The sequence below is a fragment of the Amblyomma maculatum genome, chromosome 1, assembly GCF_055883805.1.
Source record: "Amblyomma maculatum isolate TAMU_Amacu chromosome 1, ASM5588380v1, whole genome shotgun sequence".
Classification (NCBI taxonomy): domain Eukaryota; kingdom Metazoa; phylum Arthropoda; class Arachnida; order Ixodida; family Ixodidae; genus Amblyomma; species Amblyomma maculatum.
Window position 1 is genome coordinate 464,672,057 of NC_139344.1, and position 261,594 is coordinate 464,933,650.

At 45.8% G+C, this 261,594-nt stretch overlaps 4 protein-coding genes and 1 long non-coding RNA gene across 5 annotated transcripts; all 5 read right to left on the reverse strand.

The window, feature by feature from the left end:
- Window positions 1-11,260: 11,260 nt before the first annotated feature.
- LOC146209853 (neprilysin-21-like) lies at window positions 11,261-57,198 on the reverse strand. The gene is made up of 6 exons (XM_084587462.1): window positions 57,121-57,198; window positions 50,254-50,384; window positions 32,335-32,400; window positions 20,157-20,264; window positions 18,710-18,786; window positions 11,261-11,360 (listed from the first exon to the last, which is right to left on the reverse strand). The coding sequence occupies exons 2-6, from the start codon at window positions 50,377-50,379 to the stop codon at window positions 11,261-11,263; spliced, it is 477 nt and encodes a 158-aa protein (XP_084443588.1). The 5' UTR covers window positions 50,380-50,384; window positions 57,121-57,198.
- A 12,417-nt stretch (window positions 57,199-69,615) lies between these two features.
- Window positions 69,616-136,430, reverse strand: LOC146209854 (neprilysin-1-like). Its single transcript, XM_084581332.1, has 7 exons — window positions 136,413-136,430; window positions 136,129-136,314; window positions 104,305-104,435; window positions 90,673-90,904; window positions 88,349-88,447; window positions 82,191-82,268; window positions 69,616-69,732 (listed from the first exon to the last, which is right to left on the reverse strand). Exons 1-7 carry the CDS (start codon window positions 136,428-136,430, stop codon window positions 69,616-69,618), a joined length of 861 nt encoding a protein of 286 aa, XP_084437458.1.
- A 3,285-nt stretch (window positions 136,431-139,715) lies between these two features.
- On the reverse strand, window positions 139,716-166,643 carry LOC146209855 (neprilysin-1-like). Its single transcript, XM_084581341.1, has 3 exons — window positions 166,502-166,643; window positions 140,715-140,917; window positions 139,716-139,724 (listed from the first exon to the last, which is right to left on the reverse strand). The coding sequence occupies exons 1-3, from the start codon at window positions 166,641-166,643 to the stop codon at window positions 139,716-139,718; spliced, it is 354 nt and encodes a 117-aa protein (XP_084437467.1).
- A 2,442-nt stretch (window positions 166,644-169,085) lies between these two features.
- Window positions 169,086-186,189, reverse strand: LOC146209856 (uncharacterized). Its single transcript, XM_084581349.1, has 4 exons — window positions 186,180-186,189; window positions 185,670-185,745; window positions 177,399-177,613; window positions 169,086-169,177 (listed from the first exon to the last, which is right to left on the reverse strand). Exons 1-4 carry the CDS (start codon window positions 186,187-186,189, stop codon window positions 169,086-169,088), a joined length of 393 nt encoding a protein of 130 aa, XP_084437475.1.
- Window positions 186,190-247,112: 60,923 nt separating this feature from the next.
- LOC146209857 (uncharacterized) lies at window positions 247,113-250,691 on the reverse strand. Its single transcript, XR_014703483.1, has 3 exons — window positions 250,536-250,691; window positions 250,135-250,432; window positions 247,113-247,225 (listed from the first exon to the last, which is right to left on the reverse strand). It is a non-coding gene; the product is annotated as an uncharacterized LOC146209857 (long non-coding RNA).
- Window positions 250,692-261,594: the final 10,903 nt, after the last annotated feature.

Genomic DNA, 261,594 nt, shown 5'->3' on the forward strand with positions numbered 1-261,594 from the left:
AGGCAGCATTGCCTCACTCCTTCCTCAATCGGAAACCAATCAGTAAGACCATGCCCAGTTCTGACTGTGGCCTCTTGCCCTTCATGCAGGTTCCTGAGGAGACAGATGAGGTGAATTGGAACTCCCATTTCTTGGAGAGCTTGCCACAATCTGCTCTGATCTGCGCAGTCAAACACTTTCGCATAATCAATAAAGCAAACGTAGAAGGGTTTCTGGAATTCTCTTGCTTTTTCCATGATCCAGCGAAGGTTGGCAATTTAATCTTTAGTTCCTTTGCCCTTGCGAAACCCACCTTGCACGTCCGGAAGCTCCCGATCCACATACTGCTGTAGCCTACCTTCGAGGAATTTCTACATCACCTTGCTAGCATGCGAAAAAAGCGCGATCGTGCGGTAGTTGGAACAATATTTGGCACTGCCTTTCTTTGGAATGAGGATGTAAACTGACATCCTCCAATCCTGTGGCCACTGCAGGGTTGTCCAAACCTTCTGACATAATGTAGGCAGAATGTTAACAGCGTCATGGTTGAGATTTTGAAGCAACTCAGCTATAATGCCATCACTTCCGCTAGCTTTGTACTTAGCAAGGCTGGCTAAGGACCATCCAACGTCACTGTTCAGGATGCCCGGCTCGAGATTACTAATCACAAACCTCTTATGTTGGGTTTTGCACATCCGGGGCCTTCTTGTACAGTTCTGTGTATTCCTGCCACCTCGTCTTTATTTCTGAGGCTTCAGTGAGGTCCTTGCCTCGTTTGTCCTTTATCACGCCCAGCTTAGCACAGAAGCTTCCTTTGATATCTTTGATTGTCTTATACAGAGCTCTTGTGTTCCTTAATTCGCTGTTGTCCTCAACTGCTTGGCACTGTATATTCAGGAAGGCATTCTTACCTCCCTTTGCTATTTTCTAAAAATCCGCATTGAGAAACTTGTATCTTTCTCTTTCCCCATAACTTTTGCTATCCTCCTTTTCTCAGCTATTTGCAAAGCCTCTTCAGATAACCAGTTCGCTTTCTTGCATTTCTTTTGCTTTGGAACTACCTTAGTAGCAACTTCTTGTATTATATCACGAACATCAGTCCACATCTCTTCAGGCTCTGTCCTTTCTAGATCTAATTCTTGAAATATATTCCTCACTTCCACAGCATATTCTGATGGAATTTGATCCAGATCATATTTGAAAGGCCTTCTAGTTTTCTGCATTTTCCTCAATCGAAGCTTAAATTTGGCAACACGAAGCTGATGATCGGTGCCACAATCGGCCCCAGGCATTGTCTTTACTGCTTGTATAGCGCTTCTCCATCTCTGCCGGCAAAGAATATGATCTATCTGATTCCTGTACACACCGTCCAGTGAAGTCCATGTGTACAAGCGCCTCTTGTGCTGTTGAAAATGAGTATTCGCTATGGTGAGGTTGTTGTCTTGACAAAACTCTACTAGCCTCTGCCCAACTTGATTTGGCTCACCAAGATCGAACTTGCCTGTAATTCCGGATATTTCTTCACTCCCGACCTTAGCATTCCAGTCTCCAATGAGAAAAAGACGTGTGATGATGGAGTGCGATCTAAAAGGCATTGCAGGTCCGCATAAAATCTCTCAACTTCAGGTTCTTCAGTAGCAGTGGTTGGTGCATAGACTCGGATAACTGTTATGTTGAAAGGATGACCTTGGATCCGAAGTGAAATCATTCGGTTGGGGTTGTACCCAAGCACTGCTTTGTCCATTGTTCTGTTTACTCTGAGAGCAACCCCATTCCTTCTCTTGGATTCGTGCCCAAAATAAAAGACATAATGGTCGCGGGAGTTCAATTCTCCCATTCTGGGTCACTTGAGCTCGCTGATACACAATATATCAATGTTCAATCTGTCCATTTCTCGCTTGAAGACATTTAGTCTACCTTGCGTCATAGATCTTACAATCCATGTTGCTATGTGATATATCTCCTTGCAACATCGGACTTTCCGGTCACTTCCCCACACATCCACAACTGAGCGTCCTTTTGGCTTTAGCCCAGCCGCTTCATTCGTCCTGGAGCTACTAGGAGTCACCCTTTGTTCATCCCCAGTAACATGTGGGACGCCTTCAAACCTCGGGGGCTCATCTTCTGGCGCCATATCACTAATGCTATTGTGACTGGCCATAGGGTTTTCTTGGCAGGAAATACTGGAGTGGGTTGCCATTACCGTCTCCAGTGAATCCCATTTTGTCAGAACTCTCTGCCGTGACCGGTCTATCTTGGGTGGCACTACACAGCAGGGTTCACGACTTCATCGAATTTCGCAAGCCCCTCCGCCACGACAAGGCAGTGATCCATGAAGGGAGGAAATGTAGTACCGGTATTCAAAAGTGGCAATAAACATTCATGCGAAAATTATCGCCCACTCTCATTAACTTGCATATGCTGCAAGGTGCTTGATCACATTATTTCATCGCATATCTACAATCACTTAGAATGCAATAGATTATTTTTCCCCGGCCATTATGGATTTAGGAAGGATTTTTCCTCTGAGTCGCAGACATTTGAATTCACCCCTGACCTACATTTCAACATGAACAGTAACTTACAGATTGCGTCTTTTTGGACTTTTCTAAGCCATTTGATCGTGTAGCACACTGCCGACTAATAGCTAAATTTTCTGCCGACAAATTAAATTTACTAGCTTTATTGCGGGCCCGTAACTTTCTTTCCAATCGCCAGCAGTTCACAGTTGTTAATAATTAATCCTCTCCTTCTCTTCTTCCTCCTACGTCTCATCAGGTGTGCCGCAAAGAAGCGTCCTTGGCTCATCACTCTTCTTGATTTCTATTAATTACCTGTCGAATAACACGTCGTCTTATGCACTAATATTTGCTGATGACTGCATCATCTAGCGTGCAGTAAAGAACAGTGAAGACCACATTTTACATCAAAATGATCTAAACCGCGTTACCGACTGCTGTAAAACGTGGCTGATGACCTTGAACACTTTCAAATGTAACATAATTTCTTTCTCACGAAAATCAGCAAATTCGAAATTTTTTGTACCACAATAATGACTTTACATTGGCTCGGACTACACGCTACAAATACCTAGGCGTCCACCTCACTCGAAATCTTTGTTGGGCAGATCATATAACGACCATTTCTGCTCACGCTTCCAGGTAATTAGGATTTCTTCGCTGCAACCTACAAAACACTACATCTCACGTTCGTAGATTGGCCTAATTTTTGTTCGTCCGCTCCTAGAGTACGCCTCCGCTGTCTGGTCACCTCATCAGAAATATTTACTAGAGAAGTTGGAAGCAATACAAACAGGGCTTGTCGTTTTATCTCGCGTAATTATAATTTCCAGTTCAGCGTAACCCAGCTCAAGCTTGACCTTTCACTTCATCCATTAAAATTCCGTCGAGACATCACACTTATATCTGTTTTTCATAAATACACCCATGGCACTCGGTGATCCCTAAGTCATCTACAATGTCCCTCCTACTTATCGCATAGATTGCATAACGACTACAGCTATATGCTCGAATTTACGGCGGTTCTAACGCTTTTAACTTCTCACAACTGCCGCGCCATCCGTCTGTGGAGTCGTCTTCCGAATAGCATCGCATCGCTCCACATTCACGACACGTTTCGCGAAGATCTACTGAAGCCCTTCATTGATAACACTTAGCATATAATTTATGTTCCCGTCATTTATGCACTATTTCTTGAAGGGGCTTTGGTGGTGCCCAGTAGTTCTGTGGTATAGATACAAAAACAAAATGTAGATTCAACTATACCACAGAACTACTGGGCACCACCAAAGCCCCTTCAAGAAATAGTGCATAAATGACGGGAACATAAATTATATGCTAAGTGTTATCAATGAAGGGCTTCAGTAGATCTTCGCGAAACGTGTCGTGAATGTGGAGCGATGCGATGCTATTCGGAAGACGACTCCACAGACGGATGGCGCGGCAGTTGTGAGAAGTTAAAAGCGTTAGAACCGCCGTAAATTCGAGCATATAGCTGTAGTCGTTATGCAATCTATGCGATAAGTAGGAGGGACATTGTAGATGACTTAGGGATCACCGAGTGCCATGGGTGTATTTATGAAAAACAGATATAAGTGTGATGTCTCGACGGAATTTTAATGGATGAAGTGAAAGGTCAAGCTTGAGCTGGGTTACGCTGAACTGGAAATTATAATTACGCGAGATAAAACGACAAGCCCTGTTTGTATTGCTTCCAACTTCTCTAGTAAATATTTCTGATGAGGTGACCAGACAGCGGAGGCGTACTCTAGGAGCGGACGAACAAAAATTAGGCCAATCTACGAACGTGAGATGTAGTGTTTTGTAGGTTGCAGCGAAGAAATCCTAATTACCTGGAAGCGTGAGCAGAAATGGTCGTTATATGATCTGCCCAACAAAGATTTCGAGTGAGGTGGACGCCTAGGTATTTGTAGCGTGTAGTCCGAGCCAATGTAAAGTCATTATTGTGGTACAAAAAATTTCGAATTTGCTGATTTTCGTGAGAAAGAAATTATGTTACATTTGAAAGTGTTCAAGGTCATCAGCCACGTTTTACAGCAGTCGGTAACGCGGTTTAGATCATTTTGATGTAAAATGTGGTCTTCACTGTTCTTTACTGCACGCTAGATGATGCAGTCATCAGCAAATATTAGTGCATAAGACGACGTGTTATTCGACAGGTAATTAATAGAAATCAAGAAGAGTGATGAGCCAAGGACGCTTCTTTGCGGCACACCTGATGAGACGTAGGAGGAAGAAGAGAAGGAGAGGATTAATTATTAACAACTGTGAACTGCTGGCGATTGGAAAGAAAGTTACGGGCCCGCAATAAAGCTAGTGAATTTAATTTGTCGGCAGAAAATTTAGCTATTAGTCGGCAGTGTGCTACACGATCAAATGGCTTAGAAAAGTCCAAAAAGACGCAATCTGTAAGTTACTGTTCATGTTGAAATGTAGGTCAGGGGTGAATTCAAATGTCTGCGACTCAGAGGAAAAATCCTTCCTAAATCCATAATGGCCGGGGAAAAATAATCTATTGCATTCTAAGTGATTGTAGATATGCGATGAAATAATGTGATCAAGCACCTTGCAGCATATGCAAGTTAATGAGAGTGGGCGATAATTTTCGCATGAATGTTTATTGCCACTTTTGAATACCGGTACTACATTTCCTCCCTTCATGGATCACTGCCTTGTCGTGGCGGAGGGGCTTGCGAAATTCGATGAAGTCGTGAACCCTGCTGTGTAGTGCCACCCAAGATAGACCGGTCACGGCACAGAGTTCTGACAAAATGGGATTCACTGGAGACGGTAATGGCAACCCACTCCAGTATTTCCTGCCAAGAAAACCCTATGGCCAGTCACAATAGCATTAGTGATATGGCGCCAGAAGATGAGCCCCCGAGGTTTGAAGGCGTCCCACATGTTACTGGGGATGAACAAAGGGTGACTCCTAGTAGCTCCAGGACGAATGAAGCGGCTGGGCTAAAGCCAAAAGGACGCTCAGTTGTGGATGTGTGGGGAAGTGACCGGAAAGTCCGATGTTGCAAGGAGATATATCACATAGCAACATGGATTGTAAGATCTATGACGCAAGGTAAACTAAATGTCTTCAAGCGAGAAATGGACAGATTGAACATTGATATATTGTGTATCAGCGAGCTCAAGTGACCCAGAATGGGAGAATTGAACTCCCGCGACCATTATGTCTTTTATTTTGGGCACGAATCCAAGAGAAGGAATGGGGTTGCTCTCAGAGTAAACAGAACAATGGACAAAGCAGTGCTTGGGTACAACCCCAACCGAATGATTTCACTTCGGATCCAAGGTCATCCTTTCAACATAACAGTTATCCGAGTCTATGCACCAACCACTGCTACTGAAGAACCTGAAGTTGAGAGATTTTATGCGGACCTGCAATGCCTTTTAGATCGCACTCCATCATCACACGTCTTTTTCTCATTGGAGACTGGAATGCTAAGGTCGGGAGTGAAGAAATATCCGGAATTACAGGCAAGTTCGATCTTGGTGAGCCAAATCAAGTTGGGCAGAGGCTAGTAGAGTTTTGTCAAGACAACAACCTCACCATAGCGAATACTCATTTTCAACAGCACAAGAGGCGCTTGTACACATGGACTTCACTGGACGGTGTGTACAGGAATCAGATAGATCATATTCTTTGCCGGCAGAGATGGAGAAGCGCTATACAAGCAGTAAAGACAATGCCTGGGGCCGATTGTGGCACCGATCATCAGCTTCGTGTTGCCAAATTTAAGCTTCGATTGAGGAAAATGCAGAAAACTAGAAGGCCTTTCAAATATGATCTGGATCAAATTCCATCAGAATATGCTGTGGAAGTGAGGAATATATTTCAAGAATTAGATCTAGAAAGGACAGAGCCTGAAGAGATGTGGACTGATGTTCGTGATATAATACAAGAAGTTGCTACTAAGGTAGTTCCAAAGCAAAAGAAATGCAAGAAAGCGAACTGGTTATCTGAAGAGGCTTTGCAAATAGCTGAGAAAAGGAGGATAGCAAAAGTTATGGGGAAAGAGAAAGATACAAGTTTCTCAATGCGGATTTTTAGAAAATAGCAAAGGGAGGTAAGAATGCCTTCCTGAATATACAGTGCCAAGCAGTTGAGGACAACAGCGAATTAAGGAACACAAGAGCTCTGTATAAGACAATCAAAGATATCAAAGGAAGCTTCTGTGCTAAGCTGGGCGTGATAAAGGACAAACGAGGCAAGGACCTCACTGAAGCCTCAGAAATAAAGACGAGGTGGCAGGAATACACAGAACTGTACAAGAAGGCCCCGGATGTGCAAAACCCAACATAAGAGGTTTGTGATTAGTAATCTCGAGCCGGGCATCCTGAACAGTGACGTTGGATGGTCCTTAGCCAGCCTTGCTAAGTACAAAGCTAGCGGAAGTGATGGCATTATAGCTGAGTTGCTTCAAAATCTCAACCATGACGCTGTTAACATTCTGCCTACATTATGTCAGAAGGTTTGGACAACCCTGCAGTGGCCACAGGATTGGAGGATGTCAGTTTACATCCTCATTCCAAAGAAAGGCAGTGCCAAATATTGTTCCAACTACCGCACGATCGCGCTTTTTTCGCATGCTAGCAAGGTGATGTAGAAATTCCTCGAAGGTAGGCTACAGCAGTATGTGGATCGGGAGCTTCCGGACGTGCAAGGTGGGTTTCGCAAGGGCAAAGGAACTAAAGATTAAATTGCCAACCTTCGCTGGATCATGGAAAAAGCAAGAGAATTCCAGAAACCCTTCTACGTTTGCTTTATTGATTATGCGAAAGTGTTTGACTGCGCAGATCAGAGCAGATTGTGGCAAGCTCTCCAAGAAATGGGAGTTCCAATTCACCTCATCTGTCTCCTCAGGAACCTGCATGAAGGGCAAGAGGCCACAGTCAGAACTGGGCATGGTCTTACTGATTGGTTTCCGATTGAGGAAGGAGTGAGGCAATGCTGCCTACTGTCGCCCTGCCTATTTAATCTATATGCAGAGTGCATCATGGGGAAAGCCGTTCTGGACCAGTCTTCAGCTTGAGTGAAGATTGCTGGAAAACGTATCAACAACCTTAGATATGAGGGTGACACCACTTTAATGGGAGAAAGTGAAGTGTAACTCAAGATACTTCTGATGCGCGTACAAGAAGAGAGAAGTTTGGGCTTAAACTGAACATTATAAAGACAAAGATCATCCTGCCCTATCAAGTCCTGGGGCATCAATGGACAAGAAGTGGAAGCTGTGACAGATTTTCTCTTTTGGGTTCCAAGATTACCCCGGAAAGAGACTGCAGTCATGAAATTAGGAGACGACTTCTTCTGGGAAAGAGAGCCATGGCTTGCCTTGACGGCCTAGTAAAGAGAAGAGACATTGGACGGCCGACCAAGATCTGTATAACTCGTGCTATGGTCTTTCCATTTGTGATGTATGGATGCGAGAGTTGGACTGCGAAGAAGGCTGACCGCCGAATAATTGACGGATTTGAATTGTGGTGCTGGAGGAGACTCTTGAGAGTTCCCTGGACTGCCAGAAGATCAAATCAGTCGATATTGCCGACCATAAATCCTGAGTGCTCATTGGAGGGTCAAATGCTAAAGTTAAAGCTCAGCTACTTTGCTCATCTGATGAGAAGAGAGGAGTCGCTGGAGAAAGATTTGATGTTGGAAAAGGTTGAGGGTCGCCGGAGAAGAGGTAGGCAGCGAACGCGATGGTTGGATGGCATCCTGGAGGCGCTGCAGATGAAGTTATGTGGTGTTAGGAAGATAGTGAGAGACCGGAAAGCGTGGTGTGACGTGGTCCATAGGGCCACGAAGAGTCGGGCACGACTGAACGGCTGAACCACCTTTACTATTTTTCAACCGTACGGGAGCTCACCTTTTGAAAGGGACTACCTAAAGATATGAAGTAAGATGGTGCTGTAGGTCGAAATGGTATTTTTGTGTATTTTTTAATTAATGTTACCGGCACAAGAGGAGGAGGAAATCCTAAATTTATTAATCAGGTGCACTATGAATATCAGGTGCACTATGGATGTCAACTGACGCCATATAAGAGTTATCAAAACCTGGTACATACGGAATGTTAGAAATATCTTCGTTGCTGAAAACAGAGGTGTAAAACGAGTTAGGCTTTAGGACAATTAGCGTTGGAGTAGAGGTGTTGTTGACGTTATGTATGGAAATATTGTTACAGAGGCTAGAATGACCTATTGTTTTCCAGAATTTGTTTGGATTATTTTTCAGTAGTATAGAAAGGTCTTCTCTAAAATATATGTCTTTTGCGTTTTTTTTCTTATTTCTCATACGCTGACGCTTTCCTGTAAACCAAGGGTTTTATTTATCATTTGATATTGAGACAAGTGGGACGTGTTTTTCGACCGGTTGATTGAGCTTGTCTCGAAAAAGAGCCCAATTATCTTACACTGACCGGTGGTGAAACAATGGTAATAGGACGTTATCTGAAAACTTTTCAATTTCGGCAATAATGAGATCGTAGCTAGCTCTAGTATAATCACGTATCTGTTTTCGCATAACGCCTATGAATGGAAGTGGAATATTAAGTGTTACTCGGAGTAACTTATGATCGCTAAGCCCATCGAAATAAGCAATGTTATAAACTGTATCATGGGTGTTAATAAAGATGAGGTCTAATATATTGGGACCACTGGTTGGTTGGGTTGAAATAGGTTGAAATAGGTAAAATACGTTGATATAGGTTGAAGTCTAAAGCTAAGTTTATGAAGCTTGTCGAAGCAGAACAAGGGGATGAGAGCTCTTCCCAGTTAATTCGAGGAAAATGAAAATCGCCGAGTAAATAGTGACGTTAGGCTGGAAGAGCTCGAAGGCCTTCGTAATGCTTTATAGAAATTTATCTGAAAAAGAGTGGTGGGAGTTTGGTGCGCGGTAACAATTGCCTATGAAAAGTTTTGTGGAAAATGCAATGCAGGCCGTCCAAATTATTTGAAGTTCTGAATCGGTATTATTTGCAAATGATGTGAGCGATTTTTTAACGCCTCCCCCTCGCCTATCAGTGCGATCGCACCTGTATATATTCAAAGGATTGGAGCCAGAAAGAACTTCGCTGTCGTCGATATCGGAATGTAACCATGTTTCTGTAAAAGTTATTATATCGGAATGACTGTCTTTAAGGAAAGAGAAAACTAGGGCGTACTTTGATAGGATACTACGAATATTAGTAAATGATAGTGATAAGTGGGTAGAGGTGGACGATTTCGGTTTTTTGTGTATGTGCGCGCAATGCTTGTTACTATTGATCTAACTGCTCGACCGCATCAGTAGTGATATTGTAGACATACGTTTTTGAGTTCATGCGCAGTTTGTCAACCGATAACTTATACTTTTTTTTTCAGCAATTTTGCGAATTATATAAACTTTGCCCTCACTTTCCGCGTGGCAAGCCAAAAATCTTCACGGATAGCTGAATCTGTGTCCTCCAGTTTCGGCCCAGCAGATAGGATGAGTTCTTTGTCCTTGAAATAGGTCTGCTTTACAATTATTGGTCTCTGCTTGTTAGCGCTATATTTCCCCAGTCGATAAACCCGCTCAAATCAATGGCTACGGGTGGTAATACCCAACGTTTCTGTGCAGAAGGTTATAATCTTCTCCTCAGATTTTGCCCAGTATTCATCAGCGGCATCTTCGATCCCAAAAAAGAGAAGATTAGAGCTCCTCATCAATTTTCCGCATCGTCACACCTTGATACGATGGTAGTCAGCTGTGTCGAAAGGCACGCAGCTTCAGCATTTTTTCCTTCCTTCGTTGTACTGCGTAAGTTAATGGCTGCCTCTAAATTCGCGACGTTAGCACTAAGCAGACGTACCTCCTTCTCACTTGCTGCCTGCGTTTCTTTGACGTCTTTTATCTCCTGCAGTAAGGACGCATGACCTTCTACCACATCGCCAGCGAGGCGAAAACGCTTCCTCTGCCGCGCCTATGTCAGAATGTGTAGTAAATATTGTCTTTCCTAAAACTTCATCACGCCTCGTGCCGTTTTTGGAATGTGAGCGGCACGATTACTAACAAAGCTTACCTAGAAAGGGCCTGGCTCCATCTTTCATTCGGTGCCAACCCCGTTGAGCATTGCCATTTTCTGTATTCTCGACATGCTAAAAGCTAAACAAAGCTTTGCTTAGGTTAACTCAATGGTACTACAATACATAAAACTAGAGCTAGGCAACTACCAAATAATTATCGTAGCATTGTTAGTAAAAAGAAGCTGAACCCTTGAAAAGGAGTCATGAGCGTCTATAATGTGCCTCGCATGATATAATACTATGCATTTATGCAATGCGCCAGCTGCTTTTCAGTGGCATATTTATTAGTATTCATTTCTGCTTTAGTAGCCATGACTATGGCCTCTGACATATTATTAGCATTCTAATCTAAGCAATTACTAAACTAAACCCGTTATTGAAGGGCCGAACAATGTTTTTCGCCCCAATCTATAAAGATCTCATATGCAGCAAGAAGAGAAATAGAGCTTACGAATCTGGTAGTGCATATTACATCTTGTTTCATGCATAGAAAACATGTCTTACGACTGCACATATTTAAGCATTCCAAATGTAATTAGTTGTTTATATGGCTGAACTATTTGCGTTTAAAAACAGGCAAATAAAAAATAAAAATCCAGGAATACACAAACACCGAAGAGGAAGAATACGGTATTATTCCAAACACCGTCGAGATAAATCTGTTCTATAGGCCAATCTTCCTAGTACACGTCGCATTTCAGCTCGGGATTCATAGGCGAGCCAAGTGGGCAATCGAAGGCAACTGAGAATCGGTCGAAGTTCATCAAGGCAAGGTTTGTCCTGAAAAACAAAGCAGGAAACGTTAGCACCAAGAAGCTATGTGCACTCACATTTTAGATTCTAACAATGCATCTGCACTTTACCGCATCCTTGCCGCATCAAAGGCTACGTCGGAATTATTGACAAGTTTATTCACAGGCAGAGTACACAGCCTGAAGACGAAACTATCAATGCACCAAGTGTTTATTTTGGGGCTCTCAACATATATACATAAATTGCGTAAATTGACTTTGTAGATTCAAGCAAAGAGAACTCATCTGACCACGCCATTTTATTAATAATCATCAGCCGTAGGTTTGCAAACATTCAAAAAAAGCTTAGAAATCGTAAATATTTTTGTAGAGGCAATGAACGAATCGTCTCATCTTTCTACTGCGCTATGTAGTCCAGACTGCAAAGCCTGCTTTTAAATATCATACTAGGCAATTTATGCCGGTATGCCCCGCCGGGGTGGCGCAGTGGTTACGGCGCTCAACTACTGCTACGCGGGATCGAAAGCCGGCCTCGGCGACCGCTTTTTGCTGGAGGCGAAAAGCAAGGAGTCCGTGTGCTGTGCGATGTCGGTGCACCTTAAAGAACCCCAGGTGGTAGATATTTCCGCAGTACTCCACTACAGCGTCTCTTATAGCCTGAGTTGCTTTGGGACAATAAACCCCACAAGCAAACAAACCAATTTATGCCGATATATATAGAGATTGCTCGTATTGTAGTGATATTACTGTTGTAAATGATTCAAGAGAGAAATCAGTGGTAGGTTATTCCATTCACATTGTTCTATTTATTGTATTCCTTTAGAAGGACACGACATAATATCCGTTCTAAAGAAGGCCTCAACTAATTTCACGTCAAATACTGAAGTTTTGAAAATGCTGCAAAAATTTTAAATCTTTCTCAATTTTTGTACTGCTAGTTACAGGCCCTTAAGAGAGAAAAAAAAAAACACCAGTGATAGTACTAGTTGAAAAATGAGAAACTATGAGAACGCTTACGCTAGCCTTTAGACTAGACATGATAGCATTTTTATTACGCCTTTTCTTTCTGGAAGATAAAAAGAATTTATAATTTTAGTTTAATTTGCTATTCGGGAAAAGGAATGCACAGCATCTGTCTAGCTTCTCGGTAGAAACCTACACTTGCAATAATCGGCATACAGCTGAAGGTACACATATAACCGATTGGAATCCCTGCCCCAACCTAGCTTTTGAAGTGTCTATTAGATGGAAGCTAAATAGCAAGCGAAATGGTATGTGACCGCTTTGAACCCTCCGCAAGGAATGTTGGCGTCAAAATGTTCATACAAAATCGCGTCTGTATTTTTTCCTACACGTTTTTCTCATAGCTAGGAGACTGTTAAGGCGATGATTTTTTATCTAACCAGTCTCACATAAAATACAAAAATAAATTCTACAATATAGATATTTTTTTCGTTTAAGAAGCCAGAAAATCCACAACATTTGCGTGTAAAAAAGAGGCGCACAGAGCACATCAAATAAAAAAATCATGCATCTCCCAGTAAAGCGCTATAATCGCCGCAGAAGATATGTGTATATCCTGTTTTGTCATTAGAGAAGCCTCTGCAATAATTTATTTGGCCTGTTTTCGTTTCTTCCTAGCAATAGATTTATTTGTAGATATTGTGAGCACTGTGTGGCGCTTCATCTTCCACACTGCTGAACGTGCTGCTTCATCTTCATCCTGCTCCCTCTTGTAGATACCCATCGTCATCGCGGAGTGTGTTTGGCTGCAGTGTGCGACCAAGGCTTCAGGTCTGTAATAAAGCCTGATTCCCCAAGTCCGACCTTCGCGTTACCTTACACGTGGTGGAGGTGCGCCTTGATTTCCCCGCTGCTTCGTCACCTGCATCCACCTGGAGCTTCGTTCTGGCCGCCGTTTGACCCCGACCACCATCGTCATGACACAAGAAGGCCACTCCGCTATTCCGGCTGCTACCAACTCGACTCCAGCTCCCCTTGCCACTTGGACTGTCAGTAGCCGTCAGCGCGACCCGCAGATGTTCGCCGGTCTCCGCGGCGACGACGCTGATGACTGGCTCGACAGCTACGACCGGGTCAGTGCTTTCAACCGATGGGACGATTCTCTTAAATTAATTAATGTGTCCTTTTATTTGACGGATGTGGCCAAAACGTGGTTTCTAAATCATGAGTCGACGATTCCGGACTGGGCTACCTTTAAACAAAAGTTACGCCAGATTTTCTGCGCTCCTACTGTTCGCACGGAGTCCGCCAAGAAGAAGCTAGAAGCCCGACTTCAGCGGCCTAATGAGACCTACACCTCTTATATAGAAGATGTACTTTCACTTTGTCGGCGCATCAATGACACAATGCCAGAGGCCGAGCGGGTTCGGCACGTCCTTAAAGGTATTGGGCCACTCGCCTACAACGCCCTGGCCGTGCAGAACCCTACCACAATCGATGCCATCATATCCACTTGTCAACGCCTTGACGAACTACAGTCAATACGCCTGCAGCCTGATCCCACTTCATTTGGTTTCACTGCCGAAGCTGACCTCCGTGTGCTTATTCGCGAATTAATTCGTGAAGAGCTCTCGGCTCAAGGTAATTTGTGCCGCCCTGCATCTGAGCCACATAATTCAAGTGCCGGCCTGCGTAGCATTGTTAAAGAAGAGCTGGCCTCAATGACCTATTCCCCGCCAACATCGGTCGCTCCTACCATTTGTCAGGTGCCAACGTACGCCCAGATCACGTCCTTGCCGCCCGCAGTTGGAGCGCCTACGCCACCGGCGCCTACCACTGCTCATGTCGCTGCATTGGCACCACCTGCCGCAGCGCCGACATACTACCCCAACTGGCGCTCAGCCCGCCCTGTGTGTTATTACTGCGGGTACCGAGGCCATATTTCCCGCTTCTGTCGTCGCAGGCTCCAGAATGAACGCCGCGGCTACGAATCATTTGAAGCAGACTACCCTCCTCGCTTTTCCGGCTCTAACCACCGTTCATTCCCCGATTATCCCCGACGTTCATCACCCCCGCCAGAAAGCCCCGCTCCGCCTGCTGGTTACAGGCCTTCAAGACGCCATTCTCTTTCGCCTTTTCGCCGTTCAGCCTCGCCTCTCCGTCAAGCTTCTCTGACGACCCCCCGCCTGTCGGAAAACTGACCACTGCAGTTTTAGGAGGGAAAACTGCACTCTTCGGCCATCCCAAAAATCCTCCGGAACGTCCCTGGAATATTATTTTAGTGCGGGTTGAAGGATTATCTGTTGAAGCTTTGGTTGACACGGGCGCCGCTGTTTCTGTGATACACACTGACTTGTGCTCCCGCTTGCGAAAAGTGAAAACGCCTTATGATGGACCTGAACTCCGTGGAGCTAATGGTGCAATAATTCGGCCTTCTGCTAAGTGTACTGTGCGAGTTTTTGTTGACGGTGTCCGCCACCATGTACAATTTGCCGTGATGTCACCGTGCGCTCACCCAATTATTTTAGGCTGGGATTTTCTGTCTGCCGCATCAGCCAGCATTTCGTGTCGCGACAGGATCATTTACATGAACGAGAGCGATCCGTCTTCTGAACATCCCGAGCCCCGTTATCGCCTGCTTGCCGCTACTAACTCAGTGTTGCCCCCTGGATGCGAACAACTTGTCGCGCTTACTTCTGCTGACATTGATGACGGAGATGTGCTAATCGTGCCTTCTGATCGCCATCTGACCCGCGGAATCGCGCTACCACCAAGTCTTGTTCGGTTTGAGCATGGCACAGCGCTTGTCGCTGCTTCGAACACTTCCCCAGAGCCCATTGTGCTGACTAAAGGGACATGTTTTCCTTGTGTCCTGGACATTCACCCGGTGTCCCTCACCACCCTTACCGCCCCCTCTTCCTCACCAGCAGCTTCTTCCGATGCTTCTCTCTGTGTTCTCTTTGGCACCATCAATCCTGACCTTCCTGCGACTCACCGCCAAGCTTTGCAGGAATTACTTCGAAAACACCAAGCCTCCTTTGATGTCACTTCTCCGACCTTGGGCCGAACGTCTTCTGCACAGCACCGCATTATTACAGAAGGTACTTCTATTGTTAGCCGCCGCCCTTACCGTGTTTCCTTATCAGAACGTAAAATCATAGAAGATAATGTGAATGATATGCTCCGGCGAGACATTATTCGGCCATCAGCTAGCCCCTGGTCATCTCCGGTCGTCTTGGTCAAAAAAAAGGATGGGTCCGTGCGTTTTTGCGTTGATTACCGCGCACTTAACAAAGTCACTCGAAAAGATGTTTACCCTATGCCACGAATTGACGACTCCCTCGACTGTCTTCAGGGCGCCGAATATTTCTCCACTTTGGATTTGCGTTCCGGTTACTGGCAGATACCGATGCACGAAGCCGACAAAGAAAAAACAGCATTCGCTACTCCCGATGGGCTTTACGAATTCAATGTCATGCCTTTTGGACTTTGTAATGCCCCCGCTACGTTTGAGCGCATGATTGACACTGTTCTTAGAGGACTTAAGTGGAAAACATGCTTGTGCTACCTGGACGACATAGTTATTTTCTCTGCGACTTTTTCTGATCATTTATGCCGCCTTGATCAAGTATTAACGTGCCTGGCATCCGCCGGTCTCCAGCTGAACACAAAAAAGTGTAATTTCGCCAAGAAAGAAATCAAGATCCTGGGCCACCTCGTCAGCCGCGATGGCATTCGACCCGACCCTGACAAGCTTGCTGCAGTTTTGAACTTTGCACGCCCTCAGCGGACTAAGGAACTACACAGTTTCCTTGGCCTGTCTTCGTACTTTCGCCGTTTCATTCGAAATTTCGCTACCATTGCTGCACCGCTGCACCGCCTCCTTACAGACCGTACTACTTTCAATTGGTCCGAAGAATGCGAAAAAGCTTTCCAAACCCTAAAGAATGCCCTCACTTCGGACCCTGTTCTCGCTCACTTCGACGACACTGCTGCCACCATTCTTCACACCGATGCCAGCAGCCTCGGTATCGGCGCCATACTTCTGCAACGTGATACCGCTTCTCGGGAAAAGGTAATTGCGTTTGCCAGTCGAACTCTAACACTAGCGGAACGCAACTACACCATCACTGAGCAAGAGTGCCTAGCCGTCGTTTGGGCAGTTCAGAAATTCCGCCCCTACCTCTACGGCCGCCATTTCACGATCGTTACCGATCACCACGCTCTGTGCTGGTTATCAACCCTCAAAAATTTGACTGGACGCCTGGGCCGTTGGATTCTGCGTTTGCAGGAGTACCACTTTGATGTCATATTCAAATCGGGACGCAAACATCGAGATGCCGATGCTCTTTCCCGCTGCCCGCTATCAGAATCGCCACCTAGTGCTTCCTCGAGCCTTCCTGCGTGCACCCTCGACGTCCCAATGTCGTCCAGAGCCCCAACCTTAACCTGTGCTACTCTTGCCGCTGCTCCAGATCGCTACGCCATTATTTCAAACCAGCGAGCAGATCCCTACTGTATTTCCCTAATCAACCTTCTCACCGGTGCTTCTCACCCTCCTACCGCTAGGATGCGCAGGCAACTCCAAAAGTTCAAACTTGACAACGGCGTGCTCTCCCGTTATATTTATTGCTCCGAAGGCACCCGTTGGGTCCCCGTTATTCCGAGAGCGCTTCGCACCCGTATCCTGGCGGCTTTCCACGATGATGCTACAGCCGGTCACTTAGGCTTTCATAAAACTTACCACCGCGTGAAAGCCCGTTTCTTCTGGCCAGGCCTCGCCTCAAGTGTGGCAAAATACGTCGCCTCTTGTCTGCCATGTCAGCGCCGCAAACGGCCCACTTCTCCTCCTGCTGGCCTACTACAGCCGCTACCTTGCCCTGCTACTCCTTTTGCCGTTGTTGGCATTGACTTATACGGGCCACTTCCATTGTCCGCACGAGGTAATCGCTGGATCGTCACCGCCGTCGACCACCTAACACGCTACGCTGAGACCGCTTCCCTGCCTAATGGCTCAGCACATGAGGTCGCGACCTTCTTTTTGGAATCGCTCGTACTGCGCCATGGGGCCCCTCAAGTGCTTCTCAGCGATCGTGGTCGGACATTTCTGTCGAAGATTGTAGCCGAAGTTATTGAAGCCTCAACCACACATCAAAAATTGACCTCCAGCTATCACCCGCAGACCAATGGGTTGACTGAGCGGTTCCACCGCACGCTTTCTGACATGTTGTCTATGTATGTCGACCAGGACCACCGAAACTGGGACGTAATACTTCCTTTTGTTACGTTCGCCTACAATACGGCTGTACAGCGGACCACAGGTTACACCCCGTTTTTCCTCGTTTACGGCCGTTCTCCCGCCACCTTTCTTGACGCCTCTTTTCTTTCTACACATGCCAGTTCCTCATCCTCTCTTCCTGACCAGTTCCTTTCCCGAGTGGCCAAATCACGCCGGCTTGCTCGCGTCAACACGGAAGCTAGCCAGGAAGACCGCAAGTACCGCTATGATGCAACCCATCGCCAAGTTTCGTTCCGTCCCGGCGACGAGGTGTTACTTTGGACCCCATTACGCACTCCTGGCCTTTGTGACAAGTTACAGCACCGTTACATTGGTCCTTACACAGTTCTTGCAAAAACCTCCCCGGTCAACTATCGCGTCTCCCCTGTTTACCCTCCTCCGGACTGTCGTTACCGTGGCACTGAAGTTGTCCACGTTTCACGTATGAAACCTTTTGTTCGGCGCATTCCTGCGGACTAATTGCGGCCAGGCTGGCCGCTTGAACTGCGCGGGCGAAATAGTGTGAGCACTGTGTGGCGCTTCATCTTCCACACTGCTGAACGTGCTGCTTCATCTTCATCCTGCTCCCTCTTGTAGATACCCATCGTCATCGCGGAGTGTGTTTGGCTGCAGTGTGCGACCAAGGCTTCAGGTCTGTAATAAAGCCTGATTCCCCAAGTCCGACCTTCGCGTTACCTTACAATATATTAACAGCCCGCGTACACCTCTTGGCCTAAATGAACCACTACATTTTGACAATTCGCGCTAAGGATAGGTTTCCAGAATCGGAAGCTTTATTCTTTTTATGAGGGCATCAAATTTAGTGTGTGGAAACATTTGGGGTAAAACGTACAATTTAAGTTTTTCTATAAATATTTTTTGCTTTCTCGCGCAATATTCAAATTCAAACTCAAATTTAAATTTATTCTGCAAACAAAAGTTTTCATGGAGAACAGGAAAAAAGCTGGCAAAACAGCTTGAGGAGCCCTGCCCCCAACCACACGGGCAGCAGAGAAGCGCAAGAGAAGATATCCTTGCGTAAGGACGTAGACGACAACATAGATTACAGATGAGCGAATAACTGCACTGCGGCTTCTTTTCCTTTCAAGAGGACGTAGGAGAAAAGAGCCAATCACCTGTGGTGATTCGGTACAAGCCTGGTCGGGTAGAGATCATAGTAGAACGCCCGGCGGCGTACCTTCTCGCACATGGTCTGGAAGGATGCAAAGGTTAGCAGTGTCAAATGTGGCACAAGGTGTATCTCGGCCAAAGGAAGCGAGATAAGAAAGCGGCTGTCATAGAACTAAGAACTAAGATTACGAAATAACAGTATTACAGTGTACAAAAATCAAGTTCAACCGACTTTAAGAACGGATATTTGTGAAAAGAAAAGGAGGCCGAGGAAAGAGCATTTTGCTGGTAGAGTACCACTATTTAGCAAAACAGGCTCCTTTAGCACTGTTTGAGACTGCATTTCAAGTCACTCTGGTTGCAACAGCTACGCTTCGAAACCGCAACTTTTCCCTAGGCACTAACTACATACAATATGGTCGGGATAGCTGCTTGTCGAGCCAAATTACTTTGCCTTGCTGTGTCGTGCAATAGAGATTATTCTGATTCGTAATATAAACTGTGGCTTTTTACACTCCAAGACAATTCCTCTCGATCAGAGTGAGATAGGAGTACTTTATTGTGATTACGTTGTTTGATGCCCTCGCGCATTCCATGTTTATTGAAAGGATTCATTTTTGATATTCATTTACAGAGTGTTTAAGTCTTTTTATGTCCCAGAATAATGGGATGTGTCCAGGTGGAACTTGAAGTTAAATTTTTATTTCGCGTTCCCATATCAGTATAAAGTCGATAATCTATCCATAGAAATGTGTTCTGCATATTTATTCACACACGCTTTTCAAATACTGATGAGCAGATGTTTTTTATATGGAATACTTACTCAACATCTTGCCTCAGGACCTTGTTCTGAGCATAATGCTTTATAAACCATCTATATAGCAGTTTACACTCGCTACAGAGACTGCACTGCTTGACAATGGTGACTAAAGAGGAGCGCTGACCTACTACAGTGCATATAAGTGGAAGCTGCTTAAGCCAATATCATTGTGTCTACGTTCCGTTTGCGCCCTCGTATTCATCATGATCCAATTTGATATTGCACCGCAGTGGTGGTGCACTGGTTAGGGTGCTAGACTACTGTGCCCAAGGATGCAGGATCAAATCCCGGCCGTGGCGGCCACTTTTCGACGGGGGCGAAAAGCAAAGCGCCCGTGTGATGTGAGATGTCAGTGCACGTTAAAGAACCCCAGCTGGTCGCAATATCCGGAGTCCTCCACTACGGCGTATGCTAAATTCTTAAACTAAACCAAACCAAAGCAATATACTATTGTGTTTTATTCGAACATTCTGTAGAACATCAAAAGTTGATTATTTTCTTGCGTAGGTGTTAACACCGATCATGGCAAAATATTTAAATTGTTATTGGTATCCCTTGTTCTTAAGAAGCAAGACCTCTTTTAAAGCTCAAACATCTGGACTTGCTTCTGGAACTGACAATATGAAGCTCACCATAGCGTATGCGATGAAAAATATCTGATCCTGGTTGTACATTTCCATTCCAGGAACAACAACCATCTTGTAGTACTCTTCGTACTTTGTCATGTAGACACGGTAAGCCTGAAATATCAGTAATCCACTGTGAGCAGACATTCAGAAAGCCGAACAAAATGCGCAATAGCAAAAAGATTCTAGAGGATGCATGATTGCACTTGATTATCATGGGCAGTAGGACTACATCCACTGCAGGGCATACCCCTCCGATATCCGTGAATTTAATCCGGTTTCCTGTCAGTTGCTTTCATCCGCGCACAATTCCTATCTCATGCGCCAACCTCTCTTCCGCTTCCTGCTACGTTTGCGTTCTCTGGAAGTCGAATCTGTTACTAGTAGAGGCGATCGGTTATACTGCCTTCGCCTACACCTGTGCCTACGGCCATGTTTTCTTTTTGGTTTCGACTAGAATGTCATTACTTCCCGTCTTTCTCCAACTCAGCACGCTTCCTGTCTCTTAACATTTGATGTACCAGTTTTTGTTCTACAGGTTTATTCTCAATTTGAATACAACCCTTTTCACAGGCCTCCACAATAATGCAATATAAGTGAGTACCGGTAATATATAGCTGTTATATACTTGCCTCTTCAGGGATATAGGTAACCCACCATTTATAATCTGAGAATACCTGCCACTGTTGATTCATCCGAGTGTTATTCCTCTAGCTTCTCCACTTCGCTACCTGCTCTAAGTATACGAATTGCCTTAGCATTTCCAGTTCCTTGCTATCTATTGAAAAGAGATATTCCTTTCCGAGGCTATTGAACATAGATTTAAATCTGCTGCATGCAATTTAGGCCTACCATTATGCTTTAACTGACGACGACATTATCCCTTCTTTGGAATTCGTTACCTGTTTACTCAGCAGGCAAATATCATCAGCGAATCCGAAATTACAGTGGTAATCTCCATTACCCTTTATTCCCAACTACTATACTTCGTTCCACAGGCACTGGTCAGGAGATAGCATTGACACTTAGTCTGCGCAGCTTATGTCACTCAATGAAAAATAGATGGTTGGAGATTTAGCACACATAAGCACGTCTGAACGTCTTAAGACTGGGGTATATCGTATGCCTGAACTTGCGCACACTTATATAGACCAGAAAGCGGTTGGTAAACTGGGCGCTGTCCTTTTGAGAGCGCTGTAGTACACTCTGTAGCAGACATGGCAGTAATTAAATCACAGTAATAAAATTACTGTAACTAATGTTTTTCAGGGTAATTCATATTTAATGAATTTTTTTTCTCTTTGCTAATTTAGTAATGTAATGAATTACTTTTGGTAGTAATTTCGCAGCAAAGTATATAATTCATTTCGAAATAACGTTTACTTAAATGCATCACTACTCCTTCAATAGAAAACAAAATAGAGGGTTGCGAAAGAAGCAATGATGTGCGGCAAGTCGAAGCCAGCGCTACGGATCGGCAAAAGGGGACAGCATTGCACAGAACATTGCGTCGAAGACCTGTGTATAGTAGTTGACAGTGCGGCTATCCCATGGCCACCTTTCTCCAAGCTACGCGATACAAGGCGTCAAAGAAATGCCGAAGGGACAGGTGGTGCAAGAAGGCCGGATTTAAAAACTAGTTTAAAGCGCGGCGTGTTGCGTCGTCTAGGGCACACTGGTGCCTGGTTACACTCTTCACCACGGGGCAAGGGAGGGTTAGGACGGGGTAGGCAGGCAGAAGGGTCCATGCCTTGAGCTGCCGTGGCGTGAGCATTACTGAGCGCAAGGTGCCGATGATTCTTGGGCCTACCGAAGCAATAAATAACCTAACTTCTTCTGGGCCTTCAAAGGGCGGAAACGGCTCCGAGACAGCAAGACGCTGGGTTGTTGTTTTTTAGCGGTTGTATAACTTTTGTAACGTCAAGCGCTTGAGGAAAGAGGGAAAATATTTCTCCGGTACGCAATTGGGGGGGAAGACGAAATAATGTGCGTGCTTCGTGTCTGGAGAACATGTTGTTTTGTTCACTAGTTTTACTTACTTTTTGCAAGGATGAAAACTAGTGTAGTTCAGTTCAGTCATTCAGTCGTGTCCGACTCTTCGTGACCCTATGGACCATATCACGCCAAGCTTTACGGTCTCTCACTATCTTTCTAACATCACATACCTTAATTTGCAGCGCCTAGAGTATGCCATCTAACCATCGCGTTCGCTGCCAACCCCTTCTCCAGTGAACCTCAATCTTTCCCAACATCAAATCTTTCTCCAGCGACTTCTCCCTTATCATCAGATGACCAAAGTAGCTGAGCTTTAACTTTAGAATTTGGCCCTCCAGTGAGCAGTCAGGGTTTATGGTCGACAATATCGACTGATTTCATCTTCTGGCTGTCCAAGGAACTCTCAAAAGTCTCCGCCAGCACCACAATTCAAATCAGTCAATTATTCGGCGGTCAGCCTTCTTCACAGTCCAACTCTCGCATCCATACATCACATCTGGAAAGACGATAGCACGAGTTATACGGATCTTGGTTAGCAATCTAATGTCTCTGCTCTTTACTAGGCGGTCAAGGCTAGCCATGGCTGTCTTTCCCAGAAGCAGTCGTCTCCTAATTTTATGACTGCAGTCTCTTTCCGGAGTAATCTTGAAGCCCAAGAAGAGAAAATCGGTCACAGCTTCCACTTCTTGTCCCTTGATCCTCCAGGACATGATAGGGCAAGACGCCATGATCTTTGTCTTCTTCATCATCATCATAATCATCATCAGCCTGCCTATACCCACTGCATGGCGAAGGCCTCTCCCATATTTCTCCACTTAGCCCGGTTCTCTGCTAGCTGCATCCATTTGACCTCTGCTAACTTCTTAACCTCATCCGCCCACCAAACTTTCTGCCGCCCCCTGCTACGCTTTCCTTCCCTTGGAATCCAGTTTGTTACCCTAAGCGACCGTCGGTTATCCTCTCTTTGCACTACATGTCCTGCCCATGCCCATTTCGTCTCCCTAATTTTCACTAGAATGTCGGTAACCTGAGTTATTTCTCTGACCCACTCTGCACGCTTCCTATCTCCTAATGTTACCCCTACCATTTCTCGTTCCATAGCCCTCAAGGTTCTCCTCAACTTAAGTAGAACTCTCTTGGTTAGCCTCCACGTTTCAACCCCATGATGAGTACAGGTAAGATGCAACTGTTATATAATTTCCTCTGTAGCGATACCGGTAAGCTGCTAGTCATAATCTGCGAGTGCTTGCCAAATGCGCTCCATCCCAATCTTATTCTTGTTATTTCCTTTTCATGGTCCGTATCTGCGGTTACTACCTGTCCTAAGAAGACATATTCGCCTACTACTTCCAGTACTTCGCTACCTAATGTAAACTGCGGTTGCTTTCCGAGGCTGTTGAACATTACCTTAGTCTTCTGCATATTGATTTTCAAGCCTACCTTTTTACTTTTCCCGTCTGGGTCACCAATCATTATTTGCAGTTCATCCCCCGAGTTGCTTAGCAAGGCAATGTCATCAGCAAATCGCAGATTACTGAGGTATTCTCCATCTACCCTTATCCCTAACTGCTCCCATTCCAAGTCTCTGAATACTTCCTCTAAGCAAGCTGTGAATAGTACTGGGGAGATTGTGTCTCCTTGCCTAACAACTTTCTTTATGGGAATTTTGTTACTTTCTTTATGCAGAACTATGGTTGCTGTGCAGCCACTATATATATCATCCAGAACTTTCACGTACGACTCGTCTACCCCATGATTTCGCAATGCCTGCATCTCCGCCGAGGTTTCAACTGAGTAAAATGCTTTTTCGTAATCAATGAATGCTATGTATAAGGGCTGGTTATATTCCGAGCATTTTTCTATCACCTGATTGATGGTATGGATATGATCGATAGTAGAGCACCGTTTCCAAAAACCTGCTTGATCCTTTGCTTGATTGCAGTCTAAGGTTGTCCTGATTCAATTATCGAATACCTTAGTAAATACCTTATACGTAACAGACAGTAAGCTGATTGGTCTGTAATTTTTAAGGTCCTTAGAGTCCCCTTTCTTATGGATGAGGATAATGTTTGCATTCTTCCATGGTTCCGGTATCGTCGATGACACCAGGCACTGCGTATAAAGGGTGGCCAGCTTTTCTAACAAGATATCCCACCGTCCTTCAGCATATCTGTAGTTATCTGATCCTCTCCAGCTGATTTCCCCCTTTTCATACTTTCTAATGCTTTCTTGACCTCGTCCTTCGTAACTAGTGGAACGTCCGACTGTTTTTCCCTACCGCCAAACTCCTTACGGTCCTGACTACTTTGGCTACTGTAGAGATCTGTGTAGACCTCCTCGGCTACTTTGACTATCTTGTCCATATTCGTGATGACGTTGCCCTCCTTGTCCCTTATCGCATACATCTGGGTTTTGCATATGCCCAATTTCTTCTTTACCGCTTTAAGGCTTCCCTCGTTCTTTACAGCATGCTCAATTTTCTCCATGTTATACTTACTTATATCGGCCACCTTGCGCTTATTGATTAGCTTTGATATCTCAGCCAATTCAATCTGGTCTGTTGGATTGGAAGCTTTCATACTCTGGCGTTTCCGAATCAAATCTTTCGTCTCCTTAGACAGCTTACCGGTATCCTCTCTATAGCTATCCTACTGCCTACTTCTACCGCACATTCAGTAATGATATCTCTGAAATTATTGTTCATTGCTTCTAGGGTATTGTCGCCATTCTCGTTTAGAGCTGAATATCTATTCTGTAGCGAGATCCTGAACTCTTCTGCCCTCCTTCTAACCGCTAGTTCGTTGATGGGTTTCTTTCTTACTAATTTGTTGCGTTCGTTCTTGAAATTTAGGCTAATTCGGGACCTCACCATCCTGTGGTCACTGCATCGCACTTTCCCGATTACCTCTACATCTTGCATAATGGCGGGGGTTGAACACATTATGAAGTCAATTTCATTTTTAGTCTCCCCGTTAGGACGTTTCGATGTCCATTTCCGGTTCTTCCGTTTGCTGAAGAAGTTATTCATGATTCTTAAGTTATTGCGCTCTGCAAACTCAACTAGTAACTACCCCCTGCTATTCCTAGAACCAATGCAATAGTCATTTACTGCCTGGTCTCCTGCCTGCTTTTTCCCTACCTTGGCATTGAAGTCGCCCATTAGCACAGTGTACTGCGTCTTTACTTCTCGCATTGCCGATTCTACATCTTCGTAGAAGCTTTCAACTGCCTGGTCATCATAACTACATGTAGGTGCATAGGCCTGTACAAACTTCAGTTTATATCGCTTATTAAGCCTAATAACGATGCCTGCCACCCTCTTATTAATGCTATAGAATTCATCTATATTGCCCGCAACATACTTATTCACAAGGAAACCTACACCTAGTTGTCGCCTCTCTGGTAAACCTCGATAACATAGTACATGCCCATCCTTCAGTACAGTATATGCCTCATTGGGCCTCCTAACCCCACTAAGCCCTATGATATCCCATTTCAAACCCTCTAGTTCCTCTAACAGCACTGCTAAACTAGCTTCACTTGCTAGAGTTCCAGCGTTAAACTTTGCCAGGGTCAGTTTCCAATGGCGGCCTGTCAATGTTCAGTTTAAACCCAAACTTCTCACTCTCTTCTTGTACGCGCATCAGAAGTCCTTGAGTTCCACTTCATTTTCTGCCATTAAAGTGGTATCATCCGCATATATAAGGTTGTTGATACGTTTCCCAGCAATCTTCACTCCAGCTGAAGACTCGTCCAGACCGGCCTTCCTCACGATGCACTCAACATATAGTAAATACGCAGAGCCACAGTATGCAGCCTTGTCTCACTCCTTGCTCAATTGGAAACCAATCAGTAACACCATGCCCAGTTCTGACTGTGGCCTCTTGCCCTTCATACAGGTTCCTGAGGAGACAGATGAGGTGAATTGGAACTCCAATCTCGTGGAGAGCTTGCCACAATCTACTGTGATCTACGCAGTCAAACGCTTTCGCATAATCAATAAAGCAGCGGTAGATGGGTTTCTGGAACGCTCTTGCTTTTTCCATAATCCAGCGAAGGTTTGCAATCTGGTCTCTAGTTCCTCTGCCCTTGCGATACCCAGCTTGCACGTCCAGAAGCTCCCGATCCACATACTGCTGCAGCCTACCTTGGAGGATTTTCTACGTCACCTTGCTAGCATGCGAAATAAGCGCGATCGTGCGGTAGTTTGAACAATCTTTCGCACTGCTTTTCTTTCGAATGGGGATGTAAACTGACCTCCTCCAATCCTGGGGCCTCTGCAGGGTTGTCCAACTTTGCTGACATAATATATACAGAACATTAACAGCGTCATGGTAGAGGTTTTGAAGCAACTCAGGAGGAGTGCCGTCAATTCCGCTAGCTTTGCTCTTAGCAAGGCTGGCTAAGGCCCATTCAACTTCACTCTTCAGGATGCGTTGCTCAAGGTCAGTAATCGTCTTATGTTGGGTTTGCACATCCGGGTCCTTTTTGTACAGTTCTTCTGTGTATTCCTGCAACCTCTTCTTTATCTCTGAGGCTTCAGTGAGGTCCCTGCCTCGTTTGTCCTTTACCCCGCCCAGCTTAGCACAGAAGCTTGTTCTGATATCTTTGATTGTCTTTTTGACAAGAGCTCTGTATACAGAGCTTTTGTGTTCCTTAATTGGCTGTTGTCCTCAACTGCTTGGCAAGGTATGTTCAGGAAGGCATTCTTATCTCTCGTTGCTATTTTCTGAAAATCCGAATTGAGAACCTTTTATCTTTCTCTTTCCCCCATAACGTTTGCCATCCTCCTTTCCTCAGCTGTTCGCAAAGCCTCTTCAGATAAACAGTTCGCTTTCTTGCATTTCTTTTGCTTTGGAGCTACCTTAGTAGCAGCTTTTTATTATATCACGAACATCAGTCCAAATCTCTTCAGGCTCTCTGTCTTCTAGATCTAATTCTTGAAATCGAATCCTCACTTCCACAGCATATTCTCATGGAATTTGATCCAGATCATACCTGAAAGGCCTTCTAGTTTTGTGCGTTTTCTTGAAGCTGAGCTTAAATTTGGCAACAGGAAGCTGATGATGGGTGCCACAATCGGCCCTAGGCCTTGTTTTTACTGCTTATACAGCGCTTCTCCATCTCTTCCGGCAAAGAATATAATCAATCTGATTCCTGTACAGACCGTTCGGTGAAGTCCATGTGTAGAGGTGCCTGTTGTGCTGTTGAAAACTAGAAAGTAATTTAAATGTAAATTCATTACTTTTGAGGAGCAGTAATGAGTAATGTAATTTCAATACTTTTCTGTGATGTTCAGCAAGGTAATTAGTAATGTAACTTAATTCCTTTTCAAAATTACTTTTGTCTATATGCTCTGTAGGCGCCACAGCGAAAACGGCTCTGGACTGCCAGGTGAGGCTGCCGGGGGAATACGTAGCGCATGCGCTTTTATGTTTAGTTGGAGGTTTCGTTACTTACTGCACGAATTAAAAAAAAAAACAGTACACAGTCAATTTGAGCCTCGCAAAATAATAAAGGCCTTTACACAATTCACGCTGGCACGCACATCGTCCGTAAGGGAAGTGAGTGGTTCGAGTAAGTGCGTGGCATCCTTGAATCAAAATGGGTACATAAATAATAGATACTATATATATTATCTTGGCTAAGAAATCCGCAAAAACATTATTAGTAAATACAAAACTGGTAGTGCTTGTACAGTTCAAGCTAAAACTTTACGAAAATTATACGTCTCAGTAATAGATATCACGACATGTACGCGAGATATAAGACTAAGAGAGCAGTCGTGAGAGCAGGCAGCCTGCTCCGATGGTCAAGAAGTTGTAATTTTTAAACCGTCAGCAGAAACATGTTCTATTGTAAATGCAGCCTTGACATAAAACGCAGAAATAAGAATAAGATCAAGAATAATGTTTTTATTTCCTGGGTTCCCGTGGCGCGGCCTAGTCGAGCAGGTAGCGCCAACCGTTACGGAGGAAGCAGTGGCGTGTTCGATTCCAACTGTTAGTGACGGTTCTTTTCGTCTACAAATCCATTTTTGTTTTACCTTTTGAAATGTATTTGTGGTGCTTCGTTATTTTTAGTGTTTACTTTTTACCCGAGGTCCTTTTTTTCGCCAGGCGACCAGCCCAATATATCGACGCTCTCCTTGGTATGAGTGGCAAGTATGCCCCTTTTCTTTACGATGCCTGCAAATAGCACGTTGAAGGTCTTGTTGCCGCAGTATGTTGGTCAGATGTGCCATGATTTAGTAAACAATTGAATGATAATGCGTTTTTCCTTCGGTACATAGCATATGTATGCTTTTCGTGGTGTACGTAGCTGCAGCCGAGCGGTCAGGTCAGGGTTAACGGGAGCTCGCAGTCGAAGGGGCGACGGCGGCGATATGTTAGCTCAGAAGTGTGAACGAAGAAACGTGTTGGCGGCTGTGGATTTCGCTCGCTCGCGCCTCCGAATGCTCAAATGTGAACGAGCCAGGCGCATCTGCTACTCCAAGCTCGTAATTCAGGCACTGCAGATCCAAACTTGAAACTATCCGAGTGCGCACGAAATGCGTGAGCCGAAACATAACCGAAACTGAAGTGGGCGCCTGTGGCGCCTACATGAATATTTTTGTATTTGCCTTGCAACGTTTACGTTGTCTTTGCGCCGTCGTTTACGTATGACAAAAGCGTGTTAATATATTCAAGACAAAACCTACGACCGCATTCAAACGGGCAACGTAATTCGCACTTGTCAGCCTCCGGGATCCTTAGCGCGTCACGTGAATTGTAGTTGCGAGTTTCGGCTGTGGCGGCGATACCTGTATTTCTGTTCTTCCTCTTGACTACCTTATAACAGCTCTGTTTTCAGTTAGAGTGGAATTTTTTGTAATCAGGAATTGGCATTCTATTGATAAAAGACCACTTCAGTTTTCTCTTTAGTGTCCCTTTAAGGACGCACTGGAGACAGAGCAAAATATAATAAATTAGGACAAGCACTACTAGAAGAAAAAGAACAGTGTGCAGTTGCGAAAATCAGCGATATTTTGCAGACATGTATTCACGTGGGGTACTGCACTGAAATAGGGCTCTCCGATAGATAGCACCTCGGTTGTATTTATGCGATTTTCGTAAGCAAATTAAAATTGTAAAGCCACTTTTCTTTGATATTTCAGTGCTCGATCTGTAGTGTTTAAGGCAAGGTCATTTCATCTCCACCATAATATCATGACATATTTTGGCCAGTGTTCTGTCCTTTCAATACTACCAGTTGCTAAACTTCCGATATGGCCCATAAAAAACGGCGGTCTTTATTGGTCGAAATTCGGGTGTATGCGAATAGTGGCGGCGCCCGCGGCCATCGAAAGAAGCGGCGTCTGTTTGCAAACTTTCAGATCGTTGATAAATGCGCAATCGTCTCGAAAATAAAATTATTTGAAGACTTCCAGCAGCAAAAATTCTTAGAGACAGCAGCCATAGAATCTATAAGAAGGAAAAGGAGAAAGGAAGGAGAAGGAGGGAAGGAAGGAGGAGACGGAGAAGGAGGAAGGAAGGAAAATGGCGCTTTCAGCGTTTCGTGCAAGCTCCCTATTGTTTGCAGTTTTGCCATGGGCACCTACTGCTAATCGTCTAACAGCTCCGATTGTATCTACTTTCGACTAATATCCCTTCTAATATCCCCTCCGCCCAATGCTTTATGCTTTATTATACCGGTATATTTTCGCCGTTTTGACGCGATAGATCGTTCGTGCACTTCGATGTAATCAGTCATTTGTTTACCAATATCCCGAGACCAACGTGCATGATGTAAGCGAACGCACACAGAGTGGGCGCACATGGCAGTGCGTAGTGCAGCCCACCGGCAAATCTTGCGATTCGCCGGTGGGCTTATTGGAGGCCCTAGTTAACACTGATGGTTGTGTGTCAACTCAAGTCGCTCAATCTTTGTCAGCTGTAACCTATCGTATATCCTTTATGCGTAGTTATTTGATCACATTTTACCCTTTTCTGCTTGTTGCCTCAAAACAACCGTAAGAGACTGCTCGCTTAATACATATCTGGTTTATAGGAAAACAATTCATTACAATACCAAGTGTGTTCCCATAGCCATGTTTCCTCTGTCATCGGCTTAAGGCAGACGGTGATCCTATTTCATTCTCATCGTCAGTCACACTTTTCGTCATATCATGGACGCGGTTAAATTAAGAAAATACTCTAAGCCTTCACTCAGTCAGCCCTTTATCCAAAGAAACTTGACAGGTCACAGATGGCCCAAAAATCCTCTACTTTTACAAACATAAGGCGCTGTTGCGGACAAAGGAAGCGGCAAGTGTATTCGTCGCGCCATTTTTTCAACGGTAGGCAGTTTGTTTTCGTTGGATTGTGATGTCGTTTGAGATTTGTCGTTTATGGAGGGCTGAAAGATACAAACGAGATAACTAGTGAACTAATGGAGGCAGGCGACGACAAGTTGGACATGTACTTAGCTACAATTTTGTTCAAATCATATGGAAACTAAGAGGGAAGAGCAGCGAACAAAAATGTGCGGTCAAACGAGAAAAATACGGAAAAATACCTTCTAGGGGCTACGCTGTTACCCGATGCAGGAAGCCAGTGCTGACTCCTCTGGACCCATATATCATCATCAATATAATAAGCCGGATTATACCTACTGCAGGGCAAAGGCCTCTCCCAAACACCCTCCAATTAATCCGGTTCTGTGCTAGCTGCGTCCACTTGACTCCTGAAAATTTAATGTTATCTATGCACCTGACCTTCTGCTTCCCTCTGCTTTTTTTGTTTTCTTTATATCCAATTTTTTACTATTTTCGAACATCGGCTATCTACTCATGCCCTGCCCATGCCCAATTCTTGATTTCGTCTAGAATGTCATTAACTCGACTTACTGCTCTCACCAACTGTGCATGCCTCCTATCTCTTAATGTTTCCCTACCATTTTTTGTTCCATAGCCCTCTCCGTTGTCCTAAACGTAAGTAGAGCCCTACAAGTTTTAGCCTCATAGGTGAGTACAGCTAAGATGCAACTAGACTTTCCTTTTCAGCGATACAAGTGAGCTGAGAGCCATAATATGAGAGTAAAAGCCAGATGAGCTCCATCCCGCCCTTACTTGTTTATTTCCTTTTCATGCTCCGGAACTGCATTTAATACCTGTCCTAAGTAAACATATTCACCTACCGATTGCCGTGCTCCGATACCCATTTTAATTCCTTGCTATTCCTCTCCGAACGATTCCGAGGTGGAAAGGCATGTACATATATCTGTGCCTTTTTTAAATGACCTTTAATGAATTGGAATCTGCCCTAAAAGGTTTTCATCTAACTTTTTTTTCGAAAGGACGGCTATTAGATACATTCTGAAACAATGAAAATACCTTGAAACACTTTGTTTATATGTAGGGAACCATCGTGTTTGGGACGTATTGTTACCACCGGTGACGCGGAATGCAGCTAGGACAGTTGAGGCGCGCCAAGCTGACACGAGCAGCTCTAGTCGCTAGTCTCGGCGCAAGTGTCCACATCGTGTCCCCGGATTTGTTGACGCACAGAAACAAGTGTGACAGATAATGAGCCTCTCCTTTCCAGTGAATGAATTATATGATTATTTTTATTATTATTATTATTATTATTATTAATAACAATGATAATTTATTAATCATATTATTCATGGATTCTGCTACGCGTGGAAGTGCATGATCAGTGTCTGGCGACGAGGGCATGCAGAAAACAGCCGGTGTGTTTGATAGGCGACAGCGCGGGCTCTCGCTGGAAGTCATAGATGTTTAATTTTTTTAACAAGCAATTATAATAGTAGCGCAAGCCATCTTTTCAACTTTCCACTGACAAATTGCTTGGGTACTTTGCTACGGCGGACAAGTTAGATAGCTCATATCGAACTGTCCACTCAAGCACCACAGTGATAGGATTCAAAAGGACAAGCATGATAAGACAAGCTTCCTAGGAAGCCGAACACCAGGCCGGTGGTAGCTTGTGCCCATTTGATGAAACAGTATTCTCTTACTAAAAAACGTCTAGTTATGCGAACACCTATCGCGCGGTCTTTCTGTCCTTTTTGTCCATTCATTTACGCTAGCTCGTGCGCTAGTAAATAGCTTTCACCACCACAACCTTGTGCTTTCGACGAATAATGGCAACAAAATATGAAGTCACTATTTTAAGACAAAGCTCACCTTGAAGGATTCTTTTATGGCGGCATTGTCTGCTACTAGTTCATCTTGATTAATAGTGCCGTTGATCTGCAATTGTAAAGCAAAAGAGTGAATGCGCTGATATTCAACATGTTAAGAACCGCTAAGAAATACGCAGAACAATGATAAGTCATTGCCTGCCCACCTCACATCACGAAGAGAAAACAATTGATGCTGAATGCTTTCTTCGGTGCTCCTAAAGAAGTGCATGATTTGGCTCTTTCATTTTGTCAGTGTTTTGACACTTTCTTCATAGGCTGTCCAAACCAAGATTATTAGCGAATCAAGTATATTACGCCTAAATGCAGGCTCCTCCAATAAGTGATGCTATAGCTTGCTCAGTGAACATGGCGACTGTGTAAAAAAAAGCGACATGCGATCAGTCTGTTACTCTGTTATGTAGAGGCGATGCAACAGTGTCAATCTGCCTTTACAATACTTTCTTAAACGTTCTTGTTTTTGTGAGCAACGGTTTTTTTTATGACGAAATCAACAAGCACATTTGTCTCCAAGTTGTGGCTCAGTTGTTAATGGCATTATGTCGGATTTGGGCACTCATTTTACAAAAGGTACATATCGCTCGCCAAAAGAACTAGTATATTGTGAAAGCATGGTCCAGACGGCAAGGTCATGAAGGCAAGGCAAGGTATGCCGTGTCCGTTTAATCTGATGGAGACAAAAACCCAAGCGCGTGCCGGAGCCGGCGCCGCGGGACGATGATGATGGTATGCACAAGAGGAAGAAGAAGATCATGGTATGTACAAATAAAAGATCTGTGGAGGGCTCACACAATCTGGCCGGGGGGTCGGAAGGGGCCAGCCTGGCCGCTCCTAACCAACCGATGTACCGCGGCGCACAAACGGCTTCAAGCGAGATACATGAACAATTTCAGTTCCACGGTGGCGTCGGTCGGCTGGGGGATCATCAGGTGTTACTTGGTAGTTTACTGGGGAAGTTTGTTTGATGACCTTGTAGGGACCAAGATAGCGGCGCTGAATTTTATCACGAAGGCCAGGGGTGCGCAGTGGTGTATAAAGCAGTACTTCGTCACACCAGGACGAAAAGAGACCACGCGATGCTTCGAATCGTAGCGACTTTTTCGGTCTTGCTGGCACGCTTCTGTGTTGAGACGGGCAAGAATACGGCATCTGGCCACACGGGATGAGAACTGAGCTGATAATGATGAGGAGTAGTAGGGCGTAGGGAAGAAGGAAGTGTCGAGGATTGTAGTGGGAGGACGGCCGAAAAGGAGGAAAAATGGGGAGTAACCAGTAGTCCGCTGTACTGCAGTATTATAGGCGAATGTGACGAATGGTAGAACAGTATCCCAATTTCGATGATCCGGTGTGATGTACATGGATGTCATATCTGATAGGGTGCGATGAAATCGCTCAGTGAGACCGTTACTCTGGGGATGGTAGCTTGAGGTTGCCTTATGAAGGGTGGATGACGCACGAAGAGGTTCGGATACGACTGTCAATAGGAAGGCCGTCCCGCGGCCACTTAGAAGCACCCGAGGAGCGCCATGACGCAATACAATTGACCGCAAAAAGAAATTAGCTACTTCTTCAGTGGCACCAGTCGGTACAGGGGCTGTCTCAGCATAGCGTGTAAGGTGGTCGACAGCTGTTATAATCCAATGGTTACCCCCATTAAAGAGAGGTAAGGGACCATATAAGTCGATGCCGACTACGTCGAATGGTGTGGCGGGACAGGGAAGGGCTGTAGGTGGCCAGCGGGGGAAGACGTCAGCCGCTTGCGACGTTGACACAGGTGGCAGGAAGCAACGTATTTAGCTACGGTGGTAGACAGGCCAGTCCAAAAGAATCGTCTTTTCACGCGGTCGTATGTTTGTCAAACCCAAGATGACCTGCAGTAGCGTCATCGTGGAAAGCTGCTAGTATACGTGGCCGAAGCACACGCGGTACGACTGGGAGCTAGCGAGCTCCATCAGGATAATACACGTAGCGGCGTAGTATGCCATCTTCAAGCTTGAAATTGCGAAGCTGTCGGCGAAGCCTAGCGTTGGGTGGGCTCGAAGCGCCGATAAGGCGGTCGATGATGGGCCGACAGTAGGCATCAGCTAATTGCTTTGAGCGGACAGCGTGCTTGTTCTCAGAGCCGTCAAAAGAAACTATAGTGATATGCATCGGTGGAAGCGATGGTCGGCTGTGGTCAGAGGTGGAAATGCACTGTGAAGAAAAACAGCAGGCTGATTCCGAAACCGGGCTGCGAGAAAGAGCGTCGGCGTCTTGCAGGCTGTCGTGACGCTGGGACTAAGTCGACACGGCCTTCACTTGGTAGCGTGCTATACAAGCAGGTTTAATGGCACTTTGAGAAAACGTATTTAACGAAAAAGAAGGGTATATCAGCAAAATGGCAAGCGTTAAGAGTTCATAACGAGAAGCGTCTGGATGAGCCGTTTACCCAGGGCTCAGAGCGTCATTTCGTGCTCTGCAACGTCCTTAAAACCCCCTATATCCAGCCCCTCTCTGAAGATGCTGACCAACCAGTTCCAGGGCACGCCCCTCAGATTTCGGCATCCAATCGAACACATCACTGCACTGATGGTCTGATGCACTGACTGGTCCGGTATTGTTTCGTTGGGCGTGGTCACTTGTTGGCAGGTAGAGCTTGGCAACGGCGAGGAGGTGCATTTCTATTCTTCAGCAAAGGTCCGATAAGGCGGTTCCGGCAAGTGGATTTCCTTCTCAGAAACCCAAGTGCACGTGCGCGCAACATACTGCTCCCAGCATTGTCCCTTTCCGACAATTGCAACTCTTTCCTGCGTTCCCGGGAAATCCTCTAATGGCCGTATTCGTCATGCTCCTTTCTTGTCCTGTACGTCAGCGGACGTGTCACTGTGTCGTCTCCTTTGGACAATAGGCATTCCTCACTTGACAATAGCGCTTCTCGACGGGAAGGATGAACAATTGAACAAAAGCACGTCCGGCTATTTCTCAAAGGGCGACGTTTCTTTGTATTTTTCTTGACGTTCCCTTCACAGGGCCAATTTGGCATTTGCAGGCTCTCGACAAAGCAAAACAGGCTCACACAAAAGGATTCATGGAAACAGGCTCACTTAGAGCCTTTGCACCAACAGCACATATCCATGCCCACAGGCGAACAATAGAGCGCGCAAGTGCGGACCATGCACGGTCATAACAGCCTCCTCCCACGCCAGAAGAGTCACGGAGGGCAGCAGTCGCAGCTGCTGCATGAAGAGACGACTTAATGGCCTGCACATGAACGCTTGAAGCTAGCTGTTGCTTGTCGCGTTGTCTTGATTGTCGTAGGCCAAATTGCTTGAGCTGTCTCTGAAACTCAACCACATGTCTAAGCAAGCACTCGGCTCTCGTCTGAAGAGACCAGGTGAAAAGAAACTGCCATCGTTGTCCGAGAAAAGCCGACACTCAAGACGTTCAGGACCCACGTATGCCTAGAAAACCAAGCGTGCTGCTTTACATAGTCACACATAAACAAGCGCACGAAAAAAAAAGAACCTGAGTATCAATTTGGATACATGGTGAGGAGCACCTCGCACCGGTTAGAAACAGCGGCTAAGCGCGTCCGCATTGCCATTTACCTTCCCTTTTTGTATGTTATTTCAAAATTGTACTGCTGTAAAATCAAGCTCCACCTCAGAAGGCGACTGTTCTTCGATGTCGCAGTTTGCCACCAAGCCAGGGGCAACGGTCTGTCTCTACGGTGAATTTGGCCCCTCCAAGATAGCACTGCAATTTTTGAATGGCCCATACAATGCAAGCGCACTCTTTCTCTGACGCGCAATAAGCCCTCTCTCTAGAACTCAGTTTTCTGCTCAGGTAGAGCACGGGGTGCTCATTACCGTCGTCATCTCTCTGGCAGAGAACAGCACCTAGCCCTCGATCACTTGCATTACACTGGACCGTGAATTCTCGGTCGTAGTCCGGAGCTCGCAATACCAAACGACTAATCAGCACAGCCTTCAGGTTTACGAAGGAGGCTTCCTTTTGTTCGTCGCAGACTACATTTTTCGGTTCTGTCTTGCGGAGAGCGTCGGTCAGAGGGCTAGCCAAAGCTGAATAGTTAGGGATGTAGTGATTGTAGTATCCCGTCAGCCCCAAGAATGCCCGAATTTCCGTCTTCGTGCTCGGCCGCGGGTAGTCTGCTACCACAGAAATCTTAATCTCGCTGGGTTTCCTGAAACCTTGACCTACATTGTGACCCAAGTAGTCCACGGTCGCCCTTGCCAGGCAGGTATTCCATTCGCGCTTGTTTTCATAGCACAGTCCCCTCAGGACGCGTTTGAGAACAGAATGCCATCTTTCTACGCTGTTGCTCTGCGGATGGTGGATCGAGCTATGCACTACCTTATTGCCGCATCGCTCGAGAAATGAGGTGGTGAGAACACTTGTGAAAACGCTACCCTGATCACTTTGGACCTCCGAAGGGAATCCAACTCGTGCAAACACTGACAGCAGCGAATCCACTACACTCTCGGACGTCACCTCGCGCAGAGGAACAGCTTCTGGAAACTTTGTGGCTGGGCATAACATACTGAGGATATAAAGGTACCCTGACTCTGTCAGAGGAAGTGGCCCAACTACATCTATTACTAACCGGTGAAACGGCTCGGTAATAATTGGTACTAACACCATCGGAGCTTTCCACTTATCTTGTGCCTTTCAAGCCCGCTGGCACGTGTCGCATGACCGTACAACATTTTCCGTGTCCTTAAAACATCCAGGCCAATAGTATTCTTGCAACAGCCTCTGCTTTGTCTTTCTTATTCCAAGGTGACATGACCACGAGCTGACATGGGAAAGTCGCATGAAGTCTTCGCGGTACTTTTGGGGGACGACTAATTGGTCCCGCTCTACTCCGCGCTTATCCTTGAATAAGCGATACAGCACCCTCTTTCTCATCTCGAAAGAAATATTCTTTGCTGTCTTAGTGGCGCGGTGGCACTCCCTTATCTCCTGTATCTTGGATCATTGTCTTGCTCCATAGCTAAGTCCTCTCGGGTTCCACTTTAAAAGTCTCGTGAGATTACTAGACACTGGCGGCAAGAGGTTACTCTCAAGAACGTCCTGATTCCGCGTCTCATCAAGGTCACTTTCAAGTTGACTTATCTGAGATGCCTCGCTCTCAAAGTTTTCTGACCCGCTATCTTCAGCATCGACCACTGTTTTAACTGCCGTTTCCTCCGCTGTGGATTTTTCTGGAATGAGCAGTGTAGCTAGTTCTCGCGCCTTTGAACGTGTTAAGGCTTGCACAACTCTGTCTCCGAAAAGGATGCCCCTCTTTCACAGTAGCATGTCCGATTTGTTGGAAAACAAATACGGATAGCACTTAGGAAGCTTTCCTGAAACGGCAGCCTCGGTTGTTAACTCGCCGAAAGGGCCCTCGATGACCACGTTCGCGATTGGCAAGCACACACTCTGTTCCTCCGCTACCTGGCGGATCCATGCACATTGTCCTGTATAGTCGGAAGGCGACACATACACCGGATGGACAACATCCATCGTTGCGGCCGAGTCGCGCAGTACCTTGCAAGGCTTCCCGTTGACTACTAGGTCATGCAGGTAGGGTTCCAAAAGCTGCATATTTTCATCGCAGTCACTGACATACGAGAAAGCAATATTTTCTTTCCGGCAGTTGACGGCAATGGGACCCTGCTCATTACACCTAGAGCATGTGAGCGGCTTCCTAGCCTCAAGCTTATTCTTTGTGTTCTGCGCGTTGGTCACTTCCCCACTTTTCTCACTGCCGTCCTTTCTAGGGAGTTTGACTGAAGAAGCCTTCCTTTGTTCGTTTCCAACTCTAGCAAAGTGCCTTTCCTGACGGTTATTCACACTCAACTTGGGATTGCGGGGCCTATCCACTGCTGGGTTGCTGAATTGTCGGCGCGAAGCATACTCCTCAATGAGTTCAGCAGCTTCAGTTGCCGACTTAATGTCGCCTCGGTCCGGTAACCAATTTCTTTCATTTTGTGGGAGGCAGTTATAAAACTGCTCCAAAAGAATTCGCTCGACTACAGCGTCCCTATCACTGTAGGAATCTGTGCTCTTTAGCCACTCGGCCAAATTGACTCCTAAATTGTGCAGGAATTCAAGGTAACTCTCGTCCCTGGACTTGGTAGCGTTCCGAAAACGTTGTCTGAACGCCTCGGCGCTAAGCCTATATATACTTTCTCAGAAGGCAAGCTCTGACCTTCTCGTAGTTGTCCGCGTCCTCCTTGCTTAGCCGCGCGACAACCTCCGCTGCCTCGCAGGGCAGAACCGTCAATAATCTCTGAGACCAAGTGTCTCGCTGGAAGGACAGTTTTTCGCAGGTTCGCTCAAAGTTTGCCAGATACAGACCGATATCCCCTGATATCACATATGGCTGCATGTACTTTGACATCTTGAAATCTGCCTCCTTGTTGAGAAGAGATACCGCTAGCTGGGGACAACTGCCCGACCTCTTGCTCAACTGTAGTTCTAATTTCCGGAGCTCAATTTCTTGCTCCAGCCTTTTTGCTTCTCTCTCTCAATTTCACGCCTCTTTTCCTCTTTTTCCCTCTCAAGTTCACGCTCACGCCTCTTTTCCTCTTTTTCCCGCTCTTTCTGCTGTCCGAGTTGCTCCTCCGTTTTTTCTCCGATGAGGTTCCATGCTTCACTGAGCTCCTCATCATCGGTTCCCAAATCAGTGATTGCCTTTATAATCTAGGGTTTTCGTGCCAAACCACTCGTATCAATTCCCAATTCCTCACACAATAGCAACAGTTCCGGTTTCTGCAGCTTTTGTAGGTACATGATCGCTCCGAGTGTCGGCTGCTTCCAAAACAACTGTGCAAACTACCAAACCTAAAGGCGTTTCAAAACTCTTTACAAGTTCTAAAATCTAACTCTGTTCTAGAACCTAGTCCACATCAGAAGAAAAGCCAAGCACTCACCCACACATGCGATCGATGTTCCGAAGCACTCACCCACACATGCGATCGATGTTCCGAGCTGCTCTCTTGTTGGCCGATTGTTGCTCCTGCTTGTTGATTGAGATGGCACCTCCGATAACCAGATGTTGTGGCTTGTAGATTTTGATCCACCTCCAATCACCAGATGTTGTGGCTTGTAGATTCGGATCCCACCGCTGGTCACCAGTTGTAGTGACGCTGGGACTAAGTCGACCCGGCCTTTACTTGGTAGCGTGCAGAGACTCGGGGTTGATGAAGGATTGAATCTTCGAAGTTGGTAAAATATATACAATCAGGTTTAATGGCAGATTGAGAAAACGTATTTACATGAAAAAGAAGGGTATATCAGCAAAATGACAAGCGTTAAGAGTTCATAGCGAGAAGCGTCTGGATGAGCCGTTTACCCAGGACTAAGAGCGTCATTTCGTGCTCTGCAACGTCCTTAAAACCCCCTATGTCCCGCCCCTCTCTGAAGATGCTGACCAACCAGTTCCAGGGCACGTCCCTCAGATTTCGGCATCCAATCGAACACATCACTGCACTGATGGTCTGATGCACTGACTGATCCGGTATTGTTTCGTTGGGCGTGGTCACTTGTTGGCGGGTAGAGCTTGGGAACGGCGAGGAGGTGCATTTCTATTCTCCAGCAAAGATCCGATATGGTGGTTCCGGCAAGTGGATTTCCTTCTCAGAAACCCAAGTGCATGTGCGCGCCACATACTGCTCCCAGCATTGTCCCTTTCCGACAATTGCAAATCTTTCCTGCATTCCCGGGAATTCCTCTAATGGCCGTATTCGTCATGCTCCTTTCTTGTCCTGTACGTCAGCGGACGTGTCACTGTGTCGTCTCCTTTGGACAATAGGCATTCCTCACTTGGCAATAGCGCTTCTCGACGGGAAGGGTGAACAATTGAACAAAAGCACATCCAGCTATTTCTCACAGGGCCACGTTTCTTTGTATTTTTCTTGACGTTCCCTTGACAGGGTCAATTTGGCATTTGCAGGGTCTCGATAAAGCAAAACAGGCTCACACAAAAGGGGTCATGGAAACAGGCTCACTTAGAGCCCTTGCACCAACAGCACATATCCACACCACATATCCATGCCCACAGGCGAACAATAGAGCGCGCAAGTGCGGACCATGCACGGTCATAACAAGGCGTAGAATCCAACGGCCAAGTCTGCCTTTCAAATTTTTCAGAGAAGATAACCAGCAGAGCATGGTGTTCGGTCACAACTGTGAAATTGCGACCATATAGGTAAGGACAAAACCTTTGTACAGCATAGACGACGGCGAGACATTCCTGCTCGGTAATGGTGTAGTTTTTCTCAGCTGGAGCCATGGTCCGACTGGCGGAGGCAATCACTTTCGCACGCGAAGTTGCATCGCACTGCAGAAGGAGAGCGCCAAGACTGTGACGACTGGCATCAGTTTGCAGGATGGTAGGAGCGCTGTCACTGAAGTGGCCAAGAACGGGATCTGATGTGAGGGTGTGCTTTAGGTCGTTAAAAGCAGTGTTACACTTTTCAGTCCACATGAAAGGGCTGCGGGATTTAAGTAGTTCATGAAGTGGCGCAGCAATATTTGCAAAATGCCTTATAAATCGCCGGAAATAGGACGCTAGGCCGAGGAAATTGCGCGGATCTGTAGTCCGTTGCGGACGAGGAATGTTCAAGAGCGCGATTATTTTTTCAGGGTCTGGGCGACCAGATGTCAAAATCACCAGATGGCTAACCAGATGCCCCAATATTTTAATTTCCTTCTCTGCACAGTGGCACTTCTTGGTGTTCAGCTGAAGGCCCGCTGAAGCAAGACACGTGAGGACTTCATTCAGGCGCGTGAGATGGTCGGTAAAAGTTGACGAAAAGATAACAATGTCATCCAAGTAGCGTAAATTGTTTCTCCATTTGAGGCCACGAAGTCAGTATCGATCATTCTTTCAAATGTTGCGGGTGCGTTACAAAGGCCGAAGGGCATAACAATAAACTCGTAAAGTACGTCAGAAGTTGCGAAAGCGGTTTTTCTTTGTCGTCCTCGTGCATATTTTTTGTCAATAACCTGAGCGGAGGTCCAAGGTCGAGAAATATTCGGCGCCTTGGAGAGAGTCAAGGACGTATCAATACGCGGCATCGGGTAGACATCTTTGCGGGTAATTTTGTTGAGTGCGCGATAATAAACACAAAATCGTACCGATCCGTCATTGTTTTAACTAATACTACTGGGGAGGACCATGGGCTTGTTGATGGACGAATAACATCGCGACGGAGCATGTCATTGACATTTTCTTCAATGACGTTTCGTTCGAGAAAGAAACCCAATAAGGTCGTCGGCGTACAATTGAGTTACCTTCAGTAAGGATGCGGGGATGTGCAACACTAGTCAGTCCCAGTGGTGGGGAAGTGGCATCAAAAATGGCTTGGTTGGCTTGGAGCAATTGCAGCAATTCTTGGCGTTGGTGCGGCAGGAGGTTCGGATTAATTGTCTTCGACAGCATGAAAAGAGGGACTTGCGATGAATCACGTTGCGGAGGTAGCTTGGCCGTGAGCACCATCATGGATATAGGGTGAGCATCCACTATGCATGGCAGGGAAATTCCTTTAGTCAGCACGAGGGATTCACGGGAAGTGTTAGTGGCAGCTACTAAGCTCAGTGCTTAACGCCTCAGTCAGCGAGAGCTGATAGAGGCCCCGCACACAGCTCTGCTGATGTGCCGTGCACTGTTCGAGTGTGACTCGGGGTCTGCGCTGGAGGCCTGATAAAAGAAAGACTCTTCATCAACCGGCTGCCCGAGGAGTGATGGTGGGGGGCGAGGGGAACGTCGCGGCCACAGGTTCCGGGTGTAGGCGTGAGCTTTTTAGAGGTGGGATCGTCGGCAGAGCGAGACGTATAAGTCTGCCTCATAGGGCCACAGGGTTTGTTTAAACTGCTCCCGTGCCAGGCTCCAAAACGATATATGCCTAAATGTGATTTCAATACTGCGGCATTCAAACTATCACACAGGCAGGCCTTCAGGTTATTTCATTCACCTCACTGGTTGTTCAAAGAGCTGCCATAAATAAAAGGACATTACACAAGAAAGCAACAAGCGTCAAAACAGCGCTGTGACAAAATAGCAGATGGATAAGAGCAAGACAAAAAAACAATAAAGGTAAAAATTGACCCGGGTAAAAGCCTCCCACTGTATAAAAAAGAGTACATAAATGCACAGCACAGTGACGAAACAACACACCGTAATAACGAGATGACTAAACAGCGCAGTGCAATATGGTGCAACGCAGCGGGGAGTGGTGAATTGTCACAGTCGTATACCCGCAGCCTCTAAAGGAGAACCCATGCGGTCTTGGATGCTTCGAATCACACTGCCGATTACGAAAATTCAAGGCGGGTCTCACCTCTGGTGAGAACTGCTTGCAATATCGCGCTATATTATTGCGGTTAAATGGAGCAAACATTTATATAAGTATAGGTAAGGAATTGGTTATACATTAATACCTTTCATATACACATTTACTTTGCTTTGAAATGCACCTTCGCAGAGGGCACAGAGGTCTCTGAGTTCTTAAAATCCAAGTGTGCACACGGTAAGAAAATAATATTTTACATTGTTGCATTATGTTAATAATAATTTCACGCCTACCGAGGGTTATGCTCTCCTGGAGTCTTGATTAAAACGCGATAGCTGCTTTTGAATAAATATCCGAAATGTGACGCCTTCTACAACGCAGAGCGACACCTCGCCAATGGCTGCAAAACCCAGTACATGTTTCTGGAATTCATTCTATGCGGTACTAAATAAAATATGATCATCATTATGGCAGCTTTTTTTTTTTTTTTTGTTCAGGAATGCCTCTGGGCAAGGCTAACCAATATATAAATTGCCGTGGGGTTATTTCGGGATGGACATTCAGCAAGCTACTATCTGATCATGGCGCAAATAATTTGTTAATATACAGACTTGTCCGTGGAAAATATAGAAAAAATGTACTGAATACCTATTAACAAAAAGCAGGAAGAAAGCACAAGACTAGAGCTGGCACATTCATGTGCAGAATGAAATTGGATTTGTCGTTCCCTCTTTCCTGCCGATATATGGTGCAATATGAGCGCTTTTTTATGGCCGAGTTGAAGTCTCCGGGAATACAGTGCTCTTCAGACTCAGCGGATAGGTCACCTGAGCTTCGGTGGCTAAGACACCAGCCTCTTTACCTTGATACAGTGGACGAAGCTGGGTAGACGAAAACATTTCTTTCCGAGCTGTACATTTTAGCGGTGACACACGTAAGGCGCCCTCTTTCCCCACAGTCACGTTGACCGGAAAGAACTAGAAAATTCTCTCGGCGTAGATGGAGCCGAGCCGAAAGGGTTCCTCAGTTTTTTGCGTGAACGCCGCTGTGAGGAACAGGGGGCCTGGCGTGTCTCACCGCTGAATTAAAACAACTCGCGACTACTGGGCGATCAGCATCAGCACTCATATCAAGATGTTCAAGCCGAAATTATTTATAAGATGCAATGTCGTCATCTCTACATAACTTAAACGTGCTAAAAGATCCAGTTTTAAGGTTATTTATGAATTGTCCGATACTAAAATAATGCCTAAAAAACCGAAAATTGCAACACGGCCTGTGCATAGAAGAACAATAAAAAGTGACTGCACAAACTACAGGACAATGTCTATCCCATAAGAGCTTGCATACACTTCGAGAAAACGCGTGCTCCTGTCAAGCATTTTACCGATTATATCCAGTAAATAACCCAACTCGTTACGCCTGCATTAAAGAAGCAAAACTGTGCTTTTAATATTTTAAGATTACGTCAGTTGCACAACTGTAGATAATCGTCCTGTACTGGCATCTTTTTGTGCATAACAAATTATATTATTCCCATGGCTATGGAATATTGTTGGAAAAGGTAAAACATGTAGGTCTCAAATGATTTAGAACGGTGTTTGGGGGTATTTTATGGATGACAGTGTTAGGATTCAAAACAAATACAGCTATTTAAGCTTGGAAAATCTGGAATTCGGCAAGGAAGTACTACGGTATTATTAATATTCTCTATTTATGTCTCATATAGCGTTTTCGACACCAACGTCAATAATCTTGCGATATACATATTACACTGCCACAGCTCTAGACCTATAACCCTTGCTCTAGATATACCAAGTGTCTACTAAGGACCTTGAAGTTTCCAGCAAGGTATAATCATGCCACACAACAGTGGCTGCCACACAACCCATTATCAGAAATAGAATAAACAATGTTGTGTCTCAGGAAATCATTTTCGCTAGAGGCCTCAGTTTTTGCGGTAAATCGTATATTACAAAAAGAAAACGGAAGTCTCTGCGGAAAGTGCAATAGGAGAGTGCGAAAACATTAGCTTTCCTGCGACGTTGGCGGCTCCTAATAGACACCTTTGTTAACACCCAAGCAATTACCCACTCCATTAACATACAACCTTCACTCCTCGACCTCCAGTGCTGTCACTAACGGTGAGCACCCATTACGTCGAATGGAATGCTCTAGAACTTTTTGCAAACCTTCCAATTGTCGAACTTCGACAGCGGCATTGAAGGCATCGCTTTACGAGGTTCTCCAAATGGCAGTTGGGCTTCGTCATTACTCTGCCTATCACTAACTACATACCATTCATTATCTACTCATAATTATCTAATCTGTAATTGTCTATAACTAAATATACCATTAATTCGCTATCATCATTTATCTTATAGTGATCATCTTATGAAACCGTAATTCTGCATAATAAAGTAATTAAATTAAAGTTAGGCAAGGAGACACAATCTGCCCATTGCTATTCACAGTTTGCTTACAGGAAGTGTTCCCAGACGTGGAATGGAAGTAGTTAGAAATCAGGGTTGACGGAGAATATCTCAGCAATCTCAATTCGTTCATGACATTGCTTTGCCAAGAAACTCAGGGGACCAACTGCAGCGAATTGTTAATAATCTAGACAGAAAAAGCGGGAAGGTAGGCCTGGAAATTGATATCCAGAAAGCTAAAGTAATGTTCAACGGCCCGGAAAAGATTAGCACTTTAATATAGTGAGTGAAGGACTGGAAGTGGCAGCCGAATATGTACACTGAGGAGAGATATGAACAGCAGGTCCGGATCGCTAAAGCGAAGTAACTAAGATAATAAGATTGGGGTGTAGGAAACTTGGAAAGTACTCACAGATTATGGCAAGCAGCTTACCAGTACCACTCAAGGAAAAAGTATATAACAGCAGCGGCCCACAGGTACTCGCCTATGGGGCTGAAACGTGGAGCCTAACGAAAAGGGTACAATTTATGGCGAGAACAACCCAGAGAGCTGTGAATGGAAAACGGAAGGTGACGCGTTAAAAAATAGAGAGCGTCAGAGTTGGTCATAGAAAATACTCGAGTTGACGACACTCTAGTGGTAATGAAGAAGAAATGGGTATGGGCAGGACTTTCATTGCGAACAGAGGATGGCCGATGGTCGCTAAGGGTAAGAAACTCGATTCCAAGAGAAGAGAGAGAGAGAAACAACTTCTTGCCCTAGATGTCGTGAATTACGGCAGGTGGGTCCTGTGTGGCCCGCAGGTGGGGGCGACATCCTGGGCCCACGAAATAAGTGAAAGTTGTGTGTTCTTGTCTGGCTTGGTAAGGAGTTGGTGCCAGCTTACCGCAGAGGGAGCTGGCAGGAGGGCCCTTGGGGGGGGGGAGGGGTATTCTCTCGATGTGGTAGAATAATAGGTGAATGTTGAGGCTAAAACGTTCGCAGGGGTCAAGTGGGTGCAGTTAGCACTGGACGACATTAATAGGAGGAACATATAGAGGGCTTCGCCCTGCACTGGGTATATTCCTACTGATGATAATGATTATTTTTATGTTGTCACTCATTTTCAGCATCAATAACTGTTATTGACCTTCCGTGGTGGTGTAGTGTTTAGGGAACTCGACTACTGTGCCGAAGGATGTGGAATCGAATCCCGGCTGCGGAACGCATTCTAAGGAATATCTTACAGCTCTTCATGACTCGTGTCAAGACCCGTGTAGCTAAGAAAGCAGAAGCCCGACAAGTCCGCCGCAACAGCTGCATAGCGTGACTAGAGACGCTCATCCTGGTACTCAGAACGTGTCACCAAATGCTTCCACGCCGACGGACGGCGCGGCTGCAACTCGGTCACCGCCCGCAACAAAAGCAGCCCGCGGCGCAGCGCAACGCAGCAAACAACTCCTATCACTTCCTCCAGAAGCACTTCGTGGGATATTCCGCCCTCGCGGTGAGCTTCAACTAGATCGGATCCGAGACATTAAACTAAGAAACGCTAACCAGGAACAGCTGAAGACTCTGCTCCCCTCAGACGCCTTCCTCCGGGTCCACCCTACCAACCACACATTCATCGTGGTCATCTCGCTGACCGAACTTGTTCTGCGTCTCTCTCATGCCACCTGCTCAATATTGATGGCCAACAACATCCCTGTGCGGCGTACACAGCACCCATTCCTGGAGTCATCCATGGCATCATCTCACAACCTTACTGCAAAGAAACGCCTGCAGAAGTCTACCGCTACATCGTGCAAGGCAACCCTAGCTACAAGATCTTGGCCTCTAGGAGGATGGGGAAGGCTAGCTCTATACTAATTAGGCAGCCCGGACGCCTGTACCAACTGCAGGCAACCTGGACACAGATATGACATCTGCCATCTGCCTAAGGCGAACCTCTGCCCGCGATGCAGAAAAAAATCACCCGTCCAAGACCCCCCCCCCTGCATACGCAAATGCATCTTATGTGAAGGCCCACATCTCACCGGCACCGGCTTATGTAAGGCATGCAAACTTGCTACATCCCGCAAACCGGCTAAAAAAAAAAACAGTGTGCAACCCACCGACTCTCAGTTCACAGGACTGGCCCTCACTACCTCCAGCGCAAGGCCCTCAGTTGTAGTCACAAACCTGGGCCCATGCAGCTGCTCAATTCAACGCGTGCCCTTTGCCATCATCCGCCCACTTTGTTACAGTACCGCCATGCCAAGAAAACCTTGCGCAGTTGGAAGCCCAGATAAGTGCCACTTCTGGTGTAACCTCCCCCTCCGAACCCACCATCTCCACACTGCCCACAACAGTTAACGCACCAAATGATCCCACTTTACTCGTAAGTGTTCTTAACCCATCTGTTTCTTCTGATTGTGCTTTTATAGAAACCGAAATAGATTCACCACAATCTCACTGCTCGGTTAAAACCACTTCGCCCAAACTCCCCCTTAACTAAAGCTCATCTGCAAATGTTTGCTGAAAACCATTACATCTTGCAATTCACTCCAAAATTTTGGTAGCCCCCTGCTTAAAAACATGAACCCAGAAAAAGACAGGAAATGTAGAACAGCGAGGGCACAAAGCTTACACAAACAATATGAAGAAGGCCCCAGTGTAGCATATGTAGATGCGGCCCACGCGCGCGAACGCTTACTGAAAAACCAAAATTTCTAAGCGGGAATACCCTCATCTAATCGCATAGACTCTCATACGGTCCGCATCATTATTATAAAATATCTAACATAATATATGATAATGTACAGGACACTATGATAAGTTATGCAATTGTATGTTGCTTGTATGTGAGGTTATTGCCTCATACAATTTTTTATTGTAGAGGCCACTTATGCAAACACGCATCGTAAGGTACTAGCCATTATTAAGAAGTACGCAAAACGTCTCTCTGCTTGCTCAATTCTTACCGATTCTACAACAGAGGCGCAGGAGGCAGCCATTGCGCCATGACATCCACGCCCGCCGCAAAAATCATTTCGGGATTCTAAAACAACTATTCTAAACTTTGTCAATAATTTAATACCCCCAACACTCACCACCGTTGACGTTTTTAGCAACCCCGACAATCTGTCACCCTTATTTGGACACCCGAGCATGAGTGCCTTTCCGGTAATGAGGCTCACTCCTTAGCCCGAGGCCTCACTTTCCACGCTGGGGAGGAACGGTCTTCCTCAGAGGAAGGGGAGTGCTTGTTGTTCTTTCCTGACATACTTACCTACCACCGCGAAAATAGCAGGACTTTCGACCCGCTGCCCAGAATCTCACAATAACATAAGCTGCCCATTGGCGCAAGCTACAAACGCGCACAGCCCAAAACCCCATTCTTCTTCACGCCCACTTTGTTGGCTAGTTTCCTTCTTGCAAGATCTGTGACTTACCTGGCAACTTTCTACACACACTACTCACCTGCCCCACATTCCCTCATCCTCTTTCAACAGAGGTGACCCTAGATTACTGGAAGAAACTACTCACCAGTACCTCCTATAAGGACCAGCGCAAGATCATTACATACGCTCTCGCTCGGATAGCCCTCCAAGGGCTTTTCTTTGCTTTGTAAGAGGGCCCTCCGTACATGGAGGAGCTCTCAGATTCCATGTAGGGGGAAAAGCCCCCACCGTCTGTATTATTGGGAGTAAATGTTTCTACCACCACCGACCGCTTTTCAACAGAGGCGAAAAGCAAAGCGCTTGTGTGCTGCGTGTTGTCAGTGCACGTTAAAGAATCTCAGGTGGTCGAATTTTCTGGAGACCTCAACTATGGCGTCTCTCATAGCTTTAGTCGCTTTGTGACGTTAACCCCGACAAAGCAAACCCTTAATTGTTATAACTAGCAGCCATATGTGTCATTTTATCAATATATTTATTATCATTAATCACTACTCATAATGACTGATGACTCGGTATGGCATCCCCAGGTGATGACGTCCCATCCAGCGACACATTTTAATGACATATTTTGGACAGGTTTTCCGAACACAGCAGACTCTGGTAAGGCTTCCGCCTCAAAAACTCAATGGTATTGATATCAATGAAAATGAAGAAGGGTTGAGGGAGGAGCCTCAGTTCACAAGCCAAAGTTTCGACAAGAGAACTTGTCACGGTCTCGGCCAAGTAGGCACGAGTGCGTTTCCAACCAAAGGGTGACGCGAAAGAGATTCTTCGCTGGCCAATGCATTATAGCACACTACACCAATGTCGCACCCCAGACCGACTCCAAGCACTGGTATCTATTTTATTTGAACATTTAATCATTGCCCTGTTCCTTTCAATAAGGGTGACAAAAGAAAAGTTCGCTCTGCAGCCTCCAAATCGCGAAGTTGTATATTTTGTTGAGACATTAAACCACATCCTCGTTCTTTTACCAAAACCAGCAATCATTAACATAAAACGCAATTCCCTGTAGGTTATCCTTTATATTTCGCAGTTAGGGCAGTAATGATACACCACTCCCACACCGCGGCACTTTTAAAGCTGAGCTGTTCTGCTGCCTTCATGGCTTTAAGGCGAACGCCTTTCTGGGCGTATGGTGTCGTTCGTGCGCGTGCGCTGAATGTGTCCGTCAAATGGATGTGTCTCATGGGTATGTCTGCCGCACGAACTAAAATTTGCCTCCACCGAAAATCGAACCACTACTCCCCAGATTCCAAGCCTAGCAAGATAACTACTACTCTACATTGGGTTCGTGAGAAACCGACCGTAATTCCTCTTGCATATTGGGAGAATAGTGGTACCGATGATAATGACACTACAGCTACTGGTAACGATGGTAGTACCGATGACAATGACGGGCATTTAGTTGTTAATGGTGATAGTAGCGCTACAAATTATGACGATTCAAGAGATGAGAATGAGGATGTAGTCCGTTAAACAGCCGGTAAAGTAGTATTCGCCATTCCCACTCTTAAGCAGGCTCAAGCGCAGCTTCGTAATTTTTTTTCTGTCTTTTTTCTGTGATATTTAGTCATTGCAGGTTTTTGTGGGCTTATCTCAGACGCTGCTCTATCGTGCACACCCTTGAGACTTAAGCGATGCAGCTCTGCGCTGAAAAAGCTTTTTATGATTTACAACCACGGCTCGCACCACCAGAGACGCTCCAGTGAGTATTAAAGGGGCGATTCTAGTAGCCCGTGACGATGCACCGAGAGAGCGCACCTCTTCGCCTGTAAACGGGTTGGTGAACCATTCCACCTGCTTTTTGAAGCAGACCGATTCGGCGCCGTACTGCCGACGCGTCATGCCGCTCCACCAGTCGTCGAGGATTCCTTTGTGGTTGTACATGGAACCTGAGATTGAATGAAGAGATTAAGAAATACAAAAAAAATTTGGAGGACGCTTAAGCTTCGACTTTAAGAATGGAACGCGATAGCACAAGAGACACTGTAGTGCGCCCGGCACTGGTAGACGCAACCGCTTTCATTACACGTCTCTCAAGAGCGAGCTCATGTTCCGACGCTTCATGCCCTAGCGGTCACGTCATCGCTTCCCCTAGCGGCCTCTGCGACAGAACTTTCGGCTCCAGTTCGCGCGTACAAGCGTTCCTTCGCTTACAATGCAGTTGAGGCGGACACTGAGAAGGGAGGCTCTGTTTCGAATTCCTACATAGCGGAACTTGCTACACTCATTTTTATTTATTTATCCTCCCGGGACGCAGAAGCGCTGCCAGCCACCTTGCCGAAACGCGCGAGCCTCAAGTTGCAGTCGTAGTTCGTAGATGAAGATCTCGGAGGCCATGCCCTGCTCTTATTCCGTGCGCCACACGCATGATGGCGCTACGTGCACGCCAAGCGAAGAGGAAATACAGCGGAAAAGTAATTTGTCACTCGCCTAACTGCGTGTTCTGTAATTCTGTGATTTACATGCTCATATTTATTATTATTATACGCCACAATACACTTCTCTAAGGGACGTTTCTGAGACAACACCGCAATCAATAGACGCGCCTTTGTCTATTTCGAGCAATCTAGCTGGCGTGGAGGAGTGGTTAGCATGCTCGTCTCGCACCCCGAAGGCCCACGTTCGATTCCTCATGTCGGTGATTTTTCCTACTCGTTTTTGTTTATTAACGCTTCTGGGATTTTTCGCTCTCGACCAACGCCGGACGACGCGGAACGGCGGCCGCCGACGACGGCACCGACTTTTCTGCGGCACGGGGCTCTTAACGCTACCGCGTTAATATTGTTACGACGTTTATTTAGACAGATCTTAGGCTGCGCTAGAGAATAGCACACAAGAGCGGTGCAGAACCAGCCTCCTCCTCTTCAGCTTATCCCGCCAAACCTCATCTTCCTTCAATAAGGACTGCGGGAAGTGCGTGACACTGCCCCCTTCGCAGACGATGCCCGCCGGGCGAGCCAAGGTTCGTCACGTTGATAGAAGGGCTTCATGCGGGCCACGTGGACTACTTGAGTCTTCCGAGAACGACGCCCTTGGGTGGTCACGCGAGAGACTACAAAGTTTACTGCGCTGAGGTGTTCCAATACAACGAAAGGGCCAGTATAGTGGTGCAACAGTTTCTGGCACAAGCCGCGCTTACGCAACGGCGTCCAAAGCCACACCAAGTCACCAAGGACATAATTAACATCTTCATGACGTTTGTCGTAGCGTTGCTTGTAGCGTTCCTGGGAGGCTAGAGTGCGAAGTCTAGCGAGTCGACGAGCTTCTTCAGCCAAAGAGAGAGTATGCGCTAGTGTACTTTCAGCAGGGAGTGAGAAAGGCAGAAACGTGTCCAAAGTGCTTCGTGGAGGTCGTGCATAGGGAAGAAAAAACGGACTGTAGCCTGTCGTTTCGTGCTTAGCAGTGTTAAATGCGTATGTTATAAACGGAAGGACTTCATCCCAGTTTTTGTGGCGGGAGTCGACATACATTGCGAGCATATTGCTAAGCGTCCGATTGGTGCGTTCGGTAAGACCGTTTGTTTGTGGGTGGTAAGGAGTTGAATGGCGAAAATGGGATGAGCAGAGACGAAGAAGTTCTTCTACAACTTCTGCCGTAAACTGTCGGCCACGATCGCTTATTAACACACGAGGAGGCCCATGCCGAATAATGATGGACCGTAGGAGGAACGCCGAGACATCAGAAGCAGTGGCTGACGGTATAGCAGCAGTTTCACAGTACCGCGTAAGGTAGTCTACGCACACTATGACCTAGCGGTTTCCGTTGGAGGAACGGGGAAACGGTCCTAGAAGATCAATTCCCGCCTGTTCGAATGGGGTTCGTAGTGGCGTTATAGGCAGAAGATGACCCGGCGGTGAGCAGGTTGGGTGCTTGAAACGCTGGCACTGGAGGCAGCTGGCCACATAACGTTGAGTAGTTTGACGCATCTTCGGCCAATAAAAACGTTCCTTAGTCCTGTGCAATGTCCTTGCGAAACCCAAGTGTCCAGCTGTGGCATCGTCGTGCATTACCCGAAGAACCTGACAGCTAAGACTTGTAGGAACTACCAGAAGAAGCCGCGCACCTACTGACGAGTAGTTCTTCCTGTATAGTACACCGTCACGAATGCAGAATGAGGTCGTAGGGTTCCGGGATTTTGCTGCCTCAAAAAGCGGCGCCAACTCGTTGTCGTGCCGCTGCGCAATCTTGAATTCACCAACATCAGGGAAACTTGTAGAGATAGCATCTATATATTCATCCAAGACCGCATTGTCGCAATCAGTAGTTTCAAGTGGCAACCGTGACAAGCAGTCAGCATCACCGTGCTTACGACCACTCTTAAAAGACACAGTAAAATTGAATTCTTGAAGGCGCAAAGCCCACCGCGCAAGGCGTCCACAGGGGTCACGAAGGTTTACAAGCCAACATAAGGAATGATGGTCCGTCACAATTTTAAATGCATATCCATAAAGATATGACCTAAACCGTTGCACACCGAATACAACAGCTAAGCATTCCTGTTCAGTTACTGTACAATTACGCTCAGCCTTGCTCAAAGAACGGCTTGCATAAGCAACGACATGTTCATTGCCATTGTGGCGCTGTACGAGCACAGCACCAATTCCAACTGCGCTGGCGTCAGTGTGAAGTTCTGTTGGAGCTGATGGACAGAAGTGGCGTAGTACTGGTCCTGATGTCAAAATAAACTTTAACTGACGAAAGGCGGAGTCACAATCGGCAGTCCACTTGAAAGGCACATCTTTTTGCAGAAGACAAGTAAGGGGATATGCTAGATCAGCAAACTTCGGAACAAAACGCCGAAAATAGGAGCAGAGCCCCAAAAAACTCCTGAGCTGTTTTAACGATTTCGGCGGTTTAAAACAAGTGACAGCTTCGATTTTTTTTCGGATCAGGCCTGATTCCATCCTTGTCTATGAGATGTCCAAGTACCACAGTCTGGCGTTCTCCAAAACGACATTTCTTGGAATTGAGTACCAGACCAGCTTTCTCAATACACTCCAAGACAACCTCTAATCGACTGTTGTGTTCATGAAAAGTTTTCCCGAATATCCCTACATCGTCCAAATAACACATACAAATGTGCCACTTCAGCCCGTGCAAAACTGTATCCATGAATCTTTCGAACGTGGCTGGAGCGTTACATAATCCAAACGGCATCACATTAAATTCATACAGCCCGTCTGGGGTGTTGAATGCCGTCTTTTCTTTATCTTCCGGGTGCATGGGGATCTGCCAATAGCCTGATCGCAGGTCAACTGAGGAAACATAGGAGGCGGAATGTAAGCAATCAATGGCGTCATCAATACATGGCAGGGGATACACGTCCTTCCTGGTAACAGTATTCAGACGTCGATAATCAACACAAAATCGCCATGTGGCATCTTTCTTTTTGACTAGAATCACAGGGGCAGCCCACGGACTAGACGATTCCTGAATGATGCCCTTATGAAGCATGTCACGAACTTGTTCTTCGATTGTTTGGCGCTCTGATGGGGATACACGATAAGGCTTCTGGCGGATTGGATCAGCAGTTCCTGTATTGATTCGGTGCTGAGTACGGGAAATGGGAATCCGTGGTGGCGAGTCCCGAGAGAAATCGAAATCCGCAGTATGTTTCGCCAGAACTTCCACTAAACTGTGACGGTCACTTGTTGGCAGGGATTTGTTAATCATGGCAAGAAATTGTCTCATCTTCTTCTGAGCATGCGGTAGGCTGGGAATTGTCTGTGCTGAGCACGGCCACTGATTTAAAAGTGCCTTCGTCAAAGTTGGCAAGTTTTAGACCACGTGGTAATATAACAGATTCGTTAGAGCAGTTAGTCGTCCACAAAGAAGAATGGCCATTCATGACTGAGATGATGCAGCGGGGAATCAGAATACTTTTCTTCGCGCAGTTGAGGGGGAGTGGTTCAACCACAGCGTCGAACGCATCACTGGCACAGCTGGAACTAACAACTCGTATAAACTCTGCTGACATTGCAGGAATGACTATGTCTTCCGAAACCGAAAGCGTGCTAGGATGGGTCCGCAACACCACATAATGTTGTCGCACTATCCCGAGCAAACATAATTTTACGACCAAGGCAGTTTTTAAAAGCGAGACTTATAATAGAAATAGTTGCACCCGTGTCCAACAACGCCATAGCACGTACACCGTCCACAAACACTTCAATTCGGTTTTTTAACATCGAAATGGGCAGAGGCATGGGTAAGCTAGAATCTTTTGCGACCTCACCTCCATCGGCCGCACTCACTAGTTTCCCGGAGGTGGCGACGTCGTCGGGGAGAAGGGGATTGTCGTAGGCGCCGAGATGGTGGTGTCAGGCTACGGTCAGAGGCCGGTGATTCGTTTCGGTGCAGCACCATTCTGCGTTCTTGTCGGCTAGCTGTTGCTCTGTACTCATTCCGGCCAGGTGTTCTTCTATATGAATCATCATTGTCAGCAGGAAGCCTTGTACGGGAGTTCACCCACTGTCGGCGATACTGCTGGTGCGGACGACGGTTGCGGCAAAAGCGGGAAATGTGGCCGATCATTCCACAGGCATAACACACTGGCGGCTCACGTTCATTCGATGAATAAGGCTCATCGTCGCTTGTATTAAACGTTACATGCTCTGGATGTGGTCGACGAGGAGCACGAGAGTGCTCGCTGTTGTAGGCGTTGATGGTGAGAGGCTGGATGTTCGGGCGTATGAGCAGCAGAGCATCGGGTGTCCGAAGGAGACGTAACAGAGGTATCATAACAGGTAGAAGATGGGCTGTCTGACTAAGAGGTGCTCCTGTAGACGGGTCTGACGTGGCCCCCAATATCCTGATGCCTCCGAAGCTCTTCGCGGACGATCTGGCGAATTGCATCTGCCAGGCTTGCCGTTTCAGACACATCCACACTAGCGACAGTTGTCACATTAGGCAGCCGACCAAACTTCGGAATGATACGGCGTCGCTTCAAAGATTCAAACGTGCGGCAGTGTCGTGTTGCATCAGCGGTGGTATTCAAATCCTCCTTGCAGATGAAAAAGTTGTACACATCTTGCGCTATTCCTTTGAGGAGGTGGCCCACTTTGTCTTCTTCTGTCATTCGATCATCAACTATTCTGCATAGCTTGAGGACTTCTATATAAGTTGGGCTGCTGGCATGGGCGGCGTTGAAACATCTGCTTGCGCCATCTCCGTCCGTAGGGGGGGTAGCCCAGCAATTCCCGCGGTCCTTATTGAAGGAAGATGAGGTTTGGCGGGATAAGCTGAAGAGGAGGAAGCTGGTTCTGCCCCGCTCTTGTGTGCTATTCTCTAGCGCAGCCTAAGATCTGTCTAAATAAACGTCGTAACAAGTGTGGTGGAGGTGCGGGGTAGAACCAGCTTCCTCCTCTTCAGCTTATCCCGCCAAACCTCATCTTTCTTCAATAAGGACCGCGGCAAGTGCGTGACTTAATGAATGCAGGTATGTGTGTGAACAAAGCGAACGTGGATTGTGTGCCGGAAACAATAAAAAGCAATTTTCTTCATTTAAGAAGAGATCGCACGCGAACCAAAAGTGATAGCAGTTATCCTTATGATTGATTAAAATTTTTAGGTGGTAGTTGCATCTATACCCGGCGGCCTAATCATTCGTGCTGCCTTGACATGGAAAATAAAACTTGCACAAGTGAAATTCCATCGCTGCTCGTCGACTGCATGCGCATAAACTTCCAATCCACTGCGCGCGCTCAAACAGACAAGCGAATAGTGTGCAGGATATCGAATCACGTGAGAAGTTTCAGCAACGGGAAGAACGTTCAGAACGTTCCTCCGCCCTGCCCCCCACATATCTCCTCGCTTAGACCATCCATTTAAAATCAACCCCGTACATGCGCGCACAAATATGTTTAAATATTCACCACTGCTACTTGCTATTTCACAATGGAAAAGTTTGCCAGCAGATGTCGCTACCATACCTGACCATAGTTCATTCCTCAAGGCTTTGGAGCGAATTGAATGTTAAACTGACTTAATTTTCTTAATAATATTTTGCAATGCTTATTACTTGTTTTCCTTGATGTACAGTGCTGTGTTATTTCTTTTTCATTTCAGCCTACTGCTTGGTATTAAGCGCGCGCATACCTCGTTTCTTCAGAGTATGTAAAATATAACTACTGTATAAAAAAAAAGGAAAAATAGCAACCTGAATGACTTGTCTTTTTTTTTCTCCTTTCTTTTCCTCCTCTCTGACCCTTAAGTGCAATTGTTACTTATGTGCCTATTATAACCAACTTTGTTCATGTGACTCCTCCCCCCCTATGTAATGCCTGAAAGGGCCTTTCGGGTATATAAATAAATAAATATAAATAAATAAACATCCAAATTCTAATAAGGCGGCCTACGATATGCATAAAGAAATGAGCTTGAACGTACAGACATGTAAAGCGCAAAGTCTTCAAGTCCGTAGTAGAAAAAAAGTTAGCTCAAAGTTTGGTCAATGCAGGCAGCATTGAGAATATGGGATAAACGTTGTACATGTTTTGACTGTCTGTATAGGTTTGCGAATGAATAATTGTAAAAGTTTATTTGTGGCATTAAAGTAAAGTTTATAATTTCATTTATGCTCATAACTGTCTTTGACGTTAAAGGAATCGCCGCTCCAGAACTTACCGTAAGCGCCGAATCCCAGTGTGAGGTAATAAGCTATAAGGGTCCCCAGTGCGCCAAAGTTGATGGACCTTGAAATAGAAAGAGGTACATGTTTGCTCCAGCAACTGAAATGTGACACTCGTGCAAAGGTTACCACGTCTTGCCTTGCTTCTATATCGTCAAAAATAACTGACATCTGAAGTTTTCACAATTTAATCATTTTGAAGCTGCGACAAACACTATTTCAAAGAAATTTATTTGTATTTGTAATTGCTGTACAAAGTCATCCATACTCAAGTCTCTGAATATTTAAACATTCCGGTTTTACCGGGAGGATTTTTGAGTTTGACGCAAAGATATACTTGTAAACCAACTATGTTAGCCCTTATTTACGCATATATCCTGAAAAGGTACATGAAATACATTGCAGCTATGTAATGTAATGCCTATCATTTTTGCTTAGCTGAACACTGCTTATCCAAACTTACAAAAGTCACAAATAATACATCCGCGTATCTGCTAACCTACGATATTGTATACTGCCATCTCTGTAAACCTTCATAATTTTCCGGTTGTGACGAAGAATGATAGGTTTAGGTTACCTCGTTTAACGTCCAAAAACGACTCAGCCTATGACCGACGCCGGAGTGTAGTTCTCCGGAAACTTTGACCACGTTCTCATACGCACATGACAAGAGCGCGACGCTTTTCGCCTGTATCGAAAAGCAGCTGCCGCGGCCAGGATTGAACCTACGTTCTTGGCATGAGGAGAGCACTAACCACTGACCGACCGCTGCGGGCCCCTATCGAGTAGTGTATGCATGCGAAATTTGTCCCAGCTCATTCCTTGACATACACGCACAAGAACGACTGGGCAGGTCTAAGTATGAATATTGCGGAAGTTATCGAATAATTGGCCTGGACCTTACTAGGTTATCCTCCTCGCAGTCATATGCTCGCCACCATCTAGGTTTCATTTTCACACTTCACCGATCCAAATTAGAGAACGACGAGATTGTCATTCGTGCCGAGAGGACCGGCCTACGTATAGAAAAAAAGAGAAAAAAACTTCAGCAATATGACGTCCGCTTTGCAGTACGATGAAGAGTTAAAAAATCCTACAGTCACGTGATTGTCCGTTGGTGCACAATCTCGGAAACCAACAAGCTTATCCAATAAGTACTTTATAACCAAGTCGAGAGGAACTTGTCTAGGTGGCAAAGCGGGCAACACAAGAGTGCAACCTAAGAATAGAGTGTTTAATTACACTATTTCACAACCCACTCTTGTTTTATGCGACGCCCGCATGCAACGTCAGGATGCGTCACGACTACTATACCATTGACTCAAAGCAGTTCGGTTTGCTGATAAGTGGAGCTTGTAGTAGAGCTGTTGTATGCCGCCATTTCAAGCCTCTAAGCTGCGAACTGCTTCTGCGCTGGTTGGTTTCCAGTGAAGTCCATCTTCTAAACAGGTCGCTGTTAATGGCAAAGTGTGCGGCGACCTCGTTGTCTTTTTCTGGTTCTGTTACCACCAGTAAGTTATTCCGCCTGGTTAGGCGCAGTGGTGTGTAACCCGGAAAAAAAAAACAAAATAAAAGAGACGAGGACCTTCGTCGGTGGGTTAAATTGCTGGCGCTATTGCCCTTATTACGCTTTTCAAAAGTCCCTCCCCTCACTGTGTTAAAAAAAGCTCTGCCGAACAGTGATGTCACGGATAAGATAGCAAAGCACCGATGTCATCCTAATTACCAACTGCGCATTCGTGAAGCTCTACGAAACCCAGCAAATACTTTGATCCTGCAGTCGATTCATGCTGAAGCCCAGGCATGTGTCTCAAGGTCCACTCAGCAACACACCTTTCACTTCGCATGCAATTACTCGTGGCTGCCTTTGGATAATGGTAGACTATTGTTTCGTCCTCAGAGAGGAGGCAGCACATATATACTGTTCCCCATTATCAATACCTGCCATAATTACTGGCAATTAAAAGCATGCTTTATGTGATTTATTCTTAAAACAATGTGCAATGAAGTCGTGGAAAATGTTGGCTGTCGGATTGCCGAAAAATATCACTGAGTAGCTCACACGTACGGACTTTCGGGGCTCACATCATTTTCTTCAAATTGTTTTCTGTCTTTCCTAATGTATATGTTTGTGTGATGAGAACACTTTGGCAAGTTTTTAGCCCCGGTGAGGAATTGTAGAAATGTATAAATGATACCCGATGACTGACTTAGCTATCGCATGGTAACCGAAAACGATGGAGTCGCTAGTCACGCTAGCGGTAAGGATATAAATGCCTCTATGTCTGCACCACAATCCAGCTGTTTCAAACATGTCGGTGTTTTCGAAATCCCGAAAGCCTATATAAAGTGATTTTACACGATTCACGCTCGCAAGTTGTTTTCCTGGAGAGGTGCAAATACGTATTTTCCTCCACTTCTGCGGTGTAATGAGTACCCACTTTGCATGTGCGTATCCTTCGTCAGTGACACACTTGCAATACCAACGTTCATACAAATATATTTTGTTCTTTAAAACGATGGTTATGTGCGGTACAATACTAAACTTTGGTAAGGCTGCATGTTGTATTCTTCAGCTGATATCCTGAGGTAAAATATGCAACATGACGACCCACTGTTGCGCAACAGAGCACATGCATTAAGGTCATTCAACAACTTCATTTACGTTTGGGGTCTCAGTTTTGAATCTATCTGAACAGCTGAACACTTAAGCCATCTGGCGAGTAATTTGTGTTCTTCCTTGGAAGCTGGTCAGGATGTAACGTTAAATATTATCCGAGCTCTAAGTAGACGATCAAATATGCGTGAATATTCAGTGGTAAGTTATACACCATGCCTGAGACTGAAATATTATTTCCTTGGATAAAATAGAGATCACTAGTAGGGCCGCTATCAGACTGCAATGTGTTCGTAATTTATGCAGCTTTAAAACTCTTCTTTCTACACAGCCCGTCCTGTTTCACCTTGAAAAGGATTGCAAAAATGAAATCTCCCAAGAGGGTGCACGTTTTCCACTAGATTACGACGGAACCTGGTAGCCAGATGTATAGAAGAGTGCATTACGTGTCTAACAAAAGCATTCAGACCACAGGCACACCTTTTACATCTATAAAATGTCTTTGCACCTCCCGAGGAAGCACGAAGACTGTTTTGCTGCACGGTGCGACTGCGCACAGGCAGCCACCAGAGGAAGGGCCCGCAATGGCGACGGGGTCATGTAATCAAATATGGCAGAGTACATTCTCCCGCATTGTAAAGAGTTTGCAGGTTTTTATTTCCGTTGTATCCGCTATAATTCACCATCCATCAAGGCTGCCGTGTTAAAATCTGGTCCTAAGGGGCTCGGAATGTCCTTGCTCATTGGGAGTAAAAAGCCACATACATCGACGAATAATATGTGCTGACATAATAAAGTTCAGAGATGCGGTGATTTATAACAATGAGATATAATACTTTCTGGATATCCCTCCTAAATAATACAAATAACAAATTATTTTAAACTATATACTCTGAACTTTAAAGTTCATTTGGCTGTTTAAAGGTAACTCACGGACTAGCTTCCAGCCAGAAGAAAGGCGGATGGACGACACCATGCGGTAGGACTGAAAAAAAAAAAAACAAAATTATTTCTTTTATTCTCTGCTTTATACTCTAGTTCCGATTGGTCGCTGCTGTAAATCACAGAAGAGGTTGAGCGTAATTCACATGTTTTTTTTTTTGCAACAGTATTCGCTTCTGTATGGAATACGCAACTAATTTTGTTGAGCAAGATGGTTATTCTATACACTTCACAAATCCTTGTTAGTGCTTCCTGAAACGCCCGGCACAAATGCTTATAATTGCACTAATTGACCGCCCGATGGTGATGTTCGCCGGTTCCTCGCTAGCCCAGTATGCAAGAAATACTATTTTTTTTCATTAATTCATTTATTTTATTGATATTTCTTCAACACAATACATATCACTGTCTGGATCTTTAGCCAAGGGCTAGCTATGGACCCATGCATTAAAAGCAACAAGATCATTGAGGACAGATGTTTTTTACTGCATCTCAAAATATTACAGATATAAATGGTGGAAAAATCTAAAGCGTACAAGCAAGTTAGTTCACATTACAGAAATACAGAATAACTAGTGACTGCATAGCAAAATAACGCACATACAAATGCAGAAAAAGAAAGAAAAATAAATTCAGAACCCGCAAGTAATGGCAAATTAATATAAAATAGAACAGTGTGCAAGGGCCGATAGCAAAAAAAAAAAAACAAAAAAATATGATAGCAAGAGCAGCAATCTTTATACAAAATAAACTCAGCTGCCTTATAAGTGATTATTCGATGATAAAAGTGTATAGCAAACCCAAAGTCGACAACACAGAGAACATTGAGAGATAAGCACTAAACGATTTACGTTGTAAATCAAGTAATTATTGGTTACAGAAAAAATGTCTTTAGTTTAATGGAAGGATAAGACGTCGCTAAGAGTGTACAAGAGATTTTATTCCACATTTTTACCCCTTGATACTTATAGCGGCGCTGCCCATTGTCGTTGCCAGATGTGGGGACCAGAAATCTTCCCTGTGCTGCTGAACCGCTGTTAGTTGGGGGTCTATGAATTGTGTTCAATGGAAAGGGGGAGGCGCCGGACAGGACTCTTAGTACGATTAACGCAACGCGAAAATCTCGAAGCTGCAGTGCCGGCATTATTTGGAGTCTAAAAAAACAAAAGGCGAGAGGGCGTATTCGGCGTTGTGAAAGTCATTATTTCCAATGCAAGCTTCTGCAGGCGTACAACAGGTTGAATGCCCATGATTCTATTCAGTTCAGTTCAGTCGTTCAGTCGTGTCTGACTCTTCGTGACCCTATGAACCATGTCACGCCACGCTTTCCGGTCTCTCACCATCTTCCTAACATCACATAACATCATCTGCAGTGCCTCGAGGATGCCATCTAACCATCGCGTTCGCTGCCTACCCCGTCTCCGGCGACCCTCAACCTTTCCCAACATCAAATCTTTCTCCAGCGACTCCTCTCTTCTCATCAGATGACAAAAGTAGCTGACCTTTAACTTTAGAATTTGACCCTCCAATGAGCAGTCAGGGTTTATGGTCGACAATATCGACTGATTTGATCTTCTGGCAGTCCAAGGAACTCTCAAGAGTCTTCGCCAGCACCACAATTCAAACGCCTCAATTCTTCGGCGGTCAGCATTTTTCACAGTCCAACTCTCGCATCCATACATCACAACTGGAAAGACCATAACACGAGTTATTCAGATCTTGGTTGGCAGACTAATGTCTCTGCTCTTTAATAGGCGGTCAAGGCTAACCATTGCTCTCTTTACCAGAAGCAGGCGTCTCCTAATTTCATGGCTGCAGTCTCCTTCCGAGGTAATCTTGGAGCCCAGGAAGAGAAAATCTGTCACAGCTTCCACTTCTTGTCCATTGATGCTCCAGGACTTGATAGGGCAAGACGCCATGATCTTTGTCTTTTTAATGTTCAGTTTAAGCCCAAACTTCTCTCTTCTTGTACGCGCATCAGAAGTCTCTTGAGTTACACTTCATTTTCTGCCATTAAAGTGGTATCATCCGCATATCTAAGGTTGTTGATACGTTTTCCAGCAATCTTCACTCCAGCTGAAGACTCGTCCAGACCGGCCTTCCTTAGATACACTCTGCATATAGGTTAAATAGGCAGGGCGACAGTATGCAGCCTTGCCTCACTCCTTTCTCAATCGGAAACCAATCAGTAAGACCATGCCCAGTTCTGACTGTGGCCTCTTGCCCTTTATACAGGTTCCTGAGGAGACAGATGATTCTATACAGTAGGTTAATTGGGACTGGAAATAGCTAATGTATATTGTTTTTAGTGCGTGTATTTCAAAATGCCGCCGAGCTTTAACCAGAACGAAGCATGCATAAGTTAATTTGCTGCGCAATTTTTCGATATGCGGTTTCCAGTTTAACGCAGCATTTAAGGTTACACCCCAGGTACTGAAAAGCTTTAACTTCTTCAATTTTGTTATCTCCTATTGATATTGCGGAGCAGGAACCGGAAAGCGTGGCGTGACATGGTCAATAGGGTCACGAAGAGTCGGACACGACTGAACGACTGAACTGAACTGAACTGATAAATATAAAATATTTGGTTTGGCTATGTTCAAAGTCAGCCTATTTCTTAAAAAACATTTATTGACTCTCTGAAGTTCCGAGTTTAAAATATGCTTGGCTCTTTCAACGGAATCAGCGGTCACCAACAATGAGGTGTCGTAGGCGTACATAATGGCACGGGTATTATCTAGGCAGTCAGGTAAGTTGTTCACGTAAAATGTAAAAAGTATGGGCCCCAGTACTGAGCCCTGCGGAACACCTACGGAAATCGAACGCGAATTTGACGTGTGTTCACCAATATTAACACACTGGCGTCTCCCAGTTAAATCGCTTGTGAAGAAATCGAGTGATACACCTGTGAACCCACATCTTTCTAGATTCTTGCCTAAAATATTGATATCCACTGTGACGAATGCCTTCTTAATATCCAGGAATGCGCCAATAGCGATATAGTTATTATTGAGTGCTTCATTGATTAAGTCTGTTATAGAAAGCACAGGCGGTGTGATCGACTTAAATTTCTGAAAACCACGTTGGGACGTCGACAGAACTGTATATTTAGTCAAGAAAAGCGTAATTCTTTTAGCCAAAAGTTTTTCGAAGAGAGTGTTGATATAGCTAAGGATTGAGATCGGCCTATAGTTTCTGAGTTTATTAGGATTCCCAGTTTTGTAGATAGGGACTACCCTGGCGAGCTTTAGAATATCAGGATAGATGACAGAAAGAAATGCTTTATTAAATAATGAGGCTAAGGTAGTAGCTAGGGCACCACTGTTATTTTTAGTTATGCACACCGGAATACAATCTAGGCCATTTGCCTTAGTGGCATCCATTGAATTATGTACACTCTTTACTTCGTCACGGCTCGTTTCCATAAAACCGAAGGTCTTTTCACGATACTCAGGCAGAGAAGCTTCGTCCGTGAGACCCATAGTTTAGAGTAAATTAGCACCCACTGAGCGAAAATGATCTTTAAACTGATCTGATAGCAGATGTTTTTTTTCGGAGAGGGCCAGATCAGGAAGTATCCGGTTTGATGAGGTAGACCGAGCTATCGAGTTCACTGTAGCCCAGGGTTTCTTAGAATTGACTGCGCATGCATTTATTTGGTTGCTAAAATATAGCGTTTTCTTTACACTCAAGGAGGCAAGAGCTTTATTTCTATGAAGCTTATACTGCGCACTATAATATGCATTCCCTCTGTCTTGTTTCATTTTGGTGTGCCAGTGGTCGCGCGCTTTTGTCGTGTTTAGAAGAGCTGCTGTCATCCAAGGGCACACAGGATGTGTATAGTATATTTTTTCTTCGTATAGCTACAATCATTTACCACTGCTTTAATTCTATCTACAGGCTGCGACAATGTTCATTGGCCTTCATTTCGGAAAGGTCAGCAAAGCTGATTTCAGAGAGCATAAGTGCGCATTTCTGGTAGTCTATTTTCTTTATAGGTCCGCACGTGCTGTCAGAAGTTCTGTGGCTATCTCTATCTTCTACGCGGTATAAGATGGGAACTGCGAGGTGATCTGCCACTGCTGTATCGTATTCCCCAGCCAAAGAACAAGGTGGCACGAAATTGCATAGCACATGGTCGAGGCATGTCGAGCTAGAACCTACGATTCGTGACGGGGTAGATATAAGATTCCTAAATCTATATGAAAATAACAGGCCAGCGTATTCACTGTGGTTGGCGCCTAAGGTATAAATATTAGTATTGCCCACAATGGCTGCATTTTTATTCATTTCTGTTACGTGCATAAAAACAGATTCCAGATTATTCACAAATAAATTGCGATCTGCGTGGGGGCTCTATAAACAACACCAACCATGACACCTTCAAGTTCAACGAATAGAACTTCCGAACTGTTACAGACGGACTTACAAACCTAGCCCCCCCCCCCCCTTCTCGTTTATTAGAAATGAGGGGGCGAGACCGAAATAGATATTCGGGAATGTTATAAATTTCACCAGGCATCAACCAGGTTATTGTAACAGCTATAGCGTCGTAAAGAAAGCTGTGCTATGCTAGAAACGCACAAAGGCCGTCAAAATTTCTAGCTATGCTCCTTACATTGCAATGGAGCGTGGTTCATTTAACGTGTAAAACTTGTGTGTTGGTTGTATGGTCAGCATTTTGAACGAACTAGACTATAAGGCAGAGGTCAGAATTTGTACTAAGCGGATCATGTCCGAGGTGTCTGCTTTTCGCGCCAAGATCCTGCCAAGAGACACCCATGCCTATTTCCAATTGCGAAATTTCTTTGCCGTTATAGCCCTAGCTTGCAACACTTTATAATCTGGGCAAAAATGTTCATTTACGAATTCGAATACTGATCTGGAAATGCAGAGGTCCGATGTGATTAAGCGAGCTTTTTTTTGCCAATTCGAGCAGCTTATCACGAGCATCCCATGACCTGAACTTGACGATAACATTAGACTTGTTCCTCTCTTGTATTGGCACTCGATGCACGACGTCACTATCGTTCACCGTTATCTGCGCTCCAACCTTCGTGGCAAGAGTGGAAACAATGCTAGTCAGTGGCTCACTGTCAGTCGCTGTCGGCGACAAGCAGTATATATTTGCTGTATTTTGTCTTCTGTTCGTAATTTTTAATAGCCCGGAGAGTCCTCGATAATATGCTTCAGGAGACCATGCCGAACTATCTGTTGTACAACTCACATTGCGTGAGTGCCCAGCTGGCCTTTTTAGTGGTTCGCATGACCCTAATGGCAGGTACTCATCATAAGCCTGAGAACTGCAGCCGCATCGGACCGCTTCCAGCTTCTGGGCTCGGTATTTGCATAGAATTATAACTTCATATAACCTCCTAACAAACATGACGTGAAGTGCTCATACCAATTTACAGTAATTATTGGATATTTATCCGATGGTTTATATTGAACACAACAATGGTACGGTATGCAGTTGCCTTTTCCTCTTAATGCAATTGTTTTGTGTGAGCGCTGTAAAACATCGGTTCGAATATAAATATTTGTTACATGAAATGTGTCCAAGGGCAGTAAGCAGATGCAGGTGCTATGCTGAGTTATAAATAGTTACTAGAGTAATGGATAAGAATGTTTTACCAAGTGCTTACCGATGAAGAATATTAGCCACACAGTTACTGCCTCCGGCTCAGGTGCAAGGCACTGAGCCCTTGAAATACGAAACTCCTCTTCCTCCTCAGCTCAGTGCATGCCGACGCGTAAGAAAAATTAAGAAAACAAGTCACGGCGGCACCTCACCAGCCCCAGCCTTGCCAATGTACTTACAGCTTCAAATGAATGCGCAAATGCACCAAACCCTGATGAAATCGTCGGGGAGAGAATGCACGACGAGATGTCTATATCGAATCGGTGGCGACCAGTAGCACGTTTTAAAAATAATATGTAAATTAAGGGCTGTACGCAAAGCTTTCAAGGGAAGGCCATCTCTATAGATTACTTGCCTTAGAAATTACCTCAAGTAGCGTTTCAGGGGGCGTTTTAAAGCGAACTTTAACTGTAACCGTGTTAGGTGCACCGGGAGTGCGCCCTATTAGAAGCAGTGCAACTAGGTGAATTGTGGATGGTACTGTGGTGGCACCTGGAGAGAGGCGTGGGTCAAGTCGAAGGTGGAATTGTAAGGTTAAAAGAAGAGTAGGAGGGTAGGCGGTAGAGAAAAGTCACGAGCATTCCTCTGACATTTGGGAGTTGCAAGGCGTACATGGCTCCACGTGACAGCTCGGCAGCTTTGAGATAGCACGCAGGCATAAGAATCGAACCCTGGGATCCCGAGTATTTAAGCTCTAGGCCCCGCAGAGACGTTCGGACGGCTTATTTAAAGCGAGACATGGTAACTAGTTTCGGGTATTTTTCACATAATGTAGCGACTTCCGACTGTGTGCTATGTTTGTTTGAAATGAAGTGTGAGTTAATAGGTACGAAAATTATTTGTGCGATGATTTTGCGAGTAGTTGAGTACGTGAACGAAAATGCTAATCCCAAAAGGGAGCCGTATTCGGATCTATTGAAGTGGCATTTTTATGCGATTCCAACACCTCCTTTCCCTTACTGTGCGGTTTAGAAGTCTCTCGAGATATGTGAGAGACACTGCGCGTATTATTTCGTAAATATCTCATAACGTTTACTACAGCGCTCCGCTGAAATTTCACATTATCGAGTAACTGTCGATATTTTTTGCGCTATTATTACTTGCCCATACTTCAACAATATTTCATTAGTTATAATATTCTAAGAGTAATATTTTTCTACCATGAGGTGAAAGAGAATTCATGGTGTTCACAAATTCTTTTAATCGTACTTGCCAAGCATGCAGGAGCTGCAGGGTTCGATCACCTGCGCCGCCGGGTGTCCGGTAATAGTTACAAGCTATATCCTCGAAAGCTGCTCGGCATGACTTGGACAAACTACTTGGAATATGAGCCTCTGGCCTCGTCTCTTGTCAAAGTGCGTGAGTCTCAGATCTATATTTAAAAAAAACGTCCGAGCATCTCTTTGATAAAGATAGTGTAACTCGCAATTTGTGAGGAGTTGTGCAATCTTGCGGTAACAGTTGATCGTAACTGAAAATCAAGGCTTTGGGGCCACGAATAAAAACTATTTCGTTACTACCGCCTCATCGAGCCGCCTTCCGGCGTATATGCATATCACATTGCTCGTAGGAAGAGCAATAACAAGCTCTTCAGTTTCATGTTGTTTTTTGTTTCTCACATCGCTCTTAGAAGTGAGAACTGAAGCACTCACTCAAAGGGACGTAGACCCCCCTTTCTACAGAACTTCCGGTCTACCGTCGTTATATTTCTCACAATAATGGCAAGTCTAAAGACTATCCGTTTAGTAGGATTCGTGTACGCGACTAGAAACTTACGCATATAGTTGCCGAGGTACTGATACACAGGGTCCGCCTGCGGTTGTGACTCGATCCAGCTGCGGATATAAATGAGTATATAATAGCCTACACTTCCAAGTCGACGAGTACGTCGAGTAATATAGTATGAACTGGACACTAATTGGGCTGCGAGCAGTCGTTTTGTGGAGTGCAGTAAATAGTCAACTGTACAACTCAGTTGTGCTTGTGAGCAGTAGCAGCACTGCAGCAATGTGTATTTATTACACATCAAGTTTCTATCTAAAGACGGTGGACCGAGTTTGTTCACCATGTGACTGCATGTCCAAGACTCAATACTAATACGCACTTTCTTCCGTTTGAAAAATGGATATTGTTTTTGATGCGACGCGCTAGAACCAAGTTACAAAAAGCGTGACATTGTAACTTCCTCTGAGAAATATTGTTAACTTTAGCAGGTGGTTGGTGGTTTGTGGGCTTTAACGTCCCAAAGCGACTCAGGCTATGAGAGATGCCGTATTAGAGGGTTCCAGAAATTTCGACCATTTAGGTTTCTTTAACGTGCAGTTACATCGTACAGTACACGGGCACCTTGGTTTTCGCCTTCATTGAACAGTGGCCGACGTAGCCGGTATTCGATCCCGAATCCTTGGGCAAAATAGCCGAGCGCCCTAACCACTGCAACACAACGGCGGGGTCTTAGCGCAGTAACCTTAGCAGGTATTTGGCGTACAACGCACCTGGAAATTGACAGCTTCCTTGTTCATTACTCGCCCTCCCCCTCCACACACACAAATGAATGGTTCAAGGAAATGGGAACACCCTAATTTAATATATTTCCTTTGCGCTAAGGTAATATTCCGTTTGAAAGCTGACAAAACGTAGCTTGTCTCCTAGAGAACGAAGAGATGCAAAGAAATCATTTCGAAATCACCCTTATTCAAGTAAACACGACACGTAAAAATCAAGTTGTATCTACCTGAGCAAAATATATCTTTATATTTATATAAGGTATATATTGCAAGTTTGCAATGATATTTCAAAACATTTTTTAAAGAAATAAAAGCTCGTCTGACATTAAGCATTAACAGAGTGCATGGCCCGAGCACAAAGTCTGACCCAATCCAATATTGTGCTAAGAGTTCGTGCCGAGATGTCTCAAGGTTTTATTAACGCATATAAAGTATTTGATGTATATCCGCACTAACGTTTGGCTCGCGCCTCGACGGTTATATTGAATAACAAATCAGAAGTGCGCATTCAATATTTTTTTTATTCTACGTTCCATTTGCACGTAGTTGCCACTGTCGTTTTCGTGCTGATCAAGCAAGTCTTATCACATGGATCACATGGTCTGTTTGCCGAAGCACGAAAATATCGTCGTACAATGGATTGAATGCGGTAAGCTACACTCCATCTATGCATGGATGGGTACAGCATCGTGCAGCGCAGCAGGGTGCTGCTATTGCTGTTACAGCCTGTCAGTGCAAAAGTGGTGCCTCTGGCACTTTAGTGATAGGAAAAAAAAGCGTAACCTTACCCGAAGTCTGACCTGTAGCCGTGCCTTCGGAGACGTAGGAAATCGTTGAGCACGTACTCCTTCATGACGGCAATGGACGATTCAAAGAATTCTTCCCGCTTCAGGTCAGGTATCTGAAAAAAAAATTCGCATCTGCTTTGTAAGAGGTGTTCAGATATTAGCACTCGCGAAAACGTGACAGTAGACCCGAGTTTTTATAAAAATTAATTAGCACTGTCGGAAATATGACCATTGCAGCGTGAAAAATGCAACAGTTTAATCTTAAATTTGTGAACTCAAGACAACACTGAAATAGAGGTAATGTTTTTTCAGTCTGAATTCAAGTAGCGGCTTCAATTTATGAACTCAACAGAGAACGGCGCTTTTATATTCATATGTGAAGAAAGCCTCAATGAGAATATTTGCGTGTGTGCTTCAGAATGACCTCGACATTGCTTGGCACGAGTGGCCGGTCACACTAATAGCATCCTCGATCACCTGCACCGGTATGTCCTGATGCGCCACGTCTATCCTCGATTAACCGAACCTGCGCGCACCCGCTGTCGATGGATGGATGGATGGATTGAATCCGAGAGCGTTCCTTGTGGAATGCAGTCGTGGTACTTTCTACCATGCCAGCCTTTTTATTTTCTTACACTGATTGTCGTTATAAATCCGTTAACTGTCTCGTCATTTTAGTTACTAATATCCTATTTATACTTTTGATGTATACCCTTTCAAAGTTTTGTTATCTTTCTGCTTTACGGCCACTATTCTTTAATTGCTTTTTGCTCACTTGAACCGCAGATTCATTCTTCCGACAACTGGTGTCACTAAACTCTGTAGGGCCTCACAGATATATATAGAGAAAGACAGTCCACCTGAATTGAGATCAGGATAGATATTATCACATTTGAGTATAAGATGCTCAATTCATTCTACGGATTTCTGACAATGCACATGTGTCATCTGCTTTGTTAAATTTATCTTTGTAGCTGCGTGACATAAGGCACCCACATCTAGCTTCAAAAATTAGGGCACTGCCTCTTGAGGTATCAAAAAAGTTTTCTTTCTGATCTGTCTTTTTCAATTTCGATAGAGTTCTACACTCTGCTTGTTTTTCACTGAGTTTATCCAACTATTACCTTCGTGTAATTTATCCGGTATTTAAAGCTCTTTACCTCACTGTCCGTGTATCTAGCATAATTACTGGTTATTTGCCTAGTTCTGTACCCGCAATTTGAGCCAACGTTTCTTACTTGAAGTGCAAAACTAGTTACTGTAAAATTTTCTATAGCATTCCTCATATTATTTTACTCTGAGCATCCCTAATCGGAAAAAACTCCAGAAAATGTTCTGATGTTACGAAAGAATTTCTGTGCGGTTTTTGACGGGAAACCTGTTGTGACAACAGAACATTCTATAATAACATCAGAAAGGTATGTAGTTGCAACAGAAAAGTGCTACAAAACTACAAACAACAGAAATTTACTACAGATAAACTACAGAACTACAGAAAAGTACTACAGAACTGCAGAAAGATCTGATGGTTACGACAGAACTACATGATATTTGGTCGTATTTTTGACACAGTTCTGTAGTTTTTTTCGACTGGGTCGGGTGCTTCTAAAGATTGAAAACCCATATCTTCCTTCATCACCTCGTTCTTGGTTCCCACATGGGCGCCTAGTGCTAATCGTCTATCTCTAGGAGTTATTCAAATCTCTACTGCAACTGTTCCTTTAGGCACAAAACCGCGTTCCCTAAGTTAAGCTCTGGGTCAACTATTCCCGTCCACCCTCAGTACGTGTAACCTGTAATGCTCCCTCAATGCCCTATGCTTTATTACCTTGGCATTTTTCTCACCCATTCCCTTTAGCAGACTCTTCGTGCTTTACTATTATTGCCTGTCCTTCGTTCACCCATACCTCGATATATTTATAGTAAATCACTCTGGGTATTTCATGTCCTTGCATTTAAGCGCCTGATCGGTCTAATCGTTGGAAATGATATGACCCGACCTAACTGAATCCTAGTCTACCAAAGGGTGTCCATAACCAACACTATACTGAGCTGCTGTCATATAAAAAATCCCTGCACTCGAAAATAGATACTAAACAGGATAAAATAATGACCTCCCTAATAGAAGTAAAAACAGCGCAATTCACCCTCGAGCAAAACGTCGCCGACATACACAATAGGCTCTCAGCTGTTGAAGAAAACGTTCGAAGCTCTGAAGAGCAATGTAGTGCAGGCAACCGACTACAGTTAACCACATTAATTGACCGCGTAGACGACTTCGAGGATTATTCACGTCGAGAAAACATAATTTTTGATGGCATCCTAGATAGTGCCATCGAAACCTCGGCGGGATAAGAAAACATGCGAAATTTTAAACTCAATGAATTTAAATTTGGGTATAAGTGACCAGTGCACTCTTCGAGCTCATAAACTTGGTTAAATTAAAATACCCCCGAAAATATGAAGTCCAGTCATTGTTCGTTTTATTTCACGGAGGTTTTGCGACGCTATACTCGCCTCACGTAGCAAATGTTAAAATAAAGAAATAGCAGTAAATGAGGCAACAAGGGCTTTAAAAAACAAGCAGTACGCCTGTGGGAAAATATCGCCAACTCATATCCAGTGCTTTACAGCAAGTTGTAAATGAGCAACACGTGCTTTGTCTATTCGCAGCAACAGACAGTAGTTCTTGAACTTGAGACATTCAACTATTTAAGCACCACTCAGCCTATTATGGATACTAGCCCAAAGATATCGTCATCTTAACAGCGCACATGCTCATGGGTATCAATTGTCATGAATTGTCATTGCTATATTGAAACGTTAGAAGAATCCTGAATAAACGCGATGCCTTATTCTTGGTTTATGACGATTCCTCAGCTGATGTTATATTTAGAGATACTTGGCTCCTTGCAAAAGTTGACAACGCAGAATTATTCAGCTGTGAAAGTAATTACACTGCTTACCGCTGAGACCGGGACATTTGGTACGGAGAAGGCGCATTGACTGGCGTGGCGAATACTATTTTTGTCTAATTTCCTCGAAAACAGCACTCCATTGGAAGTAATTTGTGTGAATATAGGTTACAATCATCACAATTTGGTGTCTTGTGCATGTTATTGGTCACCGAATTCTGCATCTACATTTATGAATATTTGCATGACGTCTAGAACAATTTAACTCGGAGGTTTCAGCAAACTTGAATGTTATTATCAGGCGTGTTTAATAATCCAAGAATAAACTGGACATCTTGCTGTCCATCCGTCACTAAGCAGACACCTGAATGCGAATCATTTATTAATTTATGCAGAGACTTCAACATTACGAAGCTGGTTGATTGACCTACCAGAATAGGTTCTACATCAGTTAATGTGCTAGATTTACTTCTTAACAACACGCCAGAGGTTATCAGTTCGGAAAGTTATTTTTCGGGTGGAAGAGATCATTGTTTTATGCTTTTCAATGTAAGAGGTCTCATTTGTCCTCGAATTTCTTATTCTGAAATAATAACAAATTACCGTAAGGCCGACTGAACAGTGAACTATAATCGCTTATTATATTTTCCTGGTGTCTTTGATCGCTCAGTTGAAGACAATTAGGTATTATTCAAGAATAAAGTTACATCCCTTATTGCCAGATACGTTCCATTGATACACTGATAAGACTCGTCGACAAAAAAGCGCCCTTTTTATCAGCAAGAGCTGTGAATAAACCTGATCTCTGGTAGGCTGATTGCGAAGCTTTAAATTCTTATCGTGTAGCAATCAGAGAGGCCAGGCATGCTTTGTCCCCCCCCCCCCCCCCCTCCCCCGAGCCTCTTCCGTCACTTCTTTCAAGTAACCCAACGAAGTTGTAGGAAATCATCAAACCCTCAGTGAAAATTGTTATATCGCTGGTGAATTCTGAAGAATATCTCGTGCGTAATGAAGACTGCTGTTCTGTTTTGAAAATTTTTTTGTTTTTACAAATGATTTTTTCTGATTCAACTACTGCTGTGCCTGGTTTCTGCAACCGCGATTGTTTTTCCTATGTACCCAATTGTTATTGACTGTGTTGGGATAATGAACTTAGTTCATAAGTTAAAGCTCTCATCCTGTTCTGCAGTGACGAAATGTAATATTTCTGAAAAATACCGAATTGTATTTATTAATAATATTATTAGTGGATATTTTCCCGCAATACATTCAGTATTCTACATTGCCGCTCGACTGGAAAGTGGAGAAGATGGTTCCGCTATGCAAATAAGGCAAACCGTAATAATTACTGACCAATCTCCGTAACTAGCATTCCTTGTAAAAGTTTCGAACATATCTGCTGTAGCCTTGTCTCTTTCCTCGAGCACAACTCTTTATTTTGCTTGGCACAACACGGCTTTCGGAAATACTACGCTTGTGAACCTCAATTTCTTATTTTTCCGCATGATATAGCTTGAACCCTCCATTGTATTCTTCTTAATAACTGCATTTTTGTTGATTTCGCAAAAGCTTTTGATAAGGTTCTTAACAACCCATTATTACTAAAAATCAGTATGTTCAATATCGACCCTAAAAAACTAAAATGAAATAAATGCTTTCTAAAATACTGTTCTCGATATATAATAGCCAATTACTGTGCTTCACCATTCCCTTTAGTGAAATCTGGTGTCTCTCTATGCCTTGTAATACATATAAATGACATCCCTGGATGCGCTAATTCTGTTACTAAACTCTTTGCTGACGTATGCGTTCTTTATCGTACAATGACTACCCCTCTGACAGTCTTCTTCTACATGAGGTAAGATGAATTCCAAAGTCAGACTCCTTATGCAAAAGTAATGTATCGCGGGTAGAGAAAGATGTAATATTTGGCGAGATAAATGAGTAGGGCATTTGGACAAATTGTTTTTGATTCAGTTCAGTTCAGTTCAGTCGTTCAGTCATGTCCGACTCATCGTGACCCTTTGGGCCATATCACGCCACGCTTTCCGGTCTCCCATTATCTTCCTAACATCACATAACTTCATCTGCAGCACCTCGAGGATGCCATCCAACCATCGCGTGCGCTGCCTACCCTTCTCCGGTGACCCTCAACCTTTCCCAACCTCAAATCTTTCTCCAGCGACTCCTCTCTTCTCATCAGATGACCAAAGTAGCTGAGCTTTAGTTTATAATTTGACCCTCCAATGAGCAGTCAAGGTTTATGGTAGACAATATCGACTGATTTGATCTTCTGGCAATCTAAGGAGCTCTCAAGAGTCTCCACCAGCACCACAATTCGAATCCGTCAATTATTCGGCGGTCAGCCTTCTTCACAGTCCAAATCTCGCATCCATACATCACAACTGGAAAGACCATAGCACGAGTTAGACAGTTGGTTGGCAGTCTAATGTCTCTGCTCTTTACTAGGCGGTCAAGGCTAGCCATGGCTCTCTTTCCCAGAAGCAGTCGTCTCCTAATTTCATGACTGAAGTCTCTTTCCGGGGTAATCTTGGAACCCAAGAAGAGAAGATCTGTCACAGCTTCCACTTCTTGTCCGTTGATGCTCCAGGACTTGATAGGGCAAGACGCTATGATCTTTTCTTTTTAATGTTCAGTTTAAGCCCAAACTTCTCTCTTCTTGTACGCGCATCAGACGTCTCTTGAGTTCCACTTCACTTTCTGTCATTAAAGTGGTATTATCCGCATATCTATGGTTGTTGATACGTTTTTCAGCAATCTTCACTCCAGCTGAAGACTTGCCCAGACCGGCCAGTTTGCTTTCTTGCATTTCTTTTACTTTGGAACTACCTTAGTAGCAACTTCTTGTATTATATCACGAACATCAGTCCACACCTCTTCAGGCTCTCTCTCGTCTAGATCTAATTTTTGAAATTGATTCCTAACTTCCATAGCAAATTCTGATGGAATTTCATCCAGATCATACCTGAAAGGCCTTCTAGTTTTCTGTGTTTTTCTCAATCGAAGCTTAAATTTGGCAACAAGAAGCTGATGATCGGTGCCACAATCGGCTCCAGGCATTGTCTTACTGCTTGTATAGAGCTTCCCAATCTCTGCTGGCAAAGAATATAATCAATCTGATTCCTGTACAGACCACCCGGCACAGGCGCCTCTTCTGCTGTTGAAAATGAGTATTCGCTATTGTCAGGTTGTTTTCTTGACAAAACTCTACTAGCCTCTGCCCAGCTTCATTTGGCTCACCAAGACCGGAATTGCCTGTAATTCCAGATATTTCTTCACTCCCCACCTTACCATTCCAGTCTTCTATGAGAAAAAGGACGTCTGATAATGGAGAGCGGTCTAAAAGGCATTGCAGGTCAGCATAAAATCTCTCAACGTCAGCTTCTTCAGCAGTAGTGGTTGGTGCATAGACTTGGATAACTGTTATGATGAAAGGATGACCTTGGATCCGAAGTGAAATTATTCGATCGTTTTTGGGGTGGCACCCTAGCACTGTTTTGCCCATTCTTCTGTTTACTATGAGAGCGACCCCATTCCTTCTCCTGGATTCGTGCCCACAATAAAGACAATGATTGCCGGAATTAAATTCTCTCATTCTAGTCCACTTGGGCTCGCTGATACCAAAGAAGTCAACGTTTAATCTGTCCATTTCTCGCTTGACGACATCCAGTTTACCTTGCGTTATCTTACATTGCATGTTGCATTGTGATATATCTCCTTGCAACATCGGACTTTCGGTCGCTTCCCCACACACCCACAACTAAGCGTCCTTTTGGCTTTAGCCCAACCGCTTCATTCGTCATGGAGCTACTAGGAATCGCCCTTTGTTCATCCCTAGTAATATGTGGGACTCCTTCCAACCTGAGGGGCTCATCTTCCGGCGCCATACCAATAATGCTATTGTGACTGGTCATTGGGTTTTCTTGGCAGGAAATACTGGAGTGGGTTGCTATTACATTCTCCAGTGATTCCCATTATGTCAGAACTCTCTGCCGTTACCTGTCTATCTTGGGTGGCCCTACACAGCAGAGCTCACGACTTCATCGAGTTTTGCAAGCCCCTCCGCCACGACAAGGCAGTGATCCATGAAGGGGTGTTTTTGATTAGAAATTAATAAATGAATGGGGAGAATGCTACTCAGCGACCAAAAGCTGAGGAAGCGGTTCCGGGGAGACCCCTCGTATCTCCCCCGTGAAGTAGCCGAAGAGATAGGTTATAGGGAAGGGGAAGTAGGCGGGGAATGTGGGCAGCGTAGGATTTTGTCTGACCTTTTGAGTTAAGCTTCCTTTCAGGCCTCCGTACAGTACGAAAACTCGCTCTTAGCCGAATGTGCTGCACTCGGCCTCAAGATCATTCCTCCAACACAAGACGTTTTCCGGGTTTCCGGCGTCTGAGACAGGTTCCCTTCAGAAGCCGCTTGAAGTTACCTGTCATCCAAGCCCGATTCCCCTATCCCGACTCTTTGAGGTACGAAATAGGTGGATTTCGCTTGTGTTCAACCCTACTTCAAGGTACGAGGCAAGTGGTAAGATTTTTGTCTCTGGCGCACACTGATGAATACTCTTCCCCGATGTTCGCTCGAAACTGCAAGTAGGGTGGTAAAGCATACAGGACAGACAATCCTGAAGTCCCATCCGCAGCTACACGCTTATGTCCGCTCTCGTGCTGTAGGGCCTTGCATCCTAAAGAGGATGCTTCCCGCGTGAGCGCTTGACGAATTGTTCGCCGGGCTAGTAAACGTTTACGATGTCATTTTTCCTCTATTCCTGCACCCCTACTTGTACCGATCGCTTTCAGAGCGTTACTAAGTGCTTTATAACTGTTCGGTGCTCCTACTTCCTCTCTTCACTCTTTCGGAGTGTGTGCTCAGCCTCGTAAGACTTTCCGTTCTAGGCCGTCCACTTCCAGCCCAAATGTCAGAATAAAAAATAAATAATAGCATGTTATTTCATATAAGTACCCGAGTGTCCACATATCCTGTAATTTTTCTCTAAATAATTCACACTAACTACATCATAAGCAATGCAAACCGAACTATTGGCTACCTAGGACGGAATTGTTCTTAATCTCTGTTGTATCTCAAACAAATAAAAATTGTAGAAGGCACTTTGGTCCACTAAACTGCGATGAGGCAAAGACCATTATTGCGCGGTGGATCGTAGCCCTCCACTACGGCACCTCTATCTCTCTCTCTCTCTCTTCTTTCAATCCCACCTGCCTCCCTTTCTTTACGGATTAGCCGTCATTGCACTCGCTACCGTTTCGGTAGTAGACAACCGCTGTCGTTGCGACGCGCGTATTTCTCCTCCTTTCTTCTTTATCTTTTCTTCTGTCCGCACGGGGCAGTGCACGTGGCTCAGCTACAGATCCAGTAGCAGACCAGGTGGTGAAGGGTGGCCGTTCCTGGCCCTAAGGGGCTGGGACGGTAGGTCAACGCCGCTTGTGGAGGGGGCTAGCTAGCCACTGATCTTTATCTGTTGTAAGCCGTCATTGCACCCGTCACTGCTTCGATGGTGGCGGACGACGGTTGTTGTCGTGGCGCGCGTCTTTCTCTCCCTCTTCTTTTTTTTCCTGTCTATTTTCTCCTCTGTCCGCAGGAGGCAATGGTGGTGGCTGAGCTACAGAGACAGTAGCCAGCCCGTACATTTTCATTTCTTTCTTCCTACAGCCACAACTTTTTTTTTTCCTTTTCTCCTTCTTCCTTAAGTCCAACATCAATTTTTTTTACGGCATGGTACATGTGTCCGCGGAGAATTGCGACGGATAATGCGCCTTTTCTATCCAGTAAATCAATTTCAAACGCCGCTGATGCCAGCTGTACTAACGCTTCGTAGACATCTGTGTCTGCTTCTGTGTTCTGTGTGGTGCGGCGTTCGAGGAAGCGGCAAATGAAAGGCGCCACTCGGACGCCTGAATCGGACGCCCGGCGGGGTCAGCTTCGTCTATGCATGAATCGCCTGGTGGCGTCGTGGCCAGTCATGACGGTACATCGCGCGCCTCTTGTTGGACACGACCAGCATTTCATTGAGTGCGTCAAAGCTCACCCGCGTTCTATAATTCGTTTAGAGGAAAGGGAAGTCGCACTCGCGGAATCCCGCTATCCTATTCACGGTAGACAAGGGGAATTATGAAGAGCGTTTCACGATCCGGGGCGTGGCGCAGGGAAGGGTACCAGAGTGCAGCGTTCAGAAAAACAATTTGACGGTAGGTTTAACTGGCATCTTCCTAACTCTCTTTAGGGCATCCTGTTCTGGGCCTCCACAATATATGGATTGCTATAGGGGTACTGGTACAAACTGGTTGAGCAAGTCCTTATAAAATTTTTTTCCTGGATGCAGTACGAAGATACTCAACCGAAATATGGGCACGCAAAATTTGTAAGGCAAAAACAACTCTTAAAACCCCGTGACAGCGCGATTTCTGACCGGATATCTAGACACAAAAAAGTCTAGTATCATGTTACCTAAGCGCATCTGCATGATTGTGCGTAAAAAAGGGTCTGTTTGATCGCACAAAAAATGAAATCGTGATACAACTTGTCTCAGAAACAAGACCAAGGAGGCCACCTCTTTTCATGGGAAGAAACAAATTAGTGCGGCTAGTTCGCTCCTGATTTGAGCTCTAAATAAAACCTGCAAATACGCTATGCAGTTTCTGCACATTCAAATGGGAGATGCATAAAAATTGCAGCAAATACCAAATTTTGGTAATCAAAAGCAAATTACAAACACTCGCACTTGTGAACACTGAGAGGTCGCGCCCTTTCCACCTACCCGCTTTTTGTTTAATCTTTTGCATTGTGTCATCCCACAACTCTCTGCTGCTCTTATAATGCTCTAATGATGCACCCAAGTACTTCGCTGGAACAGTCGTCCACCGCATATTAGAAAATATTGCCAGTGTATTATCCCATTTACCGTGTCAACAACCAATGCTTTTCCCCCATTGATTTCGCACCCTGTTTTTTTGCAGTAGGTAAACGCAACTCGAACGACTTCTTTAACGCTTGCCCTATCTGCGCGAAAAACTGCGATATCATCCGCGTAAGCCAGTACCTGCGTATAGACTGGAGAGTGAAGCCGTAGACACGTTAATTGTGTATCGCTGATAACAGAAACGGCTCAAGATAAATAGCAAAAAGCAGAGTTGAGAGCGGACAACCTCGCCGTACTGAGGAACAGACAGGCACACATTCTGAGAACTGCTTATTCACAATGATACGTGCGACACAGTTTTCATAAGCCATCCGCGCACCTTGTGATGTCACCAAGCCAACATTTACATGTTCTAGTATGGCTTAATGATAAAGATATATTTGTATCTTGGACCCTCATCTGCACAATTTGTGAAAACCTTGAGACCATCGATCACATTTTTATAGACTGCTGGGATCCCTTTTATCGCTGGATATATTACAAAGAACTTAAAAAAAAGAACATACCCATTAATTCTTAAGGCTTCCGATTTCTATCCGTACAAAGTGACTACGTATCATACGACATGATTTTGGTGCTGGCCTCCACAGCTTTTGGAAAACACGGATGGCATTTACGCACGCCGAAGAATATGTATGATCGCTCAGGGAAACCTTCATTGAAAGTATCGCAATTCTCATACATGTTTTCCGCAGTCAGCCTGAGCAGCCTCAGTGGATGGATTTGATTGACTGATTGATCAAAATGAAAATTTTTAATACCCCTCTTAAGCCAATGGTAGGCTAGTGAATTTTTATACCTGCATGTACTTTATTGACCGGTAATAAAGAAAACAAAAACGGTTCGTGGTGCACTTGGTAAAGCACTGGGCTAGAGATCCAAGGGATGGAAGATCGATTCCCGGTGGAGACAAAGTTTATTATTTTTCTTAAACTCTCGCTCTTGAAAGCGTTACACCTCTGCTGAGAACCTTCTTTAGACAATGATGAGGCATTATAGGCTTTCGCAATAAATTGCCTCAGTCTCTTGTACTTCCTAGATTGGAATAAGCATCAGCAATTTGGGACCCATTCCAAGACTCTTATCGACGTCATTGAGGCTCTTCAGAATAGATTTTCTTGCTTTATAGCTTTCAATTACTCTCGTACAGCCAGTGTTTCACTTCTGAAGTCCAACTTTAATTTAACCGATTTGAAAGTTAGAAGGAAAATTTCCCGCATCTCTTTTACATAAAGTTTTCTTTCATAATTCTTTTTTGAAACGGAAACTTACAGCCATTCCTAAGTACACATCCTCCATAGATCCCCGTTATGAAGTTTTCGTTCCTTCTTGTGGAACAATTGTCCTTTTTGATTCTTTTCTGTCCAAAGCGAGTGCACAGTGGAACCGCCTTCCCTCCTCCATCACATTAATCGAACACGCACTGTCATTTAAGTCTGCCATTTGTAGCCATTTATATGTGGGTTTGTAGCGTTTTTTTGTTTTGTTTTCTCTTTTTTTTTTTGTTCCGGAGCATGGTACGCATTTCACTGTTTGACTTGCGTTCTTTTATTACATTTGTCAGTCTTGTGCGTCGTTTAAATCTGTGTTAATTATATTTCAAACCCCCATTTGTAATGACCGCAGGCCCTGAAGGTAATGTAATAAATAATAAACAAATACCGTTACATTTCAAGCCGAGGACTCCCCTTCGGCTCCACAATCTTACTCTTTTTGCCAATCTTCTTGGCTCTCTGGTAACAATACGAAATCGTCCGCATACAAAACTGGCGAGCCGCTGCTCTGCGGCATTTAGACGGCAGACTATTTTCTTGTAGCCTGCTTTCCATATTTGTCATATAAAGCATGAACTAGACGTTCTGAAGGATGGTTAGTACAAAGGAAATTACAGTGAATAATCCAAGCTCCCGAAAAAAAGCACTAAACCAAGAAAAAAATACCCTAATATTGCAGACAAAAATAGCTAATCAAGAAATGAAACCTTGTATAATTGAATAAGTAGACTTCGAATTTTGGCAGAAAATGCCTGCACGTCGTCGTTAAAGCAGCAACATGCCCGCGAACGCTGCCTCAAACATCCGTGATGACGAAAGAAGCCCCCATTTCGATGTTGTCAATCAAGTCATGACATGCTTTCTTTAGCATTGCCTCGAGAGGATGCGGCAGCACACTGCTCGGGGAGCTCGCTAATATGCCCCGTAATGTTATCGATAGATGCTAAAGTGTGTTGTGTGAACGAGTTCCCATGCACTGTAGGCCTTGCTTTTATTGGGACACGCTTGGTGCTTCCATTAGAGATGCCTTAACATGTCATCTGATAAATTTGCGTTGCCTCTTCTGGATCATATGAACAACTCATTCGCGTTTAAGAATAATTCATTGTCTTGTTCTTGGTTTTCTTAAACTAGTAGTAGTACGCAACATCATACGCAACATGCAGTTGAGCCGACAATCATTCTGATAAACGAATTTATTTCGCACTTAGATTCAACTCATCACTTTGAGGTGGGTAATTCTAAAAATAATTATAGCTGTCTTGTTGAGCGATGCAGGTACTTAGAAATCTGATCACGTAACTTCGTCAGGAGTGTAGGAATAAAAAAAAAAAACTAGCCCAGTTCGGAGATGAAAACTTGTCAACAAAATGTGCAAGAGGCGAGTGATCAGTCCATATGATTTGAATGAAACCGATGTGCTTACCCTGGCGTAGTACTCGTCCACTTCGCTCTCGGTCTTCACCCAAAATGGAGCTCCTGGATTCACTTTTACGTCTCTCAGCTGAAAATGACGAATTCATGTATTTAGATATCAACTATAACAACATAGTTTTAAACGGAAAATATGAATGAAAAACGTGTCTAATTGGGCATCAAATCGCCGATTAAGTTTGACAGCATACAAGTATTTTTTCTTTATTCCCTCCAAAGACAGATAATACAATATAACAAACGCATTTCAATATATAACAAAACTGTTCAGCTATAAACAACGCATTGAATACAATGCAATTTACTACACATGTATTTATAAAACTGCAATGCTCTAGCTAGCAGTAAATATTCTCATCTCTTCATTTTCTTGTTTTACAAACAGGATCGCAGTTCCTTTCGCTGCAGTTTTATCGATAATTACGCCCGCTGATGGTCGCAACGATCTCCACAAAGTTTTCATATACAGATCGGATTCCGAGGTTGCAATGGCCGAAGCCATTGCACTATGCAGCACTTTATGCTATCACGTATAGAGTCATGGTCTACACACTTATATACTACAGTTGTGCACATTCCACTTAGACATAGCCAAAATATCATCTATGGCTGTGTACGTATTTCTTCCGAAGCAACAGGCTTGTAAGGCATATCATTTGACTCTTCTTGACTGAGAAATGAAATCAGAACTGTTTTCAAAGTTATTCTTCCAAAGCTTTGAACAATCGTAACCTTCAACCGCCAAAGGTTGGACTTGTGCATCTGATCTTCAGACGCGGTCAGTTGAGCTTGAAAACAGTGGGTCCTGCTCCTTTGCTGTGTGCCCGGTGTAGTAGTATGATACGAATTTCATATGTCAGTTCAAGTATGAGCGTGAATGGCGAGACCAGTGCATGTGTGTCGATTTGTCGAAATGGCATCCCTGGAAGTCGCAACGCCTATCTCTTTTTTACATTCTGTCATGGAACTATGCGAGCTGCCCCCTGACGTCGAGGGTGCTAGTGTGCTCAAATACTCCACGTGACCAGTGCTCCTGCCAAATCTCAGCCTATATTTCTCGTCCACTTTCACTTCATAGCTGTCTGTCCTTAAAACAGTTTGCTTCCGCAACTTTGGCAGGCATCGTTTGGCATGACGTGACCGAGGCTTTTAATCCGCGGCGGTGCACTCAATTTTGCCATAGAAGACAGCACAAGGACCTTCTGGGCGTCGACGTACTACAAATTAGGTAAAGCACCTGTATCCGAATGATGCTTGTGGCCACATACTTCAGGTTCTACAGATACATTGACCGACATCGACGAAAGGACCGCACACCTTCAAGTCCGTATGAAATTCCAGCGCCAGCTCCTCGCTACCACACCATCTGTCCGTTGTCGGCTATACGACTGAGCGTCACCAGAGAAAAATTGCTCCGCAGGCTAATCCAGCTGCTCGTAAGTAATCCGAAATAGTCCACCAACTGAAAGCCAAAAGCATTCTGCTATCAAACGGAAGTAGTGGAGCAACCTGAGAAGGACACCTCTGGGAAGAACTAAATGTCCTGCGTCTGCTATGGTCATTCTAATCCGACACACTTTCTCATTATATTGCATTATCTTGCATTCCCCTGGAACAAAATTGCGTGCTCCTATAGGAAATTAGCTCAATCCATTTTATTATCCACACTCAGAGAATGCCATTTAAGCGTGTTGTCAACGCAGCCACGTCAACACTAACTTCCGTTCGCTCACTGACCCACTGTGCTCTTTTCCTGCGTGTGAATGCTCCACCTATTTCCTAGCCTATGTAGCTCATTCATGTATTTATATTTATTGCATACTGCCTGCTTAAGTGCAAAGTAGGAATGGATATTAAAGCACAAAATAACCTACAGCAATACAATGTAGAGTCTTTGTGAAAAGTGCAGAGCCTACTTTGTGCAGCTTGTAATGCATTTCCAGTGTTCCGAATGTCCTGATGTTGAAATAGTTTTCTCCTCTCCTCTCCAATTAAAAGTACTATGGCTAAATCAGAGCCACTACACCTATCAGACGCACACCCCTTAGGCTCTCCACATCTGACAAGGCTGTACAATTAGTCCAGCGCAGAAGCGCTTGAAAAAAAAAACATATACAACTCACACAAACAATAACTAAAATATGAATATGCTAAAATGAAACACTGCTGTGTGTTAAGGACCGCATTCCGGAAAGATGACGCTGTCGAGCCTTCAACCACAAAGCCAGGTAGATCTTTCCAGGTAAGCATTGTTAACACATTAATTTATTTTGCATAAAACTTCGCTTATTCTTTTTGGATGGAAAAGAGGTTTGTCACTGCGCGACAAAATGAAAATGAGCATTCTTCATCCCAAGTTAGTTCGGGGTCATAAAGTCGAAGTGTTTTATTGTTGCCTGATAGACATCTTACCTGCAAGGTATCACAACTGACAATCTGGGAAATGCTGAGGAGGCAGTTTTCTTACTATACCAATTTTAAATACACCTGGAACACTTACACTTGACAATCTCAAGTTTGGTATCATTTGTCTCTGGGAGTGGGTCCCATACAGCACCGCCGTACGCTATAATGTGTCTAATGAAAGATTTGTAGGCAAGTAGTATGAGTTTCTGATGCGCGTACAAGAAGAGAGTGAGAAGTTTCGGCTTAAACTGAACGTCAAAAAGACAAAGATCATGGCGTCTCTCCCTATCAAGTCCTGGAGCATCAAGGGACAAGAAGTGGAAACTGTGACAAATTTTCTCTTCTTGGGCTCCAAGATTACCCCGGAAGGAGACTGCAGCTATGAAATCAGGAGACGCCTGCTTCTGGGAAAGAGAGCCAAGGCTAGCCTTGACCGTCTAGTAAAGAGCTGATACTTTACACTGCCAACCAAAGTTCGCATAACTCCCGCTATTGGAAGGTCTAGTTGTGATGTACGGATGCGAGAGTTGGACTGTGAAGAAGGCTGACCGTCGAAGAATTGACGCGTTTGAATTGTGGTGCTGGCGGAGAATCTTGAGAGTTCCTTGGACTGTCAGACGATCCAATCAGTCGATATTGTCGACCATAAACCCTGACTGCTCATTGGAGGGTCAAATTCTAAAGTTAGTGTTTAGCTACTTTGGTCATCTACTGAGAAGAGAGGAGTCGCTGGAGAAAGATTTGATGTTGGGGAAGGTTGAGGGTCACCAGAGAAGGGGTAGGCAGCGAACGCGATGGTTAGATGGCATCCTCGAGGCGCTCCAGATGAAGTTGAGAGACCGGAAAGAGTGGCTTGATAGGGTCCATAGGGTCACGAAGAGTCTGACACGACTGAACTGAAGCATGAGTTTGGTTGAGTATCCGCAAAACTTCCTCCGCAAATATTTAAGTTGCGTCCTTGTTTTGTTTAGAGTGTACACGATGTGGTTACTTTATTTCAAGTCAGGTGTAATTACCGCTCATATGTATTTGGGATTAGCAACCTAGGCTAGAAGGGCGTCATCGATGGAGTAGCTGAACTTCAAATGATGAAGTTTACTTTTTTATTCTAATTCATACACATTTACCAATTATAACTACAAAGCCATGTAGAACTCAAGGTCTAAATTTTACGCAGTTTCATATTTAGTTGCTTCTGATCATCTTGGCCGAAAATCTCATGACAAAGAATACAATAACCGCGGAACAGAAACATGCTTATTTTAACATATATATAGCACAAGTGTTGTTTACAAAGAGTAAGGAAAGTAGTGGTTAAAGGACGAAGTCTTGTGGAACACCTGATTGTACAGAGGTGGTGTCCGAGCTGATTTCATCAATAGACACTGTTTGACTCCTTAATGTAGGTACACGGCTAGCAATGCGAGCAGTGAATCAAGAGGCGCTTTTGGCGTAACATGTATGGTCAGATTTAACGAAAACATTCCGGAAAAAGGTCCCTTGGCGCCGGCATGCAGTGGCCACCAGAACACCGTCGAAACCTGCTACATTTTTTCGAGACCGATGCCCTGTTGCATTCGAAGTTTGAAAGTGCCTTTCTTTATGCTAACCTGAGCGTGTACATCAATTTATTAATGCGAAAGAACTGCAGAGGATGAAGGAAACGGGAGATGGTGCTTTCTAGAACTCTCTACATGGGGAACAAGAGATGAGCGCAGGAAGGACATGAAGGTGCAAGAAGGCTTCCAGACAATATGGTCCGCGCTTCGAAAGCGCAAAACGAAACCCAAGGCGAAGCTGCAGACGGCCCGCAGCTCCTACCCTGTGAAGGCCAGTGACCGCCTGAACGAGCCGAAAATAGATAGCCCTCTCCCACTTTCCTCCTTTCATGCATTCGTCTCCTCTGCAGTGCTGTCTCACTCTTGTTAATAAACCTTTAGTCTCGTAACACAACCCATCATGTGTGCGTCGTTCTTCGAGGCTCCTGCGTGCGCGGCACTGCCGCCCGAAACAGCTACGCGCTCTGCAATGGAATCATAATGAGGTCATGTTAGCTTCGTTCCATGGAGCTTGCTATATCGTGAGACTCATGATATAGCGGCCTCACAAAGAACTAGTAAACATAACTCAACAGGGCCACAGGCCGCTATTGCGAGATACCCTGAAGACGGAGCTCATATGAGCACCTATATATGTAAGCAATGCTGTTGGGCTAGTTGGTTCAAATCCATAGTTCGGAACACAGCGCAGAATAAGATGCTACATAAGACAACGAAGGTAGACAGGACGGAGCGCTCCGTCCTGTCTACCTTCGCTCTCTTGTGTTGCGTCCTATTATGCGTTGTGTTCCCAAGTATGCACTCCTAATTTTCGTTTTCATGGATTTCCGCGCAGTAATAAGCTTGTGTTCACGCTTTTACGCGATAGCTAGCGTATATAACCCGTTGGTTAGAAGAGGCTTCGTCATCGTCGTCGTACCCCAGAGCTGCACAAACCTCTACAGCGAAATATGCACCGGCATGCCACGGCCATCGGAACTGGTCGGGACCTGACACGTCATTTCAAAGCAGATGGTGCTTCTGTATTTATATGTTTGAAAGCGGATTCCTAACAGAACATCACACCTCTACGTCGATTTCTCAATGCGGAAGAACCCGAGTGGGCCACAGGCCGCTGTCTGGTCATAATCTGAATTCTCCAATTTTATCTCCAGCCTTCAAACTTCTGGGTCCTAGGTGAGATATTGCATATTACAAGTTTCAGCGATTGCGATTATCTGCAGGTCACTCTACTGGAACGTCGCCGCCATAAGGACGTTAGTGGGGCTAGGTGGTTTATGGCTAGTTGCCAAAAAAACAGCTCGAAAAGGCGTGTACGAAAGACATACACACACACAGTCTGAAAAAAAATTCCGATTGCTTGACGGTCGTGATGTCATAACCGCATATTCTAGATCAGCAATTTCAAATATCAAGATTCAAATAAAGTTAAATTTAAACAATTTAAATCAAAGGTTAAAATTAAAACAGCCGAATGAAAAGGCGGTCTTAAATGCGCTATCATGTCTTCTCTCAAGGCAGAAACTAACGTGTTTCGTATTTTCGGTGTACGACAGACTTGAAGGCTTCACTTTTCGGATATTCGTAACTTCGGAATATGTGAAAATGTATTCCACTACCTCTCATTGAAGTGGCTGCAAAGGTCATTGATAAACGTGTCCAACATGCTCAAGTAACGCTTTGAGCATTACTTCGAATTATAACTCTTTTGAACAAAGCCAGTGGTTTGTTATTAATTTTTAAAACTTTCGTTTTTCTTCTTAATTTGCTGGTAGATTGACCAGCGAATTATGTCATAACAATGGTGAGTGAAAGGCTACTACAGGCTGTCATTAGCTTCAGCCGCGACGTCACAGACACCTTGCGATAGCTGCGAAAATAGTCTGCTAGGGTTCCCACTGAGCTTGGCGATCGCGGTTTGCGCCATTAAACGAGAAAGTCTGTTTACTGATGGTGCACGTCGGAGCCTCGGTGAGAAAAGCGCACCGGCTAACCCACTTCAACGTCGTACACTAATTATTTTAGATCACGTTTTAGGCGAAACACATGCTAACAAAATGGTTACTCGTATCATAGAAAATTTATTCCAGTTTACTAAGCGTCTTGAAACCTGATATGTTAGTCAAGTGACTAAATTGAACTCATTTTATAAAAACGTAAGTACAAACGCCAGTTTTCCACTTGCCTTGAACACAGCGAGCTTCTTGTTGCTTTCGGTCATCCAGCTGGTGAGATCAAGCCAGACTGCGAACGCGTCCTTCACTTCGTCAGCTATGTGTTGAACCTGGCGCAAAGGACGGGGGTGAAACAAAAAACAATATGTCAGAAAAAAAACGAATGTTCTTAATAAATTACATAACTAATACCTGGTATACCAACATAAAACTAATACACAAAAAATATTTATTATACCTTGTTTGTTCACATTTGGTTCGCGAAAATTACGTCCATAATCCACGTTATTATATTAAACCGAAATACTTTAATCGCTCATGACTCGCCAGCGTGTCCGTGATTTAGCAGCCAGCGTCCACGATAAGTGTCCCATTTCTTCGCGGGAATCCGCGGGATATCCCGGCATTCTACTTGCCCATCTTCCTGATGACGTCATCAGAAAACTAAAAATTTTGACTCAACTGAGAATCCAACATCCGATCCTCGGATCCTTGACCAACTGCGCCACGCCCGGGATTTGGTTTATTTATTACCGGCTTAGGCATGGGACAGGTAAAAAATTCATGGCAATACACGTCAGCAACACATTTATTGACGTGAAGTTTTTAACTGCACCAGTTTATCGAGCACTCCAATCCATCTTGGTTGGTACTGAGGTAGTCAATGTGCTTCTTTGAATCGTATAGCACTTTCAATTAACTGCTCACGTATTGATCGCACTTCGATATCTGCGTTGTTGTACTGCATCCTAGTTTTCCACAAACTGTGGACGCCCAGGAGCATAATAGAATCAAAAGGATTGTCATATGTTTGTCCAGGTAAGGACTTGATTCGATAAGTGTATAACAGAAACTTCCTTTAGGCCGTTTGAAGGATACCCTAGCCAAAAAATAGCCTTCCAGCATTCCAAAAGCTCGTGTTCTATTATTTCCCATTTTTTACAGATAAAACAGGAGGTATACAAAGGGACAAAAAGGCCTTTGTCATGCATCCATATTTTGACTATTAATATATTCGTGTGAAGTCTGAAAAAAAAGAAGGTTTTTACTGAAGGTAAGATTGACATTCATTTAACTCGTTTGAGGACGTCTCCTCCTGGGCTTCCGCTGTGCGGCAAATGGTGCATCGGAACTAGAAGCATTATGTCCAATAATGCTGTGTACAGTTTTTTCATTATTAGATTACTCAAGTAGTCCATGAATATCGTGAAACGCACATCATAACTCTCTTTGTCTATCATGAGGATAATATTAACGGAATCCCACGAGTGTCAGATGTAGCGCCTTTGCATTCCTGTAAACCAATTATAAAACAACGGTGAAATTCGATGCGTTCAATAAAACGCTGGTTGTGTTCGGCAACGGCCACGTGTGCGACGTACCGTGTGAAGCAGCAAAGCTCAAGCTTTCGCATTTCTCCACAGCAGATTCCGCATTGTCCTCGGAATTTTTCAACTTTCTTTTAATAACCGTGCAGCATAGAGAATTGCATATTTTTCTCAACTCTTTGTCATTGACAGACAGCATGAGACAGACAATTCAAAGCTTTACCTTAGTCACAGTTAAAAAAGACCTGAATTAAACACATTTTCAAGCTAGTCTTACAGCCCTGCCCAACGCATGAGCTGAAAGCTCCGTCACATCATAAAGAAGCTGGACACAAGCAAGACGTGTTTTGGATGTTTTTTTCTGCGCAAGAAAAGACTAACTTATATCGCCTGAATCTGGTAAGGCCGACGTTAACATTCGTTAACATTATTTTAATATGAGGTGAAAGCCACCAAATTGTTTTGTTATTTCTACTCCGCGGACACGTATGCAATAATGTCTTAGAATGATTCCTTAGCGCCCCGCTTCGCTGGGATCGTTACACGACATCTTATGACTAGACCAACTATCTACCCTTCATAATTACGTGGTAGTCGGACGCAAGATGCGCACATTAATAGGCATTTGATTCCTGAATCGAGCTTTCAGCAAATAGATTCTGTTTCACTGTAGGGTATGAGTTACGTTTATGTGAGGCGCGAACGGATTTCACATATATACGTTCTCAAACGTACGCTTGCGGACAGCGTTCCAAAAAGGAGGCTAAATTTTTGAAAGCTGTAAAAAATACATTAAACATTCCCAGCGTTGTTTCGCACTTTCCTTTGCGTGCAAATTCAACATTTGGCTACTACCTTTCCACTAGTCTACGTTATTTAATTTTCAATAAGTGTCACGCTAGCATTATCCACCATTTTTTTCTCCATAATGTACCCTTCAAAACAACCTTCTCTAAAACGAAATTTCGAATGTGCGCACCTATTGATGCGCATGTCTAAGCACGTACCTTGTCATGGCGCTCTTCGGGCTTCTCTTCGAGGTCGTCGTAGAGCAGCTTGGCTGTGGCGAAGCGCATGTAGTGTGCCGTGTGTTCGTAGCACTCGCGGGACAGCTCCGGCAGCTCCATCTGCGAGTAGCGGTAGCGGTCGAACCGGAATCGGCACCGACGCAGACGCTCAACCGTCAGCGGACCCATAAGCTCCACGACACGCCAGGCCAGGTAATTGGCCACCACGTTTCTGCAGAGAATCACGGGATAGCTAGAATAATCAGCCGGTCTTAACCGCAATCAATTTTTTTGCACTTCTTCCGTCGGGGAATGCAAACAGATATAGTTAGGTTCTAAGTTGGTCGCTGCATCAGCACTCGATTCACATTCCGAAAGGGCCTAGGAGGATTCATCTCCTGCAAAAATTCTGTCGACTTTAGACCATGGCACGCTTTCTACTAACATTGAAGGAATCAATGCGTATAGAACCTCAAATCACGAGGTATTGCCCACGTAACTTTATCAGCTATTCGTTTTCCAAAGCTAGCATAGCGTCTATTCAAACTGCAGCTGTCTGACAGCCGGTACAGCCAATCGGATAAATATTGAAGACCGTCATTCTGTGGTTGATTATTTTTTTTAGCATTACAGGCACACAGCTACCGTTTTTTTCAGCAGCATATAGAGAGAAATAACAATGTATTATGAGAACCCATTCAACGCACACATACAGAACAGGGTCTCACTGCTCCTATGCCACAATGAATTCATTCTCTGCTTGTGAACGTATAAGAGTGGAACCAAATTTCATTGCAAATGTTTTTTTTTAGCCATTCTTATTTCACCAAGAAAACACTACCTGCAAAACACATGGTGCCATACCTTGACGCTAAAAGAAGAAGGCCTGTCGTTTTATTCTGTCAATGAAACAAAAGAGCTGAGAGGTTGAATTAACACTTCTGCACCTCGAGATAAGGGTGAAATTTCGACAACCTGTTTTACTCAAAGCTATAGCAGTACCCCAGGATACTACAATGCCCGTAGAAACAACATGTTTGGGCGAGTCATTCTGTCCGTTTCACTGTACGCGACTGTCTTAAAGCATCAAAGCAATCCAATATAATGTGACGCCCAGAAACAGAGACAAGAGAAGATAAGGTCGATGAAGAAGCGGCTCACGCTGAGGCAAGAGAAGATGAGGCCGACGAAGAAGCGGCTCGTGCTGGGACTCGCAAGTGGACACAGCTGGGTCTTCGACGCTCGTCTTGCGTCAACTGAAACCTCGCTTGTAACATCTTGGTGAGAGGCGCTGGGTACACGGTCACCAGAAACCCCGAAGACAGATTCCCGGCTTGAACCGCGCCGAAGTGGCCGTCTTTCTGGCCTGCCGCCATCTGAGCTTACGATGTCTGTTAACAGCTACGCTCCGATCGTTCGTGCCTAGCAGATCATGGCAGCATCACCGAGAGCCGCGTTCATTCACGGGCTCATCCAGCGAAGACGTGGATGATAGGCTCACTCACTACCAGCGGGGGAACCGTTAACATAAGTGGGGTTCTTCCGCCCAGCTAGCTAAGGTAGTCTTCGCGCTTAACGACACAGCCCGAACGTGGTACGACAAGGACACTTTCAACACCTGGGACCGCTTTGTGGAAGAGATAAAAACATGCTTTGGAGATTCCGACGCGAAGAAGAAGCGAGCTGAACAAGCGCTCTCTCAGAGCTCAGCTTCCAAGGGAAACGTGCACCAAATACAGCGAGGAAGTCTTGAAGCTGTGTAAGCTTGACGATGCTCGCATGGCTGAAGAGGACAACGTTGGTCATCTGCGTAAGAAGTTTGCCATAGATATTTATAATTTCTTTATCGGAAAATCAAGCCTTGATTCAGTGGCTGACGTGATCCAGCATTGCCGCACGTTAGAGACGCTGAAAACGCGTCGGATAACAGCCATGTTCAGACATTTGGCAAGCGTTACGTCGGTAGCCGCTTATGACGCTTCTGACGTAACATCGTCTGGCGATCTGGCCTCCACGATCCGTCAGATCATTCGCGAAGTGAGCCGGTCCCTAGAACTAGCTTGGGGCTCCTCAGCGCTGCCCCCGTTGCATCCGCCGTGTCCGCCTCCTACAACCGCCTTTAATGCATCGGACGTCGTTAATTCAGCGGACTTCGATGAATACAGTGGACCGCAGCAGCGTCAGCAGAGCAACATACCGAGAACACCCCCAAGGCAACGGACCCGCTACTACCAACCAACACTAAATCGGTATGAAAACAGCCGACGCGAGGCTCTCAGTGGCTACTACTTGCCTGCGCCACCTTTTCGCAGACCTCCTGTGTGCTATCGCTGCGGCGAACCTGGCCACCTCATGTTCTCGCCGTCAAGCATCGCGTTACGGCTATGACCCCATGAGCTACCCTGAGCAACAGGGTTACAATCCTGGCTCTTCTCGTCTTTCGCGTTACCCTCCTGATTCCGGCGACCCATGGCAAGCACCTTTGCGGGATATTTCACCGGTATCGAACATAACTATGACACCACCTCCAGCTTCCCGCGCGTGCCGTTCTCCATTGCCCCGGCGCCGTTCACCGCCGCCGGAAAACTAGTCGACGCGACCGATGGTGGTGAGGTCGCTGGCCTTTCGCTGTTACAAGAGATAATCCCGCCTGTGCTGATGTTACGGAACAAAGTCCATGTTTTAGTTGATGGTGTTCCTGTGGAGGCTTTAGTTGATACCGGGGCCACCATATGCTTAATGAGTGCTTCATTTAGGCGTCGCATTGGAAGAAAAGTGTTATTTAGTGGGATAAAATTGTTCAGTTTCGCGGTGTGAGTGGCGAACCATTGCTTGCTGTTGGAGTGTGCAGTGTTAAAGTTTTTTTGGGTAGTAAAGAGTTCCGTGCGAAAATGGCAGTGCTCGCCCGATCGACGTCACCCTTGGGCTCAAAGTTTTGAAGATGTGTGGCGCCAATGTCGACTACCAAACTGGCGAGCTTAGCGTGGGCAAATGTGTTACCCCTGGTCTGATGGAAGGCTCGTGTAGTGCTGTGAGCGCGTTTTGTGTTTCTGAAGATACCGCTGTGCCTCCGTCGTCGGCTGTATGTGTACAGGTCACGGTGGAAGAATATTTAGGTGGGGACACTGCACGGGCAAGGCACTGGACGCAAGTTTCCAGATAAGGTACCAGCCACGCTCCGCCGAACCGAGCCGCTGGTCGCAGCGTCAGCGTCGATGTAGCGGCGAATTTTCGCTGGAAGAAAAAAACACATACATCGATGACGCCGTTGCGATAGCAACCTGCTGATATCGCTCGGCGCGTTTCTCCTGCGTGACCCGTTTGCGTGGCCCGAACTGCTTCCCCGTCGTCGCCAGAAGCATCACCGTAGCGCTTTATCTGCAGAAGCGAAGTCCAGGATAATTTTTTGTCAATACTATTGATGTAATTTATTCCTAACAACGAAGTGAAGAAAAGGTTGAACTTTATGTTGAAATATGGGGGAGTGAGTACTACATTGCTCAAACATTAAGTCATCATTATTCAATTGAAGGCGCCGGGGAAGCAGTTTTCTCACTTTGGATAGCGTAAATAGAGCAGAGAAAGTGAATCCTGCTTTCGGTTGGGCGAATGGAAGAAAAATATAAAAATTCAGAGGGTATTCTTAACTGCTTAATGAAGGAAATGCAACAGCGCCCTGTACCGCTTCTCTATCGAATAAATCATTAACGTGAAAACTGAGTGGAAGAATGGAATAAGCAAGCGAAGAAAAGTACGGCCGAGTTATGTGTACGAAAACCGGAACAAGTGCTGCCGTGATTTAAGGCTTTTTTGCCTCAAGCAAGCTCAACTGTCTTCAAATTTTGCACGAATCCCGACAGCACGAACGGCTGCACGATCTGTCTATCTATTTATGTTCATCAACTGATTTATATGCGGCTTTGGTGCACCATATGACATTACTGTTCGCCAGTCTCTAACGTAGATTATAGAAAGCTGTTGACCGTAATTCTACCTCTATTGTTTTGTATTAAATAAATTATACTTGGTGTTCTTTTTCCATTGTTGTGAAATTCTCTTCCTCTCTGTACTGTACCCTATACCCTGAGGATAAAAGAATGAGGGAAAAGAAAAAAGAAGCTAAGAGAAGTAATGATATAGAGGAAATGAGAGAGGGGGCGGGGGGGGGGGGGAATTCAGTGATAGCTAGCAGAATCCAGTTAGAGGACCTCTAATTTAGGGAAGGAATAAAGTAAGGAGCAAAATAAGGATGAGCGGGCACACTGATGGGCAAACAAAAGATGCAAAGTCAAAGAACAAGTGAAACGACCGATGGTTAATGCTTTGTTGTCAAAGTGCCGCCGCTTATGCGTGCAGCAGGTTCAAATTCCGCGCGAAACATTATTCGCTTTCTGCGCTTTTATTTAAGCATGCACGAAACCACAGATTCATAAAACTGCGCTGAATAATGGACCTAGACAAAAACAACGCAGCAAAAATATTTTTTTCTCATCATCGGCCACAGTTTACAAGAAAATGGCTCTCAAAAAGCGTGTATTCACCATAGAAAAGCATTGCCTCCCACTACGTCACAGGCCGATGAGCGAGCTGCCATCTCGTACGGCTTAGAATAACTAGGGGACTTTATCTGGAACAGGCGCGGTACGCTGTGTCCCCACCTATATATCTTGCACCGTGGTACAGGTTTCCTGCCTCGACTCCACCCTCGACATGTCTGAAGTGACTTTAGAACCAGTGCACTTCACCTGCATCAAGAAAAATGTCTTGATTTCTCATGCCATGGTGTCTGTTGCCAAAGGCCGCACTGCACTCTGGGCAGTGAATTTCTCTGCGGATCCTGTCATTCTTCCCACAGGTTTGAAACTTGCATCGTGCAGTAATGACCCGCCAATATCTGTTGACCTGATTGTCGACGTCATAGACTGATATCCAAAATAAATCACGATTGCTTCGCATGATTGACACCTTGCTCTCAACGAAGGAGTGCCATGCACTGCTGGTCATTCTAGGGCGACACTCCTCCTTGTTTGACTTCTCCCAACAAGGTGGCCCATCTTTAATTCCTGCTTCACGTATCCCACACAGGATCGACACTGGCGCCTCGCATCCGATTCGACAAAAGACCTATCGAGTGGCATTGTCTAAACGAGAGGTGATAAATGAACAAGGGAACGAGATATTAACGAAGGGTGTTATCCAAGAGTTGTTGAGTCCTTGGGCTGCTCCAGGGATTCTTGTCAGGAAGAAGAATGGCACATGACGTTTTTGCGTTGCATACCGTCTTCTAAATGCAGTCATTAGGAAAGACATGCACCCTCTTCTTCGTATAGATGACGCCATTGACTGTCTTTTTTCTGCTCTCTACTTTTCCACTGTTGACCTCAGATCTGGCTATTCGCAAATACCTGTCCACCCGGCGGATAGACAGAAGACTGTATTTATCACACCCAATGGCCTTTAAGAATTCAATGTCATGCCATTCGGCCTCTGTAATGCACCCGCCACCTTCGAACGATTCATGGACACGATACTCCGCGGTTTAAAATGGGAGGTGTGTAAATGTTACTTGGATGATGTCTTGATTTTCGGGAAGACGTTCAGTGAGCACAATGAACGTTTAGCTCTTGTGCTGGTCCGTATACGCAAAGCTGGCCTCGTGTGGAACTCAAATAAGTGTCGTTTTGGAGCACACCAAGCGCTAGGTCTAGGACATCTCGTCGATATCGATAAAGACGGCGTCAGACCTGATCCCGCAAAGGCAGCAGCGGTTGCCTCTTTCAAGCCACCCCAGTCCGCCAAAGAACTACGGAGTTTCCTGGGTTTGTGCTCGTATTTGCGCCGTTTTATTCACATCGCACACCCCCTGACAAGCCTCCTTCTTAAAGATGTAGCCTTCGAGTGGACACCTGAGTGCGATTCCGCTTTCCGCCACTTGAAGTTTTTCTTACGTTGCAACCTGTGCTCGGCCACTTCGATCCTTCAGCGCCCACAGAAGTGCATACTGACTCAAGTGGTGTTGGAATTGGAGCGGTTCTTGTTCAGAGCTGCGATAGCAAGGAGCACGTCGTGGCGTACGCAAGTCGCTCCCTTAGTACGTCGGAGCGCAATTATACTGTCACGGAACAAGAATGCCTCGCTGTCGTTTTCGCCATACAACCCCAAGTAGCACACATTACATGGCCCACCTGGGGCCCGTATGGGAAAGTTGGGCTTGGGCAACCGTAATAACACCTATGAGGGCCCCCTTAGGGATCAAGTGGGCAAGCCCAATTTTGGCTTGCCCCTGCTTTTTCCATCCGGGCATCATATAGGCGTGGAAAGGGCCAACTGAGTACATTTTCCCACATCTGGTCCTCAAAGGTCCCTCTTGGGGAATTTTAGGGTTGATGAAAAGAAAATTTTTTCTTTTTGTGCAAAAAGCCTGGGCTAACCTAATTGTGGCTGGTAGCTTAAACGCGCAATAGTCCCGCATGGGCCGCGGCGGGGCTAAATACGGGTATTCCCACACATTTCCTACATGGGACCCTTGAGGGGTTCTCGAGGGAAGGTCAAACGGAAATGTAGGTCTCATGCAGAAAATTCCTAGGCTGCCCCAAACGGGGCAGCCCATCAAAAACCTAGATAATTTCCGCATGGCCTGTAACTGGGCAGGAAAGTGCTCCTTCCCGCTCCTTCCCGCATAGGTCTCTTGCGGGACACTTTAGGGCACATCCGATGCAAATGTGGGCCTAAAGGGAATAGTAGACGGGCTAGCCCAAATGGGGCTGCCCTTCTCAAAAACTGAATAGGTCCCGCGTGGTTTGCATCCGGGCTGAAAAGCGGGCATGCCTCCACGCCGCCAACATGGGTATTTCTTAGGTTAATTGCGGGCAAATGCAACATATTTTCGTACTCCATGCGGTAAAAATAAGATAAGCCCAACTGAAGCTGCCCATGAAAGTCAGCAGTGGGCCCCAAATTGTCCGTAGGTGGGCTTACCGCTCTGAAACGTCTTCATCTTATATTTCAGGCACCATTTTATGTATGTAATTCATCTTATACCAGCCGCTAATTGCATCTTCTGGATTTTTCACATAAACATTCTATGCATATCCGTGCCATGAATAAAGACGATCTAATTTTACTCTAAAAGCTACGTTAATTATGCAGTATTGGCAGCAATTATGCAGCAGTAACGGTTCCGCTTTACGAGTACGTACGTACGAGTACCTCAAAATTGTTCCTGCACCATTATTACTTTACATACACCACCGAAATAAATATTTCGACCAACATTTGGGGGGTGATGTGGGCCAGCCCACATAATTGTAGTGAATTGGGAATAAATTTCTTTTATGTTACTGAGTGTCGAATTCAAGATAAATTAATAGTGCTCAATGTTTCACACTTGAGGATTAATGGAACTAGGGCAGCTCCGAAAATATCAGATTCAACGCATGAGGGCAGCACGGGGCTGAGCCCGAAATGGAATGGTTTCCACAAAGCCCGCGCCGGAACAATTGAGGTATTGGAAGGATTAATCGACATAAAATTTAAAACCTTGATCAATGGGGCGGCACTGCCTTCATAAACGTAGGACCCATTAATGATTCTGGTATTCTGCCCATATTCAGCTATCTGGGCTGAATTCGAGCAGCCCTGTTTGGGCTGCCCACACGGGTACAGATTGGGACCAATCGCGGCAAAATTGGGCAGCCCACGCGGGCCCCTCTGGTTAATAATTGCAAATTCCGCATGGGCCCGTATGGACTGCCCCCACATCATAGCCCATTTTGTGCTACCTGGGACGCTTTCGCTCGTATCTTTATGGACGCCCGTTTACCGTTGCCACAGATCACCATGCCCTCTACTGGGTTGGTAATCTCAAGGACCCGTGTGGCCGACTCGCACGATGGGCCCTACAGTTACAAGAATATGACTTTACATGTCACATACAAAACTGGCCGTAAGCACGCTGACGCAGACTGTCTTTCGCGCCTTCCTCTACGACGGAGTCTGACGCCGATGATTTCGAAAACTGCTTCGCCTCGGTATCAACGGCTTTTCCCGACATCTCCACGTTTATAGGAGAACAACAGAGATCTCACCTTGGAACCTCTCTTCGAAGCGGCTAAAGATCGGTCAGGTGGACATCGGTTTTGTGTGCGTTATCGCCCGCTCTGGAAGAAAAACTATTCCTTAACAGGTCCTAGCTTTCTTCTGGTTGTTCCGAGCAGCCTATACCATCCTATAGTACAGGCCATGCACGGCTACCCTAGTTCCGGTCATCCTGGAAGTGCAAGAATGCTCCACTCTACTGCACTCAGGAGCGCTTTTATTGGCCAAAAAATGCGAACAACTACTGAGCGGTACATCGCCAGCTGCACCCAGTGTCTGGTTCTTCGACCTGGTTCTTCGAACCCAAATGCAAATATTGCGGGTAGAAGGCAGGCCTGCACCACATGGTGTGGACCTGCCCACACAATCCTCCAGATGTCCCGAATGCAGTGCTAACAATTCAGGGGCGAGAGGCTGCCCTATCCAGCTCTGGACTAGAGGCCCGACGGGCCCTCGTGACACGCGCGCGGATAGCAGAGGCAGCCGCTGGAGTCCCGAACTAGGGACCCCAGCTGAACATCCCCCTCCCTTAAATCTACTCAATAAAGTTTTACACTCATTCACTGACCTGATGGTGTCATCGTCATCTGAAATACAAACAAGGAAACAAGGACTCTAGGGCACAGCAAAGAGTCACTGTCTGTAACATGGCACTAAGGTTGCACTGAATACCAGTGTTAGCCAATTTATGCAACTGCCAAATTTTTACGAGTGTACTCTTCGGGATTCCAATATTTTTTTATCAAAATATAGTAATTTAGGTCCCCAACAGGTAATCATTCAGTGAAGTTTTAGATGCTAGCACAGCGCTGGCGTGGTTCGAACGTCCAGTGTCACTAAGGTTATTGTACTGTGCGTTCAACATACCGCTGTTGAACGCATAGGGCAATAGGACGTACCTGTAGTGCGGACGACGCACGTCCTCTGCAGGAGCATCCTCGGGAGGGAAGAGCAAAAAAAAATATCTGGACATGTCCTGGTCGTTTAATACTACCGGTGCTGAAACACAGAGTAATAGGAGGATACCTGTAGTGCGGACGACGCACAACAGGCACGTCCTCCGCAGGAGAAACCTCTGGAGAAAAAAAGCAAAAACCTCTCGGCAAGTTGTATGTTTCCGTGGGCTCCCAAAGCACGCCTTTTCGATGCCACTATCTGTATTGCAAGGAATAAAGATACAGGTCGCGTAACTCACGTGTGCTGTAGCATGTACTAAGAAGGAAACAAATTACTATCTATAAAGCACACAACAATATAATTTTCAACCTCAAAAGATGCACAATTCCTTGCCGCTTTTCAGACTTTCAAAATGCTAGACTATCTTTTTCCTTGGTGCAAACAGTGTCGCTTTGGAGTTTGCTTTCGCAGGCTCCCTCTCTCCTCCCAGCTGTCACGCTCTTTTAAATTGTGCTTTCGTACCTCTTATCATCAATTTTTCGCTTGCTGGGCCCCCCTCCCCGATTGCCTCAAATGAATATGTCTTGTGCCAACGCTACACTCCTAGTTACTTGCATCGGCTAGTACAAGCCCACATAATGCTCGACATGAAATTTAGATTAAAGTGACAGGAAAGCTTCGCACTGAGGCGTCCACAACGAGCTAGTGCGCTAACTAGACATGCGCTTTCTATGTAATTGCTGTAGATAAGTGGCGCCCCATATGTGCCAAAACGAAAAAGCGCGTCAATGATTCTTGAGTGAAAACATTGCTTTTGTGGTTCCTTCTGTACGACAGGAATCAAAACATCGGTGAGGAAGCATCATGCATTGTCGAATCTAGCGGGAAGCCCAGCCTTCGCGTGCATTTCACCGAAAGTTCTCTTTATTATTACTATTACTACTACTACTACTACTACTACTACTACTACTACTATTATTATTTGAAGTATCTTGTACTGCTTTTGATTCGTTTCTTATTTATATTGTAACTTTAAACTTTATTTTCGAATCTTACTGACCCGCGTTCAATTCTATAATTTAATTGTATTTCCCTGTATTTCTAGCCTGTGTTTTAAGTACCACGCACATGTGCCTAGAATGGTTGTTTATTTTATTTATATTTCTATTTACTATAATCAATGTCAGTTATTTGCTTTTTTTTTCTCTATCTACCTATTTATTTTTTTTCGCGTGATGTGCTCTACAATTCTCTGTATATAAGACATGCCACTCATTGATTCCCTTCGAATCCAGTTGGTTACGCTAAGCGACCATCGGTTATCCCTTCGCACTACATGTCCCGCCCATGCCCATTTCTTCTTAATTTCTACTAGAATGTCGGTAACTTGAGTTATTTCTCTGAACCACTCTGCACGCTTCCTATCTCTTAATCTTACCACTACCATGCTTCGTTTCGTAACCCGCTGGATTGTCCTCAACTTAAGTAGAACTCTCTTGGTTAGCCTCCACATTTCAGCCTCATAGGTGAGTACAGGTAAGATGCAACTGTTATATACTTTCCTCTTTAGCGATACCGGTAAGCTGCTAGTCATAATCTGTGAGTGCTTGCCAAATGCACTCCATCCCAATCTTATTCTTCTTTTTTTCCTTTTCATGATCCAGATCTGCGGTTACTACCTGTCCTAAGTAGACATATTCGCCTACTACTTCCAATACTTCGCTACCTATTGTAAACTGCTGTTCCTTCCCGAGGCTGTTGAACATTACCTTAGTTTTCTGCATATTGATTTTCAAGCCTTACTTTCTTACTTTTCCTGTCTAGGTCACCTTTCATTATTTGCAGTTGATCCCCCGAGTAACTTAGCAATGTAATGTCATCAGCAAATCGCAGATTGCTGAGGTATTCTCCCTCTACCCTTATCCCTAACTGCTCCCATTCCAAGTCTCTGAATACTTCCTCTAAGCAAGCAGTGAATAGTACTGTGGAGCCTGTGTCTCCTTGCCTAACACCTTGCTTTATGGAAATTTTGTTACTTTCTTTATGCGGAACTATGGTTGCTGTGCAGCCACTATATATATCTTCCTGCACTTTCACGTACGGCTCGTCTAGCCCCTGATTTCGCAAGGCCCGCATCACCGCCGAGGTTTCAACTGAGTAAAATGCTTTTTCGTAATCAATGAATGTTATGTATAAGGGCTGGTTATCTTCCGAGCATTTTTCTGTCACAAGGGAAGGAAAGCGTAGCAGGGGGCGGCAGAGAGTTACGTAGGCGGATGAGGTTAAGAAGTTCGCAGGGGTCAAGTGGATGCAGTTAGCACGAAACCGGGTTAAGTGCTGAGATAAGGGAGAGGCCTTCGGCCTGCAGTGCGTATGGTCAGGCTGATGATGATGCCTCATTGACTTCTTTCTTTCCGTGACACTTTTCGTCTCAGTTTCATGTCATGTGTTATGTTTTTTCTTTTGTGCTCTGTGTGTGTGTGTGTGTGTGTGTGTGTGTGTGTGTGTGTGTGTGTGTGTGTGTGTGTGTGTGTGTGTGTGTGTGTGTGTGTGTGTGTGTGTGTGTGTGTGTGTGTGTGTGTGTGTGTGTGTGTGTGTGTGTGTGTGTGTGTGTGTGTGTGTGTGTGTGTGTGTGTGTGTGTGTGTGTGTGTGTGTGTGTGTGTGTGTGTGTGTGTGTGTGTGTGTGTGTGTGTGTGTGTGTGTGTGTGTGTGTGTGTGTGTGTGTGTGTGTGTGTGTGTGTGTGTGTGTGTGTGTGTGTGTGTGTGTGTGTGTGTGTGTGTGTGTGTGTGTGTGTGTGTGTGTGTGTGTGTGTGTGTGTGTGTGTGTGTGTGTGTGTGTGTGTGTGTGTGTGTGTGTGTGTGTGTGTGTGTGTGTGTGTGTGTGTGTGTGTGTGTGTGTGTGTGTGTGTGTGTGTGTGTGTAAAACTGGTGTGTGCATCGTCATTTTTTTGGTGCTGCAGCACGAAGACCACTTGGTTGTTCCTCAGAAAATAAAATAAAGATTGATTATTATTATTTTTAATAATATTATGATTATTAAATTAGCTCTTTGGGTCAGTTGGTTCATACTAGCTCCTAAAAGACCAGCGCAAAACACGGGCCCAAAGGAACGAGCATGCATGCCCCAACCACGTCTGTTTTAATAAAATTACTACCACTAGTTCTGTTCCTTTGACCCCGTGGTTTTCGCTGGTCTTTTTATGAGCTAGTATTATTATTAGTTTACGCAGTATCTGTCTGACTTGTTCTGTGGACACCTGTACCACGCCGTAAGAGAAGGGAGGAAGAGGAGCCGCAGTGGAGAGGTGTGGAATAATTTCGACCACCTGAGCATATTTAACGCGCTCTGACATCGCACAGCACACGGAGGCCTCTTCCTTTCGCCTCCATCGAAACGCAACCACCTGCGGTCGGGATCGAACCCTTGTACTCCGGCACAGTAGTCGGTGTCTTGGCATTGCAGCGAAGCGGCTTTTTGTTTCTTTATGAAGAATATTACTCTAATATAAAGAATATTAGAGAATATAAAGAATATTGCTACATGTTGCGTGTTGCTGACTAACTGCACCACCGCAGTTGAGTTAAAGCTCTAGTCAATAGCGGTTTTAGTAACCACGGAAAAAGTGCGTGTTATGCTCCGCGATAAAAATTAGAAAAATATAAAATAATTTCCAACGTACCAGTTTTCGATTTGTCACACTTGTCAGGTTGCAGTAAAATGCCTGTTCTCTATACTTTCGGGCAAGAAAAAAAAAACTGAGAATTGAGTACAAAAGAGAGAGTGTTATGCGACGAGTAGCATAGTGGGTAAAGTGCCAGGTTTTTCATGAAACCAGGGAAATGTTCAACCGGAAGGTGGCTATAACGGGGGAAAAGCCGCGAGGAGCCACCGTGGAAAGGGGTTTTGGTACGAGGACGAAGTAACGCGCAAAGTGAGGGTGCTTCCACAAAAAAAAAGAAACTGAAAGGGCAGCAGGGCACCAACGCTGTGGACACATTAACAATTATGTCTACCCTGACGCACAGGCAAACACTGCTGAAAGCGATCTTTGAAAGAGGTTTCATTCAGAGTATCATTGCAGTGCTGGCCAAGTCTGCAGGTGTTCCTCTAGGCGTCTGACGTCACAGGAATTTAAATGAAAAACGGAACATTTCTGCAAACAGTTATTTGTAGCGAGAAACTGCTGTTAGCTCTCGTACACTCTCGTTTGACAGGTCGCAACCGAATTGGGACTATTGGACTAGTCTCCGTCTGCAAACGTTTTTTTTTTATCTTAGCGAGTACAATTGTTCGGGCGCTAAATTTTGATTATCAATTGCTACGCAAGTAGAATGAAGAAAAATTGACTAAAAAAAGCCCTATTTTTCCCAGAACATACGACACGTCCTGCTGCAGGACTCAAACGGGCCCGACCGCTGATATACGTGGAACCATTGCCGAGTGGTCAAACGTTAATAGAGCGCCTAGAATACACCTTCCATACCAATGTGTACATTTTTTTTTTCTGATGACCCATGATTTAATAACAGAAAACCGCTCAATTGCTGTCTGAAATTAATCATGACAATTCGCGACGCTAAGACAAAGCGCTTTATCAGCAATAATCCATAATCCAGATGCATAGATATAGGCTTACGGCTTCGCTTCGGCAAGGATGCTGCCCAGGCGAAGTAGGTACTGTCGGTTGGAGAGAATGATGCGGTCGTACTTGCCCAGGATCACTTGTGCGTCCTTCAGGACCGCATTCAGGAAAGAGGTCCATTGCATCTGAGCCGCAAAGGAAACAGAAAATGTGACCGAAAATGGAAGAGCACTTCGAGAGCACTGAGGTTAAGCATATTGTCACGTAGTGGTGACGAGGTCGACGACAAAATTGAAGGGGTCGATGATTGCACTAAAGAAACTGTTTATTTGGGCTGACTTGCGCCCGCAAAAGAACTAAGCAACTCGGCGGCGGCGATAGAAACAAACGTGCTCGTTGATCGTCGAACAAAGAATGCTCGTCACACTCGGCAACGCAAAATTTAAAGGCTGCACAGAACAATCTAGATAACGTCGCAAACGGCTACCAGCACGGGCTAGAACATTGTGGAAAGACACCCAAGTGTTCGGAACCTTCGAGACAGATCTCGGTGCATCTTGCGCTACAACAAAACTGATAAAGGTGTGACTCGCGACATCGAGCATTAACAAAGATTACGGAACTGATACGCGGTCCAGAATCAGAGTGATAAGCCTGTATGCCGGGGGCTGTTAAAAAAACAACAAATACTGTTTTCAAGGTTTCGCGGCATTACTGCCCCCTTAAAAAAACATCGCCTCGATGTTCCAGAACAGAGAAACTTAAACATAAACACTGCAAAGTTTAAACACCACAGATTCTTTAACGCGCGTAATATGGCTTCAGTCGCACAACATATACAATTTCTGGGCGTGCGCGTCGCCGTTGTGATGCTGACGTTCCGTCGGGAATGACTTCATAGTCCAGTGGTCCGATGCGGCGAAGGATTTTGTATGGTCCAAAGTATCGACGCAACAACTTTTCACTTAATCCGCGACGGCGAATTGGTGTCCAAACCCACACTTGGTCTCCTGTATTGTACTCTGCGTGGCGTCGTCGTAAATTGTATCGTCGGCTGTCGGTGCGCTGTTGGTCTTTAATACGCAGCCGTGCGAGTCGTCGAGCTTCCTCTGCACGCTGCAGGTAGGCTGCGACGTCAATGTTGTCCTCGTTGGTTACGTGCGGCAGCATTGCGTCGAGCATCGTCGTGGGCTCCGTGCCGTACACAAGCTTAAACGGGGTAGCTCTAGTCGTCTCCTGGACTGCCGTGTTATACGCGAAGATCACGTACGGCAAGATGGCGTCCCAGGTCTTGTGTTCCGCGTCGACGTACATAGCGATCATGTCCGCGATCGTTTTGTTCAGGCGCTCCGTAAGGCCATTGGTCTGGGGATGGTACGCAATTGTTCGTCGATGGCTTGTGTGACTGTATTCCAGGATGGCTTGCGTCAACTCTGCCGTAAACGCCGTTCCCCTGTCCGTGATGAGCACTTCTGGGGCGCCGTGTCGCAAGAGAATTTGTTCGACAAAAAATTTGGCGACTTCTGCCGCGGTACCATTTCGTAGTGCTCTTGCTTCGGCGTAACGGGTAAGGTAGTCAGTGGCCACGATGATCCACTTGTTACCCATAGACGAAGATAGAAAGGGGCCGAGGAGATCCATCCCAATTTGTTGAAAGGGTAGGATTGGGGGCGGAATCGGGTTTAGTAGTCCCGCTGGTCTGATCGGCGGCGTCTTGCGTCGTTGGCACTCACGACACGTCTTCACGTAGTGGGAAACATCGACAGGCAGTCGCGGCCAGTAAAACTTCTCCTGGATTCGACGCAACGTGCGCGCAAACCCAAGGTGGCCTGCTGTGGGCTCATCGTGCAACGCCTGCAGAATTTCTTGCCGAAGGGTTTTAGGCACTACGAGAAGCTGCGCGGTCTTGGGTGCAAAGTTCTTCTTCACGAGGAGGCCATTGCTTAACGTGAAGGATGATAAATGTCGCCTGAACACACCAGGAGGGGAAGCGTTCTTTCCTTCCAAGTAATCGGCTAGCGCTTTCAGCTCAAGGTGTGAAACCTGTTGTTCTGCGAAACTGCTCGCGCTTACCGGTCCCAAAAAGGCGTCATCGTCATCGTCCTTCGGGGGAGAATCGACGGGAGCGCGGGATAAGCAGTCTGTGTCGGAATGCTTCCTGCCCGACTTATAGACTACAGTCATGTCAAATTCTTGAAGTCGTAGGCACCATCTGGCAAGGCGGCCGGAAGGATCTTTCAAATTAGCCAGCCAGCAGAGCGCGTGATGGTCGCTTACCACCTTGAATGGTCGGCCGTATAGGTATGGACGAAACTTACAAGTAGCCCAGATGATTGCAAGGCACTCCTTCTCGGTCGTCGAGTAATTGACTTCGGCTTTTGTGAGAGACCTGCTAGCGTAGGCGATTACTTTTTCCTGTCCGGCAGTCTTCTGGACGAGAACGGCACCTAGGCCCACACTGCTCGCGTCGGTGTGAATTTCGGTCTCGGCGTTTTCATCAAAGTGGCCAAGTACAGGAGGGCATTGCAGGCGGCGCTTAAGTTCGTCGAAGGCTTCTCCTTGCGGCGCTTCCCATTTAAAAGGTACGTCAGCCTTTGTAAGCTGCGTCAACGGTTCGGCGATCCGCGAAAAGTTTCTGACAAATCGCCGATAATAAGCGCACAGCCCAAGGAATCGGCGCACAGCTTTCATGTCGGCAGGCGGTGGGAATTGTGCGATTGCAGCTGTTTTCTCCGGGTCTAGGCGAATACCGTCCTTGCTAACGATGTGACCTAGGAATCGGAGTTCTTCGTAGACGAAGTGACACTTCTCTGCTTTTAGCGTTAGCCACGATGACTTGATGGCTTCCAGCACTGTCTGTAGTCGTTTTAGGTGGTCTTCAAAGTTTGACGAGAAGACAACAACGTCGTCCAAATATATCAAACAAATTTGCCATTTCAAGCCTGCCAGGACTGTGTCCATTACTCGTTGAAACGTGGCTGGTGCGGAGCAGAGGCCAAATGACATCACCTTAAATTCATAAAGGCCGTCCGGTGTGATGAATGCGGTCTTCTCGCGATCTCTTTCGTCGACTCAATTTGCCAATATCCGCTCTTCAGGTCCATCGATGAGAAGTACCTTGCATTGCAGAGCCGGTCGAGAGTGTCGTCGATGCGGGGAAGCGGGTAGACATCCTTCTTCGTTGTGCTATTCAAGCGGCGGTAATCAACGCAGAAGCGAAGTGTGCTGTCTTTCTTCTTGACCAAAACGACTGGTGCCGCCCAGGGGCTGTTCGATGGCTGGATGACGTCATCACGCAGCAATTCCTCAACTTGATCGCGAATGGCCTGGCGTTCTCGCGGCGATACACGATAAGGGCTCTGGCGCAGAGGTCGGGCGTGTTCGTCCGTTATTATGCGATGCTTGGCCAGTGGTGTTTGTCGTACCTTCGATGACGATGAGAAGCACTCCCCGTAGCTTCGAAGCAGACTGAGAATCTGGTCTTTCCTGTTGTGGGTCAATGCCGGGTTGATGTCAAATGTGGGCTGACGGAATAGGTCCGGTGCGTCTTCCAGCGTTTGGTCGTGGAGGGTGAATACATCTTTGAGGTCCGCTAATTCGTCGAGAAAGGCGATCGTCGTGCCCTTGTTGAGATGCCGATATTCTTCGGTGAAGTTTGTTACCAGAACCTGACCTTGACCTCTCCGGAATTTCGCGATGCCTCTTGCGATGCCGACACCTCGCTCTAAGAGCAATTTAATATTTCCTTCGACGATGCCTTCAGCGGTTTCGATGTTTGCGCTACCTACGCAGACTGCGATCCTTGATCGGGGCGGGACGGTCAATTCTTCATCGAGGACGTTTAGAGCGATGTGTTGCATCGACGTCGTCGTAGCAGGAATGGCTTTGTCTGCAGAGAGCTTGATGAGCTTGGATCGCAGGTCGATGATAGCCCTATGTTCATTTAGGAAGTCCATGCCTAAAATCACGTCGCGGGAGCACTGCTGCAAGACCACAAAGCTGGTGGGGTAAGTACGCCCATTTACAGTTATTCTTGCAGTGCATCGTCCCGATGGAGTAATCAGGTTGCCATCTGCTGTGCGAATCAGCGGGCCATCCTAAGCGGTGGTAACTTTTCTTAGCTGAGAGGCTAACGGTCCACTTATGACTGAATAGTTAGCTCCGGTGTCTGCTAGGGCAGTGACTCTGCGACCGTCGACATCAACTTCAAGGTCACTTGTTCGCGTCCTCGCATTGCACGTGGGCCTTAGTGTCCGATCTCGGCTCCGTCGTTTCTTCAGGTCATGGCCGGGGCATACCGTAGTTACTGCGCTGGGCGGCGTTGTCTGCTTGCAGTATCGTCGTGATGTCGTCGATGACGTCGTGTGGAGCGGCGGTGAAATGGCTGCGTCGTCGTTAGTGGTCGTCGGCGGCGGAGGATATTCGTCATTTCGCCGTTGAGCAACCTCACCTCCAAAGGTAGCTCTGTTCAGTTTCCCCTGCGCGGGCTTGGGGACCTTCCGCGCATACTGTCATCATAGGTACGGTCTGGCGACGCAAAGCGGGCCCTGTACGGCGATGGAGATCTAAACCGACGGCTTGGTGGCGCAATCTCACCGCTACGCAGGTAGTTGTCAATTTCTTGTGGTCGTTCACCTGGGCCTGGTCGTGGAGCGTCGACTGCAAATCCGCGGAGACCGATTCGTCGGTACGGGCAGTGGCGCAGAATGTGGCCGGCCTCACCGCAGTGGAAGCATAATGGCCGGTTGTTTGCAGTCCTCCAGGCGTCGCACTTCTTAGGGTTTGGGGTTCGTTGGTAGGCTTGGCGGGCGGGTGCCAAGGGGCGGTTTCCAGGAACAGGACGGTAGCGGCGAGGGCTGGGAAAGTCATCACGTCGGGGCGGAGGGCGGCGTAATGCACCAGCGTAGTTCATTGCTGTTGCCTCTTGAGCTGGAACAATAGCAGCCGTCGCTTGAGGAACGCCCAGCGCCTGCTGAACTTCTTCACGGGCGACGTCCGCGAGCGTCGCTACCTGGGGTTGTTGCGATGATGGCAGCATTCGACGGAGCTCCTCTCGCACGATCTCCCGGATGAGGTCCCGAAGGCTCTCTCTGCTTGCAGATGTGCTGGGGTAGTGGCATGAGTAGTTTGGTTGAAGTGGTTGCTCGTAGTGGCGCATCCGGGTATCCAACGTCTTCTCGATGGTCGATGCTTCACTCTCAAATTCTTCCACAGTTTTCGGCGGGTTCCGGACAAGCCCCGCAAAAAGCGACTCTTTAACGCCTCGCATTAAGAATTTCACTCTGTCTTCTTCGGTCATGTTAGGGTCGGCGCGGCGAAACAGGCGTTTCATCTCCTCTACGTAGGCCAGGACGGGCTCGTTTGGTAGTTGAATTCTTGATTGGAGGAGGGCCTGAGCTCTTTCTTTTCTGACAGAACTTGTAAAGGCCATCAAGAACTGTGCTTTGAATATCTCCCAATCCTTGAAAGCAATCTCGTGATTTTCAAACCAAACTCGGGCATGTCCTTGAAGAACAAAGTAGACCTGCCTTAGTTTCGCAGCGTCGTTCCAACCGTTGAATTCTGCCACACGGTCGAAAAGGTCCATCCAGTCACCCGCATCTTCATCCGATCGTCCATGGAAGCAGGGGGGCTCACGGGGTTGGACAAAAACAACCGGTGCTGTAGGCTGGGCCATTGTCAGCGTCGATGCCTTCCGAGATCGACTGGGGTCAAGCAGCAGACCGTGTTCGGGTTGTAGGCCTTGAAGTCGGCGGCTGGCTCGGTGACCTGTAGGCTGGTCTTTCCAGGGCGACAGGAACACGGCTTGGGTCTTCGCTTGAAGGACCAAAGGCAGCACCTCCACCAGATGTCACGTAGTGGTGACGAGGTCGACGACAAAAATGAAGGGGTCGATGATTGCACTAAAGAAACTGTTTATTTGGGCTGACTTGCGCCTGCAAAAGAACTAAGCAACTCGGCGGCGGCGATAGAAGCAAACGTGCTCGTTGATCGTCGAACAAAGAATGCTCGTCACACTCGGCAACGCTCAATTTAAAGGCTGCACAGAACAATCTAGATAACGTCGCAAACAGCTACCAGCACGGGCTAGAACATTGTGGAAAGACACCCAAGTGTCCGGAACCTTCGAGACAGATCTCGGTGCATCTTGCGCTACAACAAAACTGATAAAGGTGTGACTCGCGACATCGAGCATTAACAAACAAAGATTACGGATTTGATAGGCGGTCCAGAATCAGAGTGATAAGCCTGTATGCCGGGGGCTGTTAAAAAAACAACAATACTGTTTTGAAGGTTTCGCGGCAATATACTTTTGCAGCTGCGTTGCGTAAAAATTGCGAGGTGCAGTCGTCGTTGTGTAGTCATGTGTCTAATTAGTCCTACAAATTGGTGGGAGCAGCTAGCCGACTATATTACTTATTAGGTTTCCCTTGGTCTCGGTACGTCAAAAGGTAAGAGCATAAAAAAATAAACGAGGACGTTTTTGGATCATATTGTAAAGAGGAAGATAATTAAACTCTTGATTTCGGTAGGATGTCGGCACATTGAAGAAATTACGCCTTTTTAACGTCTCGTTCACACATGAGCATTCGGCAGCGAGAGCGTGAGGAATCCGCTGCCGCTGCCGCGGCAGAGAATCCGCCGGGAACCTCGTCGGAAAGCCATTTCTGTCAGCCAATAGGACGGAGAGGAAGCTGCACCACCGCGACCCACCGCGTCGACCGGTAGCATCCCTTAGGGGCCAACATGGCCACGGCGTACTCGCAAATGACAATCGGCTCACAATGCACAGCCTGAATGCTTATCAACCCCGTGGAACTGTATCATGTGCTTTAGAACAAGCGTCCCTCCAAACACAAAAAGCGACGTGTTGAAAGACGACATTTGGAATAAGATCGACGCTGTCCTGCATGTCTGAAAACAGCATGTTGAAGCTCATGTTGAGTTAAACGTGCCATGATTTAGGGAAGAATTAAATGGTAGGGCATTTTCCCTCCGCACCTAGCATCTTAGCACATCTGTATGCTTTTGATGGCGTATATATAGCTTCAGTCGAGCGGTCAGCTCAGGGTTAACGAGAGTTCGCAGTCGAAGCGGCCACGGCGGCGATATGTAGGCTCAGAAGTGTGAGCGAAGCAGGGTGTCAGCGGTGGCGGATTTTGCTCGCTCGCGCCATCGAATACTCAAGTGTGAACGAGCCTTAAGAGTATGACGCGATAGCGCACGCTACCAGCCAACATATAAAGCCCCTCTTTAACCAAGCCGTATGAACGTGCCTGCGTGGTCTATAGGGGTAACGTGAATGCAAGGGCCCTCCTGGCAGGCTTATTCTGATATTCTCTCATGTGAAATGAGACGGGAGTTTGTAGCTACTGCCAAACGTAATGTCAGGCAACCGCGTCAAGTGTGCATACGTCAAGTGTGCTCGGCCATGTCAGCTGCCGCCTACCAGCGCCATGCTTCTGATTGTTGCACGCACGGCAACACCCGGCTTTTGATAGCAGAGTGAAGCTATCCGTTTAAAAAACCTCAAACGTTATTGGGCGTTGCGGTTCAAGAGATTTGCCCTGCTAGGGATGCACTCAGCAGGGTCTATACATGCTATTCTGCGAAGCAAGCTTTCTCTACCGTAGTTATTCATACTGAGACAGTGTAAGAAGGGAAACAGATCAAATCGATGCTAGATATGATTACATATTTCATTATTTTAAGTTGTTGCTTTGGAAAGGATATTCACATAATCATAAAGAAACCCTGTGGATATTTGTGGCCTATGTTTGTGAACCAGTTTGCCAAGCAACTCGCCTACCAAGGAACCAAGGAGCTCTCTGAAGAAATGTTCTTGAAATACGTGCGCCGTATTTCTGCAAATCAGTGTCTCATTACTTTTCCTGATTGTGGCGTCTTTTTCAGCCTTGAGTCTTGCAGTTTATCAGCCTCTTCAAAAAGGATGTCAAACGGCAATTTTTCCCGAAAATATATGAACTATATACCGAGACTGCTCCGGTTTTCAAAAAACGCAAATTTCTCGCACAATTCTAATTGTCGCTACCTCCATATTTTGTAACGAATAGAAAGGAGCTTTAACGCATTGCATTGAATGACCTCCTATGAAGGTGACATTTCGGCGTCACAGAATCTAGCCCCGCAGAGAAAACTTGTAGATGCACTGCGCGAGCATCTATGGTAAACTCTGTGTATGTGAATAATAATAATCATCATAATCAGCCTGACTATACCCACTGCAGGGCAAAGGCTTCTGCCATATTTCTCCACTTAACCCGGTTCTGTGCTGCATCCACTTGACCACTTGATAGAGGCGCAAATAAAAGATTTATGGAATATGAGTGGCTGACTACATATAGTACCTTAGGAGGGCCCGCAATGGAAGCCTGCAAACCGGAGCTGTTAATGGTATCGCGGCATACCCTTGAAGACGGAACTTGTATGCACGCTGTCGCCTTCTACGAGGGGACTATTGGGCTCTTGTTAAGCGCCACTTTTACGGGCACCTTTTATGAGCAGATCCCTCCATCTCCTTGGCGGAATGCAATCTGCTTTATTATTATTATTATTATTATTATTATTATTATTATTATTATTATTATTATTATTATTATTATTATTATTATTATTATTATTATTATTATTATTATTATTATTATTATTATTATTATTATTATTATTATTATTATTCCTAATTGTCCATAGAGTTTTTTTTTAATGTGCTATGCGGCTTGTGGCCTACACAGATTGTCTTGTGGCCTAACTTAAAACAACAATTGCTGATTGTTTTTATTGTTCAGACGTCGAACCATTAGCGCAATAGCGGTAAAGACGCCATTCGCCAAAAAATCAGGCGTCGGCAATGTTGGCATCGGCGTCGTTGTCGGCGTTGTGAGCAAGACAGCGTGGCACTGGCAGGTGACATGGCAGCGAGCTGACTGGGTGTGGCGTAGCCAGACGTTACGTTTGACATGAGCTGACTATTTGGGCCTGTCGTGTCATATGGGTAGGTGATATCACAATCAGCCTGCCAGGACCCTTGTGTGCTAAGTCAAGCATGTTAACCTTAGGCCACGCAATCCAGCTCATACGAGTTGGTTATAGTGGGGCTTTATAGGTGGGATGGCTAGGCTGTCAATTCACACTCTGAAAGGAGGAGCTGAAGTGTGCCTCGCAACTTTTACGCGCTGTCTCGCTTCTATTTTGGCATCTCAATTTAATATCTAATTTGACGCGCAATCGGAAGGTATTTGAATGAAGACAAAAAACTAAACAAATATAATTCATCCTGGTAGAGGAGCGCCATATCACACCAGTCAGCATCCTATGTGGGACCCTGCAAGCGGATATTGTCAGCCCGCTGTAAATCACGATAAAGACTCGTTATATTCAACTAGTTTCCTATAGGATGTCATTGTGATTAAAAGAAGAAATATGAAACAAGCCTTACTCCTTTTGCTGCAAGCAGATTTCTTTTGCCAACACGTGGAATGTCAGCACCAGTGCAGGTTTGAACCACAAAATGGTAAGTTTATATAAATGTTTTAAACTTGTAGTTTAGCAAATATTCCTTTCAGAGAAATCTCCTGCTCCATTTTGGCTTGATTTGGACCGCTACACGATTATTTGAATGTGGGTTGCTTGATTCTCGCGCGAGATCACGTGGTTATAACGCCATGGGCTGTCCACTAACCAGAATGGCTCCTGAATGCCGTCAAAAGCGGTTGCGGTGGCCTTTTGGCGGAACAAGCTGTATACGCCAGCGTATAAAAACGCACTTACGGCGCCGGTTGATAGTTGAGCAGTAAGCAAAAACTTGCAGACCGGCGCGTTTATTGGTTTCTCTAGCATGGTTTCAAGATTTATTCAGGTCAGCAGGTTTTTTTCTCATAACTTTAAATACGGCTTTTTAAATATGTGAAAAGGACCTACAAAGAAATGCAAACGCGGTTTTGTTGGTAGTTTGTAACTTTTGCCTCCACTTACTGTTTTGAATGGTGTGAAAATAATTATGTGCTATTGTATTTCCCGGCTCATAAGTAATATACGGCCATGAATCATATTTTCAAGAAACACATCAATCCGAGGCAGATACATATTTCAAAGAAAGATTGCGAAATTCTCCACAGCATTTCTTACGTTCGGGACGGTTGATTCAAGGGACTCTAATGAGATGAGGTGAAAGGACTTTTTTGGATTCGGCAGATCCGTTGGTTCCTCGGATAGCTGGAAAAAAATGCGAAATTAGGTCATTAGTAGCCATATTTTAGTAAGGCCATGCCAATATCCATGCTAGCTGGTAATATTTTAGGCTGACGCTTAAAATCCTTGATGTCGTTTGTCTCGAGTGAAACTTGCAATTATTTGTTGATCTCTTTACCCGTTCACACGCTCGTGGTATTAATAAAACAAATAGGAGACATACTTCTATGCGCTCTTGCAGGCGGGTTTTGCAACGGTGCGGACACAATGCACATTGTAGAGCTTGAGTGAAAGATGGTTACCTAACTATAATTATTATAAGGGGGGGGGGGGGTATTTACAGTGTTTGATGGTCCGAGTGCTATGTACACTGTATCAAACCAAACCCAGCACACCCACACCCCCAAACACACACACAAGCACACACACACACGGCTGCTTCCTATAATCCTTCTCTAGCCTACAAACACCTCTGGGCGAAAAGGAAACCATCCTATCGACTCAAGAAGAGGACATGGGGCTCAACGTAAAAGGGTTTCAGAATTGAACATGAACAGTCTAATAACCGCGACGGCGCAAATCGGAAGAAGGCGTATCGGGCTCAACGACGTAGCAACAGGTCACGTCTCCGAAACAACTCGGTACAAGCCTTGGTACTGCTCCAACTGATTCTGGGACGAGTATCGACTTGCTGCAGGAACCCGCAACCGAACAAGCATGCCGGGTTGAAATGGGCTGACCTGGTCGAGATTGTAGGGGTGAGCTTGTCGGTTCTCCGTCGTGAAGGATAGGGCTAGGCGGCGGAAATCTTTAGCATGTTTCGCGACCTGGGGTATGGCAGTACATACGGAGCTATCAGAACCGTAGGAGAGCACCGTATCTTACAGAGACGAGGGCTCCCGTTCATGGAGGAGGAAAATCCTGTAGTTGTCTGCGTAGCGGTATTATAAGCGACAGTAATGACTGGAAAGGCAGCGTCGCAGTTGGCTTCGTTAGATGGATATACATGGAGATCATCTCTCCGATCGTTCGATTGAATCGCTCAGGGAGACCGTTAGTTTCCGGATGACAGGTAGTGGTAGTAGTGTGGATAATCTGACATTTTGTGAGCAGCACTTCAACATCTTCTGACCATCAAACTCATGCTTTCTCGCTCGAAAGCTCGAACGACGAGTTAGTGCAGAATGAAAGATGTGACATCACCGGCCGATGCTGCCGGCAGTGCTGCGGTTGTGGCATGCCTTATCAGGTTCTCAAATACAACTATAATCCAACCATTGTCTGCAGCTCTGTAAGCAAGGAGGTTATACAGGTCGATGCCGATACGGCCAAAAAGTCTAGCGGAAAGAACATTGGCTGCACCGGAGGAGCCGAATAACGAGCAGGAGAGTTGCGACGTCGCACCCGGCATGACAGGACGTATTTCTAGACAAAATAATATGTACATGCCGCGCCAGTAATATCGGATGTAAAGCTGCTCGTACGTCTTGAGTACGCCGGCATGTGCGCACGGAGGGTTGGTGGGTTAAGAAAAACATATTTTTCGCGTGAAGCATTAAAACAAAGTTTATTTGCAAAATTAAAATAATGTTTATAAATGCACACATTGCCTAGTATATGAATTGTAATAACTTTTAAAACTCAACCCTAAAACGTTTATTTTGACTGTTATACTAGTACTTCATATAATGCAAGCATTTTGCAATTTACATTACATTTTTATGAAATTATTTTCATCTTCGGTGCTACATGAATGGTTTCGCATCTAGCGCTGAAAGACGGTTTTGCTGTTGCAGACGAGTTGCTGTCATGTTAGCCTTGAAGAAGCTTTGATGAGATCACTGCTTATTCAGTTTTCTTTTTGTTCCTATTCTTGTACAGGCTTGGGGAAAATTCAGATTAAAATGGACAAAAGTAGCTACCGTGCCGCAATGTATGCCATGCTTGTGGAACGTACGTTTGCTGAACGACAGTGTTTTTTATATCCGTGCACGTGTGGTACGTTGACGACATGCCGCTGCAGCATCTACCTTCTGTGCTGTCTAATTTCGGAGCTGCACTCACCACGAAACTCGCGAGCAACAGCGCGAAACCAGGCAAAAGCCACCCACCACCGCTGAAGCAGACGCGGAGCGAACAGTGAGCAGGTCGCGCGCCCCTTGCGGTGGCGGAGAGTGTAACTCAAGGAGAAAAGTTCCATTGTTCCCGCGGCGATTGAGAAGGCCGTAAGAAAGAGCGCGCGCTCTCTCCCTCGAGACCGGCCGTGGCAGAGTTTATACAAGTTGTTGGTTCAAGCTGTACCAGTGATGCATTCGACGCTGTAGTTGAGCCACTCACTCTCAATTGCGCGAAGAAAAATGCTCTAATTACCCGTTGCATCATTTCAGTCAGGAATTGCCATTCTTTTTTGTGGACGACTAACTGCTCTAATAAACCTTTTGTATTGCCACGTGGCCTAAAACTTGCCAACTTTGACGAAGACGCTTTTGGATCAGTGGCAATTCTCAGGAAAAGCAATTCCCAGTCTACCGCATGCTCAGAAGTAGATAGGACAAAATTTCTTGCCATGGTTAACAAATGCCTGCCAAGAAGTAACCTTTACAGTTTAGTGGAAGTTCTGTCGAAACATGCTGCGGTTTCAATTTCACTCGAGACTCGCCACCACAGATTCCAATTTCCCGTACTCAGACAAAATCAATACTGGGACTGCTGATCCAGTCCGTCAGAAGCCTTATCGTGTATGCCCATCAGAAGGTCAGACGATCGAAGAACAAGTTCGTCATATGCTGCATAAGGGCATCATTCAAGAATCATCTAGCCCGTGAGCCGCCCCTGTGATATTAGACAAAAGGAAAGATAGCACATGGGTTTTTTGTCGATTATCGAAGGCTGAATACTGTCACTAAGGACGTGTATCCTCTGTCATGTATTGATGACGGCATTGATTGTTTGCATTCTGCCTCCTATTTTTCCTCACTTGATCTATTGGCAGATTCCCATGCACCTGAAAGACAAAGAAAAGACGGCATTCATCACCCCAGACGGACTAGATGAATGAAAAGACGGCATTCATCACCCCAGACGGACTAGATGAATTTAGTGTGATGCCGTTTGGATTATGCAACGCTCCAGTGACCTTCGAAAGATTCATCGATACAGTTTGGCGCGGACTGAAGTGGAACATTTGTATGTGTTATCTGGACGATGTAGTAATATTCGGAACTACCTTTCGTGAACAGAACAGTCGATTAGATGTTGCATTGGAGTGTATCGAGAGAGCTGGACTGGTACTCAATTCCATGAAATTACGTTTTGTAGAATGCCAGACAGCGGTACTTGGACATCTCGTAGACAAGGAAGGGGCCAGGCCTGATCTGAAAAAGCATTGAAGCTGTCATTTGTTTTAAACAACCACAATCGTTAAAACAGCTCAGGAGTTTTGGGGGGCTTTGCTCCTACTTCCGGCGTTTTGTTCTGAAGTTTGCTGATCTAGCACATCCACTTATTGTCTTCTGCAAAAAGATGTGCCTTTCAAGTGGACTACTGATTGTGACTCCGTCTTTCGTCAGTTAAAATTTATTTTGACATCAGGACATGTACTACGCCACTTCTGCCCATCAGCTCCAACAGAACTTCACACTGAAGCTAGCGCAATCGGAGTTGGTACAATCGTCATACAGCGCCACAGTGGCAATGAACATGTTGCCTATGCAAGCCAAGGCTGAGCGCATATACACAGTAACGGAGCAGGAATGCTTAGCTTTTGTTTTCGATGTGCAACGGTTTCGGTCATATCTTTATGGACCATCATTCCTTCCGTTGGCTTGTAAACGTCCGTGACCCCTATGGGCGCCTTTCGCGGTTGGCTCTGCGCCTCCGAGAATTCAATTTTATTGGGTCTTTTAGGAGTGGTCGTAAGCACGGGGATGTTGACTGCCTGTCACGGTTGCCTTTTGAAAGTACTGATTGCGAGAGTGAGATCTTGGATTAGTATATAGCTGCTACCTCTCCAAGCTTCCACGATGTTGGTGAATTCAAGATTGAACAGCGGAACGACAGCGAGTTGGCGCCGTTTTTTTGATGCCGCAAGTTCACCGAACCGTGCGACCTCATTCTGCATTCGTGATGGTCTACTGTACAGGAAGAACTACTCGTCAGTAGGTGCATGGTTTCTTCTGGTAGTCCCTACACGTCTTCGGTGTCAGCTTCTTCGGGTAATGCACAACGAACCCACGGCTGGACACTTGGGCTGTGCCAGGACATTCCGCAGTACTAAAGAACGTTTTTATTGGCCGAAGATGAGTCAAACTACTCAACCTTATGTGGCCTACTGCCTCCCATGCCAGCGTTTCAAACACCCAACCTGCTCTCCGCCGGGTCATCTTCAGCCCATAACACCGCCACGAACTCCATTCGAACAGGCGGGAGTTGACCTACTAGGACTGTTTCTCTGTTCCACCAACGGGAACCGCTGGATCATCGTGTGCGTAGACTACCTTACGCGGTACTGTGAAACTTCTACCATAACGTCCGCCACTGCTTTTGATGTCTCGGCCTTCCTCCTACGATCCATCATTCTTCGACATGGGCCTCCTCGTGTGCTAATAAGCGACCGGGAGCGAGAGTTTACGGCAGAAGGTGTAGAACTTCTTCGGCTCTCCTCATGCCATTTTTCCATATACTCCTTACCACCCAGAATCAAATGGCCTTACCTAACGCACGAATCTTACACTTAGCAATATTCTCGCAATGTATGTCGACTCCCGCCACAAAAACTGGGATGAAGTCCTTCCGTTTATAACATACACATTTAACACTGCTAAGCACGAAACGACAGGCTACAGTCCTTTTCTTCTTCTTTACGCTTTCTTCTTTACGCTCGACTTCCACGAAGTACTCTGGACACATTTGTAGCTCCAAACTGAAACTTCATTTGCGCTTACTCTCTCTTTGGCTGAAGAAGCTTGCCGACTCGCTAGATTTCGTACTTTAGCCTCCCAAGAACGCTGCAAGCAATGCTACGACACGCGTCACCAAGATGTTAATTAGGCCCCTGGTGACAATTGCTGTGGCTTTGGACGCCGTTGCGTAAGTGCGGCCTGACCCAGGAACTATTGCACCAGTATACTGGTCCTTTCGTTGTGCTGGAACGCATCAGAGCAGTCAACTTTGTAGTCTCTCGCCTGACCACCCATGGTCGTCGTTCTCGGGAGTCTCAAATAGTTCCCGTGGCCCGCATGAAGCACTGCAAACAGACCTAGATAGACTAAGTAATTGGTTCAATCCTTGAGAGATGAAAATAAATACCAATAAAACCAAACAGATCACTTTCTCGGCACTTTTTAAAACTCCAGTAAACCACTATAATATAAATAACGTCAAATTTCAAATACTTAGGCGTTGTGTTTTTCCCAGACCTCAATTGGCGTAGCCACATAGTATATATTACTATCATATCTTTGAAAAAATTAGGCCTTCTCAAACGTCTATTCTTAGCTAACCCTGACACCAAGCCTACACATCTCTATTTGGAGCATCTTTAGATCATTGTACGGTAGTATGGCATCCCCACCAAGGTACATTATCCAGCTCCATAGATTGTGCAAAATAAGGCAGCCCGCTTTATTCTACGGTCTTACTCCCCATACCGGTAAGACCGTCACTGCAATGAAGAAATCCTTAAATCTTCCGGACCTTGATATACGAAGGAAATTCATTCGCCTATAGTTGTTCCCTCCCTCTACTAAACAAATTCATCTTTCGCACGCAGGCACATCAGAGCAGCACATCACACATCATCTTGTACCGACCATGCACATAAAATTCCAACCATTTTTGAGAGCACGAACAAGTATCAGACTTCCCCATTAGTCTTGGCTATAAAGGAGTGGAATTCTTTACCTGGCAGCATTGTGTCCATAAACGAAACATCATCTTTCCGCTCATCGTTACTAAAGAAGTGTTAGTAACGATGGAGCCGAAAGATCGTTACTAACACTTCTTGAATCTAGCGCAGCATTACAGTCTCTTTGAGTTTGCCGGCTTTGTACCTTTGCCGGCCTTATACATATACATATTATTTTGGTTTTTGGCATACTTTAGCATGCCCACAATGTATTGAGCTAATTTTAAAAATCACAGTTTTAATATTATTGTTTTCCCTGTATTTGTTTTTCCCATATGTAGTTTATGTAGTCATTTTTGTTTATAAGCTTCCTGCCCTAATTAATGCCCAGCTGGGCCCTTGGGGTATTTAAATAAAATAAGAAAAGGCCGGTCCCACATCCGAAATAATAGCAAATTGTTCCAGGCCACAAACGACCTCATATTTTTCGCGTATATCTCTAACTAAGCACAAGCAAGTTTTCTCAACACACACACACACACACACACACACACACACACACACACACACACACACACACACACACACACACACACACACACACACACACACACACACACACACACACACACACACACACACACACACACACACACACACACGCACGCACGCACGCACACACACACACACACACACACACACACACACACACACACACACACACACACACACACACACACACACACACACACACACACACACACACACACACACACAACAGAAAAACGACCTGTTGATGAAAAACAAGCGCGAATAAAATTTCAATTGAATACAAAAACTGACGGGAAGAAACAGCGGAATCAGTACACCTAGCAGGGAATCCTATCAGAGGTCATTTGTATGCCGCGAAGCGCACCGCCCCGCCGCTGAAGTTCAGCTGAGTGGCGTCAAACAAAAGTAAATTTGGAACAGCCAAGGATCTAAATTTTTACAAGAAAAGAGAGAAAGAAACACAGGGAAGTGAAACGGCGACAAGACCGAGAAAAAGACCCAAAGTCTCGTGTTCATTGCTTTATGAATACGTGGATGATGGAGAACAGCCAGATCTGTGAAAAAAAAAAGTTAAGGGAAGGAATCGTATACACCTGAAAATTTTAGGACACACCTCGCACTTGCGGGAGAGGTACTGACCAGGATTGCATTTATACTTCAAGTGTTTGCAGTCGTCGAAAGACCGAAAGAGAATTGGGGGACTTCGTCCAAGGAAATTGTTTCAATCGCGGAGTCACCCATAAAGTAATGCAATAATGCGTAGGGAAGAAATGCAAGGATATATCAATTCAAGGAACCTGATGCAAGAAAGAGCGCGGATTCGCTCATTAAAATACTAGAATAGCCTTGAATCCACACAAGTTCAATTTTACGGATATGAGATGGCGCGAAATCACACAATTGCTGACGCACAGAAGAAGGAATCGAAAACGTCAAAGCAGTACAAATTGAAAGAACGACCCCTATCACAATAACGTTGCAGTGCTGTAAACGAACTCTCCTCATGGCTAAAGCAATAGCTAAAAATTTTGCAATAGAACGGAGTCAAATCAGGTAGGGAGAGTGAAAACCGAATCGAGTGGAGCACAAAAAAATCTGACCCGCGCTTTTTCCTCACACTGTGCAGCATCAGACGCAATTACGATATATGACGAAAATTGTTGCAAATAGTAATCCAAAATGGAAACCAATGTAGACACTGACAGAACTTTGCATGATTTAGATTAAGATCCTTATAGACAAAATAAACTGAGATATACGAGCATAGCTTGTGAAAGACAATACACATCTCTGACAACGGAGATAAAGCACCGAAAAACAAATTAGGCGAAGATATAAATATTGTTTGTGAACATGATAGGAAAAATCATGGACTGTACCATCAGTTTCTGAAATCGGAAATCAAAATGAAGTAACCATCCTCAGAGTACAGGACGTTTATAGCCACGAAACTATGAAGGCTGAAACCAAGCCGCAATGCTTGGAGTTCGATCACGAGATGTGGTCGAAGCTTGTGACCAGCGCAGCCAGTAAACAAGATGTAGCCGATTTCAAGAATAGGAAGCACACAAAGTTTGTAGACAATAACAAAAGCATGTCATCATATTGCATATCCCCTGTGGCTTATGTGACGAAGTATAGACCCAAGGCGCGCTCCCCTTTACGCTTGATATGTTTAATACAAGGTATCCAACCTGAATTGATGGCTCTTGATAGTATTGTAACGGATGAAATGGTTTTAATACAGATGAACGTCGTATGAAGGACGGACGCACAAGGCTCAGAAAACCCAGATCAGTCTGCGCGCGGCTCGCTTCCCCTGCTTCTTCTTCTATTGGTTGGTTTGTGGGGTTTAACGTCCCAAAGCGACTCAGGCTATGAGAGACGCCGTAGTGGAGGACTCCGGAAATTTCGACCACCTGGGGTTCTTTAACGTGCACTGACATCGGCTTCTTCTTCTCTTTCTGCTGCTTCTCATGCGCCGCTACGCGGCGTAACAGATCCCGCCGGGCAAACTATTCGCGTCCTCGAGAAAATTAGGCGATCGAAGATGGAAGCGCTTCAGGCGAGCCACGTGAGCAACTTGTGTCTTGCGGGATCGGCGGTTATCCGTCGTGACTTTGGCGCTAACGTAATTCACGTCATTCAGTTGGTCCAACACGACGAAGGGGCCATCGTACTTGCAGAGAAACTTCTCATATAGTCCTCGCTTGCAAAAGGGCGTCCAAAGCCAGACGTAGTCTCCAGGGGAGTAAGTAACTGCACGATGCTGCAGATCGTAGTGTTTTTCGAGCGGCTTTGAGAAGCCAGTGTGCGTAAACGAGCTATAGGACGGGCTTCTTCGGCACGGCATAATATCTGGGAGACAGACGCATCGTCGTTGGGGGAAAACGGGAAGATGGTGTCAAGGAAAACGTGGGGAGTTCTTGCATAGAGTAAATAGAAAGGAGAACAGCCGGTAACGTCATGATTTGCAGTGTTATAAGCGTACGTCACATACGGTAGCACTGCGTCCCAGTTGCGATGGTGAGACGAGACGTACATGGACAGCATGGTTGTTAAGGTGCGGTTGGTGCGCCCGGTGAGACCGTTAGTCTGCGGATGATACGGTGTCTAGTGTCGGTAGTGTGAACCACAAAGAGCATTTCTTCCACGACATCAGCAGTCAGTTGCCGACTACGATCACTTATAATAACACGGGGTGCGCCATGGTGAAGAATAATGGAATGCAAAAGAAACGACGAAACATCAGCAGCCTTTGCGGTAGCGAGAGCAGCGGTCTCCGCATATCTGGTAAGATAGTCAACGCAGACGATAACTCAGCGGCAGCCCTCTACAGTCTGTGGAAATGGACCGAGCAGGTCAATTCCAAACTTTTCAAAGGTGAGGTAGGTGGCTTGACGGGTTTTAAAGGTCCGGCCAGCGTGGTGGTGCGTGCCTTAGGTCGCTGGCATTGTTGACATGTCGCAACGTATTGCTTGCTTGTCTTATAAATTTGTGGCCAATAAAAACGCTGGCGAATTTGGTGCAGGGTACGACAGAAGCTTAGATGTCCAGAGGTAGTTTCATCGTGCATGGCATGCAAAACTTGTGCACGGAGACTTTTTGGGACGACCAAAAGGAGGACAGCACCGTCAACTGAGTAGTTCTTATTGAACAAAACACCGTCTTCAATAGTACACTACGTTGACACTGCTCTTCCTTCTGCCCCTTGCATAAGAGGCTGTAGTGACCGGTCGTTGAGTTGTTCTCGCCCATAGAGTTCCTTACACTAACTAGAGGGAAAGCTGAGGGCGCTGCACTTCAGCCACCATGGGCGCGCTAAGAATCATGGGCCTGTGTGCTACTTGCTGCGGGACAGTCGGTTTTTTTGCGGGTACGTGGAGTGGCGTTATTGCGATGTTTCTTTTCGTCATCATCATCATCTGAAGGAGCGTACATAGACCGCGAAAGCTATAGTAGCGAAGGCGCAAAAGCAGACGTCACCAATAAATGGTTTTTGTTTCCTGAAATGCCTCTAAAAACTTCCTTCAGTGATTGTACAACCATATATATTTTTGTAACGTTTCTTTTTTTTTTTTTTCAAATTTTGCCAATTAAGGGCGAAATATTGGTATTTGTGCTGCTCAAAACTAAGCCAATAGGAGAACGAGCCATCGCTTATACTGAATAAATATCACACTGACATGCTGTTTCTCTCTCTTTTTGCAATTTATAGTCACAATATTCAATCTTAGGACATTATTTACGGTAGAACAACGTTTATCTTTGCCTTAGTTTTGGCCGAAAGTTGTAGTTCTGCACTCGATAGCTCTCCGGCCCATGATGCTTTGAGCGCCCATGGTGGCTGAACTGGCCGTCTGGAAACTCCATGTAAACTCCCATAGACGGCAGCACAGCTTTCCCTCTAGATAAGGTTAAGAAACTCTATGTTCTCGCCTAAAGGTCGCCATACTAGGAAACGTCGACGCGATTGAGGCTAAACACCCGTCGAAGCCGTCTTCATCTTTAACTGAAGTCGGCAATGGGTGCCGTGACAAGCAGTTTGCATCACTGCGGTGTCGTCCACTCTTGTACGCGACACCAAAGTTGTATTCTTGTAGGCGCAATGCCCAGCGCGCCAGACGACCAGATGGATCGCGAAGTGCGATGAGCCAGCATAGCGAATGATGGTCAGTAACTATGGTGAAGTAGCGTCCATATAGGTATGGTCGGAACTTGTGCACAGCGAACAAAACTGCGAGGCACTTCAATTCGGTAACTGTGTAGTTCGGTTCACATTTTGTCAATGTGCGGCTGTCATATGCAACAACGTGCTCAGCGCCACTATGCAGCTGCACAAGCACCGCCCCAAGACCGATGCCACTGCCGTCAGTGTGAACCTCCGTCACAGCAGAAGGGTCGAAGTGGCGCAGCAGTGGTGCTGAAGTTAGGGAAGGGTGGAGCAGATTGAAAGAGGATTTGCACTCTGGGGTCCACACAAATTGTGAATCCTTGTGGAGTAGAGAAGTAAGGGGGTGGGCAAGTTGCGCGAAACCAGCAATGAAGCGCCGAAAGTAAGAAGAGAGACCAAGAAAGCTCCGAAGACTTTTCAGGGTGCGCAGAGTTTCGAAGTCGCGTACTGCAGCAATCTTCTGTGATTCCGGTCTGATACCATGCTCGTTGACGAGGAACCCAAGAACTAAAGTTTGTCGCTCTCCGAAATGGTACTTCTTCGAATTCAAAATGAGGCCCGCTTTGCCAGTGCATTCAAGAACATTATGAAGCCTCTCATTGTGCTTTTGGAAGGTCTTTCTAAAAATGATAACATCATCAAGGTAACACATGCATATTTCCCATCTGAGGCCACGAAGGATAGGGTCCATAAATCACTCGAACGTTGCGGGAGCGTTGCATAATCCAAAGGGCATTACATTAAATTCGTATAAACCATCTGGTGTTACAAAAGCAGTCTTCTCACGGTCGGATGTATGTAGAGGAATTTGCCAACAGCCAGATCGGAAATCAACAGAGGAGAAATATGACGCCGAATGCAGACAATCGACAGCGTCATCAATGCGAGGTAATGGGTATACGTCTTTCTTTTTGACCGCATTCAAACGACTGTAGTCTACACAAAATTGCCAAGAATTGTCTTTTTTTCGCACTAGGATCACAGGTGCGGCCCATGGACTGGAAGATTCTCGAATGATTCCTTTCTGCAGAATTTCGTCCACCTGTTCTTGAATTATCTTGCGCTCTGCCAGGGAGACTCTAAGGTTTTTGGCGAATAGGGGGTGCGTTTCCTGTGTTAATTTTGTGCTGTAGCCGAGAAGCTGGGAAATGGCTACCCGATCCGTTTGAGGCAAAGTCGAACACTTGGGCATGCGTTGTCGAAATGTCTTGCAGAATACGACGTTCACTAGATGGGAGCGATTGGTTGACCATGCCCTCAAACTCAGCACAATATTCTGTATTGTCTTTTGCGGCTCCTGTGCAATCGGAAATAATTCCAATGGTATGGGTCACATAATTCTCAAATCTCGAGAGTGTCAAACCAGAAGGAAGACGGACAGGCTCTTCTGACACGTTCGCAGCCCAGAGGTATGCGCGACCATCCTCCGCCTCCACGACCCGGAGCGTGGCACCAAAATATTTTTTTTTCGCTCCATTCGAGACATCTGGCTCGACGACTATTGAATGTTTACCCATGAAAGATTCATATGACTCAGATGACTTCACGGGGAGAAATGTCGTCGTGATCGCAGGCAGCAGCACATCTTCATTCAGGGCGAGAACTCACTGATGACTCTGAGACATGAACACGCTATCTACTAATACGGGAATAATGTTCGGCTGCAAATACATTTCACCCGCACTAAAGTCGAAAGTCGCACCATAATCGCGCAAAACGTCAACACCAAGATAACGTCATGCGTGGCACGTCTCGATACAACGAATTCTGTCCTATAGCACTCGTCACCAATGACAACTGAAACAGTGCACCAGCCAATCGGAACTAACATTTCACCCCAACTCCACAAAACGTAGTGTTTTTGTCCAACACAAACATTACTTTCTCTCGAAGGCGGTTCATAAATGAAAAGCTCGTAACTGACACAGCGGCACCAGTGTCAACCAAAGCATCCGTTTTAACATTGTCTACAAACACTGACACTTTGTTCTTTAGCATGACGATAGGCAGAGGTATGCGTGAAATTGACCGTCCGGTGACCTTACCTCCATCGGTCGCACCACCTAGTTTCCCAGGTGGCTGCTGCTCCCACTGGGCGCCATTGTTATGAATGGGTGCACCATTCGCACCCATTGAACCCACTGAGCACCGTTCGCTATGAGCAGCGTGGTGCTCGTTGGACAGGGGGTCGGGTAATTTGTCGACGCGGGCAAAAGCGGAAGATATGTCCACTGCCCCACAGCCGTAATATACAGGTGGCTGGCGGCTCTGGTAGTTCACTTCAGGATCCCTTGGAGGCCAAGATGGGGTGACAGAAGCGCGACGAGGAGCACTACGAGGCACTTCATCCGGATGGGCTGGACGCTGCTGGAAATAAGGGTGCGATGTTGGTTGCAGGGTCCACTCCACGCTGTTGTTGTAAGCTGGTTCGCAGTTATGTTTGCAGCCCACGGCGTGCGCTGTTCCCATGATGATACGGACCTCGACGTCGGGTGGAAAGGTACATCGAAATTTATACGTTGCCGCTGAATATCCGGCTCCTCGCGTATAATCCTCCTGACCATAGAACCGATGTCGTCAGCCTCCGGAATGTCTATACCAACAATAGGTATGACCTTAGGAAGACGGCCAAATTTGGGTGGTATCCGACGTGCCTTTAACGCCTCAAATGCCCGGCACTGCTTGATGACATCTTCTACTGTGGCAAGGGTGTCCCGCGAAATAAGGAAGTTGTACACATCCTCAGCAATCCCCTTGAGAAGGTGCCCTACCTTATCTTCCTCTGCCATCTACCGGTTTACAATGCGGCAAAGTTTCAATATTTCCTCGATGTAACGTGGGCATGTCTAACCGGGCAGCTGGGCTCTCTGGGAACTTTGAGGCTCAGCGCGTTCCTTCTTCGCAAGGGTATCAACTTCGTAATTTCTTCAACGAATCGGTTCCAGGTCGTCAGGATTTCTTCGTGGTTGTCAAACCACGTCAGAGCCGTGCCAGCGAGAACGAAAGCAACATTGTACAGGCGTGCGATCGAATTCCAGTGGTTGTACTTGCTGCATATTTCATAATGTCGGAGCCATTCCTTAACGTCATCTTCGGGCTCACCGTGGAACGTACGCGGCTCTCGCTGGTGGGGAAAGGTCGTCGTCTCTTCTGGTCGCTGTGCATGAGTCTGCGTCGTGCGGGTGGTAGTCATTGAAAGGTACTGTTGAGGAGATAAAGGTGGCAAACCTGTTACACGACGGCTGCGACGAGGTTCTGGCGGATCCAGAACGTTTTACCCAGCACCTCCACCAAATTTAACGGATGAAATGGTTTTAATACAGATGAACGTCGTATGAAGAACGGACGCACACGGCTCAGAAAACCCAGATCAGTCTGCGCGCGGGTCGCTTCCCCTGCTTCTTTTTCTTCTCTTTCTGCTGCTCCTCATGCGCCGCTACCCGGCGTAACAATATGATAGAGAAATGAAAGCAGGTTAATTGACAGGTACGACTAGAATGGAACATTTTTTGACATTTAGACCGAAACAAAGAGTATATAGCCAAAATTACAGATCAATTTGGTAATGCTGCAAAGTATGATATAATGCATGGATATCCGTGGGCGAGGAGAAGAAGGCATTATCGCCTCCATAAATGTACATGCGAATGTTGTTTCGCATATAGGTATTAAAGAAAGGAAAATATTGAATAAAAGAGGGAATAGGAACGAAGCTTGTGGAACGCCTTCAGATTTGGTGTTGTCAAGGGTTCGACAGAATCCTGTCTGGCGAGGGGCAAACATAGTGGAAAAAAAGAAGAAGCAAAGAAACAAAGAAGCGCTCCATCGCAACCGGTATAGACTACTAAATGGCAGAGGCCACAACAGAAGAAACCAAAGATTGTAATTAAGCTGTTTGAAAAGCAGTCACTGTGCTACAAAATTCAGACTTGGGCTCTTTGAACATTACAGCTGCCTCCCAACGTGAACAACGATGTTTTTCAGTGATTTCAAGTATCGCTGTCTCATTGCTATGAGCAGGGCAACTTAAGTTAGAAGCAGCGTGCGAGGCAGAGCATAGGCGAAAATGTTGAGTTCCAGGGTGAGGGCCAAAATATTGTTACTTAGCGGTATTCGTTGTTAGTGGTGAGGATGAAGAAGAGCAACATACTCCAAGAAGACGACGGCGCTAAGGGTTGTGAAGTCGGGGCTCTCATCAACGTTAGTTGAGCGGACAGCTTTCGGACTGTAGATCTTCCACGTAACATCTCTTGGTGAAGGTGAATCTATTCGTTCCCCTGTCACAAGCTGGATCTCCGCAGCGGCCGCCACGTCGGAACCACTACAATGACTACAGACGCCTTTACCTCTACAGCCGCTTCACCTGCTGTTGTCATGGGCCACCCCCGTGACACTGGAACCTTCTGCGGGGCCGACGACGTAGACATAGACGACTGGCTATAGCTCTATACGAGCGCGTGAGCAAGCACAACAGGTGGGATTCCACACTCATGCTCGCGAATGTAATCTTTTACTTGACTGGGACCGCGCGGGTGGGGTTTGATACCCACGAAGATGACCTAACATCTTGGGATATCTGCAAACAGAAGCTCCACGAAATGTTCAGAAAGCCTATTGGCCGCCACATCGCCGCCAAGAAAGCGCTCCCCTCTCGCGCCCAAATGTCTACGGAGCCTTATCTTACATCCAAGACGTTCTGCCTCTATGCCGCAAAGTCAAGCAAGGCATGCCTGAGGAGGATAAAGTCGGCCATATAGTAAAAGGCATTGCCGACGATGCCTTCAACCTCCTGTTGTGCAGGGATTGCTCAACCGTGGACTTTGTGCTGCAGGTGTGCTGACATTTCGAGCAGGCGAAACAGAGGCGCGTATCTCACCGTTTCGACCGGCGGCCGAACACAGCTGCTAGCTCCTCCTGTATCGATCTCCCGACTCTTCGACCGCCTGCTAACGACAGCTCTTTGACACGTATTGTCCACCAAGAGCTTGAGGTAATGACTCCCGCGGCCTCACTGTCGCATACACTTGAGGCTGTTGTTCGCCAAGAGGTTACGAATATGGGACTCCCTTCTGCCAGGGCCATCGACACCGTGGATTCAGGACCTGCCCCTCTAGTGATTGCTGCTGCCTCATCCAACGCCGGTTTCTGGCCCCGATATCGGTACCGTAACCCAAATGAATGGCGTACCCATGACAATCGCCCCATCTGTTTTACTTGTTCTCGCGTTGACCACACTGCCGTAGCCGCTGGTACATGCCATCTCTCCAGTTCACCAACGTCGACCGCCACGGAGATTATGCCCCTCGTTATTCCTCACTTCGCCCCGACCAGAACCGTGCTGACCCCGGTTCCACCGTCCGTGCTGCCAACCGTTCACCTTCCCCGCAAACACGACGTTCGCGTTCTCCTCTTCTTCGCCGCAGTTCGTCACCGTCCTATTCTGGCCACTTACCGGAAAACTAGCCAATGCAGATCCCGGAGGTGACGCTCAATTTATGATCCGGACCGAGATCAGCTGACCCCTGTCCTACAAAATAACCGTATCGACGTCCTTGTAGATGGAGTTCCCATTTCTGCTCTAATTGATACAGGCGCCCAACTGTCCGCTCTCAGCTCCTCATTTCACCATCACCTCAAGAAAGTCCTTACGCCAGCACTCTCTACCACAGTTCGCCTCGCCAATGGTAGCCCTTATGCCGTGTTTGACATGTGCACGGCGCGAGTTACGATTGCGGACCGTCATGCCCCAGTGTTGCTTACCGTCTTACACGAATTCCCACGACGTTATCCTTGGCATCGACTCTTGAACCGCCCACTCTGCTCTTATTGACTGCTCTACCAGCCTACCTCGCTTGGACCTTCCGCTGTGCTCTGAAGACCCCTCCTGCTCACCCCCCTTCGATCAGCGCGGTTTAGCCGCTTTCCTCCTCAAACTGCCATTTACATCCCTATGTCGCCATTTCCAACCATCCCAGATGGCGACCATCTCGCTCCTCTCATTACTGATGTCATGCTGCAGCGGCACGCCACCCTTCCTCATCTAATTGTGCCTATCTCCCAGAACCGCACCACTCTCCCTGTCCTTAACTTCAGCTTTTCAACTCAAGTTCTTCCCGAGAAAATTTCATTAGCTGCGCTGTCCCCTATGACCGATTGTGTCATTTCAGCTCTGTCCACAGATCGTCCAACTGCAGTCCCTGCAAACACCCCTTCGTAGTCCACATCGAGCCCTGATCCGCTTAACAGCATGATTGCAGCTTATCTTCACCCTGAATTCGCCGCTGAGTTACACAAGCTTTTATTTACCTACAGTGACCTTTCTGACTTCGGTGCCCGCCCATTGGGTCGAACTACAGTTGTCAACCACCGCACTGACACCGAGGACGCCAGTCTTATTCACAGGCGGCCCTATCGTGTTCAGCTTGCCGAGTGACACGTCATTCAAACGGAGGTCGAAAAGATGTTAGCGAACAACATCCTTCCAGTTGCCCCTGGGCAACCCCTGTCGTGTTTGTCAAGAAGGATAACAGTTGGAGATTCTGTGTTGACTACCGTGATTTGAATAAGATAACCATAAAGGATGTATATCCTCTTCTGCACATCGACGACGCGCTTGATACTTTGCACTTAGCAAGCTACGTTTCGTCCATCGAACTTCGTTCCGTCTACTGGCAGATTTCTGTCGACGAGAAAGACCATGAAAAAACAGCGTTCATGCCCCCTGACGGCCTCTATCAATTTAAAGTCATGCCTTTTGGCCTTTACAATGCCAGAGCAACCTTCTAACGCATGATGGACTCGGAGGCTCAGAGGCTTCAAGTGAACCACTTGTTTGTGTTATCTTGACAACGTAATTGTTTTCTCCTCTACATTTGATAGCCATCTCCTTCGCCTTTCTACAATCCTCTCGCTTTTTCGCCGCGCCGGACTTCAACTAAACTCCAAGAAGTGCAGCTTTGGTCACAGAGAAATCATAGTTCTCGGTCACTTGGTTAATGCTTCCAAGGGAACCACTTGTTTGTATTATCTTGACGACGTAATTGTTTTCTCCTCTACATTTGACAGCCATCTCCTTCGCCTTTCTACAATCCTTTCACTTTTTCACCGCGCCGGAGTTACACTAAAGTCCAAGAAGTGCAGCATCGGTCACCGAGAAATCATACTTCTTGGTCACTTGGTTAATGCTTCCGGCGTTCAGCCTGACCCTGACAAGATTCGTGCCGTTAAAGATTTTCCCACTCCGCGTTCATCAAGCGATGCTCGAAGTTTTATTGGCCACAAAAAAGACGTGCCCTCCTCCTCAAGAAAGACGTTTCATTCTCTTGGGGGCCTGAAAAGGTTGCAGCTTTCTCGAAGCTTATTGATGCCCTCACTACTCCACCCGTCTTGGCCCATTTCAACCTATCCGCCAATACTGAACTCCGCACCGACGCAAGTGGCTATGGAATAGGAGCTATACTCGCTCTGCGGCAACACGGCTGTACAAGGGTGATTGCGTATCCCAGCCGCCTCCTCTCAAAACCCGAACAAAAGTATTCTATCACAGAGCAAGTGTGCCTAGTGTTTGTCTGGGCTATTACAAAATTCTGCCATTATTTGTTTAGCTGCCCTTTTATTGTGATAAAAGACAATCATGCCTTGTACTGGCTTTCCTCTCTCAAAGATCCTACTGTCCGTTTGGGGCGCCGGGCGCTACAATAACACGAATATACCTTTTCCGTCGTCTATAAGTCCGGCCGGCTTCACCAAGATGTTGACTGTCACGTCATCCCGTCGACTCCCCTAGTCCTACAAACTCTGACGATGACGCATGTGTCTTGTCTCTCTCGGCCTCTTCTAACATTGCCGACGAACAGCACTTAGATCATTCTCTCGCCTTATTTGTGCTACAGAGAACACCCTATACCGACGTAACATGCGACCAGATGGCACAGACCTTTTGCTCGTCGTTCCCCAACACCTGCGTTCCACCATCCTTGAACAGTTCGATGATGCTCCCACGGCTGGCCACCTGGGTGTCTCTCAGACATATGACAGCCTGGGCTGTCCGGGCCGGGGCTCTACCGCTCTGTCCAGCAGTACATTGCCGCATGTGAACTGTGTCATCATCGGCAGAAGCCCACAATGTTGCCTGCAGGTCATATGCAGCCGATACCCATACCGACTGACCCGTTTTCCCTATAGGCGTTGACCTCCTTGACCCCTTTCCAGTTTCCGCCTCGGGGAAGAAACAGATCGCGGTCGGCACCGATTACGCTACTTGGTACGCTATTACCTGAGCCATCCCAACCAGCTGCGCCACAGACGTCATTTGCTTCCTTCTAGAAAACGTGATTCTTCATCATGGTGCTCCTCTTGAAATACTAACTCACCGTGGGTGCTGTTTCCTGTCGCAAGTGGTTGACTAAATTCTCCGATCGTGCTCCGTCCGCCACAAATTCACCACGGCCTATCACCCCCAGACCAACGGCCTCACCGAACATCTAAACCGTACCCTCAGAAATACTAGCCATATATGTGTCTGACTACCGCCGAGATTGGGACGTTCATCTCCCCTTTGTGACATTCGCCTACAATTCATCTGTCCATTCTACCGCTGGATACGCCTCATTTTATTTATTGTTTGGCCGACACCCGTTACTTCTTTTCGGCACCTCCCTACCCTCGGCAGACGCCACCAGTACTTACACCAGTGATGCCGTCGCCAGCGCTCACGATGCCCGCCGGATAGCTCGTGCCAGGCTCTCTGCATCCCAAGACTCCCAAAAGTTCCGGTATGACAGTTGCCACCGTGATGTCCGCTACACTCCTTGATCTCTCGTCTTGCTGTGACTCCCGTGCCGTCGAGTGGGCTTGTGTGAAAAACTTTTGCCCCATTACACAATCCCTTACCGTGTTCTTCGCCCCGTGACCGACGTCACCCACGAAGTTGAATCTGTGTTTCCGAAGTCCCCGTCCACAGTGCCAACCTCCGAAATAGTGCATATGTCTCGTCTGAAGCCCTATCATCACGTTCTATTTCGCTAATGTAGACCACACCGGAACAGTCATGTTCCTGCGGACGGGTAATGTTACTTAGCTGTATTCGCTGTTGGTGATGAGGATGAAGAACTGCAACGGACTCCGAGAAGACCACGACGCTCAGGGCTGTGAAATCGGTGCTCTCATCAACGTTAGTTGTGTGGACAGCTTTCGGACTGTAGATCTTCCACGTAACAATATGAACAACATTGAATCGTGGACCGGCAGGCGCTTGCACTCTAGCCAAAACGCCAGCAATTGTGACATTGCAGCGGACTAGAGTCCAAAGACTTCACTCGAAACAGTTACGGCCACGCTTTTAGTTCTGGCTGGCAGGTCAGACCGGCGAAAGTTAGGATGGCACTCACGGTGGGAATGCGAGAGTCAACTGTGAGCCTTGTGCATTGGTAAATGGACACCGCTCCAGCAGGAACGAGTATTTTCAATGGTGCTTCCGATGAGAGGTTCGCGGAAACCCCACCGACAGTACCTTTCACACAAGCAAGGTACAGTCTGTGTCAAACGTGTGAAGCCCATGGGATCTGCTTCTGAGCTATGTAGTGGCGCTAATTTAGAACCAGTGGAGCTCCTTTCCATTGGAGAGGGTAGGACAAAATATCTTACGACCAAGAAATTGGGAACATTGGAAATGCATTACAGGCCGCACGCCATGGCCCAGAAGCAGATCCTCTGGGCTTTACAATTTTGACACAGACTGTATTTTGACACAGACTGTTTCAGTTTAGTCGTTCAGTCGTGTCCGACTCTTCGTGACCCTATGGACCATGTCACGCCATGCTTTCCGGTCTCTCACTGTCTTCCTTACATCACATAACTTCATCTGCAGTGCCTCGAAGATGCCATCTAACCAACGCGTTCGCTGCCTACCCCTTCTCCGGCGACCCTCAACCTTTCCCAACATCAAATCTTTCTCCAGCGACTCCTCTCTTCTCATCAGATGACCAAAGTAGCTGAGCTTTAACTTTAAAATTTGACCCTCCAATGAGCAGTCAGGGTTTATGGTCGACAATATCGACTGATTTGATCTTCTGGCAGTCCAAGGAACTCTCAAGAGTCTTCGCCAGCACCACACTTCAAACGCGTCAATTCTTCGGCGGTCAGCCTTTTTCACAGTCCAACTCTCGCATCCATACATCACAACTAGAAAGACCATAGCACGAGTACTGTACGTGGCGACAAAAGTCCTTATGGCTGAATTGTGAAACCTGGAGCACATTAGAAGATCACTTAGGCACTGAACGATGGATCATGTCATAGAACGCCTGTTTTGCCAGATCGCTTTAACTACGAGATATTTAAAAGATACCTAGTAATATGAAAAATCTCCTCTTGGATAGCTTCAGTCTCATCTATGCAAATGGTGCCACCACCACCAGGAACAAGAGGAACCGGTAGGGACGTAACCCAATTTCTTAGGAAGCATTCCAAAGGCATCGAATCAGCCGGGCGGCTAGCCGACCAGGGCGAAGAGCTCTGGCTGGGAGAAGAAACTTCCATAGGCGGCAAGAAAGGACACTAAGGAAACCTACGTTAGATAAATAGTGGCCAGTTCCCACTAACAGGTTCAACAGCCGTTAACCAGAGCAAAGCAGAACACGCTTCCCAGATGCACCTTGGAATCAGAGCAGTCCTGTATGAAAGATGAACATGAATGTTAGCTTTGAAAAATTATTTTTCGTTAAATTTTTCTGTTGTTACTTCTGGTTAAATTTCGTTCGGCGCTAAACATTCACATTTCGGCTCCAGCAGGATGGAAAATGGAGGCAGATGACTGCGAAACAGTGCTCGCATGACGCAAATCGATGCCTAGATGTTTTGCTGTCAGCTTTGACTCAAAATCGTCTAGAGGTCGCCGACGACTGAGAAATTACACATTCGCGCACAGTCCACACCTTTTGAATCGTTGTTACATTATATCACCACCGGTATACGAGCCTGCAAACAATGTTCGGTTCATTCGCCAATAATTAACTAGCAGTCCTGCGTCTTTTGCAGATTGTCTCATCCTCTCGTCGAACCGCACAAAAGTGCTCTGAATCTCTTGCTATCTACTTACGGAGGCAAGCCTTCCCTCGAAGTGGACTATATCGTTGACCACAGCCTCAGCTGCAGCAACCGTAGACCCGAGTATTTGGGCGGAACGGAAGATGAACAACTTGTAGCGGTGACGTATCCGGAAGTAGGGGGAGCCAAATGGAGAACGGAGCACTTCCCTTTCGACGCCGAACTCAGGCTGGCCAAGCTGCAATTTAAAAACATCTTCAGATTACTGATTTGGAGACAATGAAGCTCATGCACCCAAATGCGAGAGGCCTTAAAGAAGAAATATACTGCAATCACTTGGAAGTCCTGCAGCATCGTGGATAAATTACCCTAAAATGCGTGAACGGAAAGTAAGGAACATAATTAATTTATCAGCCAGTTGCTTCAGATCATACTTGATGCGAAAAGCAGGTTTCAGTTTTTTCACGTGTGCTTGAGAAATAAGGCAATTATTGGCTTGCATCCTACTTCTATTCCAAATTCGCCAACCGTGCAACTAATAAATGTTTGTCTTTAGTATTATACAAAAAGGCGTAGAAGAGGAACTATTGAATTAAAAAACACAAAAGCGCCATCCTTAGACTCTGTAGACTGCAACAAGGGCGCCAAACAGAAGGGACTTTGAATCCCATTTCCACCAACTAAGCCAAGAGAAGGTCGCTTTCCACCCAACAATGCCTGTTTTTTGGAGGTGTTATGCTTCCCATTTTTATTTGAGTTGTATCAAGGAGACTCAACAGAATCTGCGGCTTAAGCGAATATGTCGTAAAATGCCTCCAGCTACTCTTCCCGGCGATGTCATACAAAAATAATGACAAATTTGTTGCCAACTGTACGGTGAAACAGATTTAAATAAGGCTTGAGTTTGTCTGAACGAATACGCCAGTTGTCAGTTAGGTATTTGCTGGACGAGTCAAAGAGGCAACGAGGGCGACTTCATATTAACCTGCCCCAAAAAATTATTTTGTTGCAATACGAAAATAGAGGTTCTTGCGCGCGAGTCTCCCAGTGTGGGCTTCAGCGCCATTAAAGTAGAAGACATGGAGCCATTTGCAATTATCTAAATTGATGAAATTCAATGTGGGGTGTAAAAATATATCGCTACTACTCTAGCAGGCAGCACGAAAATGGCCAACATCTTCACGAAAATCTCTAGAAAAGTATAAGAAATTTCTTTTCTGGCGCACATCACAACGGACACAGGCGCCTTGCTTTTCGCTGCCATTGAAATTCGGCAGCAGAGACCAGGATTCAATCCCGCATCCTTGGGCCCAGTAGTCGAGCGCCCTAAATAAAGCGCCGCCCCAGTGGGATAAAGGAGCTAAAAGTGGACTGCGACTGCGGCTATATTCTGTTTCATTGTGATGGTCTGGCAATAAGTGCTGAGAAAGCATATTGCAGTCTGTACAAATTATTATTTCTTGAGAGCACAGTTTAACATCGTTTTTCGCTATGACTCCTTGCTGAGTTACGCGGGATATTCAGATTTTCCCAAAACCACCGTCGATCTGATACTTCTTCCTGGAAGGACTATAGACGATTATCGCAAGTAAAACACACCGATAGGATGTTCGCAAAATATCAGATTTGCAAATATTTTGTAAATAAAGAAGTAAGCAATACTGGCCCAACTGTGTGCACACATGGCAGCTGCAATATGCTTTATTTTCGACGAAACTTTTTATGGACATCTGCATCTTTTGACTTTTCGAAATAAACTAGATTTTTTATAGCGCTTAGTTCAGTCTTTAATAAGGCACACGTAAAAACATTTCAGCTAGTATTAACAGCGTCCCGAAAGGGGCACTTTGTGATTTATGTAAGTCGGAACGTGAAATCTGAGAAAAGCAGTCGTGTAACTAGATGATAGAAAGTGGATGAGGAGATAGGGCGAACTAGGAACGAGCTCGTCGAACAGTCAATTCTAAAATGGTGTAATGTATTTCACCGGTCATTCTGGCCTTCGCTTGTGTGTATGCTCGGCGGAGCAGGAGCTGTCTTTAAGAAAGCCGCCTTCTTCAAATCTTAACAAGAACAGTCGGGAATGCAGCAATTTCAAGGCTTGCCTTTAGCCAAACTGCAATTAAGGAATACCTTTTCGGGCTCTTTTTGCCGAAACGACGGCGACGTACCGAAGATTGACAGGGTGGTTTCAATGACGAGCCGGAAACGCCTAGAAAGATGCGCATAACAATTCGAACCAAAATTTTGACGCCACCGCATTTCGTACACGTTTGTGGTAGTGTTATGCCATTTCGTTTTTCACTTCGCATCTATCTGCTATTATGTTGGAGGAAAGGGCACAATAGGTAGAGTGTACGACAGGAATTGGAAAGGAAGACTTTAATGTCGAGTTTTGAAGTGTGTAAAAAAATAAAAATGAAATTTTTATCCATTTTTCACGCAGCCGTTCTGTGAATAGCGTCATGCCATTTCGCTGTCCATTTAATTATCAACCATTTGCTTGTCGAGTTGTAGGCTCGCTTGAGATAAGTTTCGGACCGACGATATTTTGGAACCATGATTGCATGCCGCTCATTTAAGTGTAGACGCCTACCGAGAAGCGAGCTACTGCGACTTGCTTTTCCGGAAACCGACCAAAACAAAACGTTAAAGCAAAATTGTTGACAGAGCAGGCGATGTGGGCGAAGCGATGGAAAACAAATATTTGCAATAATGATGTCATTCAGAATTGCGCTGCACTACTCCGGCGCGATAAGAAGAAGACATAACTTAAAATAATATTTATATCGGATAATACGTCATAATTTATAATGTTGGTGCAAAAATCAGTTCTCGTGCTTTACCTACGAACCTAATACACTGGAATTGTATTACCTCGAAATATTAAACACCTCCTAAACTTCCCTTTATGGCGAAGCTTGTACATCCCCAAAATTTCGATCTAGCTTAGGCACTATAGCCAAACCAGCGATTTACTGAAACATATTAAATGAAAAACAGCGAAAAATACAAATCCCAAAACAGGGAATCACAGGGCGAGTGCGTGCAGCGTCACAAGTATCGGCAACAAACTGACCTTGAATTCCCATAGATAGATAGATTGTAAACATTAATTGGTTGACGGAATTGCGTGAGTGGTTTCCTTAGTCCAGGATACCATTGGCTTGCGCTGCCTTCCCGGTACTGGTGAGCAGGCTGCGCTGCTGAGAGAGACCTTTCTGGGTCAGCTCTTCCTCCCACTTCGCTTGGCTGAGTGCTCGAACTTTATATTTATCTAATTGCTCTTTGCAGTTCACATGATGCAGAACTCGAATTTGCATTCACGAATTTAAACTGAAAAAACAAACGCAGTAATGATTATAGATCCGAAACACCTTCGCGGCTACGATACCCTCAGCCGGTAACCGGGTTAGGAACTGTATCCTTTCACCGGCTTGCTGCCAGTCACAGAAAGCGGCGTTCAGAACTGGACGGCTGTGTATAGGGCCTTCTTGCTGACAACGTGTATACGTTAATTGTTGATGGCAAGTCATTCACAGCTCCTACCTGCTCACGTCACATTTCCACCCTCATGCACCTGATATAGTAGCCGGGGTGTACGAACGGGAACTTTATGACCTATAAGCGCGTTCATCGCTAAACTACCTGCATTTTAAGAAAGGGCAACATATGGTAGCATCGAGAAATCTTTTTAATGCATTTTATGAAGTCATACGCTGCTACGAAAGCGCGAAAATAAGGGAGTAATTACACGCTGACGTCCACCTAAGCGCAGTCATACGGCTGCAAAGGAAAGCTATACAGCTTTCCCAGAAACTTCGTAGTTAAATAACAAATTCGTCCTGATCCGGGCAATATATTTGTCTATTTTTCAAGATTTAAATTCGTTAATAAAAGTATTTTTCATGCAAACACATCCAAGCCAAATGCATCGTGAAAACGTAAAGCGGGAAATTTGCGTACTGCACGAAACATCCAGATATACGTAAATCAGCCTGTAGCATTACAGATGAACGTCGGCGCAAAAAGAGCGGACGTTGGACGAGACTTCAGCCTCATTTCACTAACCTTTGGACTGGTCCCAAGAATTAGTGAATTAATACAGCGTTGAAAAAACGTTCTTGAGATGCAGCTGCGAAATACGGAATGATTAATCGTAGCATTCTTTCCAATGAACTCATTTGTTCAAATCGAACAAGAACTATTCCGGTGTATTGAACGCTCCTTATGTTTAACAACGTTAAAGCATGGGCATGTAGTGACGCCTCGCTGCTACCATGACAACGTCTGGCATGTTCAGACAGATCTGGGCATGGAGTGCGTTGCCATGGTAGCAGCTGGGCGTCCCTACATGTTCATACTTTAACGCTGCTAAACATAAGGAGCGTTCAATACACCGGAATAGTTCTTGTGATAAGATGACGAAAGACACGGTAATCATGACTATGACTAATCAACTCAAAATTATGATTTAGTAATAAACATATCTGGATGATTGACAGTTCCGAAGGACATTTTCTTGTTGCACTTTCTGTTCACGCAAAGAATGTGAGAAGAAAAGCTTCCGAATGAAAAGATATCTCAAAGCCGATTCTCCACTAACGAAAATTTCACTCTAGCCGTAGGCGCACTCACATAGACGATGTGTCGCCGAGTGTCGTGGTGGTCGGGGCCAACCCGCACCGACACGATGGCGCTGAGGCCTAGCTCACGGATCATGTTGGCGAGGGTGTTCATCACGTTCAGTTGGAAGTCCGCGTGCACAATGGGCCACCGTGGAATGCCGTACGCGTCCAGAAGATTCTCGAGCGGCTTCGTGCCCTTAGTGTTGCGCATCCCTGCAGTGCAGTGCACCCACCAACAACCAGAAGTGGGCATTTGACCTCAAAAAGTGCAACCTCACCTCAACCTCAATAAAATTTCCTGACCTCACTCAACCTCAACCTCACGCTTTGAGGTTGAGGTTTGACCAGGTGACCTCACCTCAATTTTTCTGATGCCACCACCGACCTCACTCAACCTCACCTCAAACTCAAACTGTGAGTTTGAGGTCGGTCGCTCAACCTCAAAAAAAAAAAAGGAAAGGTTTTTCTCTTCAGAGCGCTAACTATAAAACGTCATGGCACAAGTCCTGAGCGGTGACACGCCAGAATGACGACATAAATTTTAAACAACATTGAATATGATGATTCTTACTTGTAAAGTAAAAAAAATTGAAATGAACATTTGCCAGCGGGGCTACTGATTCATAGCAGGCTGACCTAATAACGGCAGTATAATTGGTGAGTTTGAACTCTTCAAATTTTATTTTTATTTATTTTGATATGGTGACTTTTGACCTAATTCCCGCTGTAATGCTTGTGTGTCGTTGGCGCTGCTGGATGCAAGCCCCCGAAGGTCTGCAGTGAAACGTCGCACATATCTGTGACCGTCAAATAGTGTTTCCTCATGACAAGCAAGTCATAATTTCTTGGTGAAGGCAATTTCCTGCGGTTTGAAATCGAATCGGATGACAAAATCACAAGCAATCTAATGTTTCTTCAGTGTTACGTCTCTGTTACAAAAACAAAAAGTAGATCGACCACTTACATATACATGGAAGTTGTAGTACCATAACATTCTTTTATCAAATTGACTTGTGACGTGGGACCTATCACAAGAGGCGGACAGAACAAAATGTTGCCATATGCAGAGACGTTTAGTTACGAAAAGGTAAAGCGTGCTTGACTTTTGACATTGCGCTACTTTCGATAATCCCGACGAGTGGGTTGTGCTGTATAGAATAAACGCCGTCACAAATTATTGGAAAGATTACCCTCCTTCTACTTATAATTAGCGGTGAATTTGCAGCCCCAAAACATTCCTTTTATCATTGATGTAAGTTAGAGAAATAATACGTTGGATTAGGGATAATTCGCACATTACCTTGAGATGCCGAGAGAAGCTTAAAAGCTGGTTTCCTTCTCCACATAATTTCTTGTCGCAGTGAATGCATTCCAAGTTTACAGTGCTTTTCGTTTCTTTTGCGTGGCTATTGTAACGGAAATGGCCTTCGATGTCTTTGTCAATTCGACAACTGCGCGCGCACACATCATCGTCGGTATATTTAGATTATTTTGCTATATCTGCCATAACCGCAACCATGTCATGCACCCTCGACGCCGAACGCAACAATGCGATAGACCTCGAAGAAGAAGGGGCAGGCCTCAGCTGGAAAAGGCGGAAACTTCCGTCATAAATTACAGCAAGTCGCCGACCACGGCATGGCTGCCTGTCTTCGCTTGAAAAAGACGGCCACGGTAAATGGCGAAGAACACAGCAAGTTGTTTAGATGCTGCTTTTTTTTTTTTTTTTTGCCAATTTCGGGCGGCTCATCGACGCCGTTTGGGGGCGACTTCCAAGCAGACGTTCCAGGAATGATTGGTGTCGATGAGAACGTGGGGCTGAGACACCAGCTTCCACTCGCGACGAGAGAACCACGCCCACTGGAAGAATGAAGCGCGAACACTTAACCCATGCTACGGGAGTTGTTTCGTTTTTCTTCGACTGCACAATATTCGTCAACAGAGGAAGACTAGCGGGTGGTGAGCAGGGTGGCAACGCGTCTACACGGAGGAAGAGCAGAGTTTGAACACTGACTAGCGTGTCCCTCCTGCGAAACGATGAGATGCCTGCATGGTCGGCAAACGACAGAGGTCCGCGCAGCCGCCGCGGTGTTCCGAGAAGCAAGAAGGGCCTGTCTTTATATTTCTTTAGACCAGCAGGAATATGCCAGTCGGGGGTATAGCGCAGAATCAAAAGCTAAAGAAGCAAAAAAAAAAAAGAAAAGAATGTTGCGAGAGGAAGAATCTGAGAATTGTCTGTTCTGATTTTTTTTGTCTTTTTTTTTCTTAGGCGGAGGGGGGGGGAGGGGAAGGGTGACGATTGGCCGTACCGCAGAAAAGCGGCTGGTTGTGAGTAAACGCGGGTGCAAAAACGCGAGAGGGGGCACTGGTAAGTGACACACAAACCAAAATAAGAAGTGAGGAAAAATAGGGGTGGTGCAAGTGTACTGACAACCTAAAGAGAAGAGGAGACGCAGATCTTCACTCTCGCATTCACACGCTTGAGCACCGCGCACACAACTTGCTCTCAGGCCCACACTGCCACTGTCTTTGTAACTATCGGCCCCGTTGACAGAAACGCACTTAAAAATACCTAAAACTCACAAACTCCCAGAGACGTGCGTATGTGCAGTGGCTTACTTTCCAAGAAATACCGAGGGGTTCCCGAGTGCGCGCTTTGTCCGCTAGTTGAGATCGGACACCGGCTGCGGAGCCGCAATAGCAGAAGCCAGCTTATGAACAAAAGGCGCGCCCACCACTTTGGCTGCAAGCTGTAAAACGGAGGGGAGGCCCTCGATAAACATATAAATGTTTATTTAACAGACAGTCACCTGTTAAACAACAGTCAGACAGTCACCTGTCTGTTCTTCAATGATTCTTCGAGAAGGGAATATTAAATTTATCTTTTTATGTAAGGGTTAATTTAATGTCTAGTTACTACTACTAATAATAATATATTATTAATAATAATAATAAAAGAGTGGATTGCACTGATACAACTACGATCTACCGTCCAATTGCTTTATTTCGTTTTAAATCGTCCCATATATAACAGCAACAGCAGATTTGATTTACTAAAATACAGTCTTCGTGGGGTGACTTCTCGTCTCTTCTGCATCCTTGTTCTTTCCCTTTGCCTCTCTAAAACCTCCTCTCTCGTGCCATCCTCCCCAAGCAATTCCTTGGTTGCTGGATCTTGCGCTTCGCTCTTTTCTACTATTCTGGATTTTTTTTTTCGAGAAGCCGACACACCCACGTAGGTCTGGGAACCCTTCGAGTTTGCGCGGACTTTCTCTACTTCCCAAACTCACTCGGAATGGTGGCTGGACCTTGTTTCACCTTCTTTCGAATTTGCAGCCGTCGTCCGACCCCACTAGTTTGCCGCGCTGCACTTTACACCCTCCCCCCCCCCCCCCTCCCTCTACTTTTTTTTTTCGTGTCGAATGCAAACGCACAGACGCAAACTGTTCGTTATGTGCGCGTTCGTAGCCAAAAGAGTGTACACGACAGGTATTATGGCAGGTGTTTTGCCGGCTATTTTATCGCTGTGGGAAACAATAATTTAAACCTCACAAGCCGACCTCACTAAGTTACGAACTCACTCAACCTCAAACTCACGCATGAGGTTGAGGTCTCATTTGCTGACCTCACTCAAAAATATTTCAGGTGTTGTAGACCTCACCTCACTCCGTGAGGTTGAGGTCACGTTGAGGTTGAGGTTGACCTCATGAGGTTTCGACCTCAGGAGGTTGCCCACCTCTGCCAACAACAGTATATTTCTCGACAACAGAGACTAAATGATTTCTTGGTTACTTATTTTGATATATCATTAAGCATGTATTTGAAACAGAAGGCAGGCAACGCTACGTGAGATGCGAAAAGCTTGTTTCTGAACGGGACCTGAAGTATGCTCAAAACTTCGCAAAAAGTGTGTAACATGTGTAAAGAGCAGCGAATACAGTTTAGAAAAGGCGCAGTGACCATTTAATTAAATTAAGGTTAGGCGGTGGTGTGCAGCGCCTCCGCTGAGAAGTCGGAAGACAATTTTCTAGTATACTGAAGGGAACAGCAAAGTTATTACGTATGCTTTTCAAATAAACGTGCTGCGCACTGCACTAACTTCTAAGTTCGAAGTGGCAGTTTAACGGTTCTGTTTTGCTGCTTTGTCATTGAGTTGACATTATTCACAAGTTACTTAGCTCTTTGAAGGGAGAAGCCCATGCTAACTAAAATACACCACCTTTGATCATGGTATTCAGTTGGATCTACCATTGCGCATCAATCCTTGAAGTTGGGCTAGGTTTTTCTTGTTGAGCATCGCATAATTGAAGTTAGAGCACAGGACCGAACAAAAGAATCGGACTCATCATAACGTGTCGTGTTCTTTAGTCCTGTCCTGACAGAGAATTCGAATTATACAATCGCGCCCTCTCAATGTGTGTTATATGACACTCATTCTGTACGCCTTAGGTTTATAGCGTTCGGCCACCTCTTGTTTTTTGCGTAGTATATTGTTGCGACGCCGGCAGTGGCGGAGCCGAGGGTAGCGAGAACCAGCGAGGCGAGGCGACGAGGCACCACGGAAGCGAGGAGCAGTGCAAATTTATTTACATGATGGTAGAGATATTACAGAAATTCTCCCAATGTCCCCAGCAATAGTCAGAGCCCGGTTTGTCTACACTGTCTTGTCCCTAGGTACCCAGATAAGGAATCCTTCGTCTTTGAGCACTGGCCAATCGTTGAGCACCAATTAGCATTTGTGCATACAGAACAATGAAGACCCACCTTCAGAATTCCTTCACGTAGGCCGCTGAATACGTCACCACCTTCGCACGGGTAGCTTGGTTCTTGATACTGCGGAAGCGAGGATATCATAATGTCGGCGCGTATGTTCTCTCAGGCGGGCTCTTGCTAACGGTAAACCGACCTCAATGCGGGGCCGGCGATGCATGCCTCCCTCTTCCACCGCTGTCTTTGGGAAGAGCGTAATTTCAAGGGCAGAGTCAAGGAGTGTTCGCCGCACCTGGGTTTCCGATGCCACGCGAGCTTGTTGCTTCGCGCAGGGCCTTGACCGCCGTCGTCGAGGCAGGCCTGTTGCTATGTCCAGGTTGATATCCGCATCCTCAAGAGCCCCGGGCAAAGACATGCTGGCGGCTTCGCAGACGTGACCGCACAGGCATCACATCTCCTCCGCCGACGGGATGATCTCGGACGGCGAGGAGTGTCAGCTGCTTGACGTAAGAGATCAGCGTCTTCATTCAAGGGGTGTGTCACACCTAAACTGCAAAGGCTGAAGCCACAGACAAAGCCAGCGCCAGCAAAACTCTCCGGCAGCTAGGCTGTGGCGTGATTAGAAAAAGTTCTGCCCCTTATAGTAATCACGGTCATGATCGCACTGCAGTTAAAAAGAATGTATTTTCCTTTTATTGAACAACAAGCAATTCACTAGGTTATAAAGACAAAATTTCATCGCATAAACACTTTGTGTTAAACCAAAGAATATTTCTTTGCCCACTAATTAAGACTCAATAGGCACTGCTCAAGCCATCGACGTTAGCATTTGCCTTTCTTTTTGTATCGCACGCTAAAACATAAATCTTTGGAGCGCGAGGCTCCATCTCAGAAATCGAGGGTTTTTGCCTGACATTTGTGATAGCGATGTTAGCGGACAGTGATCGGTTACAAAGACGAAAGGGGTTCCGTAGAGGTAGCATGCCAGCTTTCGAGATGCCCAAACCAGGCAAGCACACTGTTTTTCACATGCACTATTGGCCTCTTCGGTCGCTGTCAGCTTCCTGCTAGCGAAGAGCACCGGATGTTCATTTCCATTTTCGTCTTCTTGACATAGAATCACGCCTAAACCACGGTTACTCTCATAACGTTGATCAATAAAGGGTCGATCATATCTCAGTGCACGCAGTACAGGGGAGTTGGATAGAGCTGCCTTAAGCGCCTGAAAAGCACTGGCCATTTCTTTGGTCCATCGTACCCTTTCCGGAGCGTTTTTTCTCAGAGCATCGGTCAGAGGAGCGACAAGTTCAGAGTAACGGGGTATGTATCTTTGATAATACCCTGTAAGCCCCAGGAATGCTCTTATTCCAATTTTGTTTTGCGGCTGCGGGAAATCAGAGACTGCTTCAGCTTTCAAATCATCTGGCAGCATTTTACCTTGTCCACGACATGCCTCAAGTATCTCACTTCTGCTCGCGCCAGTTGGCACTTTGCGGGCTTCACAGTAAGACCTCCACCTTTCAAACGGCCGAAAATGTCGTGAAGGTCAGAAAGATGTTCTCCCCAAGCAACTGAAAATATAGCTATATCATCTAAATATGGGAGAGCGTAACTCTCTGCACCCTTCAGCACTCGGTCCATGACTCTGCAAAAACAGAACGGAGGATTCTTTAGGCTGAGACTAATGGCGAATTCCAATCGCAGAACTGGAGCAGCGCGCATGCTCCATCACAGAACGCCTCAACCCGGCGGAGAGCACGCTCCCAGACTCTGCGTTTCGAATACTCTTGCTCCGGCCGGAGCAGGTAGGTGGCGCTCGCGAGCAAACGGAACTAACGGAGACGGAGAAAGTACCCATCATTCCTTGCACTCGCCCGCGCTTTTCGTGCGCTCGCGTCGTCTGCTTTGCAAGTCTGCAGCCTTTCTTCCCTTTGATATGGAGGTTACACCAGCCGTTTACGCAATTATATCCTCCTTGCTCGAAGATCCGAGCGCGGACACACACGGTAAGACTCCTTCAGCACTTTCTTTAATATGGAAGAAAACTTCGGTTCACGTAGCGAATGTTTGCAGTCTTTCAGAGCCGAGCTGTAACGTGCGCGGCTTTGAGTTTACACGGACGATGGACATATAAATAGTTGATTCTTGATTCCACGACAGATGAGTCGGAACTGCTGCTCTCCGACTCGCTGTCCTCAAGCAAAGCGAGCGCAAGAGCGCGACGCGACGCGGCGGCAAATACTGATCGTCTGCTATGGAGCGGCAAGTTGTAGAGACCAGAAGCCAACGCGGCGAGCCACCGGAAATGGATGCGCTAGCTAGCGCATGCGCAAGCGTCGCTCGGAAAGTCACGTCACGTAAACTTCCGGTCGGTTCCCCCGATGTACCCTGATTTCGGCGGAGCAGTTTTGACTGCTCCGCGGAGCGACCCTTGCTCGGCAATAGCTCCTGTTCTGCGTTTGGAAGACGCGATCCGTGTTCCGGATCTGCGTTTGGAAGACAATTGCTCCGAAAGGAGCAGAAAACGTTGCTCTGGAAGTGCGCCTGCTCTGCGATTGGAATTCACCATAAGCGCGAGAGGTCTGACGGTACCCATAGGTGTGACGAAAGGTGCACACTGGCTAGCTCGTTGGGTCATAGGCACTTGCCAGTAGCCTCAGACTAAATACAGAGTCAACACGTAGTTCGCCGCTCTACGCGCTGTTCCACGTTTTGAATCGGGTATGTTTGATCTTTTGTTATTGCATTTAACTTTAGATAATCTACGCAAGGACGACGGTCTTTGCTCGGAACTTCTGCTAGTATCATAGGTGACACGTAGGCACTTTCGCATGGTTCTTAATTCCCAGTTCGAGCATGCATTCTACCTCCGCCTTTAGTATCTCCTGTTGTTGCGGAGCCAGTCTGTAAGGCCGTAACTTTACGGGTACTTCAGAAGTTAGCTCGATATCATGAGCGACGAGCGTGGTCCGCCCCGGTCTCTGAGAGAGAAGACCATCGTATTCAGAGATTAAAGTGTGCAAATCTTTCCACTGCGTATTGGTCAGGCTTTCAGCAGGCGCTGCCGCTTTCATAACGTCGTCAGCCTCAATACTTTCTTTAGGACCGTACATTTGAGGAATTTCCGTGATTAGTTCCTCACTGACATTTAAGACCACAATAATTATCTGAACCTCTGCCACATACTGTTTAATGAGGTTGTGATGGTAAATCATTATCTCTCTGCGCCTACCTCTCCTCTCAATGGCGTAGTTTGTTTCGGAATGCTTCTTCACAACTCTGAATGGCCATTGCCATTGAACCTCGAGCTTATTTAATCGAGATGGTCGCAGTACAAGGACTTGTTCTCCTTCCTGATACGACATCAGCCTCGAATTACGGTCGTAATAACTTTTCGCCCTTGTCTGTGCCTCTTTCATGTTTGCTTCTGCAATTTCTCGGCAGCGGTGAAGCCTTCCTAGTAAGTCCAAGATGTATTCAACTACTGTTAGATCTGTGTCTTTGGACTCCCATGATTCTCTTAGAAGGCGTAAAGATGAGCGCAAAGCCCGCCCGTACACGAGCTCGGACGAACTAAATCCAGTCGCCTCATGAGTGACCGTGCGTAAAGTAAACAGCATAGAGGGAATACATACGTCCCACTGGCATTTCTTTTCAAAGATTAACGCTCGCAGTATTCGCTTCATGACTGAGTGATACCGTTCAACGCTGTTCGACTGTGGGTAATAAACAGAGCTGTGAATTATTTTAATTACACATTTTTCTAGGAACCCCGAGGTGAGAGCACTAGTGAACATGGTGCCCTGATCGTTTTGAATTTCCTGTGGAAATCCTACCCTTGAGAAAATGGACAGCAGTGCATTTTCTACTTCCACCGAGCTCTGCTCTTTAATGGGGAAGGCCTCCAGAACCTTTGCGGCTGGTCAAATAGCGGTCAGCAAGTATCGATAACCTAATTTTGTCACTGGGAGCGGCCCAAAGATGTCTACTACCAGCCGGCGAAAGGGCTCCGAAATTATCGGCACCAGTTTGAGCGGAGCCTTACTCCTATCGGGCGGCTTCCCCACTATCTGACAAGTGTCGCATGCCCTGACATATTCTTCAACGTCCTTGAAGCGACCCGGCCAATAAAACTCCGATAGCAAACGGTTTTTTTTTGTCTTACAGACCCTCAAGTGTCCAGACAAACTCTCTCCGTGACAAAGGGAGAAGATTTCGGCCCAATATTTGGTTGGCACTACCAACTGGTTATAGACGCGGCCTTTGTTGCAGGTGTAGTGTCGATACAGTATTCCATTTCTCACCGGGAAGCTAAAATTTTTACGAGCGACTCCTTCCTTTGCCATAGGCCAGATATCTTTGAGAGTCGGATCTTCTTCCTGTTCTTTAATAAGGGTCTCTCTGGTTACCTTCATCAGAATTCGGCCTAGCGAATCTGACGACGGAAGCACCAACAGCCTCTCGCATTCGATCACTTTGCTTTCTGATCGCTCTGGCTTGTTTGAACTAGCTTCTTCCGTTCCTTCGCGGAGTGGCGTGGGCGGTTGCACTTCAAGTTCAGTATTTTTTCTGTTTGGCTCCATAGCCTCACTCTCCTTTTTGACCACACTTCTGCAAAGTTACAGGCTGCACACATGTGTCAGGCGTTTCTACTACATCCTCTCTTAAGTTCGGCTCTCTCATCTTCAGCTTAGCAGCTAGAGCACGCGCCTTGGCTCTCGTGAGAACCAGAACAACGCCTGTCAACCTTTTGCCTTCCTCTTTACCTCTTTAAAAAGTTGGTCCGTTCGGTTAGAGAACAAATATGGGTACTGGGGTGGTAGCTTGTTTGAAACCGCCGCCTCAGTTCAAACCTCACCAAACGGTCCACTGATGATCACGTCCGCTAGTGGGAACACTTGCTTCCTCCAGTATAGGTTTGATTCATGCGCATTTGCCGTTGTACTGAATTTGCACAACGCAGTTCGGATGCACAAGATCAATTGTCGATCCACTGTCCCTGAGCACCCAACAAGTCTTTCCGTTTACAGTCAGACAGAAGAGATATGGACTGAGCAACTCCTCATTTGTCGCTTAATCGCACGTGTAAGCAAATGTGACTCTTGGTTAGCGGCATCCAGCAGCGATGTGCCCGGTTTCGTGACATTTGTAGCACATGAGCGGCTTCCGCGCCTCAAAAATATTTTTACTTGAGCCGTCATCAACCTCCTTTGTTTCCGACTCATTATCTGACTTCCCAACTTAAATAGGCTTCCTTGTAGCATCTACTGTTCCACTTTTAGGCTTAATTGCAGCTCTCCTTTGGCGTTCTGTCGAGCTCTTCGCTTTGTCTACCGGCTTAGCGGAAGAAAACTCAACTCGTATGTTCCTTCAGCGGGACACATATTCATCCGCCAATTCGGCCACTGCCTGAATCGAGCTGACAGTCGCCCTGTCCAGGACCCAAAGTTTCATTGGCCTGGAACCTTCGAAAGAAACTGCTAGATAGCGGTGACTTCGAGAGCCTTGCTATACTCATCATTGACTTTGGCGTCTTCCATCCATTCCATCAGGTTTGCCTTCAACTCATAGGCAAACTCTGCATAGCTAGCACCTTGACTTTTCGTAATGCTCCGAAATCTTTGCCTGAAAGCCTCTGACGACAGACGAAGTCTCTTGAGCAGGCTTTCCTTAACTTTATCGTAGTCATCAGAGTCCTCTGCAGAAAGCCTATTGAGGAAGCGGATGTAATATCCGCTTCCTCGCACGGTAGCAAGCTCAACAAACATCGCTGCCAAGAGCTGCGTCCAAACTCGGAAGCTCTTTAAAAATAACCAGATACGGGCCTATGTCTTGCCCAACTTTGAAGGGCTGTAACAGTTTTGACAGGTCATAAAGATCTTGTCGTGCAACTGCCTTTACTGATTGAACACCAATCGTCTTTTTGAGCTCAACTTCCAAGTGGAGTTTCTCAACTTCCAGTTCTAGCTCTTTTCTCTGTACCGCTTGACATCTCTGAATCTCTTGCCATCCTTCTTCTATTAGTCCGCTTTCGATATCCGAAGATTCTATCGCCACTATAATCTCGGATTTCGTCATCTCTGGACTAATCCTAACACCTAGCTCCTCACCCAGACTTACGAGCTGAGTCTTGAGTAGCCGCTTTAGATCCATAACTGACAGCAGTGCGACAATGCCGTGGCCTCCACCCAGAAGTACTTCAATTTACGCTACTGCGGCTGGCCTCACCAGGGAGAAGATTACACCTTTATCTTAACAGCCTGGTAACCAAAAAGCAATGCCAGCACTCACCACTCCGTAACTGTCAGTTTCTGAGATCTCGGCGTGCTGTCTTCCGTTGGTCAGCCAGGCTCGATCCCACCGCTGCCACCAGTTGTTGCGACGCCGGCAGGGCCGGAGCCGAAGGTAGCGAAGGCCAGCGAGGCGAGGCGACGAGGCACCACGGAAGCGAGGAGCAGTGCAAATTTATTTACATGATGGTAGAGATTTTAGAGAAATTCTGTCAATGTCCCCAGAAATGCCCCGGTTCTTCTACACTGTCTTGTCCCTTGGTACCCAGATAGGGAATCCTTCGTCCTTGAGCACTGGTCAATCGTTGAGCACCAATTAGCATTTGTGCATACAGAACAATAAAGACCCGCCTTCAGAATTCCTTCACTTAGGCCGCTGAATACGTCACCACCTTCGCACGGGTAGCTTGGTTCTTGATACTGCGGAAGCGAGGATATCATAATGTCGGCGCGTCTGTTCTCTCAGGCGGGCTCTTGCTAACGGTAAACCGACCTCAATGCGGGGCCGGCAATGCATGCCTCCCTCTTCCACCGCTGCCTTTGGGAAGAGCGTAATTTCAAGGGCAGAGTCAAGGAGTGTTCGCCGCACCTGGGTTTCCGATGCCACGCGAGCTTGTTGCTTCGCGCAGGGCCTTGACCGCCGTCGTCGAGGCAGGTCTGTTGCTATGTCCAGGTTGATATCCGCATCCTCAAGAGCCCCGGGCAAAGACATGCTGGCGGCTTCGCAGACGTGACCGCACAGACATCACATTATGTTCTAAGTCGGCATATATGGCCGTGTCCGTACGCCCAAGGGTCTCTAACATCAACGACCGGACCCCCCCTACGCCCTTCCACGACTATCCTGAAGCCTCACTCCCCCCCCCCCCCCGTGGGCCTAGAGGCAACAAGGAAATGTGATAAATACGAATAAATTAATGGCAAGACGCGATGAACAGGATAGCAGTTTAAACTTTGAATGGTAAAATGAGGCAATTATAATGGGACTAATGTAGTTTTCTGACATTATGCGGCGTAACTGACCACATATGATAATTATCTAATTCAAATGTTACTTCCATTGTGCTCGGTTCTTTTTGTGCTGTTTAATTCGTGACGTGATTGTAATTTTCAGGATGTGCCCCTACCCTACAAAAGCCACGTAAGAGGCTAGCAGTTTGAAAAGAAAACAAAATATGCTGAGCGGGAGATCTGCTGTCTCATACAATCTTATTGCCTCGTGTTATTCCTATAATGCTAATAAAGCAATAGCTGCATAGTTTATTGAAGCTGGCCGAATCGCTATGAAAAACTGATAATGATTGATTGCTTGAAAGCCTCTTATTTAAAGGGAAAGGACCAGGGAAGAAATGAGGAAAGTATGTGAGTCACATCTCCAGGTAGGAGGAAGGGGGCTGTCCATTTGCTATGGCTGGACACGATAAGGAGTACTTTGGTCGACATCCATACACCGTCATGATCCCTCCGCTTTGATTCTCATATTCGAGGGGCGTTCATAAAGTTCGCATTATCAGTACCATACATTTACAAAAAGGGCACGAGACAAGGATCAGAATGAACGCACGTCTCAATGCATTTAGGGAATATGAGAACTGTCTATAATGGAGCACTCAAAATAAGGCTAGGGCATGCAGCCAAAAATGGCAGCATCCTTTGGGAAATTGGCAGCACTCGTAATGATTCGTTTTCTGTATTTGAAGGGCCGCCATTCAAAGAAGAGTCATGTCGCGTTAATGGTGGTTTAGAGCGATAATGTCGAAGTCCATAAAAGTGTTTTTAACTGATGCAGGACATTTTAAATCCTTAAACACGCCTGGATTATCACATATTGAGTCGCCGAGTGTCTTTGGTTAATGTTTTCGAAATTGTGATGAGACTGCGGGATCTCGGTGGCTGATCGGTATATAACTCGAATAAAAAGTGAAGGAAGTTAACCTGGGTGCAGATTCAGTATCTACCATTTTTACCGCAACAGTTACTCTACGAAGGTTGCTACTCGCTTGCGAGAGCCTTTCGACTGCTACATGTCAATGCATCTATTCCCTCAGCACAGGTGATGGTGACACATACAGCCGTCGTAGGCTACAAATTATTGCATCGTCGTCCATATTCACCCGCACAAAATAACTTCTTTAGCTTCATTTCCAATAAGACCACACAAAGCGAGAACACTTCAAAGAGCGACTCGGAAGGGATTTCTCGAGTGCATTTTCTTCCAGAAGACAAATAGTAAAGCGGTGTAAAAGGATGGTCTGCGTCCGCGTGTCCATCAGGGGAAGGAGTGCGTAATCTTTGGCACAGAGTATGTATATATTGATTAAACTCCTACTTAATCCTCAGCTTTGTATCTGCTATTCTTCATGCCAATAATAAGAGCTTTATTAACGCCCCTCTTATTCAGCAAATATGTGCTGTGTCGGCACCAGCGAACAGTCGTGTACGGTAATTTCTGCGTTGAATAGACTGTATATGGCGCTTTTAGGAGTTTGAAATGCACTACATTGCCAGAGCAAATGGGTAAGGTCCGCCCGGTTGTGGCGCCCAGAGCGCGGAAACGTTGCCGCGGTGATGTCGGGACCTTCGCCATTATTCTTCTTTGTATTGTAGAGAATGCCAGGCAGGAGCGACTGCGGCCACATTTATTTGAGGAGAAGCTGAAGAGGTGACGACGGCAGCGTCCGGCCGAGGCGAAGGTCGCGAGCGTTCCTAAGCTCTCGTGCCGGCACTGCTTCCTTCTCTTCGGTACGTGCCGGACGCATGCCACGCGAGTCGCTACAGGGCTCCTCCCCCAGACGATTGGTCGAAAAATAAAGTACAAGGAAAAGAAACTCGCAGTCTAAGCAAAAGGCACTGCTCTAAAAAAAAACTATCAAGAAGGCTATACACATAAGCACATGTTGAGTTAGTGTCGAAGTCGCAGTCCAAGGGGCAAGCAGGTTTCGTCAGTGTTGTTCATTAGGTCGCGACTGAGTAAAAGGAAGCGGTAGACGAAGGGGGACTGTTGAGGAGAGTGCGGCAGTACCTTGAATCCTCCGGTTGCCCGCTTGGCATGCGATGGCGCTGAAGGCAGGCTTCATGCTCACAACGAACTGACCGAATGGATGCTGCAAAGCACTGCGGCGAGCCAGTTTTGGGGAGGGAACATGACGAAGAGCTATGTACCGTCCTAAGCTTGCAGCACGAGAGGGCAAAATTAACCGTGATGAAGGCAGCGGCTGTGGGCTGCGATGTACGTACGCACGAGTCACTTGCGGTAGGCATAAGCTGACATGTTGTTGCTGCCTGATAGGGACTTGGAAAAGCGGGAGGTGCAAAACTAATGCAAAATGAGTGGCCATGGGCTCTGTGACACGAACCAGAGATGGTGCGTCGCATAGCACGTGGTGTTCGGGCGAGGTGGCTGCGGAGCCCACTGATGCGCAGTCGCGATGGAGGGCGATTGTAGACGATGAGCAGGACGCTTGGTGCGAGAAATCGAGGCACGTGCTGAAGTCCGGTGCTGATGCCTCACACGACTCGCATGCTAGCGCTTGAATACCTATATAAATGACATTGTAACTATAGATCCTTCTATTCATTTTGTAATTTACGCCGATGATAGCACATTGCTTTTTTCAGGCCATAATCTCAATGATGTAATAGCGAAAGGTAACGACCTACTGGATAGATTATCTAGGTGGTCAATGATGAATAAATTAAAGATAAATCCTGCAAAGTCGAAGGCTCTAATATTTCGCGCAAGAAATAAGCCGACAACACCAAACTGTGTACTGAAGTTTGAAAACCAACAAATAGAAATTGTTGAGGAACATAAATCCCTTGGTGTATATTTTTCATCTCATTTAAACTGGAATGCTCACGTTGAACATATCTGCAAAAAACTCTCTTCTGCCTGTGGGGTCCTCTCGCGATGTCGTGCAACTCTACCTATGAAGTGTAAACTACAAGTTTATTACGCATAATTTTTTTCTCACCTTAACTACTGTAGTTTAGTGAGGGCCACAATGACCAAGGTAAACATAAATAAGCTTCTCGTAATGCCAAAGAAAATTGTTAGAATAATAGCTAATGTTTTTATGCGACAACCTCCAAATATGGATTCCAAGCCCGTAACATTATCCGTGCTGATCAATTGTATAATTATAGGTTACTACAAATCATGTATTTTTCGAAGGCATCCGTTGCCGAATATTATTCTTCCTTAGCATCTTTGGAGACGCATCGTGCTAACATGCACACAATCATGCAAAGAAGTACTAATGCATGGAATGTACCACGTTTTCGCACTGATTATAAATTACAAATGCTATCTTACAACCTGCCCCATGTTTTAAACACTTATCAAAATACAATAAGATACACAAAAGCCGAGCTGTGCAAATATTTTGTTCAAATGTGAATTTATGCTTCTGTTTGTAGATTGCTGAATGTTTGCCCAGTTGACATTTTTTCCCTTAAAAACTGCGCATTTCAACTGTTTTTCTCTTTGCGCCATTTACTTTAAAGCTTATTGTGAATTTCCATGCGTATTTAATGTTTTGTTATTGAATGTGGACAACTGTATGCATGACAGATTTGGAGATTTCCTTCACCACTCGTCTGCTGCTGCTTGTAAGGGTTTCCTGGACACTGTCAAGCTGCGAAGGCAGCTTTTATCTAGGAAACCCTCCAGTTGAACCCGGAAATAAACTTATTATTGTTATTATTATAAAGCTTGCCACTTGTATAATAGGAGTGTAAGTGACGGCACAAGAGGATGGAATAGCTGAGGCGGCGCTTACTGTGTCGTAGACGATACAAGAGATACGTGTGGGAGAGCAGTCGGGCTGGATGCGCTAGGGAGGAGTGGCAGGGAGCTGGCCGGACACAGCTGCGGCGTGCTGTGCCCCGAGGATGCAGCCGCAGACGAGAGTGATGCTGGTGAGGTTGCGGATGCTGTTGGCGGCGAAAGCGGGTCTACCGCGTCGTAGAGCGGCAGCGGGCAGTAGCTTTTGCTGAAGTACGCCAGGACGGTAGCTCATCGTATGGCCGGCAACTCGAGGCAGGGCAGGCAAGCCGGCAGAGGATGTCAGGTGGTAAGATTTCTGAGAGGACAGCGTGCTTGAACTGCTGGATGGTGATGCAGTTCTAGTACATCGCAGCCTCCAGTTGAGCGAACCACCCGCCGACGCCTGCAGGCCGGAACATCGGAAGCGGGGGGTCGAAAGCCGGGCCTTCCCAATATGCCATCCTCAGACTCCACCGGGTGAAGGCATGGTTCTCCGGGTCACCACAAATGTAGAGATCGCCAGGTAGGGGCGATCGGGGCCACATTTATTTAAGGAGCAGCTCAAGACGTGACGGCGGCCGTGTCCGACTGAGGCGAAGGTCGCGAGCGTTCCTAAGCTCTCGTGCCGGCGCTGCTTCCTTCTCTTCGGCACGTGTCTGATGCATGCCACGCGGGTCGCTCCAGTATGATGCTTCAGAATGGAGTTGCTTAACAATACCAACGCTGGCGTCGAAAGTAAATAGCTTTGGCCAGCCAATCTGTTAAGAGAATTCTATCAATGATATCTGTTGAAAATATTCTCTGTGCTGTTGGAATATCGAGACCGAGCAAACAAAAATTGTAAGCAACTACTACTTTCAAAATGTGTAGTAAATGCAGGAAGAGAGACTTCTCACTCATGATAGGCAATGTGGTGAGGAGATACCTGCATCATCTCCGTCTAGTATATCACATATATTGCCACTGGAAACTGTGGCGAAGCTAGAAGGCAATTGTCTGCCTAAGAGCCGCGATGACTTCACTGATATGCTTCAGGCGTATGCCGAAATGGTTCGCAGGGCAATGAGGAAGGCAGATTAATGTCATTAAAGTTGTTTAAAGCAGATATACTAGGACCATCCTCTTGTGTCTCTAACAACACCTTTTGACCTACGAGAGACAGAGCTTGAAAAGTTTTCATACGTTTTTCAAAAACGAGATGATGATACCTATAGAGGAGAAACGTCTGAACGATTCTTCCTAAATCAATTCCCCCCAATAGCACGGCAAAATTGCCTAAGAAAAAAAGAATACATATTAATACTTTTTCCTAACGGGTACCTAAAATATACACACAAATAAGTCCTCATTCACCTCAAGTGGGAAAGTCCAGCTCAGTAGATAATATATTACTATCCTACACAAAAATAAAAACTGCGCTTCGTAAAACAATCCGTTAAGTTATTATGGCCAAAGGGACAAAATTGAAGTTGGGAGGGATAGTGCAGCATCTGAAGTCAATGATATATTACGTGGATTTTTGTGGTCTCTGGCATGTATCGGAAAGTGCGCATTGCTATACCTTGGTTACCAGTGTTATCTAACGTGATAATGTTTCTATTAGCGCCGTTTTCTTTATGCCCGAATAAGGTGGTTTTATAGATGTCTTGAGGAGAAAGTAGCGTATTCTTAGCAAGAGGCATTATGTGTAACTGTCAAATGAAATATTCATATGAGTGCGCATTACTTTCCTTTGCAGAACATCGTTATTAAAAAGAAAAAACGCCCAATACTGAAGCAAATCAATGCATACTGGACAAGATGGTTGAATTATATTTTATAAGTTAAGAGCTACATATTGACCAGTGACTTTAACACAATACAAAATAGTTATAGCTGTCCATGTACTTTTTGAGGCAGAAATAACAGTATTATTAATACTTATTACCTCTGTTTGCGAGTACAGGGTCAAATGTTGATAAAACATCACAGCAAGGCATACGCAGGTACATCGAAGCTAAACGGAGCGCGGGTGATGACAGCATTAAATAAAACGGCATGACAGCGTGCTCTCTCAGCTGATGCGCAGCCGGGGAAATGGCGTGGGTATATCCGGCTGACCCATATCTGTTGTGATGTTCGCCTTACCGGCGGCTTGTGTCATGGCGCGCTGCTAGAACAGTTTGACGGCGCTACTCGACGGCTTGCCGCTGTGTGATACGCCACGAATGCCAACCCTTTCCATATGCGCAACGACCACGGTTAACTTTCGAACTTTACAAAATCCATTTACCATCGCGTATCTATGCAGAATCGCAGTCTCGTCATCGATAGCTGCTCGAACCAGGACGGCTACACAGATGGAAAATGGTGGGTTTCGTAACGTCCGCGAAGAAGCATAAATTGTCAAGCCGCGGAGCACCGCGCCGCCGAAGTAGCAAGGTTCCGCTCAAGCCGCTGATAAAGGGAGCATCACAAGATCGAGATGGTTCATTCGCATGCTCTAATAAACTCTCGCGTTCTGCTGCTCATCCGCTTATAGGGCTAGCTGGCTTGCAGTTTCGCCCACATGAGTCACCGCTCCCGTTCTCCCTTTTACTTTTGGTGCGTCTGTGCCAGCAGGCGCAAATTGCGGTGTCACATCCAGTTTTAATGTAGAGCACAACGTGCACTTTGCACGACAACATTATCTCCTTATTAGCTGCCATTATCCGTGACCCCCTCCCCCCATCTCCATTTGTGAAAAATAACACGTTGGCATGCTTAATATTATATTTCAACATCATCATATATTTCCTTTATGCACTAAAATAAAATAAATGTAATCTTAAATTCAAGTTCTGTTTAATTTGCTATAGGAAAAAGGTAGGGGATGAAAATCATGCACAAAATAATGCATTAAAGTGATACTTGGCTGCTACACAGAACATTAATAAGATAGGTATTAAGCATATTGTGTTTATCTACAATCTCATCTCAGAGAAATCAGCTTAGTTCGCAGGCATCTGATGGAGTGTGTATTAAGCAAGATATGCGGAGGTGTTGCACGCACTTGAAAAAATATGCACGTAGGATATTTTGAGAAAATCTTGGCCGCCGTGGCTTCGGGAGTGAGTGCTACTGTCTTCATCCACAACGGCCTTAGTGTTGAAACGTCAAGCAAGAGAAGCAACAAAATATTTGGCTACAACCAGCTGTCAATATGTTTGAAATTGCGCCATTAACTATTGCGTAGCTGCAGGAAGTTTATTGGATTGTTCCCACCACGTTTTGTTTTTTCAGTCAAGGTCGAAATATGCAAAACTAACAAAATGTACAATACACATGTAAACTTTTCTTATGACAAGCCCCGTCCCATTCAAAAGCTCGACAGAAACCCTTTCTTTCGTGAGTAGGGTGCACAGCGCTGTATAGTTGTCGCTCACCCATATTGGTGCAACCTTTATAAAGTGCGGCAGCTTTTTGGACGGCATGCTGACTGGTATAAGGGACGATAGTCTTGTTCAGCAAATCTGAAATAAATGTTGAAGCAGTTTGAACACTACAGCCTGCATTATCTCATCTAAATGTCTCAATAGAATAATAATATACCTTGGACAAAAACCCATTCCTTAGCAACTGAACAAGCGCCTTGCGCTAATATAACATATTTAAGACAATTTATTATATATTGTTAGGGGGATGTACTTAATGTAACGGCACTGCGATGGGCTGACCTCGACACTAAGACTTCAATAGCCGTGCAGCATCCACTCTGTCAGCGTCGTCCTCTTTCTCAATTTCTCAATGCTTCGTCGTGCCCGTGTTCCTCAGTCGTCGTCTTTGTCAGTGAGCACATCACTTTGGTCCCGCGTTTCCAGGTAACACTACCCCCCTCGGCAAAAGGCAACGTCCCGGTGCGTATTAGGCGTGCGGTGTGGAGGGGGGGTAATATGGCTTGAGGCGGGCGACATGTACGATTTCGGAAGTGGGTGTAACAGTCGGTGACTTTGGGTGGAGCGGTGCAATCTCATAGGTCACGTCGGTCCCTGGGCGTAGTACACAGTAAGGACCTGTGTAGTGCGGCAGAAGTTTTTGACACAACCCCACACGACGGCACGGAAGCCAGAGCAACACCAGAGATCCGGGAGGATAGTGCACATCGCGGTGGTGAGCGTCGTAGCGGCGTTTTTGGGCTTCTTGAGAGAAGGTGAGATTGTGACGAGCAATCTGGCGAGTAGCGTCGGCTCGGGCGTGGTATCGCGGGCATAGGTTGTGACGGGGCCAGCGGCGGGAAGAAAAGTGTCGAAGGGCAGTAAGGGGTCTCTTCCAAAGAGAAGATAGAATGGAGACTACCCAGCAGTGTCATGACGCGAAGAGTAATATGCAAAGGTGACAAATGGCAGACTAATATCCCAGTCGCGATGACTGTCGGATGCGTACATTGCGAGCATGTCGGTGAGTGTGCGGTTAATACGCTCCGCAAGGCCGTTCGTCTGAGGGTGATACGCACTGGTGAACTTGTGCCGAACGGAGCAAGAACGAAGTATTTGCTCAACAACTCGGGAAAGAAAACAGCGGCCACGGTCAGTAAGTAGTTGACGGGGAGCACCATGGTGAAGTATGACGTCGTACAAAAGGAAGTCAGCAACGTCTGTGGCGCAGCTGGTTGGAATGGCGCGAGTGATCACGTGCCGCGTGGCATAATCGGTGGCCACAGCGATTCATTTGTTTCCTGACAAGGACTCGGGGAAGGACCCTAGGAGGTCAAGGCCAACACAAGAAAATGGCTCAATCGGGAGAGCAATCAGCTACAGGTGTCCAGGTGGTAGCACAGGGGTTTCTTCAGGCATTGACAGAGGAAGCAAGCGGCTACATAAGGTTGGACAGAGCGGTAGAGTCCAAGCCAAAAGAAACGCCGGCGCACGCGGTCGTATGTGCGTGAGAGGCCAAGATGACCAGCTGTAGGGGCATCGTGCATTTGTTCGAGAACGGCAGAGCGTAGGTGTTGGGGAACGAAAAGCAAGTGCTCAGCGCCAGCAGGTCGCATGTTGCGGCGGTATAGCGTATTCCCATGAAGGAAGTTCATGGGAATACGCTATACCGCCGCAACATGCGACCTGCTGGCGCTGAGCACTTGCTTTTCGTTCCCCAACACCTACGCTCTGCCGTTCTCGAACAAATGCACGATGCCCCTACAGCTGGTCATCTTGGCCTCTCACGCACATACGACCGCGTGCGCCGGCGTTTCTTTTTGCTTGGACTCTACCGCTCTGTCCAACCTTATGTAGCCGCTTGCTTCCTCTGTCAATGCCTGAAGAAACCCCTGTGCTACCACCTGGACACCTGTAGCTGATTGCTCTCCCGATTGAGCCATTTTCTTGTGTTGGCCTTGACCTCCTGGGTCCTTCCCGAGTCCTTGTCAGGAAACAAATGAATCGCTGTGGCCACGATTATGCCACGCGGCACGTGATCACTCGCGCCATTCCAACCAGCTGCGCCACAGACGTTGCTGACTTCCTTTTGTACGACGTCATACTTCACCATGGTGCTCCCCGTCAACTACTTACTGACCGTGGCCGCTGGCGTCAGTGCAAAGTTCCGTCGGGGCAGACGGGTTGACATGGGCCAACACAGGAGGATTGGTGAGAACAGCGATAAGGGTGGAGAATGCGTTAGCCTGCTCTGGTCCCCATGAGAAAGGAATGCCTTTCTTCAGCAGGTTGGAGAGAGCACGAGCAACAGCGGCAATGTTTGGGACGAACCGGCGAAAATACGAGCACAGTCCTGTAAAGCTGCGGACATCATGGGGTGAACGGGGAGATGGAAAAGCACTGACAGCGCGAACTTTGTCGGGATCCGGTTGCACGCCGGTGGCATTCACCAAATGGCCAAGCACTTTCGCGGCGACCAAAACTGCACTTCTTTGAGTTCAGTTGAAGTCCGCCACGGCGGAAAAGTGCTAAGATAGAAGAAAGGCGACGAAGATGGCTTTCGAACGAGGTCGAGAAGACAACACGTCATCCAAGTAACATAGACAAGTCGTCCATTTGAAGCCGCGGAGTAAGGAGTCCATCATTCATTCAAACGTAGCAGGGGCATTGCAAAGTCCAAAAGGCATAACCTTAAATTGGTAAACTCCATCGCGTGTGACAAAAGCTGCCTTCTCGCGGCCTTGTTCTTCAACAGAGATATGCCAGTAGCCGCAACGAAGGTCGATGGAGGAAAAGTAGGGGGCTCCATGTAAGCAGTCCAAGGCGTCGTCTATTCGCGGCAGCGGGTAAACATCTTTCTTTGTAATCTTATCAGATGTCGATAGTAGACGCAAAAGCGCCAACTGTTGTCTTTCTTTCTAACGAGGGGCTGTTCGAAGGTTCGATGATATCGTTGCCGAACATCTTATCGACCTCCTGCTGGATGACTTGGCGCTCAGAAAGGGACACACGATAAGGCCTCCGATGTACAGGTTTTGCATCGCCGGTGTCAATGCGGTGAGTCACAACTGATGTTTGGCCCAAAAAACTGGCTGCAAAGTAGAAAATGTCGGAGAAGGATAACAAAAGGTTGTGCAGGTCCTGAGCGTGTTCGGGGCTGAGGTCAGAGGCAATCATTGCGGAAATAGGGTCGGTAATTGTGGTGGGGAATACGGGTGTTGGAAGTACGCTTGAATGTGGGACAGGAGTGAGTGCCCAAATGGTGCAGGTCTGTGAGAGGGGACAAGGTAGCAAGGTATATTCCTTCGGGGAGAACTTGGGGTGACAGACTGAAGTTCAGGATAGGAAGGTAGGTGCTGTTCTGTGTACCACGTACGATGAGATGAGGAAGAACGACGTTGCATTCAAGAAAGACCTCGGTGATAGCGCAAGCAACATAGTCACCGTCAGACACAGGCGGGAAAGGTGACAGAGGTAGGTAAACAGAGTCAGGGGGTAGGCGAGCGAACTCGGTGGAGCGAAGGCGGGGTGTAGATGGAGGGTGCTCTGAGCAGACAGGTAGGTCCAAACTAAGAAGGCCGCTGGAGCAGTCGATAAGGGCAGAGTGGGCCGTTAAAAAGTCATGATGAGCTCATGATCGAGACATGGGCACCAGTGTCAATGAGGGCAGAGACGGGAACACCATCCACGAACAGGGAGAGGAGGTTACAGGGCGAAGAATTGGGCAGTAGAGGATTTCCAGGTCGGGGTAACAATGCAGCGTCACCTCCGGGAGCTGCATTGGCTAGTTCCCCGTGAAGCGGCCGTCAGAGGACGGTGAGGAACTCGGCTAGGAAAAGGTGAACCGAAACGGCGGGCCTGCGGGGAAGGAGAGCGGCTGGGCACAGGAGGAGGCGGAGTGGTATCGGTGCGGGGCGGCTCATAACGAGGCGTGAAACGGCAGTGACCGTAATCAGAGTACCGGTCAACCTAAGGAAAACGTCGAGGTGGTGATGTCCAGCGGCTGCGGCAGTGGCGAGAGATGTGGCCAATACGCGCGCACGTGAAACAGATCGGCCTGCCGTCAGGGGTGCGCCACTCATCAGGATTGCGGTATCGGTAGCGTGGCGTGTAGGTGTTGCGGGGCATAGCGGTGGCGACCATGGGAGGGTCGGGGCTCGAACTGTGGTGTTCCACGGTGTGGCATAGGGGACGCCCAAGTTGGCAACCTCTTGACGAACGACGGCTTGAATGAGGGATATCGTCACTAGGTTGCTGTCCGAGGAGGGCGGGTTGGATGCAGCAGGAGCGAGCGCTTCTAGTTCACGACGCACGACGCGGGTCACATTTTCAGTGTTGGAAGGCTGCCTTAGGGTTGGCAGATCCTCGCACGTGGAGCTAGGGGCAGTATTGGGGAGCCGATTGAAGCGATGGCAATGCGTCTGTGTTTGGCCTGCTCGAAATGTCGACAAACCTGCAGAACGGAGTCAACCGTAGAACAGTCCCCACACAGTAGAAGATTAATTGAAGGCATCGTCGGCTATGCTTAGAGGATGTGCCCCATCTTATCAAGTTGTCATGTCTGTATCAACTTTTCGGCACAGGGCCAGAACGTCTTGTTATACGTATTATAAGGCTCGGTAGATGTCTGGGCACGTGTTGCGAGGTCCCTCTTGGCGGCGAGCTGACCACCAACCGGTTTTCCGAACAGGTCACAAAGTTTTTGTTTGCAAACATCCCAGGAGGGTATACCTGCTTCATGTGTTTCAAACCACACGCGTGCCGTGCCAGTAAGTTAGAAGATGACATTGGCCAGCATCAGCGTGGCGTCCCACGTGTTGTGCTGGCTAACACGCTCATAACGCGAACGCCAGTCCTCGACATCGACCTCATCTGCACCGCAGAATGGGCCAGGGTCACGGGTCTGGGCTATGACGACAGTTGGAGTTGCGGAGGTAGATGGAGCCGCGTCGGTTGTCATCGTGACGGTTCCGAGGTGACGGCTGCTGCGGAGATCCAGCGTCAGATTGTGTCGAACCCGCGACCTCCACCAAGATGTTACGGGGATGTACTTAATGTAACGGCACTGCGATGGGCTGAACTCGACGCTAAGACTTCAGTAGCCGTGCAGTATCCACTCTGTCAGCGTCGTCCTCTTTCTCAACGCTTCGTCGTGGTCGCGTTCCTCAGTCGTCATCATTGTCAGTGAGCACGTCACTTTGGTCCCGCGTTTCCCGGTAACAATATTCTATTCTTTTCTCAAGCACTAAAGGGCGCACCCGACTGCATCGTTCATATAAAAAGAAATTAGCAGGGGTACTAACTAATTATTTTCTTATTTTTCTTGACAATGACTACGAACACACTCAAGTATAGCTTAGCCATTAAAGAACGATAACTTCATCTGAATGCACAAAGCAGTAGGTTATGATTTATAATAAGGAGGGGCGATAGCTTTCGCTAGTATAATATATCAAAGAATGTCTTTTTCACCACTTGTGTATGAAAAAGCTGCACTAATTATAGCGCGCGTTTGCAAATCTTAGTTCGCTACATCTCGTAGTACACGTATTCTCAAAACGTGCGAACTTCCGCAACCGTTGCTGCATTCATATGGAACTTTGAATGTACTTGAAAAGAGAATAACCTATAGGCAGACTACGATCAGCGAAAGAAGCATATATTTCACAACTGAGCTTACCCTTACTTTATTAACAGCTGACAACTTTGTCGTTAACTACCGTCAAACGTGCCTTGCCTGTTCTGTAAACAAGTAGCTAGCTATTGGCCTCTGTCTATCACACATATCACCTCAACTGTCTGCTGTGAAAAGCACCCACATATATAGGGGCTTGTGTTACGACGACCATGATAGTAAAAGTTAAATTACAATCAAAATGGCAGCGAAGATGAATTCAGGGTGAAAAAGAAACGATGTACAGTTTTCTCCAGAAACCTCTACAAACACGAATCGTTATATGCTCAGATTATGAAGCATGCAGGATAAAGAGTTTTAGTGAACGACGTAAAATAATTTGCAATGACTGATGTGTCTTCTGTCACCATCCATTTGATCATCAAACGAAGCTCTCCACCATTGCACCAGCCTAACATTAGTAGACGTTACCGTTTAGGCAAGAAGTGCGCGCACATGTTGGTTATGTGAGTTCTATTTATCTGCACTCGTCTCTTGCGAGATTTAGCAAATGCTTAAATTTCACAAAATGACGGTTATTTTACAGCAAATTAAACTTATGCCGGATACTACGGTGAACTTGTTGAAGATTGTACCTGCAGGGGGTGGAACAAGATAATTTCAATGAAACAGTTCAAGCCATTGTGCAGTGTATTAAAGGGTGATCACGATAAAGATTATTTATTTAACGGATCTTTACTGGGTCGACATGGTACATAGCTTTTTTAAGCGGTACAGATCTTGCATGTGTGCCGTTTTTGCACGCTAATATGCCCAATCAAAATGATGATTAAACGCAACAATTTCTCCCAATACGTGAGCGATTTAATCGCATTTATGTACGCTAATATGCCCCAATCAAAATGATGATTAAACGCAACAATTTCTCCCAATACGTGACCGATTTAATCGCATTTATTTGCGCAGGCAGAACACTGCACACAAAGCATCTGGCGTACAGACCAATGATCTTGTCATCGACAGCCATCTGGGCCTCGAAGCGGGTGCTGGTAACGTAGCGGTATGGAGGAACTTTGGTCGTGTGCATCCATCCCCCGCACACATGCTCGTAAAAGTCTTCGCACGGCAGCACTGAATCCGTCATCGAGTCGGAAGCGCGGCTCACTGTCAGAATAGAAAAGTGACAGAGGAAATGGGAATCGGGGCGTGCTTGAGTGTCTGAATCTGGACGCAGTGAATAATAATGCTGAGAGTGCTGAATGATGTTGAGAATGCTGAGACTGCTGAGAATGATGAGTGAAGAGTATGCTCGAGGTCATGCCCTAGCTGGGGCATATGATGGGGCCTATGTGCATAGGAAATAATCACACGCATGCCTTTGACAGGTGACATGGCCGGACACTGATAGCGGCTAGATTCTGCAGTGTCATGGATCACGTGACATGGCAGAGACTGCAAGCTCATGCGGATACGTAAGGGCCAGATGGCCATTTAACCCATCGCGAGCCTTAGATCACAAGTCACACTGCTCATAGGGCAATCAGATCAGATCGCGCGTCATTGTTAAGCCGGGCTTCATATGTGCGTCACATACTGTGTAAGTGGGAAGCAGAGTTGCAAAAATCTGTCTTGTTCACACTGGAACGCATTCAGACCGGCACGGAGAAACACCAGTGCAGACAAGGCGCATTTCAGAAGACAGAATCTTAGTTCCGACCTGCAAGACTCTCACAAAAATGTGATGCGCAAGCTTCCCAGATTGAAATGACAAAAGTAGGCACGCCACTGTAAGCACTAGCGAATAATCAGAATACCGCAAGGAAAAAAAATGTGAGCATCCAAAATGTCTTTGTGTGAGTTATTAAAACGCTAAAGACAGAAAGGACGCTTCCTCGCTCATTTCCGTCGAGTCAGTAGAGAGAAGGCAAAATATTTGCTTATTGCTCTGATATTCAGCCAACTTCCCACAATCGGGTACCTGTTTTAGCTTTGCCAAGCGTTCCAGAGTTTGCGTTTGACACCCTGGGGTCTTGTCGATAAATTTGCGGTTCTTTATCAAACCGGCTAAGTAGGCTAGAGTAAATACCCTCAATATCTTCGGCAAAAAATTTCCTGCTCATGTGACAGTCCTTCGACTTTCTAAGCGGGTGTCCGAAAATTCAACGAGGGGTTATACGATTTGTGACGGCATGACCCTGCTAACCAATCCGGGTAATTGCAGGAAGCCAACGAGACAACACCGAGTTTTACAATGAATTGACACCTGAAATCTGCAGTGTTAACATTTTCACGTGGAGGGCAGTGTATATCTTCGGTGTTCTACGCGAATCAGCAAGGTGCATATTTGTTTTTCTTGCACATAAACTTTGTACATATTTTTTGTCGGTTGTTTTTATTTCGCTTAAGAACTTCAAAATTTAGAAACAAGTTATTCAGCACTAATTAAAAAACAGGGACACAGGAAAAAATACACAGGACGGGCGCTGTGTATTTCTTGTGTATTTGTGTATTTCATGTGCCCCTGTCTTTAATTTAGCGCCGAATAACTTGTTTCTAAACGATGCTTCATCAACTATCCCAGCAACGTGTTTTGTTAAAACCTTCAAATACATGTATTCGTTTTACTAACAAATCTACCAGCCCACTAATACTGCAATATGAACCTAAGCAAGTCAACGGGTATCGCATAAATGCTTAACCGTACATGCGTAATTGTTAGACGCTTGTGAACATTCATAAATGAGAAATTACGACACAATAACACAACCAAGAGAACCGTTAGGTTAAACAGCAAGAATCACCGGTCGTTTATTATAAGAGGCCAATATCACTTTTCATTTTCCATCCGCAATGAAATAAAATTCTGTGCCTTATACATTTGTTCCTATGGAACTGGTAATGCATTGTTACTCGGCAAAGTAAAAGCAAATTATACAATGACTGGTTTAGAACGACCCCACAATCGCAAAATTGGCGACTAGGCCACGTAATTAGCTGCATTTTAACTAACAGTCAAAGTGGGGCGAAATGTTTCTGGCGTGGGGGCCAGGTTGTTTGGAATGGGCTTAACCGGCCACTCGCTGCATGCGAGTGAAACTGTCGTCACGCTGAAGTCAGTGTAAATGTAATGAAAAGAATGTAATTTCAAACTAACCCTTGCAAAAGCGCCCCCTTAACTCTATAGAGTTAAAAAAATACTTGGTGAAGCGACCAAATGTGACATGCAAGATATCACAAGAAACTTGCATCATTTCTTCAGAGAAAAGCTAAATGGCATTCGCCACGTCGTTTTTTGTCATTCACGGTGCTTTTAGGGTACGTAATCGGCTTCGTACTGTAAGGAAGACGGCAATGTGAAAGGTATAATTTATTTGGCTGTTGATTGTAAACAGTGTAACTGAACAGTGGCTATGCAATAAAATATAGAAACGTGATGACTTTATAATATTCATGCAACTTATTCGCCATCACTGTCGATTCTTTCCGTCAGAAGACGCTTTGGTTGCAGTATTACGTAATTTAGGGTTGAGGGAGATCAATTGGATATATGTTTGCAAAAAGAGAAAATCATAGAAGTTTGGGTGTTTCACTTACCGAAATCCGTGCAGTCATCTGTGAGGCAAGTCGTGTTTTCATTAATCATATACGTTGACGGGTAGATGGTTGGGTTCAAGCAGCCTGCGGTAACGTGTACGAGGTATCAGCATACTAAAGAACACATTTTGAAGCAACAGCTTCACTACGCTAGGTATCAACCAATGCCAACATGCCAGGCCACTTCACCTTCGACGAGCCGGAGGTCACAGTGTGGCTAGAGCTTAACTATAGTACCATTACTTGACCTGGGACCTCTCACGATAGATAGAGCATCGTGTCTCCGTATTATAGTTGACAGTGTGCTCCAGTACACATTCTCGGCAATTATTCTGCCCGCGTCTAAAGCTATCAGTGGTTGCGTAAGAAATGTAGCATGCGTGAGAAAAAATATGAAGTGTTCTTTTTCGAGAACATGTAGCGACATACCGGAAACTGAGCTGCCAGGCGAAGTGTGCAGCAAAGTGTTATACTACTACACGTGGTTCAAGAACGGAAAAGTGTATTTTTTTTTTGCACAGTACCTGGTTTATTCCGTAGTCAAAATAACTTGCATGGGTGACCTAGCACAAATTGTCTGCCACGTGCATAGAACAGATTTTCACAACCCTGGCTCCTCCATTCGGTGAAAAATACTACAGCCTTAAATCTTTTCGCTTGCTCATAGAAAAAAAATAGTTCGGCTATCCGTAATAAATTACCTTTCTTAGTTTGAATTCCACAAGTCTGGGAAACAAACATGAAGCTGTGGCAAACATTATTGGTATTTACTCCAGTTTTCACATCATTTCTTTTTCGGAAACGTTATTCAATGCTCATAACGACATGAATTATATACCTGATTATCAATATTTCTTTCCTTCATCGTGAGAAGGGATGGGGTGGTTGAGTGGCGTTCTGTTTTGCGCCACATGTAGCCTATTCAGTATTTCATAAATTAACTTTACGTTTTGCTAATGCTGAGTGTTTAGTAGCCAAAACAATTCATGTGCTTTTCGCACTTGTGTATGATCCATCTACAGCTGTTTCTGAGTTTTGCATTTTCTGGATGGGTTATTAGATTTCGAAAGCATTAGGGGCCCTAATACCTCAGTAATCTGCGATTTGCTGATGACATTGCCTTGCTAAGCAACTCGGGGGATGAACTGCAAATAATGATTGATGACCTAGACAGAAAAAGTAGAAAGGTAGGCTTGAAAATCAATATGCAAAAACTAAGGTAATGTTCAACAGCCTCGGGAAGGAACAGCAGTTTACATTAGGTAGCGAAATACTGGAAATAGTAGGCGAATATATCTACTTAGGACAGATAGTAACCGCAGATCCGGACCATGAAAAGGAAATATCAAGAAGAATAAGATTAAGATGGAGCGCATTTGGCAAGCACTCGCAGATTATGACTAGCAGCTTACCGTTATCGCTCAAGAGGAAAGTATAAAACAGTTGCATCTTGCCTGTACTCACCTATGGGGCTGAAACGTGGAGGCTAACCAAGAGAGTTCTACTTAAGTTGAGGACAACCCAGAGGGCTATGGAACGAAAAATGGTAGGGGTAACATTAAGAGATAGAAAGCGTGCAGAGTGGGTCAGAGAAATAACTCAAGTTACCGACATTCTAGTGGAAATTAAGAATAAGAAATGGACATGGGCAGGACATGTAGTGCGAAGAGAGGATAACCGATGGTCGCTTAGGGTAACAAACTGGATTCCAAGGGAAGGGAAGCGTAGCAGGGGGAGGCAGAAAGTTAGGTGGGCGGATGAGATTAAGAAGTTCGCAGGGGTCAAGTGGATGCAGCTAGCACAGAACCGGGTTAAGTGGAGAAATATGGGAGAGGCCTTCGCCCTGCAGTGGGTATAATCAGGCTGATGATGATGATGATGAGGGGCCCTAGATTGGTGTCGAAAAAGATGAACCGTGCTGTGTTCTGGAGCTCTACGGCAGCGTGATCCGTGCCTCTTCAGTGGCACAGCCGACCAAGACATCGACGATTGGTTGTCGGCGTATGAGAGCGTCAGTAGTTACAACAGATGGGACGATGCTATCAAGCTAGGTAACGTAATCTTCTATCTGACTGACGTGGCGAACCTCTGGTTTCGCAACCATGAGGCAGACTTGCCATCTTGGTCTGCATTTAAAAAGAATTTTGCGGGAGTGTTCGGCCGCCCTGCAGTTCGCAAGCTCCGGGCAGAACAACGCTTGCGCGAGCGCACTCAGCATGCCGAAGAGTCGTTCACCAGTTATATAGAAGACATCGTGGACCTGTGCAAGCGTGTCGATCCGCTAATGTCCGAAGCGGGTAAGATCGAAAACATCATGAAAGGCATCTCTGACGACGCGTGCCAGGTGCTCTGGGTGAAAAATCCTGCCACGGTTAGTGACGTTATCAAAATTTGCCAGAGCTACGACGTGCTTTGTAAGAAGTACGCTTCTACCCGCCGGTCCGGTGTTAGAGACGTCGTCATCTCTACACTAGCGCTGGGCGGTTCTACACAATCAGACGACAGCCCTTTGCTTCAACAAATCAAAGCCTTTGTTCGAGAAGAGGTCGCCCGCCATCACTGGTCCCTCAGTTACAGGATACTGGCCGCCTTGCTCCTGACATGGCTCCGTCGTTGGCCCCTACCATACGGCGTACCGTGCAAGATCACGTCGCTGATGTCCTTCCGCATAGGTCCACGCTCCCGCCCAGCCTCGTGCCGGAGCAAGTAACAGCACCACCGACTTACGCCCAAGTTGCGGCCAGGCCGCTAATGCCATCAGCATCTCTTTCCTACCAGGCCGCACCTTCCAACCTTCCTTCGCCTTTGCCTGGGTCTGCATTCCATGTCCCTATTCCAAGGGTACGTCAACGCCCTACGAACCCTTGGCTTAGCGCGGACAACCGGCTAATCTGCTACTCTTGCGGGCTGCCGGGCCATGTCGCACGCCTTTGCCGCCAACGCCTTCTACCTTCTCGACCCGACCTCTGGAACTACTCCTACGATACAGACCAGCCCTCGCCGAGAACTCCGCCCGGTTCCCACTTAGTGTCTCGTGACAATATACCGTATAAAACTCGCCGATCTTCGTCCCCTCATCGCAGATGGATCCAGCTGCTCGGGATGAACTCGCAGCCGGGCTTAAGTCGTAGCGAATCACACAGACAACGACCAACTTCTTCGTTCTTGAGAGCGGCAGCACGCGACGCATGTCAGTGGCCATGACGATGAAGATTACCACACTACATCAGCAATACATAAGCACCTATTTATTGCTCTTGAACATTTGTCATCATCATCATCATAATCAGCCTAACTATACGCACTGCAGTACGACGGCCTCTCCCATATTCCTCCAATTAACCCGGTCCTGTGTTAACAGCATCCACTTCACCCTTGCGAACTTCTTAACCTCATTTATCCCCCTAACCTAACCTAACCGCCCCATGCTATGCTTTCCTTCCCTTGTAATCCAGTTTGTTACCCTAAGCGACAATCGATTATCCCCTGTTCGCACTACATGTCCTTCTCATGCCCATTTCTTCCTGATTTCCACTAGAGAGTCAGTTACTTGAGTTATTTCTCTGACACACTCTGCACGCTTCCAATCTCTTAACGTTACCTCTACCATCTTTAGTTCCATAGCCCGCTGCGTTGTCCTCAACGGAAATAGAACCCTCTTCGTTAGCAACCACGTTTCAGTCCCATAGGTGTTGAAAATTGCTTTGAGACAAATGGCGCAATAGCCTTTAAGGATGACGGTGGCTTTAGTGTCGACAATTTTATGTCATATTTGGAGTTTTATAATAACGCTACTTTTATCCACTTTGACGACAGACTGATTTACAACGTCAGGGCATCTGCATCAGATCATGTGTCTCTCCTGTTTTCTGTAACAGTTTTGTTTTATCAAATGACATATCGGCTACACTTTTTTACGACGGAACAGCCCTAAAGATCGTTATGTGTGCATAATGTTCAGTAATTTCAATTCAGCCCAAAAGAGATGGTTATTGGGATGTAGCGTAGGCAATTTTACGCAAGTTCTGGCAACATTGTAAATGTACCAGTTGTCTGAACAATGTAGCCTTCAGTTACTTGACCTCAACATCAAGCGCGGAGATGTGTTTGCTAGTGTTACAAACCTAGAGCCGGGAAAGATTTTTTACCCTTTCATTCGGCCCACTTTAAAAATGTAAAAAGAGCCATTGCGGTGTTTTCTCTGCAGTTCGACCTCAAGTCGTGCCATCATATGATGCAGGTGAGCGCTCATGGCGAGGTTGCTAGACTGCGCAAAGCAGTATTCTTTGACCACGTATTAACCGCGGCGACTAAAGCATTGTTGAAGATGATCAAAGGGAACCAATGAAAGCATGGAGAAAACAACGCAGATACATAAGGTGTCCCCCAACCTGAAAAGGATTGACAGCAAGTACGCCATGCCGCTTGTCTTCTCAGCATCAAGCAAATTGGCTAAGATGTGCCCCTAGGTCAGCAGTGGCGACCTTGAGAGGTCAGGCTGCGGGGTGAAACACACTAATCTTTGCGTGCACTGTGCCACGAGTGTGGTATGTGAAATCCCCATTAAATGTGCCTAAGTATAGGTCGGATAAACTGGCTGCCGTGTAAACGAACTTTCCAGAGAACATGAGTGTTCCTTTGATAACGTATCAGACTGACATGAGAAACGACCCGCTCACTGCGCTCTTGCAGTAACGAGTAAGAGCAGCACTGTGAGCCACGACCTCAGGGCATAATGATTCTGAGCAGAGTAAGGACAGTCTAGCGCGCGAATTGTCTGAAGCGTTTTTTAGCGAGGAAAGTGGTGATACGTGCGTCAGCCCCACATCAGTCTCAACACGAGCCAGTGAATACAGATTTTGAAATACACATTAAGGTTTAGTCTGCTTTCCGTAATCTACAAAGCGTTTTTCTACAGGCATACGCTTAGTCGTTCATTGTCCATAAATGTAAAATGTGTCTGCTACAATAAAATTAGTTGGGGTCAGCGCTCGTCCTCTATAGTTCTTCGTGTCTTCATCTTCATGCAGCGCAGGATAACTTGTTAAGAAACAAATAAATTAATCAATTTTCAGACATAACTTTTGTATTCGCTTGCTTGGAAAAAGAGAACCTCGAACATTTTTCGGCATCTTTGTTTCGTTAACATTTATGCTGGAATCACGACGTGGCGAACTTGAAAGCAAGTCTTTCAAGGTTCCTAGTACAGAAATGTTTTGCCATAGTGACTTAAAACCACGCTATAATGTTGCCTAACACTGTCTCTACTTAAGTATTGTTTACTTATGTGGTGTACGACGGGAAAACAAAATATCTCATTGTTCAAGGAACAGGGAAAGCGATTGGTTTCATTCACTATTTAGGAGCACTAGGCCACAGATTGCCTTATTTTTTGAAATCTGAAAGACTTCTTTAGAAGATATTATTTTACTTCAAAGTGCTGTGTTTGTTTACAAAGAAATAAAACAAGATCTGAGTTATTTGAATACAGTGCTCAGTAAGCCCGATCCACACTCCCTGCGACATGCACGCTACGTTACTCCTCGCATTAGAACTAATTGCGACATGCAGACGACCTCTTATGCTGCTTCAGTCTTAGTCTTAATTAATAATCTCTTGTTCAACTACACCTTATCTCGGTATTTCAAAACAGTTCGCTCATATTAAAGCGTTAGTAGGATTTATTTTCAACTATTTGCACTTAACAATGTTTTATTGCCAACGATATGATGGATGCGTTATGTTTCGGGCCTTGACAGGTGTGTTGTTTCATACGATGCATTATGTTTTATGGCTTACTTCATGTACTGCTGCCCCATTTAAATTTGTATCGATGCATGCATAATTACGCATTCGCCATGTTGCTGCTGTAAGTGCATATAATGTATATCTGTACTGCTTGGGGTCCGGAGGCACGTGATCAGGCAGAATTATCTGCATCGAAGCTCCGGGCTCCAGGATGTTTTCATGATACGAAAAAAAAAATATAACTCCAAGTTTAACCAAATCAAAACAAGAACAACTATGCGTACGCTTCGCCTAACTAGGTTTAGCAGGGTTCAACCACAGACATTTTTTTTTTGTTTGAAGAAATGGTGCCGCAATGGTCAGTTTTTTTTTTTAGAAGAATGCTATTATGGTTGGTGAAAGGAGTTTTAAAAACCGTAAGAAATTTGTTTATTCCACATAGGAATCTTTATTAAGCATTGTTTTGTGAAAATGCTGCCGTTTGAAGTTGATAAAGCACGTAGGACGAGCTTCAAAAGTATTTGTTTAAATATTACTTAAGGGGACAGGATAGGCCCATCATGTTTGTTACCCTTTTCTTATGATGTCTTAGGTTTAGAACATTCAAATTGGTATCATTTTAATAAGCAACCTAAGGTAGTGATACTCATTAAGAATTATTTTCTGAATATTGAATTCTTTGTTTGCATTTTCACTAGGCTTAGCAAACTTTTAACCCAAAATCTGCACTAAATACCCTTTAAATAACAATTTCCGTATTAGTGTTCATTACTGTGGTTCAGAAAACTCTCTGCAGTGTTCACTCAGTATAATTCTAAATATTTACCTCCCTAGCTCCTGTAGTTCCTGAGAAAAATGGTCAAAGCATCAACATTTGTTTTCATCTAATTCATTTTGAAACGGAAGAAATAGCTTTATAAAAATACTAAACTCAAGAAATACATGCTGACGCATTTACTTCAATAGATGCCAGCCAAGCTGTTGTCTCCATTGCTAATATTTCTTTACTATGCCAGCTGCCTTGCTCTGCAGGCTCCCTTAGTGACCATCAGTGTAGCCTTCATCACAAAGGATAGTCACCGACAGTTAGCTTCTCGTAAACTCGACTGTGATCCGTCCTGAGGAAACTCCAAATTAACTCAAATGACATCTCAAGCCAGATTGATCGATGTTGTCCGTTTGGATGCCTCTAACCGGTGCGAGGAGAAGCACTGTACTCGCTGCAGAGAGAATGTGCAGCAACAACTTGTCGGGCTGCGTCTTCAACCAGCTGGAACCGCATTCTTTACAGTCACAGCTTCCGGCAACGGCACGCTAGCGAAGGTCATGTTAATCAGACAATAGCCACGGTCGCTGATGCTTGTTTCTATGATCTGAGCGTGAAAGCTGTGATGCAAATGCGCGCGGTAACCGCTGCGTCCGTCACTGGATTTTGTTGCGAAGATTCGGAGTCATTGTTGATCGATATGTTGCTTCCGGTGGAAGTGTGGTTTTCTAAACCACTTCTTTGGTTTCGTCATTATATGAGCGTTAAATATCAAAGGTAAAAAAAAAAGCAAGGTCCGTTGCCCGCGAAAGCATGTCCAAGCACGAAAAATATAGGGTGTGTGGTGAGTATGCGGCTGCTTTTGAATAATTGTTTCAAAATAAATACGCCAGCTAGCTTTCCACGACTGTCAGATGAGCGACAGCCATCTCGCTGAACGAGAACAGAATAGGCGATGATAAGCTTTTTTTGAGATATGGAAAGGCGCAGATCCGGAGCAGCTTCCAAAAGGTGCGTGGGTGGGTGCCGCCTAGGTTTCGAAAAAGGTCGATTTCAGGGTAAATATTTCCTGTGGACATAAATGAAAGACTGAAAGTTAAAGTAGAGATTCTAAATTACACAACAAAAATTGATTTGTTCCCTGAAGCTTACCTATCCTGTTGCCTTACATAAAATAAAATAAAGCATTGCGAAATATTTATTTTAAATAAAACGTCTGTACCTTGTGTGGTCTGTACAGCATCTGAAACGTCCAAAGACGCAGGACAAACTTCGAATGATACCGGCCATCACGTCGGTTCCCCTGAGTGTACTAACTGTAGGCTGGAATGCACGTGGTGCATGCATTCCCCAAGCTTTGTGTGGCTCTGCGTTGACCACAATAAGTCGAGAGGAAACACTTCTGCGTTTAAGAGGACACAGAAAATCGCGTACAATTGTTTCATGGCTACGTCAGCCAAGGGTACTGAGGTGCTCTGCTGTGCTCATTGCTATGGGGCCTGGGGAGAATATAAACATTCACCTACCGAACATCGTCGAGCCATTCTTACAATTCCGTGATCCTCTCTCGTCCTTGATTTCGCGCTTTATCCTCAAATTAACTCTTGCAGCAACTAACGCGCCAAAATTTCCTCACGTTTTATTTAGTTTTATTTATAATTTGCTTGACAATGGCGAAATAATGGCATCATTCGAATAAATTACAAGCAACACACAATTAGTACGGATTTTTGCGATTGATAAGCGGTGTATTTTGGCAACAACGAAGCGAAGTCCCGCCACGTGGCTCACCGAAGAACTTAAAGGCGCAGGCGACCAAGACACCGATGCCAGCGATGAGGACCACGAAGCAGAACAGCGTGTAGACCAGCAGCTGGTTCTTCAACCCAGATATGCGGCGAGCAGTGAGCTCCTCGGGGGTCAACATGCGTGGGGGCTCAGCTGGACCGGGCGCTGCAAAGGCAGCTGATTGCGGCTGCAGGACCGATGCCTTCTGCTCTTCCTCCCTGTCGAGAAAGGACGTACCACGTGTGGGGTCTTACTTGTTATCTTCTAAGCACACTCATAACGCGTCGCTATATTTCGCACGCTAACATCGGTTGGAGGCTATCATTTTCTTTTGATGAGAAACGATAAACTGCCTTTTACGTGCGCATTTTCTGTCGCGTTAATAGCTGCAGATCAGTGTTATGGCCTCCAAAACAATGAAATGCATTCATTTTTTTGGGAAACATAGTCATTACGTCAGCGGTCTAGCCTTATTAGTCGCCAGGGCGGGCAATGGCTAGTCGTTTCCACGGAGTTTTGTTTAGAATATTATTTTACGCAATTTTTAGTTCGTTGCAAAAATGGGGACTGCAAGGATGCTTAGAAACGCAGAGACAGAGATTTTAGGCTGTCTACAGGACCAGTTTGGAGAGAAGTGAATCCTATACTGTCTGGCAGTTAAGATGTCGGAAAGATTTTCAGAACTTGCCACATCTCAATTTATTGGCCAATGTAGTCGAGAACGACTGGAATCATAACAAAGCTTTGTAATACACCAATAATGAAGTCAGATTAAGATGAACTGCCAAACTCATCGCAGAGCAAAAGAGCAAAGACGTGAAAAGATGCTGTGAATTTTTTAATTCACGTATTCAGATGCATTCAGGAACTGATGTCGTAGCAACTAGACGAATGAAAGCTTTAATTTTTTTTTTACAAAGTTCAACAAGTATCCTGCATCTGATTTGAAAATTTCGCAATGCTATCATGCCGGAATATTCTAATTGAGAGCATTAGGCGAAAGCGTTTGCCAGCGTAAAATAAAGCAACTGCGTTTTTTTTTTATCGATTCTACGACCATCATCATCAGCAACCGAATTATTCCACTGCACTGCGAAGGCCTCTCCCATGTTCCTCTAACCCGGTCCTGTGCTAGCTGCATCCACTTGACACCTGAAAATTTCTTAACCTCCTCCGCCCACCTAACTTTCTGCCGCCCCCTGCAACGCTTTCCTTCCCTTGGAATCCTGTTTGTTACCCTAAGCGACCATTGGTCATCCTCTCTTTGCACTACATGTCCCGCCTATGCCCATTTCTTCTTCTTAATTTCTACTAGAATGTCGGTAACTTGAGTTATTTCTCTGACCCACTCTGCACGCTTCCTATCTCTTACACCTACAATTTTCTTTTCCATGGCCTTCTTCGTTGTCCTGAACTTAGGTAGAACCCTTTTCGTTGACCTCAATGTTTCAACCTCATAGGTTAGTACTGGTAGGATGCAACTGTTATACACTTTCCTCTTCAGTGATGCAGGTAAGCTGCTAGTCGTAATGTTTGAGTACCTTTCAAATGCGCTCCATCCCAATCTTACTCTCCTTGTTATTTTCATTCCATGGTCCGAATATGCGGTTACTACCAGTCTGGTGCCTCGCCTGGTGCCTACGGCTTATCGGGAGTGAATTTAGTGTAGCTGAATTTTATTGATTTGCATTACATAATCTTTCATGGTTTTAGCTTTGATATTATTTGTGATTTAATAGCACGCCGCATTGAGCAAGTTGGAAATTGTTACCAGTGCGAAAGAGAGAAAGGATTGACTAAGGAAAGCTAAGAGGACACGGGCGCTTTCTAACAAAAGGTTAACGACCGTGCCCGACGTACTTAACATCATGAAAAAAACGGGCCAAGGATTAATTTCCCTTCTGTGTTGCCAAAAAAGCGCATACAATGTTTACACATTGCGTTCAGGCTGGCCAGCTATCATGTTTGCTGAATGCATTCACCTATGGCCGGAAATATCTTTCTGTCCTTCAGTTCGCAACATTAGATATTGGTGAATAACGGCATAGTGCTATCATGCTTGTCGACACCCATAAAAATGTCATGCCGCCAACGAATTGAGGAAGATTTCCTCATCGAGGGTACTAGACTACGTGAAGCGGGCTATCCAGAGAAGAACTGGCAAGGCTGAGAAAGACGTTTGGGCAACCTAAAGTTAAAAGGGCACTTTCTCCTCACGGGCACCAGGAAGAAACACGAAATGAGGGCAAGCGCATTCCGCATTTATGCGATGTCTCGCATCGTCTCAAGAACGTCGCAGTGCAGCAAAATTTGATAAAGTGTGCGCTGCAGTGCATAAAAAGCTGAAGCCAGCCTCTTCCAGACAGGACAGTCGACAATGCTTAATGTCATGCTCAGAACAGTTCATAAATTGTAAAACAGACTTCGTGGAACTTTCCTGTGCCATACGAAAAAGATATATTATGGTGAATCAGGCAGGCGGCATAAGCATGTGACCTGAAGAGCACGAACAGTCCACTGTTATGAAGTCATCGCTTTTTTCTAACCTCGTGCAAACCTGCCGCGAATGCAAAGCTCGTAAAGAGGACTCTTGCCTGCTTTACATGCCCAACACAACAATGTAATCAGCAGAAACTAGATGAGCAGAGGAATCTACGAAGGATATTACATTGCTAAGAACGTGGGTATAACTGTGGTGAAATCGTCCGTTTCGTTATAGTTAAACACGACAGCGCTCCTTGACAAATGCCTTTATTTTGCAGTGTAATACTTCACGTGTTTTTGTATTGTTTTTGATTTCACGTATTTTCGACTTATATATTACCTGTGCGTTTCCAATGAATATTCAATTGTTAGACAGTTCCATCGTCGTCGCTTTCCTTCGTCCTTTGTCTTGTTTTCGTTGGTCCACAATAAGATTATTTGTGTTTTTGGTTCCCGCGTTTTTTTTTTCTCGTCCGTTGCAGTAGTATTTGAACTCTAAGACGGAGACTTTTCCCGCGGCGAGTTGCAGGCTTAAATAGTTTCCACCTATCAAATTAGAAAAGACTGAACGTCGAGCCGATGCGGGGCGTTCATAACAAAATAAAATGATGGAAGCAATCATAGAGTGACTGCATGCGCGTCGTCTTCGCATTGTTTGCGGAAGAAAGAAAATCCCCGAAAAGGGAGCACTAATGGCATGCCATCCGTTTTTTAGGACCCCGCCATGAGAATGAAATAAAGCTAAACGGAGCACTGAACCGGCGCTCTGGCTGAGGTTTGACGGAGCTCTGAATCCAGGATTCTAACGGTGCAAAAAAAGAACTTTTGACAATTCAGACCGAGAAAGGCCGAAATGACCCTGAGTTCCACAAGCATACGCAAAGTACGCTTCTTTGTATATTTGTTTTATCAGCTTCGCTTTCGAAAGCGGCAAATTTCGTATTCGGCTAAAGATGCCCTCAACAGCAGACGGCGCAAGCATCGTGTTGCGCACCGCAAGCGAAGGCGACTTTGCCGACGGTTCAAGCAGCAAGCCTGTAGGCCTAACATCTCGAATTGCGCCGCTGAATGGAGCCGGGTCGCCTGCACGGTTTGACTGCGGCCTCTGTTGAAACAGTTATCGTGAGCGGTACCTTTGTGTTTTCATCCGAGTTCGACGTGAGACGGGGAGTGTAAAGACGCCTGCGCGAGTGACGATATTGGTCGTGTTTCACCGAGTGAAGCGGATGCTGTGTAGTGTCAAGCCTAACGTCCTCAAATTGATCCTTCATTGCGAGCTTGGCTAACCGTCCACATTCCCTGCGACCACTGTTTAAATGGATATACGTGAGCGGCGGCACATTTGCGTCAGTCTCCACTAGTTTCCAAGTGCGTCAGAGAATGACAAAGCGCCTGCGCGAGTTCTTCACTTGAGTGGACGTGGTGAACGGTGTGCTGGCTTGTGCTTCACTCTGACTCGACGTCGTTGCTTGCGCACCGGTAGAAGTTCTTGTGCGTGCATTTTTGCGCTCTTGACCTGCGGAATATTTCTGCCTTGACATGGCAGCCCTAAAGGATATGCTTGAAACCCAGTCTTGTCTTTCTGGGCGGAAAATATCAGCGTATGTGTTTTTGCATTTCTCTGTTTAGGCGGAAAATGTAATTTTCTTTTTTTTTTGTAGTTTTGCGTCTTTTTCGTGTCAAGCCGGGAGTCAACAGCGCTTGAGGGCGCTACAGAGCAAAGGGGCGTATTAGAGCAGGTATACTGGTTTAAGGACTTGTTTCTTTTGTTATTTGCATGATTATACGTCTGCCTGCAAACGATGCATCGTTAGTGTATTGCCAGTGAAGTTACAGAGGTGCCAAAAGTTCCCAGGTCGCAGGTTCTGCTTCTGGTCGGCATATTCTGGCACTTAAAAAACCCAATAAATGAATCAATTATCTCGGCGGTTAGAATAACGCTTCTTGTGCACTGCACAAATATTTTGAGACTTGGGGCTGCAGTAGCTGCCTACGTATACAGCTCAGAAGACCGCGTGGCCTGGAAACTTTTGACTACCCCTGTACCTGCGTTAAATTTTGCCGAGCATAGCTCGCGCGCTCTGTGCTAGTTTTCTATATCTGTAGTGATGTGTGCTGTTGCCAGTGGAGATAGCTTTTCGGCGTTTTTATTCAGTTACGCAATCTCAGTATTATCACTTTAGTTTCCGTGCATACATACATCCGGGATGCATGCGTGCATCCGCAGCCATTCGCGACCTTCTTGCCTGATCGCCTAACTGGGTGTACGCAATTGTTTTAAACTGATTGCTTTTCTTTTTTTTTTACGCTGCTGTCTTCGGGGGAAAATGTTTCTTCTGTATGTGTACCCGAACTGTTTTTTTATCGCGCCAGATGTTTCTAAATTGTGTTTTGTGGCTTTGAAGCAAAAATACCATGCCCATGGGTGGACAAATTCAATTAGCTTTATATTCACCATAGTTTCAAGTTGACTGTTTGCTGTGGAAAATTGCTTTTGTGAAATAAACATCACTGACATCAATGAAAATTATCAATTTCTTGGTTTTTGTCAAACCAAATTCCATTTCATGGCCTTGCCCCTTCTTAACGTTCGTCCTTTTCCCTATTAACTCATTGTGCTTGGGTGTTAGGCGCTGATTTTTTTTTCTGAAATGAAAGTCCACAGTCCCGAGCATAAAATTGGGGAACACTTTTAGTTGTCAAAGTGTTGTTACGCCGGTTCGGACGAAAATTAGCAAGCACTACATACATTTGTTACCTCATGTGACTTGTTCATTTGCGCGTTAAACTAAAGAACTGTCGTATTTTCTGAGAGGAATGCATGAAAAAGTTTCGAATACCGAAGCGTGGTGCCTAAACTTTTCGCCACTAATTTTCATGTTTGCGTGTTCTTTCGGTATCTTTTTTCACTATCTGCATTCTTATTATATTCTTGTGTTATGAATGCTGTTTGAAATGGAAGACAAATGTGTCTTTCTGGGTGCCAAATCTTCATGCTACGCCTGCCCTGCACTTATTCTGTGTGGTGGTTTTTGTTGCACATTTTTTGTGAACGCATGTTTAAATAAAAGCGCTCTTTAGATGATTTCTGATGTTATTTCCTCGGTTGTTTGTATGGTTTGTGTATTTTTGTACAGCCGGGCAGTAAGCACGGTACGGCATGATCGAAGGTTATTGGGAGATGTTTAGACGGCAGCCATATATTTCCTCTGCTGTTAGGTTCGATGGAATTTCGTACTTGCAAAGCGTAAACTGCCACCACGGGCGTCGTTTTGTTTCCGCTCAATACGCTGATAAGCTGCGTATGGCTGCGATGTCTTGGGCATAGTACGGCATCACAATGTTGCAAAGCCAGCATTCAGAAATATGTAAAGACAGCGATTCGATGCGCTTTTCTTTCGACGTCCTCTCTCTGTTCCTTGCACCGCTGCTTCTTAAATGGTGGCAAAATTTATCAAATTGATACACCGCAAGTTCTAGGTCTTTGTGCTCATACGACGTCTTACCAAATAGCACAGTTTCGCCTATAAATTACGAACAGGGTGAGAACGCTAAAGGTCAAGCGAATCAGATCGCTGTCCTTACCTCTTTGAGGACGCCGGTGGGGCGAGATCGCGGCGTCGTGTACATACACGAAGCCGTCATGCGCAGCATACCCCTGACTAGACAGAAGCGAATCGTTAAACTTGTCTGCGATGTGCGTTCTGTAGTTGCAAAATTGAATCTAACCTAATAGCATTGGTAAAGGCCGCGGTAATAACGACTCATATTACCCGCAAATGAATATATATTGCACAGTGAGCGTCTGCTCCCTACACCAGCCGTAAGTACTCCGCATATTTGTGAGTGAAAATCTACCCAACATCACCTACGGCTGCATGCCGTAACTGCTCCGTTTTTGCAGAGTGAAAATCTGCCCCGAATAAACTCCCGCGGCCACCCTCAAGTGCTTCGGTTCTATTTGGGTAAAACTTTAATCCACCGTTCTAAGCCGATCCTCGTTTAGGGAGGACGATAGAGGACAAGCCATTCCGTTTTTGCAGAGTGAAAATCTGCCCCGAATAAACTCCAGCGGCCACCCTCAAGTGCTTCGGTTATATTTGGGTAAAACTTTAATCCACCGTTCTAAGCCGATCCTCGTTTAGGGAGGACGATAGAGGACAAGCCATTCCGTTTTTGCAGAGTGAAAATCTATCCCGAATAAACTCCCGCGGCCACCCGCAAGTGCTTCGTTTCTCATTGGGTTAAATTTTACTCTAATCCGCCGTTCTAAGCCGATCGTCGTTTAGGGAAGACGATAGAGGACAAGCCATTTACTCCGGTTTGGGTGGATTCGTGGTTAATGTGTACTAACCACCGGTCTCGGTAATTGGATGGTTCTAGCGATATACTTCGAGGTGACCATGGCCAGCGAGCGGTTAAGGCTCAGCCTGATCTCCATCGCCCCTGCAAGTGTTGCAAGAATTCTACACCATCGCCTGAGAAGTTGAACCTCCTCATCAGAAAATCTGCGAAGCCGTTTTAGTGATGTCTTCCGCCTTCGGCGGTTTATTACGCGAAGATTTGGTTTAGGCTAATATTACGAAGCCGCGGGATTAGGCTTGTCTAAATGATTGCTTAATGAGCTGCAAAATTGGAATGACGACTCTTTAAATAAACTAGTGTTATGGCATGTTGGGTGTGCTTTATACCATGGTTCTTCGCACTTCGTTGTGCTGTGCCAATAACCATGTCAGGCATTCAGAAGTCCCACCACCATTATGATGGTCACATATACTCAAAATGTGAAGAGGGAATGCACTAAAATGCGTGGATATTTGTAACGTGAATACCGGACATTCATTCTTGGAGGCTATTTCCCCCTTGGCGACGTGCCTTCTTAGCGGCAGCTCTCCTAGATGCCTTTTTTTCGTGGACGTTTTTTTTTTACGGGGAGGGCGGGAGGGGGCATATTACCTGGAGACGTTTCTCTGACGTTTTACATACATCCATACATACAGATTATTGCAGCAAAAGGAATTGTCCTGCCGTGGTGGTGCAGTGGTTATGGCTCTCGCCTACTGTGCTCAAGGATATGCGGGATCGAATTCCAGCCGCGGCGGCCGAATTTTAACGGAGGTGAAACGCAAGGCGCTCGTGTGCCGTGTGACGTCAGAGCAAGTTAAAAAACACCAGGCGGTCTTAATTTTCGCCGCCCTCTTCTACAGTATCTCGCATAGCCCGAGTTGCTTTGGGACGCTGAACTCCATAAACAAAACAAAACCAAATAGTAATCAGCTGCACTTTAAAGAAATACGACGGGCACTTAAGTGCTTCACTATTAGAATGTGAACTGAAAAGGTGTAGAATTTGACAAACGGCTAACTGCAAGATTGTTCGCGTGCTACTATTCAAGAAGCTATGGTAGCCGGACTTAAGGAATAGGAACGAAAGCACAGCGCATAAAATATGTTTACACGCCTGCAACTGATAAAAAAAAAAATGTCTGAGTACTATAAAACGGATATAGCGCAGTCATGCTCCGGCTTGATTTAGCTAAGAGAAATGAAAATGCGAATGTCGGTTTAACTTGCGATGCGGGTGTAGTCTGCCATTCAGCGAGAGCACGCAGCTTTTAAAAATAACTAAGTGCCTGCCAAGTGCAACCGTCGGCCCAATTTTGGCGTGTACTGGCAATGTACTGGTGATCAGCAGGCCCTACATAGGATTGCACTACATAGGATTGCAGAAAATATTGAGCAACCAGTTTACATCATATGGCCGTCAGTTTTCAGCACCCTAATTACTTACTCTAAAACTTCTCCGTCGATCAACTCCAAATGCTTTCCGGACTCGCCACCACCTCCAGGTGCTTCAGAGGTGCTCTCTGGAAAAAGCAGTCAGTGCAAAACTTTCAATGAGCCTGGGCTGGAGAAAGCACAAGAGGCAGGAGCATAAATATACAACAGATTCTTGTGCTCAAATATACATTCTCACTATGACACTAATTATAATCTCCATCCTAAGCAGATATTGTCCTATGGCGATTACAAGGACGAAAGGAACAATCGAAGACAGATTGCACCGAAATAAACTCTTTATTGGGCTGGCTTGTACGGGAAAGAGAATTAAGCAACATAGAAGCGGTGATAGTAGAAAGCGTGCTTGTCGATGGTCGCAGTAGGAATTCTGATTGCAATAAGCCGTGTTCGATTTGAAGTCTGCTCGGAAACGACAAAATAAACCAACCAAGGCACACTTGCAATTAGTCTGGACTCAAACGGAAACAGTTGTGGTTGCGTGCAATCCTTCCAGACTAACCTGGGCACATCTCGTGCTGAAAAATACAAAAGGATATATCCGATCATTAACAAACTAAAGGCATTCAATGGGCTACAACGATATTGATAAGGCCCCATGCCGGCGTCTGTTGAAAACAACAAATGTTTGCAATGGTTACCGGCAATATTTATGGCCTCAAAAGTATGTTACGTACGAGGGTGGTGTAAAATAGGCCAAATGCCAAGGAATGTAATTGACAGGGACGCTTTTTAGCAGGCCAGTGAATCAAGGAGAAAATAACGATTTGAGAAAACGCAGCATTTAAAAGGCGAATAAATGATTAATATTTAGGCAGAAGACATTTGAAATTATAAATTACAGCACGATAAGTTATAGAAAAACTGATGGAAGTTTGATTAATGGTCACAAGGCTGCGCGTAATATTAGAGAATAATTTAAAGATGTAGGGCAAATATGAGAAAATCTTGGCTGTATGAGATAAGGATTAGACGGAAAATGACACCTTGTCTTAGGTGAAGCTTATTATGCAATTAATTCTGAAAAATGCTGTTCTTTTAATTTTGTGACCCTCTTTTAGATCACACAATGGGCACGGCTGCGATGGATAAATTGTGTTTAATCTGCTTTACTTCGTACGAGGTAGGAGTGGTAGAAAAGATTTTTAAAGCACGAGGGTTCCAAACAAAGTGACGCATTGTACTGTCATGTAGAGGTGGCTACTTTATTTTTAGTGCTTCAAGGAGGCGATGGCCGATAGAAAAATCCGAACTCAGGGCTATTGATTATATATTGCCCTCGCTGTGACGTCCCAAACTTGAGTTGGAGTCAGGCGCATTTACAAATGCTAACAGTGGAAGCTTGTCATTTACGTAAGTGATGTTGTGTAAACTAACTTCTGTATCTATCCGTCCTATGTGTAAAGCAATATCTTCTCCAAGTGATGGCCTAATTTAGGGCAGTGGTCACTCAGAAGGAGTCGCATTAGTACCTGTGTTCTTTGAGATTATTTAATTCACCTACATATGACTGCTTTTTCTTGAATTAAAGCACAGGTTTCCGCGGCTGCGACAATGTACATATTTTGCGGACACAAAATAAGGAAGGGATTCGGGGGGGGGGGGGGTATTCTAAGCTATTAACCATGTTATTCAAATTGGGAAGTGTGCAGCAGGACTGTGCCAGGTTATGTAAGTACACAAAACGGTTAAGGATTAGAGAAGAAAAATGATAGAAAAAGCTCTGTGGTCTGCGACTAGGTATTGGCGCCTGCTTCAGCCATCCGAGCCGCTGCGGTGCATTTCTTGATGCGGACGCCACGAGTTGCAGTGAGGGCTAGTGAAATATACTTCGCCTTTGCGATCTCAGTGTATCATGAAATACTTTCGGTCTCAAATTCTGCAGCAGCTACGCTCGGGAAGCTGAGTGAGTTTACGAGGAGCTTAAGCAAAAACGTTGGTGCGAGAGTTGGACTGTGGAGAAGGCTGACCGCCGAAGAATTGACGCGTTTGAATAGTGGTGCTGGCGGAGACTGTTGAGAGTTCCTTGGACTGCCAGAAGATCAGATCAATCGATATTGTCGACCATAAACCCTGACTGCTCATTGGAGGGTCAAACTCTAAAGTTCAAGCTCAGCTACTTTTGTTCATCTGATGAGAAGAGAGGAATCGCTGGAGAAAGATTTGATATTAGGAAAGGTTGAGGGTCACCGGAGAAGGGGTAGGCAGCGAACGCGATTGTTATATGGCATCCTCGAGACGCTGCAGATGAAGTTATGTGATGTTAGGAAGATAGTAAGAGACCAGAAAGCGTGGCGTGATATGGTCCATAGGGCCACGAAGAGTCGGACACGACTCAACGACTGAACTTAACTAAAGCAAAAAAGAATAAGAACGGGAACGGAATATTTGCAGTGGCTTGGCTCAAATAGGAGCGGCAATTGAATGTAGAAAATGAAACGTTTAAGAAACTCGTCGTAAACAGAAAGAAGTGATGAATTATCGAGGTAGGTCCAGCATGGCGTAGAGGTGCCCTCGCAGCCAGCATGGTCCATGCACAAGGACAATTATGGCAGTCTCAAAGTAGCAGTTGCTTTTAGCTACTGGCTGTGCTGCTCACCTTTTTCGAAACACTTCGTTATGACCAGCTGCTATCAAGTCAGAAGTTTCTAACTTTTTTTTTATGTGTCGGCTTGTTATGTAGAGCGCGGATACAGCGCGTGACGTGTGCCCGGTGTGGTTCTGGGCGTGTGTGTGTGTGTGTGTGTGTGTGTGTGTGTGTGTGTGTGTGTGTGTGTGTGTGTGTGTGTGTGTGTGTGTGTGTGTGTGTGTGTGTGTGTGTGTGTGTGTGTGTGTGTGTGTGTGTGTGTGTGTGTGTGTGTGTGTGTGTGTGTTGGTTGGTTGGTTTATGGGGTTTTACGTCCCAAAGCGACTCAGGCTATGAGAGACGCCGTAGTGGAGGGCTCCGGAAATTTCGACCACCTGGGGTTCTTTAACGTGCACTGACATCGCACAGCACACGGGCGCCAATTCGTTTCGCCTCCATCGAAACGTAGCCGCCGAGGTCGGGATTCGATCCCACTTCCTTGGGAACAGTAGTCGAGCGCTGTGTGTGTGTGTGTGTGTGTGTGTGTGTGTGTGTGTGTGTGTGTGTGTGTGTGTGTGTGTGTGTGTGTGTGTGTGTGTGTGTGTGTGTGTGTGTGTGTGTGTGTGTGTGTGTGTGTGTGTGTGTGTGTGTGTGTGTGTGTGTGTGTGTGTGTGTGTGTGTGTGTGTGTGTGTGTGTGTGTGTGTGTGTGTGTGTGTGTGTGTGTGTGTGTGTGTGTGTGTGTGTGTGTGTGTGTGTGTGTGTGTGTGTGTGTGTGTGTGTGTGTGTGTGTGTGTGTGTGTGTGTGTGTGTGTGTGTGTGTGTGTGTGTGTGTGTGTGTGTGTGTGTGTGTGTGTGTGTGTGTGTGTGTGTGTGTGTGTGTGTGTGTGTGTGTGTGTGTGTGTGTGTGTGTGTGTGTGTGTGTGTGTGTGTGTGTGTGTGTGTGTGTGTGTGTGTGTGTGTGTGTGTGTGTGTGTGTGTGTGTGTGTGTGTGTGTGTGTGTGTGTCTTCGACAGTCACACAGAAACGCACAACCGACTAAATGGAAGGTACACGCTGGGCCCCCCTTGAACTTCGTCGGTTAAATGTTCATACGCTTAAGCGCGAAAGGGTCCCGCGAAACGCAAAAGATGATTTAGAAAGGCCGGGAGACAGTGAAACAGAAAAACGGAATAGCAGGGAAGGTAGCTAGGCGATCCCCAGTAGGCCACCGTACACCCGCAGAGGGCACAAATGGAGAAATAGGGAAGAACGTGAGAGATGAGGGATGAATGGCGGCACGAAGCTAGGCCGACGCTGCGTGCACGTATCCTTTGCTGTCGAAACAGTAAAATGCAAAGCAATAAGAGAGATCGTGTTGTAGCCGTATTGGAAAAGGCATCATCATCATCAGCCTGGGTATACCCACTGCAGGGCGAAGGCCGCTCCTATTTTCTCCAAGCAACCAAAGCAAAAAATCAATTAATTAGACCAAATGATTAAAGCGTATCTTTATAACGTACTCGCGAATAATTATTTTCAGAAAAAAAAGAAAACGGTGAGCCTGCATGTATACGTCAGCAACAGTTTACATGAAGCACATCACATTTGACCAGCAGACAGGTGTCTTAGGTATGTCACATACATTGCTTTATTAAAAACGAAGTTGCCAGTAATTTGTCTTGCTCTTTCCATCGTGGAAATACTGTGTATTTCGTAATGTAGAAGTGAGTCCATAGTGCTAGACAACAAAGGGCAGTGCTTAGGGCCAACATTTAAGGCAGTCCTTGGCTATCCTTTGCTTCCTGTTACTGGGAAGTTCCTTGCACAGCCACCGCAGCCACCGCACCTTATGGCACCTCAGGTTGCCGCAATCGATCACGACAGTCCAGACAGAATAAAAACATCGCCGTGCTCTCTGAAATGCCTAGTCTCGCGCATATAAGCCGCCCGAGTTCGCAGACCGCCATTGCTGCACTTGACAACAACCGCAAAGATCGCTGATTCCTCCATGAGGGCAAAGCGTTTGCAACGGGAGGGGGGGGGGGGGGGTTGGAGGGGGGCATCTAGCGTCCTCGTGAGGCTGTAAATTTGCGCCTGTATCATTATTCTTCCAAAATGTTGCGCATATAAAAATTATCCTTACGACGTCATTGCACTGCTTTCTGCAATGACAACAAGATGTCTCAGCTTACTTTACCACCCAGAGTAATTGTCTACCAAACTGCTGCGAGTTAACAGCCGCCTATACTCTACATCAAATTCGCCATGTTTTTACGCGCTCGCCTCACTGTGGCCGCAAACGTAGCGTCCCCCGCCTGCCATGTACGGCAGCGGCAGCATATTCTTTATGTCATGAATTCTTATTCTGACATCACAGTATGATGTCAAAATAAGCGTTAGCCAATCAGAATTCGGAAAGCGCCCCTTGACAGCAAGCAGTACATTTTCCCATATACGGACATTTTTGTACGCATCATAAAATTAAGGTATAATATTCTACTTTGGAAATCAAGCTTTTAAAAAAATTATAAATTAAATTATAAATACAAAACAATTATTAAAAATTATAAAAATAAAGAGCACGGCAGAATCTTAATTGGAGGTTGTACTGGTTGCTTCTAGTTGCTAATTTCACGTCTTGTTTAGCCATTTTAGTCTTTGGTAGTTTCAAATTGCGTGCCAATCCTTTCCTATGCCCTTCTGCTCCACTTCCGGTTGCGTGACGTCGCATCCTTGACGTTACATTAATTCACTTCTTGTTTACTAATTTTAGTATTTGGTACATTCAAACTGCGCGCCAATCCCTTCCTATGCCATTTTTAGGCTCTACTTCGGGTTGCATGATGTCACATATTTGACGTAACCCCATTTGACTGACTTACTGAACTATTTTCGTTTTTGATACTTTCAAATTGTACGCCAATCCCTTCTTATGCCCTTTTTTGCTCGACTTCAGGTTGCGTGACGTCACATCCTTGACATAACCTTAATTGACTGATTTCATTAGCTATTCAGTATTTGATACATATTTACGTCACCGTAATTGACTGATTTAATTACCTATTTTAGCATTTATACGTTCAAATTTCACGCTAAGCCACCGAATAATACCAGACCATTTCATTTTACGTTTACCATTTTTGCCTCGAGTTACATAAATAAGCAAATAATCGATTGACACCCCTCATTAAACTCTACCACTTCTCTTAAACTGCTGCGGACAACTTTTTCATTTTTGCTGTAATTAAATTATTGACCTAATTATATTTTCGGTCACAGCATTACGTCACCCTCTATGATTGACACCACTCATTAACCTCTACCACTTCTCAATTACAACTACTGCGGAAGTTTACATTTTCTGCCTCTCAATAATTACCTAATAAATTTATTGTTCTAATTATTCTTTCCGGCATAACATTATGCCACCCTCTATAGATGGACACAACTCATTAACCTCTACCACTTCTCAATTACAACTGTTGCGGACACGATTTTGCGGACGCGGTCTGCGGACAAAAATCTGTGAACACAGCGAAGTAATGCTTTCGCATTAAAAACGGCCAGCAATTACAGCAGTTGAAGCTTGTTCGCGGCATCTGAATATAGAAGCCCTTGAGCATCAGGCACTTTTCGGTTGAGATACTTTCCCCATTTTCTATAAATATTGATATGCGTGACGCGTTATAAAAAGGTCAAACATTGCCAATAGAGCTGTTCTTGCGCACCCGAACGTCTTGCCGAGCACCAAGGTTCTAATATTTCTTCTTTCTTTAACCGATCAGCTATAAATTTATAATTTATAGCTGATTGGTTAAAGATTAGAATCGTTTTGCAGAAAATAGTGTCCGCCGAGGCTTAGAGCCCTGTTTTCCTGTCTTGAACACCTTATTTGAAGTCAAGAGTTAGACGGAAGCCTGTCTGGTCGGGATGGGACATGGCGAAAAATAAACGGCACCGACCAAAAGAAGAATGATGGAAAGACGTTTCGGCTCTCACACGGGAACCTTGTCCACAATGAGGCGAAACAGGGAACCATTGCCTTAAATACGGCGCATCACAGAACCCAGACATCTTGCGTATACAGGGGGCAGATTACAATGATTACGGTTTAGCGTATTTGCGGTCGTCTGAATGATCAGCGACTTAAGTTAGAGCCGTGATGATCTGTTCCTTTCTTTCGCTATCACACGTGCCTGTGCCCAGTCAATATTGTGTTTGGCAGATACCGAATGTTCGGCCGGCGCGTTCGAAGCCACCCGCCATTTCCTCACGTCGTTTTGATGATTGCGCAATATTCTTACAAAATCCCCTGACTCGCCAATGTACACAGCTGCGCAGTCGGCACAAGGGATTGCGTATACGACGCCTGGGAACTTTTCATTTCTGAGTGGGTCCTTCACTTGCACCAATTCTCCCCTGAGCGTGTGGGCTGGCACATGCACAGTCTGCACGTCGTAGCGACGCAGTATCCGTGCCAGCGTTTCACTAACGCCTGGGACATATGGAATCGATGCCCGCTTTCGGGTGCCTGGGGTCCAATGCAGCGCAGGGCGTGCAAGCTGTCGTTCCACTGAGTCAATAAAATGTCTATGGTAGCCGCAAGCAGACAAATCATGGCGTATGCGCAAGGTGTCAGCACACCTATCTTCTCTTTTTGTGCATATTCTTTCGTTTCGACGGAGGAGCGAGGCAACCACGGAACACTTTTGGAAAACAGGGTGAAGAGAAGTAAAATGAAGGCAGTGGCCGGTGTGCGTTGGTTTTCTGTATACGTTGAAGGTATAGTCCTGACGGTTCACGAGAGACCAGTACATCCAGGAATGGGAGGCGGCCATTGACTTCCCTCGCATTTGGGAGGTACGGGGTTCCATCACCTGTGCCGCCGGGTAACCACCGGGGTGAATGCTTGGGAAAAGGGGCCATGAATCAAAATGTTGGTTCAAGAAGAAGGAGAAAAAAAAAGAGCCACATAACATGCTTTTGCCGCGCGAGGCGGCATCATTGTTGTCCGAAGGCGGAACTTATCACTGCTGCATCGGCGCAACTATTTGGGCCGTGACCCCTTTTTCCAAGCATTTCACCCCAGAAGAGCCGAGCACCAGGCCGGAGGAAAGCTTGTACCCATTGACAAACCGGTGGGTAGCTGGCGGCACATATTAAGGGAAAGGAGAAAGGATGCATGTAAAATCCTACAAGCCGATTACCATAACATCTGTTAGGTACAGGTTGGCCATGCAGGCGGTGACATTAAAGGTACAATCATGGGTAGAAAGTACCAAGATACTCGCAAAACTTCTTAGAAATGGTAGGCGCTTAGATGATAGCCTGTTCGTGCTTACCCAGTGCATCGAAATATCTTGAGTGGAAAATAGGTCTTTGTATTTGGCATTCCTGGACAAAAACGGGGTGTACGACAACGTAAACAGGGAACTCCTGTGGAACATATTAAAAGAAGAAGGTATCGGTTATGAGATAATAGAGTTCCTACAGGAAATATACCGGGATAACACAGTAGAAATTACATGGGAAGAGATAAGAAGTACAGAAGATGTCAAAGTATGCAAAGGATTAAGACAAGGCTGTCCTCTATCACCGCTGCTGTCCATGCTTTATATGATAAACCTGTAACGCAGGATACAAGACAGTAACCTAGGTTTTAACCTGTCATATAGATTAGGTGGAAAGGCGGTAGAGCAGCGCCTCCCCGGTTTGATATATGCAGACGATATTGTGCCTCTAGCTGAGAATCTAGAAGAATTGCAAACTCTAGTTAAGTATTGCAGAGACGAAGGGGAAGCTCTAGTCTTCAGTTTTAGCGCAGTTAAGTCGGGTCTGATGATTTCCAACGGCTCAACTGTTCAGGGTCTTAAAATGCAAGGCCATGAAATACTCAGAGTAGCAGAATATAAATATCTGGGGGTATGGGTAAACGAAGGATTGGCATACATTGGAAAGCATGAGCAATCACTTAAGGCCAAAGGACGAAGGGATGCCGGGATAATGAAGCATAGGGCCTTGTGGGGATACAACAGGTGTGAGGTTTTGAGGGGTGTTTGTAAAGGAATTATGGTGCCCGGACTTACTTTCGGAAATGCGGTTTTGTGCCTAAAATCAGAGGTACAGTCGACATTAGAAATAAATCAGAGAGCCGTTGGACGATTAGCACTAGGCGCCCACGGCAAAACCACAAATGAGGCGGTACAGGGAGATATGGGCTGGGCATTATATGAGGAACGCCTGAAGAAATTGGACAGTAACAGATGGGCAGCTAAAGTATTTAAATACCTGTGCTTAAAAAGCGTTGACGCACAATGGAGGAAAAGAACTAGGAAACTAACTAGTAAGTATGCTAGTCACAAGGACGGAGAAATAAAGAGAATTAAGCAACAGGTGAAAAACACAGAAGGTAAAAATTGGATAAATTTGATGGAGAAGAAACAGAGTGTGGAATTATACCGAAAGTGGAAAATTCAGATCAGGAAGGAAGCTTTCTTTGATAACTCAAGAGGCAGAGCCCTACCTTTTGAAGCTAGATCAGGGTGCCTTAGAACACGCCGCTACAAAAAGAAATTTCACAATGAAGATGACGCATGGGCTGTATGTGGTAACTCCAGTGAAACAATTGACCATATTATACTTGAATGTAGTGGTATCCACCGAAGTTGATGCAGGCGCAGTCACTGTTCCTGAAGCTGTGGGGTTTAGAGATACCAGTGGCCGAGTAAATAAACCGGCGGTGGAAACTAGCAAAAATCGACTGGAAGATTGGTGGCTTAAAAGCAGAGAAGTGACATAATGTTAGTAATGTAGAAAAAAAATTGAAAAAATAGAATGATGGTTTAGTTAACCGATCTAAATCAATATTCAAGATACAGGGTGAAAAATGAGCATTATAGTTACTGCTACCACCCCGTTTCAAAGAGGACGCTGCTATATTCCATTCAATTCCATTCCCTTCCATTCCCGGTACCTCCCGAATGCTAGGCGGATGCTCTACCACAAGGCCACCGCTTCGGCTAGCTTTTTTTTTGGGGGGGGGGGGGGGGGGGCTAGACGTCTACGCTTCTGCCTCTCAAACACTCACCTCACTTTTGAGCAAGTACCGTACAAGCAGGTTCACGGAGCCGCAATGGGGGTACCGATTTTGGTCACGGTGGCCAATTTGACAATGGAAAACCTCGAGACTCGGGCACTACCATCGTTCACGCGTGCCCCCAAGTTTTTCTGAGATACGTGGACGATTGCTTTTGTGTTTTGAAGAAAGAAGCGCTGGACGCTTTTATGCTATACCTTAACAATATGGAACCAGCAATACAGTTTACCGTTGAAGGAGAAGTCATTGGTCGCCTGCCATTCCTGGATGTACTGGTCTCCCGTGAACCGTCAGGACTAACCTTCAACGTATACAGAAAACCAACGCACACCGGCCACTACCTTCATTCCACTTCTGGTCACCCTGTTTCCCAAAAGCGTTCCGTCAAACTGAGAAGCAATGTGTTTATGCTAGGAGCTCAAATATAAATAGGAATCCAAAAGGGCTGGTAGAATCAGTTTACATAATCAAAAAAAAAAACTAATAATCATCCTCTAAAGAATGCAGATTGAAAGTATTATTTGTAACCTAAATGTTTCAGCCGCACAAGATTACATGTGCCGACTATGCATGCGTGCTACTGTATAGACCAGAATGTTTACTCGTTCTCGGGCGCTGCCAATTTCCGCCGACTGGCGCACCATCATGCGCCCATTTCCTTGGGGAGTGTGGGGCTGTGGTATATCCATGGCCTACTCTGCACGATAGCCATGATTGGCTAGCATAAAAACGGCACAGAATATGGCCACATATTTTCGCCTCACGGTTGTATTGGAAACAGTTTATTAACGTTGTCATAGAGTTAAATTCGACACGTCATTTCTGGGATTTAGTTTCATATTCAAGGTGATGTGTTGGTATGCAGCACGCGCTGCCCCACTATGCTGCCGTTTTGGTATCCAACTGACGAAAAAGCTTTTTAGAATAGTTTCAAGCATTACTGCTGTGTACGGCTCACGTGTAATTCCACTTCCAATGCGCTCCTCATACTTCCTGCCAGCTGAGGCGAACTTCAACAATTAGGTTAGGAAGCTTAACAAGCGCTATGACAGAGGACAAGAAGAGAAGGAAGGACAATAATATTGTGCTGTCCCCTGCCGGTGGGTGTACCAGTCACATCAACACATTATCGTTGTATGCTCATCTCAGGTGCCAAGGTAACATCACGCAAGTTTTATAGCGCTTTATAGCGCATTACGAGTTGTTTTTCATGTCCGCAACATTTACAGCACATATTTAACTCTTGCCCTTGCCTGTCATGCATGATGTATCTTTTTAAATCTTGCAAGTACATTTTTGTATATGACAAAGAAACAGCAGCAAAGGAATGCTAGATGGAGCATAACCCATTTTTTATATGGAATACAGATTTATCGTCCCCAAGTGGCATCGGCTATGATGCACGACGTAATGGAGTGCTCCGCAATGTATGACCCCCTAGGGTTCGTTAACGTACGCTGAAATTGTATGCTACACGGGCACCTTCTGTTTCTCCTTGTCGGGATACACATGAATCCCCTTCTCATTATAGCGACTGCTTGTAATTATCACGCGATGCTATGCTATCTAGCTCTGCGCGACGTGCGCGCCACTAGCGCCACCTTCGGCGTCGATAGCAGTAATGCGCCCCATATAAATACACGGCAACAGAAGTCTTAAAATCTTTTTTATTATTTCACTTTGTAAGTGCGACGTCACTCTTCATGAACAGAAGCTGAGTAAACACTAAAACATATGAGAAGAGGGCTTTGTCGGGATCGTTGGTACATGTTGAACGGAAGGAAGAAACGGCTCAAACGAACGGGACGTCTAGAAAAGCGAGACAGGTGCTTCCTACACGTCCCGTCCGTTTGAGCTGTTTCTTCCGTCTCACTAAAACATATTTCAGAATTATGAAACCTCATTTCGAAGGCGATGTATATTTAAAACACCGTCCTAAATGCGAGTGGCGGTCGCTGCTGGCAATCGGCACCGGATGTGTACTTTGACGAGCATTACAACAAAATATGCATGGTCATAGTTAACCCATATTTTTTTAAACAGCACACTAATTGTGTGCTGTGAAGCCAAACATACGCCTTGACAGGTGCTTTGTAGCTGGTGTTTGTCCGAATCGCAAAAGCTTCTACAAGAGTCCCATATGCGCTTCATTGGCTCAGAGTATATGATCAATGAACGTGGGCAACCTAGATTCTCTACGCGAAATGAAACTTTTAGCGTCATGGTAAACAAGCGAAAACGAACTGCGCACTGTTTTGGGCAGCGCAAGCGGCCGCAGTATCGCCCGAGCCGTCGTCTGCACAGTGTGAGCCACCGCAAGGGCCCGGTATCGTCTGGCCGTCGTCAGCAAATATTCGCAATTTGCATTCGCTTGTTTGTCATACCGTTTGAGAGTTGCTCTTTGCATTGAGCATCTAGGCGCGAGACGTTATCATCCGGGGACGTTTTTTTTTTTTTTCCGAGACGTATCTTTCGGGGATATTTGTACCTACACCCGTATCGTTGTGGCAAATTAGCTTTATGAGGAGCAAGGGATTTCTTTTAATTAAAGCTTGTGCATCCTCAGCCTAGACCAAAAAATTCCCAGAGAACTGAGGAATGTACACTGCAGGAATGCAAAAGCGTAAGCGTTGCTGGTGCACACAATGCATCACGTTAACGTTTATTATCACCTAACTGCACCGTCATGATCATTACTTTCATCAAGGTCTTTCATCAGTACACGATCGTGGCCCCTCTACAGTAATATTTGAGCATCATTGCGGAGAATAAAACACGCCCCTAAATATAACTTATCTATACTGCTTTAATGAGTGCTTATCACTGTTTATTGATTTTTCAATATTATTTCCATAATTTTGTATGTATTGAGAACGGCCACCAGCTTCCCGCGGTTACTGTTAAAGGTCACATTCTCGGCGGTGCATTAGGGATCTTAGTATACGACCTGATAAATCAATTTTGGGAATCTACGGTGTTTTAGAGATGTCTGAAAACGTTCTTTAAACGGGAATTAAGACATGAGGCATCTGTGAATGCGGGCTACTATAAACGTTATTCCGTGCTCCACTCTTATGTTCAGCATGTGGATACTGCAGCCACCGAGGTTAGACCGCTCGCCGGCTCAGAAGGTTAAGCAGCCGCTGTAGCATGTGGACCAAACAGTTATTCTAAACGATATGAATTACTTATGGGTCATGCATGGAAAACACAGGCATTGCAATTGGCGGCCTTGTGAAAAAGTGTCACCGGCCAAAACTGTCGCCCGTCTATATAGTAAGCGCAGTGGGGAATCATGCCGCCACACAGCATTCTATGATTGCTAAGTGAAAGTGACTGTTGTCTTTAGTGACCATCTGCTATCTTGCTTTCTTACTGCATGCCCGGCCTGCTTCCATGGCCATTTTTCCATGATTTCGACTACAATGCATGTAGCTAACACTTGTTTTCTGATCCACTGTGCACGGTCCCCGTCTCTGAACATTATACATAGCATTTTCCTTTTTTTATGCTATGTATACAATTCAAGTTGAAGTCATTATGTTAGCTCTGTGTTTTCGCCCCACTGGTGAGTACTGCTAACATAGATCTGTTATTTTGCTCTTAAAGAAGACTGATAAACTGCAATTCATGGTCTGAAAAAAGCCTGTCAAATGCCCTTCCTCCCGTTCTCATTCTTCTAGTTACTACGCGCTCGTGGTTTAAATCAGCCAGTCCTACGCAGATGTAGTCGGTTACCTATTGCAGCTGCTGGAGTAGTAAACTGCTCTCAAATTGCGAAGCCATGAAAATTAGATTTCTAAGATAGTTTATAAGCCCGGTCTCCTTTTTCTGTGCGTGTGATTAATCATGATTTCTAGTTACTCAACAAGGCAATGCCAACTGTAAATCACAGACCGTGTGATAAGGTATTATTTATTTTCACCTATTTGTAACTGTTCTCCCAGTTCATAGAATACTTCTCCCAACAAGCTGTGAATAGCACTGCATAGCTCGCTCCTTCCAGCCTAACGCAGTTCATCGTGGGGATTTTGTCAATCTCTTCATGGAGGACTATGACCTCGGTACAGCCGCTATTGATATCTTCCAGTACATTCGGCTATGACTAATTTCCACCCTATTTCCACGCCGTCGACGGTAATTGATGAGCGCAAGCACAAGAGGATTGAGAAAACCTAAGAAAACCTAAGTTTTCTTCTTCGTGAATCGTCTTGTTTATGAGCTCACCAGAAGAAATATCAAGGACCAATTAGCCCAATCGAAATTTTATTTCAGTTCCGCAGCGCCTGCATGGCTGCTTAGTTTCATTTGACGCAAACCCTTTCTCAAAATCGTTTAATGAATATGTAGGGGTTAAATATATTTTGCGCAAGTCTGTCACCTGGTTGATATGAACATTATCATTTTGATAGCCTTTGCGAAGGCTGGCGAGGTCTCCAAGATAATTGAAGTGAAATGCTGCCCTGATCTTGCTAGCAATTAAGTTCATAAAACTAGAATGTAAGGAACATATGGTACACTGATGGGACTCTAAGTTTTGAACTCTTTGGCATCCCCTTACGGAGTTAGAAAATGTTGACGTTCTTCGAATATGCGGGTATTAGCAAGGTAAGGAGAATTGCAAATCAAGGACGGCCAGATTATATCTACCACAATCTATAGCAGTTGAAATGATCCGCTGTGCGGCTCAAACAGCTGGACTTTAAAGCAAGACGGAGATTGTGTACGGGGTTTAGATTGGTGGATTGCAGCGGTGAACGGTGGTTGCAGGAGGGGGCGCTCCAATCGGAGAACACGCGCAGTTGCCGCCACGGAGGAAGAGGGTTTGGGGGAGGAGCGCGCGCTGCCCCAGCTGCGAAGCGGATTACGGGGGGTCAACGCCGACGACGACGCGAAACGCAGGAACGGGCGCCAAAAAGTTGCGCTACAAAACTGCAGCACTCATCGACTGTTGGGGAAGATAGATTAGGTGACCTCAGGGGCAAATAGCGAAATGCTGCTGTGTGCACTAAAATCGTGCAGTCATCACCCCAATCTCGCGTTTCCTTTTGAGGCTCATTGCGACTGAGTGCAGGCGACAGACAACGAACGAAATTTTTCTATGCTGACTTACAACGGCCGTGTAGCACCGGATGATTCAGTCCTTCTTGAAAGCCTCAATGCAGATCGAGTTTATCGGAAGTGTTCGTTTGACACAGGTAAAGACTACCCTTCAAGCTCAGAAGGAAGAAAGTTGATTTACATTTATTAGTGGTATAATCACCCGGCTCTATTGCATACATGTACCCACCTCTCTGTATTATTCGCCTGCTGACGCCACACTATGTATATCTATTTTTGTTTAGTGTAATTTTGCAAACAATTAAAAAAAATTGCCCTATATTGCCACACGCTTCTTCGGGGGACCGAGGCTGCTAGGAAACAGAACAATGCACTACGAATCATTTAGCGACATTAGCGAACTAAACGTATTGATCAGTGATTATCATTCGACCACGGAGTAGCTATATTGACTTTAAATACCTTTCTGGAAGGAAATGACATGTTACAACGGGATAAGATCGTGGCTGTTTGGAGCGCGGTTAATTACCTTAAAGGACCAAAGGTGATTAACATTTATTTACTCCTTCATTACGGAATCCCATAGCCTGAATTGGTTTTACACCTTCAGGTATTCCAAAAAAAAATGTATAAAATAGGCAGGCTTCCTGTGTATTCTTTTCTAACATCATTGTTCGTGTTTCGGGACATTGCCCATGGTAAGCGTAGCCAATGTCATTATTGGTATTGCCAGCGCAGCAGCATACGTCGTGATCATGGTCCTGCGTTGCATTTCTGGCAAGAGAGATAAGTATACAGGAGCGAGGTGTCAATTCACTCTAAACATATGCCTCGAGGGTTGTCCTATTGATGCAGCTGGTCCTCTCAATTGAAATGAGGGGAGAGCCAAGAAAGAACTGCTCGATCATTGATTAATATGTTGTTAATGTGAACTGCATGGTGAAAAGTACTTAGTGAATTTGCTGCTCTGTTCAAGTTCGAGTTCCACCATTGTGCTTGCTGTACGTTGCAACATTTTCAATAAAAATGAAAGTATTCATAGAAGGATTGTTTGACGCGCACCTGTGAGTTCTTAAAGTGACAAGAGTTTTTAGTGGGGGCCATTTTCTTCGTGACCTTAGGTTCTCATTCCACGTTTTCGTGTTACTTTTCATCAAAATTTCTCCAAATAAAGCAAAATCGTCAAGGCGTGAAGACAGGTATAATCAGGACAAATCGCACGAATGCATGTTTGGATGCATACTGCAAACCTTCAAATCTGCCTTAAATATTCAATATAACTAATCGTCATAACAACGCACCAGTCACACTTAGGTATCAATGAAAAAGAGGCTCTTGTATTAAACATATGAATATAAGAATTTTTAACTATTGAGGCTCTAAAGTGCAAGTAATGGAAAATTTATGTCTTGCCCACATGCTATACTGAAATGCTAGAAGATGTAGCATTTCTTCTTTCAGTGAATATGATTAGTGAGATGCAGTTACAAGAGGGAGGTTATAAAGAAAGTCTTTCGAACAGCGTTAAAGTGATTGTGAGAGGAACAGCTTTCTTTAAATAGGAACCTGAAAAGCAATGATCTTGATTGAACTGCATTTGCATAGAACGGTTAGTTCTGCGCATGATGCAACAGCAGCTCAAAGTTGTTCTAGTAACCTCGACATAATGTCGCTCCTTAACTGCCTCCCTTAGCGAACGTTTTCGCGTGCTAGTGACATAATTTAGACAACTAAACTGTCGGTGTTATATTCTTCGTCATTAAGATCTAGCGTCTACTCAAATGAATAAGCATTTAAGGAAAAATGCTCTACCTACCTCCTGCGCTTCCTCCAGATTCTTTGCGGCGACCCCCACTGTAAATAAAAGTATAAATAATCGACGCGCCGTGTCAAAGTATTTGACATGCGTAAATAAGTACAGGCGATGAAGGAGAAGAATAATGACATTTAACAACGTTTGGGTCAGCAAACAACAATTAGAAATCAGTAGCGAAATTAGTGCATAGTGTTGCGGTGGTTTTCTACCTTCTGGCATTGTGAAAGATTTACGGCCATGATCGCTCGTTTAACCATTTAGCATTTTGTGCCGAAGCCACTGCAGAATGATAGAGGAAAACACTTTTACTGCGGTAGATATAAATTCAGAGTGAGGCACGTTGGTGGCGACGCGGTATTACATGGTAACACGCGTTGAAACAAATATAAATTATCAAAACGTAATATTATCACGTATACGGAAGCTAGTATGCCCCGTATCGATACAGGCGCGTACAGAGCAAGGACAAGAGCGTGTGCTGAACCGCCATGATACCTGGTTCAGCAGTTGTAGCAAAGCACCAGCATAAAGCACATCATCAAGTCACAGGATGTCAGCAGCCGCATTCACGAGTCCTTTCATATACAAATCCGGTGATAATAAGCAGCTGAAAATTTTTTCCGTGAGGTGTAAATGCGGTGGTTACAACGAGAGCATCGGTTCAGGATTAGTTAGCATCCAAGCGGATTGTGAAAGAACCAGATCCCTTGTTTCCAAACTGAAGTTCGTGGTCGAATAACCAGCCCCAAAACATACGTGTTTTATCTGTGAAAAAGATTCCCATGGGCACAGCTAACGACACTAGAATTGTTAGGCAACTTCGCCAACTACATGGGAGGGCGCCCCGCCGATGAACATCATGAGCGCGTTAATCAGGATTCCAAAAGAAATATGGCGGGCGCTAGTAGCTCGGTAGCATTGGTAGTAGCTCGGAAGCTGCTTTCATTCTAGGGCGTCCAGTATACATATGTGGACTGGGTCCGCAAGGAACGTAGCCTACCGGTTAAATATTGTGCGCATTCCCGGCTTGAAATAAAAGCAGAATGTGTGGGTGCTGATATATTTTGAGACCATGTGAGGTGACGTGGGGCGCGGAAAATCACAGGAGACTCTCTCCAATAGACGAATTCCCTCTGCACCGATAACGTACGTAAGACGTTCTGCACTCTTGACACCTACGAAAAATTCGGCTGAATGGGTTATCAGAGTCAGAAAGTAATCGCAGAGAGGCTACCAAGATATGCGATGATGAAATAAATACGGACGGGGACTGCTTGTATAAATCGATGAGAAATGTGGACTTCATTCCACTATGAATGAGGCATGCTGCCTCAATATCATGACCAAAAGTAAGCCATCCTATGTCTACTCTTGGCGAACCATGCCGTAGGTCGACGCATGCAATGTGCTGGACTAAGCGGCAGAGGAGCCGCCTGCCACTCTCACTGCATCCGTGCAACAGCTACACACGAGAGGCGCTTCATATAGAACGTGGAGGACTCGAAACCGTGCTCAAGCTGGAAGTTGCAGGAAGGCATATTAACAAAGGTAAATATTTCAGAAATGCTAATTAACTATCGTTGTATTCTTTGGTTTCAAGAATGAAATGAAAATTGAGAAATTGCAGATCATTTTGTGAAACCGTTGTCTGAAATATTTTCGTTTTGTACTTTTCAAGCAGCTCCCTATACTAGCCTTAAACCTACCACCGGACATCTGCGCAAGTGTATTGTGCGCAGGCGAATATGTCGAATATCGTGCGTATGCTAATACGTCTACTTTGTATAGGCAGTAACCGTAGATCCTAACCACGAAAGGGAGATAACTAGGAGGACACGACCGGGATGGAGCGCATTTGGGAGGTACTCGCAGATAAATAATATTGAAGGCTGCATATAATATACGTAGCCTGTCGGAGCACATATATTTATTCGGTGGCATTTGAAAAACGTCCAATGATAGGCTCCAAGCGATGAATCTTGGTCAAGGTAGTTTGCTGTTTTGCCTTTTTAAGATCGCGTGCGAGATTCAAACAAAATATGATGTTTAGTGCAGTTTTAATCGCGAATAATGTTGTGCTAGCAACGTTAATTAATAGCTTTTTGGTCGTTTTCACTTTCGAAGGCATGGTTTGATTTCAACTTTGTTACCTATGCTGGCTTATAGTTAAGTATGTTGTCAAAGCAGGCAGAAACAATGAAAATAGAAATTCCCGCTATAACCAATCTGTACGAATGCATTACATAGACCTAAAGCATCATGCCTGGCCGTCATCACCTAACGAATAACAAGGACAATTCTTCACCTTCTTTTCCCGCAGCGAACATCACGACTACAGGATGGGTGATGAAGTAAATGAAAGTGCAGTCATGCGTAGTGGTGATGGGACATCACCTCATTCAGCTGCCCTCTCAGCTATATTTGCTGCCTCTTCAAAGTGCAGCCCCTAATTGTCACGTAGGCTACTTGCCTGCATTGACTTCGTCAAGCTCTCAGTGATGAAGGTCTGACTCGGTATCCAGAGACATCTCATTTTTCACCTCCCATGTCAGATGGCTGCCCAAAATCGCAGATAATGCTAATTCGGCAATGCCATGTGGTCTTGGGATGTCGTGTAAACTTCCGACCTTTTCACAAGCATCTCTGAACGAAACTGTGGGTGCAACAAAGACACAGATTACGGCGCATACTGCCAACTACAGTCCTAGTGCTAATGCACTAAAACAGTCAGCTAGATGGACTTCGAGCTTATGGAGGCAAGTGAGCCCACGCCACGATACACACAGTAGAGGGAATGAAAAGCAGGGGAAAAAGCACGTAGTGCGCACCTGGCATCCGAAGACTGCCCGCTGTCGATCTTCTGATCTAGCGGTGCGGCGCGTGAAAGGCGAGTGGAACCGAGTTCGTCAGGTATGTCCAGGTCGTGGGCGTCGGCCCCTCTGAAGCTACTAGCGCCGGTCGCGGCGGTCTCCTTCTGCGTGTTCGCGGACGCCTCGACCACAGTGCTGCGTGAAAAGGCTCAGATGGCTCAAACTCTGGTGAGAAATAAATTTCGCTCAAATTGAAGACTATCAGCTGGTGATTTGACACGTTCTTTACTTATTGAACTCCCGGCACTCAAACCTAATACCGACTTAGATTCGCAGAAAATGTACACCAGAGGAGAAAAGACATTTTGCAGCTCCAAACAAAACTCATATTGATCAAAGTGAATGCTCATTTCCTCCTTAAATAAATGTGAGGTAGCTACAAAACTGTGCGAAGCGGCAACTCGGCTTCTGTCGATCACGCTAGATACCAGCATAAGACAGCATCGGATTCAGAATAATACCTACTGGGATCCATGTTGTTCGGTTAAAATACATAAGTCAAGAAACACTACCGATAACATAATTTGATTTAATATAACAGGAGGCAACGCCAGTTCACGTATATGGGGCAGAGATTTACCGAGAGCCTGCTTCAGGTCTGTCCCGTACTTTCGATGTCGGTAGAAAAAGCATACTTCCTCTAAATACTGCCTTAGTGCAAAACTTCAAGCCTGCCATTTTAAAAAATAATCTACAACTTCTGACTGATTTTTTTCCTCAAACAATATTTAGACTGTTGGTTAATTATATCTTACTAATAAGTTAACTTTGAAGAACGGAACAATTCTGTGCACCAGCCTAGGTGGCCTTGATCATTTGGGTGAAGTAGGCAATGCCTTTTCTATAAATATAGGAGGCGTTGAACTAGGCTACAAATTATCATCTTATTTTGAATACTTGGTTAGCAGCCCTCTCTTCGTAAACTAGGCAAGGCAGACCACTTTTTTAAGTAATTGGGTATCAAATTAGCATAACTCACTAATACTAGCAAGCAGCCACTGTAAGATTCATGACTGCGACCAATTTTTTTACGGATAGAGCGGTGCGTTCTGAAAATAAAGGCATTCTTTGAGAAAGCAAACAGTTTACAATCTTGGAGATCTGAAGACGCACCATTAACAGCCGATTTTGCAAGGAAAGAAACTAATTAAACAGAGACAGTCGGGTGCGCATATTACAGATAAGGCTACAGCGTCTCTCCTAGATCGGTGTAATTGAGTCCTTCAAGTTAGCATCGCCACTTTAAATTAAGAAATTAATTGTAATTGGGTTTGTCACTCGCTAGAGACTCTTTTTCCTTGGGATAGTTGTTAAGAGAGCCAGGGCATCATTTTGTATAGACAAAATTACGTGGGGGGAGATCTTCGCAGCCTAGGTCGCAATATAATTCTTTTTCTAGGAAAACAACTAAGGCGCAAGCAGAAAAGGCCAGAGCTTCTTATCACTCAGAGCTTCTAAAGTTTTTTCTTTTTTTTTTTTACAAGACTGATCTTAACGTATGCGTGTTTGGTTAAAGTCCTTTTATTTCTGCTCGCTGAAAAAGACCAATCTCGACTGACTGAGTAGCCTTGATATATATATATATATATATATATATATATATATATATATATATATATATATATATATATATATATATATATATATTCTGCTTCGACTAAACGCCTCTTATACCGTAGCGACGCGTCATCCAAGGTTTAGGAAGAAAAATTTGTATAGAGTGAACAGTAACTTATTATATATGACGTGTAACACATAAGTAAAATTTTGTGTTCGCCAAAATTGTTGAATTTATACTTGAAATGAAAAAAGCTCAAGCACTAAATGGCCCCCAAAACTGAGAAAAGCGACGCGACATGCAACAACCATATGTGGGCCTCACTTCGCTTGTTCACTTGTAGGACAACACGCTAGTACGCGCTAGTGCCTGATAGACAAACATGTATGGCAACCAGACAAGCCGGGATCAGGTGTGAAGTCACATGAATATTTCACCGAATACTCACGCTGTGATCCGGGCACCGACCACTGGTGGAGGTACTTGTTGAGCCGGAAGAGGACCACCTACTTCTTTCTTTGCAAAGAAACGGGAGAAAAACGAGGGCTTCGGCTCGGTGGTAGCTGTAACCCTGCCAATGTAAAGTATTTGTTGAGTTCACACATAATGTCTGCAGGCCTTCTTACAGTAAATTTCTACGATTAGCTGCTCTTTTGTACCTGCCGTAGTTTTGTTGCAGAACGAAATTCGCCAAGCCAGCATTATTTATTGTATTGTATACATTGTATACAGCGCCCCCTGGTGATACAATGTATACGTGTACCGCCCCCTTCATAAATCCTGGTAGATAGAAGCCACTATTCTTAAACCAGCTTTTATGTATGAAGCTCTCCTAAAATATGAAAAGACAATCCTAAAATGCGTAACAGGTAGAATTGTCTAACTTTTCAATGTGTACCAACATATTTCTCTAAAGATTTGGCTGCGTTTCCATAAGTACCTGAGACTACAGTGGCGTCAGGAAGACAATATTTGTCAGAAAAAGGAAGATTGTCAGGATTGTTCTAGTCTCCCCATGCTTAGTAAAATTCCAATACACTATAGCGCAGGAAAAGACGAGGACCCAAGAGACAAGAGACGAACACCACAAGCGCTAACTTCCAACAAATTCGATTCTCCTGAAGCATCACATTTATACGCCAGAAAACAAGAATCACAAGTGCCAACAGTATCAATTCCTTAGAACAACGAGCTCTTTATCTGAGAAGAGAATGGAAGGTTCACACACGCGCATCCTAAACTAGTCATCTTTTCGGCTTCAATGATCTCGCGCGTTGTCCTTTCTCTGCTTTTTCCTATTACCACACTTTAATCAAAGAAAGGTTTTACAGGTTTTTGACTTGCAAGCGAGAATGGGATCGACCAGCGATCCGCCTTGCCCGTTTCTAATGCTGCGAGCGTGTTCCATTAGGCGCTCGTTCAAACATCTCCCCGTCTGGCCGATATAGCTTTTCCCGCATGACAAGGGAAATTTATACACAACACCTTCATCGCACGTGACGTAGGGCTTCTGGTGCCTAGTTGCGCACCTGCGCGCTTTGTTGGTTTCTCCCATTTTGCACGACGTTGCAAGTTGTTTCGGCGCCGAGAACACGACGGTCGCATTCGCTCGTTGACCAATACTTTTCAAATTGTGGGAAATCTTGTGTAGATATGGTACCACAAGAAAGTTTTTCTGTTGATGAGGATTCGGATTTGGGTGACATTGATTTCCTAGTTTTATTTTCTTAACAAGTTTTTCGGCAACAGAAACAAATGCAGCGGTCGTGTTCCAGTTGCGTTGCACGCTGCAATACTTGGCATACCATCACAAGTAGTTGTGAAGCTGACGGCTTGGACTCCACAGCAAACTTTGGTCCTAACGATAGAACCCTTGTGAAGTAACCCGGTAGATCCAGGGACTCCAGGGTGTTGGCAGTGCTCCGGGATCTTTTCGTTTTGCTCGAAAGGTCGGCCCGTAGTTGTAGCAGATGTTGAGTCCAATGTGACCAAAGAATTGATATTGTTGGCACTTGTGATTCATGTTTATGGCGTATAAATGTAATGCTTCAGAAGAATAAAATTTGTTGGAAGTTAGCGCTCGTGGTGTTCGTCTCTCGTCTCTTGTGTCCTCGTCTTTTGTTGCGCTATAGTGTATTGGAACTATGTACCAACAAGCCCGAAAAGCCACACTACTCAGTAAAATCTTTTCTACGCTCTTATCCAACAGTCAAACTACGATAGAAAATTAGTGGGGCATATTTTCGACATCAGCCAAAAACGGCAAATGCCGCCAGGAAATATCCGCCATTATATTGATTTTATGATGACATCTTACTATGTTGAACCATATCGCACGGCTAAACAATTTATATCTGAGGAAAACGCGGCTTGATGAAAATAAAGTGTATAGACGCACGAGAGAGAGAATTACGACACTAAACGCAGCCAGAAACAGACTAGTGGGCAGGTGTATAGTTGACACGTTATCAATAAATGTGCATTTTACCGACAATATGCATGGTTACAATGAAATTAGGTTCATTGTGTTCCTCTTCAATTGTTCCGTACTTCTTCAAGGTACTCGTAGATGCTCAGAAGGTGCTGAGAAGAATGGCGAGGCGCGGAGAAGCGCAAGCACCGCAGCGCTCACGAAGCTATGTTCCCTCTCCTCGGTCTACCAGAGAGCAGACGAGCCATCTCGAATCTACGTAGCGTACGACGCCTTGTTGCGTTCCCGGTGAGAGAGGATGCCGGTACATGCAGTGAGGCGACGCCGCTACGCGTGAGCGAACATGCTTTCTCGCCCATGTGGAGGGGTGAGGAGGCATGACAGATGGAATTGCGTAATCGGCCGCACTTGCTACTAGACATTTGAAAGCTGAGCCACTGGGGTCTTACAGATACCTTAGCGCAAATCGTTTAAAGAAAGGAACCCTGTGAGCAGTGTTTAACCAGCGCTGCCAGGTTGCAAGTAGAAAGCTCCAGGACCCTCCAATGAAAATGGAGCCCGCGGTTGTCGGCGCATCTTTAAGCGATAAAACTTAAGATATTGGGGCCGTCAGTAGAACACAAAGCAAAATCACTGGGCTATCCCGAGGCATTTCATAATAAGTTTGCTGCTTTCCACAGAAAAGGCGTCCAACGTAGAAGGTTTTACTGTCCAGTTTATGCGTATGTTTTCCACGAATTTGAAAGGTTTCATTCGAGCCATTTCAGGCTTGAAGCTGTACGCTGATTTTAATAGCTTACCTGTAAGTAAATTAGCAAAGCAACGTTTGAGAATTGTTTAGCATTTGCATACGCAAGGGGATAACGTGCGAGGTTTTATGCCGAGGACGTGGAAGAGGAGGTGGTGTCCAATACAGTGTCTCCTGACGTTGACAACACTTTCTGATTTCTGCTTACGGATATGGAGGTCAGGAAACCCAAAATTAAGCGGAATCAGATATTTGGCAACTGCTAACATATATTACATCAAGGACAGGTTTACGCACAAGCAACCTGAGCTCTCGTGAGCTTTAACCACTGCTGTTTACAGCACGCTGTTTCGGTTCCCTCACCGATTTGGTCGCATAAATAACAAACGACCGCCGAGGACTGTTTCCAACCTGTAACAAGGTTAGATGTCTGTTAGTGCAAATGCAGATATGAGAGTTGGTACTCGCTTACGATTCAAAGAATGTCCTGGTCTTTGTGTTCTACCTTTGTCTCTCTTAAGAACAGTACACTCTGCCCATCGTCATTGATGAATTTAAAATAGGAAAAACGTGCGTTGAACAAAGAACATAATCTACAACTTTCATCGTTATAAGCGTGAAGCTAGAAGCCTTGAAAGGCTTAATACGCAGAGAAATGAAAAATTATGGAGAATATAATGCAAAGTACAGAAAAACATTGCCTGACGTGCGCTGTAGAATTTATTCAGTGGTTCCTTTTCGTGCCTAATTTTGTGCCATTAGAAATGCATTCTTTCAACGCTGAAAAATAAATCAAGTTTTCCGACCCGAAACCTGGAAAACTACGACATCTAACTGACTTTATTCAGATCTCGAGTCAAATACGCTATGTCTATGTTCACTGGACAAACGGCAATTCACTTTCTGCCGACAAATCTAGCTACCCTTACACTGCTCCGCAGGTTGGCATTAGTGAGATTGGCAATTCAATTGACTCAGCGAGTAAAAGTATCCAGGAAGCAGAAAAGCATACAACCCCACTCTACACTTCAGCACCGTTTACAAGAGACTAAAATGAAGATACAGAGGCTGGTAAGGTGATGCGACGACGGAAAATCACTAACTGGAAGAGGTTATCTGCTTTTTTGTGCTTGTAATTTGCGCGCTAGCAAAATATTTCAGTTTCAAGTCTACCTGCCATTGCTTGTGATAAAAAGAAATTACGTTTTTACACATCCTGCAACTTTTGCTAAATCAAAGCATTAAAAAGGACCACACCCAACTTTTTTTATGCGAGTGGTACTGTCAATGACTGAAAAACCTCTAGACAAAACCATTATAGGGCTCACGGAAGGCCCTCATTATGAGGCCTATGTGATCGCTCATGCTAGCCTGTGGTTGGTGGGTTTTACAAACTTGCATTAGTAAGCGTGAACACTGTTGCCTGACGCTTGGTCTGAAGGCTATCTGATGACTGCAGTCGCCGCGGTGGCGTTAGCTGCCAGCGTTTAAATAAATGGGCATGCTTGGACATATTCCCCGTAATGACGCGCCCCGAATAAGGACCGCTTGAGGTGAAAATGACATAGCCTAGGAAGGCTAGCTGTTTGATCCAATCACGGGCTCACAGCTAAAAAAATGCAATGTCCAGTACAGCTGTTGATATTAGCGACCGCGCAACCAATGTGTCAACGAAATAGAGGAATATATCCTTGTGAAAGTCTAACGGATTTTGCCTGTCAAGCTCCTAATTAAAGTGGATATGCTGCCGTACGCGCACACTGTCACCAGGGTAACATTTGATAGGAAGGGCTATCTATCTGGTTTCATTTGAAATGACAGCACTTGTTTTGCTTTGCTTTGCTATGTGGGGAAGGCGAGTAAGATACGTATTGTTAGCTGCTGTTTCAAGCAGTGCATTTTCTGCTTACAAGAAGTCTTCCGAAATTCTTTCGTTCATCGTTGCCCTTCGCGACGCCATGCGTAATGTATTCTTGATTAACTGGTAGACGGTATGCAAGCCTAAATATCTGTGGCTTCTCTAAATGGCGAGTATCGTTTCCTTGTGAAAGAAGTAGACTAAAAGTGTTACAGATTTCAGACGCCACCACAAAACCCCTCCAGGTAATCGTGATGTTTTGCGGTAAGCTCACTATGCAAGATCATGGGGGCCTCATTATTGGCTACTGATATTCAGGCAGGCAGGCGAGCCCAAGGTCTAAGCACAGAGTTCATTATTTCTTCCACACTCGCTCACTGAAGTCCATCCTGCCACATAAAATGAGCTTGTTTCTTTTTTGAATATGGGGTGTTGATGTTTGCCCTCCTCCTTTGAGAACACTTACGGTGACGGTGCCTGAGGTGGAGGGGTTTTCGCCGGCACATCCCGTTTAGGCGAAGTCCTGCCAAAGAAAGGAAAACGAAAGCCGATCTTCTGTGGTGGCTGGGCGGACTCGGCTGGCTTGGCCGCTTCTTCCGGCGCAATGGCGGCCTCCTCGGCGGCGGGTTTCTTGCGGAAGAACCCGAACAGGGACCTCTTGGGAGGCTCCGGTGGCGCAACCGGTGGCGCCTCGGGCATCGGAAGGTCGAGAGCAGGGGGCGCTGCCGGGCTGCCCTCCTCTTCTTTCTCGGCACCCCCCGTCGTCTCGACCTGGACACTGCTTCCTTCATTCCAGAAAGTAACTCCAGTGAACGGATGAGGTGAAAAGGCGGCCGCGGGAAACTAACGTTTCGTGATATTGTCACGTAGTGGTGACAAGGCCGTACACGCCAAAAGAAGACACAGGCGTGATGGTACTGAAATAACTCTTTATTAGGGCTGACTTGCGCCCGCAAAAGAACTAAGCAACTCGGCGGCGACGACAGCAACAGACCTACTCTTCGGTCGTCGGACAAAGAATGCCCGTCACACTCGTCAACGCTTAATTTAAAGGCTGCTCAGAACAATCTAGATAACGTCGCAAACAGCTAGCAGCACAAGCTGGAACATTGTAGAAAGACACACGAGTGGCCGGAATCTTCGGACAGATCTCGGTGCATCATGCGCTACAACGAAACTGATAAAGGTGTGACTCGCGACATCCAGCATTAACAAACAAAGAATACAGAACTGATACGCAATCCAGAATCAGAGTGATAAGGCCGTGTGGCAGCGGCTGCTAAAAAACAACAAATACAGTTTTGAAGGTTTCGCGGCAATAATACCCCGTCTCGTTTAACGCGCAAGAAATGCATTAAAAGAAGGCTGCTCACTCGCGAAATACTTGGGACTATACTTTCTGGGCTCAAGGCAGTGCAAGCCTAGTTGAGTTGTGCACTTACTTTTGCGTTGTAAAACCACATTGAATCCGCAACATTCGCCAAAAAAAAAATAATTTAGTGAAGCTACGAGACTGTAACAAAGTCTGTAGTGTTGCGTCTAGGCGAGCAATCAATTTTTGATGTATTGATTGCCTACAGGCGGAAATATCGCTCTTTTTCTGCATGTTATGTCCTACCGATTTCGCTTACCGTCTATGGCAGGCTTACACCAGTCATGTGGGTTTGACGTTAAGGAAACATTAAACTTTTTTAGTCACTTATGTTATATTTGAGGTGCCCACGAACTACTCATCTGGTCTAATCTCGAGTAGATATGTATGGAGAGTAGATCATTGCGATAAAAAATGCCGGAAAGGAAATTGAAAAGCGTTCACGGCGAAATTGAAACCAAATGTATTTACGGTCAACTAAAGATAGAGCCCTCTTCGCAGGGTACCAGCGTTCACAGTGCTAAAATAAGCATTGTGACAAAAGATTCGTTCAACCTATTTCTGAATTTAATTTGGAACATTATAAATGCGTTAGTTGAAAGAAATTATTCCTGCTATCTTGTTTGTAATTCCATTTCCTGCGTTGGTCGGTGACAAAGATTAACCAACACTAAAAAAATCTCAGCGAATTGAACCTGAAACATTAGGTTTTGTGAAATTTCTATTGGACTATATATAATAAATTACTAGCCTGTACACCGGAAACGCTGCGGAAATTCAGCATAAGCATCCGCGTTTTCTTAATTCATCTTTTAGCTGAGCACCATCAACACAATGGTCATGCCGTCGAATAGGACGCGGCATGTGATTGCCAAGAAGAATTACCGAAACGACAGCGAAAGGCATCATTGTACATTCCATGAGCGCCATACACGATAAACCTACCAAAAGGCAATCGCCCAGAAATATACACACACGTCCTTACAATATCGCCCACACCTGTATGGACGCAGAAACGCCAATCATTTTTCATCACCTTTCTAGCCATTTGGCAGATGTATGTTTTGTTACGTCCCCGCCCTTCCCTCTCAGTGTCTTAGTCGCTCTGAGGCGGTGAACTATATAAACATAAAGCAAAACTAGAAAAACTAGGATTTTGATGTGTCTATAGTTTAACAGCAACGGACACCACAAGCTTTCTTGAATTTTTTTTTGAGTCCCTGCTTTTTAATCCTCATAATGGCAAAAGAGCCAGTGTGTACATAACGCGCGAACATTTCCAGAACATCCTGCTTAGCGAGGAAGTATTGGGTGCTACCTAGAGGTAATCTTTGCGCCTCTTGCTATTTTATGCTCTTATTTCAATTCATCAGAAAACAAAAAGGAATGATGTGCCTAGGCAAAGGTTTCATTCCGGAACAGAGCTGTCAGGTATTTCCAAATGCTCATCTCACATTTATTTGGAAATTAAATTTGTCATATCCTTGCTGGGCTCATCGGCAGGTAACTGCCCTTTCTTTGCAGTGTGTTCACTGCAAACACTGGATACAAGGAAAATGGATAGAAGGAAACATCTATACTTCCGACTTTAATCATACTACTCTTCAAAGACTACCTGAAAAACAGGCCTTTTCTGCTTCCAATATGCCCTTCCTACTCAGAACAATTTCTTGAAAGCATGCCTCACGTGATGTAGGCCGCGACAGCTGATACACTCATTCTGCGCTTCTGGGAAGTGCACTTTATCCGTTAAAGAACAGGGTCAGCAGAAGGCGGATATTCCGGAGAAAACGGTAAAAGGTAAGTAGCGGCTCACACGGAAGCCTACGTTGGCAAAGAATATGGGAAACAACTAGCATTTCTCTGGCCCAGAAGAAAACATGTTCTCCTTTCCTTGCGGTACCTGGCAGAGTGATGTCCTCCGTTACCCTTCCCCTAAGTCTTAAAATTGCTTGCAGACAAATTTGTCCTGTGATTCTCAACCAACATTGATCCAAAATTAAGGGGAAGAAAACAGTGCGAATAGATTATGTGGCTAATTTGGGCACATTCACCTCTATGAGAAGTGGTTTGGTGTCTGGTTTCTGGGGTTTAACGCCCCAAAGCGACACAAGACATGAGAGATGCGGTAGTGGAGGACTTTGGAAATTTTGACCACCTGTAGTTCGTAAATGTGCAGTGAAATCGCACAACACAAGAGGCGCCTTGCTTTTTGGCTCCATCGAAAAGCGCACGCCATGGCTGGGATTCGACACCGCGTACTTGGGCACAATAGCCAAGCGCCCTAACTACTGCACCACTATGATGGGGCAACTAAGAATTGTGTCGCTCAGTTTATTTGCAGGAAGCTTGCCAATACTAAAGAATAGACATAGTAGACTGCTTACCTTTGGACCCAGAATGCGTTTTCTGGGTACTCCCCTCCTTTGCTTCTCCGGAGCCCTCGGCATTCTCGCCACTGCCTGCACCACCGGTCTCCTCGCCGCTGCCTTTGCCGGAACCTTCAGCGCCTTCCTTGGAGCTCGTCGGCGCGCTGCCTTCGGGACTCCCTTCCTTAGTAGTCTTCGCCGACTCCTCTACACTGGTACCTTTCTCACTCCCCTTCTTACTGGCACTTGAACTCTCTTTCTTGGAGGAGCCCTTGGAGGTGGCTGCTGTGCCCTCTTCTCCCTCCTCGGCCTGAGTCCCACCTTCTTCCTCGGGCGCCTCCGTGGCCTCCTCTTCTTGGCCCTCACCTATGTACGCACCACCAAACGATTGCACTTAGCAGAAAGAAGCTTGTGTTAGCAGGCATGGCTGGACCAAAATAAGAGACCATATTAAATTAGGCCAAAAATGCAGATATGACAGCTCGTGGCACGGACCTTTATTTTGTATGCCTTGCTGTCTGTATTGCGCCTTAAGAAGACTTGACATCTTGATCCCATATATTTAGCGGTGCTTAACCAACCTGGCATTGGGAAGGTATTTGGAGTGATATTTGGAATTGCACGCGATATATATTTAACAGCTTACTTCCTGAAAGCTAGAACATAAGTTCGCGCCTCGTTTAGCCAGTAAGCGTAGTTTCAAAGGCTGCATACATTCCAATTTAACATCATTGGTGTAATAGTTTTGCAGTCTAATATTAAACTATGTACACAAGAAGATATTGCTACATATTGAAAATGGCGCTGTTCTGTTGCTGTCTGTGCAGTTGTATTATTAACTTCACGCGTAATGGCCAGAGTTTTCTGCTTCTGCAGAATTTCATACTGTTGGAAGAAATAATTTAATTCGGAACAACTTTGTACACGTAATGCTTCAGTAGCATCACTTCTGTCATTACACAAGAATTGACAGTGAATTAGCTCGGCTGCGCCAGGATATACGTAGCGAAAGCTAATTACCTCTGGTTTAGGCAAGCTGCCTGGCCTATTGTTGAACTTATACGGATTAGCAACGAAGGGACATTTTTCGTCGCACATCATTGTTTTATTTTATGCACAGAAAGAAGGATAATGATCAGTATAGTAAGACACGGCCGTTTCAATTGACTGCATGCAGAATTTGGAATGTGCAGGTTCGCTTTGGCCAATGGAGGCTCCCACTGCTAGGTTGGGACGTTGCGATTTCATGCCAAATTTAAGTTGATTTTCCGTTTCATGTGATTACTACGAGTCCTCCTGCCTTTTTGTAAGCTTCCGAAATCACAGACAACACAAACCGTGACGTAAAAAAGCACAAAGGTGACAACCACATTATTCGTATGTTCGATAGATGCTTGCGGTGCCACGTAAACTCCTTGTGTAACAATGTCGCTCTTCACAACACAGCAGTCGTCCCTGTTTTTCACTGTGATCGAAGGCAGAAGTCTGACAGAAGTGACACCTTGTAAAACGTAGACGCAAAGTAGGGCTTTATTATTATGTTGAAGACGAATGGCATCAGCAACCAAGTTACACGATGGGCATTTATATCCTCTTCTGTCGCTGTCGTCGGTTCCCCTTGGTCTTCCGAAGGCTCTATCTGAGCTGCTCTGCGCCGCCTGTTACGCGTCTCCACTTGTCGAGACGTTCTCCTCTCTGTTCAGGCGTCTCCACTGGTTGCTTGACCTTTCAGTATTCATTCTTCCTCTGCTGAATGGTCAATTGCTAGGCTACAACTACTGGATCCGAGGAATTCAACTTCTGTCGATACCACCACTGAGCAGCGGCCCGACTCTCTTTATCCAAGCAAAACGACTGTGCTACGGCTGCTTTGTATCGCTTCCGGTTACACTAACTGTTGCACATGCGCAGTTATGCGCATAGCTAGCACATGGCAACAGCATGACGGCGCGCACGGCAGCGGCGGCCACACCCGGCAGTGAGGCTGACGTCACATCCCTCGCAACTGCTCCTCCTCTCCGCAGCACATTCTACCCATTCCAGGCGGGTTCCACAACAAAATGCTTGCCTGGTAACCCCAATGCCGATCTTGTTACAATATACTACGTTCTAAAAATGAGGTCAAGATAAAACGAAATGGCAGTATGGTTTAACAGGATAGGACGAAGTATCGAGGACTGCGAAAACACAGACTTCCTTCTCCTTGAATATGAAATCATCAAACAGTTGCTCATTTTAGGGAACTGATAAATGTAGAGAAATAAAAATAATAGAGCTATACTATGCGCTCGAAAAGAAATTAATGGTATCGGAAAGCTGTAGATGACACTCTAACGTTAAGTAGTTCCCCAAAACGGTAGCTGAAGAAAGTTTCCGATTAAACTTGTTTTTGTCATACCACACAAAGCTGGCATTTAGTAGTAGGTTTGTTTTATATTGCTTGTGTGGGTTAGATGAAGAGGTGAGATTTATTCGAATCTCTAATCTTATGCGGCTATTCGGGAAAAAAAAAGGAGGTTTCCCATAGCTGAACAATACGCCTATACGATTGCCTCTGAAAGACTGTAGCGAGCTTACGTTCTGTGACTTTAGTTCATTTGCGTTTATTATTTTGCCACCGTTAGACGACTCCACTGCCAGCGATCATATTGGGACGTGAAGAAGACATGAGGCTAGACGGAAGTTGTTTTTTTTTTGTGCATTTTATTCTAGCGAAAAAAAGCTCTGTGGACAGTTCGATCCGTTATCATCCGCTGTCTCAACGAACATGCGAGAAAACAGCATTTAGCAGCATAGAGAAACATCAAGCGGTGTTACGCACCACCTTTAGAGCCTATGTGAAAAATACACTGATTCAGAGGGAAGGAAAAACCTAAGGCTGTTTCAGATAAGTCGCAGAAACAAGCAGTCAGCGTGCTGCAACGAGTGTCGAAAAATAATTGCCAATATTTCTTGACACCAACATTGTTTCAAACTTCCGGTTCTCATCCATTCTTGGCGCAAAAGTGGTGGAAAAGTACTCAATTCACGGTTCATTGGATAAAGAGCAGTGTTTTGTGAATATATTTCGATTCCTAATTCATAGCCCCATAAAGTGGACTTGATCCTGCATGCCTTTTTATTTTAATTGGTGCAGAAAAGTGAAAGCTTCCTTTTTCTGCCTACCATTACTGCCGTGTATGTTAAACTACGTGACTATACTTTCATCAACACCTGCCTTCCGAAGTTTTTCCTTTGACAATAAGCATGATTACAATATCATCTGCAAATAAGCTGTGTTCCAATGAGAAAAATCACAGCAGGCACGGAGCCCAAAGGATTTAAGAACTAAAAAAAAAAAAAACCTTCCTGCAATTCTGAGGAATTTCGACGAAGAAGCAGTGCGCTTTGCGCTTTCTGATATTTTGGATGAAGCAGCTGGAGATCATACAATTCATGCATGCTTTAAAAAGATGAAATATGATTTGAAAGGGCAGGCTTCCCAAAACATTTATTCAAGAAAAATTCCGAAGATGTGTTTCACTGATATGTGGGATATTAGCCCAATAAATTATAGGACATGAGGTAATACTTTTACAGACGTAGGATCACGAACCAGGAAAGAGGAAAATGGAAATATGCCTAATTTTTATGTCATTTTTGTACCAGAGCACTCCCACGCATGCGCAGTCAGAACACATATTTCAATATAAGCCAATATTTTTTTTACATCATGGGTATATTGGCACCACGAGATGTAGATAAAAGGGCAGCATAACGTATGGTGTGCGAAGTATGCAGTCATAATAAATGTCGAGCATTAACACTTCATGCTAGAAGTAGCTATTTTTGTCCTTAGTTAAATCAAGCAATTATTGCTCACTGGCATAATTGATGAAATATGTCGGGGTAATTTCGAAAATGAGAAATTGCGCTTTTGGTCTCTGAACGCAGTGTAAAATCTTCTCAGCAAAAACAGCATGAAAAGCGAAGCAAACTGACGTAGTCTTGCGAGCGTCTCACGCATCATCTCATGTGCTGATTACTGCAAGTTTGTGAGCACACGTTAACGTTTTTATCGTTTTCAAGCTAACAGATGTCAAGTTTAGAAGTTTGTTTTATTGAACGTCAAGGGATGCCATTTGACCCTGTACACAGAGTGCTATGAACCCTTTCTTCTAAGCAAATTTCTGCACGCACATTCCATCTCAATGCATCACAGCTGTCACTTTGCTCAATTTATTTGACGTGCAGCGCGCACCACAACGCGCATGCAAGAGACTGTTTCAAATGGCACCACATATACCTGTCATGCTGGAGGCTTCTGACAAAAGACTTTACATCTTAGCGCGCGGGGCTCTCAAAGCTGCGAAGTGAACCAGCTTTCCTGAGCGAAATTTGGCCTCGCTCTTTTCCTGCGCCAGCTCCGAGCAGCGCGTACGCGCACCGGTCTCGCCCGTTCCGTGCTTGCTGGTCTCCTTCGATGTCCCCGCGGTGCCGGAATGCTGCTTGGTCGAGCCCTGGTCTCCAGACTCGCCCGTCGACTCTGCCTTGGTGCTGCTCTTCCCGGACCGACCCGACGCTTTCTCAGTGGTTTCGTGGCTCTTGCTACCACTGCCGGCCCCAGATGACCTGCAACGCGCAATGACGGACACACCATCGTTCCTATTTTTGCACTGTACATAATACATTCTTCGTTGCTTATAAGCTTAGAATAAACATTGATAATGTAGGTCAGCATTGATGAGCATGATTTTTGAATAAAGACGTTGAGGTCCGAGAGAGAGAGGAAGTGGAAACGAGAAGGCTGGGAGGTTAATTAGACAGCCTATCTTGTATGCAACCCCCCCCCCCCCACCTCCCCCCCACTGGGCAAAGGGATAAGGTGACGAAAAAGGAAAAAGAAAAGGTTGATGAGAAAAGTCGCAATTTATCGCACACGCATGATCGCCCCAAGTTGCGAAACTATTGTACTGCTTGAGGACTGTCGATAGTTCTGCCGTAGTCCGCTGATCCTACCTTCCTACACAACGAGGGTAGCGGTAAATTCAGAGCAGAGCATGAGACAAATATTTTGGTAGGAAAAAGTGACACTTATAGAGTAAGTGCCCGCTATTCTCCTGATATTTATATGAAAAAACCTGTTTGTATCACTGTTCTAGTTTCTGGCGTGGTAAATAATAGTGGCTTGGAAACTGGTGAAATCTGTCTGCTATGGTATGTCATTGCCTTTGAATACGAATGTGTTCACTCACCTGAACATCCCTGCTTTTAACTACCTATACAAGTTAACAGTTTGTCTAAATTATGTTTGGGCTATCTACGTTTGCAATTTTTATACACAGTACGATGACTTCGGCCACGGGAGCGATTACTTTGCCTCACGCGCGGATCCATATGTGGATACATATTACGTGGGCGTGGAGAACCATTTTCGGATCGTGATTGTAAAGGACAGGTACCAGCCGAGTTGGCAGTGCTTATTAGCTGGAACAAATTCTAATATGTAAACAATTTACCCTATACAACCCTTGGAAACATTTCTCCTCCCTTATTGTAACAGTTAAATAAAAGAAATATGTCCAAAGATGTAGGCTTGAGAAAAGGAGAACATCAATTTCATTTGCGTACGTGGCATTTTACTTGCATATAGGCGGCGAAGAGCGCGTGGGTGTCACTTGCATTCACAGTCTGAGAGAAGTTATCATAGTGCATATAATACACGCCCTCATCAGCCTGGAGGGCTTTGCAAAATAATTCTCAAGAACACAGTTAAGTGTGCAATCTCTAAATATGTTACCTTAGCGGAAACTACCTGGACATTCCACACCGAGAAGAGCGTAAATTGTCTCAATAGGGTTCCGTGATAGGGTGCGACTTAGGACTACGCCCCGCCCATCGAAAGCGAAGTTTGCACGACGTTCATGCCATTGAGCATTGAAGCCCCTTCTGTGCGTGCGACAACTTGATAAGAAAAAATGGTGCAAGTGTTCTTTAAATATCCAATTTTCTCAACTTGCACTCATTCTCACAGTCATTACAGTTCTAAACTATGTACGAATTAGTGCAAAGGAGGTTACATGTATATGCTGCTGTACGCGCTTTATTACTAGAGACTTTAATAAATGACAGATTGCGGCATGCGAGCTTAAGCGCATAAAAGGCATTTCAGCAGAAAGTTCAAATATATTTTACTATATATATATGTATATAAAATACACGAAAATGAAATCTTGGCCACTGTCAATAGTAGTGAAAAATGAAGACCAACGTGTGAAACAATTTATTGACGTTTCGGCTGTGGAACAGCCTTCGTCAGAATGTCACACATTGCGACACAGAATGTCACACAGAATGTCGCAATGTGTGACATTCTGACGAAGGCTGTTCCACAGCCGAAACGTCAATAAATTGTTTCACACGTTGGTCTTCATTTTTCACTATATACATATATATATATATATATATATATATATATATATATATATATATATATATTGGCTTTACAGTAGGCTACTTGTCTTTGTCTGGCAGTCAACTATTACAAACACTATTAGGTTGAATGCGTATTAGGAAAAAAAGAAATTATTACTTCTCCTTGCCAGTGGTTCCCTCCTCTCCGCCTTCATCGCCACTTTCGGAGTGTTGTTCGGTAGTTCCTTCTTGCGCATTTTCTTCCTCCCTAAAAAATAATAAAGAAAGAGAGGGTAAAGCTTTGGGAAATCCGCAAGCGTGATGTGAACAAAAAGCCGGTTGTTATTACTGCTATCAGGTTAACTTTATTTAGTCGAAACTTGAATTATATAGCATTGATCAATCACAATACCTAGTACAGAATTTCAACAGTAAACATTCATAGCTCATTTAAAATATTTCACACAGTCATCATGGAACACATGTACATAGATGCCCTATCTATTGTACAATCTACAGGCGCCACAAAAGTTTACGGAATGCCAAAATTTCAACATAATTGATCGGCAACCTGAGCGTACAGAGCATACCTATTTGTCTGGTAAGCACTTGCCTGTGCGAGCCATATAATTCATGCATCAATGACTGACGGAGCCTTTAAAGCAAAAGAATTCGCATTTGTATTGTTTCCCATCTTTACAACTTTTGCAGGCTTGTATACAAGTTTTAAAGTGTCGTTGGCTTCACTAATATAAAGAAACATACGTTCCCTAGTCAAGTTAAAGTTCCTTTGAACAGTGCAGTGTTATCCTCACGCATAAAATAGTTTCTTTTATCCCCGGTAAAGGTAACTTTAAATAACTTGCACAAAATACACCGGCTGCCGGAAAAAATGCAAATCATTTGTAATCTTGCTTGCGATCATTCATACATTAGGATGACGGCGTGGGGCTAGTTGGTTCATGAGAAGACCACTACGACGCAAAGAAGACAATGTGTGTGCGCATGTGGGGTCCTTTTCTTCCTTGTATTGTCTTCTTTACGCCATACTGCTCTTCAACATCATACATGCCTTCCTCCTTTTCGTAAACGTATACATTGACGATGTATGGCACGTAGGGTCATCACGTGGCATCAGAGTGTAAAAAGTTTTGGTTTGGCATGGCTTATGATGTTTAACGCTTCAAAGTACCTCAAGCTGTGAGAACCGCCGTTGCGGAGAGGTTCGGAAGTTTCGACCACCTGGTGTTCTTTAAGGTGCACTGGCATCGCACAACTTATGGGCGTGATGTTTTCTGCCCTAATCGAATTGTATAAATAGGAAATAAGAAACAATGTCCACTTTTACAGAGATATTCCTCCCATACTGATAAAAATAAATGCCTTAGTGCTGCGCAAAAGTGCAAAGACCGCACGACCCGCTACGATTGCTGTTTGTTTCTAAAAAAATGCAAGTGTGATATAGCAATACACTATCCAGACAAAGAAAAACGTTGCTGAGGCTTCAGGAAATGCTGGCAGGCAGTTTTGTCAAATCACGTAGTCTCTCCAGCTTTGCGCAGCACTGTACTTGTTGTACCTGTTGTGTACCTGTTGGATTCTGCCAGACGAAGTTAAATGTCGGAGAAATATATGACGAACAAATGCTACAGGGTTACCTTCCAAAATAGTAAATTTAACCCATAAGGACGCTTTTTAACTCGGACAAGCATGATTACGCCATCGTTGGGGTATCCGTGACTGAAGCCGTTGTTTTGATATCCTCTTTCAAGACTGCATGTTCGTGCTGTTGATATATACTTTAGGTGAAAAGATTTGTTTTTCTTGCTCTGATTGATAGTTTCTTTTTTTCTGTATGAAATTTATTAGTGCATAACATGAGTGTGTAGCGCAAAAAGGACTAAGGACACAGAAAAGGCACACAACACAGGTACTAGTAGGTTATTAGAGCAGCCTGTATTACTCCATTTTCTCGTTTGCTGCGTGCGTTTGACATATCTTCAAAATGTCTGCACCTTCCCCTGAGGTGAACTGGTTCTTTACTTTTATTTAGAATAAAATGGCTCCTTTGTTATTTGTTTTGTCCCCGCTCATGCTGTGACTTCGTCATCATCATTTATGGACCATCAAGGGACCTAGGTAGGGCATTACAAAAGAAGGAAGGGATGTGCACGAAGCAATGTTCATGGTCACATTTTTACACAATGAAGAGCTAGGAAAAAGGCATGGTAATGTTATGGAATTGTGCGTAATGCCCTCACAATGCAAAAGCCAGACGGACTACAGCATGTTCCCTAAAATTCATGTCGGCATGTGTTCGCGCAATATTTCAAGCAGTTTTTCAAGCAAAATTCAAGCAAATTAATGTGAAGGATCAAACTGAAAGGAAGTGTGTTAGTATCCATAAAGATCGATACCAAAGCAAAAATTAAGTTTGAAGCTGGAGACAAGTATCTAAAAAAAATTTAAAACAAATGCTGTTCACCAGTTAATTTAGCAAAATTAGCTTATATACACTCTACAAATTTCAAGCTGTCGTTTTCATTGACGATGGATTCGACAGTGAAATAAGCTTCATCAATATCCAGGGAATATATGACCTAATTCAATAGAGAAATGAAAAGTCGATGAAAAAATTGTGCACATGGCACACCAGTACGGACGCTCGAAGATGATTATGAAATAAGCCCGATCACGTTATCTTTCTTCGGTTACCTAATTAGTCGAGATCAGCGGACGGTATTATGACACTAAAGATGACCAGTTTATCATAAAATGACGCGAGCCATCCAATTCTGGATGATTTCAGGTAATTCAGTTAGGTAATGCTGATGACGACTCTGATTTGTGCAGCTTATTTCAAGTTTCGATATATACACCTCATAGGCGATCTTACGAATATGATTGGGAGAGAAAGAACGAGAACGTCTAATGAAACCAGGTGTTTTGGATGTGTCAGGCCGAATGTTTTTATATTTTCAGGCCAGTTCAGTTTGCAACAGCACTCAGTTATTAGTACGATTGAAAAGGTGGGTATAAGGCGTTAAAGAAACCTACATAAACGACAAGTTTGGAAAGAATAATCCATATTGAGATGTACGCCCGTAGTAAATTAGTACAGGTCGGTATTAGAGATGGGTTGCTCAGGAGCGAACCGGCTCTTTTGTGTGACGCTTTCAATAGGTAGGGTGAGCGGCGTTTCCGATTCGTGCTCAACTGTTCCTTGGGAGCAGGACTTCTCATCGGTGCGACATAAGCGCCATCTATTAGCTATTCAAGAGAGCAACAGCCCTCCCGCACGACCGCCCAGATCACCCATGCGCGGGGGGGGGGGGGGAGGGGGAGGGATTTGTAAGAATATGACCCCCCCCTCGCCCTTCCTCGCAAGAGTCGCAAACATCCCTTCCCCTCGCCTTCGGCTGTCTTTTGAACCTCTCTTCCAAAAGAGCTAGAATGAACGGCGGCTCAATGAGCGGCCACTCATTTGGAGAGCAGTCGCTGAGTGAGCGGTCAGGAACCGTGAGCGGTGGTTCATTTGGAGAGCCGTCGTTCGATGAGGGGTTAGGAACCGTTCTGCCAGAGTGGGGTCTTCTGCTTGCTTCGTCTTCAGGGTCATTTATGAGCATAACGAGAAAGAAGCTCCTGTGGGCAGGTGTGGGTAGATTGAGCCGGAATATAAAAGAAAAGAAAAAATCTGCCACCTGCACGGTTGGCTCCTTCGCCGTCGTGCCGAGGCGACCTGCCAGCCACAATGCGGCGTGTATGCTTCGAGTGGTCGCCGCTGGTTTTGTGCGTCTTTGGTTTTGCTTTCCATGCCTACTATGCGTAGTTTTTTCGACCTACTTTATAACAAGGTGAATGTCGAATGCATAGCCCCATCCGCAGCCAGCCCAGCAGAAAGAAACCCGGTTCGATCAGGAACAAATGGCACAGACTGCAGCACGTTGTGTGCTTGAAACAGGAAACAGATGCCATCAAAAATTAAGACTAGACCTCACAGCATGAATGACGAACGATGCGGTTGCAGTAGACACAAAATGAATGAATGAAAGAATGAGGGAATGAAATACGGTCAGCCTGCGTATGTGGTGCAAAAACAGCATGGTTGAAAAAGGTTGAGTTAGGGAACCGGGGAGGAAATCTGTCGCCAGATAGAAAGGGAACAGCGGGAGAAGCCGGAGGGGGGGGGGGGAGTTGAGAGCTATGGACTTTGAGAAAAACTGCCGCAAAGTTATTGAACAACCGGGCTATAAGAATATACGAACACCGAATCAGAGAAAAAAAAGCGGGGGGGAGGGGGCGAGGGTTGCCAAAAAGCGCACTTTAGAAAAGAGAAAAAAATACTAAATTACATGAACTGGCGCTACAAAGCGCGCACTGCGTCAAAGAAATAAATACGATGGATTTACATATTTCAGACCCTTCCTGAATTCATTGTCTCCGGAAATATGAGGGACCTCAAATAAGTTCATCTGTCTTCTGTCATTATCTGTCACACTATCATTATCTGTCACTATCATTATCTGTCACATTATCTGTCACACTTGTTCTGTGGACACCTAGACCGCGCCGTAAAGGAAGGCGGGAGTGACAGCGTGGGGAGCGAAGGGTGTGCCGTAGCGGAGGGCTCCGGAGGGATTTAAGACACCTGGGGACCTTTGGCGTGCACTGACTTTGCATAGCACACGGACGCTGGCCAATCGAAGAGGCGTCCGTGTGCTGCGCGATGTCAGTGCATTTCAAGATTACACTCGCGTATCAATGAATGCTTCTCCCAGATAACGCTCCCTTTTCACTATGCCTGATGGCAAACTTCTAGAATAAAAAAGAACTTTGGCTCAAATACATCGCCAACATTTTTCGTCAATTCCTTGTCAAAAACAGCGACAGTGGCCATTGTATCAGTTGTGTGTTTAGATTGCAAGACTACAGCTCTCTGGAGAGTGAATTGTTTGGAAACCGAATTCATTGATTGGCTGACCCGAGAAGCCCGACTACTGTGCCGGAGTTCCCGGGTTCGAACCCGACCGCGGCGGCTGCGTTTAGATGGAGGCGAAACGAAGTGGCGTCCGTGTGCTGTGCGATGTCAGCGCACGTTGAGGATCCCCAGGTGGTCGAAATTACACCGTAGCCCTCCGCTACTGCTCCTCTTTCTCTCTTTCCACTTTCATTCCCACCTTCCTCCCTTCCCTTAGGAGAGAGCGTGTTTGTAGTCGGCGCCAGGTAACTTCCTGTGCCTTTGTTAAAGATTTGTGGGGGGGCGGATATGTGCGCCTTTCCAGCCTGAAGTGATGGGTAATGTCATGAAAAGAAATTAACCCGTCCTTCGTGAAATTCGGGTCGCAGGGCGCGCTCACTGCCCGGTCGACGAAACCTTGGGCTTGCGCGTGAGCCGCCTCGTTCCCCGGATTAGACGAGTGGGCCGGGACCCAGATTAGTTCAATTTCCCTAACCGGAGTAGGGGTGCTTTGGAGGATGCGGAGGGAGGTAGACGTGATGCGACCCCTCGCGAAATTGCGAATGGCTGTTTTAGAATCACTGAATATAATATCGGCGGACGTGTTCGGCCCCGCCGGGGTGGTGCAGTGGTAAGACGCCCGACTACTGTGCCGGAGTTCCCGGGTTCGAACCCGACCGCGGCGGCTGCGTTTCGATGGAGGCGAAACGAAGAGGCGTCGTGTGCTGTGCGATGTCAGCGCACGTTAAAGATCCCCAGGTGGTCGAAATTACTCCGTAGCCCTCCACTACGGCTCCTCTTTCTCTCTGTCCACTTTCATTCCCACCTTCCTCCCTTCCCTTACGGCGCGGTTCGGGTGTCCACAGAGCAAGTGTGACAGTTACTGCGCCTTTCCCTTCCTGTGAACCAATTTAACCTTCCCTTACGGCGCGGTTCAGGTGTCCACAGAAACAAGTGTGACAGATACTGCGCCTTTCCCTTCCTGCGAACCAACCAACCAACCAGCACAATGATCTATCTTTGTGCTCCAGGCCGAATGGCGCGCAAGAGCACATGTAGCGTTCATGATCCTGAATGGACGAGACCGCGCCGACAGCGTGCCTCACATAGTAGTGACACGAGAACACGTAATCCGCGGACCGACCACCTTGGGATTCTTAACAGCCGATTCACATGACGGATCGTTAAGTTAAATCCTTTCCCTTCCTGTGAACCAATTTAACTTAACGATCCGTCATGTGAATCGGCTGTTAAGAATCCCAAGGTGGTCGAAATCACTCCGTATCTCTCCACTATGGCACCACTTTCTCCACATCCGCTTTAATAATAAGAAGAATTGGAAGAACAGGAAGGGAAAGGCGCATTATCTGTCACACGCTCTGTGGACACCTCAGCCGCGCCGTAAGGGAAGGGAGGAAGGTGGGAGTTCAAATGAAAAGAGAGAAAGGGGAGCCGTAGTGGAGGGCTACGGGGTAATTTCGATCACCTGAGGATCTTTAACGTGCGCTAACATCGCAGAGCACACGGACGCCAATTTGGTTTGCCTCCATCGAGACGCAGCCGCCGTGGTCGGGTTCGAACCCGGGAACTCCGGTACAGTAGTCGGAAGTCTTACCACTGCACCACCCCGGCGGAGCTTTCACTTCAACTTACTTGCATTCCCTAACAGCGCGGTCAGGTGTCCACAGTAGTAGTGTGACAGATACTGCATCTTTCCTCTCCTTTCCTGTATACCAAGTGCTGTTACTATATTATTATTATTATTAACATTAATATTATTATTATTTATCTTATGAAGGCTGTAATAATTATAATTGGTTCACAGGAAGGGAAAGGCGTAGTATCTGTCACTATGTTTTTGTGGACACCTAAACCGCGTCGCAAGGGAAGGAAGGAAGGTGGGAGTTAAAGTGAATGGAGATAAAGAGGATCCGTAGCGGAGGGCTGCGAAGTAATTTCGACCACTTGGGGATCTTTAACATGCGCGTACATCGCACAGCACACGGACGCCTCTTCCCGTCCTGTTCTTCACTTCCGTCCCGTTTTGCCTCCACAGAAACGCAGCAGCCGCGGTCGGGATCGAACCCGGGGCCCGTATTCCGAGTTTGCGTCGTTATCGAAGTGTCGCTATCTCACGTGACCTCGGGTCATCTGATTGGTCGAAACGCCGGAACTGGGTGTCGCCAATACGGAACCGGTAGAGTTGGCGACATCATATTCCGGGGTTTCCACAAATCAGATTACTCGAGGTCGGGGAGATAGCGACACTTTAGATAACGACGAAAATACGGAATACGGGCCCGGGTGCGTATTAGAAATCATATCCCGTAGGAGCACTCCCGCAGACGACGCTCTGCCACGGGGATGGATGAATGGATGGAATATAGGAGCGTCCCCTTTGAAACGGGGTGGTCGCAGTAGCTATTATGCTCATTTTTCTACCTATATCTTAATTACTGATTTGGATTGGTTAACTAAACCACCATTCTATTTATTAATTTTTTGTTTCTGCATTACTAACATTATGTCACTTCTCTGCTTTTATGCCACCAATCTTCCAGTCGTTTTTTTTTGCTAGTTTCCACCGCCGGCTTATTCACCCGGCCAATGGTATCTCTAAACCCAACAGCTTCAGGGACAGAGACTGCGCCTACATCAACTTCCGGATGGATACCATTGCATTAGAGCATAATATGGTCAATTGTTTCACTGGATTTTCCACATACAGCACATGCGTAATCTCCATTGTTAAATTTCTTTTTGTAGCTGCGTGTTCTAAGGCACCCTGATCTAGCTTCAAAAAGTAGGGCACTGCCTCTTGAGTTATCAAAGAAATCTTCCTTCCTGATCTGCATTTTCCACTTTCGGTATAACTTCACACTCTGTTTTTTTTTTCATCGAATTTACCCAATTTTTACCTTCTGTGTTTTTCACCTGTTGCTCTGTGTTTTTCACCTGTTGCTTAATGCTCTTTATATCTCCGTCCTTGTGACTAGCATACTTACTAGTTAGTTTCCTAGTTCTTTTCCTCCATTGTGTGTCCACGCTTTTTAAGTACAGGTAAATAAATACTTTAGCTGCCCATCTGTTACTGCCCAATTTCCTCAGGCGTTCCTCATATAATATTTTACTCTGAGCTTCCCGTACTTCAAAAGATGCCCAGCCCATATCTCCCTGTACCGCCTCATTTGTAATTTTGCCGTGGGCACCTAGTGCTAATCATCTAACGGATCTCTGATTTATTTCTAATGTCGACTGTACCTCTAATTTTAGGCATAAAACCGCATTTCCGAAAGTAAGTCCGGCCACCATAATTTCTTTCCAAATACCCCTCAGAACCTCATACCTGTTGTATCCCCATGATGCCCTATGCTTCATTATCGCGGCATTCCTTCGCCACTTGGCCTTAAGTGATTGTTCATGCTTTGCAATGTAAGCCGATCCTTCGTTTACGCATGCCCCCAGATATTTGTATTCTGCTACTCTGGGTATTTCATGGTCTTGTATTTTAAGACCCTGAACAGTTGAGCCGTTGAAAATCATCAGACCCGACTTAAATGCGCTAAAACTGAAGACTAGAGCGTCCCCTTCGTCTCCGCGATACTTAACTAGAGTTTGCAATTCTTCCAGACTCTCAGCTAGCAGCACAATATCGTCTGCATACATCAAACTGGGGAGGCGCTGCTCTACCGCCTTTCCATCTAATCTATATGACAGGTTAAAACCTAGGTTACTGTCGTCTATTCTCCGTTCCAGGTTTATCAAATCTAAAGCATGAACAGCAGCGTTGATAGAGGAAAGCCTTGTCCTAATCTTTGCATACTTTTACATCTTCCGTACTTCTTACCCTTCCCACGTAATTTCTACTTTGTTATCCCGGTATATTTCCTGTAGGAACTCTATTATCTCATAACCGATACCTTCTTCTTTTAATATGTTCCACAGGAGTTCCCTGCTTACGTTGTCGTACGCCCCGTTTATGTCCAGGAAGGCCAAGTACAAAGGTCTATTTTCCACTCTAGATATTTCGATGCATTGGGTAAGCACGAACAGGCTATCATCTAAGCACCTACCATTTCTAAAACCGTTCTGAAGTTCTCCGAGTATCTTGTAACTTTCAACCCATGCTTGCGCCTTAAATTTCACCGCCTGCATGACTAACCTGTACATAACAGATGTTATGGTAATCGGCCTGTAGGATTTTATGTGCATCCTGTCTCCTTTCCCTTTATAAATCAAATTCATTTTACTCTGCCGCCAGCTGTCCGGAATTTGCTTATTGGTTATGACTGTTTCCAGAGCTTATAACCGCGTTTTTTTACTTTTTGGATAAAACTTCATTAATCAACTTGATCGGAATTCCATCTAGTCCTGTAGATGTGTTTTTAGGAATATTTTTTTCTGCCTTTTTCCAGTTTGGATTGGTCAGTTCCAAGCTGCTCTGTATTCTGCTACCTTGTTTTGCTTCCTGATTAGCGGAGATTGCCCTATCGTCGCTCTTAAATGACTCGGCTATAACTAATGTAATGTAGTTAAATGCGTTGTCTCCCTTTAAACAACTTCCCTCGTTATCTTGAATCAGATCCTGCTTTCTTTGATTCCTTTTCCCTAGCCAGCTTATATGGTCCCAGAATATTCTTGCTTCGCCTCTAGAGGCATCGTGTATGTCAGCCATCCAGCGATCGGTGGACTGCCTTATTTTACTTTAGACGTGATTTCTCCGAGCAGCGCCACCTGGCGACAAATAGTGGATGTGTGCGTATTAGCAAACCATATCCCGTAAGAGCACCGGCGACTAATAGTGGATATATTGTCTAAACAAATAAGATCGCGTTTAAAGACGATCTTCCTGTCGGTTTGGAGGCGCAATGGTTAGAAACTGCCCATCTCTGCTCTGCTGCCACATAAGTTCGACTCCCTTGTTGTGTTTTTCTTTTCTAATTTTTTTATATGGTTTGGCATTACGCTCTTCTCTGCTGCCACTTAGACATCTGTTCGACTCCCGTGTTGTACTTTTCTTTTCTAATTTTTTTTTTCAAATTGCCTTCACATTAATTATATTCTGGCTTCAGTGAGTGTACGTTATATTTAGGTTTCGTTCACAGACACCTTTAAGTAGCAATCGGTGTGACAACAATTACACTAAGCAATTACCTTCGCCATAATCTTTTCCTGCCTCAGTTAGTGTATATTACCTTTAAATTGTGTTCAGACACATATTGCAGCAACAATCGCCGTTTACAGTGAGTGTATGTTAACATTAAGTTGCGTTCAGAGAGCCCTTTCACCAACAGTCGCCGTTTAACTCGCTGGCAGCGTCTTCTGCTCCAGTGCGCCTACGGGATATGGTTTTGGCAATACGCAACCCAGGTACTCCGGCACAGTAGTGGGCCGTCTTACCACTGCACCACCCTGGCGGGGCAACATTATATGAAAACATATATCTAGAATCCTATTCTAGAAACATATATCTAGAATCCGAGAAGCGACGTCAATCGCGTAAACATACATGAAGAATGTATTAGTATTATTTTCGGCTTGTAGACACACAGAACGCGTATCTCGTGAACGGCTCCGGGGCGCCTCCTGCTTCACCACTTACATATTCAACACGCGCACCACGCCAAAGGGGGCGGACAACATCTCGGAGCTGTGGCGCGTTATGATCTTCGTCGCTGCGCTTCCGCGTAGCATAAACACGACTTTACACGAAGGCAGACGACAAGAGCGGACTTGTGCGCTCGAGAGGCAAAGTTCGAGGGGGCACTTTGCGCCACTAAAGTGACATGAGGTGAAAGCCTTTATAACGCGTGGTTTGTTGAGTCGTTTTTGCGATCTTTAATGAACTATGGCTGATTGCTTACTGACTCTTTAGCGACTGTTAAATGATTTTTCAAAGTCCAACATTAGAACTTTAGAACGTTCACTTCTGCATGTGACTCATCCTTCGAAAGGACGGACACACACTGATGAGCCTAAAAGTGTTTTGCCTTGGAGTCCCTTGGCACGCGTTCTTTGCAGTGCTCATTCAAATGTCGGATTGACGCTATGGCGCCGTTCCTATAGCGTGGCGTTCTCATAACCACGTGACACTCTGACCCAAGCCGGAAGGGCCAGATATGGATTCGACTAGGTGACTCTGAATCGACGCGCACGACCTTTCCAGGTTTTTTGTTTTCCTATTGCGCCATGACTCTCTCCCCACAACGACATCGCTTCGCTGCTTCTTCCAAGCCGTCACGTTGTTAGTAGAATGTGCCATGACGTTACCTGCGACAGTCTCAATGGCAACCGCGTTGTCATGACCGTAAACATGGAGACTTAAGATACGTTTTTCAGGTGCCTGGCGTAGCTTAATCTGTTGACACGCTCCGCTGGTGATCCGAGAGATAGGGTTCGGTTCCCGGTGGAGGAATTTTTTCAAAGGGGTTAAACGAAACCCATCATTTTGATTGACAGCTACAGTGTGACAGAAACGCGACTGCCGAGTCATGAGCCAAATAACGCTCTCGCCTTAATGTAAATCTAGACAGGTCGTCTACTACGCAAACATCAGAGGGCCGTTGCCCGTGGTATTCTGCACGACTCTTGTAGTCCACGGAGTATTGAATGTCAATGGGCTATCCCTCCAGACCACAAACCCAACGCGAGTGGAGAAAGTCGCAACAGATGTCGCTGCCGCGAATCCAGAACCCAAGACGGTTGTTACAGACTCTCAAGGAGCCTGTAAGTATTATCTGCGAGCGGAAATATGACATATTACCTTCCAAATTTAACTGAGAACAGCATCACCTAGGTGCCTGGCCACCAGAGTCTACCAGGCAACGATGCCGCTGATGCGGTCGCCTTAGTGCTTACAAGCCGGGTTACTCATCCTAGCTCCTCTAGCTCAGGTGCTCCCAACTGCCTCTGGGATCCCGAGAAATCCTAAACTATTACTGCGACAAACACCGCATGTACCCAGTTCCTGTCAAGAGGCTCAATAAGGAGGAGAAGCGGACTATGCGGCGCCCACCGTCGGGAGCTCTTCTCTGTCCCGCCGTACTCACTTCGATCCCAACATTAATGGGCGTTGCCCGCACATTGGACATACCTGCGATATCATATAGTGCGGGCATGCGCCCCCTTTCCCTCTTCACCCTATTTAGACACATAGTGGACTGAGCTCCTCAACTGCTCCACACTAAAGGCGCCAAGGGTTCTAGTAAAGCGGGTGCGAGACAGGGCCTCGATGTCCTGGACTAAAGATACTGTCCATGTAGCGAGGAATTAAGGCTCCGGTTATCTTTGAGTATTAATATTAAAAAGTAAACTGCGCGAAAAAACGGGGCAACAGACGAAGGCACGCAAACACGACAACACGGGCGCATGTTTGTGTTCCTTCATCTATTGCCCTGTTTTTTCGCGCAGTTTACATTTTTATCTGAAATGAAGGAAATCGCCGGAAGAAATATTCTACTGGAGTATTAAAAAGTTTTCACCACCATCACATAGCATAATAAACGAAAGATAACAATGTGAGTGCAGGACACTTGTCTTGTTTTCGCCTCGTTCTCTCATTTATTTCGCTATGCTTTCTGTGTGAAGATGACCCAACGCGACCAAACTTATCTCTTCTGAGCGCATACAGGCAGGATCAAAGGCACCGACGTGTTAACTGCAGACAAAATTCCCCTTGAATTCCATAGTTTCGCAACGGCGCAGACGTATTCAAGTGCAGATGCCTTCAGGTTAAACACCGCCGGGGTGACGCAGTGGTTACGGCGCTCGACTAGTGTTCCCAAGGACGCGGGATCGACTCCCGGTCGTAAAGTAGGATTTAGACGGAGAGCTTTCGAAAAGTACTAGCAGATTATGACTGACAGCTACGTGAATCGCTGAAGATTAGTATAATCCCTTGTAATCACTTATGGGGCTCAAGCGTTCAAGCTAACGAAAACACTTTTACTCAAGTTGAGGACAACGCAGAAGGCTATGGAACGGAAATTTGTAGATGTAACGTTAGGAAATACGAAGCGTCCAGAGTGAGTCACAAAAATTACTGGAGTTGATGAAATTCTAATGGAAATCTGACGAAAAAATGGGTATGGGCAATACATGTAGTGAAAAGAGTGGATAACTGATGGTCGCAAGGGTTCGCAAGGATCACGTAGAGGGTGCTAGAAGAGGACCGCAATAATTGCAGTAATATGAAAGTAGCCTTCACCCTGCAATGTTTAAGTCTGATTGATGATGATGACAACGAAGATGATTTACGTGTGAGGAAAGTCAGAGGTGGTGAAGACTTTACGAAGCACAAAGCTGTGTCGTCAAGTGTTAACCAAAACGTAGGAAAGCTAATTTGTCTCTATGAGCAAAACTATTTCTGCTTTTAACTTCGAAGATCAACTGGGGGATGACTGATGTCCTCTTCGCAAAATTAATGTGCCACACACACCGGAAGAGACATTTATGTCTTGGGTCCTATGTATCGCCTGCCACTCGCGTTCTTTCTTCCAGGTAGTTCTATTTTTTCTTTGTTGCGTACTTATTGCGATAATCTCAACTGCTGTTTATCCCCGTGTGTTGGTTTGATGACTGTATCGATGACTGGCGATGCATTTCTGCGCACGCGTGGAGTCCGTGCTAATATAATTTCGCGCTACCATATGTCATTGTTTTCTTGTTTCAAGCGGGGGTTATCTGCATCTTGGAGCATGTGTGACTTCACGATTACTGCTTACTTTACTTTAGTTTAGTTTTATTATTAGATGGTGGCTGTTGCCAGTGCTGATAATGATAGACCTAGCGTATAAATATAGGGCGCTACCTACAGCTCAGTTTCTTCCGACGTAGTGCCTGGTATGAACGAGTGCAAGGCGGCTAACTTTTCTGCGAGCTTTTGTCATTGGTATATCGCCGGGGTCTGAAAAAAAAGTCCCTCAAAAGAATGGCCTCGTAGTGGACGTCCTAAAAAATGGCCTCGAAAAAAATGAAGTCCCCAAATGGGCACAGTCACACCTATGATAACGCCCACCTGCGCCTCGCATGGTGCCCGGTCAGTCAATGATGGATAGAGTTTACCATAATCTGCTTTACCTGATTTTACTTTATATCTCTTTTTGTGTAGTTAGAGCTTGAAGCCATAGTTAGTATTTTGTTTCCATCATATATTTTTTTTTATTTAAAGAGGTGTACTTGTTCCCAGTAAGCTATACGACGCAGATTGCGTTTCCCCGTAGCGTGCTGTACGGTTTTACGACTTAGATTTCACCCGTGTCATTCGAAGTGGCCAAAATACAAGCCATCATAGTGATGCGGGGCGTTCATAAAGAATAATGATGGTAGCAGAAAATCACGTACCTTTCTAGATCATTCTGCATTTCGTCCAAATAACTGGTGGAATGGAGTGGCTGCTCCTGGCCCTACGGGGCTGGGACAGGTACACAGGTGGTGGTGGTGTTAAAAACTTTATTTAATGAAGGCAAAAATAAAATTATGTTACCGCCGTTCCGTGGGTGGCCTTCCGGCTACTAGTCGTGTCCTCCAGGTCACGCCTGGCGGCGACTTCCGCTGCCCAGGTCGTAAGCCGCTGTAGAATATGCGACGCCGAGCTGGCCATAGCAGCCTCATACAGCTGCGGGCTGTTTATTTGCCAGGAGACGGGGAGAAAGAGCTCCGGACAAGCGTACAGTATATGAGCGTAGTCCGCTCGGGGAGAGCTGCAAAGCGTGCATTTGGGAGAGAAGGCACCGGGGTGAATAAGGACAAGGCGTGCATGGGAAAGGAAAGTGTGGTGCCATGTATTCTGTTCGATTTTAGAGAGGGAGTTGTGAGGGAGAGGGAGAAAAAAAGCGAGAGTTGTGGTAGTGGAGGGTAATGTTAAGGAAGGTGAGGAGGTAGTCACGCATGTCCATCTCGGAGTGGATGGGGCAGCTCGGTCGGTCATCTCGCGAGCGATGGAATTTCCCGCCTCATTTCCAGGGTGCCCTGCGTAAGCCAGAACAAAGATTTCGATAGGACGGGGAAGGAGGGAGGAGGGCTGGAGAATGTTGAGCGCAGAGGAAATGTTTTTAACCTTTGCAATGTTGCGGACTGCGGTCTTTGAGTGATGATGATGATAAACTCTTTATTTACTCCCAAAGAAGGGGAACCAGTCGAAAGACTGGTTGCACTGCTTAGAGAAGGTCAGCAGGGATCCCTTGGGACTCTGCGGCCTCCAATGCGCGCAAAATGAGCTGGCACTGTTGGGCGAGCTCGGTGGTACGCAGTAGGGACTCCCACGCATCCCTTGTAGCTGTATTGTCTGCGTTGTGTCGTATACATGTCCACACCATGTGAATGAATGTGGCCGGTTGTGAGCAGTGTTTGCAGCTAGGTGCAATAAGATTTGGGAAAATTTTGCTAATATAGCCATGGGTTGGGAAAGGTTCCTGTTTGTATTTTGCGCCAATGGACGGCCTCGCGCCGGGACAGTTCCCGGTGTGCAGGGGGGTATAGACACCGTTCGAGCCGATAATGCTGGAGGATGTCCGTGTATGTAACAAGGCGTGAATGAGTGCCTTGTGGAGTGTCAGAGGAAGCGGCAGGCTGAGGAGGGTGCTCCATCCGGTAGCTGAGTTCTCGGGCTAGAGCATGCGCCTGTGCGTTCCCGCTGAGCGCCTCATGAGCTGGGGTCCATATGAGAAGACCAGGTGTAGACGGTAAGGGGAGATATCGGAGGATAGTGTGTGCCTGTCGGGATATGCGACCTGCATCGAAGTTACGAATTGCCTGTTGGGAATCGCTAACAACTACTTTGGTGGAGGGGTCGGTCAGAGCTAACGCGATGGCAACCTCTTCTGTGGTGCTAACAGTTGCGGCGTTGAGGACGCTGCAGCCGTTGTGCCAATTTCGGTGTGGTGCCAATGCAACCGCAACCATAGCGGGGCGACGGGGGTGGTGGGAGGCATCTGTGTACGTAACGTCGGTTCGGCCGGTAAAACGTTTGTGGAGCTGCCGGGCTCGGTAGGCTCTGCGCTCTGTATGATACTCTGGATGCATACGTTTGGGAAGCGGAGGAATACGAAGACTGAGTCTCTGCTCAGGCATGAGGTCCATATACGTAGAAGTCGCCCTCAGAGGAGTGATTCCTACCTGGCTCAGTACTGCACGGCCCGCATGTGTCAGCGAGAGGCGCTCATATTGGGAAGTTAGAGTCGCTTCAATCAGCTCGTCGACTGTGTTGGAGATCCCGAGGGCCATCAGTTTGGTGGTGGAAGTGGACATGGGTAGACCCAATGCTGTCTTGTATGCCTTGCGCAGTGATGCATCCAGTCGTTCCCGATCTGTTCGCGTGAGGCGAAGGTAAGGGGCAACATAGGCAATGCGCGTACAAACGAAGGCTTGTACGAGGCGCAAAAGGTTGGATTCGCGCATGCCCTTATGCTTGTTGGCGACTCTCTTGAGCAGGCGGCTGATCTGGATTACAGATTGATCTATTCGTTGAAGAGTAGTGGCGTTTCCTCCATTATCTTGTAGATGAAGGCCCAGGATACGGATTCGGTCGGTACGGGGTATGGGAGTGCCCTGTACACAGATTGAAGGATGCCGGAGGCGATCTGGGGCGTCTTCCCTGGGTTGGGACAACCCAGGGTTGGGTATGTATTCAGACTTGGTGGCCGAGCAGGATAGGCCGACTGTGGCCAGGTAGGTACCAACGCGATCGATGGCTGTCTGCAGAGTCTCCTCGATCTGGCCATTACTGCCGTGTGTAATCCACAGAGTGAGGTCGTCGGCGTATAGGCTGTGGTGCAAGTGGGGAATATCTGGCAAAAGATTGTGCAGGCCAAGCAGCGCAATATTGAACAGGAGTGGGGAAAGCACTGAGCCTTGGGGTGTACCCCGGCTTCCAGGAGAGATGGTGGAAGGATCTACTGAGCCGGTGTCAAGTTGCACTGTGCGGTTCGTGAGAAAGTCGCGTATATATGCATACGTTCGTTGTCGCACCCCTAGGGTCTGGAGGTTCTGCAGAATAGCTTCATGCCGGACATTGTCAAAGGCCTTTGCGACATCTAGACCAACTATGACTTTGGTGTCCAAAGTGCTATGTGTCAGCACCTGATGCTTGAGCAAGAGCATAATGTCTGGGGCCGCGAGGTGTGGTCGAAAACCAAACATCGTGTCTGGAAGTAGGTGATGTTCTTCTAGGTAACGAAGAAGACGGGTTTGAATTACATGCTCCAATAGTTTTCCCACGCAGGACGTGATAGAAATGGGGCGGAGGTTCGAGAGAGTAGGTGGTTTGCCCGGCTTGGGGATGACCACGAGGTTGGCGCATTTCCACTCTTGCGGGATGGCTCCCCGCTCCCAGCATTTTTGCAGGAAGTCTGTGAGAGCATGAATCGAGGCGTCGTCGAGGTTCCGAAGCATACGGTTAGATATCCGGTCCGGGCCTGCAGCTGAGTTTGTCTTGAGACGATTGAGCTCAGCTCGTACCTCCGGTAAAGTGATGGGAGCATCTAAACGGACGTTTTCCTTCCCCTGATAAGGAGGGAAAGATTTCACCGGTCCTGGGCGGATGTAGGTGTCTACTAGCTCCTGTTTGAGGGCGTCTGAGGTGCCCGGAAATTGGTGGAAGATACGCTGGAGCTGCTGGCGGGCTTGGAACTTGCTCCCTTCGGGGTCGAGGAGGTGACGGAGTAGTTTCCAGGTGTTTCTGGCGTTAGGAGCCTTATCCATCTGGTCACATATATTGTGCCAGTTTTGGCGTGTAAGCTCTACGGCATGGTTTTCGATGTTTGTATGGACTCGGGCGAGCCGTCGTCGAAGATTCCGATCCCACTTGCGAGTTTGCATCAGGGCCTCCAGCTTGCGCTTGCGGTCCCACAGTTGGGCATAATATCTGTCGCAGTTTGGTACGGAGTCTTCCACAGCAACTTCAGCAGTGACATCTGCAACTTGTTTGAGGATGTCGGCTGATCAAGCGGCGATGTCTGTGATAGGTTGGGAAGAGCCTTGCTCTGTTCGCTTGGCACGAAAGCAGTCCAAGTTGACCACTTTAGCTGGTCGCGTACATTGTCGAGTAGGCTCCTGAATGACAATCTCCAGAACGTAGTGGTCGCTTCCGAATGTTTCCCGAGTATTGCACCAGGTAGCTGCAATCCCCGGTCCCATAAAGGCGAGATCCGGGGTTGTGTCCCGCGAGACGCCCGTTCTTCTCCGAGTGGGTTGGGTGATATCCGTTAAGAGGTTCAGATTGAGTGTGTGCCAATCGTCCCAAAGCAATCTGCCTTTAAGCATGTCGTAGTGGTAACCCCATGCTTGATGCGGAGCGTTGAAATCACTGAGAATAATTAGAGGTTGTCCTCGCGCTAGCTGCTGTACTCGGAGGAAAAGTGGCCCGAAGACGGCCTTGCGTGATCGGGGTGGGCTATAGACGTTGAGCACGAAAAGGCATTGCCTGGTCGCACGAGAGGGCCGGGGGAGAACTTCGAGAAGGATATGGTGTGGGAAAGTGGAGTCTAGCTCATGCAAGATAACCGTAAGGTTTCGCCTAACTAGAGTAGCCACCTGGGAGTTTGCTCTTCCCGATGTGTATGTCCGATATCCAGCCAATTTCGCATGTTTCCCTGCTTCTTGAAGGGCAAAGATTTCTGGGGAGTCGCTCGCGGTAAGAAACTGCTGAAGGACCGCCCTCTTGCGCGCGAACCCCCTGCAGTTCCATTGCCAGATGGTAGTGTTACCCGAGCGAGCCGCCATGATTAGGTTGGGAGAAGTTCGGAGTGGAGGTGGCTGGGTGATTTGGTGTCTGAACCGGGAGCGGGGTCATGCCTTCATGTTTGCAGAGGGAGTCGATTGCCTTACCAAGAGATTCTAGCTGTAGAGCAAACTGAGAGCTGAGGGTGCGAAAGGAGTTCTCAATATGTTCCTCCAGCGATTGAATACGGCCTTGAAAGAAGACGCCCTGTGCTTCGAGGCGCGCTATCTGTGCGTGTATGTCTTCCCTTTGCGTATCGTTTGCGGCAAGAGCCTTGCGTTTGTGGGCAGTGCCCGATGGTGCGGGGGAAGTAGGAGGAGGAGCGTCTAAGCGTTTTTCGATAGTTTCGACTCTATGAACCAGTTGTGTTACGACGGCCGTGAGGTGTGTAATGGCTTGTTCGATTGCGTGAGAAGTGGGAGTCCCTCCTAGCGTACTCACCGCTTGAGATGGAGCCGGTGGCGGTCTTGGCGGAACCGGGCCCTGTAGCTGCCCCGGTGGAGCAGGTTGCTGCTGCTGGACGACTGCAGGCGTACCTGGCCGCGTTCTGGACGGCGTCCGCGATGATAGCCTTGAGGCATTTTGCCCGAGGGGTGGGAAGGAGTGCGAGTGGTCCCTGAGACTGCGTTGATTGCTGCCGGAACGTTGGCGGTCCCAGCGGCTGGCGTGTTGTAAAGTTACCCGGCGTGAGGAGGCTTGTTCTTGTTGCTTAGCAGCTTAAGCCCGTCTGCGATTTTCCCACTGACGGCGCTTGACGGCGTAGGGAGTGCGAAATATTTCTTTGCATCGGCTGTCGCCCGTGAGGTGTTCTGTCCCGCAGAGACGGCAGGTCGGCGTACAGGAGTGGTCGTTGGCCGGGTTGGGAAGCCCACAGCCTCGGAATTTGGTAACTGTGCTCGCGCATACGTCGGATCGGTGGCCGAGCTCGGCGCAGCGGTAGCATACCTCATATTTATTTTTGAAGATGGTACAGCGGTGTCTGCTGTTACAAAAATAGATCCATGCAGGGACCTTAGGTTGGGCGAAGGTGATCAGCACGGCAGTGGTGTTGCCGAGTCTTCTGAAGTTCTCGATAGGAGGGTTTCGGTTGTCCTGGAGTTCTGCTTGAATAGTTGCGTGATCGAGACCGAGATCAACCCCTCTGACCACTCCTCTTCCAGAACAGTCGTCTGGTGCACAGTACACTGATATTCCGTACGATCGTTGGTCGATGACGAGCTCTTTCAGATGTATGAGGCGTTCGGCGCGTTCGATATTTGGTGTGCAGTAGGCAAAAGTGTTTTGTAGGTAGTTGGCTTGTATAAGGTCCTCATGCCGGATTGAATCGCGGTTGAAGTTTGCTGCCGTGCAGACCGCTTCGAGCAGTTGAAATGTAGTTGTCTTGGAGAGTAGTAATCCTCCTCTGGGGCGGACGATGAGCTTGAGCGTGTTGCTAGGCAAGCGGGGCTGCTTGGAAGCTACCGAGCGTTTAGCGAGTTGGCGTCCATGTTGGCGAGGCGTAAGCGCGTCTGCTTCCTTTTCACAATCGGCCGGAGCATCGGGGGTCGTTTGGGACGCTGGTGTTCCATCCTGATAGCCGGAAACTTGGGGTGCGGGTGTCCCCTTCACTGTTCTAGCTTCCCGGAGCTTGTTCACTTTAGTCAGCCATTCACTTGCTGCAAATTCTTCGGGCATTAGATCTACGCCCTCCACAGTCACCTTCATGGCGGCCGGCGGTGCGTGGGCTCGCTCGGCGCCCGATGCAGCTGGCGGCGCAGCCGCGGTGAGGGGCGGTAGGCCTAGCAGAGCATACGGCGTGGGCGCAGAACAAATCGAACGTAAATGGTCAAAAATCGTTGTACGTACTTCGCAATGATGTCCGTAGGATCCTGACGACGTTAGGAATCCAGCAGCATTGATCATAGTACGCTGGAGTCGCACTGTCCGCGGTTCAGTTCAGGCGTTCAGTCGTGTCCGACTCTTCGTGACCCTATGGACCATGTCACGCCACGCTTTCCGGTCTCTCTCTATCTTCTTAACATCACATAGCTTCATCTGCAATGCCTCGAGAATGCCATCTAACCATCGCGTTCGCTGCCTACCCCTTCTACGGCGACCCTCAACCTTTCCCAACATCAAATCTTTCTCCAGCGACTCCTCTCTTCTCATCAGATGACCAAAGTAGCTGAGCTTTAACTTTAGAATTTGACCGTCCAATGAGCAGTCAGGGTTTATGGTCGACAATATCGACTGATTTGATCTTCTGGCAGTCCAAGGAACTCTTAAGAGTCTTCGCCAGCACCACAATTCAAACGCGTCAATTCTTCGGCGGTCAGCCTTTTTCACAGTCCAACTCTCGCATCCATACACCACAACTGGGAAGACCATAGCACGGGTTATACGGATCTTGGTTGGCAGACTAATGTCTCTGCTCTTTACTAGGCGGTCAAGGCTAAGCATTGCCCTCTTTCCCAGAAGCAGGCGTCTCCTAATTTCATGGCTGCAGTCTCCTTCCGAGGTAATCTTGGCGCCCAAGAACAGAAAATCTATCACAGCTTCCACTTCTTGTCCATTGATGCTCCAGGACTTGATAGGGCAAGACGCCATGATCTTCGTCTTTTTAATGTTCAGTTTAAGCCCAAACTTCTCACTCTCTTCTTGTACGCGCATCAGAAGTCTCTTGAGTTCCACTTCACTTTCTGCCATTAAAGTGGTATTATCCGCATATCTAAGGTTGTTGATACGTTTTCCAGCAATCTTCACTCCAGCTGAAGACTCATCCAGACCGGCCTTCCTCATAATACTCTGCATATAGGTTAAATAGGCAGGGCGACAGTATGCAGCCTTGCCTCACCCCTTTCTCAATCGGAAACCAATCAGTAAGACCATGCCCAGTTCTGACTGTGGCCTCTTGCCCTTCATAAAGGTTCCTGAGGAGACAGATGAGGTGAATTGGAACTGCCATCTCTTGGAGAGCTTGCCACAATCTGCTGTGATCTACGCAGTCAAACGCTTTCGCATAATCAATAAAGCAGAAGTAAATGGGCTTCTGGAACTCTCTTGCTTTTTCCATGATCCAGCGAAGGTTGGCAATTTGGTCTCTAGTTCCTCTGCCCTTGCGAAACCCAGCCTGCACGTCCGGAAGCTCCCGATCCACATACTGCTGCAGACTACCTTGCAGGATTTTTAACATCACCTTGCTAGCATGCGAAATAAGCGCGATCGTGCGGTAGTTGGAACAATCTTTGGCACTGCCTTTCTTTGGAATGGGGATGTAAACTGACCTCCTCCAATCCTGTGGCCACTGCAGGGTTGTCCAAATCTTTTGACATAATGTATGCAGTGTGTTAACAGCGTCGTGGTTGAGGTTTTGAAGCAACTCAGCGTGAATACCATCAATTCCGCTAGCTTTGTTCTTAGCAAGGCTGGCTAAGGCCCATTCAACTTCACTCTTCAGGATGCCCGGCTCGAGATCAGTAATCACAACCGTCCTATGTTGGGTTTGCACATCCGGGTCCTTTTTGTACAGTTCGTCTGTGCATTCCTGCCACCTCGTCTTTATCTCTGAGGCTTCAGTGAGGTCCTTGCCTCGTTTGTCCTTTATCACGCCCAGCTTAGCACAGAAGCTTCCTTTGATATCTTTGATTGTCTTATACAGAGCTCTTGTGCTCCTTAATTGGCAGTTCTCCTCAACTGCTTGACACTGTATGTTCAGGAAGGCATTCTTATCTCTCCTTGCTATTTTCTGAAAATCCGCATTGAGAACCTTGTATCTTTCTCTTTCCCCCATACCTTTTGCCATCCTCCTTTCCTCAGCTATTTGCAAAGCCTCTTCAGATAACCAGTTTGCTTTTTTGCATTTCTTTTTCTTTGGAACTACCTTAGTGGCAACTTCTTGTATTATATCACGAACATCAGTCCACATCTCTTCGGGCTCTTTGTCTTCTAGATCTAATTCTTGAAATCGATTCCTCACTTCCACAGCATATTCTAATGGAATCTGATCCAGATCATACCTGAAAGGCCTTCTAGTTTTCTGCGTTTTCCTCAATCGAAGCTTAATTTTGGCAACAAGCTGATGATCGGTGCCACAATCGGCCCCAGACCTTGTTTTTACTGCTTGTATAGCGCTTCTCCATCTCTGCCGGCAAATAATATAATCGATCTGATTCCTGTACAGACCGTCCGGTGAAATCCATGTGTACAGGCGCCTCTTGTGCTGTTGAAAATGAGTATTCGCTATCGTCAGGTTGTTTTCTTGACAGAACTCTACTAGCCTCTGCCTAGCTTCATTTGGCTCACCAAGACCGAACTTGCCTGTAATTCCGGATATTTCTTCACTCCCGACCTTAGCATTCCAGCCTCCTATGAGAAAAACGACGTCTGATGATGGGGTGCGGTCTAAAAGGCATTGTAGGTCCGCATAAAATCTCTCAACGTCAGCTTCTTCAGCCGCAGTGGTCGGTGCATAGACTTGGATAACTGTTATGTTGAAAGGCTGACCTTGGATCCGAAGTGAAATCATTCGGTCGTTTTTGGGGTTGTACCCTAGCACTGCTTTGCCCATTCTTCTGTTTACTGTGAGAGCGACCCCATTCCTTCTCTTGGATTCGTGCCCACAATAAAAGACATAATGGTCGCCGGAGTTAAATTCTCCCATTCCGGTCCACCTGAGCTCGCTGATACCCAAGATATCAATGTTCAATCTGTCCATTTCTCGCTTGACGATATCCAGTTTACCTTGCGTCATAGATCTTACATTCCATGTTGCTATGTGATATATCTCCTTGCAACATCGGACTTTCCGGTCGCTTCCCGACACATCCACAACTGAGCGTCCTTTTGGCTTTAGCCCAGCCGCTTCATTCGTCCTGGAGCTACTAGGAATCGCCCTTTGTTCATCCCCAGTAACATGTGGGACGCCTTCCAATCTGGGGGGCTCATCTTCCGGCGCCATATCGATAATGGTATTGTGACTGGCCATAGGGTTTTCTTGGCAGGAAATACTGGAGTGGGTTGCCATTACCTTCTCCAGTGAATCACATTTTGTCAGAACTCTCTGCCGTGACCTGTCTATCTTGGGTGGCCCTACACAGCAGAGCTCACGACTTCATTGAGTTTCGCAAGCCCCTCCGCCACGACAAGGCAATAAGAAAATTGCGGAGCCCAAGTGGAGTGCGTCCGTCGCCGCTGGCTCCTGCTGCGCCACCCGGTCTTTGAGTGGCTAAGTATGAAAAGGGCAGGTGTGTTGGGTAGGTAGGTCACTGGGTCTCGCGGTGGGGGCTAGCTTGCCACTCTAATTTTATAGGTTGTAGGCCGTCATTGCACCCGCTATCGTTTCAGTGGTGGACGGCGGCTGTTGCGACGCGCGTCTTTGTCTTCCTCTTTATTTTCTTTATGCTCTATTTTCTCTTCTGTCCGCACGGAGCAGCGGAGTTGGCTCAGATACAGAGCGAGTAGCAGGCCCGTGCATTTTTATTGCGAAAGCAATACTGCTAGCACTTCGATCTTTTGGCGTGTCGTGGCGCCTCCATACATCACCTTTCACGTGACCGTGGGACCTCACGGCAGACCGAGAGACGGGGCCCCAGCTTGCGCCATCAAATGGTGGCGGCGAAAACTTGGCATTATGCAACCTAAGGGGGAAAATACACAAGAAAATATGGTAGTAATTTATTTATATGTTGTGAATTGAAAAAAATGAAAAACTATCTACAGGAATCAAACACATATCTTGAAATCAGGTACATGGTATGGTGCGGATCCAATGCGCCACAAAAGCGACGGCGAATGCGGCCTTTAAATGCGCTCTTATCTTTTTCATTAAACGTACACTGCAAAAAAAATTGGTCAAAATGACGGAAAATTCTTGGCAGCTCTATTTCCAAGCATTATCCGTCATTTCAACTTATGGTGCTTTTAGTCATTTTGATGTTTACTTGTCAAACTGGAATACATTTAAGCCGTCAATATGACAATTGCCCATCATTTTTAAATGACTGTGCATTTCTTTATTTCGATATAATGTACTTAAGTTGTACATATGACAATTGATCGTCATTCTGAAATGACGGTTCATTTCATTATTTGGTATAATACACTTATGCCGTCAGTATGATGGCTGGCTGTCATTCCCACATGATGGTGTTGTTAATAATTTTGACGTACTGCTTGTGAACCAGGAATACAACGAAGTCATCAATGTGCCATTGTACAATGTGCCGTCATATTGACGGTTGCTGTGTCAGTTTGAAATACATTTAAAGCGTCAATATGACAACTTGACATGTTTTCACATCACGGTCCAATGACATTAAGCACTTTTTGTACAGTACAGCATCAGTTCAACATTTTTTTATCGTTCAACATAAAGCATATTTAATCCATCAACATAAACCTATAAGAATCCTTGAATATCATTTCAGCTATTTGAATCCAAAACACATTTATTTAGAATTTCCTATAGCCTCGGTTGTAAGAAGCTGAGCAAAATTTAAGTTAAACTTTGTGCCGGTCTGAAATCGAGCCTCAAGAGCAAAGTTCAACTGCTTCTCTTTGTCATTTGGATCTGTTCCTTTTTATTTTTAATCAAGGACTTCCACTGCTGCTGCTGTCAAGCTGCAGACTGACTCGCCGAATATCTTTAAAGAAGTCACAAAAATTAGCACCTTCAAAAAACCTTTATTGTTATAAATGCGCTAAAATGTAATGTAAAAATACACTTTGAACTTGCAGATTGCTGCTCGCAGATTCTTCCCAAAATCATGCATGGTGTATCTAGAAAACAAAATATGACGAATACTCATATTAGATACATGATCATATTAAGGGTATTTAAATAAAACAATATGGGGCCATAAGAAAAGCATCCAACATATGCTGAAACTAACTTCGGATATAAAAAATACAAACATTCAACATGTGGGCAACCTCTGTTAACCTCATTGCATACCAGTAATTTCTATAAAACGAGACAACAGAAATCTTTCCAATTCATATTTATGAACTTTGAGTCATTTTGTCCAGCCTCTTCCCTGATTCTGCGAGAGATTGTGATTTTGTCAAGCTAGCCCGACATTCCTGTTTCCAAGTCCACTTATCTCAGCTGTTATTTCCCAAAGCATTAGAAAATAAACAATTTGAACAGAGATGAACCACAAAAGCTGAGATGACAGTCAAATTATGTATAGTACCGTTGTTCAGGTAAACATTTTACACTGCCGGAAGGAATGGCTTCATTTTCTCACTTCATTACCATTTCATCTCTAAACCATTGAGATTATATTCATGCAATTACTTTTATGTTTCCCATGTGAAGGCAACTATATTGGTCAATTTTCGTCCTTTGCCTGATTCTTTCAGTTAAAGAACACAAACGCTTAAAATTCCTAAAGGTTAAACTTTCACTTATGGGGCACTTCATATGCTGCAATTTGCGCACAGTCTTAGTTGAATGCATCAGTACCATCTCACTCGACTGGCCAGCACCGAGAAACAAATTGTCCCTCCCGCAAGGCACATTTGCAACCGCCACAAGACCGACAACAAACTTTTCAGATTCACTAGGGCTGCAGGAAGGTTAGAAAAATCAAATTTTGTAAAAAAGCATGACTTTACATAAACTTCCCATTGCCAACATGGTGGAGCAAGAGATTCGCAGTTTTGTTTCCGTCCTGATGCTTGACTGTCTTAGCACATTGTTTACATAGACGACAAGCAGTAATCGATGACAATGGCTGTAGTGGTTCTGCAAGCCTAGGGCAAACATGGGCTTAGACGAAGTTTAGACCCAAAATAAACCTGCCACTGTGAGTTCACTCAAGGGTAGATGCTTGGGCTTGTTGGTTCATGGTATAAAAGGAAAGAAGCATAGCAGAAAAAGACATGCACACACGGTTAAGACACACAGTACGAACTTCCAACAAATGTTTATTTCAGTAAAGAAAGGTTTTTATACCTTCATATTACAGTGGACCATCAGGCATGCACTAGCAAAGCATTTCTGACAGATACACAAGTTCCCTTGACAAAGTGCGACCAAAGGGCTGCTTGCATAATTTTCTTTGAAAAGGGACAATCCCTGGGCCTCAATTATTTTACGTGTTAACCTGTTTTTATGCACTTTTAAAACCACAGGTTTTCTGAGATAGGAAATGCATTCACACACATGGCAGTGAGTCGACAAACTTTTCCCGCACATGCTCTTCTACGTCCAGCCCATGGTCCCGATGCTTATCATTCAGGCACCTGCCCATTTCTCCTACAGATTGTTTGTCACATGGGAGAGGAATTTGGTAGGGAACACTCTCGGAGCAATAAACAAAATTTTCCCCACGCTTCCTTGTACAGCAGCCAACCGGCTTATTGAGCTCTGAAAACGTTTTTGTGCACAGACGACCCAACTTGTTAGGAGCCCAAAAACCCGCTCTGCTTCTAGATCACTGCGCTATTTTCTTTTGAGCCCAGCAACCCAGTGGCAGAGTTCTATTTTTCGCCTCCTCATAAGTTGAGACATCTGTGCACGAAAACGTTTTCAAAACTCAATAAGGCAGTTAGCTGCACAATAAGGCTTGAAGAAAAATCCATTTATTGCACTGAAAATGTTGTCTATCCAATTTATCTCTCCTATGAGCTGTGGCAAACAATATGTAGCACAAGTGGGCAGATGCTTGAGTGATAAGCTTTGGGACCATGGGCTGGGCATTAAGAGCATGTGCGGGAAAGGTTTATCGACCCAATTCCATGTGTGTGAATGCATTCCCAATCTCAGAAAACGTGTGATTTTAAAAGTGCATAAAAACAGGTTAGCACGTGAAATAATTGAAGCCCAGTGGATCGCCCCTTTCGAAAGAAAATTATGCAAGCAACCCTTCGGTCGCACTGTTGTCAAGGGAACTTGTGTATCTGTCAGATACGCTTTGCTAGTGCAAGCCTGATGGTCCACTGTGATATGAACGTATAAAAACGTTTCTTTACTAAAATAAACATTTGTAGCACTGCATGTCTCTCCTGCTTGTGTCCATGTCTTTTTGCGCTACATATTTTTTCTTTGAGCTCACTGAACGACCACATTTTGTGGGACACTTCCCTGCATAGTCTTGTAGTTCATGTAGCTAATCACTTTCAAAACATGGCTGTTATAGCTGTGAAAGGCCGCCACTGCTACTGCGTTGCACTTCAGAAATGTGTGCGAAGGCACTCACAAATCTAAATCATTTCTTGAACATTTCCAAGAATGTGTGCAAAAGCAGAACACTAGAGTAAAAGGAAAACAATGGTCCTTGGCACATGGTTTTGAATAATATTCAGAGCGTTCATTAGGCAAAAGTACTGTGATGCGGTATGTTCTTGGCAGTTCTTGTCAGTTTCATCATCATCATCATCAGCCTGATTGTACCCCCTGCAGGGCGAAGGCCTCTCCCATATTTCTCCACTTAACCCGGTTCTGTGCTAGCTGCATCCATTTGACCCCTGCGAACTTCTTAATCTCATCCGCCCACCTAACTTTCTGCCGCCCCTCTGTTACGCTTTCCTTCCCTTGGAATCCAGTTACCCTCAGCGACCATCGGTTATCCTCTCTTGGCATTACATTTCCTGCCCATGTCATTTCTTCTTCTTAATTTATACTAGAATGTCGGTAATTTGAGTCAGTTTCATAGGGTTATTCAAAAATTCTAAGCACTTACCTCATCTCTTAATGATGAATTTATCAAGATTGTTGTATTTGCGAAGAAAGCAAGCACATGTGAGCTCTGTGAACTTTGAGCAGTGCAAGCTTTGGCAGTGGACGATATCTCAGAACAGTAAGAGCTTGCAGCCATTCGTATGTACTGAATGAACCCATTGATGATAATAGACTTGCTTTTATTAGGCTCCTTTCTGGATTAAAGTTTCTGCCTGATCACATTTTCGACCCCCTTGAATTCTGAATTATTGACTTTCCACTCTGCATATTATATAGTGGTTCGGCTCTTTGCAGCAGCACTGCGGCGAATATAAAAGGTTTGAAAAACTTAGAACATTGGTTCTATGACTATTGCTGTGGTTCCATGCAAATGTCGAAATAATCGAGAGCCGGAAAACTCACAGGTTAGAAATTTCGCCTTTGACTGCTACATAATTGGTCGTTTTGCACATTGCCTGCTTCAAATCTCATCAAGTACAGATATCCAAATTTTTGGAGCTGCAAGAAATAATCACAGTAAAGGGTTTTTTGCCATTTACTTTAACTACCACAGCAACTACTTGCTGCCCCCGAATATTTCCTCGCCTTATTCTCAGACGAATTTATAATAGAAATTAATTTTATCCTAATGCACTACACAATTTGCAACTTAGCCTTTCATGCCTAATGGTGCATCAATCAAGTCACACTGAACAACACTTTCTTTAAAAAGCCTTTCATGTAGGAATGAGGTTCCTTGAACTAAGAGGAGTGAAGGAAATCCTAATGCATTGTGTAGATGTGCAATAACTCTAGACACTGCTATAAGCTATCACAGTAGCACAAGCCACATAACAGTGAAAGTGATCAATTCAAAGGTCAACTCACCAGTGTAAAAACACCCGTAGCAGGCTCAACGACCTCGGTGAAATACCGCTGGCTGGCCCTTTTCCTCGGCCCTTGAAAGGGTTCATTTTTCCAAAGTACCTGTAAAATATGAATAGTAAATTAAATTAGATTGATTTGGTGAGCGACGCTGCTAACAATGGTTCATTGAAAAGCAGAGGGGTGGGAGAAGCAAGAAAGTAAAGATATGCACGGCTACTCAATAATTTGTCTAAAAATGGCAAGGCCAGTGATGGTATGAAGTAGCACTGAACGAGGATAAAGAGGGCATGCCTCAGTTCGCAAGTCGAGCCAATGTTTTGATAAGTAGACTTGCCTTCGTCTGGCATGACATGGAAATATGACATGGGAATGAATTTTGAGTATGTCAAGAAAACTTTTCCCTGCCTCCTCTTTTCTAATTACTTTGCTTCGTTAGTGTCGCAAAAATGAAATAATTGTTAAACCTAGCTTGCCATTATTTTGCAGTTATATCATGGGCACATCTTCCATATATTCTTATAAACTGAGGCAAATTCCCATAATTTCTTTTTCACCTTTCCCACGACTTTTTAGTAGCCTGTATCTATGCGTAATCGAACATTAAACACTATAATGCTCAACAAAAATATTGATTTATTTATACCACGCATTACTTTTGATTAGGATAGCACATGTTACCTCAAATATCTCCATCACCGGCCTTGGTAGAACGAGAGGAAGAAGATGGTTTACACGGTATGATGGAGCACTGAACAAGGGTAAAGGGGGTTCGCCTCAGTTCGCAGGTAGAGCCAACGTTTCGACAAGTGGACTTGTCTTCGCCTGAGCTTAGACGAAGACAAGCCCATTTTTCGAAACGTTGGCTCTACCAGCGAACTGAGGAGTAATCAAAAGTAATGCGTGGCATAAATAAATCAATATTTTTGTTGAGCATTAGAGTGTTTATTGTTCGATTACGCATAGATACAGGCTACTAAAAAGTCGTGGGAAAGGTGAAAAAAAAATATGGGAATTTGCTTCACTTTATAACAATATATGGAAGATGGGCCCATGATATACTTGCAAAATAATGGCAAGCTAGGTTTAACAATTATTTCATTTTTGCAACACTAATGAAGCAAGAGTAATTAGAAAGGAGGGGGCAAGAAAAATGATTCTTGACATACTCAAAATTCATTTCTATGCCATATATAATGTGACTCATATATTTTGGCATATAGTTGTCTAGAATGCCTTGAATGTTTATAGTGCATAATCTTCCTTGAGGCTGAGTATGCTGAAGTGGTGAAGAGAAACATGTTTGGGGCAGACATGTTCACACTCTTAATATGCTCAACTATACAGAATGATTTCCTACTAGACATGCTTCAAGAGGAAAAGAGGGTAATCTTCAATAGTAGTAGGTTGCAGTTAGGGCAAAAGACTTAACTTACTTTGAGATGCAGCTAAATAAATCGAAGCAGCCTCTACATATGACGATAAGCGACAGCAATGAAACAACATTTTCACATTATTACCGTGAAAGCCTTAAATATCAGCCTAAAACAAAGGACGCGAACTGAAAATCTTCAGGTAGTTACATGGACATCACCTAGAGTTCAGTAAAGGAGGCTATTAGATCTCATTAACAAATTGGTTGCTTCCTATTCAACAAAGTAAATAGAATGTACTGTCATGCTCAATACGAGTTGCAATGCATCACGAGTGAATCAATTCTGGCATCCATGCAACAATAAATTAGTGAGCATTTAGGGAGAGCATGCAACTTATAAAAATAATAAATGAACTCTGTTATCCATTTCTTCAACTGAATGAATAAATTGTGAGCAAGGCTATAGTCAGTGTGTGCCAAGAACATAGCTCCTACTGCATCTTGTGCGTTGTAGTGCATATGAAGTGTGACAGTACATTTTCAGAAATTGTTAAGCAATTCAGAAATCTAATAAGCACATGATGTAAAATGCATTACTAATATGCATGATATTTACTAGTGTAAATTATTTAAGACTGCCATCTTGCCAGGCTAAATACCTGCTAAGTAATTTTTCTACGCATGATAGTCAGGCACAACTAAAGAATGAACCAGCAGTTGCTCTACAAGTCCCTTCAGCAATTGCCATCAAACAGTTTCATGATGGCATGGTTGATCCAAGTGTAGAGTGTTTATTCACCTTTCCTAGTCATCAAAATAAAAAATATCAATTGTGCAAGTTGTTCTATGGAACCCAATATATACAAAGCCTCAGCAATGATTAAATTGCTCAAAAACTAGAGATGAAATTCTATTTATTTCCTAGCAGCTAAAGGGCTTTTTCCTTATAGTAACACTTATGTCTTAATTATGTAACCAGTACAGAAATTACAACACCTTATGAAAAGATTTTTTTCCATCATTTGAAACTCATTTACCTCTGCAAAAACATCATAGTAAGAGGGCGCCAGGTGGATAGGAGATATTGAACACGAAGAACGATCCAAGTAGTAGTGCCATTGCTTTCTCCATGCTTGCAATGCTAAAGCACTCTTCTTCATCTACTGCCAGCACAACTCGATGGATGTCCCCCATGTCTGAGCCTGCATGTGAAAACCACATTACTTCACATAAAACTTCATCATGGGTACACAAAACAATTATGATTTGCAACATACTTTGCATAAGTACACAGACAAATATGAAATGAATCTCAAGAATAATAACATACAGGACTATTGTTTCTATAATTATGTAAACTGTCCAGTTGTAAGATGAGCAAAAACACTCAGCATGGTGCAACCCGCCTTTCTTGATTTAGAACAAATTTTTCTAGCACGAGCACTGCTTCTACAAAATGAGGCTATCTATTAACAAGAAAATATAATAATATATGTACACAAAATAGACTCGATTGGAAAATGACAACTGACAGACCATAAGGATTACAGCTACAACTTTGCCCATCTAAATAAAAAAAATGTTTACAATATCTTCTAATTCTAGAAACAAAATTATTTAAAAGTAATAGCACTGCGAACTCATACTATATTTGATTTTGTTTTGGCTCAAGAAAAGATGCCCCTGCGGGCGAAGAAAGACAAAATCTTGTTATCAAACACCTTTCTCTGCGCATGCGACCATGGTGGCGGTGCTGCCACGCAGACGGCTCTCTGGGCAAAACGCAGCAGCGGGCTGCTCTACTGTGATGCTGACTGGAGTCGTGTAACGCTTGGCACGCGGTTTTTTCCGCGCGTACGTTCGCCTACTTAAGTACAGAGAAAAGCTGGCTGAGGCTTTCAGCGAACATCGTCCCAGCAAAAAGCAAAAAGCGACAGAAGGTATTGTTATCAAACACCTTTCTCTGCGGACTGCAGGTGGTCACGCGGTAGACGAAAGACAAGCTGGGGCACCATGGCCGCACTGTGCCCCGCAGCGACGAGTTATATGATAGCTCCCAAGAGCAGCGCCGAAGGACGCAGGCGTTCAGGTGGGCGCTAGGCCCCGCCGCTTGAGCAAATCGACTATGAGCGTCAGCAAGACGCCATCTTCCAAATTTTCCGCGCACGCCACATAGCCTGCCCTGGCGGCTAGGCGTCAAAGAGAGATAAAACGATCTTCAAACAGACGGCAGCTCGCCAGGCATCGGATGTTAATCCTTTCAATGTCTGCAGTCACCAAAAGTAGCAAAACACTCAAAATTGATCCGTGCATTTTGATATAAAGAAAACAGCACATAAAAAAACAGCCAGCGTTGTCCTGTGCTTTTAATAGGCGAATGCACACGTTGAAAATATGAGCGATCGTGACATCACTCCGGTCAACACCACAATATTTCAACCCGCTGCTGGGTTTCGTGCTTTTGAACACGCGAGAGCCCTCTCTGACTGCTGCTCTTCAATCACCGAGAACAACGTATACCATTTAACTTATACACCTGTATCACGTCCAACGTGCGGTCCATGCGCGCTTTAAAAATTACTTGCACAATGCGCCGTGAACACCCTGCCCGTGAGCCGCGCCATTATAACATATATTCAGCAACCCCATCTCCACAGCAACTCCTTCTTAATCACCTCTTATACGTAACCTTTCAATTTGTGACGTTAAGCCGCACAAACCAAACCATGGAAACACTTTGCACAAATACGCGTGAAAAATTCACGTTCTCTATACAAATATATTGCGCCTACAACTTTCCCTTAACGAATGCTAGCGGAAGCCTTCTGTCGTCATGTGGAGCACAATACGAGCGCACGCCGGTTGCCTTCAGATGCATGTTTCGCATAAGCTCGGCGCACGCGCTTGTATCCTACGTCACAAGCTCCACAAAGTCTTCAAGTAAATAAAAAACACGCAGTACACTTACCGTAATCAGGCGGACTTGGTCGGAGACTGCAGCTTCGTGTGCGGGGCCTACTCCAAACCATGCCGTCCTTTTGCAAAGTGCAATACAAAATGGCGCAACACACACAAAGGAAGAAAGAACACGAGAACGAGAAGCCGACGAAAACGGTTCAGGAGACGCCGACTTCTCACGTAGTCAACGCAGCGGCAGTCTGGGTCTCGCCCGACGCCGAACAAAACATTGCGATAGGCCAAATGCGGATCACGGGTTGTGTGACGTAACCCAAACGGCGGCGAACGATCTGCGCTCATTGTGTGTGTTTTTAGGACTCCTGGTCTCTTCACTCTCTCCCGCTATTTGACTCCTCGGCGGCAGTTTATTCTGTTGGCGTCAGCGCTCCATTAAAACTGAGTAGAGGGAGGCCGTCAAAGTGACGAATCATTTTTACAGTGTACTAATGATGGCGCAACGGACGCGACTGGGATGGTCATAGAATTGCTCTAAGCAGTTTTAATCATGTAAACTATTTTATTGTGTATGCATTTTAGTTTATGCACTGCAATGTATACTAAAAAACATATTGATTTATTGACTTCCTTTTTTGTGTTTTATTTTTAGTAACGCAACCCGTTGTTGCAGTTTTCAGGGAATGACAATACGCGGCGGAGAGTCTATACAAGCGCTATAGTGAACAAGAATATTCTAGTTCACTATACACGGCGCTGTGTCGCAGCCGAGAGAGGGCGCTCGCTGTTTGTGGCGTCACGCTAGGAGGATAAATGGGGCTGTGGCTCGGCTCCTCGCAGTAGTGGGTGCGCAGCATTATGGTATGTCGGAGATCGTGCTTACGTGTCTGCCAACATACTGTCCACATTGCAATCAATTTGGGTTTTCCCAACTGCCCCCAGCGATCACAAGCTCCTCGAGCTGCGCATCTGCGCGGCAGATATTATACCGCGCGCTAAGGGGTGGTGGCGCTTAAACACGCGCCTTCTTGACAGCGAAAATGTACAGAACGATGTCATTGTGACAGCGAAAAAATACCTATCCCTCTTCATGAGTGCCGCTACGTGGTACCAAATGAAGACTGCGGTGCGGGAATGCTTACAGGAGTGGGGGAAAAAAGCTCGCGAGGAATGCGAAGAGATCCGCATCGTCTATGACGTTATTCTTGTTCTTTCCGCCCCGCTATCTCAAGGCTCCAGCATTGCAGCAGCACTTACCGAACTCCGCAAGGAGCCACATCAGTTTTTGAACTAATAGTGGGCTAGACTTCGCGCAACGGCATGCGCCGAACGATGGGAGTGCGAAGCGGGGTGCTCTCGCCACCTGCTGCGCCACCGCCTTGCAACAAAAAGTGACACCCTCACAGCAGTCCAAGATCCCATCACCGATGTCATCACAACATCGCCGGAAGACGTGTTGCAGAAGGCTCGCCTTTTTTACAAGGAATTGTACACCGCCGGTGCATACGACGCGGGCTCTTTCACCATCCAACGCCCGCAAGTCAAACCAAATGTAAATGAAACATGGCTTACAGAAGAACTGTTTGCAGCTCTCAAGTCTATGAAACCGAACAGAAGTCCAGGGACAGATGGCCCACCTCCTGCTTTCTACAAACATTTCTGGCCGCTTCTGAAGGTGCCATTCTCCAACCTACTTAACACCCTGTTGGAGGAAGGAAAACTCAGCGCTAGCGTGAATGAGGGCCTGCTGACACTTATCTGTAGAGACCAAAACAGGGCCTTGGATCTCAAGGCATGGATACCCATATCCCTTTTAAATACTGACTACAAAATCCTGACAAAATGCCTTGTACAGTGATTGACACCAGAGCTTTCTAAAATCGTTGGACCACATCAGGTGTGCTGCGTGCCCGGCCGATGAGTCGAACTTCATGGTTTCGCATTAAGCAACACCATCACCTGGCTAAAGTCCGGCAGTTTAGGAGGCATCGTGCTCTCTCTCGATCAAGAAAAAGCATTTGACAGGCTCAACCATGAATACCTGTTCAGCCAATTTCAGCACGCAGCAATCGATAAGGGGTTTGTGCGCATGGTGCAAACATTGTATGTAGAACCGCGCTCTGCAGTGATAATCCAGGGGAGGATTTCCACTCCCTTCATGGTCACGCGGGGCGTCAGACAAGGTTGCCCGCTCTCCCCACTGCTGTACGATATAGCCTTTGAGCCGTTGCTGCAGCGCTTTGCCACCGACCCGTCCATAAGCAAAATTCATTTACTAGTTGGCTCACCGAGCACACCAATTTTTGGCTATGCCGACGACATTACCATCATAGTTACGGATGCGCGCTCAGCTGAACGGATTCTGCAAATCACAGGCGACTACTGCAATGCAAGTGGAGCGCGCCTAAATAAACGGAAGCTGTTATGCACCTCGACAACAGTACCCCCACGGTGGCAGGCATCCCAGCAGTCCATGAAACCAGGATGCTGGGCTTATACTATGAACCGAGTAGCGCCTCCATGTGCAACTGGGAAAAAACGAAAGAGAAAGTGACCAGGAGGACACAAGATCTGAGAGCATTATAATGCCCCCTTACCGCGAAAAGAACAATCTTTCGTACCCTCCTCATCACCTTGATAAGCTTCATGGCAAGCATCATGGACATACCCGACACCAAGAAGACTCTGGACAAGCACATATTCCGCTTCCTATGGCAGGGTGCTCCAGATAAAGTCTGAAGATGCGTCATAAAACAGCCGAGATACAAAGCGGGCCTCGGCATTCCTGACCTCTCTGCTCTGACTAGGGCACTGCATGTTAGGTGGACAGCGCGCGCAGTGGAACGTGATATGCCCTTGACAAGGATGCTCACCAACTTCTTCCTTTCAACCAGGCTCGCTGCCTTCACACAAAGGCCTCTATAATACAGCTGTCCTCGCGCAGGGACGCCGCTAGATTTCTACCGCTTGGCGGCAGAAGTAATGCTTCTAAGGGAACAGTCTGCCGAAGACCCTCTCGGTATTGAACTTGAAAGTGCACTTGACCTACTGACCAAGCTCCCAGGCATCCCTGTACTCCACGGTGAAGTACCTCAATCCGCTGCCCAGTGAAGCACGAAAACAATTCATCTTGGCACTCGCAGAAATCAACTACCAAATATGGGTAGCGAGATACCGCGCTGCATTTAGCCCCAAGACGCCGTGTCTCCTCGAAGTGAAGGATAAGAAAGGAGCTTTGGTTCCACCTTCAGCGAGAAATACGGCACCTTGGCGCAAAGAAATTTTATGAAGAATGGGGACACCCAATGATTATATTCAGGGAAGAGAATCGAAGAATAGAGGTCTCCTATTAGGAGTCTTGTTAGCGTCGCGTCAGGCTTCGATCCGCCGGGGCGATGCGTGGGCGGAGCATTGGCACTGCGAACCCGTTGCGGCGGAGCGAATCCAGATTGCATGAGCCCCTTTTCTGGGATAATGCCCGCTCCCCGAAACAAAAACCTCCCCAACCCTATGGTGTGGGGGGCTTTGCCCGGGGTTGCCGTAAAATGACGATGGTTGTTGGTTGAGTTTGTCCCCTCACAGGAGGGCTGCACCCAGTGCACCCTCCCCTCTATCTGACAAGGAAAGGCGAGGCGTGGCGTATAAGGCGAGGAGTTTCCAGGATTAAGGAGTTCAGCTCGAGCGCGCACCGGGAGCAGACGTGTTTCCGTCGGCTCCGGTATCTCTCCTCGCGAACCGCGATCCGCCGCCCCAAGCGGGGCTGAAATTCCTCGAAAAGTGTCTGCTCCAGCCCGCGATGCCGCGGCTGCTGCCTCTTCCTCCCGGCGGCTGATGTCGTCTCCGTGCCCGCGTCCCGCACTTCGCTGCCTGCCCGGTTTCTGCGATGGCGACGACGATCTCTACAAGCCACACAGCTAACATTTCGCTGCCTGCTGCCTCAACCAGTTTGGCGATGCACACACCATACACCTCTGCATTGAATATTGACGACGACAACGAGGAAGTACTGCCCAACTCGCCGGAAAATCATCTCGCCACGTCGACTCAGTATGACAACCACATCGATGCCACTCGGGAAGACGGTGGCTGGTTCACAGCCCATTACGTGGTATCGCACTTCCGCCCAGTCTCCGGAGCTTCGGACGCAGCGGTACCGCCTCCTCCACTCCAAAGTCGCCAACCCCGGCCACCACTTCTCTCTTGCCTTCCGGAGGCCGACTATAAGGTTATATTCCGACCCCGCGACGGTTTGAACCTCGCCCGCCTTGCGCCGCACTCTTTCGCTTGTGGCATCGCTGCCGCTTGCGAACTGCAGCTGACGGAATGCCAAGCTGAAGCTGTATGCCGTGTTCGCCATCGAACCAACAATGCCATTGTAAGCACACCTTCTTCTCCACTGACAGACAGGCTCCGCCAAATCATGTCGGTCACTTTTGACAAGACCTACCCCGTTACCGCCTACGTCGCTTCCCCAGACGACTCGCGCAAAGGAGTCATTCATAATGTGCCGCTGAACATCACGCCAGCTGAACTCCAGAAGTACATTCGGGCACCTGGCTATAAATTTCTCTACGCTCGGCGCATGGGATCTCCAACACTGCAATGATCATTTTCTCTGGCCGCCGGGTTCTTGATTTCGTCTACCTTTATGGCGGCGGAACCCGTTGACGCCCTTTCAAATCGCTACGGGAAGTGTGCACACTGTGCCGCCGGGAAGGCCATCGCCATGATGTATGCCCTGCCTCCGAGACTCCGCTCTGCCCCATATGCGGCAAACAAACGCCAGGGCATCCCTACCAATTCCGCAGTGCGTTGTGTGACGCAGAGTACAAAACTGGAGACCCTACTTGCCCTCGCCGCTACGCTACACCGCGCCCTCGACCTCCGGCTCCGCGAGGACCACCCAGCGAGCAACGTGCACAGCTCACCGTCTCTGACCCACTAGTCGTTCTTCCGCCCAAAAACTCTAGTACACCGCCAACTCCAGCTCCTCGCCACAGCGTGGGGGAACGTCACTCCCGCCGGACATCACAGCAGGAAGGTAAGGACAATTCTTCCCCATCATCCCAACCTCGGTCTCCTTCCTTGCGTTCTGGGCTCAGATGGGCGTATTTGGCAGCGGCTGTTCCACCTTCAGCCCCATGCATCCTTAAATCCCCCCCAAATTCCCATCGTGGCCCCAGAACCCGCCCACACTGAAATCCATGCCAGAAGATGACCGACCTCCGGCGTCAAGTAATGCCTCTGAGGCAACCCCAACCCCCCCCCCCCCCCGCTTCACTCCCCCCTCCGGTCCACCCAGTGGCGCCTATGCCCTTCAGCATGAAAGCCATCCAGGCACTCACCGCTGGTCAGCAGGAACTAGCTGCTACGATTGGCCAAACGACTCAGCTATTCGTGACAATGCAGGCATCGCTTCAATCTTTCCAGGAGAAAGTAGTCCTACTAGAGGCGTCCACCCTACCCGCGGCGAGACGCGAGCGCAAAACCCGCGGTTCAGTTACCACAGTGCCGCCCCAACAGACTATGTCGACGTTCTCACCTCCGGTCCTGAGGGGCCACCAACTCTAATAAACCCGCATGGCGGCTCTGCCCCGTAACTCTTCCCGTCCAGACGGCCGACCGGATAACGAGCCCCTGGTGGTCTGGCAGTGAACTTGCCGTGGATATCGCCGCGAACGCTCGTCCCTGCTTCATTTTGTGACAGCTCCATCCGCACCGGCCATCATCGCCCTTTAAGAGCCCGGCTGTTCGCCTACCCTCCCGTGCGGAACTTTTCTCTTAACTCTTTGAACACGCCTGTCGTCTTGCACGCCGCTCCCCTCTGATATTCGTCGGAGACTTCAACGCAGCCCATCCCGCATGAGGTTACACCCGGCCCACAGCCAAAGGTACGCGACTGTACACTTTAATCCAATCGCACGGCTTCTCTTTACTTACTGACCCTTTGTCGCCTACCCGCCTTGGTAACTCCGTCACCAGCGATACCTCTCCTGACTTAACTGCTCCATGTGCCTCACCATGACTGGCGGAACCTCTTTGAGATGCTTGGTAGTGACCACTACAATATTGAGACTACGATCCACACAGCTCCGCTTCGCGCCCGGCTTCGTAAAACACGCTTAGTCGATTGGCCTGCCTTTCGTACCACTCGAACGGAATCCCCCCCGTCGGAGTCTATCGCTGATATCAAACTCTGGGTCCGCGCCCTCCATTCCGACGTCGATCGCTACGCAAAGACCCTCCAACTCACAGCCAAACATCCGGAGGCTGATCCTCATCTGGTTCATTTGTGGGAGGCGCGCAGGG

Coding starts and splice junctions, on each gene's coding strand:
- LOC146209853 (XM_084587462.1), bottom strand. CDS start 50,379: ATGTACAACCACAAAGGAATCCTCGACGACTGGTGGAGCGGCATGACG. Junction 20,265..32,334: donor CCATAAAAGAATCCTTCAAG/GTGAGCTTTGTC, acceptor CTGATATTTCAG/GCTTACCGTGTCTACATGAC. Junction 18,787..20,156: donor TTTTCATCGCATACGCTATG/GTGAGCTTCATA, acceptor GCATCCTTCCAG/ACCATGTGCGAGAAGGTACG.
- LOC146209854 (XM_084581332.1), bottom strand. Junction 104,436..136,128: donor TCGAGGGAAGGCTTGCCTCC/GTAAGTAGATAG, acceptor TTTGCGGCTCAG/ATGCAATGGACCTCTTTCCT. Junction 82,269..88,348: donor AGAAGCTCGCTGTGTTCAAG/GCAAGTGGAAAA, acceptor CGTCATTTTCAG/CTGAGAGACGTAAAAGTGAA.
- LOC146209855 (XM_084581341.1), bottom strand. CDS start 166,643: ATGACGGATTCAGTGCTGCCGTGCGAAGACTTTTACGAGCATGTGTGC. Junction 140,918..166,501: donor TGTCGATGACAAGATCATTG/GTCTGTACGCCA, acceptor ACTGCACTGCAG/GGATGCGCAACACTAAGGGC.
- LOC146209856 (XM_084581349.1), bottom strand. Junction 177,614..185,669: donor ATCGACGGAGAAGTTTTAGA/GTAAGTAATTAG, acceptor CTTTCTCGACAG/GGAGGAAGAGCAGAAGGCAT. Junction 169,178..177,398: donor CTGCGCCTTTAAGTTCTTCG/GTGAGCCACGTG, acceptor ACGTTACCGCAG/GCTGCTTGAACCCAACCATC.